Consider the following 266,206-nt stretch of genomic DNA (forward strand, 5'->3'; position numbering starts at 1 on the left):
TTACTAGCTATATGGCCTTATGTAAGTTATCTCTCTAAGCTTTGGTTTCTTCATTTGTAAATTGGGATGATAATGGTATTGGTCACTGAGAGCTGTTGTGAGGGACTGATGAAATAATACACATAAGGTTCTTAGAAGAATTCCTGGCATACAAGAAGTGCTCAGTAAATATAGTGACATAAGAAAGAATACTCACCAAAATTTTAACAGTAATTGTCTCTTGGTGGTGAGATTTGAGGAGTTCTTTACTTTCTTTTTAAATTGTTTTGCCTCTTGAATGGACATTTTCAATAATCTTATTTTCAAATAGTTTAAGACTCACAAGAAGTTGCACAAATAGTACAGAGTTCCTGGGTACCCTTCAACAAGTCTTTACCAATGTTAATATCTTATAAAACTATAATATGCTGTCAAAACCAGGAAATTAACATTACTAAAATACTGTTAACTGAGGTAGAGACTTTCGTCAAAGTTCACCAGTTTTTGTATGTACTTTTTTTGCATATAGTTCTATAAAATTTTACCACATTGTAGATTTAAGTGATAATCACCACAGTCAGAGTACAAAACTGTTGATTATTTTTATGAGTAGCAGCTTTTCTTTTAAAGAAAAATATAATATTATAATTATAAAGTTATATTTACCTCTCCTTTAAAAAATTCCTACCAAAACTTATGGGATGCAGCAAAAGCATTTCTAAGAGGGAAGTTTATAGTTAAAAATGCCTACATTAAGAAAAAAGAATGATCTCAAATAAACAACCTAGCATTACACTTCAAGGAACTAGAAAAAGGACAAAGTCAAAAGTTAGCAGAAGGAAGGAAATAATAAAGATTAGAGCAAAAATAAAGGAAATAGAAAAGAGGAAAACAATAGAAAAGATTATGAAAACTTAGACTTGATTCATTGAAAATATAAACAAAATTAACAACCTCGTAGCTAGACTAACCAAGAAAAAGAGAGGACTCAAATAAATAAAATCAGAAATGAAAGAGAAGACATTACAACTGATACTACAGAAATACATAAGATAAGGATCGTAAGAGATTACAATGAGCAATTACACACCAATAAATTGGACAATCCAAAAGAAATGGATAAATTCCTAGAAATATACAACCTACCAAGATTGAATCATAAAGAAATAGAAATTCTGAACATGCCAATAATGACTAAAAAGACTGAAACAGTAATCAAAAACCTCCCAATAAAGAAAAGCTCAGAACCAGATGGTTTCACTAGTGAATTCTACCAAACCTCTAAAGAAGAATTAATGATCATCCTTCTCAAACTCTTCCAAAAATTTGAAGAGACGGACTTCCCTGGTGGCTCAGTGGTTAAGAATCTGCCTGCCAAAGCAAGGGACACAGGTTTGAGCCCTGGTCCGGGAACATCCCACATGCCGCAGAGCAACTAAGCCTGCGTGCCACAACTACTGAGTCTGCGCTCTAGAGCACGTGAGCCACAACTACTGAGCCTGTGTGCCACAACTACTGAAGCCTGCGTGCCTAGAGCCTGTGCTCTGCAACAAGAGAAGCCACCTCAATGAGAAGCCTGCACGCCACAATGAAGAGTAGCCCCCACTCGCCACAACTAGAGAAAGCCCACATGCAGCAATGAAGACCCAATGTAGCCAAAAATAAATAAAATTTTTAAAAAATTTTGAAGAGGAGGGAACACCTTCAAACATATTACATGAGGCCAGCAGTACCCTGATACCAAAACCAGATAAGAACGCTATGAGAAAAGAATACTACAGGCTAATGTCCCTGATGAATATACATGCAAAAATTCTCAACAAAATATTAGCAAACCAAATTCAATGGCACATTAAAAGAATCATGCACAATGATCAAGTAAGATTTATTCCTGGCATACAAGAATGGCTCAACATACACAACTCAATAAATGTGATACATCACATTAATAGAATGCAAGATTAAAATCTTATGATCCTCTCAACAGATGCAGACAAAACATATGACAAAATTCAACATCCTTTCATGGTACAAACACTCAATAGAAGGTGAGAAAATAAAATAACAGAAAACTTCCAGAAGGTAGAACAAAAATGACAAGGAGTTAGAAAATATAAAATATTAGTGTCTTATAGAATCAATTCAGGAAATCTAATATCCAACTAAATTAATCCTGGGTCCTGAAATAGAAAGAAGAGAAAGTGAAGGAGAGGAAATTATCAAATGAATACCATAAGAGAATTTTCCAGGCCTGAAAAATATGAGTCTCAGATTAAAAGTACTCACAAAAGGTCCAACATAATGAGTGTTAATAGGCCCTAAATCAGGGCACAGCATTGAAACTTCAGAACATCTGGGAAAAGAAAATTTTCTAAAATGAAACTCACAAAAGATTCACATAGGAAGGGTAAGGGGACTTACATTCAAAGGAATAAGAATCAAAATGGCATGGGACTCTTTTCCTCAAAACATTTTGTTTTGAAAATATTAAACTTACAGACTAGAGGAAAGACAGGTAGAAGGAATTCCCATGTACCATTCACCTAGATTCAACAACTGCTAGCATTCTGCTAAATTTGCTTAATTTCAATAGGTAAGTAGGTAGGTGTAAAATTAGGTAGGTTGGTGGATACAATCCAGGAAAATGAAAAAGAAAATTGCATCATGAGACCTGTACAGCAGGCTAAGGGAGTAACCAGTCCAGATAGGAGGAAGGGAGCAAAGAACCTTAAAGGAGGGAAATCTTCAGTAAAGGGGGTCTTATGAGAGATGGGTTAATATGATGGAACATTTGAGAGAGGAGAAAAGGACAGGTGGGAAGTATATTTGATGGAGCAACTTGGAAAAAATTAAAGAATACTATTTGCATTATTGTAATGATATAATCACTGATACCATTTGATAAAATATAGTGACATAGGGGCTTCCCTGGTGGCACAGTGGTTAAGAATCCACCTGCCAATGCAGGGGACACAGGTTCGAGCCCTGGTCTGGGAAGACCCCACATGCCACGGAGCAACTAAGCCCATGCGCCACAACTACTGAGCCTGCGCCCTGGAACCCGTGAGCCACAACTACTGAGCCCACACGCCACAACTACTGAAGCCCGTGCGCCTAGAGCCCATGCTCTGGAACAAGAGAAGCCACCACAATGAGAAGCCCACGCACCGCAATGAAGAGTAGCCCTCGCTCGCAGAAACTAGAGAAAACTTGCACGCAGCAATGAAGACCCAACGCAGCCAAAAATAAATTTTAAAAAATAGTGACATAACTATATTGAAAGGATGACGAAAATGATGTAAAATATATGAGAAAGCTAAATCATTATCTACCACCACAAAAAAATCATTAGATATTAAATTTTTTAAGTCAGTAAGTAGCAGAGTGAGCATATTGTATAGAAACATGGAAGTAAACAACAGAAAAAAGAGCTGAAAATGTTTGCTTCCAAAATGTGAAACCCAGGAGTGCATAAGGAAGGGGGAAGGGACTGAGGATTTTTGTCCTAAGTCCCTTAACTTTTTAAACTATGCAAATAAATTACTTTTATTTTTAAAAAAATAACACGTGACTTCTGCTTCTTGGAAGATGGAATAAATATATTTCCCCTTATTCCCTACACTAATTACAACTAAAAATCCTGGAAAGCACATATAAAACAAACATAGGAAGATTCTTGGAGGTGGAGAGAAGAAGGTAGACTAGCTAGGGACCTTAGGAGCTGAGGAACAACACAATGGTGAGTTCCTTGAGTTTTCTTTTGCTTCATATATCTCAGGCTTGGAGATGAAGAAGCTGGCAACCCAGAAACATAAATAAGTGTAGACAAAAAGAAAGCACAGACTGAAGCCTGCTTTCATTAGCCCAAGAACCAGGAAAGCCTAGCAAGACAGAAAACTTTTAGTCAATTACCACTCTACTCCAGTCAAGCACCACAGAAAAAACTGTAGCTCCTCCCCCACCTTTGCCAGCAAAGGCTGAGTGAGAAGCCTAGACTTCTTATAAGGCTGTAAGGTGCTGCCCCCAAACCTCCTCTCTGTTGGCACCAAAGAAGACCATGTAGGAAGTTGGGATTTCATCCCTGCTCAGTGGTAATGAGGTCCCCATTAGTGGGGATCACCTGGAAAGCCTGGACTTCCACACACTCTCAGCAGTAATAAGGTGTCCCTCTCCTTCCCAATGGGGTGGTGTTAGAGGAAGCCTAGAGGAGAGGCAGTGGTGAAGGTAAGATGGGGAGCAGTAGCAAGGCACCCCTACTCTTCCCATCCAGGGAGTTATCAGTGGAGGCCTAGTGGGGAGGTAGAAATCCCACCCCTGCCCAGCAAAAGTGAAGATCCCTCCCTTGGGTGTCAACAGAAGTTAAGTAGGGAATATATACTTCTACCCCCACTTGGAAATAATGATTTGGCACCCCTCTTCTCCTGCCAGATCAGTGTTAATAAGGGCTGGCTAAAACAGGTTTAAAAAAGTTTCAGAGCTTCACAATATAATAGCCAAAATGTCCAAATTTCAATAGAAAATTACTTGCCATACCAGGAACCAGGAAGACCTGTAACTGAATGAGAAAAGACAATTAATAGGTAGTAACACCAAGATGGCACACATGTCAGAATTATCTGACAAGTATTTTAAGCAGTCATCACAGTCATGCTTCATTGGGCAAATAGAGATTTGGGGGGAAAGAGATTTTCCCCCTAACAGAGATTTGGGGAAAAAATTAAAAACTCAAAAAAGAAATAGAAAATATAGGGCTTCCCTGGTGGCACAGTGGTTGAGAATCCACCTGCCAATGCAGGGGACACGGGTTCGAGCCCTGGTCTGGGAATATCCCACATGCCATGGAGCAACTAAGCCCGTGCGCCACAACTACTGAGCCTGTGCTCTAGAGCCCGTGAGCCACAACTACTGAGCCTGAGTGCTGCAACTGCTGAAGCCCGTGCACCTAGAGCCTGTGCTCCGCAGCAAGAGAAGCCACTGCAATGAGAAGCCTGTGCACCACAACAAAGAGTAGACCCCACTCTCCACAACTAAAGAAAGCCCTCATGCAGCAACAAAGACCCAACACAGCCATAAATAAATAAATAAATAAATAAATTTTTAAAAAGAAAAGAAAATATAAAGAACAAAATGTAAATTTTAGAACAAAAAATATAAAATAACCAAAATATAAAACTCAAGTGATGGTCCCAACAGCAGAATAGAGGGGATAGAGGAAAGAATCAGTAAACTAAAAGTTGGAACAATAGAAGTTATCCTATCTGCACCAATAGTGAGAAAATAGACTAAAAAATAATAAACAAAGCTGCATGGACCTGTGGGACTATCACAAAATATCAAATATTTGTGTCATTGGAGTCCTTGAAAGAGAGGAGAGAGAGGGTGGGGCTGAAAAAGTATTCAAAGAAAAATGGCTGAAAACTTCCCAAATGTCATAAAACATATAAACCTACAGATTCAAGAAACTAAGTGAATCCCCAAAAGGGTAAATTTAAAGAAATTCACTTTTCACATCATAATCAAACTTAGTCAAAGAAAAAATATTGAAAGCAGTGAAAGAGAAATGTTCCTTACCTATAAGGGAAAAATAATTTGAATGATAGCAGACTTTTCATCAGAAAGAGTGAATGCCAAAATAAAGTGGCACAACATTTTTCAAATGCTGAAACATAAAACTGTCAACCCAGAATTCTGTATCCAGCAAAATTATGCTTCAGGAATGAAGGGAATATCAAGACATTCTCAGATGCAGAAAAACTAAGATAATTTATTACCAGCAGACCTACCTATAAGAACGGCTAAAGAGGGCTTCCCTGATGGCGCAGTGGTTAAGAATCTGCCTGCCAATGCAGGGGACACGGGTTTGAGCCCTGCTCAGGGAAGATCCCACATGCCGTGGAGCAACAAAGCCCGTGCGCCACAACTACTGAGCCCGCGTGCTACAACTACTGAAGTCCATGTGCCTAGAGCCCGTGCTCCACAAGAGAAGCCACCACAATGAGAAGCCCACGCACCGCAAGAAAGAGTAGCCCCCGCTCGCCACAACTAGAGAAAGCCCGTGCGCAGCAACGAAGATCCAATGCAGCCAAAAATAAATAAATTTATTAAAAAAAAAACGGCTAAAGAAAGTCCTCTAAACAGAAAGGAAATGATAAAAGAAGGAACCTTGGAACATCATAAAGGAATAAAGAACACCGTAACCAAAAGTATTGGCATATACAATAGACATTCCTTCTCTTGAGTCTTCTGAACTGTGTTTTATGGTTGAAGCAAAAATTATAACATGCAGTTCTAAACATATTTAGAGGAAATGTTTTAAATAATTATATTACAGATGGGGAGGGTAAAGGGACATAAAGTGTGGTAAGGTTTCTATACTTCATTCAAACTGGTAAAATAATGACACCAAGTAAACTGTGATAAGTTATGTATATGTATGTAAAATGTAATACCAAGAGCAATCACTAAACATGTTATACAATGAGATACACTCAAAAATGTTATAGATAAATCAAAATGGAATTCTAAAAAATGTTCAAGTAACCCACAGAAAAGCAAATTAATTAATTACTTAAACATAGAAATAAAAAAAACAGAACAAACAGAAAACAAAAGGTAATATGGCAGACTTATACCCTAACATATCAATAAGCACATCAAGTGTAAATGGTCTAAATACACCAGTTAAAAGACAGAGATGAGCAGAGTGGATGTAAAAACATGACTCAACTTTATGCTGTCTACAAGAAACTCACTTCAAATATAATGATATAGACAGGTTGAAAGTAAAAGGAGAAAAAAGATATATCATGCAAACATTAATCAAAGGAGACTAGGAATAGCTATACTAATCTCAGATAAACTAAACTTCAGAGTAAAGAAAATTACCAGAGACAGAGAGAGGCATTACATAATGACAAAAGGATTAATCCACCAGAAATACATAGCAATACCAAATGTGTATTCACCAAACAACAGGGTTGAAAAACATATGAAGCAAAAACTGATAGAACTGGTTTTAAACTTGTACAGACAGAACTCTTTCTCTAGAGAAATAGACAAATCTACAATTATAGTAGCAAACTTCAACAGCCTACTCTCAACAATTGATAGAAAAACTAGACGGAAAATCTGCAAGGATGTAGAACTGAACAGCACAACCAACTAAGAGGATCTTATGTAATATACAGAGCACTTCACCCAATAACAGCAGATACACATACTTTTCAAGTGCCCATGGAGCATATAACAAGATAGGTCATATCATGGGCCATAAAACAAGCCTCAACAAATTTAAAAGAATCTAAATCATACCAAGGGACTCAAACAAGAAATCAACAATAGAAAAATAACAAGAAAAATTTTAAACACTTGTAAACTAAATAACACACCTCTAAATAATCCATGAGTCAAAGAGGAAATCTCAGGGGATATTTGAAAATACTTTAAAATAAATGAAAATGAAAACAGAACATATTCAACTTTGTGGGATATAGCTAAAGCAGTGCTTACAGGAAAATTTACAGCACTAAAATGCATACATTACAAAAGAGAAAAAGTCTCAAACCAATAATCTAAGCTCCTGGCTCAAGAATCTAGGAAAAGAGAAAGAAAATAAAATCAAAGCAATCAGAAGGAAGGAAATAATAAAGAACAGAAGTCAATGAAATTGAAAACAGAGACACAATGGAGAAAATCAATTAAAAAAAGAGCTGGTTCTTTGGAAAGACCAATAAAGTTGACAAACTTCTAAAAAAACTGATAAAGAAAAAAGAGAAAACACAAATTAGCAATATAAGGAATCAAACAAGAGATATCACTGCAAACCTTGCAGACATAAGGGAACACTACAAACAACTCTACACACATAAATTCAACAACATAGGTGATATGGGCTGATTCTTCAAAAAATACAACTGCCACACAACTTCACCCAATATTAAATAAATTGAATAGCACTATAACAAAATTGAATTAGTAATTTCAAAACTCCCCCACAACAAATCTCTAAGCCCAGATAGTTTCACTGAATAATTATACCGAACATTTAAATAAGAATTAACACCAATCTCATACAATTTCTTCCAGATAATAGAAGATAATATAATTCTTCCAATTGTAAAATCAATATAATTAATTTTCTAAAGCTAGTATTACCCTGATACCAAAACCAGACAAGGACAGTACAAAAAACTGTACAGACCAATTTTCATCATGAATACAGATGCAAAAATCCCTAACAAAATATTAGGAAAAATAATTCAACAACACATTAAAATAATTATACACCATGATCAACTACAGTTTATACCAGGATGCAAGGCTGGTACAATATTTGAAAAATCAATCAATGTAATATTAACAAGCTAAAGAAGAAAAATCACATGATCATATCAATTGATTCAGAAAAAGTATTTGACAAAATTCAACACACATCATGATAAAAAAAAATTCTCAGAAAAATAGGAATGGAGACAAACTTTTCTCAACTTGATCTAGAGCATCTACATTAAAATCTATAGCTAACATCATACTTCACAGTGAAAGACTAAATGGTATCCCCCTAAGATCAAGAACAAGGCAGGGACTTTATCAAACTCTATCAAAATTTAAAAGTTTTGCTCTGCAAAAGATCCTATTAAGAAGATGAAAAGACTAGCTACAGAGTGGAAGAAAATATTTGCAGAGTACAATATCCAACAAAGGACTTACATCTAGAATATATTAAGAACTATTAAAAACTCAAAAGTAAAAAAAAAATCAATTAGAAAATGAGCTAAAGACATGAAGACACACTTAACCTAAGAGGATGTACAGATGGCAAGTAAGCACATGGAAAGGTGTTCAACATAATTAGCCTTTAGAGAACTGCAAATTAAAACTACAATAAGATATTATTACACAACTGTCAGAATGGCTAAAATAAAAAATAGTGACCCCAATGCTGGTGAGGATGCAGAGAAACTGGATTGCTTATATGTTGCTGGTAAGAATGCAAAATGGTACAGCCATTGTGGAAAAGAGCACTTTCCAATAGCATGAAACATGCTATTGTCATACAACCCAGAAATTGCACTCCTGGGCACTTTTTCCAGAGAAATGAAGTCTTAGGTTCACACAAAAAACTGTACACAGATATTTATAGTAGCCTTATTCATAATAGACAAAAACTAGAAACAATCCAGGTGTTCTTTAACGAGTGAATGGTTAAACAAACTGTGATATATCCATACCATAAAATACTACTCAGCAATAAACAGGCTTAAACTATTGATACATGCAGCAACCTAGATGAATCTCCAGGGAATTATGCTGAGTGAAAAGAAAAAAAATCAGTCTCAAAACCTTACATACTATATTATACCATTTATTTAAGATTCTTGAAATGACAACATTTTAGAAATGGAGAACAGATTAGCGGTTGCCAGAGGTTACGAAGTAGGTGGAGGCACGAGGGATCCTTGTAGTGATGGAAATGTTCTGTATCTTGACTGTATCAATGTCAAAATCCTGGTTTTGGTTGTGCACTATAGTTCTGCAAGATGTTACCATTGGGGGAAACTGGATAAAGGTTACATGGGATCTCTCTGTATTATTTGTTACAACTTTCATGTACATTTATCTCAAAAATGAATTTTAATTAAAATAATAACTATTGGTCTTAATTAAGAAAAAACGAAGCAGTTATTAACTCCAGGATAAACAAAAAGTTGTACACAGAAAGACATAATCATCATAGTATGCTATTTGGCTCAGCAGTGAAACCACATTTACATAGTTATCATAAGGCAAAATACTGATTTGAACTGAATCAGTATTTCAGCTGAATACTGATTTGAACAAAGATGATGATTTAATTATAGCGAGAGTATATAGGGAAGAGAAGATGAGCAGGGAGTGATGTAAAGTGCTAAATATTCATAATCCATAATAGAATGTCAGTAGATGTTGTCTGAAGTCCATATACCAAGAAATAGCAGGAAAAGCCTATTTACAAAAATGGAAATACCACAAGGAATAGTCAAGAGGGTGTTAGTCTTCTAGCAGGTTGGATGTGAAGGGAGGGAGGGAATGGGCAGGGGCCTGCTATCTGGAAAGCCTTTTGGTACTATTTTATGTTTTACCACTGTGCATGTATTACTCTGATAAGATTGGGTAACATTTTTAAGGAAACTTGATAAAATTTTTAAGAAAGGGGAAGCATTCCTGTTGGGAGCAATGTGGCTTCCACTCCCACTCTCCAGGGACCTCAGCTCATCGACATATCCTTTTCTTTCCTACATTTTCAACACCCTCTCCCTCTAGCATACAATGTGTTCATGTCTCTCCTGGCATGCCTACATATATAAATAGCCAACTACCACCCAACTGCTCACCTCCCATTCACGACCAAATTTCTTGAAAGAATTGTCTACACAGTTTCCACTTCCTCTCCTCTGATAAATTCTTGACCCACTACATTCTGGCTTTAGCCCTCACCACATCATTGAACAGGCTTCAGTTAAAGTTAGCAATCCCTTCTACGATGTAAAGTCCTACAGAAAGTTCACACTCTTTATCTCACTCTGTAGCATTTAACACAGTTCTCTGCCAACTTCCCTCCCCCTCCCCTCCCCCACATATCTGCCTATTCTTTATATTGCTCCTCTGGAGTTCTGTCTTTGGCTTTTTCCTGTAGTCTGCATACTTCCTCTGCATGTAAACTCTACACTCACTCTAATGGACAATTACTCTATATGTCAAAGGTGGAAAGCTGGCTGCTTGAAGCTTGATATGATCTGCAGATAGGTTTTGTTTGGCTGCCTTACCAGATTCTTTTAAAATGTGAACGCCTTTGGGCAGGACCTATGCACATCTTTTCTCTTAACCCCATATCAGCCCCAGCCAGAATCATCCATTTATGTTACCTGCCTGGATCCTGTAGACATTTGGATTTGCAACTTCTGATGCTGTGACTCTCAAAACTATACCTGCAGCCCAAATTACATTTCTGTACTCCAAACAATATAGTCAACTTTTGGCCATTATTTCCATTTGCATATCTGACAGGTCCCTCACACTCAACATGGGTAAAACAAAGCTTATAAATTCTCCCTCAAATCTTCTCATCCACTTGAGTTCCTCTTCTGAGTGAATGGCACTCCCTGGCACCCAAGTTCATCCTTGCACTCTATCATCCACCTTATCACTTGCATTCCATTGGCTAGCAAGTCCGTCAATTCTACCCCCTAAATATCTCTCAAATGTATGCCCCCTTCTTCCTCCCCACTGCTGTATTTGTAACTCAGGGTCACATCAGCTCCACATGGATGACTGTAATAGCCTCTATAAGGCTTTTCAGGATGAGGTCCCTATTGAACCCTCCAGTGTTCTCTCTTTACCACTCAGTTCACACCCTATGTTCAAGCCCAGCCCTCCTGGAAACTCTCCAGGTTCTCTACACCTCGGTGACTTTGCAAGCCCTCTGTGCTCAAAATATCCTTCCATTTTCTCTCCTTGAAACACCCTTCTTATATCCCACAGCTCAGGAAAACCCATATTCTCTTTCATATTTCAACTCAGACATTACCACCTCTAGAATGTCTCTCCTGACACCTCACATCCTGTCTAGGACAGGTGCCCGCAGCACTTCTCACCCACTGCCCCCATTAAATTAATTTCCTTGTGGGCAGAAAAGGTATTTATCGCTGTACTCCACATGCTTTTTTTTCTCTTTTTTCTATTTTATTCCACACGCCTTTTAAAGTGCCTGGCACACAATAGAGCATCAATAAGATTTTTTAAGTAAATGATTCTCTGAGTAAGTCTATCTCCATTAGATTGGTGCCCAAGAGTCTTTGCAATTCAATTCCATATGTCCATTTTCATCTGTATCTCACACTATACCCCTACATATATATTTAATGCTCCGAACAATGTAAACAGTCAAGAATATCACATTATAGGTTTTGACTAGGGAGAAAGTCTGTAAAACCCAACCCTTATTATTCATAAATTGAGATAAATTGCCACTATGACTGTTGAATAAGTAACCAAATTGGTCTGCTTCATTCCCTGAAGCCCTCGTGCTGGTTTCCCACATCTATCATTGCTCATGGTTTCCTCAATATCTCTTCTTATAATAAGTCTATCCCTCATATACCAGATTATATACTGTCTTCCTTAAACCTGACCAGCTCGATGCAGCCAGAAATAGAAGTGACTGCTTCTTCCCCTGAGCAGCTCTACCCCTTGGATTATCTGATAACTATCCAATTTTGCCTTGCTTCGTAGTTATTTGTGCACATAGCTTTTATCCACTTCCTGACTATAATCTCCCACAAAGCAGGGACCATGTCTTTTTTGACCTTTGAATGCCCTATGGCATCTTGAACGTAGCAGGGACTCCATGAATATTTTTAAATACATATTAAACAAAATCAGATCAGGGGAGCATTTCACCTAATTACAAATGCACTCGGCATTTGATTATCATCCCCAAAGCCAACTGCTTTGTGAATTTGAAAAAATAAAACTCATCCACGGTAACTATTAAGTATTAATTTTCATGGTGGTTTCCTATTTACAAATGTTAACATAGGAGAAAACGTTTTCAAAGTCACTGAGAGGAATAGACACTTTGGTTTCCATTTCTAAAACCAAAGCTACAGGATCCATTTCCATATGGTCTGCTTGGACAGCAAAGGGATGGCCTCAGCTTCCAACTGAAACTATATTGGCAACTCAGAGGTATCTCTTCAAACCCTGAGTAGGTCCCCCAGAGCCTCCCTGAGATAAAGAACTGTAAATTTGCCATTGCATAACCCAGTCACGGAAAGCACGAAGGAGCTCGCGTTTTCCTTCCCTTCATAGTAGACATTTAATTATATGATAATTACTTACAGCTTGCTGCTCAGCTTCTACTTGTATGAAATGTAAATTACACTTCACTCAAAAGTGCAAGATGAGCATTTAAAATACTTTACTAGATAGATTTAAAGAATTTTCTGACATTTTTTCCCAGGCCAAGAATTAGAAAGGCGATATACCTTTAAGGGAAACTTTCATTTGGATACCAAGGAAGTTGAGTTCTTAACGAAAACCTGAAAGAGAGGAAAAACTTCCAAGGAAAAAAACTGTATATTGGGTTTTGAACAAGCTCAGTAAAGCCAAAGCCTCATCTCTGAGAGTAAGTCAGCCACTCTATTAACTGTGCTTACTGGTAGATTCATTAACTGAGTTTTACTGGCAAGGCTGAGGGAAAGAAAAGTGATGGCAATGATAAAATAATACGATTTGAATGACTACTTTTGGAAATGAATGTCAAATGTGTCTTATTATTCTTCTAGCATTATTTTCACCTGACATTAGAATTATGAACTCCTAACAGAGGTCAAGTGATTGGGAAAATCATTATTATTTCCACTGCTACATTATGCATGTAAGTAGAAAACCTAGTCTGAGCGATACAAAGCCACAGCTGACTCAAAGAATCATGAACCATTCTCCTTAAACCTTTCAAGGCTTTGTCATTGTTTATTGCCAGCTCAAAATTTAAGAGGGTTCAAGATTACTCTCCATGATATTTGTCTCCGGTTTCTCACCCAGGGTCTTGACAGAAAAGTTCAAAGAAATTAGGAAATGAACAATAGCCAGAAAAGCAGAGAGCTAACAAATTTTTTAAGTTGGAAATAAATATATAGAAATTTAAAGCAAATTATTTACCACTGTTTGATCAAGAAATCACTAGGAATTCAAGGTCAACTACTACTACTAATAATAAAAGACCTTATACTTGTAGAGGATTTTATTATTTTCAAAGTATTTTCACACAAAATCATAGCATATTAGAACTGTAAGGAACATTAAAAATCATGCAGTGTAACCCTCTCTCTCTAATATATTCATTCTTATTTTATTTTTATAAACTTTTAATTAAAGTATAACACACAATAAAGGTAAATCCTAATTGTACAGATTGATTAATTTTTATAAACAGCACACATGTTACCACCGCCTAGATCAGGACTTAGAACATTAATCAGCATCCCAAACATCTCTCTAATGTCCCTCCTGGTCTACCATTATTCTGATTTCTCTATCATCATTGATTAATTTTGCCTGCATATGAACTTGATATAAATGGACTCTCCTTTGCATCTAGGTTCTTTCTCAACCTTATATCTGTGAGATTAATTCAGTTATTTGGTGTAGTAGTAGTTTTTTTTTAACATCTTTACTGGAGTATAATTGCTTTACAATGGTGTGCTAGTTTCTGCTTTATAATCAGCTATACATATACATATATCCCCATATCTCTTCCCTCTTGCGTCTCCCTTCCTCCCACCCTCCCTATCCCACCCCTCTAGGTGGTCACAAAGCACCGAGCTGATCTCCCTGTGCTATGCAGCTGCTTCCCACTAGCTAGTTTACATTTGGTAGTGTAGATATGTCCATGCCACTCTCTCTTAATTGCTCTATGACATTCCATTGTGTGAATATACCACAATTTATCTAGTCCAATGTTGATGAACATTTGGTTTTCTTTCGATTTGGTGCTATTACAAATAATGCCGTTATGAACATTTTGCACATGTCTTTTGGTGCACACACATATGCATTTCTCTTGGAGAGATGATAGATAGCTGATAGATAGATAGACAGATAGACAGATGATAGATAGATAGACAGGAAGAAAGATTTGTAAGGTCACTGGGTACACACACATATATTCAACTTGAGTAGAGGCTGTCAGTTTTCCAAAGTGGTTGTACCAATTTAGATTCCAATCAATAATGTAGGAGAGTTCTAGCAGCTCCCCATCCTTGACAATACTTGGTATTGTTGGTCTTTTTAATGTTAGCTATCCTGATAGATGTGTAGTGGTATCTCATTGTGGTTTTAATTTGCATTTCCCTGATGAGTAACAATGCTTGCTGACCATTTCAATATCCTATTTTGTGAAATATCTGTTCAAGTCTTTACAATTTTTAAATTGGGTTATCTATAGTTTTTAATAGACTTGTAGAGTTGTTTATATATATTCTGAATACAAGCCCTTTGCCCATTATGTATATTGCAAACATTGTATCCCACACTGGTTTGCCTTTCACTCTCTTAATGGTGTTTCTTAGATGAATAGGAATTTTTTATTTCATAAAGTCCAAGAGAGAGGACTCAAATTACCAATACAAGGAATGAAAAAAAAGATATCACCACAGATACTGTATATGTTGAAAAGGATAATATCAACAACTCTATGCCAACTCTTTTGGCATAACAATAGTCAATTCATTGTCGATTTTCATCCTATAAGCTAACACCACTATATAAATGTAAAGAAAGATTAGAAAATAACCTCTGCATTGTTACTTCAAAACTATGGAGATTTCCCTTCATTTATTCACCTATTCCATTCTTTTACAACGTCTAAACATCAGATATTGGAAAGTGATGGGGGTATAACAATGAACAAAAAAGATTAGTCCCTATCCTTATGGAACCCACAAACCAGTGGGAGAAACTAATATTAACAATCACCTTAATAACTCATTACCATTATGGCATGTGCTAAGTAGGATAGCTACAGGGTGCTATGCATGCATAAAATGGGAGTCTAATTAGAGTAAGGGGCCATGGAAAACTTATCTAAAAGAGTGACATATAAGCTGAGTCTTGAAAGATGGCTAGGAGTTTGCCAGGTGAAGCAGGGTGGAGGGGCAGGGAGGATGAGAAAGGGGAAATTCAGAGAGGAGAGCCCCTCCCCCTTCCAATATCCATCCACGCATGCGCGCGTGCACACTCTCTCTCTCTCACACACACACGCACACACACACACACACACACACACACACACAGCCTACCTAGAGTGGCCTTGTGACCTGGAAACCTGGGGATTCAACAGCTCCAGGTCAAAGTTAAAAGAATGCTGTGTTCTAAAGCCAAGGCAAAAGGAAGCAAAGAGTTAAACTGCTGTTCTAAAATGGAAGTGTCTCTGAGGTTTGGTACCTCAGATAAAGAGGTACCTAGAGCTTTAAGACGGTGTCCTCAAAACTGGCAGGGCTACTGGAGTTTCACAGATTCCACAAGTAGAGAATATAGGTACCCTGTTTCCTGACAGTGCATAGGGAGGTGACAAGACCTCAGAGGAAAATGGCGAAGTGGTATCCAAGGAAGGCTAGACTGCAGGCCCCTCTAGGGCTCCCAGCCTAGATGGAAAGCCCTCGGCCTCAGCTTGAGGCAGAATCAGCAGAGCTGTTAGCCTTGGAGAGACCAGCCGGTATGTAGACTGAAGACCTGAGGACCCCCTGTGATTGGTGTCCAAGACACCCAGCACTTAACGTGACCCTGGAGGCCTCAATAATCACTGACATTGAATTTTCTACCAAATTTGGGCAGGGCTATGTGGTCTCTAAACAGATTAAATCATGTTTAGAGAACAAAAGAAATACAATATTTCTTTCAATCCACATTTTGGGGTAAAATGCTGGGAAGAAGTAGTGGAACCTGGAAAGTCTCAAAGCAGTTTGAGCTGAGCTACAGGTGTCTTTTATAGGATTCCCCTGGCCACAAGTGGGGAAGGAGCAATTAAAGGTGCAGGGCCAGTGTGGACAAATGCTCGATAAATGGAAGAAGGAATGGTCCTGGCCCTTTCAGGGACCCATGCCAATCCCCAGAAAGTCACCCCTTCTATCTGACCTCCATCTCTCCCACAGGAGTGACGCATAGAAAGAAAGTTGGGCTGCCTTACCTTAATCTATTGCTTCCCAGCAGTGAAAGTAGGCCTCCCAAGTGGCTGCCAAGGTTTGTAGGGGCAAAAATGTGCTTCACACTTAACTGGGAAAGAAGCTCCTCCTTGAGTTATGTGTCATTAGCGCATCCTAATGTCATTAGGTACAAGAATCAAAATTTGCACAGAAATCATTGCCGGGAATTGTTTCTTCCCCATGCTGGTATTGATTTCCCAGCACCGTTAGCTGCTTAATGCTACTGCTTTTAATTGATTACTCCAGGGGAGTCCCTCAATAGCAGGATTCTTCAATTGAGACGCTAGGACATTCATTGAATGTGATTCGACCACCCCAATTGACTCTGGAGACCTCTGCCTTTCTATAGCACAATCAGAACAGTCCCACACAGCTTAATAAATACTGTGGCCCTTGCAAATGCAATACTCAGGCTACAGCCCACTTAAAAAGATGAACCTGTCCAGTTGTGTTTACCTGCTAAAAATCAGTGATCAAGTCATACGTTTGTAACTACACCCAAATTTTGGTATCTGAGGCTTATGTTAAAACCTCTTCTTGTTTCCACCTCTGTCTGTGAAAACTCTAAAATGCCTGAATTCACCCTCGTACCCCTTAGTAAGTAGTTGAGTGACCCTAGCTAGACTCTCCCTTGGTTAACCAGGGGTATTGCAGTGTTCAGTATTTGCTACTGAGGACTGAAGAAGCTGAGACTTCATGGTCACTACTGAAGACTAAAGAAGCTGAGAAGTGGGGCTTCCCTGGTGGTGCAGTGGTTGAGAATCTGCCTGCCAATGCAGGGGACACGGGTTCGAGCCCTGGTCTGGGAAGATCCCACATGCCGCAGAGCAACTAGGCCCGTGAGCCACAATTACTGAGCCTGCGCGTCTGGAGCCTGTGCTCCGCAACAAGAGAGGCCGCGACGGTGAGAGGCCCGCGCACCGCGATGAAGAGCGGCCCCCGCTTGCCGCAACTAGAGAAAGCCCTCGCACAGAAACGAAGAACCAACACAGTCAAAAATAAATAAATAAATAAAAATTAAAAAAAAAAAAAAGAAGCTGTGAAGTGTTGGAGTGAAAGCATTCTAAGGCAAGGACAGCTCAGGGAGCGCTTCAATACCTACTAATGTACCCAACCCACAGTGGAGGCTTCTTGTCTTTTGATTCACTTTTCTCTTAAATGTTGGCCTCAGGAAAAAGGCTTTGGTTCATCAAGTCAATCCAACTGACCAAATATAGAGTGCCTTGGTGGGGTTGCTATAAATGTCAACTCACAAATTCAGGTGCACGAGAATTTTTTTCTTATAACTTAGTCTATTTTGAGCTCCCATTCCTCCAGGTAATATAAAACTTAATCTCAGTCCATTCAAGCTATCCCTGCAATCTCTGAGGCTGTGGCTAAGACAAGGAGAAAGTATTTGATCTTTAGTTTTCTGCTGTCCACGCTGGAACCCACTGACAGGTACACTGTCATGTATGGCCTTAACTGTCTCTGCACATGTGTGCAAAGGGCTATTCAAATTCCACCCAGGCCTCAATTACAGTTGGACTCACATCACTGCCATGCCTCCTTAACCTTGAGTTGGAGTTTTCTCAGGTCTTGAGGACCCTCATGGCCATCCAGAAAACATTTGGTTCTCCCCATACCTCACCTGAGTCCAGGGAATGATAAGGCTGCCTCAAGCCCTGTCCCTGCGATAACACCTGCAGCCAACTCTACTCCACTGCTCTGGAGCCAGGCCGGGCTCAGGGGAACACTTCAGGCTTGTTGCCGCTAAGTGGGGAGAGGCCAGCAGTCCAATCTGCTCAGTTTTCTCCATCCCTCTCCCCTTTGTCTTTAACTTGGGTCTTGCCCCACAGGGCAGGTTACAGCACCTCTGTTAACAAGGACTTTTGTTCTAACTCACTCCTCTCACATCCCATGAAATTTTCACCTAGTCTGGGGAGAAAGAAAAACTTGCTCAGATTGATCCTGTATCCTTTCAAATCTAGTACGTATGTCATGAAGTGTATGACCTGGGTTCTTTAGGGCTTAGGATTTTGAAGCTCAGAAGTCCTGGTTCCTGAAACTCTAAATAGGCTTTTAAAACTCCAAGGTTGAGAATTAACTTTTTAGTGTTCTGCTTTTCTACTATAATAACCTTTCTCTTAGGTGATGAAATTTCTTTGCTGAATATGGGAAGGGCTAGGTGTAAAGATACACACACACACACATACACACATGTAGGGGATAATTTATTAAAATATTATCCCAACATGCTACTGTATACTTAAGGCCATGGTAGAAACTAGGGGAGACAAGAAAAGACACAGTCTATGTGCTAAAGAGAATAAAGTTTCATTACAGAGACAATGATTTATATATCTGAGATACTCAAAAGATGCATTGTCACATATAATCCAGGGATAGCTTGAATGATACTCAGAATGCTATAAAGAAGCCAAATAAGAGAGCTATCAAGATGAACCGTAGGGGTCAGAGACAGTTCCATGGAAATGATTGACCTGAAAGGAAGAAGGTAGGAGGAGGTAATAAATAAATAATTTAATCTCGAAAACTTTTCTCCAGGCAAGTGTCATGGGCCTTATATTAGGCTTTTTATGGTGTTTTTTCACTGCTCTCCCACAGGTTTGACGAAAAAACCTATTTCTGCCTTTCAAAAACTAATGTGCCCTAGAGCTTAATTCACTTATTATTCAACATGTACTTATTAAACACCTACAGTATGCTGAGCCCCATGCTAGGTACCATTAGGGCTATTTGCATAGAAGGGAATCACCTGGATCTCCTACCAAGAGGGAACCATATAATGGGCAGTGTAGGGCAGAGCAGCGGTTCTCACGCTGGAGCGTGCCTCAGAGTCACCTGGAGGACTTGGTAAAAGACTGCTAGGCCTCTCCTTCAGACTTCCTGATTCAGTAAGTCTTTCACAGTGCCTGAGAATTTGCATTTTCAATGAGATCCCAAGTGATGCTGGTGCAGATGATCTGGCAGAAACGACTGGCATGATGGTTAAGAACCCAGAGGACTTATAGTCAACCAGAACTGGGTTTGAATCCCAGCTCTGGCACTTAGGAGCTGTGCAACTCTGAGTACGTTATTTAGCTGCTCTGAGCCTCAAGTTTTTTATCTGCAACACTTGATTCAACAAGATTCAGCAAACAGATTTCGAGATTTGTGTCTTAAGGTACAGGAGAAATAGCAGTAAGCAAGATAGACATAGACCCTGTGGGGTGACAACCATTCAACACAATCACAAAAGGTACTACGTAATTACCATTGTGATTAGGACTGTAAAGCAGGAGGGTGGTATGCTACGGAAAACAGGGAAAGCTAATCCAGGCTGAATGGTCAGGGAAGACATCACTGAAGCTGGCTGATACTTGAACTATAAGTAAAAGAGCCCTTGTTCATTTGTAGGGTCAGTAGGGTAGGGCTGCTACAATTTGTAGCTGCTGGATGGACAAGGTATGATAGGGAGATGGGGCAAAGAGGAGCATGGGTTATAAAAGGGGTGGACGAAGCTGGTGGTAGTGGGTGGGGCTAGAGGGTGTGGCCAGTCGAGGAGGGTATGGTGGTGGACATGACAATGGGGAATTGTGGTGGGGTGATGAGGATATTGGGGTGTAAAGCCTGGTGGAAGTGGTGCATGGAAGGCTGTGGACTTGCTCACAGTAAGCAAAGTTGGTGGCTATGACTTGTAAGTGATGGTGGTGAGTAGCATCGTTATGAAGACTAAGGGGGCATTCCTTTAGGTAAATGACTCAGAGAAGGTAGTGACTTTTAAGTTGAGACTGGAAGGTTGAAGAGAGAGGTGAGGTATACTCCAAGCGGAAGCAATTGCACGTGCAACAGCTCTGAGACAGTAGGGAGCTGAGGAGCCTATAGAGACTCAGTGCAGCTAGAGGGGCACAAGTGAAAGGGAAAACGGTGGAAGAGGGGGCTAAAGAGGTGGATAGGAGCCAAACCATGAGAGCCTTGTAGAGGTTGGTGAAGAGTCTAGTCTTTTTCCTAAGAGTGATTACAAGCAATAAGATCAGTTTGACATGTTCAAATGCTCACTCTGGCTATATTGTGGATAACAGGCTAGGGGTGGACGGCTCCAGTCAGGAGTTTGGAGAAGACTGAAATAATCCAGCAACTCAGCACCAAGTCACATTTTTCTACTGACAGAATACAGGTACCTCCATAAGCAGAGCTCTTCCATGTCTTCCTCCCCTGTGATTCCTTGCCTGGTATCCCAGTTGTGGGACTACATCTCCTACACAAAAACCTGTTTCCCAGTCTGAATCTCGATCTGAATCCCTAATACCCACTACCATGATCCCTTGATAGTTAACCACCAGCTAATCTGGACTCTGCCAATTGCCAGCTACTTGGATGACCATTGTCAACTCCTCACTTCTGCTTAGCCAACAACTGGTTCTTGGTTTGTCATTGTGGATACTTACACTCACATCTTACCTGCTCTTAGCCCTCCATGGTATCATTTGATTCTGAACCTACCCTGATTGGATTCCAACTATCATGTACTCAAGTCTATAATAACTAAATTATGAAACCCCAAAATTACATTCTTGTCCCAGTCCCAGCCTTCCCCTGACCCACTAAACCCTCATGAATTCCCAAGTCTTATCTATTCCAATCTGGCCTGTTCCACCACCACTCAAGCTGTGGTTCTACAAGCAGGTACTGTTGAAGTGTTAGCCATTCAAGAATTAACATAGCCTGGGATTCAGACCACATCAGGTCTTGCTGTCTGAGAATTGGATGTGGGCTGTTTGAGATTCTTGGACCCTTGTGATTATACAACTTAAGCCTGGTAAACAAGTCAGAGCTGCTCCTTTACAATACCTGAGCTCCCTAGTCCAGTTCCTGGGAAGTCAGCATTCATATGTGAATGGATTTTCCTGAGGCCTCCTGGAAGTTTAACAAGGAAATCTCTTATATATCCTAGACTACAGGCATCACTTGGGTGACATCGTGGCATTCACTCTCAGGCAATCGCCCTGGGAAACAAGAAATCTCTCCATCCTGGGTTGCTAGAAGAGCATATTAACTGTATAGGTCAGATAGGCATCTCTGAATGTGTGTGTTAAAGCCCAACTGACTGGGTCCAAACTCCTCACATTCAAGTCATCAAACTGCAAGTGAAGATGGCGGGGAGGTGGGGGGATGGAGAGGTGAAGCTACTAATGGGTTCAAAGTCCCTCAGTTTTCTGGACTTGCATTAGAGTTCTCTGGGAATGAGATCAGAGGAAGGGAAGGCAGGTGACCATGTGTGATGGTTGCAGACATAGAAGGCAGGTTTTTGGATTCAAGATCCTTCATCTGTAAACCTACTACCTCTTATTGTAAACACCAAAATACTTTGGTGGTTGGGGGTTGCAGTGGGGGGAAGAATTCTCCCTCAGAAAGAGTCATCTCACAAGGAATCTGGGAGGTCTCCTGATCAGGGCCCCATGGTGGGTTTGGTGCCAGGGGGCTGGTGGCAAAGGGTTTATAGGTTAGAGCAAAGAATTCCTGCCGGAAACTCAAGGCTCTAAGAATAGAAAAGTGTCTGGCAGGCCCAGACCAAAGAGTTGAAGTCAGAGGACGCCAGGAGTTCACAATAGGTAGTAGAGGTGGCGGGATGTCAGAGTACCAGAAAGAGAACCAACCCAACAGGGGCAGACCAAAAAGCAGTCAGTCCCAAAGTCAGGGAGTCTGTAGGACTCAGCAAGCACAGGAAGTTCTTTATTTCTTTAAGCTTATGGGGAGCTCTATGGAACAGGCTTGAAGCTGGATTAGTCACAGAGATGCTGCTCACGGGGACTTCCCTGGCAGTCCAGTGGTTGAGGCTCCATGCTTCCAGGGGGCGCGGGTTTGATCCCTGGTTGGGGAAATCAGATCCCACATGCCACGCGGCAATAAATAAAGTAAGTAAGTAAGTAAGATGCTGCTCACAACCAGTGAGTTTTTCACTGGTTGGCCCCAGGACATAATAAATTCCATAATAAATGGAATTTAGTTTTTAGGTTCTCTCTCTTCTCTTTTGGCACCCTCTCATCCCAGGCGTCACTTGCTGTGTCCAGCTACACAGATCCCACTTGTCAAGTCTACCCTCACGATGCCCCAGGGCCCAGAAATCCCTGCATCCTGGGTCCCCTTCCATGCTCTCTGCCAGCCAGCCAGAAGAAGTCATAACAGACTACTGAATGTTGCCTAACACACTTTTCCTTTGTATTTTAGTGGAAACTTTTAGCAATTGTGTCCTTCAGTGATAGCTCCCAAAAGAATAGTTCTAATATTGTGAATTTCTGGCTCTCTGGCATATCTGGGAGAATTTGGAGGGCTGGCTTAAAACAACACAAATGTATTCTCTTATGGTTCTGGAGGTCAGAAGTCTGAAGTGGGTCTCAATGAGCTAAAGTCACAGTGCAGACAGGGCTTCCAGGTTCCTTCTGGAGGCTCTGAAGGGGAAATCCATTTATTTGCCTTAGTCAGCTTCTAGTAGCGAACTGCCTGTATTCCTTGGCTTTTGGCCCATTCCTCCATCTTCAAAGTGCATCACTCCAGCCTCAGCTTCTATCGTCACATCGCCTTTTCCTCTGCCTCTGGTCTCCTCCTGAGTCCCTCTTATTATGACCCATGTGATTACATTGGACCCACCCAGATAATCCAGAATAATCTTCCCATATCAAGCTCCGTAACTCAATTGTATCTGCAAAGGCCCTTTTGCATATAAGGTTGCATATTCACAGTTTCCAGGGATTAGGATGTGGAAACATTTAGGGTACCATTACTCACCCTACCACAGGGAACATTTCAAATTGTACCATGGTTCAAACTTTTTCTACGTCTGCACATAGTTTATAGATTAGAGATTTTAAAGAAATGTGAAATAACTCAGTGTTACCTTTACTCAATGATCATCATCTTCCAAAGGCTGTATGTGGGTGGAAGGAGGTGACTGGGAGGGAGGGGGTGCATATTACAAAAGTTCTGCAATGAGATATTTGAAATTGGCCTCTTACCTGAGTAACTCCACTGCCAATTAGGACCAGCCTCAGCCTTGTGCTTTCATTTGAAGCCTCGATTCATGACAATTCATTTCAGTGCTTCTGCTGCTTTTCCAATACAATTTGTTCTTGAGCCCAAATGGTGCTCTCAGACTGGTTGGAGATTGAAGGCCAGCTTCCTTCAACTCTGGCCTTGATCGAGGAAATAGGAAGTGGACATTTGGAAAATTTATCTGGGAAGGGAGGGAAATTAAAGCTGAAGGGAATCCAATTGTTCTTCACAAATGTCTAAAGAAATTAGAGCAACGGTGACTCAAAATGACATCCTACTTAGTTTACAAGCTCCCACTTGTTCAGCACTCTGTGGGGCAGGAGATAGCCTGTCCAGGGAGTCTGCACAAGCCTCAGAAGCGGAGGGCAAGGACAGAGTGGTGAGCAAGATGGGACGCTATCCAGGGCCATCACTTCCAAAAGTTTGCATTCTAGGAAGAAATACATATAATAGCTACCAGTGAGTGTGTGCTTCCTATATACTAAGCACTGTGTTAAGCACATTACATGTGTCTTGTCATTTACTTTAACCTTCATAACAACCATGTAAGGTAGTTAATATTACGCCATTTTATAGGTTAGGAACCCAAGGTGCAGAGACGTTAAGTGACTTGCCTAATGTCAAAAACCTCCTACAAGGCAGAGGTAAAATTTGAGCCTATGTACGTCTGGCTCCAAAGCCCATGCTGTTATCCACTATGCTATTATACCACTCCAAATGGACCCTTGGTTGGGGAATTCTGTGTTAGAGATGTAGAAGTTTATGGTGCCAAATAAGTCATCACACCTGCTCACTAAAACTATTGTCCTCAAGGACTTAACTTCCACCCTAGGGGCAGCATCAGGGATGACTTCACCAGATTTTTATGAGTTATAATATTTGGGTAACAGGTGAGATGGAGCATCTGTAGCTTTAGAAACCAAATATGTGATCCGATGCTGGCCAGGGCCAAAGATAACATAGTACACGTATTATCATGCAGGGATAAACCCCCTTCTGGAGAAGAGTTGTGTCTGAACAGGCTCTTAATTCCAACAAACATCCTACTTGGAATGACCCTCAGTTTTCTCTTCATATACGTTTTTAAAAGCCCTATCCAGCCACTCCCTACACACCTTATGAATGGAAGGAGCTCTAGGTCTCACGTCCTCCAAGCTAAAGCTTCCATATAGGGACTTCCCTGGTGACGCAGTGGTTAAGACTCTCTGCTCCCAATGCAGGGGGCCCAGGTTTGATCCCTGGTCTGGGAACTAGATCCCACACGCATGCCACAACTAAGAGTTCATATGCCCACAACTAAGAGCCTATGTGCCGCAACTAAGACCTGGCACAACCAAATAAATAAATAAATAAAAATTAAAAATATATTTATTAAAAAAAAAAGCTTCCGTATGTCTCGGAGTGGGGGAGTGGGAGGCACAAACTATTGGGTGTAAAATAGGCTCAAGGATGTATTGTACAACACGGGGAATATAGCCTACATCTGGTAATAACCGTAAATGGAAAGTAACCCTTAAAAGAGTATAAAAGGGACTTCCCTGGTGGCACAGTGGTTAAGAATCCGCCTGCCAGTGCAGGGGACACGGGTTCGACCCCTGTTCTGGAAAGATCCCACATGCCGCGGAGCAACTAAGCCTGTGCGCCACGACTACTGAAGGCCACACGCCTAGAGCCCGTGCTCTGCAACAAGAGAAGCCACCGCAATGAGAAGCTTGCGCACTGCAGGAAGAGTAGCCCCCGTTCACCGCAACTAGAGAAAGCCTGCATGCAACAGTGAAGACCCAACGCAGCCAAAAATAAATAAAATAAAATAAATTTATTTTAAAACGTATAAAAATTAAATTAAATTCAAAAGCTTCTATATGTCGTATTTTTCCAACCACCCAGACTGGCTCAGAGGTATGAAGGACTTCAAGGGCCTTGGATCTGAGATTTTAAAAAAGAAAAAGAAGGTATGTAGCTACCTAACTCAGAAGAGTTAGAAAAGGCTATACTTTGGAAGACTGATCATAGGAGCCATCTAAGGTTGTGTGGGGCCCTCAGCTTAATGATGGAGGCAGAGCATTGTCAAGACTTGCGCACTGGGAGCTGCTCCTATGCCTCAAGCCAGCAGCCACCTCCTCCATTACGTATCATCTCAACTCCAGCAGGTTTGGGTCATTCATTCAACAGATCTTTATTAAGGACAAATTATGTGCCCAGCACTGTGCTAGGCACTGTGGGGGAATACAAAGATGTACGAGACACAACCCTGCTCAAGACACTGTATCTATCTTGCTAGTCAGACTCCCCAGCAAGTACAGGAACTGTAGAAAAGTGCAGAAACAGTGATCAATCAAGTTCACTTAACTCTGGGTCATTTTCGTTTTCATCCTATTTTTTTCCCTGTACCCTTCACTCCACAACTCCTCTGTCCCTGCTCTCATTGCTTGAACCTCAAACTGCCTTTCCTCTCCCCTCCTCAAATAATGACCCATTTTTTGTACTTCAGTGTCTTCCTGTTGCTTCATGAAGATTTACCCCCAACTACCTCTGATACCTGATACCTTCACCTATTTGCAGGTATCACACTACCCCAATCTTAACACATACACCACTAACACCACCAACAAAAACAATGCAGCCCCTAGTTTGAATTTTGAGATCATGCTAATCAAAGAAGTAGCAACCACTTGGTGACGGCATACCCAAATTCAAATAGCAGGAACTATTTCTAAGTGAGAAGGAACAGCCTGAACTTACACAACTAAAGTTAGAAAATGCCAGGTACGCAAAGTTAAAGTTAGAAAAAGATAACCATGTCACATCTATAAAGTAGTATCAGTTGTACTCAGGAAGACAATTGAGAGTGTTGCAGTCCTGATAACTGCAAAAGAGAGAGAGAATGCAAAATTTATTATGGGAGTAGAGAGTACATCCTCCAGGCTATAGCCACAAAAAGAGCCCTGAGTCCTAATGTTTTAGTTCTAAATGCACAAAGCCTGTTATATCTCCATATTCCCTTAGAGAAAACTGCAGGTAGACTAATTGAATAATCCAGACTTTTGGAAACAATGGTAAGCCAAATGAAAATGCATATATAGCATTTTTCTTTCTGGTATAATGGGTCATTAATAATAAGATACTTAAAATAACACAAGCAGCAAGCGCACGGCTTTGGAGACTGCACTCACTGGAAGTCAAATCCTCCTCCGGGATTTGCGTCAAATGTCAGATGAGCTCGCACTGATGTTGAAGGCAGTGGGCTGGCATAGATATCCTCCCGAGGCTCTCGAATTCTACAAAAACACAGAGACTATATTCTAGTTCTTAAGTAGCCAGAACACGATAATTATTAGCAGCCCAGCACAACAAACTTTCCCTGATATCTTTAGAAATGTGGGACTCAGAATAGCTTTTCAATTGGCCCCTTAGTCGAATGATCTCCAATTGATTAAGAAATGCCTATGCCTTGCATCCGACATGCCTGAAAAACAAACAGCTTTTCCCTTTCTCATTAGAGCTTTTCTAGTTTTAGAGGAGTCAGTCTATAGTTTTCATCCATAATAAGACACCCAAGCCAAGAAGTTCAGTGGTAAAAAGCATGGAGTATTTTAGCTCAGCTGGCATGCATATGGCCAAAGTCAATCAAAAAAACACATCGAGTCCCTACTATGAACCCATGCCCGTGCCAGCTGCTATAAAGTAGACAGAAAAAGTATTGGCAGAGTGCCTGGACTCAAGTGCTTACCATCTAGTTGGGAGATAAGATTAACATAAAAAACAATTAGCTAAAAGACACAATGTGTTTTCAGTTGGATTGTTCAGAGACTAGGTGCTATGGCAGTAAGAAAAGGGGAACGTGAATGTGGACTAGCCTGTTGTCAAGAACTGTGAAGGGTCTGAGATTTTACTCTAATTACGAGCTAGAAAATTCGCCTGCCACACCTTCATGGATACTGGTAGAAAGTATGAGACTCCTGGATTAGAGATGGAGAAGTTATTGCTCATAGCAATAGCAGTAGCAGGCATAGAAGCATTTTTGCATTGGTTCCAAAGTCCCAGTTCCCACAGGGCAATGTGAAGAGGGCCAAATGACACCTGCCTATGAAGTAGGTTGCATTACAGGAGAACCCTGAGCTTAGGGAACTCGAGCTTATACAATCTTTTCATAATGGGTAATGGGCAATAAGCATGCCTGCCCTTTGCTCCAGAGGCAGACACTACCTCTCTATTGCAACGATTCTCCCTCTACAAACATCCTTGAAAAAAATAGTCCAGAACGATGGGCAGTCAGCACCTCACTTGTAAGACATTCAGATACACAAGAGACTCAGTAGTTAGGTGAAGGATTGCGGTGCCATGGATTTGGTAAGAGGTGCAGATCACAGCACAGGTGGCTCATGTAAATCCACGTCGATTACAGAGCACATGTCCTAAAGATGAGGAATATCCTAAAATTGCTAATCAAATCCTAAGAGGTCCCGAGCTGCAAAGGTCTTTGTCCAGCATGCTTGTTTTGCAGACATGGAGACTGAGTCCCAGAGAAGTCAAGTGGTCCTAACACCATTGTGATGTACAACTGGCACGTGTCCTAGGTCTGATTAGACAGGTATATTCTGTGCCCACTGAACACTGTCCTACTCTTCATAGTAGGATGCTGGTTGAACACCCCATTAGAAATAAAATTACCACCTGCACCAGGTTTACACTAATGTTTTGACATCTACAGCACTCGTTAAATGAACCGTAAATCCAATACACTGAAGTCATTTCCCACTGAATCAAGTCCAGCTTCAGTCAAAAGAATGATCACTGTGATATACTTAATGCCTGGCCTTTGCAGGGGGTCCCTGACTAGATCATTTTAGACAAAGAGAAAAAAAAAATGGTGGCGTCATAAAATAGTGCTGACTAAATAGGTCACGCTGCAAGCATCCTAACGCAGAGCTGGCAGGTTAAGGACAATAATCAACTCACATTGACTACTTGGTGAAGCCATGTAAGGATTCACAGTTCTTTGTTTACTAATCTGTCTGTACTTCACCACTGACTCCAGATCACAAGGGTCATAAATACTACTGCTTGCTTTGTCTAAGAACCTTTGGCCCTTTTCAGTTTGCATAGCAACAGAGCTGCGGGAAAGGGTGAGGGGGGAATATAAGACGTATCCGCTACTAAAATGGAACCCAAAGTATAGATAGACCTTCTTGTATTTGTGGGGAATAATAATCCCAGCGCAAGAAAGTTAATCAAGCTGAAATATATTTTCTGGTTGGGTTTCATTAAACCTGACCCAGAAAGTCAGGAGCGAGTATTGAATAAATGAAAAATCTACTTGTAAGTTTCTGATTTTGTATGCAAATCATGCCACAGAGTTAGAAAATATAGTTCTTTCCAAAATCAGGAGTATACTGGCATATAAAAGCCAAATACAGAATGCAGTTAAGTGTGTCCCTCAGCCCCCAACATCATCTCCCACCTCTAGGCTTCCAATGGCCTAAGGTTGACTAAAAAATCATTGCCACACGTTACTGGCTTAAGATGAATTGACTTGTTCTGGCTTCATGAACTACATGAACAGGAGACTAGTATTGAGATCAAGGGAGATGATAATCTCATTGCACCTGGCAGTCCACACCTGAAGTATTCAGTTGTGGGCACCATATGTAACAAGAAACTTTGAAAATTATAATGTGTCCAGAAAGTATCAACCAATATGATTAGGAGACTGGGATTCTTAGCCTTTGAGGACTAGTTGAGGAACCTAAAGATGTTTAGCCAGGAGATGACTTAGTGGGAAACCATGAGTAGTGTCTTCAAATCTTTGCAGGGTTATTATTTTAAATAAATCACTTGGTCTGGGTGACTCCAGAGAACAAAATGGGGCTATTGACATTGTTGAAAAAGAAAACAGAAGTCAACCCAGTAAAAGAAAGAACTTTCAAATAATTGAAGCTATTTAAAAATGGAATGGGAACCAAATAGGGCAGGATGAATCTTCTGAATAGGAGATTCCATTTGCAGTGTTACCCTCCCCCATAGGGCTTATTACACTCACAGGGTCTGGGAGTTAGGACCTTAAAGCAGCATGCTTCCACTAGACACCAGGACCCTCAACCCTCCAGCTGCAAAGCCTCTGGTGCTTTGAACCAATTAGAATAAGAACAATCTATCTCTGAGCAGAAAGTCCGGATCCTGCAAGTAAAACCTTTAGTTTTTTTTTCCTTAGAAACTTCGTATCACAGGACCATAGGTTGTTGGAGGAAAAGGACTCCTAAAACCATCTAAGCTTCCAATTAAGTCCACATTACAGACCCTGTGAACAAAGGATACCCAAGAAAGTTGCAGAAGAAATACCTGTGGACAACTTGACATGTTACATCAACTTATGTTATTTTTCAATCAAAAAATGGGCAGAAAATCTAAATAGACAGTTCTCCAAAGAAGACATACAGATGGTCAAAAAGCACAAGAAAAGATGCTCAACATCACTAATTATCAGAGAAATGCAAATCAAAGCTACAATGAGATATCACCTCACACCGGTCAGAATGGCCATCATCAAAAAGTCTACAAACAATAAATGCTGGACAGGGTTGGAGAAAAGGGGACCCTCCTACACTGTTGATGGGAATGTAAATTGGTACAGCTACTATGGAGAACAGTATGGAGGTTCCTTAAAAAACTAAAAAATAGAGCTACCATATGATCCAGCAATCCCACTCCTGAGCATATATCTGGAGAAAACCGTAATTTAAAAAGATACATGCACCCCAATGTTCACTGCAGCACTACAATAGCCAAGACATGGAAGCAACCTAAATGTCCATCAACAGAGGATTGGATAAAGAAGTTGTGGTACATATATACAATGGGATATTACTCAGCCATAAAAAAAGAATGAAATAATGCCATTTGCAGCAACATGGATGGACCTAGAGATTATCATACAAAGTCAGACAGAGAAAGACAAATATCATATGATATCACTCATATGTGGAATCTAACTTTTAAAAAAGATACAAATGGGGACTTCCCTGGTGGCGCAGTGGTTAAGAATCCACCTGCCAATGCAGGGGACATGGGTTCGAGCCCTGGTCCGGGAAGATGCCACATGTTGTGGAGCAACTAAGCCCATGAGCCACAACTACTGAGCCTGTGCTCTAGAGCCCGCAAGCCACAACTACTGAAGCCCACACACCTAGAGCCCATGCTCTGCAACAAAGAGAAGCCACCGCAATGAGAAGCCCGCGCACTGAAACGAAGAGTAGCCCCCGCTCGCCGCAACTAGAGAAAGCCCGCATGCAGCAACAAAGACCCAATGCAGCCATAAATAAATAAATAAATAAATAAATAAATTTATAGCAAAGATACAAATGAACTTATTTACAAAACAGAAGCAGACTTATAGATATCAAAAACAAACTTATGGGTACCAAAGGGTAAATACTGGGGGGAAGGATAAATCAGGAGCTTGGGATGAACACACACACACTACTATATATAAGATAGATGACCAACAGGGACCTACTGTATAGCACAGGGAACTCTACCCACTATTCTGTGATAACCTATATGAGAAAAGAATCTAAAAAAAGAATGAATATATGTATATGTATAACTGAGTCACTTTGCTGTACACCTGAAACTAACACAACATTGTAAATCAACTATACTCCAATAAAATTAAAATATTTTTTTAAAAACTTACATTACTCTTGCCCTTAATTATATACACTCTTAAGTCCCTTTAAAAATAAAATTTCTACTTTGTGTCAAGCTGACAGTGCCAATGGTTTTACTCTTTGCTTCTTCCAACATCTTCTATCAGTTCACTGGAGAGTCAAGCTGAGTTGTAGACCAAATCACTGCATCGACTATGTTCTGTAAGCAAGAGCCCCTGACGCCTATATGAATAATGCCCCTTGTAGCTCCTGCTGGGCTGTAGACACTTCTGAATATCTGCCACACCTTTCATCCAGCTCTCTGGCCCAGGCTGTATACTACACGCTTCCCCTCTGCTACAGAGAGCCCAATTGCAGGTATAGTAACTCTAAACTCAGTGTCTATACCAGAAAGAACCAAGGAAGTAGATCTTCTCTCTGTCTTACTACATTTTCCACCCACATAAGCATGCTGAGGTGCGCCTTATTGGCTCAGGACCCATTGCACAGTGAAGAGAGAAATTAGGACATGCATATAGCTTCTCTGGCTTTCTCACAGTGCAGACCTAGAGAAGAACATTCTCCCCTTACACTTTCTGTCTGTTCAAGCCTGGCTGTTGATATACTAAAGGAGGAGATTTAGGGAACTTAGAAAAATCCACTCCCAACAATGTCTATCTTTCAAGCCGTATTCCCTGGCATAGAATTCTATTTTGAATGTCAAAAGCTGAAGGTTAATGTTTTCTTTCATATTTTATTCTCAATCCTTTTTCCTTAGCAGTCGATGGATGTCTTGGGCTGAGAAAAATATCACGTACCCCAAAATGCAAATAAGAAAAACACATTTATATTTTTTCAAGCTATTTCCTCCATTACATGTATGATCATTTATTCAGCACTATTCATGGTATATGCATTTTATATATACTATAACACTGTATAAGTCAGGATTCTTTCAGAAGCATGTGAGAGAAATCCCATTCAAACTGCTTAAACAACCAACAAGCACCTACTGTATAGCACAGGGAACTCTGTTCAGTATCATGTAGCAAGCTAAATGGGAAAAGAATTTGAAAAAGAATTAGATACATGTGTATGTATAACTGAGTCACTTTGCTATACACCTGACACTATCACAACATTGTTAATCACCTATACTCCAATATAAAATAAAATAATTTTAAAAATAAAGAAATAATTTTAAAATGATTAAAAAAAAATAAGGGACTTATAAATTGGGAAGTTCAAAAGGTAACCTGCTTCAGGCACAGGTGGATTGAAGAGCTCACGTACTCTATCTTCTTAACTCTCTTCTGTGTGTTGGGTTCACCCTATAGACAACTCTCTCCATGTGCAAGGGAAGATGACTGCCCATAGCACCAGGTTTAAATGCTCCTAATTTAGAAATCCAAATAGAAAAAAAAGTTTATATCCATCCCAGCACCCAAAAGTCAATCCAGAGAAGGCATATGGTTGATCCCGCTTAGAGCTGTTGCCCATCTCTAGACCATTGTTGCCAAGGGATAAGATATCAATACTATAAAAGGTCCATCCTAGATTATACCATCACCACTATAGGCAGGGTTAGAGGGGCATCATGATTAACGACCCCACCAGAATCACAGGGAATGGCAGGACAGTTCTTCAAAGGACATAGAGGGCTGGACATAACAAAACATCAGATGATGACCCCACAAGTATCACCTCAATCCTTAAAACTCTTCAACTTATTCTCATTTAATTGAAATAAGCTAAATATCTTCCCCAAAGTCACATAGCTGTGTAATAGAGCTATCTTGACTGATTCCCGATGTCCTTTCTCTTTCCCCTCCATCTTCTATTTTTAATGCCACCCCACCCTCCTTGAATGGTATCCAGTGCCCTCTGCTTCCATCTTTTAACCCCAGTCAAACCTGTTCTGAGAAAAGGAGTTGACAAACTCATTCACACTTAGCTCTCTGCCACTGAGTAACTGAGATTGAGTTATTCCTCTAGGGGAAATTACAATTTAGCATATATCAACTTTAGGAATCAGAATGCTTCATAATTAAGGGGATGAATTTAAGACTCAGATAGACCTAAATTTTGGTCTTGTCTCCAACATTTGCTAGGTATGTGATCTTGGGAAAGTTATCACTTTGAGCTTCAGGCTAACTCATCTGTAAAATGGGAATAATAGCATAATGATGTTATAAGGATTAACTGAGTTAGATCTGTTAAAATTCCCAGCCCCAAACCTGTCACACAGTTCATGTTTAATATTTATTTCCCCTATTGCAAAGGAATTATTCAAGTTCTAGTTTTTAACCCATAGGTGAGAGGAGTTTGGGGAAGGCCAGAGGCCCTTCCTGTTCCTCTGAAATCATATCATAGAAACTCCTTATATGTATATAGCCTTAGCATCTTAGAATTTTTCACATATCTTAGCTCTTTTGATCATTTTAACAACCCATAAGGGAGGCAGGGCAAACCTTGTTAAGTGCTATTTCACTGATTAGGAAATGCAGGTCTCGGAAAGTTGAGTCACTTTGCCAGAACCAAGGTGTTTTGCTTTCTAATCTAGAATTATCTTCTGATGGGTAAGATCATATCTCTTGGTAGTCATGGTGGGAGAGAAAGCAGTTTCCTCTCTCTAGTTTCCCACATGGCATTTTTTCTCCTCCTTCCCCTTTCCCCACCACTAGGCTGTTCAGTCTGGGCTGTTTTCACGGGTTTGTCAGAGATGCCATGAAAAACTTCCTTTACGTATGAACTCACTTCTGTGAAACAAACAAAAGGGCTTCTCCTTTCATAATTGATAACATAATTTTTATTGTTTTAAGTGATATATTTTGCAAAGTTAAAATGATTCAGTCTTAAATGTCACCCCATGTGGAATACATTCCTTCCAGAAACCTTTGCTTCTGGTGCTTCTTAGCAGGGATACGGTGCCCTCCTGTGAGTCTCTGCTTCATTGATTGTCTCACCCACCAGAAGGTCTACCTGAGGACCAGGCGTGTGTCTGATTTATCGCTGTAATCCCCAGCTCCCAGCACACGGCCTGGCCCACAAGGTGAGGAACTAAGCCAATACTTGTTAAATAAAGTGATCATTATACAAGGAGAAAACTGTTTTATTGATTCAACAACAATTAGAGGATAGTCACTGCCCTCCAGGAGCTCAATGTCTACTTTGGAATGTTTCATATCCCCCTTTCTAAGATCCTGGAAATCAGTGGCTGGGTTTTAGTCATCTCTGTATCCCCATCACCTAGCATAATTCTTGGCACACCCAGTGCTTCTTGAACTTGCCCATTTAACTATCCCTGATGGTAGAGTAGAGTAGATATCTATTCCTGAAGGAATATAGGGGCCTAGCTTGAAGTACCCTTCACAAGCAGAATTTTCTTTGAAGTCTTGTGTTCTACCTTAAAAAAATTCATATAAATATTATACTATATTCCACAACACAGCCATTTATATTTTTTAAATGTTTTAAATTACTTAATAGGGAGTAAAAATATGCTCCAGAAAGATGTCCATACAATGCTAACTCAAACACCCATCCAAGTAGGTAAGATGCTCTAAATTCAACTTATCAGGCCCAGTGGAGGGCTTGATGGCAGTTTTCATGAAGGACCTGGTCTTCCCTGGGGCTGACTGGCAAAATTAGGAGTGAGGATGAATTGTGCTTGGATTTTTGTCTAAAATGATTTCCCAGAATGTCCCCAAATGTCAAGCTTCATTTGATAGACTAGGCTACATTCCAGAAGCAGGGGAACATAGCTTTCTGTGGGGGAGGAAGAGCAGGGAGTGGGGATGGTGTAGGAAGGACTGGCCTAACTGGGGGCATTTTGCTTTGCATCATTTGGAGAACTCCAGTGGTTCAGTCGCTGGCCACATCCGAAAGTATCTGCTCTGACAGCAGTGGGCCTGAGTGTGTCGCAGGACCATACTTAGGCCAAGTGTGAGGGGACATGGCAAATGAGAAAAGAGCAAAAACAACCTAAAAAGAAAGGGGCATGGGATGGTACTACTTAAAATCATTGTTCTACAGAAAAAACAAACAAACAAAAAATAGCAGTTGGGATGAATTAGAGAAAAATAAAATGGTTTTCAGGAAGCCAGTACCTATGATTCCAAGGCCAGTTTTGTTATTGTTGTTGTTCTATTTTATGGCCATAGATTGAGCCCTGATCCAGTCCTTCCCAAGTTCCCAACCCAGGCTGTAGTTAGAGACCTAACCCCAAAAGTCATGTCACAAAGTGAATGGTTGACCACAAACGGGACAGCTAAAATAAGGTGAAAGATGCAGACTAGAACAGCACTTCTCAACTTTAGTGTGCATATCAGTCACCTAAGAATCTTGTTAAAATGCAGATTTTGATTCAGTAGGTCTGGGATGGGGCCCAAGATTCAGCATTTTTAACAAGCACCATGCCTGCTGATCCAAAGGCTACATACTGACCGAGTAGCAAGGGTGTAGATCTAGACCTCTTCCCACTAATGCCCACTTCCTCGGTTCACTCTCAGTTTTGATAGTCCCTAGGTGAGCCCTTGAGATTTCAGAGAAAAGGTGCAATTTGAATTTACAGCAATCAAGTTTTACTCCATTCTATCCTTACACATAAGTGCTTTTTATTGAGCACTATGTACTATAAATAATCCTGTCTCCCAGGGCTAAGAAAAATACATCTGGAGCAAAAGAAAGCAAGCAATGGGCAATAAAAACAATAACAATTTGGGCAAAAAATGATCTCTTGGTTACTAATGCTCTGTGACCCAAGACACTAATACAAATCTAATACAAGTATGGGATAAAAGGAATAAAATGTATGTTATCTACTATTTTGTAAGTACTCTCACACAAACATTGACAGAGACAGCTCAGGTAATACAACAACCAAGGTTGGTAAGGGGAAAGACTAAGCATGCTGCTGAGCACATCGTAACTCTTCAATAAATAGTAACTTCTCAATAAATCTTGAAACTGACAAAGACAGATTTCAGAAAGGCAAGACTGGTTTTGACAGGGGCAGGGATACATAATGGAAACTAGAAAACCTTAGAAATGCAGAGGAAGACAGCCAGGGTTCTTCAGAGAAACTGAACTGATATATACAATATTATATGTAAAAGATATTTACTTAAAGCAATTGACTCACATGATTCTAAGGGCTGTCAACTCCAATATCTGTAGGCCAGTCTGGAAACTACAATATCTGTAGTTTCCAGACTGGAAACTCAGGCAGGAGGTGATGCTGCAGTCTCGAGGCAGAATTTCTTCTTCTCCAGGAAACTTTGGTGTTTGCTCTTAAGGTGTTCAACTAATTAGAAGGCTCCCACACACATTATCAAGCATAGTCTCTTTTACTTAAAGCCAATTGATTACAGATGTTAACCACACCTACCAAATACTTCACAGCAACATCTACATTAGTGTTCGATTAAATAATTAGGTAATACAGTCTAGCCAAGTTGGCACATAAAATTAACTATCACAGAGACTATTCTAGGTCATTGTTTCTTAGCCCTGGCTTCACATTAGAATCACCTGAGGGTTTTTTTCTTTTAAATATTAAAGCCAGACCTTACTCTCAAGAGGTTCCATAATTTTTCATAGCTCACCAGGCGATTCCAATGATCAGTGCAGTCAGGATGGAGAACCACTAATTTAGAGACCAATTCTCCTCATTTCACGGATGAAGATGCTAAGGCCAAGATGAGAAAGGAAAAGATTTTTCCCAGCATCTCTTTATAATCAGGGTCCAGGTCTGCAATTCCTAACTTATAACCCAGTATGTTCACAACACCTACCTCTGTCACCTTCATCCCCTGACTAGGTGAACTTACAAAAGGATTTTCCATATTATACCTTGAATTTTGCTTGAAAATAATTTGGTATTAAGATTGGAAAGAGTAGGTAGGGTGGTATAGATAAAACAAGAGTGACCATGAGGTGATTATTGTTGGAGGCAGGTAATGTGTACCTGAGGGTCTGGTACTGTTCCCTTTACTTTTGTATTACTCTAAAATTGTTATTAATACTTTTTAAAATCAAAACCAAAAAGGGAATCCCATACCACTGTCTAACTCTACATTAACGTATCAGCTGTAATTAACTGGCTTCCACTAGATTTGAAGAAGCCTTCCCTACTTTTCAAGTCTATAGCTGGAAGCATAGGAGAATAGTCTGTCAGTCATGGTCACTTCCTTGTAGCTGTAATGAGTATTCATTCCTGGAATATAACCTGTCTTTAAAATAATAAATAAACAAAACAAAACAAAAATTTATTTCATGTTACTAACAAATGGGAAGAAGGTGCCTATTAAATAGCCATAAATGTTGGAAAGAAAGCTGTATAAAACAGGCTTGACCTTAGTGAGTTGCAAAGCACTAGACTGAGGTGCCCATATTAACCATGGAAAGGTTATTCTGCTGTTGTTGCATGAATTATTCTATAGATGTCACTTAGGCCAAGTTGGTTGATAGTGTTGTTCAAGCCTTATGTAACCTTGCTGATTTTCTGCCTAGTTCTTCTATTCATTATTAAAAGTAGAGTATTGAAGTCTCCAAAAATTACCGTCAAATTGTCTATTTCTCACTTTAATTCTGTCAGTTTTTGCTAGATGTATTTTGGAACTCTATTGTTAGGTACATATATGTTTATAATTGTTTGTCTTCCTGATGGATTGACCCTATTATCATTGTAACATGCCCCTCCATCTTTAGTAATTTTTTTTTGTTTTAAACTCTATTTGTCTAATATTAGTAAAGCCATCCCAGCTCTGTTATGATTACTGTTTGAGTGGTATTACTTTTCCCATTATTTTACTTTGAAATTATTTGAATAATTGAATCTAAAGTGTACCTCTTGAAGACAGCATATGGTTGGATCTTGTTTATTCTTAATCCAATTTAACAATCTCTGCCTTTTTGTTGAAGTGTTTAATCCATTTACATTTATTGTAATCACTTATAGGGTAGGATTCATGTCTGCCATTTTGCTATTTATTTTCTATATATCATATCTCTTTTGTTCTTCTGCTACTCCTTTATTGTCCTCTGTCTTAAGTGAATATTTTCTTTTTTTTAATCAGAAAACTGATATCGATTTGTTAGAATTTTATTTAGACTTTTGGATACTTTTTTAAAAATATCTTTATTGGAGTATAATTGCTTTACAATGGTGTGTTAGTTTCTGCTTTATAACAAAGTGAATCAGCTATACATATACATATATCCCCATATCTCCTCCCTCTTGTGTCTCCCTCCCACCCTCCCTATCCCACCCCTCTAGGTGGTCACAAAGCACTGAGCTGATCTCCCTGTGCTATGCAGCTGCTTCCCACTAGCTATCTATTTTACATTTGGTAGTATATATAAGTTCATGCCACTGTCTCACTTCGTCCCAGCTTACCCTTCCCCCCTCCATGTCCTCAAGTTAAGTGAATATTTTCTAATATACCATTTTGATTTCCTTTAATGGTTTGATTTTTAACTATATTTTTGAGTTATTTTATTAGTGGTTGTTCTAGGATTTACAACATACATCTTAACATAGCAAAATCTACTTACAGATTTTTACTAACTTAATTCTAGTAAAATATAGAAACTTTGCTCCAATATAGCTCCCTTCTTCCCCACTTTTGTGCCATTACTGTTATATATTGTACATCTATACATGTTATGAACACAAAAAAATATAGTGTAATAATTATTGCTGTATAAATCTTTGTTTTTTTTTAAGAATTTAAGAGAATAAAGAAGAAAAATATAGAGACTTTTATATTAACCTTCATATTTACCATTTCTGGCACTCTTCATTTCTTCCTATAGAATTGAGTTATACTCTGGTGTCATTCCCCTGCCTCAAAATAGATCTATTCCCTCTCCCCTGCTTTGTGCTATTATTGTTATATATGTTGCATCTTTATATGTTATAATTGAAACAGTACTATTTTATAATTAGAATTTTATGCAATTATCTTTTAAATCAGTTAAGAGAAAAAAGAGAATATATATTTTTTATACTTACATACTTTGTTTCTTTGCATGTATTTGAGTTAACTTTTGGTGTCACTTCCTTTCAACCTGAAGAATTTCCTTTAATATTTCTTGTAAAGCAGGTTTTCTAGCAACAAAGTCTTTTGGTTTTGTTTATATGGGAATTTCTTTATTCTGCCTTCATTTTTGAAGGACATGAATTTTTCTCCTCTTATGAGGAGAGCAGCACTGCTAGAGAGGACAGACTCCAACAAAGCATTGCAGGAAGAAAGGAGGAGGGAATATAAGACTCTTGGATACGCAGTTAACACTTGATAATAATTGGAGAAAGGAGGAGGAGAGGAAGGAGCAAGAGAAACAAGACCTAAAGGGAAACATAGAGTTACTGATTACAAATTATATTCCAAAATTAAAGTAGTAATAATATTCCCCATGTGTACAACCTTTCCCAATTTTCAAAATTCTTTCATTTCCATTTTCTGTTTCTTCTTCTCAAACATCCTGTGAGTTAGCCATGACAAGAATTCTTATCCCCGGTCTCTTACACTACTCACAATTTTGTTGTCAGTTCTCTCTCTATATTTATGGAGCCAGACTTCCTGGGTTTAAAACTCTCCTCAGCCACTTACTAGCTGTGTGGCCTTGGGCAAGTTACTTAGCTTCTCTGTGCCTTAGTTTCTTTACCTGAAAAAATGATATGATAGTAGTACCTACTATATAAGGTTTCTCTGAGTACGAAATGAGTTAATATTTTTAAAGTGTTTGGAAGAGGGCCTGGCACCTAGTAACTACTATATATGTTTGTTAAACACATAAATTGCCAGCTGGGAAACTTCCTAGCTGTGTGACCTTAGGCGTCAATGTCTTCATCTGGAATATAGGGACGACAGTACCTGCAAAATTGTGGTTAAATTTACTCTTATACATTCGCAGTGGGAGTGTTAGCATTTTGGAAAACAATTTGTCTCTATGTATAAAAATCTTTAATTTTTAAAATTGAACAATTAAAATTAAATAAATTTCTACAGCTCTAGAAGTAATCCGAAATATGGTGGTAGAGGGGTATTTTTCCCATGATTAGTCATTGTGAAAGAATTTATAATAACAGAAATATGGAAGCAACAATAGAGGAACTGTTAAATAAATTATTGTACATTCACTTGATAGAATATTTTGCAACCATTAAAAATGATAGTAATAAAGTGCTATTATAACATGGAAAAAATGCTTACACTATAGCCGGATAATAAGTTATATGCATAGTATTATTCTAATTATGTTAGAAAATGATATTCCTGTTTTTTAAAATATTACCAAAATTGTAAAAGTGATTGTTTGAGACAACCAAACTAAATTTTTCTTCTTTTCTAATTTCCAAACTGTCTTTTATTTATTTATTTATTTATTTTAAAAGCTTCTCTTTTTTTTTGACTGCATTGGGTCTTCGTTGCTGCTTTCTCTAGTTGCGGCGAGCGGGGGCTATTCTTCATTGCGGTGTGCGGGCTTCTCATTGTGGTGGCTTCCCTTGTAGTGGAGCACAGGCTCTAAGCGCACGGGCTTCAGTAGTTGTGGTACGCGGGCTCAGTAGCTGTGGCACACGGGATTAGTTGCTCCGCGGCATGTGGGATCTTCCCGGACCAGGGATCGAGCCCATGTCCCCTGCATTGGCAGGTGGATTCTTAACCACTGTGCCACCAGGGAAGTCCCTCTTTTATTTTTTTTAATGTAGGTTTAAATCATACTAATCTCTGTCCTGTCTACATAACAGGCTTAATGTGAGGATTGAATGAGACACTGACATATATGAAACTGCTTTGTAAACTCTCACATAACAATCTTATGTAAGGTGTTATTATTTCATAGAGAGTTATGTGCAATCTGAACAGGTCCACAACTGCACTAAATGGCACTTCTGGGCAGTGCTTCCCACATTTTCACATCAGGACACACATAGAAAATGAAAATGTTTGTCAGCATACTGAGGAAAATGGACCAGGCTCCTTGCAGCCAGATCAAGTGGTCAGGCTTCTGACCACTCCAGGCCTTGCCCCACCTGAGGGTGAGAGCACCAGTATCTCTGCATACCAAATGGAAATCTCTGCGCTATTGGCCTTACACTTTCTTTAAAAGAGGCCAAGAAATGTAGAGTCCAAAGATCCAACACTTTGTGATCTTGGACATTTCACTTCACCTCTCATTTACAAATGGTGATAGCAATATTCCTTTCCTTCCCAGTCTAAGAGGCTAGTGAGTTATCAAGGGAGATGATGGATGTGAAAGTACTTTGTTTGGAAATAAAAAAGATGAGGACATGAGGTGGACACTATTATTCTTTCACATTTAAACCCCAGGGAGGGGCCTTCCCTGGTGGTCCAGTGGGTAAGACTCCACACTCACAATGCAGGGGGGCCAGGCTCGATCCCTGGTCAGGGAACTAGATCCCACATGCTGCAACTAAGACCTGGCGCATCTAAATAAATAAATAATTTTTTTAAAAATAAATAAAGTAAACCCCAGGGAGGGGCTTCAACACTAGGGAGACTAGAAGCCAGTGTATTTTTAAATGATACACATATGCTGCTCATTTATTCTGTGAGTGTTCCCTGTTTGCAAAACACTGTGCTAGGTGCTGAGAATCAAAATTTCCCATTCTTCTAAGAAAAAACTGATTTGTTTTTTTGGCCATAGCAACAAGTAACCCTTAGAGCCATTTCTTTTGTCAGTGACATTTGGTGCTAGTAGTCATGCTTCTGAAAGCCAACCGAGCAGTAGTAAACCCATGCCTGGGAAAGTCAGCCAGTCCACAGCAGATACACTCCAGTCACCATGTTGCTATAGCTAAAGATGGTAAATTCCTAAGCACTTCTGCTTCTGAAGCTCACCAATCCCCAAATTCCGTGCTTTCCAAAACCCTATATAAGGTAAACTCTCTGCTTTTCTTAGAACATCTACACCTTACAAGTGAAGCTCTCCCTTACTTAAGCAAGCAATAAACTTAGCTTTTGTTTTCAGCCATTGAGTAGTAGCCTTCAACAGTACTAGAAGTACTAAAAGATGTTATATAAGTGAGCCAAAGATGTTCTCTATATATTAACCCTATGATGTTGACTTCTTCATAGCAGGCTGGGATCTGTTGGTTCAAAAGCCAATAGGTGCAGGGGAGGGGGGATAAATTAGGAGTTTGGGATTAACACATACACACTACTATGTATAAAATAGACAACCAACAAGGACCTACTGTAGAGCACAGGGAACTATAGTCAATATTCTGTAATAACCTATAAGGGAAAAGAATCTGAAAAGAAAAAAAAATATATATATATGTATAACTAAATCACTTTGCTATACACAATATTGTAAATCAACTATACTTCAATTAAAAAAAAGCCAATAGGCAACAAACTCAAATTTTTACACATCCAACTGTTTCAAATGTAGCCCAAATAGGCAGATAGTTGGCCATTTAGAGCCTCCCTGCTTTGCATACCTTGCAAAAGCACACCTAACATCTGCTAGCCACAGGTGAAATAAACCCTATGGCTATAAAAGACGGCAAGCCACTGCTGCCCTTCAGAGCTCCCTGACCCAGCGGCTTCCCATCATGCTGCTGAGCAATGTCACCTAGATGTGTAAACTCCCTCTCCAATTCCCCTCTTCCCTGGAAGTTCCTTGCCCTCCTGCCTTTCTGGGTGGTGGCCCTTGTACCATAGCCTAGGGAAGGTCTAATGCTGTGAGGGACACTCCCCCACCTCCACCATGCAAAGCTGTCAAACTGGCACCCAAATCAATCTTATTGTGTATTACTGCCACCTTGTGGTCGTATTGTTTTCCTTAATCAGCCCAGACATGCCCTCAAGCTCACTACAAGGAGAAATTAGGCTGACTTGGCTTTCTGCGCTCCAGGTTGATGGGGGAGTTACGACAAATCCATTCAGATCGGTGGCTAGTTGATGGATATAAGCTATTAGTGATCAGATTTGGGAGGGGGGAAGAGGTCATCAAGGGCAGGAGTGTGTCAGGACTAGCTTCCTGGAAGAGGTGGAAATGGAATTGGGTAGTGAGATGACTAGGCAGAGAAAAGGTTCTAGAAACCAAAAGATGAAACCAAGAGAAAACAGGTCAAACCACTCATCAGTGGGGTGATGTTTTCAAATTCTAAATCTTGTTGAAAGACCTAATAGAACTAGATTCCCTGACATAGGTCAAATACTAAAAGCTAGCTTCTACCAAGTGGATCTGCATCTAAGTAGTGTGTCAAAGGCTATTTCCCCTCCAATGGTGCTAGAGTAAAAATGCTGCACATGAAATGATCACAGGCTAAGTAATGTGTGGATCACGATACAGAACAGCTTTATGATCCACCTGTCTTCCTGGGTCTAAGTAACCCCGGAGAGAAATAAACTTTATAAACACAGAGGAAAGATTACATCCCACCATGGCTTTTCAAACACAAAAAGAAATGCTCATAAATATTCTTTGATTTCACTGGTAACAGCAGGTGCTTGCAGGAAAATAAAACTGTCCTTCCCCTGCTGTCCCCAATCTTCCAAAGGCATCCCACTGCCCTGATCAGGTTATCCTCCTTGAAACAAAGTAACTTTTAATAAAGTGGGTCGCTGGCAGGGAGCACCTGATATGATCACACACCTGTTATAATAGGGTTTAATTCTGCTTCAGATGTGCTAGTTTTAATAAAAAAGGATTGAGCAAATCAAAAATAAATTACATTGAAAGGTCAGGCTTATTGCTTGTACAGTTATGTTAACTTCCCCACCAATACTTTTAGAGACTGTATTTATGAGACCTTTTGATTTGGGAAAGAGAGGTATAAAATACATCTACAATTTCCCCATTATTTGCAGCAGTATTTAATTTTCAAGTGTCAATTCCAAGCACTTAAGTATGGCATTCTTTAACAGGAGTAAATCTAAAAAGTATGAATTGTTTACAGAATGCTATTATTCAGTATATTAATAAAACAAGCTTTCCTATCCAGTGGAAAGTTAGAAAAATCCTTCCAGAGTTTATGCAGCATGCTAATTCACTTGAGTGCACGTGGAGCATTTATTAAGCATGTGTTGGCTCTTAATATGAACGAATATATTCCTCTGACATAGCATCTCCTCTGCCAGAGGGAAGCCTGCTTGATTTACTAACTAGGGATGATGGAGCAATGATCCACCCAAGATTATTTTCCTGATCTTTCTAATGGGACATTCAAGTAGATATAGTGAGTTTGTTTCTTTGCTCAGCTTCGATTTAGCTAGAAGTATTTCCATATGCAATTCCAAATGTCCTTCCCTGTTCCTAGGTTGGTTTTATAATCCATCCATCAAACATAACAGAATGTTGAAGGGGACTTCTATTGCCCCAAAATTGGTGACTATGGTCCAAAACTGAAGATAAGTAATAAATAATAATAATAACAACAAACTTGCATGACATTTATCATGTACTAGGCACTGTACTAAGCAGTTTACAAACCTTAATCCAGTTAGTTCTCGCAATAACTCTATGATATATGTATTATTTCATTATTATCCCCATTTTAGAGATGAGGAAACTGAGGCACAGAAAATGTAAGTGAACCGCCCAGGAACACACAGTTTGTAAGTAGAAAATTCAGGATTTGAACTCAGGCGCTCTAGCTCCAGACTTGAAGTGTCTTGTAGCCTAGATTCTCTCATAGTCTAAAGAGAGCCACCAACGAATGAGACCAGATATTTTCCCCAGGGCTTACTGGACACACTATCATCTACTATCCTCTACAACCCTCCACCTCCAGTCTAGTCCCCTGAGACCTGGAGGAAGGGAGAGAGCAACTTTTTAGAGTTTTCAACCTGGTGGAAAAGAAGAAAAGGTTTTTCTCTTCCCACCACCAAAGGCAAGTGAAGTAGGGGATGGACCCCAAGAGAAGCTTTCATAGATTTGAGGAGAACCTGTAAGAAGAGGAGACTGGTATCTTCAGACTGGGATCGTCCAGTAGACCCTACATACTTACTCTCATACCTTTGGGTGCAACAGTATGGGAATACTTAAGAGAGTGTGATATAGATTCTCTCAAGGCAGAGGGTGTGTGTGAATATTGAGGCTGGCCCTGCTCCTCACCTGGAGATTTCTGAAGGCAGGTGACTTGCTGGAATAGTTCATCCCAGTAGGATATGAAGGGATTGTAGTGTAATGTAACTTGGAGGAGAACAGGATGATACTCCCACGCCCAGATCCCTGCTGCCCTTGAAAGTCATCGAAAAGGACCACAGCAGCGGTGTGACTCCACATGCAGGATCGTGGAATAGAAGAGGAGGAGCCTGAGCACTACCCAGACAGCCTCAGGGCCAACAGTCATGGCGACCCAACTAGCGACGAGGTTGGGCGCATGGACTTCTGGGAATGCGCCAGTCTCACAGCTGGACCGTGGGAGACCAGCTGCCCCTCTCTGAGCGAGTTCGCAGTCACAGAGGATGCATCCGTGGAGCTAGCCACCACTCCCATGAAAGCCACATATGCTGCCTGTGTTCACAGATGGTAGCCCAGCAGCAGAAGCTACCGGCAAGAGCTAGAAGCATATCTAACCAGGGTGAGGCCAGGGGCATCTCCCTACCCCAACAGACAGCTAAAGTAGAGAGCAAAAGCAAAGGAGCCAAAGGACAAGCAGGAAGGGGAAGAAGAATGGGGGTGAATACCACACCCCTGTACCTACTCCTAGTTCTCCTATCCATCCATCTACACAGAAACGGGGTAAGGCGCAACCTCTGAATCAGATATGAGATTGGAATTTTTAATAGACTAAATTTTACTCACTGATAAGGACCAGAAGGTTATGAATTTAAAAAGGGAACTCAACAAATCAAGTTTAGAATCAGCGTTCAGAAAACAAGAAACCTTTACACGCTAATACCCTACTAACTCAATGTTCCTCAGTGAACCAGTTACAGCAGAATTTCATGGTGGGGGGTTGCTCTTTAGCAGGCTGCTGCAGGAGTGTGGAAATTACTCTTCAGGCCCTTCGTTTCAAAGATTACAGGTCTATGTAAACATTCTGACCTGCCATGGTTCAGTTTCAGTCTGTCATTCCTGGATTTATGAGCAACAGGTGCTGTCCAGGCCACCAGCCTCGGGGAGGATACAATCACACACAAAGAAACAGGAACAAAATCGTCCTTCTCTGGCTCAGTTCCCACTTGCATAATTGGAGGAACTCTAGCCTCATCCACATACTTCCTTTTGGCTCAAGTTAGCTATGGTGAATAGAAGAGGAAGGATCCTTGGGGTGTTTTGCAACTTCTGCCTTAGGCCATATTTCCACATAGTTCCTGGAGACCAGGTCCTGACCACTCTTTCCGGAGCCTACCGCATGGTCGCTGCCCAAAGAGTCTACTGCCGTTTGCTGTCTCAGCACTCCACCTCCATTATACTGCTAGTGTCATCATCAGCACTGTGGCAGGCCCCTTCTGTACTGGCACTCTTAATCTCATACAGAAATACTACACCAGAATGTGCTGGTACATTCCAGATACTACATGGGAGCCCTCTCTCCCTCAGACTCTGACATTTGTCCCAAAGGAATGTGCCAGCAGCCTATATGAGTGTCAACCCACCACAATGCCCTTGTTAATCCCTCAACCCCCACACTAAGTTGGTGGACCCTAACTCTCTCTGTTACCGAGGTTAGCTCCTAATAATATTAGATATGTATTGTGCAAATACCCTGTGCTCAAGCACTGTATCAATACTGTGATAACTGTATTATCACACTCCATCCTCAAAACCACCCAATTAGGCAATTCCTGGTTGGGATTAGCTCTGCCTGGACAAAATGGAAATAAAAAGGAAGTAATGATGGCTTAAACAGCATGGCACTTCATTTCCACTCATGTTCAGGGAGGACTGGTATGATACCCCACTGTGTCAGAGACCTAGATTCCTATTCCATTGCTCCATCTTGTGTGTGGCTTCCATTCCCATTGTCATTTCACAGTACTGGTTGGCTGCTGGGGCTTTAGCCATAATGACCCCATTCCCTCCAACAGAAAGTGGAACAGGAATGGGAAGGGTTTGCCCTTCCCTTTAAGGACACTTCCTACAAGTTGCACATACTGCTTACAATTCATTGGCTAGAACTTAGTCACATGTTCACACCTAACTGCAAGAGTGGCTGGGAAATGTAGTCCGCATTCTTGATGACTTCATGACCAGCTAAAGAACTGGAATTCTATTGTTGATGAAGAAAGGGGAGTATGTTTGGGGGACAATTAACAATCTCTACCACAGGTAGGTACAAGGCTCCCACATATGATTGTGCATTTTGTGGATTTAGAAAAGCTGAAAGATGAGAGATGAAATTTAGCCAGTGCCCACTAACGAAACTAGTGTGCCATAGCTCAAGGTTCAGTGAGCCCAGAAGGAGTGCCTTTTGTATTAGGTTAAACCATATGAAATTATCATTTTCGTACATCAAAAATGATGGAGTATCAGCAATTTCATATGGTTCAACCTAATAATATGACCATACCACTGCTCTGCCTAATGGGGAAGGAGCCCTAACGGCTAAATGTTTAGCAACCAGCTCTCCGGGGACAAAAGCCCTTATTTGTAGTATTTGCTGATTTCCATGATTTAAATATTCTCCCACTGTGACCAATCTCAAACCTCCAACTTGACATCACTGAACACAGAGTTGGGAATATATATGCAAAAATACAAAATTACATAGTATTTCCACATACAAATATAAGTATATAATCTCAAGAGCATATAGAAGTAAAATGTAGTAAAAGAATTAGGAAGTGATGAATTTTGCATATTTGTTTTCAATATAGTTTTTAATTATAAGTTTATATAATTTAATTTTTAACAATGGCTATGTTTAAAAATTGGCTTGCAAAATTTCCTGAGAAGTTAACAATTGGCTCTCGTGAGCCAGAATGAGCTGGCTCTAGCACACCCTTGGCTAAAGGTCATAGTCCAATCATCCAGTCATTTGACCCACGCAGCAAATTCCTTGCTTCCTTCTGTAAACCAATACCGAGCCACCCACCCCTCCAGCCTTCCAGATGTGTGAGTTAAGTGAGTATTTATTGCTTGGCCTACACCCTGAGATCTCTGTCCATATAGCAGCACTTCTTTAACCTATTCTATTTATCTTTTCAGCCTATACTACCCCTGGGGATAATAAAATCTATATGTACTCTCTACTGGGTCAAGTCTACATTTCCTTAGTTTACTTATACTAAAGTAATCTCGTTAGTCCTCTAGCTTCAGAAAGGGCCCCCTACTGATCTTTCTAGGATCCAACAGCTCCATTTTCTCCTTCTCCCCATTCCCACGACCCCCACCTTCCTGATAACAAAAATCTCTGTCCTGTCATCCATTCCTGCTCTATGTAGAAGAAGCCTAATATTTTGTCCTTGTGGTCAAATTTATCCACCTACCCATCCATCTAGGAAATTTATTCCCATATTCCCCTTGGCTAGTCTCACCACCTCATCACAGGACACAGATTAAACTTAAAACTCCATATAAGGTCCTTCATGAGTCTGTATAAATCCCTTTCCAGGGACTTCAAATATTGTCACTCCTTACCTCACATTTCACATTCCAGCAACACTGAAAAGCCTGGAGTTGTTTACACTTTCCCAGGAGTTTCTTGCCTTGTGCTGCTGGTCTTCCCTCCACCTGAAATGCCCTCTCCTCCTCTCCCCACCCCACACAGTAAGGTTCACTTGTCAAATGCTTGGTCATCTCTCTTCACCTCCTCCATGAAGCATTCCCTGATACCTCGAGCCACAATTCGTTCATTTCTCTACTGCACAGCTTCTCTACTCTGTACATAACTCTACTGTTGTGTGACACAGAGGGTTGCCAGATTTCACAAATAAAAATACAGGACACCCAGTTAAATTTGAATTTCAGGCAAAAAATGAATAATTTTTAGTATGTCTCGTGTGATATTTGGGACAAATTTATGTTAACAATTATATATTGTTTATCTCAAATTCAAACTTAACTGGGCATCCTATATTTTCTCTGGCGACTCCAGTGACACCACACTAGCGCTCCTCTCTGGCAGCTTGTCTATGAGTTCCTTGAGGGCAAGGACTTCAGCTTGCTCATCTACATATCCTTAGCACCATGCAGTCCTTAGCACACGGTAAGAGCTTACTAAATGTATTCGGAACTACATTTGGGTACTGCTTTATACCATTTGAACTAGTTTACGTACATCATTTTATGGAGTCTCACAAAAACCCAGTAAGGTTTTTAAAAACAGATATTATCATCTTCATTATACCAATGATAAAACCGAGGGCCAGAGAGAAGTGACGTACCCAAGACCATGCAGTGCAACCACAACAGAGGCAGAACTGAGGCCAGGTCCTCCTGAGTCCCTAGCTCTTTCCACTAAGCCACACCGCTGTTTTTCTGTGTGTGGCCACAGATTTTATGCAACTTTGCAATTTTCAGAACTATCTCTAAGCTTTAAATAAATGATTATACTTGTTTTGGTTTTAAATGATATTATGCCTCTATTGGTATAACAGTGACTTTCATATAGTTTGAGATGCTTGAAATTGAGCCTAGTGAATTTTTAATTAGGTATCAATCAAATCAAGAGACTGGTTATAAAGCATCATTTTCCAGTAAAGTCAGCAACATGGTAAACAATTTTATTGGTAAACCATGAGCTTTCTTTACATATTTATTATTATTATGTCAATACAGTTTTCCTCTATCTGCGTATGTATAGCAGTTGACAATATCAGTCACATTATTAGCTTGGTTTCCTCTGCTTGGCTAGCTTTTCAGCTGTGGTAAGTGAAGTCTGCATTCCCTGTCTCAGCACTTCCGAAGAAGTGGCAGTTACAGTAAAACTTATATTAACTTGCACCCAAGTAATGAACCCTCTGTTAATTGAAAAATTTCTGCACTTAGCTGTTATGGAAAAAAAAAAAAGCAATTACATGAGGATGGACTGACAAACTTTTCCCCAGAAACATTTGACAGTAGTCTATTCAGTCCAATTTCCTGTACTATTTCCATCTAGAGTTCCAGATAGTAATGGGCAATACGCACCTTGGCCCTTACGAAGGGTCCAGCTCTCTAGGTGCCATAGGGTTCAAAAGAGGCAGGAAGAAACTAATGTTTATTAAATGACTACTATGAGTATCTCTGGAAAGATTCTCAAGAAACCGGTGACCGTGCTTGTCTCCTGGGAGGGAAGCTGAGTGACAGGGGGGAGAGTGGTAACAAGGAGGCTTATTTTGCACTACTGTCCCTTGTGTACATTTTGAAATTTTGATCATGCACCTATATTACCTAATCAAAGAAATTAATTAAACGTGGTTGTAAATGCCCACCGTGTTCTTAGCATGATCGAATAAATTCTCACAATGACCCTTTGAGATAAGAATTGTTATCTCTATCTTTAGAGAGAGAAAACTAGAGCTCAGAGAATTTAGGTCACTTGCCTCAGCTCACACTAGTTAACTGAGGGAACAAGAATCTGAACAAGGGTCTGCCTCACTCCAAAGCCGTGTTGACTATGCTGTTCCCCAAAGAAGATGAAAACCCAGTACTTATACTTAAGGACAATCTTGTTGGAGAACTAAGACATAAAACTCTGAAGAGTTAATTACTGTATTTCATTGATTCTAAGAAACACATTCTAAATGTTCTGAAATTATTAGGATGTGTCTTCCAATGGACGGCATGTTGTCCTATATTTGGTGGTGTTTTATTTTTCTCAGTGGTTCATTAGATAATGGCGTGTTTTTCCACCAATGCTATCTAGGAGTCAATGAAATATGGTTCCAATAGAATGCAGAGAGAATCGAAAAATCCAAACACGCAACACAAGCAGTAAGTGCTGTAGTCCTGAGGAAGGAGCATTCTCTTCTGTAAGAGTTGCTAGGGAAGGCTCTGTATTGATCTGAGCTAAGCCTCAGTGAGCGGGTAGTGTATCTGTTATCCATTGCCACAATAATGCTGTGCAATAAACCACCCCAAAACTCAGTGGCTCAAAATGACAGCCATTTATTTATTATTTCTCTCAAGTCTACAGTTTAGCTGGGCGGTTCTGATCATCGAGGCTGCATTTGTTCATATGTCTGTATATGGTGGGCTCTCGGCTAGGGTCACTCATGTTTAGAGATGAGCTGGCTGTTGGCTGATCTGGTTTGGCCTCTGCTTGAGTGAGGGGTGGTGTGGCTCTGCTGTGTTTCTGTTATGTGTTTCTCGCATACCTCCAACAGGCTAGCCTGAGCATGTGCTCAGGGATATGGCAAGACAGCAAGAGCAGATGTACAAGAGTGAGCAGGAGGAAATGTGCAAGCATTTTCCAAGCCTCCCCTCGTACATGTTGGCTAACATCCTGTTGGGCAAAGAAGGACATGGTTGAGACCTGAGTCCAGAGATGGGGCAGAACACACTGCCTACAATGGGAGAACGGAATAATTATGTCCATCAATGCAATCAATCCATCACAGGTAGGCTTCAGATATACAGGCTGAGGAAAGGAAGGCTTTGCTTGACGGCTAGGAAAGAGGAGAGTCAGCCAAATAGACTGTATGTGTGTGTTTGAGGGGGTGGTTACATCAGCAAAGACAGAACCAGGCTAGGCTATATCTGAGTTCATTTAGGAACAATGTTCACAATGACGACACAGAATCATTGTTTGAAATAAGGATAGAGCCAATACGGGGGGAAGGGATAAATCAGGAGCTTGGGATTAACATACACACACTATTATATATAAGATAGATAACCATCAAGGACCTACTGTATAGCACAGGGAACTCTACTCAATATTCTGTAAAATAGATAGCTAGTGGGAAGCAGCCGCATAGCACAGGGAGATCAGCTCGGTGCTTTGTAACCACCTAGAGGGGTGGGATAGGGAGGGTGGGAGGGAGGGAGATGCAAGAGGGAAGAGATATGGGAACATATGTATATGTATAACTGATTCACTTTGTTATAAAGCAGAAACTAACACACCATTGTAAAGCAATTATACTCCAGTAAAGATGTTAAAAAAATACTCTGTAATAACCTAAATGGGAAAAGAATCTGAAAAAGAATGAATATATGTATATGTATAACTGAATCACTTTGCTGTACACCTGAAACTAACACAAACTGTAAATCAACTATAATCCAATAAAATTTTGTAAAAAAAATTTCAAATTTTAAAAAAGGATAAAGCCAATAGTCCAATAAACTCAGCCTCCCCACCTCTGCACCCAGAAGCTCCCGAGGCTTACCCACGGAACCCTAAGTCTCTACCAAATACAGTTGGAAAACTACTGCATGGCACTCTTGGTCCCAGCAGCAGGCCTCCCCTGTCTTTGTTCACCTTCCTAGGACAAGCATAATGAATTCGGCTTGGAGTGCGGGCACTCTGGCCCTGGGGAAGTCACCCTCCAACTCAGCCATCTTGTGAAGCCAAAGCGCCTTCCTCACCAACCAGGGCACCATTCCTCGTGTTCGACTCCAGAAAGAGGTCCCCACCTCAGCAGATGAACTTTAGAAAGGACACGTGAACAACCTCCTCTCTAGGATTCCAATTTGCACCCTAATAATGTTTGCAGAGATTTCTTCCCTGTGATATTGGTGGATAATCAACCACCTTTGAGTTCTGAATCACACTGAGGATATCCACAGCACTGAGAATTTTTCTTTTGAAAACAAAAGGGAAATCAATTTCAGCCAATTCAGTTATTGCCATTTTATGAAATTAAGGTGCTCAATGTAAATTAATGTTTTGAATGTATGCCTTTGATCAATAGGTGTAATTGTTGTTTGGAATCACACAAAGCCGAAAGAAAACCAATCATTCCTGACACTGTAGGCTTTATATCACGCAGATAAATCCCAAACACAACCGCACTGAGTTCAAAGCTTATGTGCCTCCCTCCCAATTTTACAAGTCAGCTCTTAAAAAGAATGTAAACATGTTCACTCTTTGCCTTCCTTTCTGTGCAAACTGCTCTGGATTTTTAATTAAAAGGATCCATAGACCAGAGTAGAGGCAGTTGTTCCTGATTGGTCACTTGTACAGAAAGTGACTAATATAGTTCCTTATGCTTAGTAATGATATCACTACTAGGAAGTATATATTAAACAGAATATACTGATGTAGAGCCCTCAGGCAAAGCTAGCCTGATTTTATTATTATTGGAGGACCACTGCAGCCCCCGCCCCCAATCAAAAGGATTACCCCATGAGCTTGTCATAGCGTACAAAATTCTTATTATTTATCATTGTCAGGGTACACAGAGGCCTTTTCCCTCTTAAGCCCCAGGATCCATTCTGTCTCAGTCCAGTTTCCCATGCTCTCATGAACAGTGTCTAACACCCACTGAATACTTACCAATGGGCCAGGCACTCAGCTAGCACTTCACATGCATTACCTCACTGAATCTTTACAAAATTCTGTTAAATAGGTAACAGTACCCTGATTTCAAGATGCCAGTAATTTTAAGATTCACTTTATTGTTTTTTTAATATTTATTTATTTATTTACTTGACTGGGCCAGGTCTTAGTTGTGGCACGTGGGATCTTCGTTGCTGCCTGCGGGATCTTTTAGTTGCGGCATGCGGCATCTAGTTTCCTGGCCAGGGATCGAACCCAGGCCCCCTGCACTGGGAGTGCAGAGTCCTATCCACTGGACCACAAGGGAAATCCCAAGATTCACTTTAATTTAATAAATCTTATATGAATCCTATACACTGATTGTGTAAGATACGTATCGAATATAGAGGTGTTAAAATGTTAGAATCAGGAAAATAGGTAATACCCCATTTACAGATGAGGAAACTGAAGTCCAGAGGAGATAAATAACCACTCCAAGGTCACAAAGCTAGTAAGTGGTGACCAGCGTTCAAACCCACATCACTGATTCCATTGCCTATAGAGGCACAATCTCTTTACTTCCTTTGCCACAGATCTTAGATGTCTTGCTCCTCTCCTCCCCAAATGTCACCTTGCATTCTCTTTCATGGAGTTCTGCTAACCCCTAGAGCCCAGCTGCTAGGGTGACACAAATACCTAGTTTCTTCCTTCCAGAAGACCTCAAACAACCAGAAACAAATGATCATGCCAGGAAATAAAAACAGTATCATCTGGTAATAAAGGTGCAGGATCAGTGATTTCAAGATGTAAGACCTAATACATGCAGCAATCTCTCTATCCAGCACCAAAACCACTGAAATATAGAGGAATCCTTGAAAGAGATAAAGCATGTGGGATGGTGCTAAAGAGAGAAACTAGAGCACAGCATAGGCAGTAAAACTCTGCTGTGGTAGATGAGAGCAGTACAAAGGACGCTTCATGCCCTCAGGTGGTGGAAACAGGAAGAGCCCTCCCACCTCCTCCATCCACAGGCCAGGTAGTAGCAACAAACAAGAGTAGTGTCTGCATCCAGGTGGGAGCCATGAGTATAGGAGCTTGAATCCAACAGACATCAGTGCTTTAGGTATAAGACTGTCAGACAAATTACAAGACACCCAGTTAAATGTGAATTTCAGATAAGCAATGAACTTTTTTCCCCAGAACTATGCCCCATATATTGCATGGGACATACTTACACTAAAAAAGAATTTATTGTTTGTCTGAAATTCAAATTTAAATTCAAAAATTCTAACACTATAAGACTTTAACATGCAATATATGGGACATACTTATATTTTAAAACGTCATTACTTAGCCAAGACATGGAGGCAAACTAAATGTCCACTGAGAGATGAATGGATAAAGAAGATGTAGTGTATATATATGCAATGGAATATTACTCAGCCTTAAAAAAGAATGAAATAATGCCATTTGCAGTAACATGGATGGACCTAGAGATTATCATACTAAGTGAAGTAACTCAAAGAATGACAAATATCATATGATATCACTTATATGTGGAACCTAAAAACATGATACAAATGAATTTATTCACAAAATAGAAACAGACTCACAGACATAGAAAACAAACTTATGGTTACCAAAGGGGAAAGGGGGGGATAAATTAGGAGTATGGGATTAACGGATACACACTACTATACATAAAACAGAAAAACAACAAGCACCTACTGTAGAGCACACGGAACTACACTCAATATCTTGTAATAGCCTATAATGGAAAAGAATCTGAAAAAGAATATATATGTACATATATACATATTTATAACTGAATCACTTTGCTGTACAGCTGAAACTAACACAATACTGTAAATCAACTATACTTCAATTTAGAAAAAAACAAAAAAAGTAACTGATGTGAGATTTAACTGGGAATTCTTTTATTTACTCAGTCTTCCAACCCTATTCATGAGTCTAGCAAACCCTGAGAGTAATAGAGAGCACCCACAGCCAAAAGAATAGCTAGCCATGTCCTCCAGCCAGCAAGATCTACTCTCCTCTAAAATAGTCACAGCAAACAGTAGCAACTTCCACCTAGTCCGTCAACCAGATTGTACAAACAGAGGCAAGAACTGTCAAACATTTAAGGAAAACTCACACCATTAAAGAGAAGGTGGGATGGGGGGAGGTGGGAGGGAGGTCCAAGAGGGAGGGGATATGGTATACATATAGCTGATTCACTTCATTGAACAGCAGAAACTAACACAACATTGTAAAGCAATTTTACTCCAATTATAAAAAAGAGAGAGAAACCCACAGCCAACATCGTTCTCAATGGTGAAAAACTGAAACCATTTCCACTAAAATCAGGAACAAGACAAGGTTGCCCACTCTCACCACTATTATTCAACATAGTTTTGGAACTTTAGCCACAGCAATCAGAGAAGAAAAAGAAATAAAAGGAATCCAAATTGGAAAAGAAGAAGTAAAGCTGTCACTGTTTGCAGATGACATGATATTATACATAGAGAATCCTAAAGATGCTACCAGAAAACTACTAGAGCTAATCAATGAATTTGGTAAAGCAGCAGGATACAAAATTAATGCACAGAAATCTCTTGCATTCTTATAAGCTAATGATGAAAAATCTGAAAGAGAAATTAAGGAAATACTCCCATTTACCATTGCAACAAAAAGAATAAAATACCTAGGAATAAACCTACCTAAGGAGACAAAAGACCTGTGTGCAGAAAACTATAAGACACTGATGAAAGAAATTAAAGATGATACAAACAGATGGAGAGATATACCATGTTCTTGGATTGTAAGAATCAACATTGGGAAAATGACTCTACTACCCAAAGCAATCTACAGATTCAATGCAATCCCTATTAAACTACCAATGGCATTTTTCACAGAACTAAAACAAAAAATTTCACAATTTGTATGGAAACACAAAAGACCCCGAATACCCAAAGCAATCTTGAGAAAGAAAAACGGAGCTGGAGGAATCAGGCTCCCGGATTTCAGACTATACTACAAAGCTACAGTAATCAAGACAGTATGGTACTGGCACAAAAACAGAAATATAGATCAATGGAACAGGATAGAAAGCCCAGAGATAAACCCACGCACATATGGTCACCTTATTTTTGATAAAGGAGGCAAGAATATACAATGGAGAAAAGACAGCCTCTTCAATAAGTGGTGCTGGGAAAACTGGACAGCTACATGTAAAACAATGAAATTAGAACACTCCCTAACACTATACACAAAAATAAACTCAAAATGGATTAATGACCTAAATGCAAGGCCAGACACTATCAAACTCTTAGAGGAAAACATAGGCAGAGCACTCTATGACATAAATCACAGCAAGGTCCTTTTTGACCCACCTCCTAGAGAAATGGAAATAAAAACAAAAATAAACAAATGGGACCTAATGAAATTTAAAAGCTTTTGCACAGCAAAGGAAACCATAAACAAGACGAAAAGACAACCCTCAGAATGGGAGAAAATATTTGCCAATGAAGCAACTGACAAAGGATTAATCTCCAAAATATACAAGCAGCTCCTGCAGCTCAATATCAAAGAAACAAACAACCCAATCCAAAAATGGGCAGAAGACCTAAATAGACATTTCTTGCAAGAAGATATACAGATTGCCAACAAACTCATGAAAGGATGCTCAACATCACTAATCATTAGAGAAATGCAAATCAAAACTACAATGAGGTATCACCTCACACCGGTCAGAATGACCATCATCAAAAAATCTACAAACAATCAATGCTGGAGAGGGTGTGGAGAAAAGGGAACCCTCTTGCACTGTTGGTGGGAATATAAATTGATACAGCCACTATGGAGAACAGTATGGAGGTTCCTTAAAAAACGAAAAATAGAACTACCATATGACCCAGCAATCCCACTACTGGGCATATACCCTGAAAAAACCATAATTCAAAAAGAGTCATGTACCACAATGTTCATTGCAGCACTATTTACAATAGCCAGGACATGGAAGCAACCTAAGTGTCCATCGACAGATGAATGGATAAAGAAGATGTGGCACATATATACAATAGAATATTACTCAGCCATAAAAAGAAACGAAATTTAGTTATTTGTAGTGAGGTGGATGGACCTAGAGACTTTCATACAGAGTGAAGTAAGTCAGAAAGAGAAAAACAAATACTGTATGCTAACACATATATGGAATCTAAAAAAACCCAAAAAGGTTCTGAAGAACCTAGGGGCAGGACAGGAATAAAGACGCAGACGTAGAGAATGGACTTGAGGACATGGTGGGGGGGAAGGGTAAGCTGAGATGAAGTGAGAGAGTGGCATGGACATATATACACTACCAAATGTAAAATAGATAGCTAGTGGGAAGCAGCTGCATAGCACAGGGAGACCAGCTCAGTGCTTTGTGACCACCTAGAGGGGTGGGATGGGGAGGGTGGGAGGGAGACACAAGAGGGAAGGGATATGGGGATATATGTATATGTATAGCTGATTCACTTTGTTATACAGCAGAAACTAACACAACAAAGTAAAGCAATTATACTCCAATAAAGATGTTAAAAAAAAAAGAGAGAGAAACAACAAACTCAATAAGTGAAAGAACTTAGGTTAGAGGAAACAAAATTAATAAGAAAATCACAATAAGAGCTTCACATAAGTTTGGTTTGTTCTCTCAGAGAGATATGGAAGGATATTATATCCAGAAACCAGGAGTAAATGGTTTTGAATAAGAACTGAAGATTATTTTTAAAGCTAATTAGAGATCTTAAAAATTAAAATAAAACTATTGAAATAAATATCTCAACAGATGGGCTAAACAGCAGATTAGATTTACATGAAAAGCAAATAAGCTGCAAAATTGAACTGGGAAATTATCCAGTAGAACCCAAAGAGTTAAGAAGATAGAAAGTACAAAACTACAAAGACATAGAAGTCAGACTCAGAAGTTTTAATATCAGTCTAATAGAAGTTCCAAAAGAATAGAACAAAATAGAGAGGAAGCAATATTTGAATAAATAATAGCCAAAATTTTCCCAGAATTGAAGAATGATAATGAATCTTTGATTGAAAAGTCCCAACAAGTGCCAAGCAGGATAAATTAAACACACACACACACACACACACACACACACCCTTAGACACATTGTAACACAATTTCAGAAACCAAGGATAAAGTGCTAAAAGCTACCAACAAGCAGAAAGAGAAGTCAGATTACCAGAAAGGAATGAGAAATCAAGTTGACATCAGACTTCCATCTGCAACATGGGATGCAAGAAAACAAGGAGCACTTCATATTGCTAAGGGTAAATAATTCTGAACCTAGAACTCTATCAAGAAGAGGGGTAAAATAAAGACATTTTCAGCCACACAAAGACTCAGAAATGTTACCTACCACAAACCCACACTGAATGGTGGATATATTACAGAAAGAAGAAAATTGAATCCAAGAGGAAGTAGTGAGATTCAAATCCAAAACTATCAATATGAGAATTGGGGATGGAGAGAAGAGCATAGTAGAAACATGCTAAGGTTATTATCTTCTCAGGAAGATGAATTAGATACTAAGTCTAGTGTTAGAAAAAATATAACTTTATGTATCTGTTAAAATCTTAAGGGTGATTAATAAAACATAGAAATAAAATGTATAATTTTCCACCTTGAAAGAGGGGGGAATAAAAAAATCTCAATCCATTCAACAGGAAGCAGAAAGGGAAAAAAAATAAGAAAGTGAAAGCATTATAGTTTTATAACAGAAAATAAGAAAACAGGAATAACCCTATACACATCAGTGATCACAGTAAATGTGAATGAATTAAACTTATATACTAAAAGACAGTAAAAATGATCCAACTAGGTGTTATGTGCAAGAGAGACACTTAAAACAAAATGACTCATGCATTGAAAATAAAGAGCTAGAAGAAGATAACACCAGACAAATGATAACAAAAGGAAAACCGGTGTTGCAATATTAAGAGCAGATAAAATAGAAATTCAAGGTAAAAATAATTCAGAATCAAAGAGAGAAACATCATTTTGATAAAAAGAGAGAACACTCCACTAAAAAGATATAACAGTTATGAACGTTTCTACACTTATGAACAGAGGTTGAAAATATAGACACATAAACTGATAAATGTACAAGAAATCATGCTTTATGTAAGTCACATCACAATAGGAGAATTTAACATATTTCTTTAAGAAACTGAGAGATCAAGTAGAGAAAAATTAAGAATAAAGAAAAATTGGAATATTACTCAGTGATAAAAAAAAATGAAATCCTTCCATTTGCAGCAACATGGGTGGACCTAGAGGATATTATGCTAAGTGAAATAAGTCAGAGAGAGACAAATACTATATTATCTCACTTATATGTGAAATCTAAAAAACAACACAAATAAACAACCAAACACAAGCAGACTCATAGATACAGAGAACAAACTGGTGGTTGCCAGAGGGAAGGGAGGTGCAGGGATGAGTGAAATAGTTGGAGATTAAGAGGTACAAACTTCCAGTTATAAATAAATAAGTCACAGGGATATAATGTACAGCATAGGGAATATAGTCAATAACTTTTTATGGTGACAGGTGGTAATTAGATTTATCATGGTGATCATTTTGTAATGTATAAAAATCACAAATCACTACATTGTACACCTGAAACTAATATAATATTGTAAGTCAACTAAACTTCAATTTAAAAAAGAAAAAAGTCATTTGGGGAAAAAAAGAAAAATTGAATAACACAATTAATATATAGAAATTCGCATTCAACAAATAGAGAATATATCTTCTTTTTAAACATACACAAATATTCACCAAAAACTGACCATTCATTAGACCATAAGGAAATATCAAATTCCAAAAACATAATGTCCTGTAGGCCATGTCCATTGTTCTTAATGCAATAAAAAATTGGAAATCAACTACAAAAAGATAGTTCCCTAAAATCTTTATATCTGGGACTTCCCTGGTGGTGCAGTGGTTAAGAATCCGCCTGCCAATGCAGGGGACACCAGTTCGATCCCTGGTCCAGGGAGATTCCCACATGCTGTGGAGCAACTAAGCCCATGCGCAACAACTACTGAGCCTGTGCTCTGGAGCCCACAGGCCACAACTACTGAGCCCGAGTGCCACAACTACTGAAGTCCGCGTGCCTAGAGCCCATGCTCCACAACAAGAGAAGCCACTACAATAAGAAGCCCGCGCACCACAATGAAGAGTAGCCCCCGCTCGCCACAACTAGAGAAAGCCTGCACGCATCAACGAAGACCCAATGCAACCAAAAATAAATAAATAAATAAAATTGATTCTTTAAAAAGAAAAAAAAACACTTTATACCTGGAAATTTTTAAAGAACACAATTCTAAATAACTCTTAGACTAAAGTATAAGTAAAATACAAACACAGTATTGTGAAGCAATTATACTCCAATAAAGATCTATTTTAAAAAATTAAAAAAAATAAAGTATAAGTAAAATGGGAATTATATTTAGAACAGAACTAATCTCAAAGCATTAGGAATGGGTGCTCCACTTCATTAATCATCATGGAAACACAAATCATAGCTACCACCATTACATAACCATCGCATATTCACCAGAATGGCTAAAATGAAAAAAAGACAGAAAAATACCAAGTGAAGTATGCAGAGCAAATGGAAATCTCATACACTGCTAAAAGGAGTGTAAATATTTAGGAAAACTGGGATGAAACAGCTGAACACATACATACCCTATGATCAAGCAATTCCACTCCTATGTATATACCCAACAGAAATGCATGCATATGTTTACCTAAATAGATGTACAAGAAGGTTCAAACCAGCTTTATTTGTTACTGCTAAAAACTGGATGGAAAAAAATCCAAATATAATCAATAATAGAATGGATAAATAAATTAACTGTAGTATATTTACACAATGAAATACTATGCAGCAAGGATAATGAACCATTACTCACATCAATGAATCTTACAGACATAAGGTTAAGTGAAAAAAATCCAGGTTCAAACGAGTCTATACTGTATCATTCCATTCACATAAAGTTCAAAAACAGGCAACACTAATCTATACAGCGTTATAAATTAGGACAGAGGTTACTCTTGGAGGGGAGTGGTTGGTGATGACTGGAAGGGGCACAAGAGGGGGCTCCTGAGATGCTGGTCATGTTGTTTCTTGACCAGGGTGCTGGTTACACAAGTGTGTTCAGTTTGTGAAAATTAATTGAGATGTACACTTTTGATTTGTACAGTTTGCTATATGTATGTTATACTTCAATAAAAATTACCCAAAAAAATTAGATATGTGGCCAAATAGTACTCAAAAATAAATTTAGTCTTAAATGCATGTATTAGAAGTAAAGATTGAAAATAAATGAACTAAACTTTCAACTCAAGAAGGTAGAAAGAAAACAATAAAATAAATCCAATGAAGGTAAAATGAAAAAATTATATATGTAGATAAAAACATACATTGGTAAAATATAGAATAAAATTCAAAAAACTAGATAATAAAAAACCCAAAAGTGAGTAATCTGAAAAAATTAATAATGTAAACAAATATGGATAATGTATTTTAAATATATTTATTTAAAGTATTTATTTAAATATTATTATTAAATATAATATATATTATTTTCTGATTCTTTTCCATTATAGATTACTACAAGATATTGAATATAGTTCCCTGTGCTATACAGTACATCCTTGTCATTTATCCATTTTATATATAGTGGTGTGTATATGTTAATCCCATACTCCTAATTTATCCCCTCCCTTTCCCCTTTGGTAACCATAAGTTTGTTTTCTATGTCTCTGAGTCTGTTTATGTTTTGTAAATACGTTCCTTGTATTATTTTTTTAGATTCCACATATGTGATACCATATGATATTTGTCTTTGTCTGAATTACTTCACTTAGTATGATAATCTCTAGATCCATACATGTTGCTGCAAATGGCATTATTTCATTATTTTTATGGCTAATATTCATATATATATATATACCATATCTTGTATAATATTGTAAATCAACTATAGTTCAAAATTGAACTATAAAAAAGAATATTTTAAGACAGCCGCATTGTTCAACTTCAAGGGTTCCTCCTGGAGTTGTGCAGTGGACACCCTGCAAGACTTTACTGCCTTGATTTTAAATAAAATGTACACTGTTATTTTAAAAAACTAAATTTTAAAAATTAAAAAAATAATGTGAACAAAACTTTGGCAAATATGACTATTTTTTTAAAAAGAGAGAAAGCAAAAGAAGCAATATCATGAACATAAGGGTATAACTAGAGATAAATTGGGGACTAAAAATTACAAGAGAATACATATTATGTACAACCTAATACCAATTAATATGAAACCTTAAAAAATGGACACATTCAAGGAAAATACAAATTACCAAAATTGGCCCAGGAATGAACAGAGAATCTTGAATAGACCAAAAACCATTAGGGAAATTTTAATAGCATCCAAATTTTTCTAATACCCCCAAAAAGCCCCAGTGGTTTTATTGACGCATCCTATCAAAGCTTCAAGAAAGCAATATTTAAACGCAATGAATAGAAAAAGTTCTGGAAGTATACAACCAAACGGATAGTAGTGGTTACTTCTGGAAAAAGGAGGTGGAAATTATGATCAACAAAGAGATAATAAATAATATTTTCATTTCTATAAGAAGAATATACTCATGTATTTCTTGTGTAATTTATAATTCCTTTAAAAATTGCCCTACAATTTAAACGCCAAAAAAAGTCTTGATCTGTACCTAAATTGAAGACCTAAATAAAATGGACAATTTCCTATATAAATTACCAACACTGACTCCAAATCCACCACTTCCCAGCTGTATGATCTCTGGCAAATTACTTAACATCTCTGAGATTCAATTTCTCTGTAAATGGTGAGTAATAATAGTACCTTCCTTACAGGTGTTACAAAAATTAAAATTAAATGAATTAGACAAGTGCTTAGCACAGTGCCTGGCACATAGTAAGTGTTCAACAATTGTTAGTTATTACCATTACTATTCACTAATAAAATAAATAATATTAAGGTATTACAGAGGCCACAGAACCTTACAGCAATCTCACAGTGACCATCCCTAGTGTGTAATTCCTGACTCCCCTCTGAGTCAGTGGTGACTGGGATCCCCCTTGGGATTCTGTCTTCTACTCTCATTCCTAACTGTGGGCCGCACTCTCCCTCCCCACCCACAATTCCGAACCACTTCAGGGAAAGTCACATGGAGTTTCCTTTTTTGTTTCTTTCCTTTTTAAAAATTATTGTAGCAAAATATACATAACAGAAAATTTACCACTGGAATCATTTTTAGGTGTACAGATCAGTGGCATTAAGTACATTCACATTGTTGTTCAACCATCACCACCATCCAATTTCAGAATTTTTTTCATCACACCAAACAAACTCTGCACCCATTAAACAATAATTCCCCATTGTATATTCTTTTTCCTGGAATTCCCTCTTCTCTGCCTAAGGATACTAAGCCTTTGTCTCCAAGGACACTTAGCATCTCTGAAGCTCTCCAGACTGGGTGGCTTCCAGTTCTCCAAGCTTCTAGAATGATGGTCTCCAGGCCTTTCCTCACCGTCAGTACTTTCAGTGAAAGTAGGGAAGGTGTCTTTTGAAATATAAATATATTTACAGGGATAATGAGCTATTTTAGGTCATTAAAATCTTACTGAGCTACAAAGAACCTGTTCTGGATTGAACTATATCCCTCAAAAACTCTTATGTTGAAGCCCTAACCCCCAGTACCTCAGAATGTGACCTTATTTGGAATTAGCATTGTTGCAGATGTAATTAGTTAGGGTAAGATGAGGTCATACAGGAGTAGGATGGGCCCCTGATCCACCATGACTGGCATCTTTATAAAAAGAAAACCATGTGAAGAGACAGACATGAACACAGGAAGAACACCATTTGGAGTTCTGCTGCCACAAGCCAAGGAACCACCAGAAGCTAAAAGAGAAGGCTGGACGAGGATCCTTCACTAGCACCTTCAGAGGGAGCAGGGCCCTGCTGGCCCCTCGTTTTTGGCCTTCTGGCCTCCAGAACTGAGATAATAAATTTCTGTTGGGCCAAGCCACCCCATTTGTGGAACTTTGTTACAACAGCCCGAGGAAACTAATACAGTCACCTACCGAAGAAAATAGGATAGGGAAATTTTGAAAGGCAATGTAGGGTTGGTGGAGTGTACTGGTTTTCTATTGACCTGGGTAACAAATTACTCAGAGTATAGGGCACTTCTGGGGAGAGTCAGCTTAGGTTAGAGGCCATAGTTGGGGGCTATGGACAGTAGGGGGCATTATAAGGGTCCTGGGTTCCTAGAAGACTCAGAATGTCTATAAAAACCAGGCCTGCTTACTGCCATTCTCCTTATGTTTCCAAGGTTACTTTTTTCTGGGTCTACCTGATGACTCCCTGATGCCACATGATATATAACTTCTTCCTTTTCTGTGCTATTTTTTTGTTCATCTAAAGAGAAGATCTCTTGGGAGCAGATAGGCGACTGAGGAGAGCGGTCAGAGGAAGGCAGGCTCTCCCATTTCTAAGCTGTCCAGTTTGGCGTCATGAAGCACTACCTAGCGTTCAGCTCACATGCTGTTTAACTGGAGGCTGACTTTTGTCTTCTAAAGGGCAGCAGGCTACCCTGGATATTAGGGAGGAGCTTTGAGACATGGCATTTAGAATGAGCTGGCATATTCAATCTGCCTTTCCCAGAAGAGCTGGAGGCAGGGCCCACTTCTCTGTCAACCATGGTGTGACTTCCTTACTATTGACCACAGGCTCAGGAATCCAAGAAGATCTTCTTTCAGCCAGCAGCTGTTGTCTAAGAGCTGGAACTGAGGCCAAAGAGGCCTGACTGGAAAGCTACCCTGTAACCCTCCTGATCTGCCTGGTGGTTGAAAAGGCAGGACTCTTTCTCCAGAGCTTGAAATTGGCCCCCCCTTTTCATTAAAAATGAAATTCACGGAATTTAGAAGTTCTTGAGGTTAGAATGTGCACTTGCTGAAATTGGCTCTTAATGGTCTCTCCCTTCTCATCTGTGTCTTCCTGTGTTCCAGCCTCCTGCCAGTGTGCCCATAATACAAAGAAAACAACCCCTTCTCAGCAAAATACCTCGAGGTTCATGAATGACAAATAGCTGAAAAGGGAGAGAGCCCGTGCCTTAGTTGACTATATAAGTTTAAAATGTGTCATCTCTTATTTTTAATTATCTTTTGTTTTTTAATTTCCCTGGTGGATCTTTGCAGAAGTTAGGTAACCATAATTACAAATCAAAAGGAAGGTCCTCCCTACAGAATAATTGGCAAGATTTTCAGCCATAATCATCTTGACCAAATATCTAATACATAATCATGCCCTTGGCATTTGCAAATATTTTCCAAAATCAGACATGGAAGCAACCTAAGTGTCCATCGACAGACGAATGGATAAAGAAGATGTGGCACATATATACAATGGAATATTACTCAGCCATAAAAAGAAACGAAATTGAGTTATTTGTAGTGAGGTGGATGGACCTAGAGTGTCTCATACAGAGTGAAGTAAGTCAGAAAGAGAAAAATACCGCATGCTAACACATATACATGGAATCTTAAAACAAAATGGTTCTGAAGAACCTAGGCACAGGACAGGAATAAAGACGCAGACGTAGAGAATGGACTTGAGGACATGGGGAGGGGGAAGGGTAAGCTGGGACAAAGTGAGAGAGTGGCATGGACATATATACACTACCAAACGTAAAATAGCTAGCTAGTGGGAAGCAACCGCATAGCCCAGGGAGATCAGCTCGGTGCTTTGTGACCACCTAGAGGGGTGGGATAGGGAGGGTGGGAGGGAGGGAGATGCAAGAGGGAAGAGATATGGGAACATATGTATATGTATAACTGATTCACTTTGTTATAAAGCAGAAACTAACACACCATTGTAAAGCAATTATACTCCAATAAAGATGTTAAAAAAAAAGAAGATGTGGCATATATATACAATGGAATATTACTCAGTCATAAAAAGAAATGAAATTGAGTTATTTGTAGTGAGGTGGATGGACCTAGAGTCTCTCATACAGAGTGAAGTAACTCAGAAAGAGAAAAATACCGTATGCTAACACATATATATGGAATCTTAAAACAAAATGGTTCTGAAGAACCTAGGTGCAGGACAGGAATAAAGACGCAGATGTAGAGAATGGACTTGAGGACATGGGTAGGGGGAAGGGTAAGCTGGGACAAAGTGAGAGAGTGGCATGGACATATATACACTACCAAGTATAGAATAGATAGCTAGTGGGAAGCAGCCGCATAGCACAGGGAGATCAGCTCGGTGCTTTGTGACCACTTAGAGGGGTGGGATAGGGACGGTGGGAGGGAGACGCAAGAGGGAGGGGATATGGGGATATATGTATATGTATAGCTGATTCATTTTGTTATACAGCAGATACTAACACAACATTGTAAAGCAATTATACTCCAATAAAGATGTTAAAAAAAGTGTATCCCTTTAAGAAGACATTAAATAAAAAAGTAAAATGAAGGAATTATGGCAAAGTTTTGCATTGTCACTATATTTTGTCAAGCTTTTTGAAAGGTAGTATAAGCTCTGATGTATAGTGTGATTCATTTACTCTCATTCAGCAGATATTTTTAAAGAACTTACTATATTTTAGGCAGCAGGCTACACATGAGGATACAGTGGTAGGCAAGACGGACCCTGCCTGCACTGAGCTTATGGGCTAATTAGGAAGATTCACAACTGAAGCAGCAATTGCAATAATGTGTGATGCAGTCTGTAAAGAGTTAACCTCTCAAGGAGCTGTGAGACTATGATGGAAGAACATTTCTCCTGGACTTGGGAGTGGGGGTGGAGTTGGGTAGACTTCCCAGGGGAGGGGAAATTTCCGCTGAGACTAGAAGGATGAGTTAGTCTGGCAGTATGTGGGTAGATGGGCGTTCCAGACAGTAGAAACCCACACAATAGGCTAAAGCTCTGAGGCTTTGAGTAGGGTACGTACAGGGAACTGAACCAAGTCCATTATGGTTGGAGTATTAGTGTAAAAGAGAGAGAGGTCTGGTTTAAAAAAAAATGAGGTTGGGCAAGTGGACAGATGCCAGGTCATAAAAGATTTTCTAAACTTTGTTAAGAAATTTAGACAGTTTCTTTAGGCAATGGAAAGCCACTGAAGGCTTTTGGGCAGGGAAGTGACATGATCAGATTTATGCTTTAAAAAGCACACTCCGGCTGCAATGTAGAGAACTGATTGGAGGAGGGGGAAAGAGTAGCAGCAGGGAGACCAGTGAGGTAATCGCAGTAGTCCAACACAGAAATGACGGGGGTGAGTGGTAGTCTATGGTGCAGTAATGGAAATGGACAATATTGGAGAGATTCAAGAGATACTTAGAAGATAAGATGAACAGGACTTGGTTACTGACTGAATATGGGAGAGGGAAAAAAAGTTGTCAAGGATGAGTCCTTGATTTAGGGCATAGAACTCTGGGTGGTTGGCAAAGTCATTCACTGAGATACAGAACACAGGAGAAGGTGCAAACTTGAAAGGCTATGGGGAGGGGAAGGAGATGAGTTTAGTACTGGAAATTTTGAGTTTGCAGCACGTGTACCCCAATCTAGACTTACCCTATTTTATTAATGTTTTCTCCAAATGGTTCCTGGTATAGACCTTCAACCCAATTAGTCAGTCTCCTTATATTGTCAACCTCATGTTAGTTTCTTTCCATCCCTCTCTCTCCTCTGTCCACCAAAAGCCTTCCAAGTCAAACTTAAGAGTTCACCTTCTCTCAAAGGCCTTCCTTGACTCCAAGTCACCCTGATGGTATGCTCCCCTGCCCTAGTTTTAGCAGTTATCACACACTACTTCTAACTTATTAGTTTTCTGTTTGAGATATGTTAGCCTTACCACCCTAGTGAGACTGTAAATTCTTCTAGAGCAGCAACTATGTATTTACTTGCCTATCCACTCCCACATGCCAGACACAGGCTATGTGCTCAGCAAGTACCTAATAAAAAACATTTTTCTACTGAAAATGGTATGCAGCCTTCCTTTTTAGTTGTTAAGGCAGCAAGACCAAGCCCCACTCTCTGTTATCTGTGGTATGCTTATTGCAAAGGATCTTCATTCCAGGGCATTTGCCATAGTTAATGAGGGGGTGAGGCAGGAAGATGTCAATATTTTAGTTGCAGTGAAGTACAAAAAACAGGCAAATGCCCCAGGAAAGAAAACAACAGCAGGCACTGTGCTCAGGAATCTGGGACCTTTATTAGACATCCTCAAACCCCAGCATGGGCCTGGCCTCAAGAATGAACATTTCACACTGAGAGGCACTCATTTTTAAAGAAGGTCATGTTTGAGGTCATAGCAAGTGGACTGTATCGCTTTAATGGGGACAAGATAAAAATCATACATTTTTTAAACAAGGGCTGTTGGAATGACTTTGCCTTGGCTTATGATGCATTTACCCTGGAAGGAAAGCAGGTAAACATGGTTGAGACTTTCATTAAGCTATAAAAATTGATGGAGCCAATTACCTCCCTCTGAAAATCAGCCAATATAAGGAAGAGGAGAGGAGAAGATAAATGGCTTGAAAATGGAAATGGGGCACTGATAGAGCTATGAGTGGCATCAGGCAGTCTCTGATTTTCATAGTGGTGCACAAAGAAGAGGGGTTCCTTCTGAGAGAACAAAATTTGACTGAAGTCATCTTTTGCCAAGCACCTTTGGCTCCTATAAGCCTCTGTGTCTACCCCTTTTGGGGATGATATTAAAATACAGGGTTCTTGGTCTTTCCTCTGTAGAACCCTATAGTGTAGTCGGTGGAGCCAAGATAAAGATAACCGAAATAACAAAAGAACGTTTACAAATTGGTATGAGTGGAAACATAATGTAAATTAGCTTCAAGCACTTAGGAAATGGGGACTCCAGGAATTACATGATGTGTGTGTGTCCACACATGTGTGTGTGTGTCCACACATCTATGTGTGCCCACTTGTGTCTGTTGGGGGAGGTGATGGTGCAATAATCTGGGAAATGGAGCTTCATCTTGAGGAAGTGCATGAGCTATAATGTTGGAGGAAATGGAGCATTCTCTGTAACTGTATGAGCAGTGGGTGCAGAGGCAAAAATAAAATAGGGCATGTAAAGAAAAGGATTTTAAAAATCAGGCTATTTAAACCAATGGGTCTTTGTGAGCAAGGCTGGGATTGGGGAGTTGGCCAAACAGGCATGCAAAGGTTGGTAGTGAGGAAAAAGTTGGATTGATCAGTTGAGACTAGTTTAAGGAAAGATCCAAAACCTACGGTTAACATCATACTTAATACTGAAAGACTAAAAGCTTTCCCTCTCAGGTCAGGAATGAGATGAGGATGCTTGCTTTCACCAATTCGATTCAACATCATACTGATGGCTCTAGTCCAGTCAATCAGGCAAGAAATAAAAGGCATCCAGATTGGAAAGGAAGAAGTAAAACTATCTCTACTTTCAGATGACATGATCTTGTATATAGAACACTAAAGAATCCACTAAAAAAATTATTATAACTAATAAACAAGTTCAGCAAGGCTGCAGGGTACAAGATGAATATACAAAAATCAACTGCATCTTGATGAACAATCGAAGAATGAAATTAAGAAAGCAATTATAGGGCTTCCCTGGTGGCGCAGTGGTTGGGAGTCTGCCTGCCAGTGTGGGGGACACGGGTTTGAGCCCTGGTCTGGGAGGATCCCACATGCCGCGGAGCAAATGGGCCCATGAGCCACAACTACTGAGCCTGCGTGTCTGGAGCCTGTTCTCCACAACAGAGGCCGTGATAGTGAGAGGCCCGCGCACCATGATGAAGAGTGGCCCCCGCTCGCCGCAAATGGAGAAAGCCCTCGCACAGAAACGAAGACCCAACACAGCAAAAATAAATAAATAAATAAATTTATAGGAAAAAAAAAGAAAGCAATTATATTTACAATAGCATCAAAAAGAATAAAATATTTAGGAATAAATTTTAAAAGAAGTGAAAAACTTATACTCTGAAGACTACAAAGCATTGTTGAAGGATACTGGAGATCTAAATAAATGGAAAAACATCCATCCCATGTTCATGGATTGGAAGAATTCATATTGTTAAGATGACAATATTCCCCAAATTAATCTACATATTCAACATAATCCCTATCAGAATCCCAGCTGATTTCTATGTAGAAATTTAGAAACTGATTCTAACATTAATATGGAATTGCAAGTTTCCCAGAACAGCCACAACAACATTGAAAAGGAAGAACAAAGTAGGAGGAGTCACACTTCCTGATTTCAAAACTTACTAAAAAGTAACGGCAATCAGGACAGTCTGGTAGTGGTGCAGGATAGACATATAGATCAGAGGAATGGAATCACGAGACCAGAAATAAAACCATATGTCTAGGATCAAGGGTGCCAAGACTGTTCAGTAGGAAAAATATCCTTTTCAATAAATGGTACTGGGACGGCTGGATAGCCTTATGCAAAAGAATAAAGTTGGACCCTTACCTCACATCCTACACAAAAATTAACTCAAAATGGATCAACGGGGACTTCCCTGGTGGGCCAGTGGTTAAGATTCCTTGCTCCCGATGCAGGGAGCCTGGGTTCGATCCCTGGTCAGGGAACTAGATCCCACATGCCACAACTAAGACCCAGCGCAGCCAAATAAATAAATAAATAGTTTTTAAAAAAAGGATCAATGACCTAAACGTTAGAACTAAAACTACAAAACTCTTTAGAAGGGAACATTGAGGCAAATCTTCATGACCTCAGATTTTGCAAAAGATTCTTAGATATGACAACAAAAGAATGGGCAACAACAACAACAAAAGTAGATAATTTGGACTTCATCAAAATTTAAAACATTTGTGCTTCAAAGGATGCCGTGAGAAAAGTGAAAAGAGAATCAACAGAATGGGAGAAAATATTTGCAAATCATATATCTGATAAGGGATTTGTATCCAGACTATTTAAAAACTCTTATAACTCAACAATAAAAAGTCAAATAACTCAATTTAAAATATGGTCAAATGATCTGAATAGACATTTCTCCAAAGAAGATATACAAAGGGCTTTTCATTAACACATGAAAAGACACTCAACATCATTAGTCATTAGGGAAATGCAAATTAAAACCACAATAAAATACCATTTCATATCCACTAGGATACAATAAAAAAGATAAACAATAACAAGTGTTGGGGAATCTATGGAGAAATTGGAACCCTCATACATTTCTGGTAGAAATGTAAAATGGTACAGCCACTATGAAAAACCATCTGGCAATACCTCAAAAGGTTAAATATAGTCGTCATATGACCCAGCAATTCCACTCCTAGTTATATACCTAAGAGAAACCAAAACATATGTCCACACAAAAGTCTGCAGACAAGTGCTCACAGTAGCATTATCCATATAGCCCAAAAGTGGAAACTCAAATGTCCATCAATGGATGAATGGATAGACAAAATATATATATCCATCATACAAGGGAACATCATTCAGCTATAAAAAAAAAGAATGAAGTACTGATACATGCTTCAACATGGATAAGCCTTGAAAACATTTTTCTAAGTGAAAGAAAAGTCACATCAGACCACATACTTTATGATTCCATTTATACAAAAATGTCCAGAGGAGGCACATTTATCGAGACAAAAAGCAGATTAGTGATTGCTTAGGGATGGGACAAGAGAGAGGAAATAGGGAGTGGTTACTAATGGGTATGGAGTTTCTTTTAGGGGGAATGGAAATTCTAAAATTAGATTGTGGTGATAGTTACACAATTCTGAATATACTAACAACCATAGATTGTACACTTTAAATGGGTGAATTATATGGTATGTGAGTGATATCTCAATAAAACTGGTATTATGAGTTGAATTGTGTCTCCCAAAAAGACATGCTAAAATCCTAAGTGCCAGCAACTGTGAATATGACCTTATTTATAAATAGGGTCTTTGTAGATTTAATCAAGTTAAGATGAGGTCATCAGATTGGTCCTTAATTTAACATGACTGGTATCCTTATAAGAAGAGGGAAACCTGGACAAAGATACATAGGGAAAATGCCGTGTATGACAAAGGCACAGGTTGGAGTGATGCAGCTGCTAGCCAAGGAACACCAAGGGTCGATGGCCATCACCAGAAGCTAAGAAGAGACAAGGGGTGATCCTACCCACAATCTCAAAGGAAGCATGGCCTTGCTGACACCTTGATTTCAGGCTTCTAGCCTCCATAACTGTGAGACAATAAATTTCTGTCATTTTAAGCCACCTAGTTTGTGGTACTTTGTTATAATAGCCCTAGCAAAATAATAAAGCTATTTAGAACATAAATAAATAAAACAACACAAAGAGTTTCAACTTGTATGAGATATCAGAGATAACACTGGGGAGTTCCCTAGCGGTCCAGTGGTTAGGACTTGGCACTTTCACTGCTGTGGCCCAGGTTCAATCCCTGGTCTGGGAACTAAGATCCCGCAAGACGCGAGGTGTGACATACATACATACATACATACATACATACATACATACATAGTAGAAAAAAAGAAATAACACTGGACTAAGAGTTAAAAGACCTAAATTTTTGTCCCAATTCTCTCCTGACTCACTCTATGACATTAGGCAAGTCACTAACTCTGAGCATAAGTTTTCCCATTTACAAAATGCAGGGACTGGGTTGCATAATTATTAAGGTCCCCTTAAGGATGACATTCCCTACCATTAATAGAACTCATTCCTTTTTCAATTCTGAAATTGTTAGCATAGGGCCCCAAATTCATATGACACCAATAAAAAGTAGTGAAATATTTTATAATCAGATTAACTCCTTCCATCTTGAAGCTCTTTTGCTCATCTTGAAATCTCACGGGAACTAAAACCACTGCTGTTTATAAGACAAGGATGCCCACATTTGCCACTTTTATTCAACATAGTATTGGAAGTCCTAGCTACAGCAATCATACAAGAAAAAGAAATAAAAGCATCCAACATGGAAAGGAAGAAGTAAAACTATCACTGTTTGCAGATGACATGACACTATACATAGAAAACCCTAAAGACTCCACCAAACAGCTATTAGAATTAATAAATGAATTCAGTAAAGTTGCAGTATGCAAAATTAGTATACAGAAATCTGTCGCATTTCTATATACTAATAACCATCTATCAGAAAGAGAAATAAGAAAATAATCCCATTTACAATTGCATCAAAAGAATAAAATACCTAGAAATAAATTTAACCAATGAAATGAAAGATCTGTATTCTGAAAACTATAAGACATTGATGAAAGAGACTGAAGACAACAAAAATAAATGGAAAGATATACCATGTTCTTGGATTGGAAAAATGGAAAGATACCATGCTCATGGATTGGAAAACTTAATATTGTTAAACTGTCCATACTACCCAAAGCAATCTATAGAGTCAGTATAATCCCTATCAAAATATCAATGACATTTTTCATAGAACTAAAAGAAATAATCCTAAAATTTGTATGGAACCACAAAATAGCCAAAGCAATCTTGAGAGAGAAGAACAAAGCTGGAAATATCATGCTCCCTGATTTCAAACTATATTACACAACTCATTTTTTTTTTTAAAACCTATTAAAAAATGGGCAGAGGACCTGAATGGACATTTCTCCAAAGAAGACATACAGGTGGCCAACAGACATATGAAAAATGTTCAACATCATTAAGCATCAGGGAAATGCAAATCAAAACTACGATGAGATATCACCTCACTGGTCAGAATGGCCATCACCAAAAAGTCTACAAGTAATAAATGCTGGAGAGGATGTGGAGAAAAGGGAACCCTCCTACACTGTTGGTGGGAATGTAAATTGATACAGCCACTATGGAGAACAGTACGGAGGTTCCTTAAAAAACTAAAAATAGAGTTACCATATGATCCAGCAATCCCACTTCTGGGCATATACCCAGAAAAGAGGAAAACTCTAACTCAAAAAGATACATGCACTCTTATGTTCATCACAGAATTATTTACAATAGCCAAGACATGGAAGCAACCTAAGTTTCCAACAATAGATGAGTGGATAAAGAAGATGTGATGTGTGTGTATGTATGTGATGTGTGTATGCATGTATATATATATGTATATATAATGTGTATGTGTATATATATATAATGGAATATTACTCAGCCATAAAAAACAGAATGAAATCTTGCCATTTGCAACAACATGGATGGACCTAGAGGGTATTATGCTAAGTGAAATAAGCCAGACAGAGAAAGACAACTACTGTATGATTTCACTTATATGTGGAATCTAAAAAACAACACAAATGAACAAAACAGAACAGAAACAGACCCATACGTACAAAAAACAAATTTGTGGTTGCCAGAGGGGTGGAGGGTGGGGAAATGGAGAAATAGGTGAAGGGGATTAAGAGGTACAAACTTCCAGTCATAAAATAAATAATTCATGGGGATGTGATGTATAGCATAAGGAATATAGTCAACAATATTGTAATAACTTTGTGTGGTGACAGATGGTTACTAGACTTACTGTGGAGATTGTTTCATAATATACATACATAAATGTTGAACCACTATGTTGTATACCTGAAGCCAATATTGTATGTCAACTATACTTCAATTAAAATAAAATAAAGTAAAACAAAATAAAATTAGGATCTTAAAAAAATCTACCCATTCTGTGTAAAGGAGACTAGAACGATTTTACCCATATCTCAGGGAAACATCAAGGACACTTATGGGCTCCTGGCAGCTATGGATTGAAAATAAAGTCTTCCATAAGAAGTCATATTCTAAGTCTGTGACATATTTCTGGTCTGGAATTGGTAAAAACTCCCACGGTTCCTGCAGAATCAAAACCAATTTTTAGAGACACCTCCACACCCTAGGGTGCGTGGAACACCCATAGAAAAGACAACCTTGAGTTTATAATAAAAAGGTAGAAACCACTTGAGGAAGTTAACCACCATGAGGAAGAGTCAGCTGTCACAATAAACAGCAGGATTACCATCCAAGAAGCGCACAAAATAGATAGTTGAAGGAGATTATAAAATAGGCATGTTTAAAATAATTAAAAAGACAAAAGAAGAGCATAGGACTTTGAAGAAAAACGATGAATTTAAAGGAGAAACAAAAAGAACTTCTCAAAATAAAACATAGTCATTGAAATTAAAAACTGAATAGAAAAGAATTGAAGACTAATCACAGCTGAAGAGAGACTTTTGTAAAGAGCAGAAGTTAGCTGAGAAATTAACTTAGAGAGATAAAAATGGATGGAGAACGTGAGTGATTAAAATACCTAAGGATATAACAAGCAGAATAGAATTAAAGAAATACTATTATTTTGAAGGTCTCGTTTACAATAGATAGAAAATGAGTTACAGAAGAAATGAAGAAAGAGAATGGGGAAGAGGCAATATTTGAGGAGATAATGGCTGGAAATTTTATAGAACTAAAGAAAGACATGAGTTCTCAGATTAAAGAAGCACATTGAGGGGGCTTCCCAGGTGGCGCAGTGGTTGAGAGTCTGCCTGCCAATGCAGGGGACACGGGTTCGAGCCCTGGTCTCGGAAGATCCCACATGCCGCGGAGCAGCTAAGCCCGTGAGCCACAATTACTGAGCCTGCGCGTCTGGAGCTTGTGCTCCGCAGCAGGAGAGGCCGCAATAGTGAGAGGCCCGCGCACCGCGATGAAGATGAAGAGTGGCCCCCACTTGCCGTAACTGGAGAAAGCCGTCGCACAGAAACGAAGACCCAACACAGCCATAAATAAATTAATTAATTAATTTAAAAAAAAAAAAAAAAAAAAAAAAAAAAAAAAAAAAAAAAAAAAAAAGAAGCACATTGAGTCTTAAGCAGGATTAATAAAAACATGGATAGGAGGGATAAGCACCAACCTCTAGATAATGCTCACGTCTGAAAAGGAAAGGAGGGAAGGGTATGACACAATGGATAGAAGGGGAATGAGTCTTCAATTGTATGATGTACCATTTTGTTTCTTTTTAAAAATTATCTGCAAAGGCAAATTTATAGAAAAAGAAAGTTGATTAGTGGTTGCCTGAGGCTGCCGTCAGGAATGGGGAGTGACTACCATGGACATGAGGGATCTTTTGGGGGTGTTGGAAGTCCTCAAAAATTGAATTGTGGTGATGGTTACACAGTTCTGTAAATCACTGAATTCTACTCTTAAAATGGTAAATTTTGGGCTTCCCTGGTGGCACAGTGGTTGAGAATCTGCCTGCTAATGCAGGGAACATGGGTTCGAGCCCTGGTCTGGGAAGATCCCACATGCTGCGGAGCAACTAGGCCCCTGAGCCACAACTACTGAGCCTGCGCGTCTGGAGCCTGTGCTCCGCAACAAGAGAGGCCACGATAGTGAGATGCCCGTGCACCGCGATGAGGAGTGGCCCCCGCTTGCCATAGCTAGAGGAAGCCCTCGCACAGAAACGAAGACCCAACACAGCCAAAAAAATAAATAAATAATAATTAAAGGTGCTAATAATTTTTTTTTTAAATGGTAAATTTTATGGTATTTAAATTATACGTCAATAAAGCTGTACTTTTAAAACTATCTGTAATATATTTAGCAAAACATTATAATATATGACTATTAACATAAAAAACAAATATGTTTGTATATGCTATTAAAAGCTTTTTTTAAATGACAGGGCATAGTAGTTGGTTTCTGCCTATAGGTCTGATGGCTCAAGTCAATTGCTTTTTGGAAAGAAAAGAATGTGGGACTTAAAGATAGTGTTGCTGAAATAATAACAGTGATAATAATAGCTACTTTATATTATTTGATGTATTAATTTAGATACATGCATATTTAAATTCTAAGTTAGGGATGTTGATTATATTCTCTCATTCTGTGAAGCCAAATCAATGTTTGCATCTTCCTGGATCACTTTCTGCATCATCTAACACAATTTTCCAAAGCACATCATTTTCACTTCTGAATAGTAGCAGAAGATACAGCATTTCAAATATACATATATGATGCTCTCTCTAGTAAAAAAAAATGTTCCCAGGCAATAAGTTATACCTATAGGCATAACATGCATAACAACTAGTCCATTTTTTCTCACTAATAATTTAACACAGTGATTAAAAGAATAAGCTCTGGAGTTTGACCAGCTAACATCTATTGAGGACTTGCTAAGTGTCAAGCCTATCAATCTTCACAATAACCCTTGAAGTAAATATTGTTATTTAGCACCATTTTTCAGAGGAAAAAAAGAAGTCTCGGAGAAGTTGAGTAATTTACAGCTAGTGAGGATCTGAAGGCCAGTGTCTCTACTCTAGCTGCTCCTATCAAAAGTCTAACTACCCAGAGCCATGTTATAAAATTAACCACAGGGTCTGGTGGAAGGAGTGTTGTCCTAAACTCTTGTCAGTGCTGTCAGATTAAAACTTTGTTTCCAGTTCAACCAATGATTTTAGGTAATTTTGACACCAAGGGTTCCAAAGAATTCAGATATCTTTGCCAGAGTTTTTCAGATTGTCTTTTTTAGGACGGTTCCAAGTCCACCAAATCGTGGATAATCTCCCTGTTGCTTCAGCTCTATAGAGGAGCTGGGAGTGTTGGCTGACTCATTGGCCAGGTAGCAGGTCAGAGATGGCTGACTTTCGCTGGCAGCAATGGAATTTTTTAAAATGTATAAACCCTAAAACAAAGGCAAAAGTAAAGAGACTAACACTGGACAAGAAATATCAGTAAATTTCTGAACACAGAAAGCAGATGTAGAAGTGGTAATTGATGAAGTGAGGCAGAAGAAGCAATAGCTAGAAAATGCATAGAGGAATACAGCCAAGAAAGGAGGCAGTATGCCCTCTATCATCCCACAAAAGCTTATTGTTCAGAAGCACCAGAGACAACAAAAAGTAGGAGTGAGGTGTGGAACTGACAACACAGGAATTAATTAAAAGTCTGTATGTGGAACAGTTGACTCTCCCCAATGTCCAAATGCCCATGCACAGAAATATTAACCACCAGATTTTTTCCCAGGTGAGGAAAAGGGGGCTTCTTCTCTGGAGAAATTAAACAGTCCTACAGCAAAGGCCTCTGCTTTCTGATCTTTGGGAGTTCCCTATCAGATGACTCTAATGTGAAACATACCAGTTGACCAGCTTTATCCAAGCACAGAGTTCCCAAGCAGTTGTTTATGTTTTATTTCATTATTCTTATACATGAACCCAAGGATCATCAGGCATTTGAAGAAATTTTTCAATGGAGAAGAGATCAATAATAAACAGGAAAATGGCCCCAAGGGAAACAGCAATAGTTCAGGGAATAAAGAAAAGTAAAAAAGCAATAAAAATAAAATAATTTTTTATTGTGTTAAGAGCACTTAACATGAGATCTACTCTTTTAACAAAATTTTGAGTGCACAATACAGTATTGTTAAATATAGGCATTATGTTGTACAGCAGATCTCTAGAATTCACTCATCTTGCATAACTGAAACTTCATACCTGCTGAACAACTCCTCATTTTCTCCCTCCCCCTAGTCCTTGGCAACCACCTTTAAACTCTCTGCTTCTTTAAGTTTGACTATTTTAGATGCCTTAGAGAAGTCAAATCTTGCAGTATTTATCCTTACCTGACTGGCTTATTTCACTTAGCATAATGTCCTCTAGGTTCATCCATGTTTTAGGATATGAAAGGATTTCCTTTCTTTTTAAAGTTGAATAATATTCCATTGTACTTATATACCACATATTCTTTATTCATTCATCCATCAATGGACAGTTAGGTTGCTTCTGTGTCTTGGCTATTGTGAATAATGCTCCAGTGAACATGGGTGTGCACATATCTCTTCAGGATATTAATCTCAATTCTTTTGGATATACACCGAGAAGTGGGATTGCTGGATCATGTGGTAGTTCTTTTTGGGTTTTTTTTTTGTTTGTTTTTTTTTAGGAAACTCCATACTGTTTTCTATAGCATCTGCACCATTTTACATTCTCAACAACAGTGTACAAGGGTTCAAATTTCTCTAAATCCTGGCCAACATTTCTTGTCTTTTGTTTTTTGATAATAAAGGTTGTGAAGAGATAACTCATTATGGTTTTTTTGGGTTTTTTTCTACTTCTGCACTCTGTGTGCTACAATGCTCCCTAGATATTAAAAAACAGTGAATCAAATTCATTATGGTTTTGACTTGTATTTCCCTGATGATTAGTGATGTTGAACACCTTTTCATATACCTCTTGGCCATTTGTAAGTGTTCTTTGGAGAAATGTCTGTTCAAGTCCTTTGCCCATTTTTTAATCAGGTTGTGTTTTTCTGCTAATTGAGTTGTAGGAGTTCCTTGCGTATTTTGAATATTAACCCCTTATCAGATATATGGCTTGCAAATATTTTCTCTACTCTGTAGGTTGCCTTTTCACTCTGTTGATTGTTTGCTTTACTGTGCAGAAGCTTTTTAGTTTGATGTAGTCCCACCTGTCTGTGTTTGCTTTTATTGCTTGTGCTTTTGGTGTCATGTCCAAGAAATTATTACCTATACCAAGGTCATGATGCTTTTTCCCTATGTTTTCTTCTAGGAGTTTTATAGTTTCAGGTCTTACATTTAAATATTTAATCCATTTTGAGTTGATTTTTATGTATGGTGTAAGATGTAAGATGTCCAGTTTCATTCTTTTGGATCCCATTTATTTACAATAGCATCAAAAAGAATAAAATACTTAGGAATAAATTTAACCAAGGAAGTGAAAGACTTTTACATTGAAAATTACAAAACATTGATGAAAGAAATTAAAGAAGTCACAAATAAATGGAAAGACATCCAGTGTTCATGGATTGGAAGACTTAATATTGTTAAAATGTGCAACCTACCCAAAGCAATCTACAGATTCAATGTGATTCCTATCAAAATCTCAATGGCATATTTTTACCAAAATAGAAAAAAAAATCCTAAAATTCATATGGAACCACAAAAGGCCCTAGTAGCCAAAGCAATTTTGAGAAAGAAAAACAATTTTAAAATAACATCCTCATAGAGATTCATGATATTGTATTCCTAAAACAAGGACAAAATGCTAAGACAAGGGACCAATGAGAAAAAAAGAAAGAGATTGTGTCAATTTAAAATGTAATTTCCAAAATAAAATTTAGTGACAAGGTTGAGCATAAAGCTGAGGAAATTTCCCAGAAAACAGAATGAAGGCACAAAAAGGTGGGAAATCTGAGCAAAAAATATAAGACACAGAGGATCAACTCAGAAATTCTAAATCTGATGAACAGGAGTTTCAGAAAAGAGAATTTAGAGAGGAAAGATCAAGAAATTATCATAACAAAGAATATAAGAGCATTTTATAGAGCTCCCTGAAGAATAGAGTTTCTATACCAAAGAGGCCTCCTCAGTGTCCAGTGCAATGAATCAAAAACACTCCACGGGCTTCCCTGGTGGTGCAGTGGTTGAGAATCTGCCTGCTAATGCAGGGGACACGGGTTCGAGCCCTGGTCTGGGAGGAACCCACATGCCGTGGAGCAACTAGGCCCGTGAGCCACAACTGCTGAGCCTGCGCATCTGGAGCCTGTGCTCCGCAACGGGAGAGGCCACGATAGTGAGAGGCCCGCGCACCGCGATGAAGAGTGGCCCCCGCTTGCCGCAGCTAGAGGAAGCCCTCACACAGAAACGAAGACCCAACACAGCCAAATAAATAAATAAATAAATAAATAATAATTAAAGGTGCTAATAATTGAAGAAAACAAAACAAAACAAAACAAAAAACACTCCACAACAAGCCACATCATTGTGCAATCCCAGAACACCAAATATCAAGACAAGGTGCTAAAATTTCCAAAGAGAACAAAAGTGGTCATCTACAAAGGTACAAGAATCAGACTGGCATCATATTTTACATCAGCAACACCAGATGCTAGAAGACAACTGAGCCACACCTTCAAATTCTGAAAGAAAAGTACTTTCCAACGACAATCCTCCAACTACGAACTTATCAAGTGTGAGAATAGAATCAAAACATTTTTAAACATTTAAAACTCAAAAAGTTTATTTCTCACACATTCTTTCCTGGGAAGTTACTTGAGGATCTATCCCTGGAAGAAAAAGTAGTTAACCAAAAAAAAAAAAAACAGACATTGAGACCCAAGAACCAGTGGCTCCATCCAAGAACTGCATTGAAAAGAAGTCCTAGGATGATTGCTGCTCCTTAGAACTGGGGAACAATCCGGGCAGAATGGAGCGACTTCTTGATGCTTTTTTTCATCAATTTTTTTCCTCAAACTTAGAGGGATTTATTACAAACTGATTTACCTTTCAGTGAATAAATATTTTTCCAAAGTATATAGTTTCTTCAGTTTGACCTCATTTTCTCCTTACTCCGTTAAATTCTAGCAAAAGTAAATTGAATAATTTTGATTAAAAATATGTATTATATGATCCAAATTTTATCAAAAATTGGTTTGTACATAGTAGCCTACGTGCCCATCAAGAGATGTATGGGTAAAGTAGATGTGGTACATATATACAGTGGAATACTACTCAGCCATAAAAAATGAATGAAATAATGCCATTTGCAGCAACATGGATAGACCTAGAGATTATCATATTAACTGAAGTAAGTCAGAAAGAGAAAGACAAATACCATATGACATCACTTATGTGTGGAATCTAAAATATGACACTAAATGAACTTATTTACAAAACAGAAACAGACTCATAGACATAGAAAATAAACTTATGGTTACCAAATGGGAAGAAGGGGAGGGATAAATTAGGAGTATGGGATTAACAGATGCACACCACTATATATAAAATAAATAAACAACAAGGATTTACTGTATAGCACAGGGAACTATATTCAGTATCTTGTAATAGACTATAATGGAAAAGACTCAAAAAAAGAATATAGATATATACATATATATGTATAACCAAATCACTTTGCTGTACACCTGAAATTAACACAATATTGTAAATCAACTATACTTCAATAAAAATAAATAAATAAAATTGGTTCTGTACATCTATCACTGATCTGTCTATATGTGTGCAATCAGATAGTCTAGAATGCTGTTAATCTCATGTTAATGGTGATTGCACCAGGGTGATGGGAATTGGGGTGGTTTTAGTTCTCAACTTTTTACTTTGAATTGTTTGAACTATTTATAACGAGCATGTATCATTTTTAGAAGAACAATAAAGTCATGCTGAAATGAGAGGATTAGACTCAAAGGTCTCCAAAAATCTCTAAGCTCTAAAAGTCTATGATTTAATAGTCTATGAAGCAAACACAGATTCGTAATTCAGTGATGTCTCCACATTCTTTTTTTTAAATAATATTTCACTGAAACTTCTAGCCTCTTTGATCACTGATCTTTGCCTAGGCTCAAGGTCTATTGGAAAAACACTAAATGACCTCAAATAATTAACCTTAGAGGACACTGTGTTCTCATCAACCAAAAGCAATTTTTTAAATACAAACAAAAATTTTAAAACAGGAAGCAAACTATCTAATCTAAGAACAATAAAGAAACATCAACTTACACATAAAGTAGTTTTAATATTTAATTGTAATGACTGTAAACTGTCTACTTAGAGAGGTTGTAAATATATCTTACATTGGCATACTTTTCTTCAAAACAAGCAGTCCAAATATATTATCCAGTAGGAACATCCACTATTCCCCTAACCTCCCAGGTCTTTCAGACCTCTGTATCTTTGGACACATCCTAATGCTTTCGCCCTCATCTATAATTTGGACAAATGCCATTCACCTGGTGAAACTCAGTCCCTCCTACAACTACAGGCCCATAGCACTTGGCATATACCTCTGTTATAACAGTTCTCAGGGCCTGTGTGTAATTGTGCAGGTTGTGCACTGCACAAAGGCACCCAGATGAGGGAGTAAGTAGGTGTGCAAATCTATCCTGAGCTTAGCGGCCAAGCCAGGTTGTACCTGCCTAGAGGAAGTCTCTTTATTAAATTTGAACAAAGGTATCTTATAGATTCACACTGACTTTTAGAGTTGTTTGGATTGAAGTCAGAGTTTACTCATCTATTGCCCCTCCTAGAGTGTGCACTCCTCAAGGACCTAGCATAGAGTAGGCACTTAATGTTTGTTTAATGGATCCTGAACAAAGATAAGATATAAACAGTTCCCTTAATCTCTTAACATCAGAGTGAAAACAAGTGTCAGGCATCTTTCTCTCCCCTTATTTAGGTTTAAAAACATTTCTCATAAAGTTGTACAGAAGAAAATAAAACTATTATTTCATGAGTAGCAACTCAATGTCAGGAACTTCACATATATTATCTCATTTTATGTTCCAAATAACCCTACCTATTAAGTCTTACTAGGAGGGATAGTCAAAATACTTAACAACCAGTACAGCATGGGTACCTACCAGTCAGAGTGGACACTGGCCCAATCAGAACAGAGCCCAGCGGCAAACAACTGATCCACCCATGCTGGTAAGGTTCAGCTGAAAGTCAGCCCTGAGTATTTCATCCCCACATTACAGATGGGCAAATGATGCTCAGAGAGGTTAGGTAATGTGTCAAGCTCGCATAGCTAGTAAGTGGAGAAGCTAGGACTAGACCCTGATAAGTCTGAGTCCCAAAACCAGTGCTCTTTCCCCCATACCATGATGCTTCTCCCTGGTCTCTAAAGCCCAGCAGAAGTGTGACAAGTTGGGCTTAAGTTTCCTGATGTCTAGTCCAATGTCTATTCACTAGACTACTTCACTTCCCCAAAGAGGGATAACATTGTTTATGACTCTAAAATAATGACCCTCATTCCATAAGTCACACACAACAAATAGTCCTGTTGCTTTAGAGTCACACCTCATATCTTAGTAATTCTGAACGAGACATTTCTATCACTTTATACATTGAAGAGGTTAGCAAAAGGAGACAATCCTTGAATAATGCTCCTAGCTCCCTATGCAGTTTTTAAAGTTTGTATTCTTTAAATCTGAACTACATAATGCAGTTCCTTTCAGCAAATACACTTCAACTGTTGAAGAATATACCAAATGTAATTTTGTTCTGTGAAAGTTCAGGGCAATACTTTGCATCCTAGACATTTTATTATCGGTTGATGAATACTAGCTTTTTTCAAGACCTCATATGTTCTCTGAACATAGTTTCATTTTGGGATCCTGTTATTTACCCAATCCTTGCATCAGCCACTGCACAGCACTATGGCCAGACACTATACATCATGGCACAACCCTACTGGGAATGAAAACACTCAACAATGTTTGGTTTCTTCCAAGGTTGTTTTCCATTACAGCCCTGTAGGAGACTCTAATAAATTTGTTTCTCCCATGAAATCAGTTCTTTTCTGAAAAGAAAAGGGGATTTCTTCCTTAGGTCAGTTTTACTACAATATAATACTACAGGTAATTGACTCATTCTGATTTGTGACCAAAATTTATTTTTCTTGCAATAAAAGAGTGAACCTAAGGAAAGATTATCGCTTAAAAATGCTTTTCTGAAGATCCGATTTCTCCTCTTTTTACAGAAATAAATGGTGAACGTTTTTAAAATGCAAAATTTGTAGAAAGACATGTTGAAATTGCTGTAAAAGAAATCAACCAAAGTATGAAATACATAATTTACAACTACACTAATGCAAGTATGCATAGAAAATATTGCACATATGCATTTTGTAATACAGGTTTTGGATCTTCTTTCCAAGCAAGTCATGGGAATGGCATTCAAAATATTTAAGAAACAGTGTAGCACGGACATCAGCCAATCAAAATGGAGGCCATTCTAGCTCTGAAATAGAAGCCCAAACTCCTCTGCTAGACTACAGATTAACTTTTTAATTGCTGGGTAGTAAGAAGATCTTGGGGTTCCCTGGGAGGGGTCAGGTCATCTGGGGTTGGGGGGCACTTGAGGGGCTCAGGGAAGGAACTGTTTACCAATCACTAAGAGGTATTCAATATTTTAATAACCAGTACAGCTGGTTATTAAACAATTACAAGTAGTATATTTTGATTTATATTTTAATATTATATTAGATATTACCATATTAATCAAAATAACCAGTATGGTGGGTACCATCTGAAAATCAACTTTGCCAGTCAATACACTATACTCAAAATGTTCATCAGTGCCTGCCAGGCCCCAGGCCCTTTGTCCAACTCCCCTACCCTTAGCCCTGCTGCCCAGGCAGCCATGTTCTATGCCATATTACTCTGCCCTTCACTGGCCACAGCCAACAGGACTCAGGGACTCACAATCCAAAGGCTGAAAATCCCTAGGCCAGCCAGCAACCCTTTTTGGCCTGACACAAAAAAATAACCTGGTCAACCAATCCGATTCCTAGTCTTAGAAATTTGAGTTAGGAAATACAAGTAGCAGTTAGTACTTTCCTGGCAGGAAATGAGAATGCGAAAGGTGATAACAAAGATATCACAAAATACACAAAGGATAGGAGGAGCTTGGGTTGGACACAGTGGCAGCAGTTAATCATGGAACTGTATGTGGACATCCCAACCGGCACCCAAGGAAAGGTGGCAAGCCAGGTGCCAGGAGGGATGGAACACAGGGAAAACTCTGTTTGGGGTTTACAAATATAGGGGCTCCCAGGCACACAAGTGACAGAAGACCTAGAGAAATTCTCCTGGATTGAAACTACCAACAAAACCCCACTTCAACTTGATCACCAGAGGCCTGATTCAAGTACCCTAAAACGGCAGTTTTTAAAGTGTGATTCCTGCTTTGGATATACACACTACTATATATAACATAGATAACTAATGAGAACCTACTGTATAGCACAGGGAACTATACTCAATACTCTGTAATGGCCTATATGGGAAAAGAATCTAAAAAAGAGTGGATATATGTATATGTATAACTGATTTACTTGGCTGTACAGCAGAAACTAACACTACATTGTAAAGAACTATACTCCAATAAAAATTAATTTTAAAAAATTTAACAATAAAAAATTTAGGGATTGGTTCAAGATGGCAGAATAAAAGGATGTGTGCTCACTCCCTCTTGCGAGAGCAACAGAATCACAACTAACTGCTGAACAATCATCGACAGGAAGACACTGGAACTCACCAAAAAAGATAACCCACATCCGAAGACAAAGGAGAAGCTGCAATGAGACAGTAGGAGGGGCACAATCACAATACAATCAAAACCCATAAACACTGGGTGGGTGACTCACAAACTGGAGAACAATTATATCACAGAAGTCCACCCACTGGAGTGAAGGTTCTGAGCACCACATCAGGCTTCCCAACCAGGGGGTCCGGCAATGGGAGGAGGAATTCCCAGAGAACCAGACTTTGAAGGCTAGCAGGATTTGACAGCAGGACTTCGACAGGACTGGGGAAAACAGAGACTCCGCTCTTGGAGGGCACACACAAAGTAGTGTGCGCATCAGGACCCAGGGGAAGGAGCAGTGACCCCAGGGGAGACTGAATCAGACCTAACTGCTAGTGTTGGAGGGTCCCCTGCAGAGGCGGGGGGTGGCTGTGTCTCACCATCAGGACAAGGACACTGGCAGCAGAAGTTCTGGGAAGTACTCCTTGCCATGAGCCCACCTGGAGTCCATCATTAACCCACCAAAGAGCCTGTAGCCTCCAGTGCTGGGTCACCTGAGGCCAAACAACCAACAGGGAGGGAACACAGCCCCACCCATCAGCAGTCAAGTGGATTAAAATTTTACTGAGCTCTGCTCAAAAGAGCAACAACCAGCTCTACCCACCACCAGTCCCTTCCATCAGGAAGCTTGCACAAGCCTCTTAGATAGCCTCATCCACCAGAGGGCAGACAGCAGAAGCAAGAAAAACTACAATCCTGCAGCCTGTGGACCAAAAACCACAGTTACAGAAAGATAGAGAAGATGAAAAGGCAGAGGGCTATGTACCAGATGAAGGAACAAGAAAAAAACCCAGAAAAACAACTAAATGAAGTGGAGATAGGCAACCTTCCAGAAAAAGAATTCAGAATAATGATAGTGAAGATGATCCAGGACCTCGGAATAAGAATGGAGGCAAAGATTGAGAAGATGCAAGAAATGATTAACAAAGACCTAGAAGAATTAAAGAACAAATAAACAGAGATGACCAATACAATAACTGAAATGAAAAATACACTAGAAGGAATCAACAGCAGAATAACTGAGGCAGAAGAACGGATAAGTGACCTGGAAGACACAATGGTGGAATTCACTGCCACAAAACAGAATAAAGGAAAACGAATGAAAAGAAATGAAGACAGCCTAAGAGACCTCTGGGACAACATTAAACACAACACCATTAGCAGTATAGGGGTCCCAGAAGGAGAAGAGAGAGAGAAAGGAACCGAGAAAATATTTGAAAAGATTAGAGTTGAAAACTTCCCTAACACGGGAAAGGAAATAGACACCCAAGTCCAGGAAGCACAGAGAGTCTCAGGCAAGATAAACCCAAGGCGAAACATGCCGAGACACATAGTAATCACATTGACAAAAATTAAAGAGAAAGAAAAATTATTAAAAGCAACAAGGGAAAAATGACAAATAACATACAAGGGAACTCCCATAAGGTTAATAGCTGATTTCTCAGCAGAAACTCTACAAGCCAGAAGGGAATGGCATGATATATTTAAAGTGATGAAAAGGAAGAACCTACAACCAAGATTACTCTATCCAGCAAGGATCTCATTCAGATTCGATGGAGAAATCAAAAGCTTTACAGACAAGCAAAAGCTAAGAGAACTCAGCACCACCAAACCAGCTACACAACAAATGCTAAAGGAACTTCTCTAAGTGGGAAACACAAGAGAAGAAAAAGACCTACAAAAACAAACTCAAAACAATTAAGAAAATGGTAATAGGAACATACATATCGATAATTACCTTAAATGTGAATGGATTAAATGCTCCAACCAAAAGACACAGGCTCGATGAAGGGATACAAAAACAAGACCCATATGTATGCTGTCTACAGGACACCCACTTCAGACCTAGGGACACATACAGACTGAAACTGAGGGGATGGAAAAAGATGTTCCATGCAAATGGAAATCAAAAGAAAGCTGGAATAGCAATTCTCATATCAGATAAAATAGATTTTAAAATAAAGAATGTTACAAGAGACAAGGAAGGACACTACATAATGATCAAGGGATCAATCCAAGAAGAAGATATAACAATTATAAATATATATGCACCCAACATAGGAGCACCTCAATACATAAGGCAAATGCTAACAGCTATAAAAGAGGAAATCAACAGTAAAACAATAATAGTGGGGGAATTTAACACCTCACTTACACCAATGGACAGATCATCCAAACAGAAAATTAATAAGGAAACACAAGCTTTAAATGACACAATAGACCAGATAGATTTAATTGATATTTATAGCACATTCCATCCAAAAACAGCAGATTACACTTTCCTCTCAGGTGCACATGGAACATTCTCCAGGATAGATCACATCCTGGGTCACAAACCAAGCCTTGGTAAATTTAAGAAAACTGAAATCATATCAAGCATCTTTTCTGACCACAACACTATGAGATTAGAAATAAATTACAGGGTAAAAAACTTAAAAAACACAAACACATGGAGGCTAAACAATATGTTACTAAATAACCAAGAGATCACTGAAGAAATCAAAGAGGAAATCAAAAAATACCTAGAGACAAATGACAACGAAAACACGACGATCCAAAACCTATGGGATGCAGCAAAAGCCGTTCTAAGAGAGAAGTTTATAGCTATACAAGCCTACCTCAAGAAAAAAAAAATCTCAAATAAACAATCTACCCTTGCACCTAAAGGAACTAGAGAAAAAAGAACAAATAAAACACAAAGTTAGTAGAAGGAAAAAAATTATAAAGATCAGAGCAGAAATAAATAAAATGGACACAAAGAAAACAATAGCAACAATCAATAAAACTAAAAGCTGGTTCTTTGAGAAGATAAACAAAATTGATAAACCTTTAGCCAGACTCATCAAGAAAGAGGGAGGGGACTCAAATAAATAAAATTAGAAATAAAAAAGGAGAAGTTACAATGGACACTGAAGAAATACACAGCAATATAAGAAACTACTGCAAGCAACTCTATGCCAATAAAATAGACAACCTGGAAGACATGGACAAATTCTTAGAAAGGTATAAGCTTCCAAGACTGAACCAGGAAGAAACAGAAAATATGAACAGACCAATCACAAGTAATGAAATTGAAACTGTGATTAAAAATCTTCCAACAAACAAAAGTCCAGGACCAGATGGCTTCACAATTGAATTCTATCAAACGTTTAGAGAAGAGCTAAAACACATCCTTCTCAAACTCTTCCAAAATATTGCAGAGGAAGGGACACTCCCAAACTCATTCTATGAGGCCACCATCACCCTGATATCAAAACCAGACAAAGATACTACAAAAAAAGAAAATTATCGATCAATATCACTGATTAATATAGATACAAAAATCCTCAACAAAATACTAGCAAACAGAATCCAACAACACATTAAAAGGATCATACACCATGATCAAGTGGGATTTATCCCAGGGACGCAAGGATTCTTCAATATACACAAATCAATCAATGTGATACACCATATTAACAAATTGAAGAATAAAAACCATATGATCATCTCATTAGATACAGAAAAAGCTTTTTGACAAAATTCAACACCCATTTATGATAAAAACTCTCCAGAAAGTGGGCATAGAGGGAACCTTCCTCAACATAATAAAGGTCATATATGACAAACCCACAACAAATATCATTCTCAGTGGTGAAAAACTGAAAGCATTTCCTCTAAGATCAGGAACAAGACAAGGATGTTCACTCTCACCACTATCATTCAACATAGTTTTGGAAGTTCTAGCCACGGCAATCAGAGAAGAAAAAGAAATAAAAGGAATACAAATTGGAAAAGAAGTAAAACTGTCCCTGTTTGCAGATGACATGATACTGTACATAGATAATCCTAGAGATGCCACCAGAAAACTACTAGAGCTAATCAATGAATTTGGTAAAGTTGCAGGGTAAAAAATTAACGCACAGAAATCTCTTGCATTCCTATACACTAAAAATGAAAGATCAGAAAGAGAAATTAAGGAAACAATCTCATTCACCATTGCAACAAAAAGAATAAAATATCTAGGAATAAACCTAATTAAGGAGGTAAAAGCCCTGTACTCAGAAAACTATAAGACACTGATGAAAGAAATCAAAGATGACACCAACAGATGGAGAGATATACCATGTTCTTGGATTGGAAGAATCAAGATTGTGAAAATGACTACACTACCCAAAGCAATCTACAGATTCAGTGCAATCCCTATCAAACTACCAATGGCATTTTTCATGGAACTAGAACAAAAAGTCTTAAAATTTGTTTGGAGACACAGAAGACCCCGAATAGCCAAAGCAGTCTTGAGGGAAAAAAAAGGAGCTGGAGGAATCAGACTCCCTGACTTCAGACTATACTACAAAGCTACAGTAATCAAGACAATATGGTATTGGCACAAAAACAGAAAGATAGATCAATGGAACAGGATAGAAAGCCCAGAGATAAATCCACACACCTATGGTCAACTAATCTATGACAAAGGAGGCAAGGATATACAATGGAGAAAAGACAGCCTCTTCAATAAGTGGTGCTGGGAAAACTGGACAGCTACATGTAAAAGAACGAAATTAGAATACTCCCTAACACATACACAGAAATAAACTCAAAATGGATTGAAGACCTAAATGTAAGACCGGACACTATAAAACTCTTAGAGGAAAACGTAGGAAGAACACTCTTTGACATAAATCACAGCAAGATCTTTTTTGACCCACCTCCTAGAGTAATGGAAATACAAACAAAAATAAACAAATGGGACCTAATGAAACTTAAAAGCTTTTGCACAGCAAAGGAAACTATAAACAAGATGAAAAGACAACCCTCAGAATGGGAGAAATATTTGCAAACGAATCATCGGACAAAGGATTAATCTCCAAAGTATATGAACAGCTCATGCAGCTCAATATTAAAAAAACAAACAATCCAATCCGAAAATGGGCAGAAGACCTAAATAGACATTTCCCCAAAGAAGATATACAGATGGCCAAGAGGCACATGAAAAGCTGCTCAACATCACTAATTATTAGAGAAATGCAAATCAAAACTACAATGAGGTATCACCTCACACCAGTTAGAATGGGCATCATCAGAAAATCTACAAACAACAAATGCTGGAGAGGGTGTGGAGAAAAGGGAACCCTCTTGCACTGTTGGTGGGAATGTAAATTGATACAGCCACTATGGAGAACAGTATGGAGGGTTCTTAAAAAACTAAAAATAGAATTACCATATGACCCAGCAATCCCCCTATTGCACATATACCCAGAGAAAACCATAATTCAAAAAGACACACGCACCCGAATGTTCATTGCAGCACTATTTACAATAGCCAAGACATGGAAGCAACCTAAATGTCCATCGACAGACAAATGGATAAAGAAGATGTGGTACATATATAGTGGAATATTAGCCATAAAAAGGAGCGAAACTGAGTCATTTGTAGAGACGTGGATGGACCTAGAGACTGTCATACAGAGTGAAGCAAGTCAGAAAGAGAAAAACAAATATCGTATATTAATGCATATATGTGGAATCTAGAAAAATGGTACAGATGAACCGGTTTGCAAGGCAGAAATAGAGACACAGATGTAGAGAACAAACATATGGACACCAAGGGGGGAAAGCGGGGGTGGGGGTGGGGGTGGGGGCATGGGATGAATTGGGAGATTGGGATTGACATATATACACTAATATGTGTATGTATAAAATAGATAACTAATAACCTGCTGCATAAAGAAAAGTAAAAAAAAATTCAAAAATAAATTTAAAAATAAATAAATAAAACTATGTAAGGAAATTCTTGCTGCCAAAAAAAAAAAAAGAAAAAAGTGTGATTCCTGGACCAGCAGCATTGATATCACCTGGCAACTTGTTAGAACGCACATTCCCACAGAAGCAGAAACTCAGGGTGGAGCTCAGCAGTCCGTGGTTTAATAAGCCTTCCAGGTAATTCCAATCCAAGCTCCAGTTTGAGAACCAACCCCCTCAAGCTGGCTTTGCCGAGACTGCCAGCATTACCTGGAAATGTACTGCTGCTGCCCTTAGGGTATCTCAGGGGTAATCCTCCCAGAGGCAGATTCTCCAGTTGGTCAGATTTGCTGATCAAGGAACTCACTTCTCTGCAGTATGTGTACGCCTACCAGTTCCAGTATAAAATCCACCATCCCCAAGCAGCTGCAGGATGCAGTATATACTCTGAACCAGGAATCATAGACAGGCCCAGGAACTGAAGATTTGAAGATGCCGCCTAGAAGTTATAGACACTGAGTCTGATGAGCAGCTTTTCATGTGCTCTTTTCATATTACTTCTAGATAAAATCGGGTTGCCTTCCTCCTGGAAGCGGGGGGAGCAGGTGTTTGTGGCTGAGGTGTAATAGACCGTTTTAGGCAGAGGCAACTTTGGTCCTGCATGGAGGAGAAAGGTTGGTGCACCAACGGGCAAGAAACAGACTATAGGGGCATGTCAGTTACTGCCTGTTAGTCCACTTCCTGCCTGCACCCTCTGCTGCTCATGCTGCCAACTTTTATATCACATGACCTTGTCCTCTAGCCATAGGGTGTACCCCCGACCCAGGCGCAATCAAATCAATCAAAACACTTACCTACGACGTGACCTGATGTAGAAGGTGATCTGTACCCCTATGAGTCTCCCAGTAAAAAAGGTGAAGGCTGAAGCAGTTAGAAATGACGGCTGAAGCTTACCAAAATTGCCCTGAGGAGGAGAAGGATCTATGAAGGGTAAAGTAACAACAAAAACAGTATGCATTGCACAGCATGGGCTTCCGGGAAATAAAATCGGTAGGCCATCTATCCATTAAGGCTAATCACAGAGAGAAGCAGAGATACTGAGAGAGAACGACAGTGACAGGGACAGTGAGAGAGACGTCATGGAATCCTGGAGAGAGACGGACAGCGTAACTACCTGGATTGCTGTTGGCTGGTGTCCTTAGGAGAGCCACCTTTCCGTGTTTAGGTGGTCAGAGTGACTGAAATGCCTGAGGAGGGGGCTATTTAAATTAGTTTGAGTGTAAGAGCATGTGAGGGCAATTAACAGGATGAGGGAGAGCCAGAGTCCATTAGAAAGACAAAGACAATGAAAGAAAGAAACAGAAATACACACAGACCAACAGAGACAGAGAAAGACAGTGCCTATGGATGCAAAGCTTGAAGGGCATTCTGTCAGAGACAGGGTCATGGCCACAACCCCTTCTCCCAGGAGTTTAACCTGAAGTCCAATTAAATGAAGAATGAATGAATGCATGCACAAATGAATAAATAATAAATTAATAAATTTTAAAAGGAATATGCAAAGCTAATGACCTTTGTCAGGATGGACACAGGTGACGCTGGCCAAGGCCCAGTGGCAGAAAGAGCAACAAAGCTTCTGAGATCAAATCAGTATAAGAGTAGAAAGAGATGGCACTAGTGGGCCAGACCTTGCCCAGTATAGTCAAAGAGGAACAGAAGGACGGGGTCTGTGGGGTGGCAAACCCAGCAACCAATCTCAGCCCAGCTCTTCCGGTGGGTGTCCTGAAGAAAAGTTAGTTAATGCTTCTAAAGAGCTCAAGTGTTCGAATTTCAGACCAGTTTTGTTTTTTTGGCCATGCCGCACAGCATGTGGGATCTTAGTTCCCCGACCAGGGATTGAACCCGTGCCCCCTGTGGTGGAAGAGCGGAACCCTAACCACTGGACCACCAGGGAATTTCCCAAACTAGTTTTTGATAGAGCACCTTAACTCAGTGGTGGCCTGGGTGAGGATCTCATGCAGGCGCCTGGGAAGTGATGGGAGTGGGAGTGTTCTGCCCCAGACTTATCAGTTCAGTCATCATACGTGGCAATGCACAGTCCAACACCAGCAATGGCCTCAGTGGCAATCAAGGAATCACAAACCTTGCCAACTTCAGTGGCAGCAAAAGTGGCATGGAGGGACTTCCCTGGTGCTCCCACGGTTAAGACTTTGTGCTTCCACTTCAGGGGGCCAGGGTTTGATCCCTGGTCGGAGAACTAAGATTCCGCATACCTGCACGGTGTGGCCAAAAGAAAAAAAAAAAAAGTGGCATGGGAAGCCTGTTCTGAAGTAAACAACTTAGGGTAGCAAAGGTGGAGGTTTCCAGCCTCAAAAGGGTTTATCTGAATTCTGGCCCAGTGCCAAGAGAGGAGTAGCGGGACCGGCCCTAGGCCTTGGTAAACACGTGGGGCCTTAGGGCATTCCAAGACAACACAGGACATTTGCTCTTATGGCCTCTATTCTGACCCTGCCATTTTGACCCCCAGGACATTTTTGCTCTGAATTTTGCTCTTGCCTCCACCCAGAGTATGGACCATTCAGGTTAGAGGAATTTAATTTTACTAGGCGTTTAATACCTCTGTTTCAACTTATAAGACATTTCTGGGAATGTAACTAGGGATTTGACGCCTTGAAAGCAGCTGAGCCCAGGAGAGGAAAGACACCATGTGCTAATCTTCCCAGTTATAGAGTCCTCCTGCTTTACCAGTTTATAGCAATGATAACCTCCAGCATGGTGCCTGAGAAAGAAAAAAAAAAAAAAGGCAGCCTCTGAAATCTGAAAGCTGGTAGTCTGGTGCTCACAGCTAGGCCATGTGATTCTTCTATTGGACATTAATAAGTTTGCATAAAACTAACTTCAAACAAGGTTATCCTCAGAACGTGAGACAAAACAAGGACACTTCATAATTTTAAGCAAAAGTCAAGGTCACTGTGTCCCAAACCAACTACCAAACACCGCCCCCTCTTGGCTAAAATGAGGAACTGCTATTTCTTTACCAGTTACAGCTTTATTCTCTCTCCAGCTGGCCCTCCCTATAAAAAAGATTTTATTGAGATACCCAGTCATAGACTTGTCCCTGATTTCTGAAAGAATCAATCTAGAATGAACCCTCATTTCCTTAGACCCTCCCTCTAAAGCCCAAATCCTATAATAGGCTCTTTCTACTATCCTCTCACTGAGACACCCCATGGCTCCCCAAGGTGTGTACTCACCCTCCCTGTAACAAGTAATAAACCCAACTTGATCAACTCAGGTGTGTTCCCAGTGGGCTGTAGCTGAAGGGCATTGGCATGCCCCTATAATTCATTCTTTTAATTGATTTATTTTGTCTTTATTGTATGTTTGTGTGAATGTGTGCGTTTTGCATGGAAGGTGGAAAGACATAAACTTTCAATATCATATTTATGATTTTGGAGGGGTAATACAGTTTTACATGTTGAGTGTAAAATATCTACAAAAAGTTTAAGAAGAACAGGTAACCAGCCATAATTATATTAGGAGAAACTGCCTGTTTAGGTTGTACTATGATAAGTAATGTTAATTATTAAACCACCTGAGTCTTTTAGTGGAAATTTGGTGATATTTTAACAAAATGGGTGTCAACTGGGGGGCTCAGGGATGCATAACATTTTTTTCCCATTTAAAGTAATGGTAATGGTAATTGCAACTTTGATTCAGGAGGATTTGCACCAAGGGAAATTGCCAGGAACAAATCACAAGGGGAAAGATTATACTCATAAGCATTGGATGTGCAATAGCATAGATCCACCCTGAAGAATGGGAAATTTCTGGAACACCTGAGGGGAGGTGCTCACAATTTCCTCATGGAATCACCAAGAAATTAATATCAATTTCTAGGTCATAATAAATATAACTGGTAGACCTAATCAACACAAAATAAAATGGTCAACGTCTAAAACAGCACAGGGTAAAATTTATTAGAAACAAAAAACTGAAAAAAAGACATGTCATTTGTAACACTGGAAACTGAAAACTGACCTGAGAAAATTTAGACTTGGTGGAAATAACCACCATAGAAAAACATGGCAAGTTGTGAAATTGCACAAGATAAAATTTTTTACTGACTATAATTTTACAGAAAAATCACACGTTCTGAAAAAATTTAGACATGTAAAAGTTGACCGAAGGAAACAGACTTTGATAAAAATAAAGTCCACAAATTACAATTTACAATGCAAAGTAAATTTTACTATGAAAAATAGTTTATTGATAAAGCAAATCCTTACTGTAAACTTAAAATGAAACTAATGAATCCCAATGAAAATACTCTCAGTAGAATAAAAATACAAATGGAAAAAATCTGTACAGTTTAGAAAATCGATCAAGGACTTCAGTTGGCTTAAGGGAATTTGTTTCAATAAAAATTTGCTCAATAAGAAAAATCATCAATGTTGGGGTATTAGTTAGGATATAGCTCCATATACCAATGACAACAAAAATCAAAAACAGTGGCTTAAACAGATGGAAAACTATTTCTCTCTCAAGATAAAGTCTGGAAGTGGGAGCACCCAAGGGCTGGTCAGGCAGTACCATGGTCATCAGGGACCCAGGCTCCTTCTATCCAGCTGCTACACCATCCTTGACGTGCATCGACATAACTCAAGATGGTTGCTCAAACTCCAGCCATAATAGCCACATTCCAACTAGCAGGAAAGAGGAAAGGACGAAGAAAACCTCTCCTTTTAAGGACACTGTCCAGAAGTTGCAATGTCACTTCTGTTTACATCTCATTGGTCGAAATTTAGTATGCAGCCATACCTAGCCACAAAGGGAACTGGGTAATATAGTCTTTTAGCCAAGTGGCAATGTGAACATCTGAAAATAGATATTCTTATTACTAAGCAAGAAGTAAAAGATGTATATTGGGAGGCAATTAGCAGTCTCTGTCTCTTTCAGCATAATTGTGATATACATGATTGTACTCAGAAACAGGGCATCCAAATGTTCTTGTAGCTAAATAGACGGGGGATCCAAATTGTTGGCTCAAAAACACTACTAGTTCAAATGGCAGGTACAAAATATCTTTGTGCCCTTCACGGACACATCAGGAAGGAAGGTTCTAAGTGACTGACTCTGGACTTTCCATTGAGCTGTGTACAAGGGGACTCAATGTTATAATTTGGGGTACTACTAGAGGGCTGTTATTTGCACACTAACTATAAAACAGGACACCTCAACAGCAGAAGCTCGTGGTAGATTCCCCTTCACCCCCATCTTGTATCCAGACCTTTTGCAATGTAACTTTGCAGCATCTCCCCTGGAGAAGTGGAGTCAATTTCCCTATCCCTTGAATCTGGTCTGGCCTTGTGATTCGCTTTGACCAGTAGAATCTAGAATGAAATCCAAGCGTGGGCCTCAAGAAGGCCTTGCAAGCTCTTGCTCTTTCTTTTGGATCCCTGCCAAGCTGCTGTGTGAACAAGCCCCAGCTAACCTGCTGGATGATAAAGAGACATGTGGTCAAGTTACCCCCATTGCCCAAGCCAAAAATGAGTGACTCCCCACAACCAGGGTCACCTAACTGACCGTAGTAGACATGTGAGTGAGCCCGGCCAAGACCAAAAGAACCACCCACCTGAGCCCAACCCACAGAATTGTGAGTTAAATAAATGGTTGTTTTAAGCCACTAAGTTTTAGAGTGGCTTGTAGCAAAAGCTAACTGATGCAGAGCCTAACTAAAATAAAGCCAAACCAAGCTCAGTTATCTTCAAAGCCTGAAGCTGACAATTCTGAATATTCTCCTTAGCATATTAAGTCCAAAGTCCTGCACCCTGGGACATACAGCCACTAGTTAACAGTTCCATGAGGCTTGGGCAGTGCATCTTGCCATGCTCCAGCACCTAGCATTGTGGAAGATCTCCACATGAAGAAAATTATGGCATGTAAATTATTCACACATGGTTTATATTGCTTTTCTTAACTATAAAATAAAAGTGAATCTTTTAAAGACATAGTCCATCCATATTCAAATTTTAGCAGTAGATGTGCATTTATAATACAGCATATGAAAGAATCACTTTTTCTCCTACTATCGTGACCAGCAACAGTTGCCACCTCCCAGAAGACTCAAAATACTGTGACACTGTCATACAATTAACCACTGTTCTCAAGGACTCATGTTCACTGACAAACTGTCTCACCAATAATGACAAAATATGGTAAATAAGAAATCCCACATAGATGATACGATTCTCATGAGAAGTTATCAAGTTTGCATTCTTATTATAATGGTACCTCTTGTGATACCTTTTACGCTCATCAGTGTTCCAGCCATATACCAACATGGAATCAACCACAGGCCATAGGAACTGACCTGGCTACAGAAGCTGAGCATCTAGGCAGTGTAGCATAGTGTCCATATTGGCCTCCAGGGGAAGGGGTTCAGAGCTCCTCTCTGGTCCTCTTCCTATCTCTTACAGGAGTCGTGGAGGAATGCCGGAGTGATGGGTAAGATTCCCAAACACTTGTTGTATCACAGTTTCTTGTGGGTGGAGCCTTGAGAATATAAACAACCCCATATGGATGGAATGCCTCTTTCTGGATTCATTCCCTCTGGAGCTGGTAGCTGTGAGTTTTTTTCTCATAGGAGTGGCAAATTCTGAGATTTGATTTTGGCCTAAGGGAAATGCTACGCTATTCATCCTGCTTTGGTTCTGAGTTCCAGGCTGCCTCTACCCTAAGCTGCCTTGTGATCAAGCCCAGCTCAGTAGAGTTCTGAACTAGCGTTTGGAGCCAATGTGCAAGTTAATAAAATGTTACTTTGCATTCTTTTGACACTTTCATGCATATGCATCCCTTGTGGAACACCAAGAGTGGTAGGGCCAAGGCACAATTTAAGTGTTCCTGAGTTCCCTGGCCTAATACCACCATAATTCCATCCCTTAGTAGTACCTGGACCTTATCTCCACTCCTAACACTGACATGGTCTCAGTAGACAGAGCAGAACTACGTCCCAGAAACAGACATTTAGAGAGCAAAGTCCCACAAAAGAGATTGAGGTTCAGTTTCCAGACTTGAAGCACTATTCTGCAGGCACAGACTATAATCTCCCATGAGTAACAGGCGGGTGTCGGTATTGGTGCAAATAATCATTTTAGGAGCCAGCCTTGTTCCTGACTTCAAAGTGCAGAAGCAGCAAGGTCTGCAACACGACCTAGGTCTCCCTAAACGAAGCAGTGTGACATTTTTGGCCTATTGGATGGTTAGATCCAAACAGTCATATGGCCAACTAGATGGCAGGTCCAGATTGTTCCTCTTAATCTTGTTTTAACCTGTATCCAGGGATAAAGAGAAAATGATGATAAGATAAAATTCTGGGGTATCGTGTGCCTTCTCTGAAGTTTTCTGAGTCCCTTCTCCACCACATGTTCTCATGCTGACTCTGATTTGGGCATCATCTAAATCCTAATCTATGAATTTGTAGAAAGAAGATAAAGGGATAGAGTAACAAAAAATAACTGTTAGTGATCTGCAAGGTTTAATCAGGAGACAATACATTCCTTGCGATGGCTGTTCTGATCACGTATCTTCAGTGAGCACTGGCCAAGTTCCAATCGTGGTTGTGGATTTCAGAGACTTCCACAGTGGGATGCAATCACTTCAGGGAGGTAGAGTTCACTGGTAAAAAAGACTGAGGCCTTTACTGCCTGGGGAAGGTAGCCTCGTGGACTGAGTTGGAGAGGAAAATTTCAGGAAAGAAAAAACAAGTCCAAAAGTCAAAAAGACTTTAAATAATGCCTATACCTAGAATGCCCTGGCTGTGAGAACTGGATTGGCCCAGACACAGTGGAAGGCCTTTACCAGGTAACATGATTACAGGATATTTTAAATGAACTAAAAACTCTTGTCCAGGAGATAATTTGAGCTCTAGGAGTGGTGGAAGGCAAACTAGGAAAGAATTGGGAAATTAAGGAAAAGAAGAAACACTGAGGTCTCGGAAACCATGATGGACATATATGAAAGGAAAAAAGGGCATACAAAGATATAACCAGACCTAATTGTAATCAGCTATCACGAACGTAAGGGAGGTCATCTATCCAACACACACTGGGAAACAGTAGATGGAATACCATGCCAATCTTAGTAGAAAATGGGTAAATTACCATATTTTGGCAATGCTCTCATATGGCCAGTACAAAAACTAAACAGCATTTGGAGACTTACAGTTGATTCTAGGACAGAGGTAAATGAGGTATCAATCCCAATTGATGATGATGGTCACATACCAAATACTCTAGCAAAGATGGGACCTTATTCAAAGATCTTTTCTGTCTTGGATATAGCAAATAGGCTTTAGTGTCTACCACTGAAGGAGATATGTTAGTTCAAAACTGTATTCATGATGGGAGGTAGACAGTTGGACATAAATAGTACTCACCATCAACCTCCCATAGATATATGGAGACCCTAAAAAATAGGCCACATAATTTGATAGTCCTACATATAGACAAATCTAGTATCATGTCACAGAAGGAAGATCAGAAATTACCCAAGCATACCTTGGGGGCAATATGGAAGGCAAGGTTGAAAGACAAGGGAAAGATATAGCTTGAATCTGACTACAGTGGCCTAGATGAAAGTTTCCCCAGTGGGAAAGCAATGTGTCAGGAAAGGGACAAATAATCAGGTCACTAGACCAACAGATGAAAAAAAAGCCTGCTATCACCAGGCTTCTGTAATGGTTACATGGCACAGTACGATGAGAAAGGCCAACACGTGGTCCAGTTACCTAAATGAACCACTGCTACAGCAAAGGGGCACCAACCAGCATGGAGAACACCTAAAGAGACAATAGCCCGGGTACTAGCTTTGGCCTTACCAAAAACTTGGGAACCTTTAACTTCTGCCTGATAATAATTCCCAGTACCATAGCTATCAGTGATACAAGAAAGTCTGGTTTGTTAATGGAGAGAAATGAGAACCCAGTACTTTGTACCAGTGCAAAATATCCTGGGCCAGTCACGTCACACACTGTCCACACAGGGGTAGATCTTCTAAGAACAGATCAATGATATACTATCCAGTCATTATTCTCCTTAAACACCCCACACCGTTTTATGAAATAACTAAGGGCTAAGAAGAGCTATGCATACAAGGTGAGTGTATTAATTTGGGTCTCCTCAGAAGCAGACCCTGAGACAAAGATTCTAATGCAAGTAGTTTATTTAGGAGTTGGCCCCAGAAAACACTCAAGACAGGAGTGAGGAAGTGAGACAGGGAAATGAAAGCAGTCAGTAAGGAGCGTGTTATCAACACAGCCACTACTGCGGGAGACCAGAGCTTCATCCCATGAGTAAACTCTGGGGAACCATACAGATGACATACCTTAGAGTGACCTTGCTTAAGGGGTGCGAGAGCTCTGCACTTACACACCAGCTCCAATCAGCTTTTGGTCAAGAGCCACTCTGAGGTGTTAACCCTCTTCCAGCCTACTGTGCAAAGGGTAGAAAAGCCTTCAAGGCCTCTGATAAAGCCCTCAGATAAAAAGATACTGGCAGTTAGAAATCAGCTGGAGCACACAGAAATAATACGGCGGAGGGATAGGGAACAACTACGTGTACCTGAACCACAGGAAAATCTTACCCCTTGTCTACTGGGGAGGGTAGCTTAGGCAGACTAAATGAAGGAGACACGGGGTAGAATACTGATAGAAGTTTGAAATTTGATGGCAACTGGAGGATTTCAAAAAAACACCTGGAGAGAAAGCATGCGGACACCAGCATCATCATTGAAACTGGCCCGGGAATCTGTACTAGCTGCCTTGGCTACTGCACCATAGAGGAGAAACAATAGACCACACCAGGGACCTTTGCCAATAACTGGGAAAAAATAGCATTTCCTTTTGGTGACAGTAGATAGTTTCACGAGTTAGGTAGAGGCTTTTCAAACCAAACACCCAGCAACCAAGATAGCTGCAAAGATTCTAGTCCAACAACTTCTCTTAACTAGGAGGTCTCATATAATGGACCAAATTTGGGGGCATATTTCATAGGAGAATGTGTAATCTGATAAGAATCCGGGTTTTCCAGACAGCATAAGCGCTAGTAGGCCAGGGAGCCAGAAGGAACGGTGGGATAAAGACTGAGAGACAAGCAGCTATGATGAAAATGAGAGATTTCTGAGGTCTCTGCCTTCTTTCGATTCTAAGGAAATTAGGGCCCGAGTATCCAATGGATCAAAACAGATGCTTTACTAGGGCCTCTGTGGGAGCCTGAGGGTTACTGGGAAACCTATTCACCTCTTGTCTTCTACAGAGAGGCCCTGAGTAAAGGAAACCACTCAGAGTCTCTGTACTTCTATTCACTTCCCTCCTTCTCATTCTCCAAACAAAGAAGCAGGTTGGGTCAGATTCCAGTACAATCTGTAGACCGCTTTTACTGGTGGGCTGGATCACTGCGCATTTGTCAAATTGTATTCATAGATACAGCACTCGCTTCTGCTGCTTCTGGTCTCTGAGCAGCTGACTCAGTAAACTGACTATCCTGCTCCCTCAATCCAACACGGCAGCCAGGTCTAGGGTTACTATCCTATCAGTCTAGGCCTCTTGTGTGAAATGGGATTTATTTGTTGGGAGTTTAAAATCTTCTTTAATTTCTCTGTGGAAAACTGACCATAAGAGGGGTTTCAAATAGAGACTTGGGGCATTCTGCATCCCCAACATTGTATTGTTTGGACTGTGCTATCATCAGGTGTTCACTGTATGGACCTCCTTGGTAGGCTATGTTCAACAATGACGCTGTATGTAATCTAGGAGAGCTAGACTTCACATCTCTTTGGTCCAAGAAAGAGCCATGATATAGCCAGGGAAATGGCCCCATGAAAAGACTGACAGAACTTACCTGCAGATTTTCTCTCTTAAAGTAGATGGTCACATACAGCTTAGCCATTAACCCCTTTGGGTTAACAGAGAAAGAACAAGAAGTAGAGATTGTTAAGTTTCCATGAAAGAAGTTCAAAGAGCCTAATTGTACCTGCTCCCGCCCTCCGTCTTCATTCCTCCCCAAGAAATGCTGAACTGATTGATCAGAGTCCGGTACCCTCACTGGGCTATTTTTCAGTGCACAGAACTTGGGGGTATTAATAAGACCCCCTAAGGTATAATTTTCTCCATCTCAGATGACTGGAACTTTTAATCTCATTGGAGTGGAAAATTCCAAGATTTCATTTTGGGCTTAATAGTTCTGGATTGAAGTTTGGAGCCAAAGCACCAGCTAGTGAAGTATTACTTTGCTTACCTTTGCCTCTTTTGTGGACCTTATAGAAAGGGCAGTTAGGCCAAGGACAGATTTGGATATCTCTGGGTCCCCTGACCTAATATCATTATAAACTCATCTCTTAATAGCACCCTAATTTCACCCAACCTCCAACAGAGTACAAGAGTCTAAGTCCTAATAGTGGACACAGTAAAAAGAATCCTATCAGGAGCATGGCAGTAAGAAATATGAAGTCTGGACAATGAAAAAAGACTTGGAAGAGTCCAGCAGACAGTGGGTTGTCATTCTAGAAGATCTAGTCCTATGTTGCAGAACCCCAATGAGAATGAGGATGTGAAAGACGCTGACTTGCACTCAGGGCTACCCAAGGTTTGCCAGTGGCACACTAAATAGAGTCCGATAGGAAATGCAAAAGATCTTGGGAGGGGGAGAGAGCAACTCTTTAGTGGTCCAAATTCTGTTTTGATAACAAACACCACTGTCCTGCATTCCCAGCTTTGCTTATTTGCTATGTGTTTCACACTAGGTTCTGATCCATTTTCCCTGTTCCCTTATAACCTGACCTTGACTCTGATTAAACACACACTAACAGTTTCGTGTGACAGCCCCTGTGGCAGAGGCAGTAATGTAAAAACATTCCATTTGTTCCCCTACATTTGCCAGTCCTCTTGCACATACACAGGACCATGTGACTAGTTTTGGACAATGAAATATAAATGCATGTGACATTTGTCACTTCTGGGCTGAGGCAATAAAGAGCCTATATGCGATTCTCCAGCCTCTTTTTCTCCTACAGCGGCAGCTGAGTGGGCCACATGTTCCAGATGGTACGGCTGTAAAACAGTGGAGCCTCAGTCAGCCTGGAGCCTTGAGGGACTGTGTGGAGCAGATCGCCTCCCAGCGTGGGGTCTGCGGTGTGGGAAAGATAGAAGCTCTTGGTGTGCAAAACCGCTGACACTCTGAGATCATCTGTTATCTGACCATACCTGTATTCCTATGGAAGACCCTCCCCCTTGCTTCTGCATGCATAGCACTTACTTCATACTCTTAACTTAGTTGTTAATAAATCTACGTGTTATACCCAGACTCCCCTGGACTGGCTCTATGGGACAAAAGATCAGGCACAAGTCAGCAAGCAAAGCTTTGACTTTCAACCAAATACATAGTTGTGAGCAATTCAATTCAGTAAACACAACTATTTTCTACTGCACAAAAAACAGGAAATAATTAAATTTCTTATAGACGTTTCTTTATTATACTTTCCCACTTGAATATTTAGAGAATAATTTAAATGTAATGCATACTGACAGCAAGCACAGTATCAAATATTAGTTTTTAAAATTTTTTTCTGTTCTCACCCTTTATTCCTTTAGGAAAAAAATATTTAGATGACCTCAAAGAAACAATTATTATGCTAATCACAGTATGCAGTAACACGTACAAGCCCATACTCAATAGAAAAGAAAGCAACAAAGAAGTGAAAAAGTCTTTCTCCTCAAATCATTTTAATTCAATTTTCCACAGCCATATAAATTTAAAGTATGAAACAACAATAATACAGCTATAGAATCTAGGTTCTCTTTCAAAGCAGCGGCATATAAAACATAGAAAAGCTAAAACCTCAGCACAAGCTTCAAAAGAACAAGGACTGAGAGGGTTTTGATGAAGACATGAAATGCACAAAATACAGTACACAAAAATACTAGAATGCATAAAATATAAAGCTACACATTTCAGGTAGAAAGCATTGTAAAATATATAAAATATGCAAGAAATCAAAACCAAAGAGATTTTTCTTAGAGTACCATGAATACACTGGAACTGGCAATTAGCATTTGAAGATGGGAACAAGAAAATAGCTGTTTCCCATTTAAAACTTTATTTCTAGGCTTTAGGATTTCACCTTCTTGACATCCTTCTTTCCAGAGCTCTCAGTAGCTGACTCTGCTTTTCTTTTCTGTGACTAAAATGGAAACAGATTTAATGTTCTGCTCCAATATGCACATTTTTAAATGGCCCAACAATGTTAAATCTAGGATGTAAATGCATTAAAAAAAAATTTTAACATGAATATTCACTTAAATGTTATACTCACATTTAATGTTCTATATAGCCCAACAAACTATGTAACCCAATGTAAAATAACCTCCAAGCATGTTTCTTTTTAAGAAAAGACATAAAATACCCATCAAAAATAGTCATCAAGTTTCTACTTACACATGGTACTATAAATGTATGCTTATCTTAAAGAACTACTTAATACTTAAGAGTTTTCTGGGAAAAAATGTTATTTATGAGTGTATTATTTTTTAAATCTTATGACAGATGTTAACATACCATATTTCATATATTCTATGATGCACATTTGTTTCCCACTTTAGCATCTCTGAAATCGGGATGCATCCTATAATTGATGACAAATCATAGTTACTTGGCAGCAGTTTTTCCTAGCGGCACATAAAATAATGCTGTGTCTTACAATGGAAGGCATCTTAGACTTGATGAAATATGGTAGTTTACTTAACCACACTCAAATAATATGATCTATTAAAGAGTATTTGAAATTGTAACTATACAAGGCAACCTGACTGAATTAAAATTAAGTCATCTTATTATTCAACAGTTAACTTATTACCAAGTAAACCAAGTAAAGCTTTGCTGTCTCCTCAGAGTTCTTATTTGCACTCATAGTTCCACAAAGATCAGAAAACTTATTTGATCAAATCAGAACTCCCAGTTTCAACCTCAGTCCCACCCCACCCCACCCCTCTCCTACTCCCCATGACAACTCTAGTCTCAATTCAAAGGATTTTACTTGCATTATACTTCTGCTTAAAAGTCATGAGGAATTTTTTAAAAATACTGAGCCCTGTTACTACGGGAGTTCCTAACCATATGTTCTACAAACAAATAGGAAGCATGTGGTTGTAGTGTAATTCTTTTTCTGTCAAAAACAAATCAGCATTTCATAAAACCAGTTTTTATAATAGGTATCACTATGGCATTAAACATAATATAGGCATTTTAATTATGTAAAAAAAATGGGATCTACCTAAAAGTTAGGAAAATGCTGAAAATTTTACCATTGGAGTTTTAGTTGCCCGTTTCTTCTTTTCTGCTCTCTCTCTTTCCTCAATTTCCATATTTTCTTTCTCAATCAATGAAATCAGAGTATTACAGCGTCTCTGGAATTCCTAAACCAATTAATACAAGACTTTTAATTTCTTCAATCCCGGCACAATCTTTAAAAAGTGGTAATCCTTTAACTGTATCATTTTTGTGATACAGAATTTCTAAGTTGGTATTCTTCAGAACAATATTCATACAGAGTATATTCCACCAAAAATATGAGAAGTGAATAAATATCATTCAGTGGGTAAATGGGTAAACAAACTGTGGTACATCCATACCTTGAAATACTACTCAGCAATAAAAAGGAAAGAAGTATTGGTATATGCAACAACCTGGATGAACCTCAATGGAATGACGCTGAGTGAAAAAAGCCAATCTCAAAAGGTTACATACCGTATTGTTCCATTTATATAGCATTCTTAAATGACAGAAGTTTAGAAATGGAGAACATATCAATGGTTGCCAGGGGCTAGGGAAAGGGGGGGAGAGTGGGTGTGACTATAAAGAGCTAGCACAAGGAAGTCTTGTGGTGGTGCTAGTTACACGTATCTATGTGTGATAAAATTGCACTGAACTACACACACGTGTGCACGCACACCCCCTCACACACACACACACACTAGTGCATCTATAACCAATGAAATCTGAATAAGCTCTGTGGATGGTACTAATGTCAATTTCCTGGTTGTGACACTGTACTGTATTTATGGAATATGTTACCATCTGGGAGAACTTGGTGAAGGGTGCATGGGCCCTCCCTGTACATTTCTTTACAAATTCCTGTGAATCTTAAGTATTTTGAAACAAAAAGTTAACAAAAATCACATAAACAAAAAAATAAGAGGATGTCCTATTGTCAAAGCACATTTTGGAAGTACTCAGTTTACAAAAGTCAAACAGATTTCTTTTCTACAGGGCTGCTCAGAGCCTTTAAGTTCCTCATGAGCACTGCCAACCACTAGGGTAGGCGATGTAAGAAGCAAGCAATTCCCCAAGCTATTCAAACAGCAGAACTCTCTTCTCAAAGGACATCTTGTGGGATCAGAGTTCTGAGGAGGGCGTCTCAGGAAACACTGATGCATTTGTTAATTCAGAGCCAACAATAGCTGAAAAGATTCCGCATTAACCTTGCCACTACCTATATTTCACTGCCAGCAAATCAATGCATCCAAACTGTAAACGGTTTTTATGAACATACGGTGAGCATTAAACATATGATTAATATGGATGCTCATATATATTAACCCTGTACACTTTGCTGTCTTTTAAAGGTAAATAAGTTTAATATCAAAGGATAAATAACATTTAAAAATGATTTCTTTTTTGTATAAGCAAAAATATCTGATAAGATATAAAACAGCTAAACCCTCAAATAAAAATGTAGATTTATTGGCAATTAAGAACTCCAACCAAAAAATGGTCCAAGTACAAGAATAGAAAACTCATGGGACTCCCCTGGTGGTCCAGTGGTAAAGAATCGCCTTCCAATGCAGGAGACGCGGGTTCCAGCCCTGGTCGGGGAACTAAGATCCCACGTGCCGCGGGGCAACTAAGCCCACGTGCCACAACTACTGAGCTTGCGCGCCTCAACGAGAGAGCCTGTGTGCCGCAAACCACAGAGCCCACGCACCACAACTAGAGAGAGAAAACCTGCATGCTGCAACCAGATAGAAGCCCGAGCACCGCAACGAAGAGACTGCGTGACATAACGAAAGATCCTGCATGCCTCAACGAAGATCCTGTGTGCCGCGACTAAGACCCGATGCAGCCAAAAAAATTAATAAAAATAAATAAATAAAATAAATATTTTTTAAAACTCATAAAAAATTAAAATGTTCATATATTAAAAATTCTTTTTCAAAGAAATGCAAAGTAAAACAATGATGTATTTATTAAATTAGCAATGACACGTTCATGCAAGTGTGTGTGTGTGTGTGGTGTGTGTATCCGGTGTTGGCAATAAGATGAAATGGGAGCTCTCATTCACTGATGATGGGATGCCAATGTTAAAAATTGTGCCCCCCACAAAATCTGTAAGTTGAAGTCTTAACACCCCCGCAATGTGACTGTGTTTGGAGAGAGGACCTTTAAGGAGGTAATTAAGGTTAAATGAAGTCATAAGGATGGGGCCCTAATCCGATAGGTCTGGTATTCCAAGAGGAAGAGACACCCAGAGATCCCTCTTCTCTCTCTCTCTCTCTCTCTCCACTCACACAGAAAGGGTCATGTGAGGACACAGCAAGAGGACACCATCTACAAGTCAGGGAGAAAGGCCTCACCAGAAACCAACCCTCCTGGCACCCTGATCTTGGACTTCCAGTCTCCAAAGCCATGAGAAATTTGTTGAAGCCACCCCATCTACAGTACTGTGTTATGGCAGCCCAAGCAGACTAAAATACTATCTTTCTAGAAAGCAATTTGGGAATATCAATGATACATCTTAAAAATTTCATACTCTTTGAATGAACAATTCCACTCCTAGATACTTAATGTAAGGCAATAAGAGATGTATATGAAGATTTACAGAACAATATTTAGAGCAGTGCCATTTTTAGCAGAGAAGTACTGGGAACTAAATTTTGGGTACTTTGTCAATTACCATATACATACATACACATCTTACTATATATGCATATACACAGCAGAAATACCTGAGAGAGTACTAACTACATACAGTGTTACTAGTGGTTAACAGCAGCTATTTCTGAAAGTAGGAGCAATGGTAACTTTAATTTTCTTCTTTATACTAGCATGTATTTTCTAAATTTTCTGCAATGAACATTTAGGTCTTAGGCAATCTAACATTTTTAAGAAATGGCAAATTTTTTAAATACATTTTATCTTTCCAAATAAAAGCCAGAAAAATGGCACACAGAAATATTATGAACTATTCAAGCTTTCTACTCTGTAAAATTCAAGCCCAAAAGAAGGCAGAAAACCAAAGATAGTCTAGCCAGAAAAAAATTCTTCATTAACAAATTATTGTTTGACTATTAAAAATAACCTTACAAAACACTGGTACATTCATGTTTCTTGTGCATCCTCAATTACCCAAGGTTAAATAATTTAGGAAAAATAACACTGGAATTTTCCTTACTTACCAAAACAATAGTGGTATCTTTAATATGCAGACCAAGCACTCTTCACAGCTTCATTCAGTAACACACATACAAATTAAACAGCATGTTATTCAATTTATCTATTATAGAAAGGGCTAAGTTGACCCCGATGAGATTTGATTGTTGGTTTCTAGGGAGACTAGATAGAGTCTTTATGTGAAGCTGATTCTTGAATCATTAAGCTATACCCTCTGGCTATTATTATTCTCAATAAGTAATAGTTGCCTGTGACTGCAGATATCTTTAGATACATATTCATGGTTCATAATGGGTGATTCAGAAAAAAACTAATACTTTTGAGACAGTCTCATATGCAGTGAAACAGAATATTTCAAAATGATTATAAATAGACTGTATAATAAGTTCTTACCTTCATTCCTTTTAACCTGTCACTAACTACAGACAGAAAAATAATCTAACTCTCTGGAGAAAGGCACCAAGGAATGAGTGAGTCCGGATGTTACCTTCCTAGCATAGGTAATGCCACTTTCTCTAAAGATACCAACCCCATCTTTTATTCACATGCTTGAAGACTGCCTAACTAAACAGATGGTATCATAAACAGAACACTAGCTAACACCAGAAATTACAAGGAGGCCAGATTACCAATAAAATAGTGATTCACTTTTTGAATAACTAAGTGACTATGAAATGACTATGAGAAATTTCATGATGTCAAAAGCACTTTTATCTTATATAATTTTGCCTTTCACATACATATTCCCCTAGATTCTTGTACCTTTTTAATCTTCCTATTTTCCTCGGATTACAGGGAGTGGTTCATGTGCTCTCAAACTGTTTCCACAATTCTGTAGTCTAATTATCTCTTTCTCTCACGATTTCCCCATGCTGGATTTAGGAATGAAATTGGAGGGAGAAAAATAGCACACAAGAGGAAGACAGGAGATACAAAAACAATAAAGACAACAGAAGAGAGTAGGAAAATGACAAATGGAAAACTGTTCTGCAGTGTTAATAGCTGTGGCCAAAGGAAAAAAAAGTACTTTGTGTTCACACATGCGCAGGAAATGCTAGATTTTTAAAAGGTTAAACAAATTTCTTCATGGCAGGACTTCTCAGAGCTTTTAGCATTCTAATGTAGATTGGAAGGGTCAAGGGCAGGATTCAGTATCAGCATTTCCCAAATTTATTTGAACACAGAACCCTGTTCTGCATATTGTATACAGTAAGGCCCCTCCACACAAACCGAGAACTTCCAAAGATGCGAACGTGCATTCCATCTTGCAGCTTGCCCTCCGTCTCCTACTGCTGACGATCCTTCAGCTCTACCATCTCCCACCTCCTCTCCCTCCTCCAGTCAGTAACTCTTCTTGCCTGTTCACTCAATGCCAGTCCCCTATATGCCAGCTATTATACTGTACTACTGTACTTTTCAAGGTACGATACTGTAAGATTTTAAATGTTTGATTTTTTGTATTTTTTATGTATTATTTGTGTGAAAAGTATTATAAACCTATTACAGTAGTACTATATAGCCGATTGTGTTAGTTGGGTACCTAGGCTAACTTTGTTGGACTTACGAAGAAATTGGACTTACGAACGCACTCTCGGAATGGAACTCGTTCGTATGTAAGGGACTTACTGTATTTGCAAATCCTGGAACAATGTTTGGTAGAAACCAACTTGGGAAATGCTGTGCAGGGTAAGAGTGATAGATAAGACTAAGTTTGAATCAAAATACAAAGAACCTAGAAGCTAAAAACAAAGAACTAAGCAATTTTACTTAATTCAGTTGACAAAAGGATCTCACTGATGATTGTTAAGCAGGAGGAGTCATGTAATCAAAGGTGTATTTTGCACTCTGAAATCTTCCCTTGATACAGAGTCTCAATAGTGGGAGCTCATAAAATTACAGACTCTCAAGATTGGAAAGGACCTTTAAAAATTATTCAAGTTGATGCTGAATCCCTTCTACTAGGTCCTTACCAATTAGCTATTCAGCTTGTCTGAATTCTTCCAATGACGGGGTACTCACTACCTCCCAAGGCTGTCTATCCCACGTTCGGACAAGTTAAAAATGTTCCCTTATGCAAAGCTACAATGTACTACCTTATAGTTTCCAACAATCAGTTCTAGGTCTAACTTTTGTAGTCAAATTGAACAAGCTGATTCCCTCTTCTGTATGACAATCTTTCAAATATTACAAGGCAGCTCTCATGGCTCCATCACAATCACTGCAATTACCACCAGACCTGCCAGACATCCTTCTTTTAGGCCAAATAGCCTCCCCCTTTACCCATCCTTCATTTAACACTTTTCTTGAAGGACTGTATAACACTTATGCCTACCCTTGGTTATATTATTTCTTTCCTTCCACCTTTCTTACACATTCTTTTAAACCAGGGGTCAGCACATCCTTTCTGTGAAGAGTCAAACAGTAAATACTGTCAGCTTGGTAGACCACATGGTCTCTGTCACGACTGCTCAGCTCTGCCACTGCAGCATGAAAGCAGCCATAAACGATGCATAAGTGAATGCGTGTGGCTGGGTTCCCATAAAACTTTACAGATACTAAAATCTGAATTTTGTATAATTTTCACACGTCACAAAATAGTCTTCTTTTGATTTTCTTTCAACCATTTGAAAATGTAAAAATCATTCTTGGCTTGCAGGCCATACAAAAACAGGTAAAGGGCTGCAGTTTGCCAAGCCCTGTTTTAAACTACAGTCTTTAGATTGACTTTAAACAAACTGTCTGCCTTGGTTTTCCGTATCTTTTTAATGGTTTATAATTCCATTCAATGCAAAGTCACCCAAGTTTCAACTTTTGAATACTAGGATATGTATCTCTACCTTTATTTAATAAATAATGGGATGTTTGCAGTAAGTGGTGCTGCCCTGTACTGTGTGGTGAATATCAATCACGCCAGGCACCAAGTTCAAACATCCTCTGCCCCAATACTCAGCTTCAAAGCATCAATTCAAACGGCACAGAAAGCATCAGTAGACTTGAAGTGACTTACTGAAAGAGATTAAAGAGACTCCACATTACATTTCCTATGTACTAAAATCCTAGACACTAAGCCTGCCTAAGTCTGAATGACAGAAGGTTGCTGTCCATTATGGTTGAAAGTCAAAAGCAGGTGAATGAGCAAGAGCAAAAAAATAAATAAATTGCACTCCACATCTGCACATCTAAATTGGTAGGTGGTTCCATAAAGTCAGAATCCTCTTCTACAGTTCTTAGTAAAACAAAATGGGTGTTTTTTTCTCCTTTGCTCTTTTATAAACTCCCTATACTTTACCTTTGGGAGTTGATACCTTCAACTATACATTCTGTGGTATATTTCCTAGGTTCTTTGTCACTTTGGAACCTCTATCAATACTAACAAAAAGCAATAGCATTCTATACTAAAATCTCAGGGCCCACGCACACTGGTAGTTAGATGGGAGTTATATATTCTAATAATAATAATTAAGAAATATATCCTATATTTCTTAAACAAGTATCAAATGTTATGATAGTTTTACCTAACTGCTGCTACTTAAACATCGTTATTTGTAAAATGTCACATACCTCTTCACAATACATAAATACATAAAACAAACTCCTGTTAGTGCATGTATCATATTTCAGATTGTTAGAACAATTCAGTCTTAAATCAAACACTATAGTTACTAATAAAACACATGATATTTACAACTGGCTACTCAAACAAAAGCTGCAGGGATTACAGCCAAGTAAAGTCTATCATTAGAAAAAGGTAGATGAAAAGAAAAGAAAGGAAAGGAAAAGAAAAAAGAACTCAAACCCGTTGCTACATTTCTTCACATTCTATCCAAATGTGATCCAACTGTAGGGGTCTATGAGATAGAAGCATACTGAAGTACGAAAGTTCCATGCTCATTTATTCACTGAATGCCTACTTTGTGCAAGGGTTATGCTGGTACTTTTAGGTGTAACCATTTGCACCTGAAAGTTAAGAGAGCAGTAGTAAAAAATGACTCTGGGGCAGATAGTGCTATATTAGCCAAGGGAAGTAAAAGAAGAGGAGGAACAGAGAAAAGACAGAGATATAAATTTGGGAATTGTCAGCCTATATGGTAGTTGAGGTAGACATTTGCTGACTTCCACAGAACAGTATTTCTAAAATGTAAATCTGACCATGTCACTGCCCTGTTAAAATCTTTCAATGACTCCCCATTTCCTATAGAATAATGACCAAAGTTCAATACCAAGGACAGGGCTCTTTGTAATTTGGCTGCCAGCTCCTTCCTCATCTTCCAGGACTTCCCTACTCACACTCCAGCACAACCTACTTGCAGTTTTTGCACGTGCTGTGCTTGTTTCTACCTTTGCACATGCTGTTTCCACAGTCCCAGGGCCAACTCCTTCCTGGTCATTCAAGACTCAGTTCCAAGAAGGACCTCTTCTATGAAGCCATTCCTCTGACCTAACCCTCAAGGCAAAGTTAAACACAACCCCTTCTGTACATACCTCTATATAGGACCTTTCTGAAAATTAAGGCTGAAAGGGACATTTTAGTCTTTCAAGCACATTAGGAAACAATATATCCCTATAAGCATAAATATATTTTAATATTTTCATAATTCTACAGTCAAGAAGAACCCATCATTAATTTTACATTTTACCAATTTTGTGAATAATGTATTAATTCATATCCTCACACTTCATTAAGAATGTAATGCTCTAAGAAATCAATATTAGCTGTTATCACACAATTAAGTACTAATACACAAAATAAAAAATCATGAGTGGCCTTCTTTATAAAATTTCCTAGGCTATGCTGCATAAGCAACAAACAAAAGTGCTATTGTGACTATAAAACAGGTTGGAAAATTTTTAATTTGACTTTTGTTTTTCTAAAGTATCTATAAAGAAAATCCTTCTCTGACTGGACAGATAATTTATCAAATATCCTGTGCTGAACTAATAATTTAGTTAATGTTTACTATCAATGATAAACCTATAAAAAGGGAAGCAAGCTAATAAAGAGCTATAGCGATATTTTCTAAATAGTATTTTTTCTCCTACAATTCTGATGAGGAATGTCATGTTCTTAATTTTAAATAAGGAACACTTTCATTAATAATAAAGCTGTGATTTGAAAACAAACAGCAATAACATGAAATTTTTATTACATTGTATACAACAGTGTGTGATTCTCTCTCTGAGATACTACCCAAAAAATTCATTTAAACTACTACAAAAGGCAGGGTAATTGTAATAACTAATTACTAATACCCTGATTCAACTCTAAAGTCCATGGCCACAGGCTATGTACACGGAGCTTCTTGCGAGGCTAGGAGAGGAAAGAAAAAAGCTTCCTAGAGGCTAAAAAGTAAGAATATTTTTTAACTAAAATTAAGAGTCAAAGCAACCCTGCAAAGGAAGCATAGTGGCTATATCAAGAAATGTTCTTTATTTCAGAGAGTCAAATTCTGCTTTTTCTCCTTTAAGTACTTAAAAGAACCTAAGCAGGTCCAAAGAATTACTGATTAAACTTTGGATACTTTCAATATGTCCTTTCCAGTAAACTTATGTGCTAGATATTTTAGACTTCTCAGATTCTTTTCAAATCTCCCAGTCACGTTAGTCTGTCACTAAATGAACAGAGATAATGCCCTGACATTCATTCCCTAAAAGGAATTAATGAGCTAATGTTGGTAAAGGGATTGGCAACCTTATAGTATAAAAGGTAGTATATAAATACAAAGTATTATCTTTTCCTCTTACAGTCATCTGGCAAAGGTCCTTTTAATTCTGATAGTTTTTAAATGTCCTAAGACTAAGACCTCATTATAATACATTTTTTTCTTAGAAGGAAAATGGTAGGGCAATTCATGTACTCTGAGCTTAAAAATCTAAATTGATCATATCCTTCCTACTCGTTTATGTAGTTCAATAGAGACTGATTACTTACTTAAAGACCACACAAGTTCTCAGAGAAAGAAATCACAGTCTTTTTAGCACAGAGAAACAGAACTAAAACTCATTTTCTCTTTTGTATAGCCAGCATTTTTAAATAGAGAAGAGCCTCAAAGAAATTTTCAACCTTTAGCTGAAGGCTTTCAAAATGCGGCATATTCAGAAGTGGAGGTTCATGCCTTTAAGTACTTTAAGACTGTTAAGTCAGAAGCCATGAATTCAGTACTTTGAGATCTATGAATAAAATATAACTACCAAGGTTTCTTTTTTTTCCCCTAAGTATTTCACACTATTTATTGGTGTCTCTGGGAAAGAGTCATCTTTAAGCAAGATTATGTTTTTAAAGATAGCTTCTTTAGTAAGCTAAGTTTAAAGTTTAATCATTAATAAAATTTTAATTTGAACACAGTGACACACTCACATAATGAATCAAATTACATCCTCTTTTATTTCTAAGATGGGGTTTTTCAATGAAGCAAATTATTTTAATTTTGGAAATCACAAATGCCTCTTTCAAGGGGGAAGTTTCACTTCCTAGATTGTGAATGTGATTCACTATACAAGACCAATTATTTAAAATGAGGGGAAAAGAGATCATCTAGAAATAATAGTAATCCATTTCTTTAATTCCCTAATGATTTTTATTATCATGAAACGTTCCAAAAAGATGGTCTAAATATATTCATGCATATTTTAAAATATATTACTTATATTCTAAATCCAGAAATATACGCAAAAATTGTCCATCAACTAGGAGGGAAATAATATAGTAGAAAAGTTAACAAAAACTCTGGACTAAAATATTTAATATGAAATAAACTACTATATGTTTTTAAAGATTCTTTAGAAATCATAAATTCCACCTTCCAGAACATAATTAAGGACAGAATTGTCTTCATTTTTAACAGACAAAATAAAAGTTTCATTTTTCAATCACATATGTAGTTAATATCCACTCTTTGGAAAACATACATTAGAGATTTAAACCTCTTGGTAAAGAAAGAGGTAAATGTTTTGTTGAAAGATGGAAGAAAAGATTCTTTACAAGGGAGTTCAGAGACATCTAGTGGTTGTTAATAATACACCGGATTTCTTCCCGGAAAATGAAATAAGGTTATGTATGTAGTTCTACAGTCATGTTCGTATTACAAATAATATAAGATTTTCCTTGCTCTTTTGAATCTGTTTCATCCTACTGCTTTAGTTTAATGTTTCCAGAAACTGAAAACAGCATTAAACTCAACCTTTTAAAAAATTAGTGAACTATCACTGAAATAATACTCAAAATTCAGCAAATGTTCCATCACATGAAAGGGCATGTATGATCGAAAACATGATTCATCAACAAATGCTGGTGGGCATTTGTTTTTTACAAGCTGCTGATGCCGCTCTAAATTAGATCATTATACGCATAAAACCCCAAATGGCTAAAAATTTTAAATGCATGGCTTTTGAAAGGAGTTCTCTGCTAAACATGGTCATAGATGCACCGAGCTAGAAGACACCTTAAAAGGCCAACTAGCTCACTGCCAAAGTCTTCAGACTGTCAAAACAGAATCTCATTTTCAAAGCTAATAGAAAGCTATTTAACACTGTTCTTCAATAATCTATTTCAACCATCCAGAGAACCCTGTCAAACAACTCTTCCCTACATCCAACCTCAGCCCTTCATGCTACAGATTAATTCCTATTTTTTTTATTCTTTTCTCAATTCTTCCTACTGTATCTTATTAACATATACACCTCTTCCTATTCTTTTGTACAAGTATAGCACTTTACATTCATCCCTACAATTGTCATGTTGCAAGGGAGATTCAATCAATTCATCATTCCAATTTCTCTAGTTCCTTTTGGATTCTGGCTTGATCCAAAGTATTTGCTACCTCTCCCAGCATTATGTATTCCATAAACTTGATAGACACATTCTAATAACAATCCAGGAACCCTCTAAATTTGTGTTAAAATTTTAAGAAATATCTGATCTTATAAAGCATCCACCAAAATTAGCATCTTCAATATAGCAACTCAGAGTTTTCTTTTCTTCAACTTGAACTGAAAATATAAAATGGGTCAAACAAAACGTTCAGCATTGCTTCACACCCCTATGAACTTTTGGCCAAGAAAACATTTATGATAGACAGAAACTACAGAAAAATGTTCACTGTTTAGATTGTTAGTTTCTGGTTACTTTTAGTGTTTAGGCTGTATGAATCTCCTTTTGTCTTAATTACCTCGGCTAACAAAAGACTGACGATGCCAACATTAAAAACATGTGGCAGTTATTTCAATATCAGCAAGAACACTGCTAAGCAGCACTAGGATTTAACAGGAACACAATTCATGTTAGAAAGTAACAGTAAATTGCATGAAGCTAAAAGAAAATCTCTTCTTAATTATTCTGTCTCATAATATTCTTATAAAAACTCTACTTAGGCAACAATTCCCTCTCATTAAAAATAAATCCTTAAGTTATTCACACAGTCTCAAGTATCACCTGCCTCATTACAAAGGGGAAACTACCTTTAAAATGAAGAGCTCTGATGGTCACCATATTAACCAAGTAATCAAACTCAGCATCACCAAGAATGTGACAACCTGACATAATGAGCCTCCTGATGTGATGCAATGAGAAATACACATCACTTAGGCAGCATTTCTGCTGAAAATGCTTAACCTAAATCTAACAGTGAGCAAACAATGAGATACACGTTGGGCATTCTACAAAATGAGTCTGGGTACCTTAAAAAAGTCATTGTCATGAAAAACAAAAAGTTGTAGACTGAAGAGACTAAAGAGACTCAACCAAATGCAATATGTGAACCCTGACTGGCTCATCAATTTAAAAAAACAGCTATGAGAGACACTTTCGGGACAACTGGAAAATTTTGTACATGGACTGTATACTAGATGACATTACTGAATCAACGTTAACATTTTCAGGTAGGATGATGGTACTGTGCTCATGTAGGAAAATATCAGTTTTATTTAGGAGATAAATGCTGAAGTATTTAGAGGTGAACACTCATGATGTCTGTGACTTACTTTCAAATGGTTCAGAAATACAGATCTGTATATAGATTAATAAATATAAAACACAGATCTGTATTTCTGAATATAGATATGTTTCTGTATTTCTGAGTACAATATATAGATTCTATATGTATAGACAGATGCCATGTATGTATGTATAAGTATATACACACATATACTAGTGAGAGGAGAAAGCCAACGTGGCAAAATGTTAAGAATTAGAGAATCTAAGTAAAGGATGTATGATATTTGACATTTTTCAAAAGAAAAAGTTGGAGGAAATAAGTAAGAAAGGAACACGTACCATGGCGGTTCTAGACTTGATAAACCAGTCAAATCTAAACTGAGGAGCATTCCGAACACACTGTCTTAATTCTTCATACACGTTTTCTCTATCAAAGCCCATTTTGTGTAACATACAAATCAAGAATCGATCTTCTTCCTCAGTATAGTTCTTTCCTTTGCTGGTTCCATACTGAATACGTAACTGATGAAATGGAGCCTTGTATCTTGCAATCTGTAAATTTAAACAAAATAGTGCTTTTGACTAAATGTGCAATAATAATAAGTCAAAGCTAATCACCATTTAATCAATTAAAACAATCTATTGGTAATTTGACAATTATGAAATATACTACTTTGGCATCCAGGGCTTTCTTGATACTGATCCTTCGTTGAATTCTTGCTTCTCCACGTTCAATTTGAGCCATAATTTTCTCAATGTCCTGTAATTCATTGCAACGTTCCCAAAATACAGCTGAAAAACAGAGTTATTACTTTACAATTCTATCATCTTAAGTAAATGAATCCAAGGAACTGTAGAATGAAGAATTAGCAGGAAAGGATACAGTGAACTTACACTGTTTATAATTAAGATTCAAATTCATCTGTATATATACGTTCAATTATTAAATACTCCTAAGGTGTAATAAATGAGGGGTATTAAATACCTCCTTCCATTTAAAAGTAAGACCTCAACAAGGAGGTTTTAGGTTAGTGATTTTCCTTTCATGAAATATTACGAAGTTTTTCATTATCCATCCCAGATGACTAGAATTTCAAAAGATACTACAGATACTGATTTAAGCTATGCTTTTATTCAAACATTATATAGAAGGCACCAAACACATAAAGTGAAACAGAAGAGAGGGTGGTCATATAAACTTAGAGAACATAGTTTCCTAGCAAGCAAAAATAAAAATGAAACTATTATCAACAGGTCAATCAAACTTCCTATAAAGCAGCAATTTCTACTGAAACTGTTACTTCGCTTTTGGAACCACTCACTATTCTTACAGTATTTCCAGTGACACAGAGCTTGTTTTTTAAACTTACTTGGAATAGCCTCTTCTTTTAAAAAAAAAAAAAAGGAAAACCAAGTCACCCAAATTTTATAAATGAGCTAAATGATCTGGCTGCATTAATATGTCACATCTTATGACTTCAGTGAGAGGCCCTCTAATGACATATTCTACATTCTCAAATTTTTTCATTTTTAGAGTCTATCAAGAAAGGAATGTCAGTACTCTGATTTTTATAAGCACCTGTATTCATTTATTCATTCTCTCACTTATTCATTCAACACAATTTAAACGCCTACTATGTATAAGATACCACGAACAGCCAACTGTAAACATTTCGTCTTTTATTGCAACCAACTACATAAATTCATTCAAATCTCCCCATGCTCTGACTTGGCCCCAATTAAGCTGCCCTGAGCTAGTCATGCTACCTGGCTTGCTGTCAATTTGAGGGAACATCTGACATGGTATTTTTTTTTTAAATAAGCTCTTTTTTAAAATATTTATTTATTCATTTGGCTGCGCCAGGTCTTAGTTGCAGCACGTGGGATCTAGTTCCCTGACCAGGGATCGAACCCAGGCCCCCTGCATTGGGAGCACGGAGCCTTAGCCACTGGACCACCAGGGAAGTCCCGACATGATATCTTTTTAAATCATTTTTTTCTTGCAATTTCATACACACTGATGCTATCCCCCTTCCTAACTTTTGAAGAAAATTCTACTTCAGAAAATCTCTCTGCACATATCCTTTTATACTCCTTTCATTCAACTCTTGCTGCTAAAATTTCTCTCTCTCCTCTATTTTTCCCCTCTTTAAGTCCCCAAATGTCCTAAACTTATGTGATAAATTTTAAGGGTAGTAGTAATGTTATACTGTTATCAAAGTAAAGGACGTTCATAGACTTGATGTTATACTACACGAAATAAAAACTCAAATATAATCCATCTCTCAAGTCCCTGGCAATCTCCAGAAGACCCTTTCAGATTTCCAAAAGAAAAAAAAAGTATCTGTTCTCTAATTAAACATGGATTTATTCAAGCATTAGCACCATAAATAAATGAAAAATTGTGCCTAATCTATATTAATCTTTGGTATATTTAGTAGTATTCCAATGTTTCCTCCCTACTATTTTTCATGGCAAAAATGCAGAATTTCAGTTGTTAGGCTAAATAGGCTTTGAGAGGCTAGCTCAGAAACCTAAACCTACTTTGTAACATTGTTTCAAAAACATTTTTGTTGTTTCAAAAACCTACTTTGTAACATTGTTTCAAAACATTTTTCCCAAAACATGGGGGAAAAAATGCCCTAGATTCTATACAGCTGATATTCAGACTAAATTTGAGAGCTCAACCTAATTGGATTTTAGAAACTTCCTATGTTCTTCTACATAAAGAAAATTTACTAGACATATTTACCTATTTTAATAAGATTTCTTTTCAGAAGCCTGAGGTTGGATGCACTGTGACATGGAAATCAGTATTAACTCCATATGCTTCAGCACCTAATCTACTTCTGGTCAAGACCAAAGACACAGCTAAGTAAGAGAAGGAGCTGATTCTAGGACCAATCAACAGATGTATTCAAGCAGTCTTTTCAGATCTACTCCAGCTTGCCTGGAGTTAACGGAATCCACACATAACTTGCCTGGAGCAAACTAGAACCCTGAGAGTGTTTGAGGATCTAATTATAGGAATTCTCTACTTCAAGGACAACCTAGAAAGACAATAATTCCATCCACTGAAACTGAAGCCTTAGACTTGACTTGCCCAGAAGATGATCAAATTCCAGAGGTGGGAAAGTAGGCATTTTGCCAGTGCTCATCCAATAGCTACCCTTGTTTTATCAGTGCTATACTTGGCTCTATTAGCTAACTAGTAGGGACAACAGCAATTTGTTTTGATAAATCTTATAATCTTTTCATAGAAATACAATTATATTTTATACTTTCACTTACAGTTTATTCATAAAAGTCTAAAGGTCTCTGAACAAAGGTAAAATTAAACTGACACTAAAGAAATGCATAAGGTTACAATTAAACACCATTTTAGTAGTTGTATACAAACCTGAATACTCCATGACCTCCTCAGGAGATTTGCCCTCCACCTCTCGAGCTATATTATCAATGTCATCTCTTCCATACTTCTCATTAGCTTTAATAAACTGATTAAAATCTCGCTTAGTCCAGTTTGTGAATCCCTGTGAACAAAAAATTAAGCATCATCAATAGAGGTTAAATCAACAAATCCAAATATTGTTCTATTTAGTTCTATACAATGATACATTAAAAACAGTTCAAAAGGCTTAAAATTTTCCTCCTTATAAAATCCCAGGTTTTTTTATGTTGGAATCAAAAGTTGACTTAGTGTTATTAATAACTGCTTTTCTATCATGAAGAGAATATACTTCCCTCCAAGTACTAAAAACTGATTTATAGTTCCAAGATATTGTGTAGTTTTTAACTCCGTATTTTATAGATGCCTACTACATTAAAATACAAATGCATTAAAATTAAAATACTAATGTAAATGCTGAAGTCCTGGATATTCCAGTACTTCATTTTTTTCACAGACTTATTCCCATGTGAATGAAGAAAAAATGTGGATGCATTAAATCAAAAAACTACATGAAGGAAAAAAAAAGACTGAAGAAAAATTTTTGTAGCTTTTTACATCATTCCAAACTACTGTGAACAAATAATTTCTGTTCAAAATTATATTCATAAATAGGATTCGATAAACAGAATGTTATTAGGCCTGCTCAATGTCTTTCCTAAAAGATAGAACAGTTCGACCAATCAGTGTTTTAAGTCTCTTTGGTATTTATTAGCATATCTCTGAAGTCACAAGATCAAATTTTTGTCTTCCACTCCTCATGTCCCAACCCACATAAATGTGATACCCTTGACAGAGCAAAACTCTATCCCTAGGCTTTAGTTGATAAAGATTTTAGATTATCCCACATTTTGTTCCTTTGTACTCCCATGATTTTTTAAAAGATTAATTATTTAGGGCAGTAGAGAAAGGTGATTAAAGATGACTTCAAGTACTAGGAGGGGCAAAAAATTGATTTTGTTTCTAATTATAAACTAAAGCAATTTCTCAGTTGAGACTGTATATTCACAATATATTGTACATTCACAATATACTGCAAGCCAAGTAACATTCTAAGACCGTAACTTTATTTTTGTGTTCAGGAAATAAATTTTGAAAAAAAATCATGAATATTTAAATGTTTTATTTTATTCTGTGGTAAGTCCTAATATTCAACCAGTTGCAATTACATTTTCAAACTAAACTTTATGACTTCCAGGCATTTGGCTCAAAAATTATGAATGTAATTTGTAAAACTTCATTCAATAAAATTACATGTTATAACAAAGAAAATACCTATATAATAAATAAGATATAAATATAAAAGCTATCTTTCAATAATTAATGTGGGAAATTCCCTAGCACTGTGCTTTGCATATTGTTCAAAAGAATTTGTTGAATAAATAAATCTTGCTGGCTACTTTCTATACTAAGGTGGTATCATACAGTACACATGTTTGTTTATTATTTTCCAAGGATCTTTTGCACTGTAATTCTTTTTATCTTCTACAGATTATTTTGGAAGTATGACACTTGTAAAACTCATTAAAGCAACAATGACCAGAAAGCATTAATATGTTGTTCAAATCAAAATGTTCCCTACTTATTAACTATTAGCTTTTAACTATACAATGAGCGCCTTTTATAGTTTCAGAAATTTCTCATCATTGTATTAAAGTTCTTTTCAAGAAAGAATATAAGGCATTTTGAGAATTATGAAATCATTCCATAAATAAAAGATTAGTAGAGTATAATTTCAGAGGACAGTTCACAATCAATAAAATAAATTTAAATTTTCAAGAATATGTAGTAATTACTGTCTATCAGGATTCATATGTGGATTAACTGACTTTATTATAATTGATAAAATGCATGTCTGATTTCTTATAATTGACACCTATATTTTGCATTTATATATTTTTTAGTATTTCTAAAAGAGTGTATTCTATAAAAGGGATTAAAAAAATAGGGATATTTGGTCTAAATGTATGTTTATAAGATAGCCCTGAGTTGTGTTGGTGTGTCCAATCAGGGTACCAGGCCCATACAATAAAAAGTAAGTGTAATTTATATCTTTTTTTCTATTGGTTGACTAGAAGTATTTCAATCACTTAAAATATGTTACTTGTGTGAGAAGTTTTTCCTTTTCTTCAGTCTCTTCTGGTGTAAGAGGTTCAGCTCCATCAATCTTTTTTTGCTCCTCTCTTTGAGCCACAGCTGGATTTGGGATATCAGGATTCCTTGGGACCTAAGAATCAAGAGATGTGTTATGAATAAACTGTTGAGAAAAATTAATTAAGGGTATACATACTTATATCAATATTTAGAGTTATTTCAGCAGTAAACAAAATAAAGTCATACCAGAATGACACATGATCCTCTCCACATTTCTACTACCATATTACCAAAGTAAAACTGTTCTTAAATGTGCCACGTGGTATTTTACAGTTAAAAACCAGTTACAGCTAAATGCCACATTATATTCTAGATTTAATTACACTGTGGAACAAAAAAATCCTTATGATATTGTAATACATGGTAATAATAATATCATTATCCCCAACACCAACATTATACAATAAAATCTCAAGCCCAGAAACAAAAAGTTGGATAGTACAAAAAGAGTCCATATTCACCTGGCAATACAGACCAGGGTATAGAAGTGGCAATGCACCTGAAGATTGTATCCAATGCTCTAATCAGTTCAACGTGCAAAAAGAAAGGAGTACTTTTATTGCCTTCCAGGATATGGAAAGAGACAGCATCTTCACATAAAATGCAAAGACTGAAAGAGTGACAGGATAATGAAGAAGCAAAAAAAAAAAAAGAGACTATATATAAGAGGGAAGGGGTAAGCAAAGCACACAAACAGCTGCAATGGGACCCGCAGTCAAGGGGAAAAAACTACAGTAGCAGTAAGCAACAGAAGGTATAGTGTATACTCTACAGCTCTGCATAGTATACAGAGCTGCAATACACTGACAACTGAGAAGAAGAGAGCTCAAGTTCAAAAGACTGAGGACAGAAGCTCAGCTCTACAAGGAAGCAAGCAGTCAGCCAGTCATTTGTATCTCAAAACTGTAGCCCCAGGGGCCTCAGTGTGTCACCATGAACTTAGACAACCCATACAGCTCAGCAGTATGAAGCAGCATTCATTGTATGGAGTGATAAACTAAGTCACTCAGCGCAAAGCCTCACATCATTTTTATGTGCATCTGCAGTGACAATGCAGCACATTGATTTACGAGGGCAGGTATATAACATGTATAGTACATTTTATAGCATCCATCAAACATGGCAAGAACAGGGTTGGCAGTAAGCCTTCCACTGTTTGGAAGGCACACCTATCATAAATGACTCATCCTCTAGAGGTATCAAATAGTCACGGTTTTACTAAAACATGATTATAATACATACTAGAGTACATTTCTCTAATTATTATACATATTTCATAGAGTTTGAACCATAGCACTGTAATTTAAAAATAAGTATTTTTAAAACTATTGTATCCAATAGTTGTTTAAATATAAAACCTACTAACTGGGCATTAAAAAGACATACTGAAAAACAGATTCATTTGTACATAATCATCAGTACGAGACAATCAAATTAGTAAGTATTGACTAAATGTCTATTTTGTCCATAGCACTATGATAGGTGTTCACTGGAATATAAAAAATAGTGGGCATGGTCCTTGCCCACAAGGAGCTCACAACCTAGTTGCGGAATTCTGAGCTATACTCTAAGAACTATAAGAATTTGGGGAGATGGAGAAGAGAGAAAGAATATTCTAGGCGGAGCAGTAAAGCAAAAACGGTGAAGGCAAAAACAGGAAGGAGCATATAAGGTTTATGTTGAGACGGGATAAGAAACAAGGCCAGGTGGAAACAGAATTAGAGGGCCTTCTGAAACTACACAGTAGGCAACAGCAAGCCATTGGAGATCTTTCAACAAAGGAGTACTGTTTTCACCTGCAAGCCTTGTGCTGGATGGATTGAAGTGGGGAAGCGACTAGAGGCAAGAGAACCAGCTAAACTGTTGTAATCTAGAAATGAGGTATGATCACCTGGCCTAGGATGGTAGCAAATGGAAATGGAAAAGAAGGTGTAAATTAAAAATAAAATGTAGTCCAGTGATACGCATGATTTAAAATGACTTTTTTCAATAGCTAAATTCCACTTTTAAATCACAGGCACACCAGCAATTCCATTCCTAACAAACATATCTATACAAAGACTTTTAGGAGAATGTTTATAGCAGCTTTACTCACAAGAGCCAAAACCCAAAAAACAGTCCAGATGTCCATCAACAAGAGACTGGATAAGCAAACTGTGGTATATCCTTACAATGGAATAGTACTCGGCAATAAAAAGGAATGCACCATTGATAATGGGACAACATGGATGAATCTCAAAAACACTATGCTAAGTGAAAGAAGCCTTACACATAATATATGATTCCATTTATGTGAAACTCTAGAACAAAAAAACTAATCTATAGCTGAAAATAATATCAGAACAGTGGTTGTGTCTGGGGAATGAATATGAGGATTGACTGGGAAGGGGCACTTTCTATATCTTTATAGGGGCTTCAGTTATGTAGGCGTATGCATTTGTCAAAATTCATCAAATGACACACAAGATTTATATATTTCAATGTATATAACTTTTATCTTAAAAAGAATCAAATAAATATTGAACTCTGGCTAATGATATGCATGTTGAAGTGTTTCCGGGTGAAATATACTTATGTCTGCAACTTTGAAATGCATAAAGAAATAAGAAGGATATCCATTTGATAGAAAGCTGGAGAAATGGACAAATCGGTGATAAAGCAAATACAGTAAAATGTAAATTGGAAAATATATGTGGTGTGTATATGGGTGTTCACTGTATAATTATTTGGGCATTTTTCTGTTTGGAAATTTTTCATAATAAAATGTTGAAAAAAATTACAGACATAGCTTTAAAAGTTTAACAGACCCCTTCAGTCACTGGTGAAATTACTTTGGCCTCAAATTTTTAACTTTCATTGAGGAAAACCTCTTTAATCTTAAGATATTTCTCTACCAAAATGCTTCAAACTTTCCATATCTGACAAACCATACTTTAACAAAGTATTTCATAAACATCTAATTTTATGACAGAAAATGGATAATATACCCACACAAAATAAACTTTTTATTCCTATGTAGATATCTTCAATACTAAAAATTTTCCACCTGAACTTTAATAAAGGCAAAATCAGAATGTTATATCATACCATTAGATTTTAGGATCTACTGCCCATATTTTTAATACAGCAAAACTTTAGAATGACTTCATCAATGTTACATTTACAATTTTAGTTCTAAAAATTACTCAAATAAACAGCTGCTAAAAGTTTTAGAATTAGAAATGACTCAAAATTCCTAAATTCCTGTATCTCTTCCTACAAATAATCTCCTTCTTAATATTTATTATTTTTAAAAAGTATTCATTTTTTACCTCATGAGGTTTTATCGGCATTTAGCTTCCTAAAGTGATTTCAAAGTGCTGTAGAAGAATTAAGTAGACGAATTATAGGCCAATAGTACTAAACAGATACCTAGGTGGTATCTCAAGTACTCATACTGTATATATTACTGATGACCCCCAGTAACACTTAATATACAAGAAGTTATCTTTCAAGGAAACAGCTCAATTATTATTTGGATTTCTAGTCAGATAGTAAGGAATTTGTGATTAAGAGCTATGTTCCATGGAAAAGTGAAAAACTTTTTGGGGGGTCTTGTTTCTTAGGAGCTTCAGCAAGCATTTCATAGAAATATGGAACACTGAATTAAATGTGACAACACACAAAATAAAAGTAGTAACCTGAAATCAGCTCACTGTATTTTAATTCTACCACAGCAAAACAGGTGGCCCACAATGACACGTTACGGAAACTCACAAAGATTACAGAACTTCCTGCATTTGTCAAATGTTTATATCCCCCCCAAAGAGTCTTTATTGAAGATATATATTAGAATGTTCTACAGCTTTCTTCAGCTTCTAATATGGCAAAACTCTTTCACTCCAGGTCTTAGACTCAATGGGACTTTTGGATACTCCGGAGTTTTAAAATTCTGCAATTGAAATTTCAATTCAGTCACCTTCTTCCAATGGAAGGGTTTTAGTGAGCAAGTGACTAAAAGCATTAAGTTACTCCTTTAAGTCACAAGAGCAATGAAGCTTCTGAATACGTCTAACCTGCAACAAGGTCAGAGCTTAGACAGCAGGGAAAATTGGCACATAATGCACAGCTATCTACCAAGTGGTTAGGGCAAAACAAACAACTACTTCTCTCAGCCTCGAATAAGACAGAACTCTTTAATTCCAGATCTTATTATCAGGAATACTGCCGTGACCTTGTTGTGCTGAGTATTGAGGGGAAAAAACAAAACAGAAAATAAAAATGCAAATAAGCAGGCCCTGAAGAAAAATGCTGTTTACCAACTGCTTCAAGCCTACTGAGCCCTTCACTAACCACACTCCAAGTCACTACAGAATGTGACAGTGGGGACACAAAATGGACCAAATGGAACCATACACCACAATGCCCCCAGCTTCAGACAAAACCTCTCTCCCCTGAGCTAACAATCATTTAAGCAGAAAGAGGGAAAGGAGTCCCTTTTTGAGAACCTAACTATGTAGAGAATATCAGGAAACTCCACTACAGCAGTCCTGTTCATCTGAGAACAAACTATTGTTCCATTCATATTGTGGCTTGGGTTAGTTTTCTGGAGGTTTAGTAGGGGGAAAATAATCAATGCTAGGAATCCTTGAGAAGATATGCCCAACACTTATCAATATCATATCGTCCTTTATAGGAAGCTTTTGCAGGTGATTAACATGCCATGCTCATCTGTCTATACAGTCGGCCCTCCGTATCCACGGGTTCTGCATCTGTGGATTCAAGCAACCTCTGATCAAAAATATTTGAGGAAAAAATTACAGAAAGTTCCAAAAAGCAAAACTTGAATCTGCTGCATGCTGGCAAGTATTTACATAGCATTCACATTGTATTTAAACCTATTTACATAGCATTCACATTGTATTTATACCTATTTACATAGCAATCACATTGTATTAGGTATTATAAGTAATATAGAGATGATGTAAAATATATGGGCGAATCTGCATAGGTTACATGCAAATACTACGCCATTTTATATAAGAGACTTGAGCATTCACGGATCGTGGTATCTTTGTGGGCTTCTGGAACCAATGTCCCGCAGATACCGAGGGACAACTGTACTCAAACATGAGACCCACCCAATTAAAGCACCCACCTTAGCTTAGGTCTGTAGCCCCTGGTAAAGAATGGAAGAGACAAGGTTCAGAAAGAACCAACATCCAGAATGTATTCTTCTTTGTCTTGTAAATCCCCAGCTAAGTATGCATACAGAGGATCAAGGCAAGTCTTAAGACAATACAAAGGCAATCCAGGATGGGGCTGAGGAGAGCCTGGGGCTAGGAGTGGAGTGGTAGGGGGTCGATTCCCCTTCCACCCCCACTGCCACCACCACACTCCCAGCCACCACCATCTTTTCATCTTCACACTGCAGCAGCCTCCTGGCTGGTTTCCCTGGAGAAACTCACCATTCTCTGTGTTGCAGCCAGAGTGATTTTTAAAAATGTAAGTCTGATCATATTCTACCCCTTATAAGTGGTTTGACCTTGAGCAAATTACTCAGGGCAAATTACTCAACCTCTGTATGCCTCAGTTTCCCCACCTGTAAAATGGGTATGTAGTTCCAGGGCTCTTCTGAGAATACTGAGCTAATCATTTTGAACAACTAAGAAGAGTAAGCAACACAAGTAAGGACTAAATAACTATCTGCTGTTATTATTCCATCACCCACCTACCCCTCTGCCTTAAAAACATCTCAAAGGCTTTCTTTGCTCTAAAGTTCAACCTAATTAATATGACCTATAATTAATGTTCAATGCTCCACATGGTCCAACTCAACCAACTCACCAGTTTCATCTCAAGTCATTCTCTTTCTCACCACTCCCTAGCAACACTGGCCTTCTTTCAGTTTCTGAAGGGGCAATCCTCCTTCCTACCACAACACCTTTATACCTGTGGCTCCCCCACCTGAACGCTTCTGTCCCACACTTCACTTGGCTAATTCCTGTGCATCTCTCTGATCTCAACTTAAATGGTGGTCCTTAGGGACCACCTCCCTGATCTCCCACTCCACGCTAGGTACCCACGTTATGATCCCTCATAGCACCCTTTGTAAGTACTGAAAACAAATAACGTCACTACGCTGTGCTTTCAGCTTAATGTCTGTCTCCTCCATTAGAACGTAAGTACTGTGCACTGAGGAACCCCCTCTGTCTTATTCGTCACTTTATCCTCAGACCTTGACATAGGACCTGGCATAGGGGGGCACTCGATAAATATGTATGAAATGAAAAACAGTCCTCCTTTCACTCACACTCCCTCTCCAGTCACTTCTCTCCGGGAGGTGAGGAACAGAGAACAGTAAGGTGCCACAGCATGGATGCCATGCCATCTTCCCTCTGCTCGCTCATCCCTTTCCTATCTGCTCACACCTTCCTCCTTCCTACCACCCTTCGCAGCTGTCCCTTCATTCCTCCCTCTTCTAAGGTTTCCTCTCTCCTCCATCTCCTTCCAGCTGGCCACCACCCAACTGTCATGTAAGACCCTGACCCTTAACCACAAACTGCCTGTAATGAAAGGCACTATTTACATTAAAACCAGAGCTGTGGCGAGAATGTGGTGGGCACTGTATTATCACAGGGAACAGAATTTCAGTATCTCCAAAGAAGGAGCATAAACAGTTATATTAGCAGAGGTGATTTTTTTATTGCTGCTACTTGACTACCACTTGGCTCACCTCCCAAACAACATGTCAAACCACTGTAAACACAGTCCTTATTTAGGGCTGCAGAAAGAAGCAGAGTTATGTCACATGCAGAAATAGCCCAGAATGTCTGAGTGGAAAGAGCACAGCATTTGAATGCTCAGAACCTGTGTCTGAGACCAGCACCCTTGGCAACTCTGTTAGCTACCTGACCTTGAACAAGTCATTTAACCTCACTGAACTTGTTTCCTCACCTATTATATAGAGGTGATAATAACACCTATCTCACAGGGTTTCTAAGAAATCAAATGAAGTATGTGGTAAAGCATTTATTCAATTATAAGATGCTCTACACAGATATTTGGTTGATTACTGAGGTCTAACATTTCAACTTAATTCTCCTTTTAAGTCTCACTAATAATAGTCAATAAAAGTTAACAGAAAATAATGATCTAAACCTAAAAGGTTTAATAATTCTTAGTGGGATCATGTATATATTTGTTTACCTCGTGAAATCTTATTCACTACTTTATTAATTTTACTATTTTTATTTTACATTGTAAACCTATAACTTGCCTGTTTCTTCTAACATCGCTGTTTTCACTTTCTTTGAAACTGGTTTTATGCCTGATCCGATGTTCAACCATGATTACTGTACTCTTCTACAACTTCCTAAGAAGGATTTTATCCAGTCCTGTTGGTTAAATACATTCAAATTTAATCATATTTCCCTAACCAGATTATAACTAACCACTTCATTTATATATTTTTATACTTATATTCACCCTAACTTTCTTGTTCCTATTTTTATATATTTCCACTTATATTCACCTTAAGTTTCTTGTCCCTATTTATAGATATCTAAACTTTGGTACATAAATAGCAAGCAAAACTTTTTTGCTCCATTTCAAATGACAGTGCTCCCACTTTGGACAAATAGTAGAAACACTCTAGAGATTCACTCAGTTCAAAATATTTTTTTAACATCTTTATTAGAGCATAACTGCTTTACAATGGTGTGTCAGTTTCTGCTTTATAACAAAGTGAATCAGTTGTACATATACGTATATCCCCATATCTCCTCCCTCAGTTCCAAAATATTAACTAACTAAATACCTTATATATATATGGAGCTTTTCTAGGCATATTACAGTTACTAATCAAAATAACTGGTCACAGTTCCACTTGTGATAAAGGTTCACAATATGAATTTTAAAACACAGCTTCCAATTCATAAAACAGAAATCTTCATAAAATTATAACAGTGTTAATACTTTTATAATTTTGTTCATACTATTGATTATTATTTGGTCATCCCTTTCCACTCACTAGGAAGCCAATTTCAACATACAGAAATAACCTCATATGCTTAATCTCTCAATGTGATAGCTGTAAGTATGACAAACATTATATTTCACTCACTATAAACGGGTTCTTATCTACCTATATAAGTAAGAAATTTGAATTCCAAAAGATCATTTTTAAGTTCCATAATTCATTATCGTGTTTATCATTATTTTAACACCTAAGTGAACACAATCTACTAACCACCAACAGGGCTTCTATCAATCTATGAGTAATAAACACAAAAATACTATTTCTTGGTCATTTTGAGGAAGATAATCAAAAATTTCCTATCATCTATCATACATTCACTTCTATTTAAACACATACCTATTGTTTATTCTACATATTCTTTGAGCACTTGAACACGAGCATTATTTAAATGTTATTACTATTTTGAAATATTGGATAATTCTCCACTAATCTCATTTAGTGATGATCTTACTGGTGATTGGGTAGCTTGATGCTTTGCTTCTAGTTAAACCTCCACTTTGGTTTTAAAAACACCACTATTTTGACTTACTCTTAAGTTCTCTCACATTAAAATGGAACACTTTCTAGTCTAGCTTAATACATTATATTAGCTTAAAAGATTGTATTATGCTAATCCAAAAAACTGAAAAATTACCTTATAGCCTATGGTCTTCCTATAATAAAGAATTTCCTTTTCTAGGAGCTCAAATAAGCGTGGTGGGAAAAACTGAAAATCCTGAACATTTGGCTGTTTTGGAGGTCGTGGAGCCTGCGGGGGAGAAAATGCATTACATATATATTTGTTTTCAGTACATGAAGTGAACATACTTATCTTTTATTATTTCTTTTATATATAGAAAAATAAATACAATGGAATCCATTTATATGGCTGGAGCATATCAAGTACTTTTCTGTATTGTTATATTTTAGGGACTAAGATTTAGCACTAATATAAGTAAATCTGAATCAGAGACCACGTTACAAGAGAATTCTACTGTAGGACATAAAACCTGGCCTCATACTGCTTTACCTTTGGAATCTTTGGCTCACTAACACGTAAAGCCTCTCTGAAGTAGGCATCTACCGCATAGTTGGCTTTGCGTTCTCGTTTGGGAGGTTCAATCCATTCCACCATTCCAAGCTATACACGAAAACAAGAATGAGGAGTTTAATAATTCCAATTTGGTTTATAAATATCAAGCACATCAAGGTTGTAGAAGTGTGAGAAAACCAAAGCCATTAGGAAGAATCAAAACTTGCTTTGTAAAACTCTAATTGGAAAAGATACATGCACCCCAAAAGAATCTGAAAAAAAATAACTAAATCACTTTGCTGTACACTTGAAACTAACACGATATTGTAAATCAACTATACTTCAATTTAAAAAAAAAAAAAACTCGCTTTATAAGTCACAGTTATACATCCCAAGTTCCAAAACCTCATACTGTATACCAAGTTTAGGTGCAAGTGCAAGGATGGTTTTCTTTTTTTTTTTAAGTAAGTTTGAAACTTAGCTCTTCCTTAGTAATTGAGAAGAATTTGCATAATCTGGTTAATATTTTATGTCAAAATATAAATAAATAGCGTCTAATATAGGCGGAAGACTAATATTGATTCTGGTAACTGTGTTAAGTGTATGAATTAGAAAATAGCTGAAAGGCATAAATAATGAATATCAACATGACAGCCATATATCCCTTCAAATCAAGAGAAATTTTAAAATAAGACCTCTTGGTAAGGTAGCTGTGGGAAAAGCCAGTGGAATCAGAAAGACCTGAATTTGAAACCAGGTTCTGCCACTTTACCAACTGTATAACTTTGAAGAAATTATTTTCTCCACCTGTAAAATGGGAATAATAATAAAACCTACTCTGAGGATTAAATGTGACCATATACGTGAAAGCATTAGGTAAACTGCCAAGAGTTAAATGTAAGTTATTATTAAATATCCAAAGTGGGGTGAACAATGATTTGGTAGCCTTACAAAACTTTACCCCAATATCAGCTAAAAAATGCAATTTAAAAGTCAATATACAAAAGTGACAATATAAAGTTCTGGAGTCTGTAGGTATGCTTTTCTAGTTCAGATATTTTTCTTGATTTCACAGTGCCTAGCCTAGTACTTTTACACAAAAGAGGCCATTAATCTATTGGGTTGGCTAGAAGTTTTGTTTGGTTTTTTCTGTAAGATGGCTCTAGTAGCACTTAGTTGTCTTTAACTTCATTTGAAACAATTCTGTTAGATTGTATGTGACAGCTGTCATATCAGCATGCATTTAAAAAAAAGACTTAATCAAAATTGGTGAATTTTTGTGTAGCCATTTTAACATTGAAGATGGAAGAAAAAAAAGCAACATTTTCAGCATATTATGCGTTATTTTTCAAGAAAGGTAAAAACGCAACTGAAACGCAAAAAAAAGATTTGTGCAGTGTATGGAGAAGGTGCTGTGACTGATCGAACGTGTTCAAAAGTGGTTTGCGAAGTTTCGTGCTGGAGATTTCTCACTGGACGATGCTCCACAGTCAGGTAGACCAGTTGAAGTTGATGACGATCAAATCAAGTTATTGAGAACAATCAACGTGATACCACGCGGGAGGTAGCCAACATACTCAAAATATCCAAATCAAGCACTGAAAATCATCTGCACCAGCTTGGTTATGTGAATCGCTTTGATGTTTGGGTTCCACATAAGTTAAGCGAAAAAAACCTTCTTGACCATATTTCCACATGCGATTCTCTACTTAAACATAATGAAAATGTTCCATTTTTGAAATAAATTGTGACGGGTGATGAAAAATGGGTACCGTACAGTTATGTGGAACGGAAGAGATCGTGGGGAAAGTGAAATGAACCACCACCAACCACACCAAAGGTCAGTCTTCATCCAAAGAAGGTGATGTTGTGTATATGGTGGGATTGGAAGGGAGTCCTCTGTTATGAGCTCCTTCTGGAAATCCAAACGATTAATTCCAACAAGTACTGCTCCCAGTTAGACCAACTGAAAGCAGCACTTGATGATTAGTCAACGGAAAAGGCATAATCTTCCATCAGGGTAACACAAGACTGCATGTTTCTTTGAGGACCAGACAAAAACTGTTACAGCTTGGCTGGGAAGTTCTGATTCATCTGCCATATTCACCAGACATTGCACCTTCAGATTTCCAATTATTTTGGTCTTTACAAAATTCTCTTAATGGAAAAAATTTCAATTCCCTGGAAGACTGTAAAAGGAACCTTGAACAGTTCTCTGCTCAAAAAGATAAAAAGTTTTGGGAAGATGGAATTATGAAGTTGCCTGAAAAATGCCAGAAGGTAGTGAAACAACAGGGTGAATACGTTGTTCAATGAAGTTCTTGGTGAAAATGAAAAATGTGTCTTTTATTTTTACTTAAAAACCGAAGGCACTTTTTGGCCAATCCAATACAATTAATGGTCCCACTCTATTTGACCTCATCTACAGGCTGAGTCCTAACCTTCTTATCACATTTTAAGAGTGGATGATAAACTAAGATGACTAGAATGGTTAGAAATCATAAACTCTGTGTCTAGAGAAGTAAAGACTAAAGACAAAATGGTGGCATCCACATATGGAAAAGTCTATCAGATAGAAGAAAACAGTTCTTTGTTGATCCATAAGATTAAAACCAACATGGAAAGTCACAAGAAAGTAGATTGCTACTCAATATAATTTAACAAATATGTCTTAAGTGCCTACTTGCAAGTGTCAAGGATACAAAAATGAATAAAACAATCTCTTCCACCAAGGAGCTTATAAGCCAAATAAGAAGTATTTTGAGGGACTTCCCTGGTGGCACAGTGGATAAGACTCTGTGCTCCCAATGCCGGGGGCCCAGGTTCGATCCCTGGTCAGGGAACTAGATCCCACATGCATGCTGCAACTAAGAGTTTGCAAGCCACAACTAAGAGTTTTTTGCCTGCTACAACTAAGAAACCCACCTCCCTCAACTAAGGAACCCACGTGCCACAACTAAGGTGCCCACCTGCCTCATCTAAGGAGCCTGTCTGCCACAACTAAGACCCGGTGCAACCAAATAAATATTTTTAAAAAACAGAAGTATTCTGAGAACCAGAGAATATAACACAGTGAAATGAAATATCCTGAGAAGAGTAAGAATCCCAACATGACCGAGTTCAACCAGAGGCTGGATGGGGGGAAGAAAAAAAAAATAGAGGCTAGATAACTGTCCTAGATGCTATAGATGGGATTTCTTAATCACAAACAAGGTTAGACTAAATGTCTCTTTTACCTCTAAAAGTTCACGAGATGGATAATGTGAGTTATGTAAGATGATGAGTTTTGTTTTGTTTTCCCCCTCAGATGGGTTAATGTGAGATGACAGTAATAGAAAAGATATTTTTTAATAACCAATATTTATTTGTCTCAATTGGGATGAAAAATCAATAATAGCTTAACTTTCTGAAAGTAATGTATTTGGCCATTTAACCTATACTTGTTTGAAGGTTTAGATATTCAAATTTGAAATAAGTATTAAAGGCCAATTCCTGAACTTTCAAAAACAGAATAAATCATGCTGAATTAGTTTGTTTTAGATAAGACTACATTAATACAAACTTATTCAGGTTAATTTATTCAGAATCAATGTCAGTCATTATGACTTAATTCACCAGGTATGGTTATAAACTAATGCAACTGGTTTGACAAATCTTATATGAAAATCTACCTCACTGTGCAATTTCCATATGTATGAACAACATTCTTGCAGGTTTTCAATTCTCTTCAAAGGATAGTATGAACCTATCTAGAAAATATGGAAAGACATAATAAAATATAATTTCAACTCAGAATATTCAGAAAAAAATCTGATTTAGTCAATTATAAAAGTCATCATAATTGTTATCATTAAAATTTCTTTATATCTGTACATCATTATTTTGCTAGAATTAGAAACACAGGAAAACTTGTTATATTAGAAATGGACAAATATTTTACTAAGCCTAATTTTCCTCTAAGAATGTAGGTAGGAAGCACCACTGATATTTAGACTTTTCACTGTTACTTTATAAAACACTCATAATAACAATAAGCTCACGGGAATAATTGTAAAATTAATAAAATTCGTATCACATAATGGGATCTAAAAAGCATATTAGGAAGGCAGTTTCCACTCTGTGTATGCAGGCTATCACCTCCATCTCCTCAGAGTAAGCCATAAGTAGTCTGAATTAAGGTTATAGATAGAATAACCACATAGATTTTGGTCAAGATACTAAAAACTAACCAGAAATAATGATAGCAACAAAGCATTATCAACATACTAGTTGCAATGCAAATTAAAATGCCTCACCTCTGATTTTTCAGTAAAATCAACACCTAAGAATAAGCTTTTTTATTTTAAAAAATTCATTCTGTCAGTTAAAAAATATAACAGCTTTATAGAACAATTTGAGTGGCAAAATAAAAATGATAGAATTGTATTATAACTCAAAAAATAACTATCCTTGAGTCCATGTTGATATAAATAAATGAGTACATAAATAAACGGGGAGAAGGGACAGCTCTTCCTTACAGAAAAATCCCAATTAATAAATGTAGATGGAATGAAGGAAATACAAAATGACCGTTAAGTAAACACCACAATAACTATCGCAGGCAAGCTCCACCAAGAGATGCTAAAACCAGTGGGCAAAAATGTGAGGAGTATCTCCCCCCACCAAGATACTTATCAATTACAAAGGGAAAAATGGGAACTTTACAGTGGAAAAACCCAGCAGACATCACCTCAACAAAGTGATTAAGGTTACTGTCCCCAGTACCATGACATAGTGACGTCATATGTTCCCTGGTATGATGTACTGAGAAAGACGTAACATCCCTTCCAACACATTCTTGCTAAAAATGCATAATGTCAGTCAAATCATGAAAGAAATGTCGAACAACCCCAAAGTGAGATTCAAACTACAAGACAACTGAACAATACTCTTCAAGAGGGTCAAGGTCATGAAAAACAAAGAAAGACTGAGAACTATCACAGATTAGAAGAGACCAAGGAGACACAGCAACAAAATGCAATGTGGGTCAAGAGAATGAGAAGACAAGCCACAGACTGGGAGAAAGTGTTTGCAAAAGACATATCTGTTAGGAGACTATTATCCAAAATATACAAAGAACTCTTAAAACTCAACAATAAGAAAACAACCATTCTGATTTTTAAATGGGCAAAAGATCTGAAGAGACACTTCCCCGATGAAATATACAGATGGCAAATAAGCAAATGAAAAGATGCTCCCCATCATGTCATCAGTGAAATGCAAACTAAAACAAAGACATACTACTACACACCTACTAAAATGGCAAAAATCCAGAACACTGACAACACCAAATGCTGGTGAGAATGTGGCGCAACAGGAACTCTCATTCACTGCCCACGAGAATGTAAAATAGTATGGCCACTTTGGAAGACAGGTTGGCAGTTTCTTACAAAATTAAACATACGCTTACCATACAATCCAACAATCGTGCTCCTTGGGATTTACCCAAAGGAGTTGAAAATCTATGTTCACACAAAAACCTGCACATAAATGTTTATGGCAGCTTTATTCATAATTATCAAAACTTGGAAGCAACCAAGATGTCCTTCAGTAGATAAATGCATAAATAAGCTGTAGTACATCCAGAAAATGGAATATAACTCAGCACTACAAAGAAATGAGCTATCAAGCCATGAAAAGACATGAAGGAACTTTAAATGCATATTACTAAGTGAAAGAAGCCAATCGGAAAAGGCTACATACTGTATGATTCCAGCTATATAATATTCTGGAAAGGGCAAGATTATGGAGAAAGTGCAAAGATCAGTTGTTGCTAGGGGTTGACGGGAGGGGGGGATTAACAGGCAGCACACAGAGGGTTTTTAGGGCAGTAAAACTATTCTGGATATCATAATGGTGGATACCAGTCATTTATACATTTATCCAAACCCACAGACTGTACAACACCAAAAGTGAATCCTAATGTAAACAATGGACTTTGAATGATAATGATGTGTCAGTGTAGGTTCGACTGGTGTGGGATGTTGACAGTAGAGGAAGCTGTTGGGGGGAGGCAGATGGAATATGGGAAGTCTTTGTATTTTCCACGTGATTTTGCTGTGAACCTAAAACTGCTCTTAAAAATAAAACTCTGTTTTTAAAAACTGCAATGTGGGATCCTGGACTATAAACCCCGGAACAGGGAAAGGACATTAGGGGGAAAACATGTTAATTTCCTGGACTTGATCACTGTAATATGATTAAGTAAATTGTTAACATTAGGGGAAGCTGAGTGAAGGATATATGTGAACTCTTTACTATTTTTTGCAATAAAGTCTAAAGTCATTTCAAAATTAAAAGTTTTTAAAATTACAGCCATAATTTCAGTTTAAACAGACAAAATAAATAAAATTCCCATTTCTTCAAGAGACCTTTGTTGTCCATGAAGTATATTACAAGGCATTCTTTTATAAATGAGACCACCTGTAACAAAGTCCTTCTGGCATTTAAGTAACTATATGTAAACAATAATATTATTACTAATATAATTAATACTAAGTGCTACATATTTTGTTCTAATTACTCTATAATGTAATTACTCCAACCTCCATTTGATAGGTGAAAATACTGATTATCCAAAGTCACTTAATTATGGTTACCAAAGGGGAAAGGAGGGGGAGGATAAATTAGGAGTTTGGGATTAACATATACACACTACTACATATAAAATAGATAACCAACAAAGACCTACTGTACAGCACAGGGAACTATACTCAATATTTTGTAATAACCTATAAGGGAAAAGAATCTGAAAAAAATACATATGTATGTATAACTGAATCGCTTTGCTGTATACCTGAAAGTAACACAACATTGTAAATCAACTATACTTCAATAAAAAAAACTTTTAAGTCACTTAATTAGTGATAGAGTTGTGATTTCAGCTTCAGAATCCAGGAACTCAACCACATCCTATACTGCTTCTCAAAAACAAAAGCGGTGGTAGTAGTAGTAGCAGCAACAACAAAAATGATGTTGATGGTGGTGGTAATAATAATAATAATAAACCAGCCCTTAGATAAGATCATTTTGACATACATCACTTTCACTCTACAGCACAGTATTGTGATAGGTAAGTGCCAGTGTTTTGTTAAATATATAATTGTTACGGGAAGAAATGCTAATTTGAGAGAATCTAATGGTTAAGGGTAAAAAGTTACCTTCTGTTTTTCTCTATAATCTTCTCCTTCAAACTTGTACAAACTTTGTTCAGTGTCCATTCTAAAATTTCTCAGAGAAGACTCTCCCATTTTCTGCAAGCGTTCATTCATCTCTGCAGTCTAAAGTTGAATGCATTGAAATTAGAAAATTATCCCTGAATTACTTATAAAAATCTGTGGATTTTCTATCTTTTTAAAAGTCAGGTTTTGATATGAAATATGCAATCTGTTAATTTACAAAGTAATAATGCAATGTTAACATCAAACTTGAATATAAATTTAATTTGCCCCAAGTATTTTAAATACTTAAATGGTTCTTAAGTGTTCTCACTTAGGCTTTCTTTAAAATCTTTTGTCATTGAAAATGTAGCCATATTATAATTTCTGCTGCATAATATTAATGGGACACATGGCTAATGCTAAAACAAAGGCAAACTTGGATTAAACAACACATTTGCACACTAACATGAAACACAGTAACACAAGATTGTTCAAATTCCAACATATGACCTCAGATACATGAAAAGGTACTAAATATAACTAATCGTCAGGGAAATGCAAATCAAAGCTACAATGAGATATCACCTCACACCTGTTAGAATGGCCATCATCAAAAAGTCTACAAATAATAAATGCTGGAGAGGATGTGGAGAAAAGGGAACCCTCCTACACTGTTGGTGGGAATGTAAATTGGTTAAGGCAATGTAGAAAACAGTATGGAGGTTCCTCAAAAAATTAAAAATAGAGCTACCATATGATCCAGCAATTCCAAATTCCACTCCTGGGAATTTATTTGAAGGAAATGAAGACACTAACTTGAAAAGATACCTACCTGCACCCCCATGTTCGTTACAGCACTATTTACAATAGTCAAGACACGGAAACAACCTAAGTGTCCATCGATGGATGAATGGATAAAGAAAATGTGGTGTAAATGTATACAATGGAATATTACTCAGCCATTAAAGAGAAGGAAATCCTGCCATCTGCGACAGCGTGGATGGACCTTGAGGCTATTATGCTAAATGAAATAAGTCAGACAGAGAAAGAAAAATACCATATGATCTTACTGATATGTGGAATCTAAAAAAAAAGAAGACCTAACTCATAGACCCAGAGAACAGATTGGTTGGTTGCCAGAGGTGGGGGGGTGGGAAGTCAGTTATAAAATAAATAAGTCCTGGGGCTATAATATAAATGTATGGAGATATAGCCTCAGAAACAAAAAATAGTCTGAAAAGTAAATTCGACCAATTTGCAGGAAATACAGTAAATAAGTGAACATGGTAAAATACCCCGTGGGGATGGAATCAGCAAAATCTAGACTGTGAGCAACTCAAAAGGCAAACAATCCAGTTTCTTCACCAAATAAATTACACGGGAAATAATACATAAATAGAGGGAGAACCTACAGATTAAAAAAGATACACATGACGTATCAACCAGTGACAATGTATAGATCTTATATGCATTCTGATTTTTAAAAAAAGTTTTAAGAAAGCTTAGCTACTTCTGAGATAATTGGAAATTTGAATTATAACTGGATTTTTGATGTTAAAGAATTATTGGGGTTTTTCAGGTGGGACAATGCCATCATGATTATGTTTTTAAAGAGTTCTTATATTTTAGAAATACATAGTGAAATATTTATAGCTGAAATGATATGGCTGAGATTTGCTCCCAAATAAACCAGGAAGGGGGAAGATGAACTGGGGGTGTGAATGGGGCAGGACTGGTTGATGGTTGTTGGAAACGGGTGATAAGTACATGGGGGTTCATTACACTATTCTGTCTACTTTTGCTTATGTTTGAAATTATCCATAATAATTTGTGAAAAAAGGTAAATTCAACACAAAATTGCAATATTCTGAAACAGCTTATTATACTTTAACAAATAATGCTTTAATATTTTACAAAATGTTCACAAAAGTTTCAGTTGACACAATGTATCAGTAGATAATTTCTAATCCCATGCAAAAAAGTCACAAAAATGCAGTCCTGATACAAGTGATTAAACACAAAATTTTCTGGGCTTTTAAGTAGAGTAAATACCAATATTATAAGCATGAGATACAAGGTCACTCAGTTTTAAACTCTGGTTCTTACTCTTCTCACCAAAATTTAAACTAAAAAAAAAACCCTAAATTACCCCCGGATATAAATCTACAAATTCTTAGAACATGAATCATTTGAAACATGCAGTTTGAAACATGCATTTGAAACAACTCACTACAATAATCATGCTGAAATAAACTGATGTTAAAGCAATCCATCATGAAAACAAAATGCCATTTTAACTAACCTTCTTTTCCCCTCTTTCCAGAAGAGTTGTAATGTCTTCATCTGTCAGCTCACTTTCTTTAGAAGCAAAAACATGGGTGGCTCCATGACGTATCATTTGTAACATTTCCTCTTTTGCCATCTTGTTAGACTGCTGGTCAATAAGTCTTCCTGATAATAAAAATAAAAGTTGTATATATTCAATGATATTCCAGAGAAAGCATAGCATATTAGTTCTAATCAGAAACTAGTACATTTAAACATAAGTAAAACTTTATAACGGAAAATTAGTGAGCTTTAAAGTAATTTTTTAAATGAACAACCCTGCAAGTTTTTCTTCTACCATACCTTCTATTTCAATATGAATTTCCTTCTATAAAATTCAGTTAAAACATAGAAGGACAGAAACATTTTTTCATGTTCAAACTTCATTTCTCAGATCAAATTGTTCTGTATGAAAAGGCACCCTCTAATACATGTTTTAAAATTTTTAAACCAAACATTTTATCTGCTAAATAATACCAAGTACTTGAAAAGACATGCCACTGACATGCAACTATAAGCTAGTGATGTTCAAGTACCTATTCCATATACTGAATGCCAGGTTTCAAAATAGGCAGATTTAAATTAGCATTGTTTTTTTAATTTGACTTTTTTCTTTTACTAAGTTTGCAGATTTTGGTCAACTTTCATTAAAAGTAATCTCCGGGCTTCCCTGGTGGTGCAGTGGTTGAGAGTCCGCCTGCCAATGCAGGGGACACGGGTTCGAGCCCTGGTCTGGGAAGATCCCACATGCCGCGGAGCAACTGGGCCCGTGAGCCACAACTACTGAGCCTGCGCATCTGGAACCTGTGCTCCGCAACAAGAGAGGCCGCGATAGTGACAGGCCCGCGGACCGCGATGAAGAGTGGCCCCCGCTCGCCGCAACTGGAGAAAGCCCTTGCACAGAAACGAAGACCCAACACAGCCAAAAATAAATAAATAAATAAATAAATAAATAAAAGTAATCTCCTCTGAAGAAAATTGCCGGTGTTTTTCAAAAAAAAAAACACCTAATTCAGTTTACACATATAAATACCTTGTTGTATTACAATTGAGTCAAGTCTCAGTTTTATCTCAGCTCTTTCAACAATCCTTTCTTCAACGGTGTTGTCGGTGATGAGACGAAATACACGTACTGGCTTCTTCTGACCGATACGATGTGCCCGATCCTAGTAGAAAAAATCCTAATATAAGACATTGGGTATTCTGGATAAAATGTATGGTATAGCCAGCTTATGCCATAAAATTCTGAAAATAAAAATTAGTTCCTGCCACCTTTGAAACGAGGGTAAAGAATATTAAGAATATCTAGAGACCCCTGGGAACACAGAAATCTGCAAATATTCTGCCGTACCATTAATGGAAATTTCCAGAAGGACAACAGACAAAATCCCTTTAAGATGAGGACTAAAGAGAGCTGAAAGCTTCTGGATTAAGTTACTAAGTAACTTTAAGCCATTAAATACAAACATCTTCCACACTAGCAAGGAGTTTTTTAAGTGAGGGGCAAAGTAGTTAATAAGGGTTGCTTTGGTGGCAAAAGTCAGCTTTCTCTCATCAGCAAGCAGTTCTTTCTGTTTACTGAGGCAATTCAGGGATCTGTAGTAAAGGGTCATAAAAATTAATGGGCTATTAATACCCTTACTGTATGGTCTTGAACTGGTCCTATGGTTTACAGTTGGTAAAGGTGTGACAGGTGGCAAGTTCTGATAACATATAAACAGCTAGGGGGAGTGTTTTTGTTTTTTGTTGTTTTTTTTTTAAAACATCTTTTTTGGAGTATAATTGCTTTACAATGGTGTGTTAGTTTCTACTTTATAACAAAGTGAATCAGTTATACATATACATATGTCCCCACATCTCTTCCCTCTTTCGTCTCCCTCCCTCCCACCCTCCCTATCCCACCCCTCTAGGTGGTCACAAAGCACCAAGCTGATCTCCCTGTGCTATGCGGCTGCTTCCCACTAGCTCTCTATTTAACGTCTGGTAGTGTATGTATGTCCATGCCACTCTCTTACTTTGTCCCAGCTTACCCTTCCCCTTCCCCATATCCTCAAGTCCATTCTCTAGTAGGTCTGCATCTTTATTCCCGCCTTGCCCCTAGGTTCTTCATGACCTTTTTTTTTTTTTTTTTTTTTAGCAGCCACTATGGAGAACAGTATGGAGGTTCCTTAAAAAACTAAAAAGAGAACTACCATACGACCCAGCAATCCCACCACTGGGCATATACCCTGAGAAAACCATAATTCAAAGAGTCATGTACCACAATGTTCATTGCAGGGGGAGTGTTTTTAAAACACAAGAAGCGGCCAGGGCAAATAGGTGAAGGGAGGAGGCTGGTCGAGAAAAAAAAATCAAAGAAACAGGGTTCAAAACAGCCCTTGTACTAAATATAAAAACACTAGAGCCAGTAACAGTTTCAACACAGCACACTGAGAGAGAAAGCAACACCCCACACATATTTACATTTCAAACTCAAATCAGTAAATCGTGAAAGATCAGCTATCCTCTAACACTTTTAAGGAAATAAAGTGTTACCAGTAAGTTTTCCAGTTCAGTAACACTGTAACTTACTGGGGCTTACTCCTACTTAGTCACATCAAACATGCAGTTAGGTACCTAAAGCAGTAACAATTATGCCAAAGCATGTGGATTTTAAAATGTCCCAATGGTCAATATTTTCAATTCTCTATTATAAAAGAAAAGGGATGACTTCTAAGCTCTGCCTCATTGGCATATGACTTTAATCGTTTTCAAAGACAGTCAGTTGTCCCATAAATTCCGGGGATTTTGAATGCATAGCTATGTTGTATCTTTTTACTTCTGAAATTATATATATCTCAAAACTTGAGTCACAGTGACTCAAGTTGTAGCTCTAGTTCAATAAATGATACCATGATGAAAGGTAAAAAAAGCTCCCTGAATCTTTTTTAAACATAGAGTAGTTTCTGATGGTGTCCTTAGGCAGCAAATGTTTTCCTGGAATATATTCCTTTGTTACCTTTTTACCTTCTTGCCCCAATTGTTTTATAACAGAAATTAAAATCCTATCTCTCCCAATTTCAGTGCTAAGGATTTTAATATATTTAGTTGTTAAGGAAAATAATACTGAAAGACTAATTTTTAAACCCTTTTCATTAAAACATATGTATGTGCCCTCTTCAATATTTAGGAGTGGGAAAAAATGACATTTCTGTTTCATGATAAAAGCCAAAATCAACACACAAATGCTATAGTTGGGCTTGGGGTGTATTTGTTTTTGTTTTGTTTGTTTTTGCAATTAGCACAGCAACTTTGTTTTCCAGAAAAATCTATTTTAACATCTACAAAACCCCCCAAAGATTGTTGTTACCCTTTTATCATAAATTACCTTTGTGCTGTATAAATAATAGTTTTCTGAGCTAAGGTAAATTTCTGATATCATTAAAGATTACTAACCATAGCTTGTAGATCAACCTGTGGATTCCAGTCTGAGTCATATAGTATAACCACATCAGCACTTGCCAAGTTAATTCCAAGACCTCCAGCCCTGGTACTCAGCATAAAGATGAATTTGCTACTATTAGGAACATTAAAGGCCTCTATTGCTTCCTTTATTTAATTGACAGGAGATGGAAGAAAAAGAGAGAAAAATCAAATTATATTATCAGAGTCCTTAAGAAAGAAATAAACATTTTAACATGCATGCTCAAAACCCCACTTTGTAATATTCTTCCACCTTCAAAAATATTTAAGCATCTATCTATAAATTGTACTATGTGTACAGTAAAAAGTGTATTACATAACGTTCCTAATCTTTAGAAGCTTACATCAATAAAAAGAACAATCACAAAGACAAATTTAACTAAGCAAGTAATCAATCATTTAAATTATTTTAAAATAATAATAGTGAAAATGTTTTAATTGAGTGGGAGCTAAAATATATCTAGGGGGTAAAATGTCATATATCTCAACTTCATTCCCATTAATTTATGAAGAATTAATAAAGAAGGTATAGAAGACCAACCAAGAGAGATAAAAGTTTAGAAATGGGAATGAGAGCAACAGATAGAGGGGAAGGTAAGTAGATTTATTTCCATATGGTGAAAAGGAGCAAACAGGGAAGTAATGAGGAAAATCAGGAAAGTAATCCAGGGATATTCAGTGAAGAGTCTTAAAAATTAATAGGATGTTAATATCCTTACTATATAAAGATCTCATACAAATTAATTAGAAAGAAACACTAAGACCCCAATAGAAAAATGAGAAAAAAAAAGGACAGTACACAAAAGAACAAGTACGAATGGCTAATAAACACAAGAATAATGTTCAGTCTCACTAGTAATCAAATAAATGCAAATTAAAACAACATAATACCATTTTTTAAAGATTAAAAAAATGATATACTCAATGTTGACGAGGGGGCGGTGAGACGGGCACTCTCATACATTGCTGCTGGGAGTGTAAATTGGTACAACCTTTCTGGAAAGCAATTTGGCAATATGCATCAAGAGTCTTAAAAGTGTTCATACCCTTTGACCCAGTAATTCCACTTCTAGGAATTTATCCTAAGGAAATAATCAGAGATGGGCACAAAGATTTATGTATAAGGACTTTTACTTAAGCATTATTTATAATAGTGAAAAATTGGAAACAAACTGAATGATCAACAATAGGGGGATAAATTATTTATTGTATGTCCACAGGATGAAATATTACACTAAAATTATTTTTACAATGATATTTTTTACTGATATAGGAAAGTACAACATAATGTTGAGTAAAAAGTATCAGGATACTGAACTTCATATGTAGTGTATAGAGTATAATATTAATTATTTATATATTATATATGCATAAAAAGATTGGCCAGAAATACTTTTCTTCTCAAGATTTCCTTGGCAATCATATATTACTTTCATAATAACAAAATACAGGAAGTTCTATTTTTAAGGAATGGAATGGCATGGTCAAAAGTTGCAGACAGAGAAGGTGACTCTGCCGCAGTCCATACAGCATGTAGAGGGGGCAGTACAGAAAGCAGCATGGTGTAGTGAGAGGCAATTTGGTGTAGAGGAAATAGCAAAAACCTGGGCATGAATCATAACTCTACCATTTATTACACATGTGGTTCTCAGCAAGCATTTAACCTCTCTGAGACACAGTTTCAAGTGGAGAAAATTATGCCAATACTTTACTGGGCTGCTGGGAGAATTCAGCTGGAACTCTAAGTTGCCTAGCTCATAGTCGTTGCTTGACAAATGTTAGTTCCTTTCGCTATAAAAGTGAGGAGGCCAATACGTAAAGGTTACAGAAGCTAGCTGAATTTAGCTGTAGCAATGGAAAAAGGGCAAATCCGGCTGCTATTGAGAAAGAATTGCTTATTAACAGCTCGCAAACAAATCGAGTAAGGAATTAAAGGTAGTCTTCCCCTTCTTACTAGGAAAATAGATGAAATGCTTATCTGAACAGCAACATAATGGGAAGGCAGGACATTTCCAAAACAAAATTAACAGCTCTCACTTTGCTATATCTTTTTTTTTTTAAAGATTTGTTTTTGATGTGGACCGTTTTTAAAGTCTTCATTGAATTTGTTACAATATTGCTTCTATTTTATGTTTTGGATTTTTGGCTGCAAGGCATGTGGGATCTTAGCTCCCTAGCCAGGGATCGAACCCGCAGCCCCTGCATTGGAAGGCAAAGTCTCAACCACTGGACCACCAGGGAAGTCCCTCACTTTGCTATATCTAAAGTCAAAGCATGTGACTCAAAGTCTCTGAAGGGAGAACATTATCTAACATTTTAAGAAACCAGATAATTGGAGCATAATTAGGTAAAGTCCACATTATTCATGAGCAGAGAGATTAGACAGAAATGCAAATTGGCTCTTTGAGATCAGAAAGCACCTACTCTTCTGCCTTAGTATCATCTTCATTCCGGGAAGAAGGGCCATCTTGAATGGTACTATGCTTAATGTGGATCTGGAGAAATCCATTCCCAGGAATAAATCAGCAAAAGCCCAATAAAGCTTCAAGTTATCATTTCAGAGAGGGTAAAAGACTAAAGAGCAGGGAACAGTATAAGCTTTGAAACGTCCTCATTTTTAAATATTACCACAACTGTTTTCCCACAGTGGGTAGCAGGAAAACTCTTAATGTGAAAAGGGCCTGTGCTCCTGCTGTGGACACTATCGTACACTATGCCAGGTTTCACTAAGGAGGCACACAAGGGACAGAGTGCCCACTGCAGCTATGGAAGGAGAGGGACACAGGCTGAGAGTCTTTGTGGCCTGAGAAGGGGTCCTAGAGCTGAGAGGTGAAAAGGCCTGTGTGCACTTTCATGACCTGTGGGCTATACTGCACTACATAGTACAAAAACTCTGTTCATACATATTATATGCAGTGATCCTCACAACACTGTCAGGAAAACAGAAGCCTAAGCATTAATATTACCCTTATAATAAAGAGTCAAAGATACTGAGGCTCAGAGGATTAAATAGCTTGCACGCATAGTGGTGGAGTTGGTGTTAAGTTCAGGTCTTCTGAAACCAAGTTCAATGCATTTTCCACTATACCATGAAATCACGATCTCTGCCCAGAGCATGAGTATAGACTTAAAACAGAGGCCAAAGACAGAGCCCTGAAGGATCACAGAAAAGAGAAGATAAATTAGCAAAGCCCTCTCCCTCAAAAAATAAGTGCTTTAAAGGGCTTAAAATACATTAGACCCCTGACATTCATGAGAAATCATCTAAAATTCTTTAAGAATTTCCAAATTAGAGAAAAATACTGGGTGCTAGGCAGGCTTCCTCATTAGCTAAGTGACTCATTCCTGCACACCAACCTTTTAGTACTCCAAAATCCAAGTGCATAAGCTCCTACACCTATGTTGTCCATTTCAGTTGTACAAAATTTCTATAAGACTGAGATCATTCCCTTTACAAATTACTGTCTCATGAGTCTACGGTTGTTCATAAATTGAAACAATCTCAACTGTTAAACTCCATGAATGGCGAGGGTCTAATGTAGGAGGCAAATCAAGAAAAGAAAATGACATAGAATCAGGGGTCAAAGAGTAAACTGAGAAACAAGTAGTCAAAAGGCCAGAGACAGCAGTGATTACAGGAGGTAAGGATGTAATAGATAACTTAGGATGTCTTTGAAAACCTTGGAAAGAATGATTTGTAAAGAGCCAGTGTAATGGAAGCCCAGCTAAAGATCTCAAAGAGAGAGAGATGGTAGTGAGAAATTCAATGCACCTAGCTAAAGAAAAGGCCAAAGTTCAAAACTACCTAATGATTAAAAACATGGCTTAATTGAACTCTGATTTTTCAAGTCTTGTTTTATTTTCTCTTCCTCACCTCTCTTTCTTCATGTGGGGTTTGTCCATCCAGTCGACAATACTCGTAACCACGCCACATACAATAATCCTCCAAAATGTCCAGCAAGCGAGTCATCTGGCTAAAAATGAGAACCCTTGAACCTAAAACATTTCACCAAAAAAAACCAAGTTATTCATCTTGTGTAAAACTAACTTGAAAGTTACAAAAATAAAAGTAAACATCATATGCAATATAAATATATAGCATATGAACACTCCACTAACCACACACACACACACACACAAACACAAACACACACCTTCAACGATACTATACAGAAGTATGCATTTGTTGAGTTACACATTTTTAAGGTCTTCAAAATCCTCCACGCATATTGAGATGATTTAAAATCTGCCCTTACTAGAAATAGAGACACAGATGTAGAGAACAAACATACGGACACCAAGAGGGGGGAAGTGGTGGGTTGAATTGGGAGATTGGGATTGACATATATACACTAATATGTATAAAACAGATAACTAATAAGAACCTTCTGTATAAAAAAATAAATAAAATAAAATTTAAATGATAAAAAAATAAAAATAAATTTTAAAAATAATAAATAAATAAAATAAAATCTGCCTTTACTCCATCCTGAGGATGTTTCTAGTCTCTCATCCTCAGTAGATACACCCCCATACTGCTTCCAAGCGTCTCTTCCTAACATACAAGTCTGATCACATCACTCTCCACAGCCAAATTTTCTATGACCACCCCCATCACCTTCAAAATAGTCCAAACTCCTTAAATCATAGTGTAAAAGGCCTTTTGTAATGGCCCCATCCATCTTCCCAGACTCATCCACTGCCACTCTACCCAGATACCACAAGCTCCACATTCCCTTCTTTCACATCTCTGCTTCACTGAAGATGCGGAACACCCTTCCCTTCCTTTTCCTCATGGTTTACTCCTACACATTCTCCCGTGCTCACCTCAAACGTCATCTTTGTGAAGACTTCCCCAACTCCCAATCTCTCAGCATATCACAGCACTATCACAATGACCTGCAACTATTCCCCCTCGCTGTACTGTGAGCATCTACAAGGCAAGGACTGTTGTCTTGTGCATCTTTGCATACCCAGCCCATAGGACAATTCCTGACAAACAGTAAATACTCAACAATGTGTGCTGAACAAGTGAATGAATGAATGACAAATGATTATGCAAAATGTTATTCATATACAATATTAAGTTACTTCACATTAATTTGAAGATTTGTAACTCACCCTGTTCTTTGAGTTTGGCCAACAGTTTATCAAGAACTACCATTTTACCACTGTTGCTAACAATGTGCTCATCTGTGGTATATGGTGGACCAGGTTCAGCACCATCAAACAGGTAAGGATGATTACAGCACTTTCGAAGCTGCATCAGAATGTTTAAGAGCCGCATTTTGTCCATTTTGCCAGCAGAGTTTAGAACATCAATATCTTTCATCAGGATTTTTGTATACCTAAAATTTTAAACTATAATTAATCATCGACTATTATAAAGGCTTAATGCCATCAAGAAATGTCCCTTTGGAAAAAAAATTAATGTCCCTTTGGTGATCTGCTTAGATTCCTATTTAAAGAAAAACAAAAAGATTTGATTTGAGACTAAATTTGATCAGCAAAACCAAAAAATAGTGAAGATCTGAATATTTTAACTTGTATGTTGCCTGTAAACCTATTTCCTCCTGCTTTATCCATTGCTAAAAATTGCCATCAGCTGATAACAATTCAGACAACTACATCTGAATATTTGCTGAAAGTTGGTATCTGGCTTTTACTTGTTTGAGCTAAAAACAATTGCAATTTCTTATACCTGTCTTCATAGGTCATTTTTTTCTGATCCTATAAACATTTTTATTGTCTTTTCTAGACCTTCACCCAGGAGAAAACAGACCTACGTATCCACCTGGACAGTAATAATATTTAATTATAACGACAGCCAACTTGTACTGAGTGCAAGTGCCAGGTATATGAATCATCTTGTTAAATCTTCACAACTCCAAGATAAGTACTAGGGTCACTGCCATTTTACAGATGGAAATTCAGGCAGCTAAAAGAAGTGAAACAATTTATTCAGAGCCACAGAAAGGGACAAAGCGAGGGTTTGATCTTAACGTCTGAGTCCAGAGAAATATACTCTTTACAAGTACTCTATACTGGCTTCAATAATAGAGAAGTCACTGTATATTATAAATTATCTAATTTTATTTATATAAGCAACATTTTGCTTCTCTTAGTAGCATTATTACATTATTAACATGTTTAATTTTATCTAATTTATGATTCCTTGTGACTCCTCTTGTCAATTTCCTGCTCTGCTTGTATTTATCAATACAAGCTTGCTTTTTTCATTGATGGAAAAAGCAAGAATAACTAATGTGCCAGTGACATTATCCCCTTTAACCCTAACATCCTTATAAGTAAGTATTATTATCCCCATTTTACAGAAGGGAAACTGAGATTACATAACTTGTCCAAGCTAAATAGCTATTAAGAGGCAAAGCACTGACTCAAACACAGGTCTATAGACTCGAAGACCCATGCCCTTTCCTAAAGGTTAAATAAAATACTCATCAATTTTCTATTAAAATATCTGAACTACTTAACTTGGCATTTAAACATAAAAATGTAATTTTTGAACTAAAGGCACAACTGAACCACTACAAAGCTAATTTTTAATAAATAAATTCTAATGGAAATAAAATAGCTCACCATTCTCGCTGCATTTTACTCAATCCCAAGTAAATCTTGATTTCTTTTTTAGGAGGCAGGCTCTTCTCTACATCAGTTTTTATACGTCGTAACAAAAATGGTTTTAAAACCTAAAAAGTGAGAGTTTTTATAAAAGTTTATAAAACATTCAATATTATAAACCATTTATTTCATTGACAACACCCTAATGTGAAATTTACTTCCCACTGTATAATCTGAAAAACACTACCAACACCAGTTGCCAACTTTCTTGGTAAAAAAGAACCAAGTAATGGCCCATTAGAGACTCAGAATAGGGGACCTAAATTAGACATTCATGATTTGATGGCAGAAAAGACATTAAAAATTAAGACAATAAGATTATTGACTATTGAAAAAGTACAAAATATCCTTTTTTTAAAAATCTGCTGTCATACAATATTTTTAAACCTGAGAGGAAATCTGAGGTCAGAGTATGGATCCAAGAGTCTCTAAAAGTGAAACAAAAATTCAAGCCATTTAAAAATGGTTAAATATATGAATGAGGAAAAAATGGTTCAATGTTAAGGAAGATACGAATGAAAAGAGAAAAAAACATGAAATAATCAGTATATACCTGCAAGGCAAATTCTATCACAAGAAAAAAAAAATCTCTACAGGACCTGCAATGTGCCAAATACTACGCCATGAACTTGATAGAGTATTAAATCCTTACAATAAATCTTTGAGGGAAAGGCAATTATTTCAATTTTAGTAACGTCACCAAAGTCACCTTGCTAGTAAGTGGTAGAAGCAGAAATCAAACCCAGATCAGGCTGATTCTACATCCAGCTCAGTCCCTGATTAGCTGTTGTGAGCTGGGCAAGTTCTTTAACTTTTCCAAACCTGTTTCCTCATCCATTCATCCAAAACATATAGATTTATGGTATATATGTATGCCAAGCATTTTTAAATGGGGATAAAGATACCTATTTTCAAGGCTGCTGTGACAATTTGTGGTAGTACATGTGTAGAGCTTAACCACAGTAGACATCAGTAAACTGTGGCTATTATTACTAGAGATCCATGGGAGGTAAGGAAAAGGGAAGTGTAAAAGAAGACTTCTGGTTTCCTGCTTGGGCCTCTTAAATTTGTCTAAGTGGCATTTTTAAGAGTTTCAACTGCCTGTGAGACATTTAGGCAGAAGACTCAGAAGGCAGTGGGATATGTAAGTTTAGAGCTTAGGAGAGAGACAAGGAGAGAGAAATTTGGGAGTTACAAGTATAGAGGTGGTAGCTGAAACTATGGGAGTGAACCCCCAGGGAGAGCACAAATGAAAAAGGAAGACAAAGACAAAGCCCTACAAAACACTAAACTTTCAGAGACAGAGAAAGAAAAGCCCATGATGGGGACTGAAAAGAATAGCCAAAGAGGTAAGAGAAAATCCATCCCATACCCCAGACACTAAACAGAAAGCTCTTAAAGCAGGAGTGGTTAGCGGTACTAAATATTACAGAGATGCTAGGGCACTGACCAAAAGGTATACCCTGAACTAAGTAACTGAAAAATCACAAACACTTGTGAGGTAAGTTTCAATTGTATTTAATGGATAAAAGCTAGTGGTCAATGGATTCAGGAGTGAATAGGACCCACCAGAGACAGAGTAAACATTCCCCAGAGTTGACCAAGTTCGTGCTATCAGAGGCCCAGCTGTACTACAACTTGTGTTACAAGATTCTTGGAAGATTTGTCTTCTACTCCTCTGCATTCTTACAATAAATTCCCTATTACATAAGGTCATTTGTTTCTGGACTTGTTCTGTTTAACTCTAAATAAATATTTACATAAAGTATGATGACTGTTGGGGCTTCAAGTCAATAAATGTTTAATGAGCAGTTACTCTGGACCAGGCACACAGGGCACAATGTGGTGGAAAATAGACAGGGTCTCTGCCACATCAAGTTTACATTTTTCCAGGGTAGGGGGAGAGAGGGAGAAGTGGACAATACATGGGGTTTTTTTTTAGTATTATTTGTAAAGAGAGATTGAGACTCTCGTTAAAAACAGCAGACAAAAAATAGCAAATGCATCTATACCCACTTCCTCACAAAACTCCACTAAGCCAATTAAAATTATAGGTGTACATTTTAAAAAAGAGTGAATAGGGACTTCCCTGGAGGTCCAGTGGTTGAGACTCCACGCTTCCAGTGCAGGGGGCAGGGGTTTGATCACTGGTCGAGAACTAATATCCCACATGCCGCATGGTGTGGCCAAAAAAAAAAAAAAAAAAAAGAGCAAATAGGAGATTTGGTGGTGGAGATAGAGGGGATAAACTAAACTTTCAAATAGCTTAGCCATCAAGGTAATAAACCAGAATCAGAGCTCGAGAAGGACAAAGTGTTGAGGGAGTACTGTTCTGTGTATGTGAGGTGGGGGCATCTAAGTGTGGGTTAGGATTTAATAAGGGAGATAATTAAGCATATTTACATGTTGAAGGAAAAGAGCCAACATGGAAGGAGAGGTAGAAAATTCAGTCAATAAAAAGGATAAATCAAGGGGAAAAGTCCATAAGGAAACAGGAAAAGATGAGATCCAGGGTTCACGTTGGAACAATTAGCCATTGCTGGGAGAAAGAAGACCTCTTCCACTCAAACAGGGGTAACACAGATGCAGATATCCTTGGAAGATGGATATCCTTGAAGGAGTTCCTACCTAATGTCTTCTATTTTCTCTTTGAGAAAGGAATGATGGTACTTGGTACTTGCTGAGAAAGGAATGATGGTACTTGGTACTTGCTGAGAAAGGAGGAGGGCAGGGAACACCTGGGTTAGAGGTCTTGGGGAGACCGGGGAAAGTCTGAAATAGCTGTTCTAGGAAATGAGAAAGAATGCTGAAGAAGGCCATGTTGAAGGATCACCAACATCATCAAATCCCAGCTTATGTTAGGGAACATGAAACTGTAGTGGCTCCAACCTGTACAGTGGGTGTAATCTTCTTTATCAGTGTTGAGCAGCCCCAGTACAGAGCAGGTCACTCTGCTAGTAAGTGGTAGAAGCAGAATTCAAACCCATAGGACAGAGACACAGTTACATAATTCCAGTTTAGGGCTTTTAGGGCAGAAATGGCAGATCAAGAGAGCAAGGGAGTTTGAGATATTGGCAAAAAAAAAGTGGTTCAAGTGATAGAAAATGGGCTCATTGCTGGATACAGAAAATGTAACAGAAATGGTCTGACAGATGGGGGTAAAGCAGGGGTCCAGGCACTGGATATCTCTGTGAGATAACAGGACAGGTACAAATGGAATAATATGAGTGAAAGAGAAGGATACAAGAAGCTGTTAACAAAGAAGGGAAAACTGGTGTTCAATGAATGTGAGGGGGTCACCTGGTAATGAATAGATGACAGATAAAAGAATGGACGGAGGATGGACTTGCAAGATAACTTGAGCCTCAAAGGAAGAGTTTTACACGTGACAGTGGAGAAGCAATGGTTTTGAAATGGCATTGAGGAACTAGGAGAATACTGATGCAATCTCAAGGACCTGTGGGGTACGGGAGAGTGAACAGCCTCTATGGGAGAGAACCACATTATCCAGGGGAGAGAGCCAAAGCAAAAGAGCTGTTCCATAGAGAAGCTGAGGATATAGTAGGAGTTTGCCTCCCAAAGAGGCTATTAAAAAAGTTGAGAGGGAAAAACACTGAGACTGAGCCCAGAAGCAAATCCACAAGTTCAAATAGATTCTATAGCAGCTTGTTTTCTAACTCAGTTATATATATATAATTACTAAATTTTCCTGTCTGCTATTACTTACTGCATGAAGTCTTTCCACAAGTTTTTGATCACCAAGGCAATTTTTAGTGTCAAACCAAGAATCAAAGTCCTGTGGAGGGGTGAAAATTCTGCAGTAAGTGCACAGTTGTTTTTTTTAATAAATTCAGTATTCTATAAATTCTTATACAACTCATATAGCAATAATTCATTTTAAAAGCACTGTCAAAAATATGTTAACTGTGATGGCCAATATTATTTACTTTGAAAACAGATAAAATACTGGAGCAGTTAACAAAATTTGAACCGCATTATAGAGGCACTCCATCAGCAGTTTTTCCTTAAAAAGCTTTCATTAGGCTTCCCCATACCATAGTAGCATTATATCCAGTTAAAAGGAGTAGGAATAAGAATAAAAAATCGAAAACATGCTAATGAAAATGTTAATCAAACAGTAAAAATGAACAAAAGCAAGATAAGGTATACAAACCAATAGATAGCTGAACTTGGTACTTTTTATTATCAATTAATATCAGTAATGAGGAAAATCAAGCTCCAAACTCCTTAAATCATTCAATTCTGTTTGCTGCACTAGCATAACCTTGTGTTAATGATAAAAACAGTATAAATCATACATTTACAAAATATGTTGCTTTTCACATCACATATTATAAACTCTTTAGTACTCACCAAATGTTAATACCTGCAATAATTAAAGATTATTTCAATGACTCCACCTGCCAAACTAGTATGCAGAAAACCCTTCCAATTTAATTAAAAGAAAATTTAGAAAGCACTATTCTGAACTCAGTCTACCTTATGTCATAAGTTGTGGTAGCAATGTTATTATATAGGCAAAGTTTAACAGGCAGGATAATCTCAAAGAAAAGAAACATTATTTCTCTAAATATCCCTGTTTGAAAAAATTTCTAGTTAAGAGCACCTTTCTGAGAAAATCAAAACACAAATAAAGAATTACAAGTGAAAAAGAACTATCAATTTCAATCTACATTCTATGCTTTGAAAACAGATGTCTGTGAACACAAGAAAATTACACTTAAAACGTATGACAAACTTACATCTGCAGAATTAAAGACATCAGGCAATAAAAAGTTGAGTAGTGCCCAGAGTTCATGCAGGTTATTCTGCAAAGGTGTTCCAGTTAGGAGCAAGCGGTTAGTTGACTTGAACTCACGAACAATCTCTGAAAGCTAGAAAAAGAATAGTTATGTCAACATTGTTTTATTTATTAGAATGTTCATCAGTTCTTCATCCAACCCAATACATTTTTTGAATAAAATAAAACTTGAAAATTAATTTTCTGTGGCAAAATATCCTGGTTCAGGTGACATTGCCACAGTGAAGCACAACTGAACAAAATATTCTAGGCATTTCTACACTTACAAGAATGCAGATCACAGTCACACCTGAGACCGTTCCCCCACTTTAAAAAATTTATTTTTTCCACTTTGGGTCCACAGAAACAGTCAGAACTCTATGGAATTCAGGCTAGTCACTTTATACAACAGTATCGCCTTCTCCCTGCCAATCATGTTCATCCACCATGCCTAGCCAACTTCTAACTTGGCCTGGTCACAATTTTTAAGCACCACACTTGAGCCCATTTTCCCCGAATATCTTATATTAACTTTCTAAATATAAAACCACAAAAATTAAAGCAGAAAAAGTATAAAAGAACAGTAATCTTATCAATAAAAATGCACATTTTTATAGTGCTCTTAAATTAACAATTATTCTCTAACATGCGTCCTCTTATCGGGTATTAACTCTAATTTGAAAAGCACCACCTGGTGATTTTGCTTCAGTTGTGTCCCTGGTTCTCCCAAAGCAGCCCAGTGATCCAAAGAGAGGTTCATCATAATAATTGACGCTTTTCCTACTGTTGATGGAGTTGAATGGCAAGAAATGTTGGTATTTTTCAATGTTAACACCACACTCTAATTCACACAAGTCAGAAAATTCTAGGAAATGATTTTTTCTAATCCATATGAATACACGTAAGGTAGCTCCTCAAAAATAAACCAATGCAAATGACATTTATACACCAAATATTGCCAAAATATTAAAATACTGTAGCATAACAGAGTTACTTAGGCTGCAACAGTTATAGCAAATGAACACCTAATTTTCTTTACATAAAAACTGGGCTCAATTTTCATTTGTCTTATATTCAATCATTTAAACTTCAAAATCATTTTAAAAACTGATTTTCATTCACATTCTGTGAATAAAATCACAATCTTCTATCACTTTTTAAATTCTGAATACAGAGAAGTAAACAAACAGAAATGGTAGTTAAAAGAAAACTTTAATAAAGATGTTGAGAACTAGCTTACCTTAGATTTTTCATTCTTTATTCTGTGAGCCTCATCGATGACTAGGTATCGCCAGTGAAACTTTTTGAATACAGATTTTTCTTTAATTACCATCTCATAAGAAGTAACACAAACATCCCACTCTCCTGGCATCATTTCATCACGAATAAAAGCGGCCTGATGCAAAATAAAGTTCCTTATATTAGAATATGTTGACAAGATGTCACAGAATTAAAGCATCAACAGACTATTAAGAATTCTAAGAGACCCTTGGAATCATTCGGTCTCATCCATTTTAGAGATAGGAAATCTGAGGCCCAAAGATACTTTTGTAGTCAATTATCTGTATGACATGCTAATATTTTTCATCAACAAAAGAGAAGCAAAGGGCTTCCCTGGTGGCGCAGTGGTTGAGAATCTGCCTGCCAATGCAGGGGACACGGGTTCGAGCCCTGGTCTGGGAAGATCCCACATGCCACGGAGCAACTGGGCCCGTGAGCCACAATTACTGAGCCTGCGCGTCTGGAGCCTGTGCTCCGCAACAAGAGAGGCCGCGATGGTGAGAGGCCCGCGCACCGCGATGAAGAGTGGTCCCCACTTGCCGCAACTAGAGAAAGCCCTCACACAGAAACGAAGACTCAACACAGTCATAAATAAATAAATAAAAGAACGTGAATTTCTTTTAAAAAAAAAAAAAAAGAGAAGCAAAGGCTTCCATTAAACGAGTACAGCATATTCGATGAACCGGAGAAGTTCATATCACCAGAAGATGACAATTACTAGGCTCTCTCTTCATACCACAAAGGATCAAAAGGACATGGGCAAAGGAACTACTTTCTGAATACCATACTCTTACCAAGATCCCAGCATTACCAACATGATAGCATTTCGATAAATGGAAAAAGCTCAACATACATGAGTGATTCCAACCTTTTGAGATCTCTTGTATGTCTCCTTCACTTTCTAGCAGGGATGAGTCATAAATTTTGTTAAGGGGTCATGAAAGCCCACTAATGTTTTTGTGAAATTCCTGATGTTATGAGGCTACAAATGTGATTTTATAAAGGGGACTTGCTTTATCTAGTACATGAGTCTATTTAAAACAGTGAGATTATTTAAAACTATTTTTAAATCTTCATAGGCAGTGGCCAATGTGGTAGCCAAGTTGATTGAAAGCATTTTTAATTTGTATTAACTGAATTCCAGATTATTTTTTATTACGGGTCAAAATAAAACCACAAAGGTTAACAGGGAGCAGCAAAATCTACATTGAGAAGGGACTGGTTAGTACTGTAAATCTGAAAGTACAGTGCATAAACAAAATTGACTGTTCACTGCAAAGTCATTATTTCATAAATTCAGTTATGCATCAAACACGCCAGGGACTCTTTCAACAAATATTCAATGAGTGCCCACTATGTATAAAAGAATTGCCTGGACTGAAGTAGAGGACAGATAAAAGGCCTTTGTAGATCTCAGCTGCTCCCTGGGAAGTGGTATTCAAAAAGTTAAGTAAGACATTAGGGAGTTAGAGGCAAAATAAAAAGAACCAGGGTGCCAGACCCTATTTAGTCCTGCATACACCTTACCCTTATTTGATTTTGTGAAATACTCAGTTTAATGGTTCCTCGTACAGTTTCATAGAACATACACATATTTTAATTTAAATTAGCTCTTCTTTGAAATTTGTGTAACTACTTGATAGTTTCAGAGTTAAATACCTTGACAGAATATTAAAGATCACATAATCCAAAAGCTCTCATATTATAGGTGACAAAAATTAAGGCCCTTTGAGATTCATTCAACATCACAGTCAGTAGCAAAGCCAGAATTAAAACCAGATCTCCTGTTTCCATGTCCATGACCTTTGATGCCTCTGGAGTGTGAAAGGAAGGGGTCAAAAACTATGGTTAGGAATCATACCTCTAAATACTTCAGGACTACATTAGCTTCAAACAGGATCAGGATTTTCTCTAATAATTTCCTACCGCAATTAAATACCTACTGTAGCCTACATCAAATACTTTATTACCAAAATACTGACCTCATAAAGTGTTTACAGAAGGCCAGGAAAATAGAAAGATCCAACATATCTATCCTATGTGGTACAAAGGTTCAAATCTATCTATAAATAATGATCTGGATTTTCTCTACACATAACGACATCAATCTTTAAGTGTTGCATATGGCACATTAATTATTTATGTAATTAACAATTACTGGTTCTCAAACTCTTTGACCATGGCCCACAGTAAAATTTTATTTTAGGTCGCAATCCAGTATACACATACATGTTTGAGGGCGTGTATATAGAAAGAAGCAATACATATCCTCAATGCTACTTTCTACTCTATCTCAATGTTTTAAAAACTTGTTGTCACCACCCACTAAACTGAACCCCAACCCATTAATGAGTGGAAATTTGCAAGACATTGACTTTGAAGTTTAGTTTTCATGATTAAGAAGTTTTTGAAGTGTCTAGAAGAATTTCAACCTCCCATGGGATAGAGATAGGGCAGTCACCAATTAAATACATCCACCCTTTCTTGAAAACTCCCAGAGACACTTCATGAAACCCTTGGATTCCACTAATATAGTCGAAAACCACTGACATACATTTTTACTGAGACATGATGACAACACAAGCCTAGATATTTCTCAATATCTATGACCTACAAGAATAATTTCAGGGACTTCCCTGGTGGCGCAGTGGTTAAGAATCTGCCTGCCAGTGCAGGGGGCATGGGTTCAAGCCCTGGTCCGGGAAGATCCCACATGCCGCAGAGCAACTAAGCCCATGCTCTACAACTACTGAGCCTGTGCTCTAGAGCCCACGAGCCACAGCTACTGAAGTCCGTGCGCCTAGAGCCCGTGCTCCGCAACAAGAGAAGCCACCGCAATGAGAAGCCCCTGCACTGCAACAAAGAGCAGCCCTGCTCGCTGAAACTAGAGGAAGCCTGCACACAGCAACGAAGACCCAACGCAGCCAAAAAGAAATAAATACATACATAAATAAATAAATAAATAAATAAATAAAACGAATAACTTCAGCAAAACAAATCAATACTTTAGAAATACAAAATTTTATAAGAAATGGTATTACATTATATAATAGCAGCAATCAGAAAGATTTCTAAGTGACTAATTTGCTACTGCGAAATATTAGGCATAGGGAAGAATCAAGCCTGTAATTCTATATTTATGAGCTCAGTATTTCAATATTTAAATTATTTATAAGTTAAATTTAAATAACTTTAAGTAATTTTTCTTCAAGCAAAATGATAAGAATAAAATCACATAATTCATTATGCTACCGTTCTTCCGAGGATATCTTTTGATAACCTATCTAAATATGTAAAATAGAATAAATCTTTACTCTAAACTATGTTCTCTGGAGGCAAAATAAAGACCAAGTTTAATAATATGCTTTCTAAGCTGATTATTCATTTTGGTATTTTTGTATAATTCATTATTTTTAGATTAATTCAACAGTCCTAAAATAATTGTAGCCTACTAGATTGACAAATAGCTACTTTAAAGAAGAGCACAGAGTTTCTGATATTATCTAAGAATGTATGCACACATGTATTTTTCTATTCAAAGATCAAAACTGAAAGCTGTGTCTATGCATAAACACAAAACACAAGGCTCTCTGTACAAAGAGAAAAAGTTCCATTCATGTGTGTGTGCATGTGTGCATGTAAACAAGTCAAAGTCAAAAGTAAAAAATTTAAACAAAAAAATTGAAATGCAAATTGATACATTTTTGGCATCAAAACAGCACAAACGATAGAATCGCTGATAAGATATACTGTCAATAAAGTAAGATTTTTTTAAATAAAGAATCACTTAAAAGTGCAATTCAAAATGCTTAGGTTAATGAGCTAGTTAAAAGTAAATGCCAATAAGCATAATAATGGATTTTCTGTTATGAATAGGTAACACATCTACCTCACAGGAGTGTTGTGAGAATTAGCTTAATTAATACATAAAACGCACTTACAAAAGAGCCTAACAAAGAGTAAGCACAACTTAAGTGATATCTAGTAGTAGCAGTCAACTCGAATGTCTTTTATAGCAATAAAACTTAACCCCAGAAATGATGTTATCCTTGATTGCCTTTTTAAACCTGTTTCTCACTTACTCTCGCATCCTTGTCTCCAACGAAACAAATAACACGAAGAGATGGGACCCATCGCTTAAATTCATTCATCCAGTTGTGTAAAGTCGACTTTGGAACTAAAACCATGTGAGGTCCAGGAATGTTTCGGTAATGTTTCAGGTAACCAAGCAAAGCAATTGTCTGTAGAGTCTTACCAAGACCCTGCATTATCATCACAAGGAAAAAAAATCCATAAACATTTTTTATTTAATGAAACATTTGTTAGTAGCAAGTTCACAAAAGATATTTGCCAACTATCTCACATAGGGAAAAGTTAAAAGACTTTTTTTTTTAATGAATAACCATTCCAATTCAATACTTACCCTGAGCACAAAAAGAAGCTAAGAACTTGCAGTTACAAAGTTGCTCAACAAAGCAATTTTCTATTTAGGAGACTTTTACTCCTAAAGGAGCTAGCAACCTATATTATTTTTTCTACTAGTTTGCAAAATTAGGAATTTCATGTATTTCACAAAGACACATTTCCTTTATCAGCCTGCTTAGATACAGCTCTTTCTTTCCCATTGACCCCAACATTATTACAGCCCAGACATGAAATATTCAGACTATGCATTTCAAGGGGCATGTAGCTCTATACTTGCATCTCACACCCTTGAAGACCTAAGGAATCATAAAAGAACAGAATATAAATGAACTTTGCAGCCAGAAAGGACCCTAGAGATCACCTAGTCCAGTGGACTTTTTAAAAAATAATATACTGAACACCCATGAATCCACTACCTAACCTATGGGAAAGGGAACTATGTCCTATGCTGTATGACCTTTCAAAACAGTTTCTGGCTTTATCTCTATACAAGGTATACATTTCTTTTATAAACCTAAGCTTAAAGCTATTTTTATAGCATTTATCCTATCTGATATTTCACTTATGAGATGAGTTTTATGGATGTTATGCATTAAAATCTTAAAATGTTTATACTCCTTAACCAAGTAAGTCCACTTCTAGAAATCCTATGGAAATAATTTGAGAGGTGCAGAAAAACTAAATTACAAGGGTTCTCATAACAGTATTATTATATATCAAAAATATACATATATATCAATCAACATATACTATATACATATATATAATATATACTATCAACCAATCCATATGACCAGCAATAAGGGAGGAAATGAATAAAATTATGGAACCTCCCTAGGATTAATTATTATGCAGTAATTAACAATTATTTTTACCAAAATGTTTAATTATGTGGAAAATATGTATGAATGTGAAGAAATCAGAATACCAAATCATATATAATATGACCTCAACTATGCAAAATAAATACAACCAGAGGAAAAAGACTAAAAAGAAATATGCCAAAATGTTAACTATGGTTATTTCGAGGTAACAAAATTATAACTTACTTTTAATTTTTTCTCAATTTTTTTCCAAATTTTCTATACTCAAAGTATCTTTCCCCTTTTTAGTAATTAAAACATAGCTGGTGTCAGCATAAATTCAATATGAAGGATCTTTAGACAGGCTGCAGTCAAGAGGAGCTTGAGATATATCCTGATCTTTCTGTTGTTCAATTAACTAAGCTCCTCCCTGTCTGAGCTGACTGTAGTTTCCAACCCAGAATACTAAATATAAGGACCTTTGATTTAAAGGACTTGCCACACACCTAACAGTTGCTTAGCCAGGGATGAGTACCTACGGGACTGACTACTACACTACAAGCTATAGAACATCAATAGTCATGTGGCCAATATGGATATGTGATTGCAAATATGGCTCCAGAGTAACATATATGAGTATCACTGCCCTCTCTTAAATCCCACCTTATTCATTTGGTCTTAAAATGCCAAACCAGGTCTTCATATACTCCTCTGACCTGATGAATTAGCATCTTAAATGGCCTTACTTTTTCTCTTTGGTCATTTTCTTACACAGTCTGCCCTCAAAATCCACAGGTTTCACATCCGGGTATTCAACCAACCACAGATCAAAATCCGTGGATGGCGAACCGCGGATACAGAGCACCCAACTGTACTACGCCATTTCATATAAGGACTTGAGCTTCCATGGATCTTGGTATCCCGGGGAGTCACAGAACCAATCTCCCTCGGATATGGAGGGACAACTGTATGTCCATCATTCCTTAGCTCATTTCCTGACTCCCAGCTGGCACTCTACTGTCAAGACTCAACAATGCTCTTCACTTTTTTGTTCCTTACACTTTGTTTGATCACACATGGAGGCATTTACATTCACTCATGCATACATTCATTCATTTAGCGTTTGGTTTCTATCCCCACCTCATTCCCAAAAGGATTTCAGGTAGCCTACAATGAAAACATGGAACATAAATTAATGGTCAAAAAGAAATAAAGAGGGGCCAAGGAAAGTAAGACTAAAAGCTAAAGAATAGGAAAAGGCACAAAGGACACAATGGGCAGACCATTAAAAGTTACACAGATGCTCCATTTTGGTATTCACTATGGCTCTGAGCTTCCTGGAGGCCAAAGTGCAAACATCAACAAAAGTACAAGGAGGTTTTTTTTATACCATCTGAGAAAATTTCAAAAAGAATTCGGTGGCCTGTGAAAGTATATGTTCTAGAGGTTACTTAAAGAAACAATTCTAGACTTCACAAATGCCTTTTATGTTACAACTAAATAAAACAATTAGCCTCCAAACCCCAGGGGGGAAGTTCAGCTCAGGTATTTCAAATTTACATAAAATTACTGATAACTGAGAATGTGTGTTTTAGCTACCAACTCCTTACCATTTCATCAGCCAAAATACCATTGACTCCATTTTCATACAAAGAGATCAACCAGTTCAGTCCTCGAATCTGATAATCTCTCAGTGGTCCTCCTTTCACATCTGAAAAAAAAAATCAAGGCTCTCATAATTTCATTAATACAACCAAGTAAAATTTTCTAAAACTAAACTGAAAACAAAAAACACCAACATGATGAAGTACTTACATGAAGGTGACACCTCAAATCTAACACACACGTTAGATGTTTTCCGACTCTCCGAGAGCAGCTCTTCATCTTCTTCTTGTTCTGTGCGCCTGTGACGGTAGCTGAAATGAAAAAAGAAATACCTTCATATCCAACCCAAATGCTAAGGTGTCAATTAAGTCAGTATACACTGTTAATATCTTTTATGAAAAAAGAAGGGTTATCTAGAGTCTTGCTTAGAAGTTGGTAGAACCAGCCTACATTTTTACTTATTGACTTCTACTGAGATAAGAAATATTGTTGCCTCCAAAACATACTTAAACTGACAATAACCATATTTTTTGAATATAAAATCACACTGAATAAGTGAAGAAGGAAGGGAAGTATGAAGGGAGGTAGAAGTGGGGCAGGAGGAAGGGAGGGAAGGAGAGAGGGAAGAAAGTAGAGAGACAGATGCCAACATACTCTCCAACAGAAATTAAGCTCTGCTTGTCATCTTTCTTTATTCGAGGGCGTCCCAATTTCATGTTCAGAGGAGATGTTGGAGATTTCTGTGCTGAAGGTTGAATGAAATGTGCAAAAAGTTCTGTCTGCTTCAGTAAAAATTCAAATCTCTTTGCTCGATCTGCTTTCTAATTTACAAGACAAAAGAAAAAGTAATGATTTCCTTTTGTGTTCATTCAAAATTTAACAAATACTTACATTGCACTTAATTTGTACTATGTTCTAAGCACTTTAAACATACTAACCCATTTAATTCTCTTAATAAACCTATGAGGTAGGTACTAGTATTATCCCCATTTTACTGATGATAAAACTGAGGCACAGAGAGGGTAAGTAACTTGCCCAAGTTCCCACAGCTAGTAAGTAGCAGAATTTGAAAATGGTATTTTCAGATGGTTTGAGTAGAAGCCAAGTGATCCGACAGACTTAAGAAATGCCTCAATAAGAAGTACTCTGCTTAAAGAATTGGGGTCAAAAGGCAAATCCTGAATGGTTTGGAAAGCCAACCAAGAATTTTCAAGCTTCACCTAGAAACAATTTAAATCTTAGAATACAGTGTCATCTTGTCTCAAAATACTTTCAATGTCATGGTACAATACATTTCTCTCTTCAAGTATAGTGATCTGGAAAATTGTGTTTTATGCTAAGAGTATATAAAGTTTCTCCCGAAAGTGAGGATTTGGAGAAAAAATATACACGCACACATGTATAAGTGAAATAGTTGATATATGTTAACAATTAAAAATCGACCAAATGTAAAATAGAGAGCTAGTGGGAAGCAGCCACATAGCACAGGGAGATCAGCTCGGTGCTTTGTGACCACCTAGAGGGGTGGGATAGGGAGGGTGGGAGGGAGACTCAAGAGGGAGGAGATATGGGGATGTATGTATATGTATAGCTGATTCACTTTGTTATAAAGCAGAAACTAACACACCATTTTAAAGCAATTACACTCCAATAAAGATATTAAAAAAAGAAAGAAAGAAAGAAAAATCGATATATAGTTTCCCAATAAATTTTAAAAGGTGATATAGCTTATACCAATAAATGCAATAAAACATTTTTTCCACTAAAAAAATCTTAAAAGATCAAGATAAAGAAAAAAACGAAGGTGATTTTTTAATTCCCAGTCACTTTCTGACCACAGGGTAGAGAACATTTGATTACCAATGAAGGATGCATAATTAATAACATCAGAATCTTACAAGAATTCATTAACATAAATGTAAGAATTAGACAAATACATTCAGACCAGTAGCTGGAAGGAGGCCAAAACCTTTCCATTTTACGTTATCCTCACTGGAATGTTGTTTTTAGAGTTGTTAAAACATTAACTGTCTACGTTAGATGTGGCCTTAAACATTAAGGCATGGAGTTCTGTAAAATCACCATGAACAACCAAAAAATGTACTTCATCTCTACTAATTTTTATAATATTACTTCAAAAACAACCCCTTGACAAAAAAAAATCAGTTCTAACTGCCTATTAATTTCTCTTTTCAGTTAACCAAGTTCACTGGTTTTGAATGATCCCAGGGCATAAAAGTCTAGTTTAAATTAAAGCTAAAATATGGGTTTTAGTGACTAAACATTAAATAATTAAATGTAGAGCAAAGCCGTAGGTGGGTGTAATTACGGTTATACTGCTTAAGCATGTAATATTTTCATACATTGGGCAAATAGCCTTCCCTCAGGAAAATGTATTACCATATTACATGTTTCATAATGTGTAGCATTCATTCACATATCCAGAGCAAGGTGAGAGGGAGAAGAAAATACCAGGCTGGTTCTGTGACCTGCTTTCTCTCAGCCATATTGATATTGCCACTTACATTTTCACTTCGTGGATAAAATATTTCTAGCATAAAACACCCTATTATGGGGTAAAGAGTGTGAAACAAAAGTGAAGAGATGTGCCTTCCAGCCCCAACTATTCCGTATCATTTCTCTGATACTCTACTTCCTCATCCGAAAATGAGGAGATTCATTTATCCAACAAAAATCTATTATGGTGGATGATATATGAAATTACTTTTCAATTCTAAAACCTATGATTCTGTATTCATTATATAAACACATATATTTTTTAATCTTTCACATGTCCTCTATATAAATCAACTACTGTATTCACTATCCTAGCCAAGAACATATTTACCATTTTCTCTTCATATTCTGGATCCATTTCCTTTTCAGATTTAGAAGCTTTAGCAGCAAGTTTGAGTTGAAATGGAGAAAGGTTTTTCTAGAATTTCAAAGAAAATAAATCATCAAATTGCAAAGCAAGGTCAACATTCTCATTTGAAGAAAGTAAAAAGTAATTAAATACTAAATAAATAAATCAACATGGGCCATGCCTGGACCAATGATGAGAGCATGCCATGAACAGGGCTTATGATTAATCCAGTTCTGTGCACCTGAGGTCCAATTAAAAAAAAATCCGAAGAATTGTGAAAGCCAGAGAAATAACATTAATTAAAATAAAAACCAAAAGGTGGGAAAACGAGCCTTTTCACCTACTGTCTAATTTAAAGTGTAAGAAAGTGTATAACCACCAAATAGGAGATTTAAAATCTAGACTATTATCAACCACAAACCAAAGAATTCAAGGAAAGTAAATATTAATTCTCAGAAACACTTCTTTATGTAACAAGCCAAACTTTCAGAAGAAAAGACTGTGGTTTCTGTTCCTGAAAAGATATGATTTTTTAATATTGTTTTATATTCTAATTAGAACATTTAAACTGTTTTATGTACTGCAGTGCAATCATTTATATTTAAAATAATGAAATAGTACAGTTTCAAACGTTTGGTTTATGTTAATTTTCTCCTACTGGAAAGAAAACCTTTCAAAACTATTTATAAACACGAATATTTTGTAGAAGCATTTTCTCAGGGCTATTAACTATTAACCTTTGATATTTTAAAAAATTGTAATTTAGTGAAAAGTAATATAAATCAGCTACTTTAAAATACTGAAATTATCTAGGGGGTTATCTCATACATCCTATCCTTTATAAAGACAAAGCTAGTACTTGTAAATATAAATAGATATGTAGAATACACCTCCTTCCCTGTAAGAAATCAAGAAATAAAATAATAAAAACACAAATCTACCCATTAGTACCAAAGTGGAGAGTATTGCAGTTTTAACACAGACTGCAAAGTCAAAACACAAATCTGTTTGTGAAAACTAAAGAAATTATGTCCATTTGAGCATGGCTTTTGACAGCCTGTTCCTGAAAACTTAGGTCATAAATCAACAGAAGAATGTGAACTTAAACATAAGAAAAACATGGCTCCAGTAGTTAATAAATGTTTTCTAACATTTACTAAAATTTCTATTTTGAGGAAATCCAGACTAAGATTATGGAATCTGACCCTGGTCAGGGTTCTCCTTTGGAGCACTGATCAGATATTGTTCAGTTATTCTTAGCCCAAATAACAGCCATCTTGATTTACAGCATCTCATATGTATGTATGTGGGATGTTTTGAATGTAATTCTGGATGGATGAGAATAGAAGCTACTAAAATGCCCTCAATACCACACTTCCAAACTGTCACATATACTAGAAACCCTATTTTATTTTCAAAGCAACAAGGAAAACTGGATAACAAAATCCACACCTTTATCATTCCCTGAAAAGCTAAATGAAATCTAGTTTTCAAGTTTCAAAATTACTTTCCCTCATATACACAAGTACATATCTAATAATGTGGGATACAAATTTCACTTATAGAAAATTAAAGCTTTAACATTAGAAGAACATTTTACTTTTTTGCTTACCTTGTGGTAGAATACCATAAAATTTTAATTATATGCTAATTAAAATTCCTAACCTTGAGCATTGCCATTAAAAGCTGTAGGTAATTACTTAATTGGCACTATCTTCCACAACAAATTTTAAAATACCTACCTTCTAAACCTTTCCATTTGTGTCTGTATGTTTTCACAAATAAACCCTCTCATACAAGAAAAGATAAAAGGTGACTAAGATATTCTAATGAATTCCTTATGGATTTTATCATCTGGTAGTCTAGATGCCATGAGAATGCAGCACAAGGTCACCAAGATGCCCTGTCTTAAAGACCATGACCTTTTTCTTGACATTTTCATTACCAAAAATACCAACTCTAATTTTCACAGTGTTAGGTTATCCAACTGTCACTTAAACCAAGGAAGTTCAAGAACCAGAAGGTAAGCAAAAATACCCTTCTGTAGCTAAATGTCACAAGATAATCCACTCTCATCTACTTTATGCATCACGAAAATGCTCTCATTCACAGCCTACTTTCTTTTATTTGATACGCAGTTCCAGCAAGTTTGATAATCTGGCTTCCCATTCTACAGAGAATAAACGCAGCAGCAAATGACTTGGGAACGACCACTAGAAGAAGGCACACTGGCAACAGCAAGAAAGGATGGCAGAAGCCCAGGACTAAAACTTAAGTTCCATTGCAGTAACAGCCCTTCTGCTTGGTGTCCAGGTTATCTCCCTCTCCCCGCTGGATCCCTTGTATTTTTGTATTTTACAATTGTTTTAAATGAAAGGTTTTGTTACATCCATGTCCTTTATCATAAACCCATTCTTTCTGATGAAAGTAGATGAAGTGTCTAAAAAGTGATAGTTAGCCTGACAATTGATGGAGGAGACTGAAAAATTATGAAAAAGTCAACACAATACCGAAGTGTCTGGGAGGTGGTTATTTAATTGAGGGGAAACAACCTCCTAGGTCTCAGATGCCTTTGTATCACTGTCAGAGTACAATAACTGGCGGACATGAGAAAAAGGTATTTAATCTGCACTTTTAGGACACCATTTAAGGCATCAAGGCAGTGTGTAAATATTTAGATTGGGGGGAGGTACCGATTTACTTTATTTGAAGCAATGGTACAAATGAAAGCACTTAAGTAGATGTTTTGGTACTATTCAGATTTTTAAGGAAAAATTTAAAAAGATGTAGTGACTAAATTAGTAAACTTCAGATATCCAGAAAGTTCCTTCCAGGCAGCACCTCATTTCCCTACGCTGAGCGGACAAATGAGATACTATTAGTGCAATTTCTGATCAGGCCACAGAGTTGTAGGAATATATATGCATCAACTCTCAGTGATTGTACAGGTTTTTTATTGATTCCCAGTCTCTTCACAATTCAAAAAATTTATACACCCTGGAAATTCGACAACCTTTACTGCCATACAAAAGACGGCGGAGCACTTACATTTACCCAATCTAGGGAATAAAAGGCACCTAGACGCACTCCTGAATTTCCCAACATTGATTTATATTGATGCTTGGTATTTGGCCCAGCTTTAATCATCGATATTGTCTTACCGATCCAAGTGCCACATAGATCCTAATATGCGTATGTTTTCTATGGTTTTCACTTAGCACTACAATTGTCTTTCTGTTTAGTCAACCTTGTAACAGTAAAATATGTCACTGAAGCAACTGCTGAATTTAAAATTACTCTAATTCGCGGCGAAAGGTGTTAATTTCCCTCAATAGCTTTTCATTTGGTCGTATAGTATCATATAATGATCCAGACAAAGCCACTGGAGATCTCTAAAGCATAATTTTAATTACCTACCTTTTTTTTTAATTGCGATATGTCTACTCGTAAACGGGAAAAAATCCAGCCATAAACGATCCGTTCCACAATTTTATTATACATCAAAAATCCTTATGCCCCATCCTATTTTTTTATCTCAATTTTTTCAACGAGTTTCATAGTTTTATTTGCACGTCTCGGCCCATATGAAATATGCCTTATGGAGATAATACATATTTTTTCTGGATCTGGCTTTAATAGGTGTCAGAGCCGTCCCCTTATGTACATTAGCAGCACTTCATCCTGGCGACGCTGAGTTAAAAAAAAAATTAAAAAAAAAAAACCTGCGTGTGTCCAGGAGCCAGCAGCGCCCACTAGGAAAGGGAGGCGGAAGCCTGGAAGGCTTGGGGCCGGATTGGGGGACCATTTGGGTGGCCCTGGAGTGAAACACTATACCGTCGGGGGCGGGGCAGGAGAGGGTGAGGGTGCACACGTTGGAAATTTTCCTAAGCCAGCGTCCACCGTGCCTCAGTTTGGGGTTTGGACTGGGAGGTGGCGGGGGTACAACGCTGAGAGCTCATTTTCTCGGGGTGACACCCCCGCCTAACTCAGCAGGCGGAGACCAAACGAACAAGGGATGATTTTTTTTTTTTTCCTGCCACCCAAGGGGCCGACATTGCCAATCAAAGAAATAAAAGTCTCTCCTATCGTCCTCCGCCTTCCAACCACCGGCACCTGGAAATTCAAATTTCAAAAAATAAGCCCCCAGCAAAACCCCTTTTGCGCCAGTGTGGGATTGAAGGGCCCAGATTTCCCAGGCAGAGGCCGACGGGAAGGGGGGGGAGAGGGAGCGAGCGAGAGGAGAGGGAGAGGCGGAGGCTTTTTCCTGCACGGCCCCATCCCCCACCCCGTTACCCCAGTTCCGGGAACGCGAGGCGGGCCGGGGGCTGTGGAGGGGCTCCCCAGCCCCCAAGTCCCGGGATAACGGGCACCCGCCGCCCCGCGCCGCGCCCGCGCCCCGCCCCCGGCCTCCAGGAGGCGTAAAGGGAAGGGGGAGGGGAGCGAATGCTAGACTGTTCCGCCGCCCCCACCCCGCGCGCCCGCCGCCCCCCGGCCCAGCCGAGCTCCGCGGTACCTGTCGGCGCCCAAAGGTCAGGGTCTGGGCCCCTCGGAGGGGCCCGGCGCAGGATTTGTCCACCGCACACACACCCCCTTCCTATTTACCTCCTTCTTCTTCTCGCCCTTCTCCTTGGCCACGGTGGCTTCGGTGGCCGCGGCGGCCGCTCCCTCCTCCTTAGAGGTGGACGGCCCCGGCTGCTCGTCCTCTATGACCACAATCGTGGCGGTCGCATCAGAGGCTGCCACGGTGGCTGCCACTGCGGCGGTGTCCGGCTCCATGGCGTTGGAGCGGGAACGAGGAGGGGGACGAGCAAGGGGACGAGGGCTCCTGGGCGGCGGCAGTGGCTGCACTGGAAAGAGCTAGATGGAGCAAGGGTGGGGAATCACTGGCTTCCAACCCCTTCACTCGGGCCCCCCTTCTTTAAATAACCCTCAACCCTGCCCCACTTCCGTCCACCCACCCTACGTCATGGCCTCCCCCCGTCACCCTCCCCCCTTCCTCCACCCCCCCCCTCAACGATCGCGAGACTCCCCCTCCCCACCCGGAGCCCGGGCCGGCACCGCACGACCAACTGTTGCCTGAGCGTGGGGCGCGGACAGGGGTGCAGGCGGGAACCCACAGCCCGCGGCCCCCTAAAAATCTCCTTCCCCACACGCCCCCAGCAGTCAGCCTCAGCTCCCCTCGCAGATGTGTGCAGAAAGAATCCTCTTCCCCTTAAATCTGCTCTTTGTACCTCGGGGCGCTCTCCCCTTCTTGCACAAAGAACTTTTCCTCTGCTTATAACTGTACTGTAGAAGGTCTGTCTCACCATTTGCAAAGCCCAGAACCCCTCTGGGGACTTCCCTTTCCCAGGTCCCCAAAGGGGGACTGGTGGTGCTCTTCCCACCTTCGTGAATTCTGCAGAAGGACAAGCACTCCTTCAATCTCTAGATTGCAGCTGCAAACATTCACTTACAAGGCAAAGCGTGACCCGGGTTTTACGTATATTCGCTCTGTTTTCAAGTCTGATACCTCTCAGATGGCCAACGTGCAGGAGCCCTTCTTTTGCCTTTACCACTGAATTTTAAAAGTCTTGGGGGGCAAGGTCAAGGTCCCCACAGAACCTCGGGCAACTCATGGTAGGTGCCTAATACTAATAATTGGGTTGAGTTATTGTGATTTTTTTTTGTGTTTTATTCGTATCCCCGTTGTTATTTAGTAGTAATTCAACACCAATAATATGCATGATCACGGATATAAAAGCACTTTGTAAAGGGTATGCAAATGTCAGTTATTAAATATTATTGTTTCTATTTCTCCCCACCAGTTATTTTGATCAATAACGGAAAGATTTACATCTTAGTCTTAAAACTTCAGTCAATAGGGACAAAAGATAGCAAAACATATAAAACACAGTATACCAAACAACAATCACAAAACCTACGATTTCCAAAATGAAGCAAGTATTTTCCAAAGTGGAAAGAAATCATGATTAATTTCCCTTAACACACCTTCCTAAATTCCCAATCTGAAATCAAGTGTGATTTCTGCAAAGAGCAGGAAGGCACACAATTGCCCCCCAAATATATCCCTTTTTCCTGGGGATAATACCCTAAATTCCCTTTTGTTTTAAAGCTGTGACTCCTTAATGTGCAAAAACCTTGTGAGATTTTAGCTGTTTTTGATCATTTACACCTTAGTGTGAATGAGTGTGAGATCCTGTCCAGGGACTGGTTTTGAACAGAGAAAAAGAGGCAAAGAGCAAGACAGGAGATTGAAGGAGTGTGCCACTGACAGGAAAGGAGAGGCTGGTGGTTCTAGCTTTGCTCTGATTTTACTTTCATTATATTTTTCGCATTTACTTTAGATTTTGCCCCCAGTGCCCACGTTTCTCACCCTGAAGTACACATGTGTACTATCCAACAGGTATACGGAGTCTCAGTATTAAAAATAGTTCATATTTCTGAAGCGTCAACTTTAGTCCAAAAGTGGAATGGAATTAAGTCACTTAACAGGTCATCTGAAACATGATTTTTTTAAAATTAAAATGTGTAGATGTATTAAGGAATGAACTGCAGAGTTTGAAGTATCTCCAAATAAAAGCTTGAGACTTCCAGTTGGATATCCTACCCCTTCCCCACTAACTGTTCAGTCTCCTCAGTCATTCAGAGTTGTCTGGTGGGAAAGTTCAAGAAGCGCTGAAAGAGAAGGATGCTGCAATGCATGCATCCATCTGACTTGAGAAGGACCCTTCCAGATGAGGGCAATGGAAGAGTTCTTTATTACCAAACTGCAGCTATGGGAGGATAGAAGTCCCCGTTCATTGCCTGGGGCTTCAAAGGAGAAAGACTCAAGAAATATTCGTTGTGTATTGATGTGTTCCTGCCTGCAAGGGTACTTTATCCTATTGTATTTCTCATTGCCAATGTATGGTGTTTCAGTTACATCATGGGCTAAATGCACTTTTGTGAGGAAATCTGGGAAACTCACATCCTTCATAACACCTTTTCTGTGGGAACATGTGTTCCAAGTTCCAAAAAAAGAATTTAGAAATTAATTTGGGGGATACATTGGCAATTTTTCTTGTATGTATATAATGTATCTTCCTTTTCAAGATGATGCAGCTGAAAGTGCTACCAAGTATAAGTTTGGCTGGAAAGGTCAATGCTTGGTCCATAGACCTTGCCACTGGATTCATGTAAATATTGCCCTTTGGCTTGTGGCAACAACTGCTATTTACAGAGCATGTGCTATCCTTATTTGCAAATCTGCCTAAAATTCATGATCTGTAGACTTTGTTCTGCAAGAGTCACCTCATTTCTGATCCTACTCAACACCTTGCCCTGTCTGCTACTACTTTCTCGAATTATGTCTCTTCATTTGAAATGGTCTTGAATTGCTCTGCAACGTTGAGGTTGGAGAACAAAACAAATTTTTTTTATAGAGAACCATGGGGTCATATTTGGGAACCTCAAAACAAATCCTAGTCTATAGGACAGGACAATACGTCCATTTGGCAGATTGTGAATATTGTAGAAGTTATCCAATAGTCATTTTCACATAGCCAAACTTGTTTAGTAGATACCAGAATGCATGTCCAGTGGTGGTATTAAATACTTTTATAAAGTTCATAAAGGCAAGGTCAAGGGCGTTCACAAAGGCAAGGTCAAGGGCGTTCCTTCTCTATCCAGTATCTGAAATTTATCACTGAAACCACAGTACGACAAAAAACCACATTGTGATCCCACTGATCAATGTTCTTCAGAAGCTGGTACAAAGGATTCTGGTGACAGTATCTTGCTTACCACTCTAGTGACCATTCTGTTCATATCAGTGAGCTTCTTCACCATTCTTGTCAAAGGCATTTATGATAGTGGCATTTTTTTAAACAAATTTTGTGATGCATGCACACTTTGGTTTTAGAATTTTTTTTAACAAATTTATTTTATTTATTTATTTTTGGCTGCATTGGGTCTTCGTTGCTGCACACGGGCTTTCTCTAGTTGTGGCGAGCGGGGGCTACTCTTTGTTGTGGTGCCCGTACTTCTCATTGCGGTGGCTTCTCTTGTTGCAGAGCACCGGCTCTAGGCGCATGGGCTTCAGTAGTTGTGGCGCACGGGCTTAGTTGCTCCATGACATGTGGGATCTTCCTGGACCAGGGCTCGAATCCATGTCCCCTGCATTGGCAGGCGGATTCTTAACCACTGCACCACCAGGGAAGTCCCGATAGTGACATTTTTGAAAATGTGCTGTTTCCTCGATCCTCTGTATGTTAAGGAAAAGGTGATGGTAATAGCTAGTATATGTCTACCATTTCTTGAGTACCCACTATTGTATCAGGCACTGTGCTAGGTTCTTTACATATGATATTGCTAATCCTCCTGGTAATTTTATGAAATGAATATTATTATCCCTATTTTACAGATCAGAAAACAGAGGCTTAGAGAGGCTAAACAACTCATCTAAGGTCCCACAGCTGGTGAATGACAGAAGCCAGATTCAAATCCCAGACTGTCTGGCTCCAAACCTCACCTTTATTAAGTACTCTGTTCTTCACAAGGCTTCCTCCTTGACGGTAGAAATTATGTTGAGAAAATGACTGAAAAATATTTCTGCCAATTGTCTCCATGGTGTTCACTCTGGGTTTATTAGAAGAAACTGTCACTCTTAAGGCTCTGGTTTTATATACAGCCAGATAATTTCTTTAGCTCCACGTAAAAGTTGTTGTAAAGTGGAAGCTGGAGAATAACTTGGGATTCTTGCATGTACCCAAAGTAAATTCTTGGAACGGGAATGGACTCAGGACAGTTAGAGGTCAGGGAGGGGGGAAAACCTAACAACTTAGATGTCCAAGAAGAAGTGTTTGGCAGAATATTGTATAGTACATTCATAAATGGAATACTAAGCGGTCATTATGAACAATTATGTAATATATATTTGATGACATGGAAATATGCTTCTAATATATTGCTCAGTGAAAAAAAAAGGCAAGCAAGAAAACAGAGTGATCCCACTTTTGCAAAAAGAAAGAAATTATTTACATAAGTAGATTTCCACAAAGGAAAAGTCTGGAAGGTTCCACTCTAAATGTTAACAGTAGTTACAGCAAGGTGGTGGGATTATGTGTGACTTTTTTCTTATTTTTGCTTTTCTAATCCTAATTTTCCTCCATGAAGGTATTCATGCTTATATAATAAATAACATATATATATATATATATATAACCGAATCACTTTGCTGTACACCTGAAACTAACACAATATTGTAAATCAATTATACTTCAATTAAAAATACAGATAAAAATAACATTTTCACAAGTGAATCAAAAAATATTGCTCAAAACTGGACAGGTTGAAATAATCCCTAACAGAAGGAGTAGGAGCTCGTAGACAGGGTAAGTCAAAAAAGGAACTATTTCATACTGAAGAGACAATGCAGTTATTTCATGTGTAATGTAACAGAAGAAATATAAATTACTGTGCTGTTTACATTAATGTTACCTGGTTAAGGAACTATTTTTTGGTGGGTTTTTTTGACATTATCATTTTAAGTTGCGTGTAAAAGAATTTTTTTTACTTCTAAAAGTTATCACACAAAACCTAGCTCAGGAAAAAGTTATAGCCGGATTTTTAAAATACTTCCCACCCTGAAATTCTACACACACCATGCAAGCCCTAAAACATGAAACACATGCTAAGTAATCTGAATTGGATTTGCTAAAACCAAATGGTGAATATTATTAGAGGCAGAATAGCCAATTATTACCAGCTTGGGCTCTAGAGTTGGAAAGACTTGGAGTTCGAATTCTACCAAATTATTTAACCTCTCTAAGCCTCAGATTTGCAGCTGTAAAATGGATATAATACCTAACTCAAAGTGGCTTTATGAGGACTTAATGTAAAAGTATACGTAAAACATTTAGTATGGTCTTGGCATGTAATATGCATTCAATGGATGGTAGTTAACAAAAAGAAAAGCAGGGTGATGCTTTGGGCTTCAGACTGAGCCAAGGAAAAAGCCAGGATATGAGAAAGTCCAGAACTAAAGTCCTAAACTAAATTGGGGATAAGGCAGAATTCTTGTTTGCCAAGTGATTTTCTCTGTTCGTTATCATTTATTAGGGTCAGCAATTTGGTGCAATTACACTTCCTCGAAGGTAAGTTATGAAAAAGGCAGTAAGTGAGGGAGAAGAGGGTCAGGACACCTCCCTGCTTAGAATATGACCTCCTTGAGGACAGGGACCATATCTGATTCATCTTTGCTTAAAGGCTACATGAAATGAGGTGGAAGGAAGGGGGTCCAGGGGCTGGCTCCCCAGTGGCATTGTGTCTTCCACCCTCCACATACACCCTTCAGGTGTTATGCTGCCCTCTGTGGTTTCTCCCACTTTTTCTCTTTTAATTTTGCCCTAGGTGTCCATTTTGGACAGATTTCATATTCATAATAATATATTTATAGAACACTTTTCAAGGCTCTTTTACAGCTTACCCACTCTGTGTTAAACAGTACATCAAGGACTATGATGACTTGCAGAGAAAATGGATTAGGCTTGTCTAGAGCCTAGACCAGTGGTCTCAAACATTAACACACCAGCATCACCTGGAGGGCTTGTTGAACACAGATGGCTGGACCCACTCCCAGACTTTCAGAATCGATAGGTTTGGGGTGTGGCTAGGAATTTGCCTTTCTAACAAGTTCCCAGGTGATGCTGATGCTGCTGGTACAGGGACCACACTTTAGAACCAGTGACCTAGAACAGAGCTCAGCAAACTTTTTCTGTATAGGACCAGATAGTGAATATTTCAGGCTTTGTGGGCCAAAAGGTCTTTGTTATAATCATTAAACTCTGCTGCTATAGCATGAAAGCAGCCATAGACAATAGGTAAATCGTGAGCATGGCTGGGGGCCAATAAAACTTTATTTATGGACACTGAAATTTGAATTTCCTGTGATGACATATTATTCCTTTTTTGACTTTTTCAACAATTAAAAAATATAAAAACAATTCTTAGGTCGAGGTCATACAAAAATGGGCATCAAGCTGTGTTTGCTGAACCCTACCAGAAAGAGAACTCATTATCTAAGGAAGATAAAACAAACACAAGTGGAAAAAAGAGGCATAACAAAGCAATAAACATGTGAGTAGGTGTTTAACCTTGATAGTAATCAGGGAAATGCAAATTAAAACCACAATAAGATACTGCTACACATCCACTACAATGGCTAAATTTTTTTAAAGATTAACAATACCAAGAGTTGGGATGAGAAGCAATGGGGACTCTCATGTAGTGCGGGTGAGAGTGTAAATTGTATAACCACTTTGGAAACCAGTTTGGCATTATTTACCAGCGCTGAACACACATGTACCCTATCATGGTAGAGAAATGGAGATGTGCCACCCAGATTCTCCTTCAAGAAAGGACATTCTGTGCAGATATGGGGAATGCCATCAACAGATAGCTTCCAGCTGCCAGCTCCTTGAAGGTCTGCCTTAGCTGCAGAGAGTTGCTTTGCCCAGGGTCATGCTCTTCCTAAGATGAATGAGCAAGGCAGGAGTGTCAATGAGCCAGGCCTGACACAGAGCACACTGATGGTCACTACTTGTTCTGAAGCTCCACACCAAGTTGGCTCAAGCTTTGTCAGACTTGTGTCACAGTTCACCTTCTCCCTCGGCCCAACCCTCCTTCCTCTGCCTTTCTTTCATGGGTGTTGGTCCTAATAAACATCTTGTACTCAATACCCCATCTCAGGTTTTGCTTCTGGAGAGCCCAACCTATGACACCTTTGACCCAGTAATTCCACTAGGATAATATACCCTAGAGAAAATCATTCTTATGTACACCAAAATCTATGTACAAGAATATTCATAGCAACTTTTGTTTATAATAGCCAAATGCTGGAAACCACCCAAATGTCCATCAGGAGGGGAATGAATGTGATGTATTCACATGATGAAATATTATACATCAATGAAAATGGCAGCAATATATATCTACATGCATGACACAATATTGAGAGAAATAAGCAAGATATAAAAGAGTGCCTACTATATGATGCCATCCATTAAAAGTTCAAAAATAGGCGGAAGTATTTATGGCTGCATTCATAATTGACAAAACTATAAAGAAAAGTAAATAAATGATTACCACAGAAGTCAAGATAGTAATGTCCAGTATGATCTTCAAAAATTTTAATAACTGGTATGACTCAAATCCAATCAGATAGAAGCTTTTATACCTCACGAGAGTATGCTGGCTCAACACCAGCACTGATTTAATTCTGGGTGGTGGAAGAAGGGGTGGTCAGAGAGAGAGGCACCTGGTTTGGAGGTGTCTTCCAAAATGCTAACAATGTTTGGTTTCTTGACCTGGCTAGAGGTTACATGGGCATTCACTTGGTAGTAATTTGTTAAACTGTACATACGTATTTTATGCACATTAAAAGCAGGAAAAAATAGACATACTATAGGAAAATATAAATGCTTTATAAACATTTACTTTAAAAAGTATAACTGTAAAGCACTGAGGAGATGGTGGGGGAGTGAAGATAAGAATGAAAAATGGGGCTTCCCTGGTGGCGCAGTGGTTGAGAATCTGCCTGCTAGTGCAGGGGACACGGGTTCGAGCCCTGGTCTGGGAAGATCCCACATGCCGCGGAGCGACTAGGCCCGTGAGCCACAACTACTGAGCCTGCGCGTCTGGAGCCTGTGCTCCGCAACGGGAGAGGCCGCGATAGTGAGAGGCCCGCGCACCGCGATGAAGAGTGGCCCCCGCTTGCCGCAACTAGAGAAAGCCCTCGCACAGAAACGAAGACACAACACAGCCAAAAATTTTTTTTAAATTAATTAATTAATTAATTAAAAAAAAAAAGAATGAAAGAATGATCAGAGCTCAGCGTGTGCTAGCTCACTGTGTGCTTATTTGTTCTGTAACAATATGATACAAAACAGACCTTGAGAAATTCCAAGACATTCTGTAAGAGGTACAGAGAGAGAACCACTGTTGTTCAGAAGGAGCATTCTTTTCCAGCTGAGAGGTAACAGGAGGAAAGCTTCAAAGAAGAAGGATTATTTGAGGTGAGCATTGAAAAATAGTGACGATTCCAGCAGGTACAGCTGCAAAGTAGGTTTGGGGGAAAGACAGCTTTAATGAGACGTAAGGAAGAATGAATCGCATGTGATGAAGAAATTAGTCAAATTGATGAGAGCAGCATTTCCCAACTTGTTTTGCTGCTTAGCATCCTTCGATGTTAGAAAATTTAGGAAATTCTGAATCATACATTATTTTCTGCAAGAGATACCTATATTGAATAACTACTGTGCTAGGTGCTAGGTATACAGCCATAGCAAGACAGACACCGTCATGGAGTTTACACCGACTATATCGGGACTTAATTTCTTTCTACAGGCACCATTCTTCCTGAGAGCAGAAAACAATCTAGACTCATCCATGTAAACTCAGTCAATTCGATGTTGTTTTTGTGTGTGTGTCATTTCATATTTAAACTCGGTCAGATTTAGGAGTACCCTCCCTCCCTCCTTCATGACCCTCACGTTGACTTTGAACTCCAGAGTTTATGTAAGACTGAAATAGCAGTGGTGGGGAGAAGGTGTCCACTTCTTAGGCTCTTGATATATTCTGCACTGGCCTTCCCTGAGATGTACAGTCACCCTGTCATCCATTCCTGCTGCCACCTGTGAAGGTGGCCAACTCTGCCTCAGGGCTCTAATCGCCCCGGTTCCTACTGCCGCCCAACGCTGCTTCCCCTTGTCATAACCACAAGACTCCAGCTTCTAAGTTTTCTTTTCCTACTTGCCTCCTTCTTCTCAGTTCTGAGGCTCTTAGGATGGAGGGATAGAGTGAGTAACATAACACGTCTTGCCCAGCAAGTATTCTTCCCAAATCTTTCTCTCTTACACCCTGGACCGAGACATAAAACAATAACCTAAAAACCAAGAGTATGTTCTGCCCTTCTTTTGTGACATCTGCATTGGAATTGAGACCAGCCTCATGTGTCAAGTCCTGCCTCAAAAGGTCACAGGGTTGAGGTTAGAAGAGAGCTTGGGTAATCTTTATAGATCACCCCTTGGATCCATCAGAGTATAGATTAAATGCCGCAAATAGATAAAAACTGCATTCAAGACTTGGTTGGAATCCTTGAATTTTGTGCTTTAAAAAAAATATCAGCTTGCTTATTACTTTAATAATTTTTGTGTTTAACCTCCAAATGATGATATTAGAGAGATGGTTTTACTTTGCAGAGGTAAATTTTTGTTTAATTTTTATTCCTGATAAACGAAAAACTGAGTTGAATTCAGTCATAACTCTATTTTCTCTTTTAGGGTTTTCAAATTACTAGAGAAATCTTTATGTGCTATGTAAGAATTTTGATCAGATAAATGCAGCTTATGGGCCTGATGAGTATCATCTTGAGAATTTGTAGAATTTTAATCATTTTTACAGTCTGTATTTCAACATCAGCATCCCTTTGATTCTTTGCGGATATATGTCAAACAGCTTATGACCAGTAAAAAATAATTTAACACTCTATAAAGGTCAAGACTGAGATGGCAAGTTAGAAGTATTCAGCTGGATGATCAAAAGAGTACCTGAGTCATGAGCACACCCATCTGACTGCCACTAGCCACTGCACTTGTTCAGTTCCTGAGGGAAATGCTGGGTAGAGCATAACGTTTGTGAAGAGTAGACTTGGGAGGTAAATCTGGACAGATTTGTTCAGGACAGAATCCTTTTTAATAACTTTTAATTCCAATTTCTGAGGGAAAGTAGGCTTGGGTGCTGCCAGACCTGGCTATGGGATTTGTGAAGCAGAAAGGAGATCCTGGTCAAGCAGAATGAAATAGGGGAGGAGGGTGAAGGGAATTAAGAAACTAACCAGGGCATGGGAGATCCCTGGTGGCCTAGTGGTTAGGATTCCGCACTTTCACTGCCATGGCCCGGGTTCAGTCCCTGGTCAGGGAACTGAGATGCGTGGCCAAAAGAAAAAAGAAAAAAAAAGAAACTAACCAGGACAGGAATAAAGTAGCTAAGGGAAGGTGAGATGTAGAGGGGAGGAGGAGGGTCTTCAGGGCCTCCTCCGCCTGCTGTGCCTGTCCCCTTCACATGAGTCTTTCTCACCCCAAATTCCATAAGGAATGAAAAGTATAAATGGAAATATATAAATACAAATGAGTTCTTCGTTATGCTGCTCTGCATGGAAAGCAATATCTATGTTGGATTTGTGTATATGAAAAGGAAGGCTTTTCAACTACTGGGGATTTAAAAATCAATGAATCATTTATGCCTCGGCTCGGCCTGCCTTCCAGCCTCTGGCTGCTGACTCACCTACTCGAATCTTCCTCCCCAGCCTCATCTGTGTTAGGCAGGCCTGTTTTTACCTTTGCAGGCCCTACGCTCTCTTACTGGTGAAGGCTTCAGCCAACATCATATTAAAATGCATCCCCGTCCTGCATTAAAAATTTATATTTTTGCTATAAATTTTTGAAAGGGCTTTTGTGATTTCGCTCTTGAAATTATTTGTCCGTGCATAACTAATTTAATTTATAATGGCTGTGATTTCTCCATAATCATTATGCATACTTGGAAATTGGAAGTGAGAAGATCCAACCTAAAAATTATTTTCAAAGGCAATAGATTTTTTAATAAATTTACAATTAATAAACTTGATAAAATGTTATATTTTGTGTCCATTTAATTGAATTGTTATTTTTGAGTTTTTCATTTTTTTTAGTATTTTATAGTCTGTTTTTAAGATCTCACTTTTTAATTTTGTCTCCAGAAAGTCTGTAAGTCCTAAGCACTTAGTTATAGTTGTTTAATGGATAAAAGACAGGCACCGAACACCCATTTACTCATTTGTGTGTTTCGAGGGGGTGGTTGTGGTGATGGTGAGTGGTGAGACTTGGGCTTTCTCGAAGGTAGAGTTTCATTTATTTGAATTTTGTTCAATGACCATTTAACTCTTTGCATTGGATGCCTCTTGTATGTAAATACACGTATAGGACATAAGATCTTTATTCAGTTAGGCAAAATGCCATTTGATGACGATAAGTGAGAATGATCAGAGCTATACCTTAAGGAATTTACTATAGAATTGACAAAACTTGAGTTATTGGATGTTAGAGATGAAGGAGAAGCAGGGTTCCCAGATAAACCTGAAGTTTATACAACAATTTGCTGCAGGAGCAGGCCTAGGGAAATGATGAAATTAGTCAAGCTTGCCTTCATCCCCCTCTGCTGGCCCTAGGCTGAGTAGATACAAATCTTTACTCAACTTTGACTCCAGGGTCAGCTATTTCAATATATCCTAAACACCACTTCAGACTCCCTCACCCCATGACCTTCTGCTCTGCCTGCTATACTAATTCCCAAACTTAATGTACCATCTTGGGATATTTTCCCTACTCCTGCTTTCCATCTGGCAAGCATTGCCAGAGACAGTTACAGACTCATGCTGATTTGGACCACTATGGAAATCCACACCATCTGCCTCCAACTGGGCTCTCTCTGTCGCTCTAAAACCTTTATTAACTTTTCTGGATTCGCTATCACTCTCCACCAGTAACTGTTCCCTCCTCCTCTGCCTTGTTCAAGTTCCTAAACCCTCTACTCTCAACTTCAATTTCATTGGAAATTTCATCAGATTAAATGTGGTCATTCAGGTAGAGCAGTTACCACAGTGCCTGGGCACATAGAGGGTTCTAAATAAAACGCGTACTGTTATGACTGTTAATATTGAATGAATGCCATAATGTGCTGGATTAAAAGCTCGGGCTCTGGAGTCAGACAAACCTAAGTTTGAATCCTGATACTGCCATCTACTAGCTAATGAGCAAGTTGCTAAACCTCTCTGAGTCTTGATTTTCTTATCTTGAAAATGGAAACAATAATATTACTACTTTAAAGGGATTTAGTGATAATTAAGTAAAAGTACTTATGTGAAACCATGAGAAGAGTATCTGTCACATGAGTACAGTGTTAAGCCACCAGGATTATTATTGCTATTATTACTGTTAATACATCCACTTATTACTCTTTTTTTTCTTTTTTTTTTGAGAAAATCATCACCTCCCTTGTGAGAGACCACAGTTTTTAATGTCCTCACCTCCTCGGTATATTTCCATTTCTTCACAACTTCTTATTCTTTTTTTTTTTAAGATTTATTTAATTTTTTTATTGGCTGCGTTGGGTCTTCGTTGCTGCGCACAGGCTTTCTCTAGTTGCGGTGAGCGGGGGCTACTCTTCGCTGCAGTGCGCGGTCTTCTCATTGCGGTGGCTTCTCTTGTTGCGGAGCACCGGCTCTAGGTGCGTGGGCTCAGTAGTTGTGTCTCGCGGGCTCTAGAGCACAGGCTCAGTAGTTGCTCCGCGGCATGTGGGATCTTCCTGGCCCAGGGCTCGAACCCGTGTCCCCTGAATTGGCAGGTGGATTCTTAACCACTGCACCACCAGGGAAGTCTTTTTTTTTTTTTTTGCCGAGAGGCTTGTGGGATCCTATTTCCCCAACCAGGGATTGAACCCATGCCCTCGGCAGCAAAAGTGGGGAGTCCCAACCATGGACCACCAGGGAATTCCTGACAACCTCTTATTCTTTACAATAAATATTTGAGTACACCACTGTCTGCTGGGCACTGTTTTAGGTGCTGGGATACTGGAGCCTTGGAGGAAGAAATCTCTCTTCTCTAAGGTCAATCCCTCTATCTGCACCTTGGATCCTTGTCCCTCCCAATCACCAAGGGATTTTTCTTGCAACCTTTCTGCCTCCCTCTTCTAGTATCTTAAATGTCCCCCTCTTCGTTGGCTCCTTCTCCTTTGCTTTAAAGAGGCTTCATGTTTTGTCAAGAATTTCTGTTCAACCCTTCTAACTAATTTAATTAAAATTGTATTTTGTTCCTTTTTATTTCCAAACTTCTTCAATACGTGGTCTCTCGTCTCCGTTTCCTCAGGATATCATCTCTCCTCAATTCCCTGTAACCTTGTTGCTACCCTCTTACTGACCACTTATCAAAACCACTTGTTTTGTGCTCTCTAGTGAACTCCTTGACACATCCAAAGAAAGTCTCTCAGTCTTCATTTTCCGTGTCCTGTTTTCAGCGTTTGACACTGCTAACTCTCACCTCCATATTAATTCTTTATTTTTCATTTTCATTGATTGTGAGCATTTTCAAATGTAGGAAAGTACATGGAATAACATGACCAGTGTATGTACCTTCCACCCAGTTCTATCAAATCTGGCCAGATCCACTTTCAGATTGTGTTTAAAGAAATAAATATTTCAGATATAGTTGATATTTCTTGTATGCCCCTCCCCAGTTTCAATCCTCTCCCTCTCTTGAATTTGGTAATGATCCTGCCCTTTCATGTTTTATATATTATTACTATTGTATGTATGTAGCCATAAGCAACAGGTAATATTTTCAGACTTTATATACTGTACATGTTTTGTAATTTTCTCTTTATGCTCAACATTATATTTTTGAGATTTTACTCTGTTCATACATGTAGCTTGAGCTATTCATTTTAATTTCCAAATAGTATTCAACTTCATGAATACCATGATTTATTTATTCATTCACCTACTGATGGACATTTAATTTGCTTCCTTTTTTTTTTTTTTTTGAGATTACCAATCATGCTGCAATGAGCATTCTTTTACATGTCTCCTTGTGCACAAAGGTTAGAATTTTGCCCAGGTCTGTAGCTAGAAATGGAATTTCTGGGTTGAAGGGTATTGCCTATACAACTTTATTATACAATGTCAAATGGCTCTTCATAGCAGTTCTACCAACCTATACTCCTTATAGCAGTGATCAGAGTTCTATGTGTTCTACGTTCTCAACAGCACTTGGTATTGTCTGAATTTTTACATTTTTGTCAAAGCAATGATTGTTTCATAGTATCTCATGGCTTGAATTTTTTAAAATTTTTACTGGGGTATAATTGATTTACAATGTTGTGTTAGTTTCAGGTGTATAGCAAAGTGAATCTATTATACAAATACATAAATCCACTCTTTTTTAGATTCTTTTCCCATATAGGCCATTACAGGGTATTGAGTAGAGTTCCCTGTGCTATACAGTAGGTCCTTTTTAGTTATCTCTTTCATATATAGTAGTGTGTATGTGTCAATCCCAATCTTCCAATTTATCCCTCCTCCCTTTACCCACTGGTAACCACAAGTTTATTTTCTACATCCGTAACTCTATTTCGGTTTTGTAGATAAGTTCATTTGTAGCCTTTTTTTTAGATTCCACATATAAGCGATATCATATGATATTTGTCTTTCTCTGTGTGACTTACTTCACTCAGTAGGAGAATCTCTAGGTCCATCCGTGTTGCTGCAATGGCTTGAATTTTTTATTTCCCTGAGTAGTAATGAGGTGAAGCACCCTTTCATGTCCTTTTGGCCCATTTGGGTTTCCTTGACTATGAATTGCTTATTCATATATCTTGTCAGTTTTTCTACTAGGTTTCTTTCCTTTTTTTCTCACTGATTTGTAGGGGTTCTTATACATTCTAGATACGAATTCATTCATTCATTTAATCATGGGACTTCCCTGGTGGTCCAGTGGTTAAGACTTCACCTTCCAATGCAGGGGGTGCGGGTTCGATCCCTGGTCGGGGAACTAGGATCCCACATGCCTTGTGGCCAAAAAGCCAAAACATTTAATCAATATTTTTCTAGCATCTACTTTGTTCCAGGGAATGGTTCTAGGCACTGGGAATGCAGGAATGATCCAAACAGATAAAAATCCCTGCCCTCATGGAACTTACATTCTAGTAGGGGAAGGTAAACAATAAACACAATTGATAAGTAAAATAGATAGAATAATGGATAATGATAAATCCTCTGGAGAAAAAATTAATAGGGAAGAGGGATAGGGAGCATGTGTGTATGGGAGTGGGAAAGGAAATTGTTGAACTGCAATTTTAAGTAAAGTTCTCTAGGAAGACCTCACTGAGAAAGTGAGTTTTGAGCAAAGACCTGAAGAAGGTAAGAGTGCAGGCAGAGTGAACAGCAAGTGCAAAGGCCCTGAGGCAAGAGTGTGCCTGGCAAGTCCTAGGAATAGCATGGAGCAGTGTTTCATTAAGCAGAGTGAGTTGGAGAGAGTGGTGGGAGAGGAAGTCAGAGAGGTGATGACAGCTAGAGTGTAGAACCTCATAGATTATCCTTTGTTAGTTATATGCATTGAAAACATATTTTCCCAGTCTGTGGCTTGTCTTTTAAGTTGTTTATGTTATCTCGAAGTGCGTACATTTTGAAATTTAATGTAGTTAAATGTGTCAAACAATTCCCTTATTGTTTGTGCTTTTTAGTGTCTTAAGTAATCATTCTCATTCCCTATTCCAAGGTTATAATGATATTCTCCTATTTTCTTCTGAAAGTTGTAAAGATTTGCTTTTCACATTTAGATCTTTATTCCACCAGGTATTGATTTTTTTTCTCTATGGTGTGAGATAGGGATCTAATTTTATAATTTTCCATGTCGATTATCAATAGTTCCAGCACCATTTAGTGGATAATCCATTTTCCCTCACTGATTTAAAATGTCAAATATGCTGCATAACAACTTTCCATATATGTGTAGATCTGTTTTGGGACTCTGTATTTCGTTCCATTGGTCTGTCTACCTCCATACCACACTGTCTTAATTACTATAGGTTTAAATCAGTCTTGAAATATAGGTCATGGTAGATTCTTGAGCAAATGAATAACACAATTGAAACATTACTCTGGGAAGAATATTCTTATGACTGTCAACAGAGTAAAATGGTCAAAGGTGATATCACAAGGGCTTACACTAAAGTGATGGCAGTGTGAATGGCGAGAAAACAAGGAACCTAAAAGTAATTCCAAAGAACATATTAACAAGATTTGTTGGCTCATTGGCTACAGAGCAATTAGGAGAGAGGAAGCAAGCATATGGCTTTGAAATTTCAAGCCTGGGTCACTGTGTGAAATAACGATGAGTTAGTTTTGTCATCCAATGCTTTGGTAACAATGGGTTATATGAGGCAAGGAATCTGGGCCAGAGATATGTATTTGGTCCTTGCCTGCTTAGAGGTGACCTAGAGGGGGACCAAAGAAAGCAAAGGTCTGAGCTTTGGGGATTTTTCCTATTTAGGTGGTGGAAGGAAGAAGTAGGGGGGACATCTGAGAGGTATGATAATCAGTACGGTGCATTCTATTAACCATAACAAGGATTTTTTGAATGGATGACGTAGGTCCTAGTGGCCCCAACACCTCTGAGTTCCCTCATTGGTATGACTGTGCTTTGTTTCTATGGCAATCTTCAAAGTCACCAGAGCAAGTCTGTTGTCACAGGCAGCATTGAAAGCGTATCCCTTGCTGGATGTGGGGGAGACGCCCCCGGTCCGACGGGTCTCTCCCTGCAGTTCCGCAGGTTGGCCGCAGGGGGCGGAATCTGCGGCGGCCTGGAAAACTGGCGGGGGCGGGAGGCGCCGCTCTCTCTCGGGTCAGGCTCCCGGCTCCCGGCTCACGGCTCCCGGCTCCCCGCGCCTGGCTCCCTGCGCCCGGCTCCCCGCGCCCGGCACCCCGTGCCCGGCACGGAGCCGTTTCTCTAAGGACGCGCAGCCGAGGCGAGGGGGTGTGAGGACGCGGGAGGCAGTGTCGTCGGATCCGCCCGCAGTCCGCAGCCCCGCCGAGCCTGGAAGCTGCCGGGATGGAGCCGCCGCTCCCGGTTGGAGTCCAGCCCCTTGCCGTATCCGCCTGAGAGAAGGGGGGAGGGGAGGCCGCGTGGGGCGGGGGCGGGGGTCCGCGGGACTGCGGATCGCGGCGGAGGGGCGGCTAGGGGGCGGTCAGGACCCGAGGCCGAGCTGAGCGGGGGAGGGGGGCCGGCGCGGGAGGCGCTGTCTCCGACCCTGGGGAGGGAGGGTGGGCTGAGGGGCGGGAGCCTCCCTCCACCCCACACCGCGGGTCCCCTTCCGGGCAGCGCTTCTAGAAGAGACCCTTGACTAGCGCCTGCATACTATTGAGGGTATGGAGATGAAGGGTCCTGTCCGGGAGCCCTGCGCCCTAACCCTAGTCCAGAGGAACGGGCAGTATGAGTAAGTAACCACCTGATACCCACAGAGGAGGGGAGCCTCCCATTACCTCCCAACCCCAAACCGCGACAAGCCACCCACCCTCCTCCCACTGAGGCCGCGCAGGCAACAGGTTCGGGCCCAGGTGTGACGTGCCAGTGCTCTAACCACCGAGCTTTGTCCTCAGCTTCCAAGCCGGTGGATTGATTGCTCCTGTCCGTGTGGCTCAGTGGAAGGACTCAATGGGCGGGGAAGCAGGAAGCCTGGGTTCTTAGTTCCTGCCCCTGCAACTGACATGGGTTGTGTAATCCTGGGCTAGTTAATAAAGCTTTCTGGGCCTTAGTGTCCTCATCAGTTTAATAAAAACATTAACTGCTTTAATTTATAGCCTTTGGAGTTTTAACTGGGAGAATAATAAATGCGAAAGTGGTTTACAAAAAGTATAAGTACTGTAGAAACGCTTCATTGTTAACCTTACAGAGGTGCCTTTTCTTAACCTCATTCAGCTGGTTCCTCCAGTCTCACCACCCCCTTATTCCATGTGCTTGGAGGCATACTCATTAATTCAGTAATGGTTTTGTGTAGGCCAGTAACTGCCTCACTTATTGACTTGACAGTTAGTAAAAGTAATGAAATGTGTAGAAATGTAAACGACATTTGACATTTCATCAGGGTGTGTTACCTTCCACCCTGCCTTGCACATAGGAGCTCAGTAAAGACTGTTGACTCATTGATCAAAAGATTTTGACAAGCCATCACTATACTGCTGATCTCCCTTGCCACTAATGCCTCATCTAAAGTATCCCTGATGACCATCACATATCATAGGTAGGTCCCTATCGCCGTGTGCCCAAGCCACCTCCCCTGGCTGTTCACTGGTTTCTTGACATCAGTGAAGAATTGTTGATCGCTGAAAATTTTTTAATTGTTGATCATTTAAATCCTGCCATCCCCCAACATTGGATTCTGCTTAAAAACAATTTTTCTCAGTCCCTGCTTTTAGATTGTCCAGACTCAATCTTTATCTGTGCTGTCCAGTTTACAGAGAAGAAATTCACACTGGCCTAGCCTGCCCTTTTCTGAGGCTCTTGGCGTCACTCTCAACTGGACGTCAACTGGTTCTATGGAGGTAGCTCTTCCCTAGATCCTGCTTGGTCAGTTCTGTTGAAGTGATAAATTCATTTTATTTTTCCCAGATTTCATCAAACCCTGGAAGACCAGTTTAATGAAAGTAAATTCAACAGAAAAGTGAATTGAAAAGTGGAACACCACTGCCACTTCCAAAGGCAAGAATAGGGTGGGAAGATGTAAGCCTTGGGCAAATCAGTAAATTTTTTGCGCCTCGGTTTCCTCTTCTTAAAAACAAAATTATAAGGATTAAATAAAATAGCTACATTGTTGAGATGACCACATCCCAGGATCTGGTCCCTTGGTTTGGTAGGTTTGGAACTCTATTCAGCTGATAAGGGAGTGAGCAGCTGGCCTTGAGGTAAATGCCTTATTCTATCTGGTCTCTTGTACTGGAAGAACTTTTAAACTTGCAGTGGTAGCTCTCCTGATTATTTGTGTCCTCCCCATAGAGAAATCAAATTCTGTATTCCAGTTCTGTAAAAGTTAAGGGTATAGCACAACTAACACTCAATGGCTTGATGTGTATCAGGTACTGTTCTAAGCATTTCATGAATTAGTTCATTTAACCCTCATGTGAGGGTTACTGTGAAATTGTAATATCATCATCATCATCCCCCTTTTCTAGATATAGAAGTTGAGGTACAGAGAGGTTAAGTCATTTGTCTGAGTCATTACATTGTCTGAGAAGTTTCTTTTGAAATCATTTATTGGAGACACCTGATACTGTCAAACCATATATAACCCTCAAATCCTTGTCTCTTGGGTGCCTTCTCTGACTTGAGTGTCCAGAACTTTTTTACTTTGGGCCTTTTTATCCTAGAACTTGAAGCCTATTGCATTCTTTAGTTCTGTAGTTCCTGCTATCAACCATAGGAGAAATTTACTTGAGAGACTAAAATTACAATTAAAGGTAAGGCTTTTTTGCACGCAAGGAATCAAACACTAACATTCATTTTTTCAAGGCAAATGGATTATGATGCCACCTGTTGTTTCATCTTTAACCTTCCTTGAACAAATCGAAGTATTTCCTAGGGATAATGCTGGGTCTGCATTCACAATTTTTTACTCTTTTCTGTTTCCAACTACCAAATTCTGATTTCCATTTTTTTGCCATATACCTATTATTTTTCACCTTTCTGTGTTGAAAGGAATGATTAGATTTAGGTAGAATTTTTATTCTTATTCTTAGCCCTACTCTCTTGTTACAATTTATTTAGTGACTAACATGCAGTAGATATTAAATAAATATTTGTGGAATTGACTTAAATTCCCAGTTTATGTTTTGTGATGGGTTGTTTTGGGGGGAGGTTGCATTTCTCTTTTAAATTGAGAAATAATTGATGTATAACATTGTATTAGTTTCAGGTGTATAACATAATTACTTGATATTTGTATATATTGTGAAATGATCACCACAATAATTCTTGTTAACATTCATCACCACACATAGTTAACAATTTTTTTCTTGTGATGAGAACTTTTTTTAAAATAAATTTATTTATTTATTTATTTATATCTTTGACTGCATTGGGTCTTCGTTGCTGCGCACAGGCTTTCTCTAGTTGCGGCGAGCGGGGTCTACTCTTCATTGTGGTGCGCAGGCTTCTCATTGCGGTGGCTTCGCTTGTTGTAGAGCATGGGCTCTAGGCATGCAGGCTTTAGTAGTTGTGGCACATGGGCTCAGTAGTTGTGGCACACGGGCTTAGTTGCTCCGCGACATGTGGGATCTTCCTGGCCCAGGGCTCGAACCCGTGTCCCCTGCATTGGAAGGCGGATTCTTGACCACTGCGCCACCAGGGCAGCCCTGTTGTGATGAGAACTTTTAAGATTTACTCTCTTTTTTTTTAAATAGATCTTTATTGGAGTATAATTGCTTCACGATACCATGTTAGCTTCTGTTGCACAACAAAGCGAATCAGCCATATGCATACACATGTCCCCATAGCCCCTCCCTGTTGAGCCTCCCTCCCATCCCCCCTACCCCACCCCTCTAGGTCATCACAAAGCACCAGAGCCGATCTCCCTGTGCTATGCTGCTGGTTCCCACCAGCCAACTATTTTACGTTGGGTAGTGTATGTATATCGATGATACTCTCACTTCGCCCCAGCTTCGCCCTCCCACCCCGTGTCCTCAAGTCCATTTTCTATGTCTACCTCTTTATTCCTGCCCTGCAACTAGGTCCATAAGATTTATTCTCTTAAAAACTTTTAAATATACAGTACACTGTTATTAAGTATAGTCATCACGCTGTACATTACATCCCCATGACTTATCTATTTTATAACTGGAAATTTGTACCTTTTGACCCCCTTCACCCATTTCATTCCCCCCACCCCCTGCCTCTGACAACCACCAATCTGTTCTCTGTGTCTATGAGTTCAGTATTTTTGGTTTTTGTTTTTCGATTTCACACATAAGTGAGATCATATGGTATTTGTCTTTCTCTGTCTGACTTATTTCACTTAGCATAATGCCCTCAAGGTCCATCCATGTCATTGTCTGTTTTGTGATGGTTTTTAACAATACAATCCAGTTGAATCTTTACTGCTGATGTTCAACACCATTTCTGTACTATGTTACTTGGGAATTATATTGGTTTGTGTTCATCTTCCTCAAAGTAAGCTCTTCCTCCTTGACCCTTGCTTTGTCAGTCTTATCTACTTTCTAGTCTCCATCTGGGTTTATAGGATTCTCTGCTTGACTCATGAACTTTGCAGTTTGAAAAGGGCCTGCCCCATATTCTTGTAGTCATCTTAAAATATTAAACCCCTGCAAATTAGGCAAGCAGGATCAGAGCAGAAAGACAGCATTAATACTTTTATTTCCCTTAGTCCTGTCTAAGCAGTTCCTTTCCCCAAGTTAACTCCTTCAAAGTTAACACATTTGAAAAAAATTTCAAAAAGCTAAAACGATAAGCCTCCCCAAAAGACAACAAAATGGAAATCAAACCTTTCAGAACAATGACTTCTAATATCACATGTTGAACAGGTGTATTTAGAAATTCATCTCTGTTTATAGCTTAATTAAATGTTTGTTTATTCAACCAATATTTATTGAGCATCTATTAAGTAGGTGACAAAACTGAATATGATAGGGTCTTTGCTTTCAAGGAGCTCAAATCTGAGGGAAATAAATGTAACTATAACAGAGTGTGTTAAGGTGCTCTATTTGAGGGGCAGGCAAAGGGCATGAGGCCAAGTTTCACAGAGGAGGTGATAGTTGAGCTAGGTCTCAGGAAGAAAAGAAGAGTGTTCCTGGCAAAAAGAACCACCTGAAGAGTGATTTGGGGGGAAGGTAGGAGATGTTCAGAATGGCCATTTACCAGTAGGTTATACCTTGACTGTGGGCCACTAAGAATAAGTAGTAAATGAAAATTAGTATTTCAGGAGTACATAGGAATTTAGAAATCTTGCATTTCATACTGGGGGGCCAAGTTCAGTCATGCTTACCAGAAGTACTAGCATGAAATTAGAAACCATGGTAAAAACACAAGGGATGTAAAGGCAATCTGGTTGTGATATCTGCTACCTTATTGGTCACTGGGATTATTTTGACTGATTCAGCTGGCTGGGCACCTCCTCTTACTTCTCCATGAACCTGTATATTTGTTTGAAGAGATAGAATCATTCTTTGATAAAAGCCATGGGAATATAACCAGAAAGCTAATTGATGAAATTTATAATACATTTATTCAACAAACTTGAGTGACTACTATGTGCCAGGTACTGTACTAGGTGCTAGAAATACTGTGGTGAAAAGACAGCCATAGTCCCTGCCCTCTTGGACTTCACACCTAGCTATTAGTTCTTCTCTCTGGTATGCGTAATCTGAAGGTGTGTGCACTGTAATTCATGCTCTTAAGTTTGTAAACTGTTTTTAGGACATAGACTATTTTATGTTCTCTATGGCATAGAATTGTGGGTATTCAGATACTGATCACCACTAATATGCTTTTAGACCTAAAGCAATATCTATCATGATGCTCAGATCTAGGGAACAAGATACAGCAAGTCTAATAAATACAGACTAGATTTGTATACAACACAGCAATGTATTTTGTTGTTAAATGTTTGAGTTTTTCAGTAGCTATTCGTTGATGCATTCTTCTGTTTCCTAGGCTAATAATCCGGTTGCACAAGAAGGAACAGCATGTTCAAGATATCATTCCTATAAATAGCCACTTTAGATGTGTTCAAGGTACTAGCTTTAATTGCTTAGCTAGTTTTATAATGTTTTTCCTTGGTCATTATTGCTTTGTGTAATACCATACATATTTAAATTTGTCACTGCACATAAAATGAAATGTATTACACTTTGTGCAAAAAGATAACATTACTAATCTACCATTGAGAAGATGATAAATGCTTTGTTTAAGAGCCCTGAAGGATTATATTGAAATATATATATTCTTACCTGCTACCCTGGCTGGGGTTAGAGATGTAAGTAGTCTGTTACCTATGTAGGTAGTCTTTTATGCTGATGAATCTATATGTGGATTTAAATCACATTCTTGGGTTTAACTGATACACTGCTCATTGTAAAGTATCAAGGTCACTTGAATTCACATGCGTTCAGCACTTTCTCCCCACACTATCTGAAATTAAAACATTTGGCAACAAGCCTTGCCAGATTGTAATACCTTACACTCAATTGTGCTGATTCTCAAACCTTTGCATTGGTGAATCATAAGAAAATCGACTCTGGGGAGGAAGTATTTGGCTTCCTGCCTTCAAATTTGGGGAAAGAGAACAGAAAATCTGTTGTTTCATCTGCTACAATGAGACTCAAAAATTGGGAGGTTTGTGTAGGAGGTGTTGCTTCTGTCATTTCACATTGCTCTAGAAAGGAAATTGATTATTAGAGAACAAGTGCATTGTGTTGCCAGTGGGTTCATTGCCTTCATCAGACAGGCATTCTGTGTCAGCTGTAGCTTCTTGGAAAACTTGAATCCTCCCTTGCATGGCTTCTTTCTTAAACTACATTCAACTTTTTTTTATCACAAAACTAATATATATATACTGTAAAAAGTTTGGAAAGAACAGAAAATTATAAAGGAAATAAGTAAATTCACATCCTTCAGAGATAAACACCTAACATTTTCCTTTTTTCTACACCTGTAACTTTTAGGGTAGGTGGGACTCATACTGTATGTAGTTTTTTGTCTGTTCCACATGCCATCATATTATAAGTGCTTTTACATGCTATTAATAGCTGTATACTATTCCATTTTATGAATGGCCTATATTGTAGTTATTCCCTGTGTTTGACATTCAGGTTATTTTTTGTTAGTATAAATAAGTAATGAATCTTCCTGCATGTCTCTTATTTCCTTAGGATTTATCTCTGTAAGTAGAAATACTAAGTGGGCATGACTTCTTAAGAGAGCATGTATTAAGAATTAAAAATACCCACAGTGAATAGAATCCACATTGTATAAAAGAATGAAGTCTTTTATTTAGCCATTTAGCCTGCCCTGTGTGAGAGAGACATATTGAACGAGGCACCTGCATGCTATAGTAAGTTACTGTGGTCACCTCACTTTTCATAGTGTAGTACCCTTTGTTACATGCTCAGCCCTTTAAGGAGGAGAAAAGCCAAAGAACGTGACGTTAGTATCCTATTAACTCTATACCTTTTTGTGCTATCAATACTTCTAGAGTCTTGTTTACCCGGTTTCTCTTAGTCTTATTTTTAATAAGAAATAGATGGCAGGTTGCTAGATTGGAATCTAGGAAAATATGTGTGCACACACACAGTAGTTCCCCATGACAAAAGGAACGGTTACCTCCTTGAGTTTTCACATCCTTTGTTTCCCAACCTGTACATCTATTTTGAAAAGTCTCTAAGTACTTCGGTTTTAAAGAATTAAAGTTATCAAATAGCAGTTGTGAACATGTAATACCTATGCCCTGATGCACTGTTGTCCCTTGCTTCATTCATCATGCTAGTAAAAGTATCGAGACTATTCTCGAATATTAGACAACTTAGGTAATTATCAGTTGCTTCTGTTGCACCTGTGTAATGGAGCCAAATATACAGTCCAGGCTAGTGAGAGAACTAGAAAAGGCTGAGCCTACTCCATTTGGCCAAGGTAGATCCAAACGAATCCCAAGGAGTCAGTACCCAGAGTTTAACTAGCCAGGAGGGCCTGGCAGGTGCCGTTGGCCAAATCCAGGGAAGTCAGAGAGGAAGAGATGGGTTGGGTCTAGACACTAGAGGTAAGGAAGGAAGTCCAGGTGAGCCATAGAGAGAAAAGAGAACTCTGAACTTGGAGACTGTGCTTTGGCCCATTTTATACTTCCTTGTTGGGTGTGGTAAGCCTTGGATCCACAAGTGTTAATGGTAGACTGAAGATAAAGAACTTCAAGTATTCTCTGCTCCTATATGGGACAGGGGTGGAGGTAATGAGGTCCCTGGGAAATTTTCAGAGACTAGATTTGAGTTAAGAAGGTAATTCACCTTTAGGCCTTTGGGGTCACTTTCTTGGCTTTTTATAACAATTACCTAAGTGATACAGTTAGATTATATTAAATTAGTGTGTTATAGTTGAGGGGAATTAAACACCTTCACTTGGATTCACATGTTATATTCCCTACTATGGTCATTGCTTGATTTGCTTTGAGGCATTCCATGTGGTTACTTGTTAATTTTTCTTTTAGTTGAATTGCTCATAGTCTTTAGAACGTAGTGCTATTAAAATCCCCTTTGAAAAATGCTAAACAAAAAAGCAAAGGATTTTTTTCGTGTGTTCTAAAACCTAGGAGTGGTGATTGAGAGAAGTAGTTATTTAGTTAGGTGTATACTTCTTTTGGTTGTAATGAATGGTTTTCTCTTCCCTGATTCTGTTCTTTCTTCTTTTCCTTCAGAAGCGGAAGAAACTCTTTTGATTGACATAGCTTCAAACAGTGAGTATCTTTCTGAATGGAGTTGATTTTCATTCAACAAATATTTACTTGAATACCCACTGTATTTAAGACACCTTTTTTGCACAACTTTTATCTTACCATTTTATCCTGTATTCTCCATTTTCTTAAGGCAGCCATACAAATTAGCATTACCTCCCACAAACATTTAGCCTAAGCTTAAGAAAAAGCAGGTGGCTGGCAAGAATCTTTAAAAAGTTGAAAGTATGATCTGCTTTTCTAATGCTGAACTTCTTTGAACTACCAGTATTGTTGCTATCAGTTAAGTCATTGCTGTGGAACTGAAAATTGTAGGAAGGGCCAGAAAGTGTTTAAAGCACATAAGGTTTATGAGTGTTTTTTTTTAACTGCTGTTATGTTTTAAGCTTTTCTCCCCTCATCCATTTTTTATTTTTGCATTTTAAATCATAATGTTTTCCTTTGTTTGTTATATTATTTGGGGAGACTACAGAGTCCCTCTTGTACCAGGGATACCTTTTTTTTTCTTAAAATAATTTTGGTCTTTTATTTAAGCCCATCCTCTCAAGGCATTTCTTTATCAGCGAGAACATGGTCTTCCTTCTCACTGTTTCTGTTCTCTCATTTTTATCTGTTTGAAGCAAATCATCACTGACTTTCTGTGCAAGCTGTTCTCCATTTATCATCTAAAATTGTACTCTGATAACATGGGGAGGAGAAAATGGGCACTTGAAAGCTACTGTATCTACTCTGTGTTTGCTGTGGGAAAGAGTATATGACCACATGAATCTAAATCAAATGGGTTACCTTATCTCTTGGCTGAGTCCTTGGATGAGTGGGGCTTGGCCCTTAGCTTGGGACTATCAGTTTATACATAATTTTGCTTAGACACAGTCCCTGTCCTTGGCACTATTATTTTGTATTGCAAAGTTTAGATAGACTTTTTCTGGTTTGGGTTTTATTAATTCTTTCTTTTGGTCATAGATTTTGGAAGTCTTAAGGGTTGATCCTGAAAGGCTGAGCACTTCCAGCTTCTAGCTTCTACTGCAGATATCCAAGAGAGCAAATAACTTAATAGCTATGTCTTATTGTACAGAAAAAGCAGAAGGCAAGAACAACACTAATAAAGCAAAATTTGAGCAAAGTTTGTTCAGCAGTGACTGACATTGCTGCTGAAATCTGCTGAAATTAGATACCTAAATGTCCTGTTCTTAGTGTGGAAATAGGTATTTGATCCAAAGCTGAAAAGTTAAACTGAGCTGTGCCTTTTCTCTTACAAACACCTAATTTATAGGATTCGTTTTGTTGGTCTCGCCTGCGTAGAAATTAACCATGTGTTGCTCTGTCCAGAGTTCAAGTCACTGGATCATATGGGAAGTAGTTAAGTAACCGCTTGAATAAAATCCTTTGTTATTTCTGCCCATTTATTAATATTTGCACTGAAACTAGATTTTTATCTTCATCCTTAGGCTTCATATATAAACCTTTAGAGTACACAGTATGTCGCTGGAGGGAGACCTTGGGTTTGTTAAGCAGGCCTGATTTTACTGTAACTGTGTATTTTCCCACTGTCTGGATGTTAGTATTAAACATTTAAAAAAATTTTTTCTGATTATACAGGTAATACATCCTCATTATGTACAATTTGGAAAATTCAGAAGAGTTTGAAGTATCAAATTAAAATTATGCTCCTGCAACTTAGAGATCACCACTGTAATTAACATTTTCATGTATCTCCTTCCAGTCTTTTATTTATATTTTTACATAATTGGAATCCTCATATGTAGTTTTTATCCTGCATTTTCATTTAACATTATATTGTGACCTTTTCCCATGTCATTTAAAATTATTTAAAAACATGGTTTGTTTGTTTTTTTTTAGTGTTAGTTGTTTTATTTGTTTGTTTGGTTTTTTATACTGCAGGTTCTTATTAGTCATCAATTTTATACACATCAGTGTATACATGTCAATCCCAATCGCCCAATTCAGCACACCACCACCCCACCCCACCATGGTTTTCCCCCCTTGGTGTCCATACGTCCGTTCTCTGCCTCTGTGTCTCAACTTCTGCTCTGCAAACCAGCTCATCCGTACCATTTTTCTAGATTCCACATACATGCGTTAATATACGATATTTGTTTTTCTCTTTCTGACTTACTTCACTCTGTATGACAGTCTCTAGATCCGTCCATGTCTCAACAAATGACTCAATTTCGTTCCTTTTAATGGCTGAGTAATATTCCACTGTATACATGTACCACATCTTCTTTATCCATTCGTCTGTCGATGGGCATTTAGGTTGCTTCCATGACCTGGCTGTTGTAAATAGTGCTGCAATGAACATTGGGGTGCATGTGTCTTTTTCAATTATGGTTTTCTCTGGGTATATGCCCAGTAGTGGGATTGCTGGATCATATGGTAATTCTATTTTTAGTTTTTTAAGGAACCTCCATACTGTTCTCCATAGTGGCTGTATCAGTTTACATTCCCACCAACAGTGCAAGAGGGTTCCCTTTTCTCCGCACCCTCTCCAGCATTTGTTGTTTGTAGATTTTCTGATGATGCCCATTCTAACTGGTGTGAGGTGATACCTCATTGTAGTTTTGATTTGCATTTCTCTAATAATTAGTGATGTTGAGCAGCTTTCCATGTGCTTCTTGGCCATCTGTATGTCTCCTTTGGAGAAATGTCTATTTAGGTCTTCTGTCCATTTTGGATTGGGTTGTTTGTTTCTTTAATATTGAGCTGCATGAGCTGTTTATATATTTTGGAGATTAATCCTTTGTCCGTTGATTCGTTTGCAAATATTTTCCCCCATTCTGAGGGTTGTCTTTTCGTCTTGCTTGTGGTTTCCTTTGCTTTGCAAAAGCTTTTAAGTTTCATTAGGTCCCATTTGTTTATTTTTCTTTTTATTTTCATTACTCTAGGAGGTGGAACAAAAAAGATCTTGCTGTGATTTATGTCAAAGAGTGTTCTTCCTATGTTTTCCTCTAAGAGTTTTATAGTGTCCGGTCTTACATTTAGGTCTCTAATCCATTTTGAGTTTATTTTTGTATATGGTGTTAGGGAGTGTTCTAATTTCATTCTTTTACCTGTAGCTGTCCAGTTTTCCTAGCACCCCTTACTGAAGAGACTGTCTTTTCTCCATTGTATATCCTTGCCTCCTTTGTCATAGATTAGTTGACCATAGGTGTGTGGATTTATCTCTGGGCTTTCTATCCTGTTCCATTGATCTATATTTCTGTTTTTGTACCAGTACCATATTGTCTTGATTACTGTAACTTTGTAGTATAGTCTGAAGTCAGGGAGTCTGATTCCTCCAGCTCTGTTTTTTTTCCCTCAAGACTGCTTTGGCTATTTGGGATCTTTTGTGTCTCCATACAAATTTTAAGATGATTTGTTCTAGTTCTGTAAAAAATGCCATTGGTAATTTGATAGGGATTGCATTGAATCTGTAGATTGCTTTGTGTAGTATAGTCATTTTCACAATATTGATTCTTCCAATCCAAGAACATGGTATATCTCTCCATCTGTTGGTATCTTTAATTTCTTTCATCAGTGTCTTATAGTTTTCTGCATACAGGTCTTTTGTCTCCCTAGGTAGGTTTACTTCTAGGTGTTTTATTCTTTTTGTTGCAATGGTAAATGGGAGTGTTTCCTTAATTTCTCTTTCAGATTTTTCATCATTAGTGTATAGGAATGCAAGAGATTTCTGTGCATTAATTTTGTATCCTGCAACTTTACCAAATTCATAGATTAGCTCTAGCAGTTTTCTGGTGGCATTTTAGGATATTCTCTATGTATAGTATCATGTCATCAGCAAAGAGTGACAGTTTTACTTCTTCTTTTCCAATTTGTATTCCTTTTATTTCTTTTTCTTCTCTGATTGCCATGGCTAGGACTTCCAAAACCATGTTGAATAATAGTGGTGAGAGTGGACATCCTTGTCTTGTTCCTGATCTTAGAGGAAATGCTTTCAGTTTTTCACCATTGAGAATGAAGTTTGCTGTGGGTTTGTCGTATATGGCCTTTATTATGTTGAGGTAGGTTCCCTCTATGCCCACTTTCTGGAGAGTTTTTATCATAAATGGGTGTTGAATTTTGTCAAAAGCTTTTTCTGCATCTATTGAGATGATCATATGGTTTTTATTCTTCAGTTTGTTAATATGGTGTATCACATTGATTGATTTGCGTATATTGAAGAATCCTTGCATCCCTGGGATAAATCCCACTTGACTGTGGTGTATGATCCTTTTAATGTGTTGTTGGATTCTGTTTGCTAGTATTTTGTTGAGGATTTTTGCATCTATATTCATCAGTGATATTGATGTGTAATTTTCTTTTTTTGTAGTATCTTTGTCTGGTATCAGGGTGATGGTGGCCTCATAGAATGAGTTTGGGAGTGTCCCTTCCTCTGCAATTTTTTGGAAGAGTTTGAGAAGGATGGGTGTTAGCTCTTCTCTAAATGTTTGATAGAATTCATCTGTGAAGCCATCTGGTCCTGGACTTTTGTTTGTTGGAAGATTCTCAATCACAGGTTCAATTTCATTACTTGTGATTGGTCTGCTCATATTTTCTGTTTCTTCCTGGTTCAGTCTTGGATGGTTATACCTTTCTAAGAATTTGTCCATTTCTTCCAGGTTGTCCATTTTATTGGCATAGCGTTGCTTGTAGTAGTCTCTTAGGATGCTTTGTATTTCTGCGGTGTCTGTCGCAAGAGGGAGTGAGAGCACGTCCTTCTACTCCGCCATCTTGTTTCCTCCAAAAACATGATTTTTAATGGCTAATATTTCACCATAGTTATGCACCAAATTTTATTAAATTAACTCCTTTATAAAATTAAGTCACTGTCAAGGAACATGGTATATCTCTACTTACTCAGTTTCTCTTTATATCTCTCAGTAACATTTTGCGGTTTCTTCATAGCTATCATACATTTGTAGGTTAACTATTTTTTGATGGATTTTATTTGTTTGCTGCTATTGTCAGTGGAACCTTTTTTCTCTTATCTTCTAATTGCTTATTACTAGTATACAGAGCAGCTGTTGAGTTTTAGATATTTATCTTTTATCCAGCCACTTTACAGAAATTTATTTTTATTTTTGGGGGGCTGTTTATTTTCTTTTTTGGTTTTGATAGACAGCCCTAGTCATCTGCAAATAGTAGTTTTGTTTCTTTCTAGTAGCTATAACTATTAGTTTTGCTTTATGTCTCATTACACCAATAAGAATTTGGAGATCAATGTTAAATAATGATGCTGATTTATGTTTAGGTCCTGATTTCAGTGAGAATGCCTCAAGTGGTGCTTCATTGTTGAGGATGTTATTGCCTGTTGATTTGATAGCGTTTTTTAAAACCATGTTAAGAAACTGCATTTATTTCAAGTTTGTGTGGTTTTTAAAATGGTGAATGTATATTGAATTTTATCAAACGTCTTTTGTATTTATAGAGATGGTTATATTGTTCTTCCTTATTTGACCTATTGATGGACTGTATTACACTAATTCCCTAATATTAAACCCTCTTTTATTCATTATTCAACAAGTATTTGTTGAGTGCCTTCTATTTGCCAGGCACTATTCTAAGTGCTGCACAATCAGTAGAGAACAACATAGATAAGGTTGCTCCTCCAGCTTTGGTTCTTGCTTCTGTGCTGTTTGATACCAGTGTCACGTAGATGCCTATAATCCATTAGTGCATTCCATAAACATGTGAATACCTTCCATGTGCCAGGCACTGTGTTCTGGGGATATAGCAGAAAGCAATATAGTCATGATACTTCATGAAACTTAGTGAAGGAAACAGAATTTAAACTGATAAGGTATAGTCGTATAATTGCAGGGGGTTTTTTTGGTTTGTTTTGGGGTTGTTTTTTTTTTGGCCACATCGCGTGGTTTGTGGGATTTCAGTTCCCTGACCAGGGATCAAACCCAGGCCCTCTGCAGTGGAAGCCCAGGATCCTAACCACTGGACCGCCAGGGAATTCCCCATAATTGCAGTTTTGATAAATGCTATCAAGGAGAAATACAGAGAGTTTATAAGAGTGCTAACTAAATTAGGCAGGGTACTCAGGGAAGGCCTCTTTGAAGAAGTGATATTTAAATTGAGACCAGAGGGGATAAGTAAGAGACAGGTGAAAATGGGGAAGAGTATTCCAGGTAAAAGGAACCGCATGTGTAAAGGCCCCAAATTGGAAGTAGCTTGACACTTTCTTTGAAAGGAAAGAAGGCCAGGATGCCTGAAATAAGGCTCAGACACCAAGGTAGGACAGGCTAGGACCAGATCCAGTAGGGTCTTGTAAGCCATGATAAGGAATCTGGATTTTCAGATTTTTAAAAATTGAAAGAATATGAAGGATTTTATGCCTATGTTGGGGTGCCAGTTAGGAGGCTCCTTCAGTAGTTTAAGCTAGAGAGTGTGGTGGCAGTAAGAATGGAGAGAAGTGGACAGATTTGATAAATGTTTTTGGAGGTTAAATCAACAGAGGTTGGTGTGGGTGTAGGGGGTGAGCTGAAGTGTCAAGGATGAATCCCAGATTTCTGGCATGAATGTGGATGGTGATACCATTTGCAGAAATAAGAACATTGCAGGAGGAATGAGTTTTCCTGGGGTAGGGGTCATGAATTCAGTTTTAGCTATGTTTACTTTGAGATTTCTTTGAGACATCTGAGTGTAGGTGATAAATTGGCAGTTGAATGTATGCATCTGAAGCTCAGAAGTAAAGTCTGGGTCTCTAGCACATAGAGGGTATTTGAAACCATGAGAGATGATATGACTGTATATAGAGCTGTGCTCTCAGATACCATAGCCACTAGTCGTATGTGCCTATTTAAATTAATTAGAACGAAATTAGAAAATCGGTTTCTCAGTTCCTCAGCACTAATCACATTTCACATACTCCTTAGCCACATGAGGTCACTGGTTACCATATTGGACAGTGCAGTTAAAGAACATGTCCATCATCACAGAAAGTCCTATTGGACAGTGCTGATACACAGTGAGAAAAAGGTTTAAGATTGAACTCACTCCACTTTTTAAAGTTCACATAGAGGAGGAGATGCTTCAAAGGGCACTAAAAATTAGTGACCAAAGAGAGAGATAAAATAGATGAGCATGGTGTCATAGAAGCCTTTGGAAGAGACTATTTCAAGGAGGGGTCAAGTGTTGATTTCTGCTGCTAGGTCTGATAAGATGACTGAAGAGTATCCATTGGATTTAGTAATATGAAGATTATTGGTGACCTTAACAAAGCAATTTCAGAGGGGTGGTAGGAGCCAAAGTCATATTGGAGTGGATTAAAGCGAGAAATGGGAGGTGAGCAAGTAGCAACTGTGTGTCTTTTAAAGCTTGACTGCAAAGGGGGAATGTAGAGGTGGACCGGAGTTGGAGGGAGATATGGGGTCCAGGAAGGTTTTTTGTTTTTTAAATGAGGAGGATTTAGAACATGATTTATTTTAATGCTGATGAGAAGGAGCCTGTGTGAGGAAGAGGTTAAAGATACTTGGGGGAGGTGTCTAGAGAATCGTTGTGAGATTCCTGAGAGAACCTGAGGGGTTGCAATTCAGAAAGAAGATGGCCTTTGATAGGAGGACTCTTCTTCCTTGCATCAGAAGAGAAAGGAGAAGATGAGTACAGATACAGGTAGGTTTCCATGTGATGGCTTCTGTTTCCTCTGAAGTATGAGGTAAAGCTCATAAAGTATGAAGAAGAGAGCTTGAGAAGAGGGGGATCCAAAGATTGAGGATAAATGAGAAGGTGTGAATAGTGGTTCCAAATAGTAGTGGGAGACAAGTTGACTATGGAAACTTAGATTGCTTCCTATCATATAGGGCCCCGTTGAGCTTAGCAGTCAATTTATAATGGGTGTGTGTGTGTGTGTGTGTGTGTGTGTGTGTGTGTGTGTGTGTGTGTGTGTGTGTGTGTGTGTGTGTGTGTGTGTGTGTGTGTGTGTGTGTGTGTGGTTTTACTCCCTCAGACATAAGTACAGAGAAGCCAGTTAGTTGGATTTCTGAGGGTTGGGAGTTAGCCATGTAGGTGTTAGCCAGAACAGAGTGGTAAGGCAGTTCTGGGTTTTTGCAACAGAGTGAAATGATAGCATCTGTTTGATAAAAAGGGAAGTGAAAGCAGGAGGAAGTGAATGGATACTGAGTAAGTGGAGGGATCAGTGCGCTGGAGGTTCCCATAAGAGCAGGTAAGCTGGAAGGAGTAACAGTTCAGAGTGGGATATCTGAATTAGAGATTTATGAGGTGATGGTGTTTCTGTGATGAAAGGTTCAGGGTATAACTGAGGCAGTCCCAGTAGGGACTGAGGGAGTAGGTGGCTGAGGTGGAGGGGCAAGGTCGTTGGATGAGGAAGTTGAAGGTGTTGACTGAGCTTTCTGTGCTAATTTTGCAGGGATGCAAAATTAAAGCAGGGGTGTGAGTGGAGAGGAAGTCTTAATCAGGCCTGGATTTGGAAGTTTCTGGGAAGTTGGTACATGATTTCATGGAGGAGGGAAGGGAAGAAGCTGGCATAGCCCAGTGGGTGAGCCTCAAAGGAGAAGGTATTTTTCATGAGGGAGGAGGAGAGGGAATGGTCTGGAGATGGCATTAGGACAAATAAGGACATCAGTCTTAAATTACATAGGGTGTGAAAGACTATAAATAGCCTCTAGTTCAGAGGGCCACAGGGGGAGCTAGTCTCAGGGGCCAGCCAGTTTGCAGGTGACTCTGATTTTCAGTCTGGATGCACTAGATCACCTGGAGGAGTGTTTTAGAAACTCCCAGTGCCTGGGCTTCACCCCCAGAGATTCTGTTTTCTTGGCCTGGGATGGGGCCCCAAGTGTCAGTATTTCCTAAAAGCGCCTCTGGTAATTCTAATGCACACTTAGTTGAGAACTACTGAGAGATGCAGGGAGTATTCAGAGGAGAAGTTGAAGATAGAGGAGTGTTTGCTGATCACAAAGAGGCCATAGGGGCTGGAAGGGAGGAGAGTAGAAGGTTGGGTGGTGGGGGTAATTTGTCCTCTTTCCCATGCAACATGGTGAGAGAGCATCTAGTGTTATTTTGTAAGCAATTTCTGGAATCTTCTGTCCGTTAAATGGGTCAGTTTATTTTTTATATATGCTAAAATATATCTTTCAAGGACTGTGGGACAGAGAGAATATGTGTTCTTGTTCTAAGTCTGTATCAGGTAGAAACTGCTCTTTTTAAATTTTTTTTCTACTTTTAATATAAATTATCTGAGAAAGAGAGGACTACTTGTGCCCTGAAGGAGGTTTTCCCATCGTATCTTCAAGGCTGCTCTAATTGACAGTCCTTATTCATGCCCCCTCTTTTTTTCTCCACCTTACAGTGGCACCCTCATTAATTTTCTTATTGCTGGTCCTCTTGGGTGCCTTCTTTTTCATTTTTTTCCTCTATGTTTATCTCTTGTCTTCTGATCACTAAATCTGTGAATACAGAAACTTAAAGAAATGCAAAGAAAGAGAGAGTCAAAGGTTCAGAAGTGGATTTCTACCATAAGAAACTACGATTTTCATTTTATTTTCTCATCTCTTTGTTATTTACAAGTGTGAAAGAGTCCAGTTTGGTAGTCATTAAATGCCTTCTTCTGTCTGTGAAGTCTGATGTCATTGTTATCAATAAAGTGACCGATGAGCCCAGTTTGCCTGGGACTTTCCCTGTCTTAGCTTTGGAAGTCTTGAGTCCTGAGAAGCCCCTCTGTCCCAAACAACCCCGGGAGACCATTGAGAGTGTTGTGTTGGATAACCGGTATGTGCAGCCTGCATACAAGCTCCTCTTGCCCTTAAGGAGCTTATAGTTTCCAGGGCCATGAGAAAGCAATAAATGTAATAAATCAGTTAAAATAAGAATGTAAACAAGGACATGGGTTTCCTGGGTCACCATATCCAGACAGTTGATGGTAAATAGAGGGCATTAGAAAAGGGGAGACAGTATGTTATATACATAAGAAACTAAAGTCCCAGATAACTTTGCTTCTAATTATACTGGTTTCCAATTGACTGTACTTGAACCAGACCACTCCTGGACATGGGTCATTATATTGTTTTTGTGAGTTTATTCAAGACATACATTTTTCACTTGAGGTAAATGAGGTATAGATGCTTCTTTTCAGAATAATTCAAACCAATCCCATTATGCTTTTCTTTTTTAATTACTTATAAATTCAATTGCCAGGGTACAATCTGTACCTAGGAACAAACCATCATATTTCCTTTTTTCCCTTCACACTTCAGAGACTCTTACTATATGATTTGGATTTGAAATGGTAGGAATTTCCAGCTAGGAGATGGGAGGAGGGTGGTTGAGGAATTGATCTTCTGCTAGATTTTGGAGGTTCCTACAGTGACATTTGAGCGATATATCAGAATGTAGGAAACTGTGATTTCAGTATGTATCATATCACTATATTGGGCTGCTCATTTACACAGTTTATCAGCCTTCATTAGATTTTCCTCTGTGCATCACCCCCGGCACCACCACCACACCGAATCCCTTGATCTTATAGGCATGCTTCACATGTTAGAGGTCTGGAATATTTGCAATCTGGACCTTCTCCTATTAAATTGGTAAGTTGAAAATATCCCAAGAAAACATTATTTTCCATAGCTATATGTACATGGATTTCCATTCTTTTTAGGTGGCTGCAAAATTCGGATTCAGGGGGACTGGACCAGAGAGCGCCGCTTTGAAATCCCTGATGAGGAACACTGTCTGAAGTTCCTCTCAGAGGTCCTTGCTGCTCAGGAAGGTAACTCAAGCCTCAGCAGTTTTCTTTCTACTATTTGCATGGGACATGCTGTACAGAGGCAAGTGGCCATTAGCAAAGTACCTCACCCCTAGAGCCTTGATAGGCGATTTTTTTTTTCTTCAGGAATGGCCCCAGGGATAGGTTAGGGAATAAGTCTATTCAGCTTTAAGGACACTGAGTCAATTTCCAGAATCTTCAGTTTCATTCCTTGGACAGCTTACTGCAGACTGTAATCCTCCTCTGGTCCCAGATGATCCCAGAGCTGCCCTCATTTTCTTAGTCTCTTCCTTTGTATTCAAGAATGGCGCTGGCCCCTGCACTTGAGTGCTGAGTGAATGGCCTTTGGTTATGGTATATTCCATTCAATGGAATAGTCATTCCATTCTGACTATGACCCTTATCTCTCCAGCGCAGTCACAACTTCTTGTTACAGAGCAAAAGGACTCATCCAGCTGGTACCAGAAATTAGACACTAAGGACAACTCTTCTGTTTTTTCAGGTACTGAAAAGATTCTTTTTTTTTCCCTGGTTGCTATGATTATTGCAGAGTCAATAGATTTTATCTGGGCAGATAAGATAATGTGGATTAATGTCAGTGTCAGATACCTTCTCCTATGGAGTGGTTTTATCAAGTCCGTACCCACTGACTCATGTTCACTCCTGATCCTTTCTGTGGCACATTAGCTCTTTCAGTGCCAGCTTAGCAGAGGGGTAAAAAGTGCAGGCTCTGGGGCCAGACTACCTGGGTTTGAATCCCAGTTCTCTGACTTACTAGTTATATGATCTTGGTCAAATTACTTTGACAACTCTGAGCTTCTGTTTCTTTTTCTGTAACATAGGAAGATTTTTAATAGCACCTACCTCATGAGGTCTTTGTGACAATTAAGTGAGATAATGATATAATTTCTTACTATCAACCAGGCATTGTGCTAAAAGTCTTCTATAAATACTAGCTCTTATTATTCACGTTCTAAGTTAACGTAACTTACTGTCATTCTAGTTAATATGTCAGTGCTTCAGGGACAGATGTGCTTCTTCCCCCAATCTACGTTATCACTACTCTTATACCTTTCTGTTTGGTAATGCCACTGAGCAAATAGTGATCAAACCAAAACCGCTGATCAAAGCAAAGTCCTATCAATCCTGGATAAGTTGGATGTTATCTTTTCCCCCCTTCCACTCTGGGTTCTGTGTCCTTCAGGGCTTCTTGGATTTGAGGATAATTTTTCATCTTTGAATTTGGACAAGAAAATAAATTTGCAGAATCAGCCTACAGGGGTTCATCGGGAACCGCCACCCCCACCATCTTCAGTGAATAGAATGTAAGTCCTATGTTGAAACAGATTTCCCATGTGTGAGACACACATGGGAATTGTTTAAGGCAATTTCACTTTTGAATTCCTCATTTATTTGCTAGGCTTCCACGTGAAAAAGAAGCTTCTAACAAGGAACAGCCCAAAGTGACCAATACCATGCGGAAGCTCTTTGTACCAAACACCCAGTCTGGGCAGCGGGAGGGTCTCATCAAACACATCCTGGCAAAGCGAGAGAAAGAATATGTCAACATTCAGACTTTCAGGTTAGTCTCTCTTCTTCTTACTGAGGCTAAACTTTAGTAGGTATAGGGAAAAATGGTCTTTTGGTATTTAAGGTATTAGTTTAATTAGCTTAATTCAGAATAAAAGCATAAAGAAAAGAATGGTGAGCTGATTCAAGCCCCTGTCTTTATGCTGGTCAATAACATACATATCCAAAATAATGCAAATGCTACAATTTCCCTTGGATTTTCTAATTACTAATGATACCACATCTACTAATCTTTCTATCCACTCTTAGAGAACCAAGTCAAGTTCACAAGTACTAGAGAATTGTCTCCTAGTACATTCCATAAGCAAGTGTGTTTATCTGACCTGCTGAATTTCTTCTTGCCAATATTGGAAAATTAAGTCCGCCATTACCACTAGACTTTAATTTACCTACTTTGGGAAGTTAACTGAAGGAAGTTTCACCCAATCATCTTGATTGGGAGGTCTATCTTGGATTCTTTCCTCTATTATATTTTTCATTTCATCTTGGTGATATCCTCTTTTCTGGACTCACTATGTGTGGTGTGTGTCTTGTATCCCGATGTTCAAAGCAGCAACACTTTTCTTTGTTATTTTCGAACAGCATGTACCCTTTTAGTCCAAGATTCCAGTCCCATCTGCTATCCCATTATGCCTCATTTATTCTAATTCAGTCATGACTATATCCCTATGCTGAAACCTCCAGATCTTCAGATTTCCCGTGATGCTTATATTTGTATGTAAACAGTTAAGACAGTCATGAGTTTTCCCTTCTGCTTTCCCCCTTAATACTATATCTGTCTCAACAGAATTTCCTACACAGATGTCCTTGTAATCCTTCGGGAAGTGAGTTTTTGGATTTAACTACAACTCCTTATGGAATAGTTATCCATATTAGACATCCTTATAGCATGAAGATACCTCTTTCCCATCCACAAGCTCTCCCTTCAAATATGAGTTTGGATGGAATGTAATAGAAAGGAAATGTGGTAGAGCAATTAAATTTGTGTTTTTTAAATAGAGACTTGGTTCCTTTCTGTAGGTTTACCTGATGTAAAATTTGGAGAGAATAAGCCCACTGCCTTTGTCTTCTACAAGCAGGAGGGTTTTGTGTGTGTGTGTGGCAAAACAGTTTGAGAAATTATGTTGCTTATTGTGAACATTCACACTTGACCTTTGTTTTTAAATTATTTTTTGGTATCATGTATTAGATTCTTTGTTGGAACATGGAACGTGAATGGCCAGTCTCCAGATAGTGGGTTAGAACCTTGGCTGAACTGTGATCCGAATCCTCCTGATATCTACTGCATTGGGTAAAATACACGTCTGGAATTTCATTTTGGCTGTATGTTTGGTGTTAGTTTATGTGACATTTTACTTTTTTTTCCCCCACCATTTGTAAAAACCTACTGTAGACTATACGTGAGAGTTAACTTGTGGGTCAAATTTGTGAGATCATAAAGGAACAGATACCTAAATTTGTGTAAGGAAGCATCTAATCCTCTCAAAACCCATAGAAAACTATATACTTCATAGAAACTGAGATTTGAGGTTAATTCTAACAGTGACTATTTCTAGGATATATAAGCAAAGCTCTACTGTTACCCTTATGGAGGTTTTTTTGTTTGTGTTTTGCATAGCCTGTGCATATACTTGTGGCAGGGAGTCTTTTGAAAAGAAAACTACTTGTCCTTACTGATCACCTGAGTCAATAGAGCAGTTCTCTAAGATTTATCTCTTCCCCATTTTTTCATCTAATGTCTCAGAAAATGGGACAGGAGGTAGTCAGAGATAATTATGGGATGTGTGTAGATTTCACATCCTCTTGTTTTCTCAGATTCCAAGAGCTGGACTTGAGCACAGAAGCCTTTTTCTACTTTGAATCTGTGAAGGAACAAGAGTGGTCCTTGGCTGTGGAGAGGGGTTTGCATTCCAAAGCCAAGTATAAGAAAGTAAGCCGCATTTAATTATCTTTTTTAGTATACAACTAAATAGAACTCACTAGAAGTTACTCTGTTATCTATAGCTTGTTCCAAAAGAGTGGTTTAATTGAATTCTTCCCCATGTGTAATACTGGAATAGGGCAGACTAATCCTTTTTATTCCTATTTCCTAGAAAAAAAATTCCCTAAGTTTCCCGATCTTATAGTTTCATTGCTTAGGTAGTTTTTAGGAGAAAAGAAGAATTTTATTGTTCTCATAGCAATAATTAACTCAAATGATGACACATAAGGTAAGTGATTTTTGCAATGAGAGTTTAAGATTGAAATTGTTCGCTGACATGGTCAGAACTGGATGCTTTACAGAAAAGCAGTTTGAAGCATGTGGGCGCATAGGGTAAGCTTTGGAATTGGAGCAAGAACAGGAGTGTTGTGGAATTTAAATGAGCTCGAAACTTGGTTGTAAGTCAAGAATAGAGTTGACTTTAGCAAGGTGGCCCAATTTGTTGGTCTCTAGAAGGCACATGGTAGAGGCTACCAGAAGAGTTATTTTAATTATGGGGCTACCATACCAAGCCCTTTAAAAGGAGTCATTTGTCTAAGTAATTTTCATCTGCATCTTCTAACAGCTGATGTAGGTGATGAGACTCCTGAAGATGTTATTCCTCTCATATAGACTAATACACATTTCAGACATATTTCTAGTTCACAGACTTAAAAGTAAAAAGGATTGTTATTTTATACATTTTAATTTCTTAGGAAATTGTAAATCAGAAACTAGGAAGAAGAGGCAAAAGGAACAAGCTGGGATAGAGGCTTTGTCATTATTATTCCAATTTTTAATGCTGCCTACTCATGGTAGGCTAAAAAGTGATTAAAATAATGAATCTAGAGCTGAGTGTACTCGTTGTCTCCAAAGACTTTTAACTCCTACTGGTCAGAGCCAGATTAGAGCTTTCCCAGAGAAATTTTGTTTTCTCTTTATGAGGTCCACTGGGAAATTAGAGGATTTGGATTCAGATTAGGGCATGGTTATATCTTCTTGGTGGAAAATTAGTTGTGGGAATTCGATATGTGGCAAAGAGTGGTATTAACATGAACCTCTTCTAATTCCCTGCAACTCATAGGTTCAACTGGTCCGCCTTGTTGGGATGATGCTCCTGATATTTGCCAGAAAGGATCAGTGGCGATATATCCGTGATGTTGCTACAGAAACAGTTGGGACTGGAATCATGGGGAAGATGGTGAGTTACTTTGGAAATGAGCTCAATTATGATTTATGTCCATGTGAAGTTCAGGTGCTAGTTGCGTCTTTGTACTAACTGTGAATAATAACTCTTGCTAACAGGGAAACAAAGGTGGGGTAGCTGTGAGATTTGTATTTCACAACACTACCTTTTGCGTTGTCAATTCCCACTTGGCTGCCCACGTGGAGGACTTTGAGAGAAGGAATCAAGATTATAAGGACATCTGCGCACGAATGAGTTTTGTGGTCCCAAATCAGACCCTCCCGCAGCTGAACATCATGAAACATGAGTGAGTGGTTAAGTCTTCCTTAGCCTTTGAATAGTGGAGGTGAGAAGAGACTAAATGTGGTGAGAAGCTATAGAAATGTGAAGAGTGAAGAGATTATTGTTTAGGGATTGGGGTCACAAAGAAGGGGGCGGGTTTGAGGAATAGCAGATGCATTGAGTCAGAGGAATTAGATTTGCTATCAGAGGAAAAGTTAGTTCTGTTAGTGGGCATCTAGGGTAATGGTAGAGGGGGTCTGTCAATTGACATCAGTTTTTATTATTTTTTATTATAAAATAGAAATGTTCATTGTGAATGTAATAAAAGGTAAAAGTAAAAAATCCCTCATTTCTTACCTCTGCTCTCCCCAGCCAGTCGCTCCTTCCGAAGAAAAACACTGTGGACAATTCAGTGTGTATCCTTCCAGATCTGTGCTGTCCATTATGACAGCCAGTAGCCATAGGTGGCTGTTGGGCACTTGAAAGTAGCTAGTCCAAATTGAGATGTGCTGTGAGCATATACACTGAATTTAGGAGGGAAAAAATGTAAAATATCTCAACTTTTTAAGTATTGATTACATGTTGAAATGACAAAAGTTTGCATATATTGAGTTAAATGGAATTTTTTTTTTTTAAAGAAGGCATTGGGGTTTTTTTTTTTTTAATTGTTGGCTGAGTTGGGTCTTCGTTGCTGCACACGGGCTTTCTCTAGTTGCGGCGAGCGGGGGCTACTCTTCGTGTGGCGCATGGGCTTCTCATTGTGGTGGCTTCTCTTGTTGCGGAGCACGAGCTCTAGGCGCACGAGCCTCAGTAGTTGTGGCACGTGGGCTCAGTAGTTGTGGCTCACAGGCTCTAGAGCGCAGGCTCAGTAGTTGTGGCACACGGGCTTAGTTGCTCTGCAGCATGTGGGATCTTCCTGGACCAGGGCTTGAACCCGTGTCCCCTTCATTGGCAGGTGGATTCTAAACCACTGCGCCACCAGGGAAGCCCTGGAATTTGTTGTTAAAGTTATTTTCACTTGTTTCTTTTACTTTTTACATTCAGCTACTAGACAATTGAAAATTACATTTGTGATGTGCGTCCTATGTCTTCTGTTTGTTTTTTTAATTAATTATTTAATTTAGTTTTATTTTTGGCTGTGTTGGGTCTTCATTGCTGCATGCAGGCTTTCTCTAGTTGCAGCGAGCAGGGGCTACTCTTCATTGTGGTGCACGGGCTTCTCATTGCGGTGGCTTCTCTTGTTGCAGAGCACGGGCTTTAGGCACACAGGCTTCAGTAGTTGTGGCACGTGGGCTCAGTAGTTGTGGTTTGCAGGCTCTAGAGCGCAGGCTCAGCAGTTGTGGCACACAGGCTTAGTTGCTCCGCAGCATGTGGGATCTTCCCAGACAGGGATCAAACCCGAGTCCCCTCCATTAGCAGGCAGATTCTTAACCACTGCGCCACCAGGGAAGTCCCTATCTCTTCTGAATAGTGCTGTTATAGACTTTTTCTCTATGCACATACAAACACACACATACTCATTATATAGGATTGTATTATCCTATTTATTGTGAATCTCTTTCCAAGCCAGTAAATATAGATCTACATTATTCTTTTTACTGGCTGTGAATCATTAAGAAAAGGGGCTGTGGAGATTTAAAGACACCAATGGATAATGTGGAAGGTTAGTGAAGAATGGGACTTAATAAGGATAGAAACAAAAATCAGTTGAGGAATGGATTGTTAGTAGAAAATGGTTAGTTGTAAGGAAATTAATACTAGTAATTGAAATTCTGAGAGGGTGATGAGATTTGGAATAGTGGTTTGAGATGTGAATTAGTAGGAAAACAAAAGATAATTTGGGAGTATTAGGATCAGTAGAGAGTGGGGTAATTGAGGAAAGAGTAGGGAAAGGTAGTGATGTTGGCCTCTTTCCATATTGTCTCAACAATTAAGATCATATAGAATTCTGTTTCACAGTGGTAAAACAAGGCCTTGACATCAGTAATCATAAAATTGCCCCGAAATTCCATAAATTTATTTACCTGGGACCTTAAAGATTGGCAAAGAGACCCATTTGGAACTTGAGATAGCTCACAAGAGAACCCATTTTGGTGTGGGAATTTCAGGGTCTCCCCTGGGCGGCTCTCAGCACACCTGGGGGTCTGTTGCTGTGATTGGGAGCCTCAGGCTTCCGTGGCCTGCCATTCTCCTTCCTGCCTGGGACTTGGACTGCGGTTCTGGGGCAGGGGTAGACAGACTGGCTACAGCAGAAAGTCCTGGACCTATGTTTGCTAGTGGGCCCTGCCGGAGAGAGCTGTCATTCAGACCATGCAGACCCTAGTGGAGAGCCTGCAGAACATCAGGGCTCAGAGAGGCAGAAAACGTTCAGACTCTCTTCCCCTAGAGACCTGGCAAGTAGCCAGGTGAAATTTTGAAGCTAGTCCAGCAAATAAACTACATGCTTCTCTCAGGGAGTTAACTCCTTGGTTTCTGAGTCCCACACATACACCGTATTTCCCTGCCTTTGTTCCTCATGTGTGCAGTGCCCGTCCTCCCACCTATTTTGTAATCCCTCAGCCCTCTCAGGTGTTGATAGTACTCGCCCCCAAAGGATAGTTATAGCTTAAACCCCTAGTCAGATAGTGATAAATGAATGCTTATCAATAATCTCCCCATTTTCCTTCTCTCCATTCTCCTCTGATTGATTTTTATGCTAATTACCGCTATTTCTGTTCATGTATTTCTTTATCCTCAGTGTTGTCATCTGGTTGGGAGATTTGAACTACAGACTTTGCATGCCTGATGCCAATGAAGTGAAGAGTCTTATTAATAAGAATGACCTTCAGAGACTCTTGAAATTGGACCAGGTAATAAAATTTTATTTTATAGGTACTTTCCTAGACAGCAGATGAAATTGTTAGGTTTATGAGTTAGACCCATGGGAGTTGTGTCTTACTCTAGAAGTAGATGGAAAGGTCTCATTGTCTGGGGAAAACATTGTGACTAGTGATGCAGTGAATACACACAAGGTTTGTAGTGCTTTTATTAAGTGCTTGCATGGGAGGAGAGGAGATAACGTTAGTGATAAAAAGTCAATATAACATTTATTCATTAAGTCTTTATCAAGAAGGGATTTCAGAGGTTTGTATAAATGAGTTGGAGAATGGGTGGGGTTAATTGGAGAACACTTCCTGGAGGAAGTGGGCCTTCAGCTATGTTGATGTGGTTTGGCAGATGGAACAGGGAAAGCTGCTCTATGATTACTTGGCAGGCTCAGCAACAGCTTGGAGGTAAAAGAGGGAGGCCCTGTGAGGGGATTGGGAGGCACAAAAGAGAAGTTTGTCTGGGACAAATAGCACAGACTGTGGTCTAATGGGAACTGATTGAGAAGTTGGGGCTTGCTAGTTTATAGATGTTAAAACCTGTGTGAGAAGCATTGATATGGTAACATTTATATAAAATGATATTGAGGAACCTAGTTTTCTGTAAATTTGCCTTGGAACCTGGCACAGGACTTGAATTTTTACTTTAGCATATGGATACTGGCTGCTAAAAGTGAATGCTTCTTACTGAGGGAAGAAAATGTTTCAACTTGATTTGAATGTCTTTAAATCCTAACGTGAGACTTTTGACCTTCAGACATAGTCAAAATTCCGGTGTTTTGCAGCAGAATGGTTTTTACAGTGAGCCTTTCTTGGCTGTGTCTACCTTCACATTGAGGTTGGCTGGCTAACTTTGCATTTCTTCCTCTGTCCTGCCTCCAAAGGGGGTACAGTTGGAATAAGTTCTGAATCTTATGTAATTCTGGTAAAATATTTGAGTGAGGGTAACTTTCAAAACGATCTATTGGCTTGGCCGAAAAGTTCGTTCGGGTTTTCTGCAAGTTGTTACAGAAAAACCTGAATGAACTTTCTGGCCAACCCAATATAACTATTCACTGAATTTGGCTTTTGGAATTATCCAATCAAAATTTGTGCGCTTTTTAAAAAAATTAAAACTGTGCTCAAACTGTTATGTATAGGATGGATAAACAACAAGGTCCTACTGTATAGCACAGAGAACTATATTCAATATCCTGTGATAAGCCATAATGGAAAAGAATATATATATGTATAATTGAGTCACTTTGCTATACAGCAGAAATTAACACAACATTGTAAATCAACTATACTTCAATAAATTTAAAAAAAACCTGGGCTAACATCAGGGAACTTATGATTATTCAGGTTTCATTTTTCCATTTTACCCTGACCACCATTAGCAATAAAAAATTAGTGACATGCTCATATGAGCATCCTGTCTGTGGGTGAGCTTAGATGCTGTTGGAATGTCAAAATTTAATTCATAAGGCACAGAAATTTTATGTATGTGCTCCGACAGTTGCAAAAGATACGGAACTTAGATACTTAGAAATGGCTGATCAACCCGATTATCACTTCTGTTAAGATGGTGTTACCCTGCTTATGTGATACGTTTTTCTACCTCTAGCTAAATATTCAGCGCACACAGAAAAAAGCTTTTGCTGACTTCATGGAAGGGGAAATCAAGTTTATCCCCACGTATAAGTATGATTCTAAAACAGACCGATGGGATTCCAGGTAAAAGAACAAGAACCTCCTCATGGAATAGGTTAAGCCCTGATCTTATTTCTGTCTCTCTGAATTGATGAAGGGCTGGGAAATTTTTAGTTCTTGCCAGAAACAGAGAAACCTAATGGCTCAGTGCTATTACAGAAGAGGTTTCAATTTGTGTGTGCTCACAGGCGAGCTCACCTTAGGAGAGTGTGAACTGCTCTGTCAGGCTGTCGAAGTTTTACGAGCTGCCTGCGATGCCTTATTTCTCTCACCTCAGCAGACTTGCTTATTAGATTTTTGCCCTTCTGATCTTACCCCTATTTCCTTACCTGTTGCCCTGTTCTGGCTCTTTTCCCAAACTCTTTTTCAACTCTTTAACTCAGGATACCAGAGGTGAAAACAAAGAGCCATGAAAGGTTCTTCCAGCACGGTGGTTCTCGATCCTGAGTTCACATTAGACTCTGTTGCCGGACTTTTAAAAATACCAGTGCCTGGGCCCGACCTCCACGACTGCTGGAGAAAGCTGAGAATCACTGTCTAGGGGGCCCGTTGATTCCCCAATCACCCCTAGTAAAGTGCCCCTGTCAGTATGTGCCTGGTGACTGTTTGTCTTCTACCTACTATTTCTTCGTTTCCTATGGTTTCCTACCTGGCTGAGCCCAGAAGTTTGAAAGAAAAAAGAATGCCTGGGTATAGTCAGCTTCTTTAGACTCCGAGAGCGCCAGGGCGGGGTGGGGAGGAGCCTGTCTCTGCGTCCTCCGTCCTCCGAGGGAGCTGCTCAGCAAGTGGAAAGTGACTGTCACACATCTTGTGCACATTGCCTTGTTTATTCCACTCACCTGACTTGAGAGTCAACTGAAGAGCTACTGATAAGAACTTTATTTGTGTCACTGTCTGGATCAGGTGTACAGGTGTTGCTTATTTTAATAGAATGATGAATAGGCTTTTTCCCTCCCCTTGGTATTCTTATGGGCTGTTATTTGTTCAGACTTGCATGCTTAGGTGTTAGTTCATCTTTATTAGAAGAAGCTCGACTTATCCATAAAAGTCCAGGTTTAAAGAAATCTCTACTATTACCCATCTCCAGTGATTAAGCCCAGTCTAGGAATATAGGATTGGATTTTTAGATTTTATTAGTTGTCTATCTGTTGTGAAGCATCATTGCAGTTGATAGAGCAAACGAAGAGGAAGTGTTCTGAATATAATCCTGTCCTTCTGAGGGTATTTTAAGAAGGTGCTATTCTGTTTTCCCCTGGGGCAACATTATTGAAGATATAATCCTAATCTTAGGAGCACCGTTTATTCATTCATTAGATAACTATTCATTGAGCACCTACTTTACATCAGATACTGTGCTAGGGGCTGAGAATGCAGTGACAAACAAGCAGACACAGTCCCTTCACAGAGCTTGCAATATAGTAGGGAAGATAATAGTTGGAGTCGTTAGGGAAGGAGAAGCAGATAACAAGAGGGCCTAACTCAGGTCTGAACCAGTGTGGTAGGTATTCCGTTCTTGTGTGGTATGTTATTCTAATTCCTTACTTTTTTTGCAGTGGGAAATGTCGGGTTCCAGCCTGGTGTGACCGAATTCTCTGGAGAGGAATTAATGTTAATCAGCTTCATTACCGGAGTCACATGGAACTGAAAACCAGTGACCACAAGCCTGTTAGCGCTCTCTTCCACATTGGGGTAAACACTTGTTTGTTCATGCAGTCGTTTGTGTGTTAAGTATCTATTCTTAGAGCATCATTTAGACTCAGAACGGATCAGTAATTCAGTGAGCCGTAAATGTTTTCATAACCAAATAATCATTTGCAGCATTGAGAAGTTAGTGCCCTTGACCCTCCTAAATGCTGTCCATATGGCCTTTTAGTGACACAGATGTTTCTCATGCTGCATAATGGCTGGGTAGCACCCTTCATCTCCTAAAGTCATTATACATAAAGAAGAGTTCAAAGCTAGGTTTTAAAGGATGAGTAGGTCCTCATCAGATAAATAGTAAGGAGTGGAAGCACCGGGAGAGAGGTTCCAGGTAGAGGGCTGGGGACAGCAGGAACAAAGGCACAGACCGGTCAGAATACAACATAATCTGTATATGATGTTAAGAGGCATATTGTTAGTTCTACTAACTAAGATAGTGAAGTCTTCCCGTCCAGGAGCACAGGTTTTAAATTTCTCTTTAACTCTATTGCATCCTGGGCTGGATTAATGGCCAGTTGTTTAATTTTTTGTCTCTGTTGTGAGTAAAGTTTTTGTTTTCTAGCTGTGTGTTATTAGTATGCAAGTTATATCTTGGGATCTTGTTGACTTAATTTATTACAGCTAGTACATTTAGATTATTTCTTGTAGTTTTTCCAGACCTGCAGTCATGTAATCTGACAGAATCTATATCGGGCAGTGCTTGATAGAATGGACGTTATAGCTAGACTGCTTAAATTTGCCTCCCAGCTCAACCACTTTCTAACTGTAACAATGGAAAATTTATGTAACATCCCTCTGCCTCAGTTTCCTCCTCTATAAAATGGGAATAACAATGGTACCTACTTAAGAGGATTAATGAGGTAAGACACGCGAAGAGCACAGTAGGGTAGATTTCTTTCCTCTGTGTGTATGTTGATTTTTTTGGCTTCTGAGATAGGTTCTCACCAATATGTCTTATCCTGCTCCTGTCTTAGAGGGGAATGACTTTGGGGCATTTCCTTTATGTACAGAATCTGTTCTTCATCTTAGAATAGATTCTAAATTTTATTGAGGCAATCATGACTTGACTTTTATCCATTTTGAAATTTTAAAATAATAATGAATAATAATAGTATGTGTTCCTCAAAAAGTAGCTAGTACGTGCCAGAGGCTGTACTAGCAATTTACACCCATCTCATTTACTCCTCACAACAATGCTTTGAGTTAAATATTTCTCATTTAACAGATGAGCAAGTGGAGAACCAGTGAGTTTAAATAAACTTCTTTAAGAGCATGCAATTAGAAGGAGAGCTGAGATTCAAATCTTAAGCCTGTTTAATTCCCAAACTTATAGGTGTTCTTTCTCCTACCCCCACAATGCCTGCAGAGTTCCAGAGAACTTACTGACTAGATATACCTTCAGATACTACTTTTAACCCACCTAATTTCTAGCTTGTGCTTGTGGACTGCCCTGTTTTCTTCATTTGAGTTCTCTTAATCCATTTTTAAAAGGATGTCTTTCCCCCAGACACTAACCTTTTTGGTTTCATCAGCTATGCTTAGCTTTTCTGTTTGTATTTCTTTTCAGAACCTCAGAATATTTGTAATACTCCGTACATATTAATTCAGAGCTCCTAGCAGGATATTTACAATTTTTCCATGCTTTCTGTGTATTTTTGTGTATCTTTAATAAAGATACTACCTTTCTAGTTTTTAATACTTTTTAAATCACACAGGAATTAAAATGGGTTTTCTCTTTAAAATAAAAATAAAAGTAAGCAAAATTCACAGATAAGGCTGAAGGTCTTCAATGCCTCTTCTATCCCCTACTCCCACTTTTGCGCTAAACCCCACTCCCTAGCCAGGCCAACTACCCTTATGAATTTATTTCTTTCTAGACCAGCACTGTCCAATAGATTTTCTGTGATGATGGAAATGTTCTAGATCTATCCTGTCCCATCCAGTAGCTATTACCTGCAGGCAGCTATTGATCACTTGAAGTGTGACTGAGAGAACTGAACTTTCAATTTTATTTAATTTGAAGTAATTTAAATTTGAATGTCCTTATGTGGCTACTGGCTATAATATTGGACAGCACAGTTCTAGACCTTTTCTGTTTACCCATACACAATATGGTGGTGCTTTGTGTGTTGGTGTGTATATATCATAAATGGTCTCATACTATATGTGTTGGTCTGCAACTTTTTTTTTTTAATTCAGTGGTGTATCTTGGAGAGCTATCCGTGTTATTACATAAAGATCTAGCTCATTGTACATATTTCTTAATTCCTAATTTTATTGGTAATTTCCTTTTCTAAAGTGGATGTATCAAGTGGTGACATTCTGTGGTAACATTTTCCCCTTCATTATCCTTACTGTGCATTAAGGGTTATGATCATGATAACCCACTGAGAAGAGCTTTGATTTTATTGGGTAACCACCCCATACTTTGGACTCTTGGGCATGCTATGATTAGAGGCTTTAAGAACCACATTGTATTTCTTACCACCATTCACATCAGTGACTGTTAACAAAGGGACCAAGTGCTAAGGGGCCAATTAATTTCAGAAGACTTGCTGTGGGCTGGCTGAGATTAAGCTGAGATGGGGTTCCCACCCCTGCACTTGGTAATGGGATCTGTTGCATTGGTTCTTAGACTTTGGTGGACATCGGAATTGCCTAAAGAGCTTCAAAATGCATGGACCCCACCCCCTGGAGATTGCGATCAGTGAGCTGGGGCATCTGTGTTTTTAAGACCTACGCCCCCCCCCCAAAAAAAAGACATACCCAAGTTGGTCCTGTCACATATCCAGTATTTTGGAAAGGGTCTTACGCTAGAGGTCCAGATATCACCTCTGCTATTAACTGTGGCAGTGAGCAACTTAATTGGTCTTTTTGTACCTTGATATTCTCAACTGTGAGAAGAATAATCCTTGCTTTGGTAGCCTCACAGGTTGTTGTGAAAATAAGATGACATATGTAAAATACTTTTTGAAATAAAAAGTTGCAAAGGGACTTACCTGGTGCTCCAGTGGTTAAGATGCCGCGCCTCCAATGCAGGGGCGCGGGTTCGATCCCTGCGGGGAACTAAGATCCCACATGCTGTGCGGTACGGCCAAAATAAATAAATAAAAAAAATTTTTTAAGTTGCAAAATGTTGAAAAAGAATTTAAAAAGTATAAAATTCCTCTTAATATAACACTGTAGTAGGCACCCTGGTGACGCTAGTGATTGCTTACTCCTAAGTTCTCTAATCATTATGGTTCAGATACGTAAAAACCTCCACAGTCTTTGAGACTCAGCTTTGATGTTCTTATTTTCCACACTTTCTTTACAGCCTCTACTGCATACATCAATCTTTTTTTTTAAATTGAATTTGTGAAGTTTTCTATTCTAAAAAGAAACTGGGGCCTTAATAAGTGAAAATGCTATGTTAATTATGTTTGTTTTGGGCATCGATTTGTATAAAGTTTTAATAGTAAAAAAAAAGCACAGCTGTCTCAGGAAGCCGAAAGTGCTGTGTCAGATGGGAGTTTTTTCGATCTATTAGGCAAGATGATTTGTTTATCGTCATGCTTTTACTCTGATCTGGGACATTTTGTATCGGCCGTTTTCTAAAATGGCCATAGGTTCTATTTACTAACATACTTTTATCATCATATAATCTGAGCGTTGATATTATATTATATTGGTATTATGATTCTTGGCATTGTGCATAACAGCTAATAGAGTTAAATGCTTTAGTCATTTTTTCTGCTGTTTCAGCACTTTATGATCATTGTTAGAAATAGTGATAGGTATGTTTTGACACTGTCAGTTTGTATAGTGCAGGAAAAAAGTTTTAGCACAATCATCACATTTTCTCCACCACCAAATTACTTAACAATGGAGCAAGAAAATATTCTTCCCAAATATTTATTATTGCCAAGCTTCGTAGCACAGAGGTTTAACTTTTCCAAGAAGTTAACCAATTAACCTCACCTTTACCTTACAGTGTGTGATCCCATAATTTATGTTTGTTTTAGTGGCCTTTTTAAAGATGGTTAGACTCTTAGAGATATATAAGTTGAGAGCACATAAGACTAAAATAAGGATCTGTCTGTTTTTCTCAGGTAAAAGTTGTGGATGGAGCGAGATTTCAGAAAGTGTTTGAGGATGTTGTTTGCACCACAGTTTATTCGAAATGGTTGCTATAATGACCGGTTTTAAACTGTTAGGTAATCTGAAAGGAAGATGAGCTACGCGCACGTAAGACTGAAAAGAGGGTTCGTTTTCTTTCAGGTGAAGGTTGTGGATGAACGGAGGTACCGGAAAGTGTTTGAAGATATTGTACGCATCATGGACAGAATGGAAAATGACTTCCTTCCTTCCTTAGAACTCAGCCGGAGGGAGGTGAGCAAACACACACGCCTGCCCATCTGCTGCCCATCATGGTCGCACAGGGGAAACCATGTTACTAGGAGAAGGCAACACAGCAAAGTCATGAAGACTGTGAGCTGAAGGCAGACTGCCTCCACTCCAGTCCCAGCACTGCCATCTAGTAGACGTGTGGCCGTGGGCGAGCGTCTTACCCTCTCAGAGCCACAGTTTCCTTTTTTGGATAAAGGGGAGGTTGTGAGGATTACCCGAGTTAATACATGCAAAGCCCTTAAAACAGCGCCGGGCACAAAGTAAGCCCTCAGATGTTAGCTGCTCTTATTTAATATTTCAGAGTTGCTGGCCAATTCATATCTCAGGAACCAGGACTTGGTCATGGGATGCATGCCCTGACCCAAGGTGGGGTTATACTCTTAGGATCCTAGGAACAATCAGAGTAGCCTAGAGAAGTAGCAAGAGCTGCCTGGCCCCTTCTCTGCTGTTGTGAGGGGACAGCGGGTAGCTGGCTCGCTTGGCGAGTGCACCCGGCAGTTAATAATGGTTAATAATGACCTCATTCTTTATTCATATTCTCTATGGAATAATCCAACTGACTTTCTTCCCCTACTAGTGATGCATGTTTGTGTCTGTCTGTTATTCCCCAGTTTGTGTTTGAGAATGTGAAGTTTCGGCAACTACAAAAGGAGAAGTTCCAGATCAGCAACAATGGACAGGTTCCCTGCCATTTTTCTTTCATCCCTAAGCTTAATGACAGCCAGTACTGCAAACCATGGCTTCGGGCTGAACCTTGTGAGGGCTACTTGGAGCCAAGTGAGTTTTCCCTTTACCATTGTCTCTGCTCGCGATGTACCATCCCCTCCCTTTGATTAACTTCTTGTTTTCTAACCATACGTCTCTCACCTTCACTGTCATTGTATTGGGGCTCCTCCCTCTTCCGTTTGTCCCATCTCTCCTTCATCACTTAATGATTTTTTTAGAGGACACTTCTTCTGTTGGTTCTCATCCCCTTTTTGCTTTTCCACTGGAAGTTTCTGTTATCATGTACCATCTCTTACATTTCAGATGAGACCGTGGACATTTCCCTTGATGTGTATGTCAGCAAAGACTCTGTGACCATCCTGAACTCAGGGGAAGATAAGATTGAAGATATTCTTGTCCTTCACCTGGATCGAGGCAAAGATTACTTCTTGACCATCAGTGGAAATTACTTCCCAAGTTGTTTTGGTACATCCTTAGAGGCTTTGTGCCGAATGAAAAGACCAATCCGAGAAGTTCCTGTTACCAAACTCATAGACTTGGTAAGAGGCATCCTAAGACATGCATCTCCTTTAGATAGAATTTTCGCAGTGCTTAACTGATGTCCTCCTTCTCTCTGTGCTTCCTGTTTTGTCAGGGCTGGCAGGGGAAGTGGGGGGTGGATGGCAAGTGATAAATAAGAATAAGAATGTCACTTTAACACGCCTTTCATTGGATTAAGCCTAAAAGGAAAGAGGAGAAGGTAATATGTAATTGGCTCTTGTCAGGAATATGAGATAATACGAAGTTCACTGAATTAGATTAAAGCCTCCCTTCTCAAAGATTTATATCTTTGAGTTATAAAGATATGCTTACTTGTTATGCTCTTCATACTTTCAAGTCATTTTTATATAAATTAGCATGTATGTGAGGTCCAGTAATGGGGCGGGGGGGGGGGAGTGGTATTATCCTCATTAAATATATGAGAAAACTGAGGCACAGAGACAGTAACTTGCCCCAATAGTGACAAATCTGTCGCCCAGATTTTCTGACTCCCAGTCCAGAGCCCCTCACTATATCATCGTATCTAATCCAAGTCAGACTCAGCTGCTTGTTGGAGCCCAGGCCATAAGTGAACCTCAGAGTACCTGCCTCAGAACCCCCAGGGGTCCTTACACAAGTGCAGGCCCCTCCCCCCACTCACCTCTGGCAACGGAATCAGAATCTCAGGGTGCGAGGCCTGGGGATCTGCATTTTATCAGCATCCTGGATGATTATAATATGCACTGAAGTTTGATACAAGTTTAATGTGACTCACTCAAGAAAAGAAAGGAGGAGGATTTCTCTTTCCTGACACCAAGCTATAATATCAATGTCCTTATGGAGGAAATGCTTATTATCTTCAGGAACGTAAATTAATTTAGTAACAAGTTCATTCTGTTAAGAACCTTTCTTCTAAGTGAAAATATTGTTGGATTTGTGTGCAGACATCTTTGGGCTATGAAAGTATACTCTTGGTCTTTTACCAAAGAAAATTAGATGGCGTGACAGCCGTATGTTATCATTACCATTAGTATTCACATTGATCCTTTTGGCCTAGCCGGAGCAGTGATTGTATCATCTAGCGGGGAGGGCTAGACCGGCGGGCAGGCTGCTGGCTTGTCGGAGTGTGATCTGTTCTGTTGCCATGGAATTGTTTTAGCGATGACTCAGATGGCAGATTAAAACCCTTGAGTTCAGTCCCAGCATTCTTTCTTGGAATTATGCTTGTTTCCCTAGAGCCCTCATGACTGAGTGTATTAGCCCTGGTTGAGAGACAACCATTTTTTTTTCCAGAAATTCATATCCTGACATTCTGTTATTTTTCATGATACTTATTTTTTCTTCTACCACCATATTCCTATCTTTTGAATGTATTATTTCACCTTTTAGGATATGTTCCAAATGAAGTTGTCTCCCTTTCTTTTTCCTACCCCTTGCCTCCATCCCAGACAACATTTCCCAGCTTTCTTTTTCCCAACTTTTATTATGAAAATGGCAAATGTGCAGAAGAATTGAAAGAACAGTACAGTGAACAACACCCACATGCCTTATACACATATACTGACACATACTTTTTTTTGCTCTACCATTTGAAATTAAGTGGTGATGTGTCACTTCACCAGTGAACACTTTGGCCTGCCTCTCTTAAGAAAAAGAACAACTTCTATATCAGCACAATGCCATTATGACACCTAAGAAAACTAGCTACTCGGTATTCAGATTTCTCCAGTTGTCCCAATAATTTCTTTCATAGCTTTTGTAAAGCCAAGATCCGATCTGGGTTCATGCAGTACATTTGGTGAGGTCTCTGCAGTCTCTTTTAGAGTAGAACAGTCCTTTCCATTTTTCTTTAATGACTTTGCCTTTTAAGAGTCCAGGACAGTTGTCCAGTCAGGGGTCTGCCATTTCCTAAATTTGTCTGATTGTTTCCTCTTGGTAATTTTTAAACCTGTCTTTTTGTACTCCCTCCTCCCACCTTATTTCCTATAAACTGGAACTATTTGGTCAGAGTTGGCAGACACATTATACTACCCTTTACTGCAATTGTCCCATATTAATTAAAGTGACAAGAAGGAGACTCAACCAGCATTAAAAATGTTTATTTTATTTAAAATATTATCAAGTAATTCAACCACATTTGACCATGAATAGGAAGTAGTCAAAATCTTTAGTGGAGTTAATGGCTCTGTAGGAAGCCTTTTTTCTTCTTCTTGTGCACACATGATTCAAAGTTTTAAAAAATAGAACCCGGATCATTTTTCATTACAAAATTGCTGAGTTCTTTTTAAATTGTATGTGTGTGGTCACCATTTATTCTGTTAAAGCTTTTATTTTGTAGGATTTAGGGTTCTGATTCTTTTCACAGCCTGTTGCATTTAATAAATTCCTGGATCTCATTGATGAGGAAATTATCCATATTAGTGTGAGGCAGTAAACAAGAAATCTAAGATTATCTGTACCCCATTTGTAGTACCTTCCCACTCTGTTTTGGCTTGATTTTGACCTTCTGAAATGCTTTCTTAGGTTTGTTTATTCATGCTTGTTCCAAGACCCAAGATGATATTTCAAATCCCATGAGACAAGGCTATTAATAATGATACCTGTTGTCCTTTTTTGTATTATTTACTCTAAAATTTGAGTGAAACCAGAAATGAGTTCAGTGCCTGTGTTGACTCTCCCTGTACTGTTTTCACAAAGATTCTTGTGCCACATGCTCTTCCCCCCAAATGCAGAATAAAGTAACTGGCGAAAGTCCTTTTCATTCTGCCTGATAGTGACTTTGCCGCTACTAGAACTGTTGGGATTAGCACAGGTGGCAAACAGAGGAGAATCTGTTTGTAATTATCCTTATTCTTTTCCAGAATTAAGATAGATTTTTCTGGTTTATTAATTAGCATATTAAGTAGCATATAATCGTCAATATTTATTCATTATACATTGGATGCAAAATATTATGGAGTTTATGTGGGTTCTTATAATTTAAGAAAGTTTACTTGTATGCACAATATGGCTAAATTCTAAATCGAGGTTAGTAGGGAGTTTGGTTACAGATAATCTAAACATTAACTACCTTTATTGGCTCATGTCCAGTATGTTTAGTGAGTCAATATTTTGGAAAGTCACTTAGAATGAGAGTTGTGGAGCTTGTAATTTGTATCAACAATAGATTCCTTTCCTGTGCTGTTTACTCAAGCCCTTATATGCTATAAAAGCTTATTGATTGACCAGCTAATCTCTGTGAAAATCAGTCTCAGATTCAGCCTGTTTTGTTGTGTGAAGCTGGTTAAGTAGGGTGGGAGCAGTGGATAGAGAGGTTTTTTTAAAATATTTAAATATGTTATTACTCTGTTTTATGTTATTTTTTAAACTTATTTTATTATATTTTATTTTTGGCTGCATTGGGTCTTTGTTGCTGCACGCGGGCTTTCTCTAGTTGTGGTGAGCAGGGGCTACTCTTCGTTGCGGTGCACGGGCTTCTCACTGCAGTGGCTTCTCTTGTGGAGCACGGGCTCTAGGCGTGTGGGCTTCGGTAGTTGTGGTGCATGGACTCAGTAGTTGCTGTGCGCGGGCTGTAGGGTGTACAGGCTTCAGTAGTTGTGGCGCGCAGGCTCAGTAGTTGTGGCTCACGAGCTTTAGAGTGCAAGCTCTGTAGTTGTGGCACATGGGCTTAGTTGCTTCATGGCATACGGGATCTTCCCGGACCAGGGATCGAACCCGTGTCCCCTGCGTTGGCAGGTGGATTCTTAACCACTGCGCCACCAGGGAAGTCCCTTTTTTTTTTCTTTTTAAATTAACACTTTTGCTCTTTTTTTTAGTATTTATTATTTATTTATTTATTTTGGCTGCACCGGGTCTTAGTTGTGGCATGTGGGATCTTCACTTGCAGCATGTGGGCTTCTTAGTTGTGGCATGCAGGCGGGACCTAATTCCCTGTCCAGGGATCGAACCCAGGCCCCCTGCGTTGGGAGTGTGGAGTCTTACCCACTGGGCCACCAGGGAAGTCCCAGGGGATAGAGAATCTTGAAGTCAGCAGATGAGTTTATACTGGAGCCAGAGGGCATCTAGATCCACCGGAAGTCTTTAATGAGTTGTATGTGGCTGTAAATGGACACATTTGAAGGAACATTCTGGTTTGCATGTAGACTGGACTAGTAGAGAGGAGGCCAGGCTTGAACCCACCAGTTAAAGGTTTGGCTTGTAAATACAGAGGTGAAAAAAGTTGAGGGATGGGGGAACCAGCTGTATTTGCGTGGGGACATGTCTATTAGGAGAACAATATCAAAAATTTGAAATAACATGAATAACAACTTGGTGATTAATTGTCCCCAGTGATCTCTCCAAGTAGGTGTTTACTTTGTCTTACTGATCTAACGACCCATTTCTTATCCTGTTAAGTGTATGGTTTGTGTTTCTTTTTATATTTCACATGAACGAATCCTTTCTAGAACTTCAGTATCCATTCAGTTTTCTGCTTTTTATTTTTAAATTTGAATCTGCCTCTAAATGACTCTTTTTACATGATTTTAGCTGCATTTACTACTGGGAAAATTCCTCTAAGGGTGAATGCTGGGATGAAGAATGATTTGCAGTGCATTTGTAGTATGCCAGTGTTGCCCCACTGGGGACTCCTGAACGCTTTTCCCTTTTAATGTGATCAACACGTAGCCTTTTGCAGAGAGTGGGCAAGTCAGTTGAACTAAGTGATTAGCAGCAACCTTAGGACTACCTTAAGAGAATGCTCTTTATTAGTGGGAGCTAAGTGGTGTTTCTATTTTCAGAGTTGAACCTAGACTTGAAATAAATATAATTTACGCCTACTTTATGCCTGAAACCAGAGAAGTAAACTCTCAGTGTAAATCTGCTGCCCCTCCAACCAGTATCAAAGTCCTTTTGATTTCAGAGTTTTCTCTTGTATCCATTCATTTCTTTAAATAATTCTTTATTATATTATTTTTAATTGTATTTTATTTTTGGCTGCGTTGGGTCTTCATTGCTGCACACGGGCTTTTCTCTAGTTGCAGCGAGCAGGGGGCTGCTCTTCATTGCAGTGCGTGAGCTTCTCATTGCGGTGGCTTCTCTTGCTGCGGAGCATAGGCCCTAAGCACGCAGGCTCCAGTAGTTGTGGCACACAGGCTCAGTAGTTGTGGCTCGCAGGCTCTAGAGTGCAGGCTCAGTAGTTGTGGCGCACAACTTAGTTGAGGGCTTAGTTGCTCCACGGCATGTGGGATCTTCCCGGACCAGGGCTCGAACCCGTGTCCCCTGCATTGGCAGGCAAATTCTTAACCACTGCGCCACCAGGGAAGCCCCATTCATTTTTTAAAAAATATTATGTTCCCATTATTAGTTGAGGTGCTTGCTGTCTCCTGCTTGACCTACCTCGATAGCCTTTTAACGATTCCCTTCACCTCTATTTCCCTAGCCTTCTATTTTCCCTCTTCAGGGCTGTCGGACTGATCTTTCTGTAATACAGCTTTGGGGCCTATCACTTCCTTGCTTAAAGTTAGACATGTGGCTCCCCCATGCCTGCTGAATACAATCCAAATTGCTTTACCTGTCATTCAAGGTCCAGCAAAGTCTGACTTCAACACACCTTTTTAGATTTATTTCCTACTATTTTTCTCATTATTCCCTCCTGCTCCCCACGAACCAGATGACTAACTCTTCCCTAATCTCACCTTGTGATCTACCTTCTCTGCACCTTTGTTTATTTCTGTCCCCTCCCACTTGTAATGTCCCCACCCCATTTCTGCGCTTTAAAATCCTGTGACTCTTTCAAGGGCTAGTTAGGTTGCATCACCATTGTGAAAAAGTCCCCTGACAGCCCCAGTTGAAAGCCATCTCTCTTTCCTTTGAACCCCTGATTTTTTGTTTGTTTTAACCATTTATTGAGAACTCAAATTGGTGAATTACAGTAGTGCCAGGCCATAAATTCTGGGAATCCTTACCCCAGTTCAATTGTAAACCCGAGTCAGGGACCGTGTCTTTCCCCTCTCTGTAGCCTCACTTTTCATACCCCCCCTACCCCTGAAAGACATTTAGCTCAATGCCTTGCACTGGTAGATAGTCAATGCCTGAAGAAAACCTTTTGGAGGGCTTGGTTTGACAGGTTAGTATATAAAAACTCTGCCTGGTTTTACTCATCATATCATGTGGCACATATTCATAGGAGGGAAAATAGAGAAGTCTGTCAGACAAGCAAATTCTCTATTTGTTAATAAGTAGTTCTAAATTTTAAAAAAGGTTGTGCTCCAAAATTTAGTTAAATTAGGTGTTTGGCACTCAGAATTAACTTCCACATTAAAAAGTGTTATAATTACAATACTATGAATATTGTATACTTTTTAAAGCACTGTTACTCTGATTATTTTTATTTCCTTCTATATATGGTATTTAAAAGTCTAGGTAAACCTACAAAAGCATGTTTAATTCATAATGTACCTAATAATACTAAAAACCCTACCCAGCATATATAACAGTCATTTGGGACAAATGCATTCAGCGTTACTACTTGGAGTATCAGGGAACACATATTTCCCCACCTCCAACCTCCTGCACATCTGTGACGGTAAGATCAGGATTTTTCCTTTTACTCTCAGACTGAGACGTGGGATTTATATCCAAGTTCTTGGCGGCCCATGGCGGGATTGGGAGTTGCTGGGGAGGTGCAGGGAGCTTTGAGAGACCAGGCCTGCTGCTGGCATACTGCGCCACCACTGCCCCACACCCCCTGTGTTTTAGACTGCTTCCCTGTCCCTGTGAGGTAAATGTTATTATCCCTGTTTTAGAGATGAAGAAACTGAGGCTCTATGAAGTTTACTAACTTGCCTGCAGTCTGTATGAAATAATAAGAGGTAGCATGAAGATTTGTACCCAGGACCGTCTGACACCCATGCCTGTACTCTTTCCACTAACCCTGCTGCTTTATAACTGTCTTTAGCCTGCTGGGAGTAGAATACATTCTCCAAGCTTTCCCCTGCCTCTCTGTCTAAGAAGCAGTCAGTTTATCCGTTTTGAGTTATCTAAGGGAGCATAGTGGTAATGACTGTGGAGTCAGTCAGACCTGAGTTCTAATCCTGATTCTGCCACTTAATACATAATAGTGTGACTGTGGGCAAATGATTTAATCTCCCAGAGCCTCAGTTTCCTCATCTGTAAAACGGGAATAATATCTACTTTGTGCATATGTGCAGACTAAATGACATTGCAGTTACTGCTCCATGGCAGATGCCCCCTAAGTGGTGGCAGTAGTTACTGTCACTGTTGTCATTGTTACATTGTAATAATAGCACAAAAGACAGAGGCGATTAAAAAGGTACCTTCTTCCCTCTCCCCTGCTTCTCTTTTTTCTCTTATACTCTATAGGAAAACACAGTAGGGGATAATGATGGATCTTATGGTCCACAAAGGTCTGAAATGAAATGAATTTGCATTTCAGAGGGACTTCCATATTTGAGGACTCTAGGGGCCCTTGAGGAGGGGAGAGGGTACCGGGCGATGGAAAGGAGTGTGAGATACTGCTTGGGAGGCTAGCTAGGGTGAGAGGTATGGCAGTGGAGAGGAGAGAAGCTTACCATCTCCTGAATGGCCACTGTCGGGCTCACAACCAAATTCTTCCACTGAAGTGGTGTCAGGGTGAGCGAGGTGCCACACAGCACAGCGGTAGGGCCTGCCTCCAGGCAGCACGGGAAAAGGAAATATCAGTGGGTGTTTGGCTGGCTCAGCTGGCAGCTGCCAAAGGACACAAAAGTCTAGGACTGGACATGTATGTTTCTTGAGCGATAGTCTCAATATGCTGCACAAAATTTGAATATGCATGATAGAGAACTTTGCATATGAGAATATGTTCCATTTTCAACAATCATGATTTATTTGAAGAATTTAAAGCTGTTTAAAGTATATGTATCTAGTGAGGTAGTGCGTTCTAATAATACTGATCTGTTTCTAATTCTGTTAATTAATTCTAATCATTTTCTATCTGTCAATGACTTTCTTTTCCTGCTTTGCTCTCAGGAAGAAGACAGCTTCCTAGAAAAGGTAATGCAATCCATTGGCAGTTCTGTGTTTCCCTGTGCTTGATTAACATTTAGCCATGGTCCCTGGAATTTATCCCGAGGCTTTCCCACATCAGACACCTCTGACTCCATGAGAATCCCCCAAAGTCCTGCCAGCTGTCTTTAAGTGTGTCTGAAGTACAGGAAAGATATTTATTTTACTGCACCAGTCAAGTCATTGAGACCCAGTACATAAAAGCAATAGGACTCAAGGTTCCAGATTTGTATTTTTGAAATAAGAAGTAACTAAAGAGCTGTCTTGATGTATGTGAAAGCTTGTGAGATGGAGGAGGGTACCGTTTGCCATTTTCCATTTCCGATGATAGTAAAAGCAGAATTGAATTTCTGTTGCATTAAGAGTAATTTGGGGGAAGTGATAATAGTGATTAATTACTGAAAGAATACACAGGTACGATCAAGAAATAGATCATAGACTAGAATCCTAGAGCTGAATGAGATCATAAGGGATCATCTGGTAGAGCTCCCTGCCTTCAGACAGGGTAAGGTGTCTTCTCCATTCTAATAGACAACCAAGGCCCAAGAAAGTTCAAAACCTCGCTGAAGTTATACTGCTCCTGACATCAGGGGCATGAGGCAGAGGGGACTAGAACCCGGGTCTTCTGAATACCCAGTGAAGGAACCGAGCGAACGCTTCTTCTGCGGTGCTTTGCCACCTCTCCATCTTCAAGCTGGAGGCTGCCTGGCTCCACACAGGGCCATCCGGTAGAGAAACATGGGCTTGAAAAACATTCTTAAAGCACTTTCACACAGAATCTAACGTGACCTCCCCATTTGGTGGAGTTTAATGCAGTTTGTTGGTGGAGATGGTGTACTGTTTTTGTGCTTCAGTTAATAGCGCTAACGTTACAGAGTGTGAGCTTATCAGGCACTAAATGTGTCCCATTGAAAGAAGAAGACAAAGCATGCCTGGTTTCCCTTTGAAAATTAGAGTTCAGGATAATTTGTGGACTTTTTAAAAAGTATTGTTTCTTGTGCATAATCTTTCTCTAGACTTCAGAGATACAAGTATGACATTTCATATTATCACACATGAATTTGAAAATGGATAGTGGATGGTGTATATAACCTACTGGCATATTATTAACCTTTTGAAACCACTGAGGATTGAGACGGCTCTGCTTCCCAGCCCTTCCCTGTTAATAGCAGGCCATGTGTCTTTTCATCTTGAACAGTGCCTTGTGTTGCCTTAATGCCTTAGTACAGGAAAAGTGCTAATTGGATGTCAGATTTTTAAAAAGTACATGAATCAGTGCTGAATAATTTATATATGGTAAGCTTGAAGGTGTCTGCTAAGGAATCTGTACCTGTGTTGCACTTGGTCCAGAAAGTGAGCAGAGTGCATTATGGACAGTGTTTTGGCTCAGATATCATCTGGATGCCTGGATTTAATACTTGCAACTGGAAAAAAGTTAGTGGGTGAGCCACTGATAGAAGGTCTGGCAACTATAGGAAACGTGAATATCAAGTGATAGATTCCCAGGGAAAGAAAGAAAGGAAGCAAAACGAATGTGAAGAAGATAGATTTTAAATGATAACCAACTGTCATGCTGCCTTCTCTTCCTTATTCCCTTAGAAAGGCGCACAGTGGCTTTAAAAGGTCACCAGTGCGTACTGAAGAACAGAACGTCAAGAAGAACCCTCTGCTCTGTTCTAGCGTACACACTATCTGGAAGTAATGAAATGCTTCTCTTCTTTCCCTTAAAGTGACACGGCTAAATAAGGGTTGTGGATCGAATTTACAGCATTTCCTAAATTTGAACATATATCATATATGACCTTAAGCCGGAGGTGTAGGAGGGGAAAGATGCCAAAAATTCGTCACCATTTTCTCCACTAGATTTTTTATGAAGGCTGCCTTCAGATGCCTTTTAAACTATTTCAGATATCTTTTTGGTATAATTTATATTTGACTATATAAACATAAGATAATTGAATTTATTCCCCATTTTCAAGTTCAGATTTAGTTACTGATCTAATTTATGTCACTTCTGGGTTTTCCTCTGAGATTCTTTCAGGAGAATCTAACATAGAGTAGAAAGTTAGGTGAAAGGAGTCAAAGCCCCAAGAAATCTTTGCTGAGCTATTACTATAAAGAATAACTTCTGGACTCAGAGCCTAGACTTTTCGTGGTATTTCTGGCTCTTGGTATGCTGTATTCAGTTTACTATTTTTGGATCTTAAGACTTTGAGTTTTAGTGCCTTAAGATTAGACCTTCTATCAAGCCTGAAATATTCATGTATGTAGGTCTAATGTGAATTGTCTTTCATTCCTGAGGACCAGAGAACCTCATTTAAATCAACAATGCAAGCTCTGATATTTGTGGTAAGACCTGAAAGAAGAATAAGTTAAAAGTCAACAACAAAAAATGTCAACAAAAACCTAAGTAGATGCTGCTCTCTCTCAAAGTGCTCTGTTGACAATTGTAATTTAATGGTCCATGAGTCTCCGGTGGTGTGTGGGCTCTACCGTGACTGTATTGCTGGTTCTCAGTGTCACCCTTGAAAGGATTTACAGCACACAATGCATCCATGTGATAAACATAATAAACCCAAGTGGAATGCTTAACGGTTAAGTGGAACATCTAGAAAAGGAGATCATTTAACTGTGGGAATCCGTATCGAATGCCTTCTGACCAGGAGTGTCCCAGTGAGAAAATATGAAAAGTCTTAAGAGGTGAAGATGAGATTATACCCACATAGGCAGAATTTGAGGGAGATTGTTACACACAGAAGTTTTCATTGAGACCCTTTGGATTCTCACCCCTTTTTATCTATTAGGAGAAATCCCTGCTGCAGATGGTTCCCTTGGATGAAGGTGCCAGTGAGAAACCTCTTAAGGTCCCCAAGGAGATCTGGCTCCTGGTAGATCACTTATTCAGACACGCCTGTCACCAGGTGAGTGAGAGTGGGCCTGCCCTGCAACTTTGGAAGGTGTGTGAGTCCAGTGGGAAATGATAATACCTCACGTCAGTATATACAGTGCTTTTAACTTTCCCAAGCCACCTCCGCAGAGCAGCACTGTCATATCAGATTGCCTGGGCAGATGGAAGTATCCCCGTTTACAGATGTGAGAGCTGAAGCATGCAAGCTAGGTGATTTACCTAAGACCACGGCATAAGAGTAATGGCGGAGCAGGGCCGAACTCCTCCCCTGTCTCCTGGCTACACATGCTTTCCCCTGGACTGCTGAGCACCTGAATCTGTAACGCCTGCTTTAGCTGTCATGGAGGCATTGCAGATTTCAAAGTCCAAAGCAAACTTCAAGCCCATTTCTTTAATTTGGTCCTCACTTTTCAATCCTATCTAAAATACCTGCCACCCCTAACCCATTCTTCCAAAAAAGAAAACTTTCTTGGGACTAAATTGAAAGATAATGTTGTCTTACCTATGGAAAAGTGAAGAACTTGAAGGCAAGGTTTGGTATGGACATGCCCTTTTACTCCTGCCCTAGCATTCTGTGTATCGGTATTCGAATGTGGTTCCATGTTTGGACTCTGCCTTCTACTTGTCAGGAGGCTAGAAGTGGGAGCACCTGGTCTCCCCATGGAGTCCTCTAGTCCCCTGCCATATCAGGTACAGGCTGAAACCTTTGAAGATAATTTTCTAGTTTGAAATAAAATTTCAGACAGATTATAGAGATGATAAAGGGAAAAGGGGCCATTGTCACACCTTTTATGTATTAGGAACATATTCGTGTTCCTAATCACGAATATGCACCTCACCCTGCCCTTTGCTTCCTGCTGCTCTCCTGAGCCCTGGGTGATCGTCAGAACCTTAGTGCTGATCATTTTGCCATGTTCCATTCATTGTGACCTCTTTGGTAGGAGGACCTGTTCCAAACCCCTGGAATGCAGGAGGAGTTACAGCAGATCATTGATTGTCTGGATACCAGCATTCCCAAGACAATCCGTATCCTTTTCGACAAAGGCTTAGGAAGCTGGATGTGTACTTGCCCAAACTCTTCTTCCCACCTACATTTGATTTTTTTTTCCATCTTTATTTTCTTTGTAGCTCTCTTTTATTATAAGGTAATCATTGACTATACAGTTAATTCCTCTCAGAAACTTTCGACCTCTCTCCTTATCAGACTCTTACTAAAAGGAATCAAGGGTTAGATAATGACGACTTCTAATTGGCATGGGACATAGGGCCCACAGCCATGGTGCTGTTCTGCTTTAAGCCAATGATCACTCCTGTCACCAGGAGAGGGAGGAGGATGGGAAACGTTGGTGACTAGTTTCTAGTGTGAACTGTCATTCTGCAGGCCACATTCCCTTGACCTTCAAGTTGGGCCAAACCTCCCAAGAGTCTTTGATCAATTCTGTAACAACTCAGCTGCAGCATACCTGGACCAATAAAATATCAAACCCCAATTAGGATCAGGGCGCTCTGGATAAGAGGAAGGAAACCATCCCTGAGGGAGCTTGAGGAAGGGAGCAAATCGGGTCTAAGTGTGGCCTTTTCCTTGGAGCCTCTTTCCCTTGACGGGAGTCAATCCAGCTGGCAGTAATCACTCAGTGGCTGAGGCGCTGCTCATTTTCCTGGAAGCCCTGCCAGAGCCTGTCATCTGTTATGAGCTCTATCAGCGATGCCTCGACTCTGCTCAGGATCCCCGGATCTGCCGACAGGTGAATTTTATTGCTCCGAGAATGTGTTTGAGGCATGTTCCCCCACAGAGAAATCATTGAGTTTTACCAAACCAGCTGGGCAGCCAGCTATGTGATAGGATGGGTCTGGATCTGTTGTTCATGGCAGGGCACCAGCACTGAGAGTTGGGACCCTTAAATTTTAGGTTGTGTTATTTCCTATTATATTTGCCACCCTTTTCCTGTTGACCTATTGAGTAGGGTGGATACCTCTACTCTGGGGTAAGATTAGTGAAACAGATCGTACATGGGATTCTGGATGACATGACCAGGAAGGGTGGGTGACACTTGTGAGCCTTTCTTTTTGTCTTCTTGGTGTTTGTTTTTTAATCTTGAAATGATATTGATGCACAATAGCTGAGAATACCTCTGAATCAGACTAGTGAGTATTGGGAGGTGCTGCCACCCATGCTAAATGGCATTGCAGAGAAAACCACAGCCACCTGCCTAGGGAGATGGGAAAAGACTAGGCTAACACCCATCTGCTCCTGAGGTAGGGCGTGCATGCGAATGTGTGATAACTGCGTGACCTGCTCATTGAGTGGACAGGGGCCAAACAGTATGAGCATTCTGCCTCAGGAGTTATCATTTGACAGGTACTATATTGGTCATGAGTAAATAAAGGAGGAGTCCTGTAAGGGTTGGATTATAAACTACTTTTATGGCAGCTGTGAGCTCTTCTTACTCCCTTCCTCCACCTGTTATCCTCACTGCCCACCCCCTTTTTTAAAAAACAGGTGATTTCCCAGCTTCCAGGATGCCACAGAAATGTTTTTCGTTACTTGATGGCATTCCTTCGAGAACTGTTAAAATTCTCTGAGTACAACAACGTCAGCGCCAACATGATCGGTAAGAGCACTTCCCAAGAACAGCCACACGGGGGCGTTGGTCGGGACGGTCCGTGTACAGTGCACACGTGTATTCCCTCCCTAGTGTCCAGGCCCGCGCCAGTCACTTCCTCCCACTGCCCTCATTCCCTGGCCCCCCAGCCCCCATCCCTGAGGCTTCGCTTAGGTTGTGTCTGACCAAGGGTTTTCCCCTTTTCTTTCTCTCGCCCTCTAGCTACTCTCTTCACTAGTCTCCTCCTAAGGCCTCCACCCAACCTTATGGCAAGACAGACTCCAAGTGACCGCCAGCGTGCTACCCAGTTCCTTCTGAGTTTTCTGCTTGGGAGTGATGAAGACTAATAATAAGCCTTTTCCTCTTACTACTCTCCAAGATTCTAGAGGCGGAAGATCTTGGGCACCAAGTATTTCAGAATGTTTTGAAAAGATACGCCACAGGAAGGGTCTGTTGCAGAATTTTGAGGCTGTTGGCATGAAAAAGTTCTGTTTCTAGTGCGAAAGGAAGCGAGTTTCCTAATCCCTCCCTTACCATATCCTACGCAGCAAGATACTTTTAGACTTATATTGCCAAGCCAAAGTTACCATATTTTGGTGTTTTTGTGTTCTCTCTTTGTAAGGCAAAGAAATCTGTATTTACACTCCTTTACCTGGGGATGTGTTTGTTGCCCTCCTGCCCAGCTGTCATGATTGTCCTTAGCACCCGAGGCCTAAACTCTGAGATCTTCCCGTTCTAGGCCTACAAGCACTACTTGCTGTAGCTCAGACTTGTCTGTAGTCCTTCGTCTAAAGCACTTTGGCCCCACCCCCTCCCCTTATCACCCCTTTGCCCTCTACTCTGCTAATACTATCATGTCAAAAGAAGTCTGGGTGAGGCTAGTGACTCCTTGGGTGTCTCCAAAAGTGAGATAACCATCTCCATGTAGTTGTTACATGCATTTGTGCATCTCTACTACAATGGCATCTGTACATTTCTCTAACATTGGCCTATTATGGATCTGCAGTGGGTGGAACCATATTCTCTTGTCTCAGACCACACTTAGTAGCAGAATGTTAGGGACTGTTAGAGATGACATCTCATTGATGTGAGAGAATCACAGTCAGAGTGGAAGCACTTTGAGTGTTTCAAGAGTGAGAATATTCATGCTCAACAGATCCTGCTTCCTACCATCCATTTTGGTTCTTATTCAAATTTTACACGAGAACCAATCCTGGGTGTCTGTGGGGCCCATCCCCCACTTAGAAATCCACCTCCAGAGCAACACTTGTACCACAGTCAAAAAGGGAGGCTGCACCTCAAGTGGGCCTCTCTGTGGAAACTGCTCCTTCCCCCAGCAGGGGCATTGAGGATAACCCTTAGAACCCCCCTCTCCGGTCTTCTGAAGTACCAGGGGCAGATGTCACCCGCTCCCTCATCAGGACTGACTCTGGGCTCTACAACCAGCTGCCCTTAGCTCCCAGTCACCTTCTCCAGTGCTGTGTAAAAGAGACTGTGCAGTAGGATGAACCAAGCACCTTCTCTCCCGCCCAAGACAACCCTCTGAGCTTGTCATTTACTCAAGCTCCTGCAGGGCAGCCCTTTTTAAAAAAAATTAATCTATGTTGGTTGGCAAACCAGCCACCAGCCACTGACTGCAAAACTGCCTGATGCAGTTAGCTTCCTCCTGGTTTTCTTTCATTAAAACCACCCTGAGTTGACTCACTGTCACATGTTCACATGAAATCCCAGGAGCCTCATGTATAGGCTCTGTGTGTGGTCTTGGGCATTGACTCTTCTAGAGCATCAAAGGAGAGAGCCGCGGAAGCACCGCCATGAGTGGTTCTCCAATTCCCCCATCTCTTATGCGTTGAGTCCTTTGGGGGAAGAAAAGGTATGTATCCTGTGATATTCTGGCTAAAGCCTCTCCTGATTGGGAATTACAGAAGTAGGAGTCAAGTTACTGGTTGCCAAATAGCTGCAGATCTGTTAGGCCAGGGGCTGGGTGTTGAGCTTAGTTAATGGCAGACTGAGCAGAACAGCGTTGTCATCTCCATTAGTCCAGAAAGGGGTCGCTGGAGAGGCAGATGGTAGAAGCTGGGGCAAGGTCGTAGCACACAGACAGGGAAACGCCTGTCCTAGACACATTTCCAGTCTGCTGCCACCTGAGGCCTTCAGGTGGTCAGGGATGTGGTTAGTGGGGCTGTGTGCGGCGTCCGGCTCACTCTCCAGAAGGCAGATGCACTCAGTTGCTTTCCTGCCTCAACCTTCTTTCCAGCTCTGGTCCTGGGATGTACACAGGGTTGAGGGTTTTAGACAATCTCTAGGGAGGGGGGACAAGAAATAGAGCAGACATAAGAAATCTGCTTCCCTGCTGTGCCTACTCCAGCCCCACCCTCTAATTCCTAAGTACCTCTCATGTACTATTTCCTAGCGCCTCTGAAGTAAGGAGTTTAGATCCAGCTGGTAGGGGAGGACTCTGCATCTATCGTTTTAGGGAAGAAGCAGTTCAACCCCACGTGGTGATGTTGCTATTAGTCTCCCTTTCACTGTTTCCTGATTCTTACTCTGTAATTGTTTGTTGTATTTCCCCCAAATGTCTTGGTCACTAGGCAAAGCTGCTAGTGGGATTCTGTATTTCATGTCATCTTTTTTATTATAATTTATTGCAAATTTTTTTTCCTGAATAAATATATGTTGTGTGAAAAACCTAAATGTGATCTTAGGAAGAACTGAGGAGGGAGGCTTATGTCACTGGGTCCCACTCGACTGCTGCAGTCCCCACCGCTACGCCTGGACTGTCATTTCCTGTCTTACAGGGAAATACCGTAAGAATTCTCAGTATATTTGCCCTTGGAGAGGAGAAGAAGCCACATATTTTCAGAGATTAATAAAGCAGTCACAGTGCTTTCAGAGGCCAGCCAAGGATTCTTGTTTTGACCCTGGGGATTCAGGCAACAAAATAACACTGTTAGGAGAAAAGATGTTGATTCTTAATGCCCATAAATGTCACACTGGGTCAGATCCATGATCGCGCCAGCCCCAGGAATCTGACAAACTTCGCTGTCCACATTCTGGGAGAACCCAGTTGGCCTTGGCAACATAGCCTCCGTAGTGTAGACATGCCTCCCGAAGAGCCTGTTTTCACGTAATTCATTTTGCAACTTCTGAAAAATCAGTTTTGAACTTATATTACCTCTTGGGGTGACAAAATCCATAAATTTAATTGTGCTTTTTCTTTTCTGGCTCTAATGTGAACTCTGAGACTTTAAGAGGAGGCCCCTAACTGGAGCGTGGCGCTTCTTCCCCTGCCGCCGCCGACCTCTAGTGTGGATTTGGGCGTCCTGATTCCTTTCCCTTCGAGACTGAAGAGGCCTCAGCTGGAGGCTGCTTGTCAACCAGGGCCCTTTTCCAGTCCCCTCTGACTGTGAACTTGACCCTGATGCATGTGCTGATTCAGTGTTGTCATGAACGGTTTTTCTAGCCCCACCCGAAGCCTTGGCAGAAGAAGGTGTTTCCTTTTGCGAGTGATTCCCCCCAGTGGACGGAGACTGACGGCCAGCAGTTTGTACACAGCAGCGGGCGGTGTGGCAGAGCAGCCTCAGTGACTGCCTTCCCAGAGGTTAGAAACCGCGTCCCTGGCTGCTGTTACAGGAGACCCGGGAGGGCCTTCCTGACCGCAGGGCAGGTTGAAGACCTGGCTCTTAGTGTAGCCTAATGATCTAAAGCCACATGCTGCCATGGCGAGATCACCATGAAATGTTAGGGAGAGAACCTTGGTGGTGATCTGATCCAATCTCGTTGTTCTGATGGGCAAAGTCAGGCTCAGAGGGGACAATGAGTGACTTAATGTCACTTAGGTTAGTGACATGGCATGGCATAGTGGGAAAAAAGAGCTTCAGCTTTGGAGTTAGACCTGGTTCTTTTTTCTAATTTTTTTACAAAATTTTTCAAACATATAGAAAAATTGAAAGGGAACAGTGAACACCCTAGACCTCTAACCTGTGCTCACCAACTGTTAACACTTTACCCGAATTGCTTTATCTCAGAGGGGCCTGGTTTCAATCTGGGTTCTGCCGCCGCCTCCTTACGCATGATCTGGACTAGCTAACTTCTAGTTTCCTGGCCTGTCAGATGGAGTGGGCATAGTACTGATCTTATATGACTTAGCTACGTCAGTCTCACCACTTCCCTCTTAAAAACCCTCCAGTGACTTCCCAGTGCATTTAAGAAGAAAATCCAAACTTTCCCATGGCCCACCAGGCCTTGCATTATTAAATGAGAAAGAAAGGAAGTGGCAAGCATGCTACCCGGCACGTAGCGGGTGCTGGGGAGACGTTAACCAGTCCCCGCTGCCCCTAGCTCCGCACCATACCGTATGACCCTGGCTCTGCCGCACTGCCCTAGGCTTTCGGGATCTCACTTGATGTTGACAACCTTGTCAGCTCAGTAAATTCTGACCCCGTGCTCAGCCTGTCCCCCTTCCCCCACCACACGCCATCGCGTCACCTTCCACACTTCCGTATTTCAGAGTTTGGCCACCCATCTTTTGGAGAGTGGGGGTGAAGTGTAAACTAAACGATGAATAATGAGCTGCCATCACCAGCATGGGACAGCTGGCTGCTGTGAGCCTTGAACCTCGGGAACCCCACCTGCAGTTCTGCCCGTCCCCCCCTCTCCCCATCAGCCTCCTTTTGCTCCTTCCTGCGCCACTGTGCCCTGGCCTCAGTGCCTGGTTGCTAGCCCTTCTTCCTTCGCCTGCCCCTTGGATAAAGCCCCCCTTTAGTTTCCACCTTTGCTGCTCCTCACCCAAGTTCATTCTTTCCCAACCAATGCTCCGTTCTCCCTCGCCTCGGTCCTGTGGAAGCTACTCCCATGCCCCGGTTCCCTGAGAGGAGACCAGGGCCTTGCCTGTTCCTCAGTCACACTTTGAAGCCATGGCTCTGTGCTGTTCAGTGAATGGTTCTCAACCTTGGCTACTCATTAGAATCATCTAGACCATGTTTCTCAAAATGTGCGCCCCAAACCAGCATCACCTGGAAATAGGTCTAAATCAGTGGTTCTCAACTCTGGCTGCATAACCTGGGGTACTTTACAAAGTACCAATGCCTCGGCTCCACCGTGGACGGTTGGAATGCCTCCCAGCCACCCTCCCCTGCTCCCTGCCACTGTACTCTGACGCTGTCCTTTCACTCCTCCCAATGGGCTAAGCTCTTTCCCACCTCAGGGCCTTTGCACATACTGTTTTCTCTCCCCAGAAACCCCTTCCCTCGTGCACTTCAGAATGCCTCAGCCTCCGTCTTTGCCATGCTTAACCCTGAGTCACCACCACCCCCCTCTCCCGACCCATTCACTCTCTTTGCTCCCATTCCTGGGTTCCTGGCACAGCATGCTGGCTGGCTGGCTGGCTGGCTGCCCCTGGGCCTGCCATGTACCATTCATTCCACAGTCCTCCTCTTCATCTCTAGCTGACCCTTCATAGACCCGCACCTCAGGGGCCAGGGAGGCAGGGAATTGTAGTGGTTTTTCACACAGGCTCCAACAGCCAGACAGCCTGGGTTCAAATCCCAGCTCTGCTACATCTTAGATGTCTGACCTTGGGAAAAAGTTAATTGACTTCCCTGGACCTCAATTTCCACATCTTAAAATGGAAGTAATGATAGTGCCTCTCCTCATAGAATTGTCAAGAGATGAAATCAGCTAATATGTCTAAACGGCTTGGAACAGTGCCTGGTGCATAAGTGCTAAATAAATGGCAGCTAGTGTAATTATTCCAAAACCCTCTACTAGCCTCAAAGGCCAGACCCCTCTTCCGCTGCCCTTCAGCTCCCAGCAGGTGACTGCACCCTTTCGTTTGTGAAAATGTCAAAGCGGTCAGCCGAAGCAGCCCTCTCGAAGCCCTGCGCTGCATATCAAAATGTCTCCAGCTTCCCCTCATGCCTCCCCCTTCCCGCCTGTCTTGGAAGTAAGTGGTCCTCCCTGCCAAGGCCAGCTCCTCCACCCCACCTCCTCCCACCCTTACTGGCCGTGCTCCTGTCACCATCACCCCTCCTTTTGCACCTTCTACATCAACTATTCATTCAAGTATTTGTTGAGTGTCTCCTGTGCGCCAGATGCTGTTCAAGGTGCTGAGGATATAGAAGTAAACACAGTAAAGTGGCTGCTCTCTCGGTGCTTTCTCTAGGAGGGTGGGGCGGTATGGGGTAGACAGACATAAAAATAAACCGTGCACAAGGTAACTGGAGATCATGATGAGAGCTCTGGAGAGAATAAAGCACGGTGATGTGCCAGAGGGCACGGCAAGGTGACTTGGTCAGGGATGGTTGCTTTGAGGTGGTGATGTTTGAGCTGAGACCTAAATCTCAGGAAGCCAAAAGATCCCATATATTGATTTGAATGAAGATTACACAGTATATACACCCACCTGTCCCACAAAAAAGCTAGCTGCACAAGATCTGGCAAAAAACCTTCCAAACAAAGGAAACAGCAAATGCAAAGGTCCTAAGGCAGCAAAGGAGCTTGCCGAGTTCAGGGAACAGCCAGGCAAAACACAGTTTGGGGTACGAGGCGTGCTGGGCGAGAGGCAGGCAGGGAGCTGATCACGTACAGAGCCCGGGGAAGGAGGCTGCCTTTTATTCGCCGTGCAGCAGGAAGGCGTGATGGCTTTATTCGGGAGTCATATGATTTATGCTCCCTCTCCAAATCTTAATAATAGTAATAATAACTAATAACTATAGCTATCATTCATCCCAGATGCTGTACGAAAACACTTAACCTCACCTTTAGCCTTGACAACCACCTTATAGGGTACCACGTTATCCCACTTTCACAGGTGAAAAAAACTGAGGCTCAGAGAGCCTACCTAACTTGGTACTTGGCTAGTGGCAGACCAGAATATGACCCGAGACCAAAATTTGTGTTCTGAAACACAGCCACCGGGGCGTGACCATCAGGGAATCCCCTCAGCACATCGTTTACTCTAAACCTGTTGGATTTTCCCCTCCTCCAGTAGTGATGATATATATTGATCCATCTTGTTTTCCTCTGATAACCATGATGAGTGATGACTATGCTATCTGCAGGCTAGAGCTAAACCTCAGCAAGGCTGACGAGCCCCTCTAGGAATTAAGCCTGTTCTCAATCACGCTGGAGGTGGGGCGGGGGGAATGGAGCCCAGCCTGTGACTTTAAATAGAGATATTAGATCAGTTCATCATAATGGCAGATTTTGGTGACTACGACTGCAGTATCCACGTTATAATCACAATAATAGCCATTAAGTGCATAATATTCTCTGCCGTTGCTGCACTCCGACAATGCAAAACTCCAGATACAGAAAAGTGGCCGCATCACTCGACAATTTTCACTCTCTCATGAAGTCTTATTACCGCAGGGTACAAATGTGATGTGAGGACTAAGCTAAATCGTACGTATGCCTCTACTAAAGGAGCGTGGCACACGAGAATGCGATATTGATGCCGCCAGCAAAGTTAGCGTAAAGTGTTCTGTGTTAATCAAATTAACAGAATACAGGCTTGTGAAGTTAAGGCATGAAAATAGACACCATTCAGAATCTGGACAACACACAAAAGTAATTGCATAACAAGAGCACGGGCTGGACGTCTTACTGTCCAATTATTACCGTGCTGTTACAAATGGGCTAAATCAGTGGGTTTCTTGGCCTCGGGCAGTGATCCTGCACTTGAGGACCACTTGAGAGCTTAAAAAACGCTGATGCCCAATCCCCACACCGTGAGAGAATAATTTAATTGGCCCGGGGTGGAGTCCTGGGCCTGGGATTTTTAGAAACTCCCCGAGTCCCTTGGTGGACCGCCAGGATTGTGAAGCTCGGGGCCCAGGGCAAAGAGGCCCGAGGGACAAGTCAGACTGGCTTGGGCAACATACTCCACGAGGGGGCGCTCGGCTGCGTCCTTAGAAAAATAAAAGGGTGGGATTGCATGTTGTTTAAGGTCCATGCCGTGTCCCAAATGTTATCCTATTTTCAGACGGGCCTTTGTAAAATGCATACTATTCTAATCGTTTTCAGAGGGTTTCTTTTCAATTTTCTAAAATCTACAGTATCGGGAATTCCCTGGCCGTCCGGTGGTTGGGACTCTGAGCTTCCACTTCAGGGGGCACGGGTTCCATCCGTCGTCGGGGAACTGAGATCCCGCAAGCTGTGCGGCGCGGCCAAAAAAAAAAAAAAATCATCATAATAAAATAAGAAATGAAATCTACAGGATCTTGGGATTTCAGGTTGAAAATGGTAGATTAAATACATCCATTTATCTCCACGGCATCCACAAAACCCCACTAAATGACAGTAAAGGAATAAAAAGAAAAATGATAAATTCATATTGACAAAAGGGGGAGAGCAGGGCTTCCCTGGTGGCGCAGTGGTTAAGGATCCGCCTGCCAATGCAGGGAACACAGGTTCCAGCCCTGGTCCGGGAAGATCCCACAGGCCCTGGAGCAAGTAAGCCCGTGCGCCACAACTACTGAGCCTGTGCTCTAGAGCCCGCGAGCCACAACTACTGAGCCCGCGTGCCACAACTACTGAAGCCCGCGCGCCTACGGTCTCTGCTCTGCACGCAACAAGAGAAGCCACTGCAATGAGAAGCCCGTGCGCCGCAACGAAGAGTAGCCCCCGCTCACCGCAACTAGAGACAGTCCGCGCACAGCAACGAAGACCCAATGCAGCCAAAAATGAATAGATAGATAGATAGATAAATAAATAAATAAAATTTATTAAAAAACAAAAAAAAAACCCCAAAACAGGAGAGCAGCTAACAGCAGCCAGGTGATTACCAGGACATTTTAATGCTTCAGAACCCTGGGAAGGCTCAGGAATTCTGAGCTACCTCTGAAGGCTGAGGAAGAAATTGGTATCAGGGTGGGCAACTAGCTGAGTCTGCCACAGTTTATAACAAAATGAAGAAAGAGCAGTATAAGCGTATTATGAGATAGAGAAGCAAACAGATGAAACTGCTAAGGCTGTAAAACGGTGGTTTCTGGGAAGTGGGCATTGGGATGGGGAAAAGCAGTTCGGAGTTTTGCTCCTCTGAAAGCCTTGTGTCATTTGACCTTTAAAATTAGGTATATACATCACTTAGATTTTTTTTTAAAGCTGCTTTTGAAACGGGTATGGGGGGAAAGGCATGCAAATACTGTAGATGGGAATATAAACTTGTAAAAGCTTGCCGAATGGCAGCTGGGTAATACGGATCAAAAATTTTAATGTGTGGGAACATTCAGTCCAGTAGTTCCACTCCTGGAACTTATTCTAAGGAAGTAATTGGACAACCACTGCTTTGGTTATGAAATGTAAAAATTGGAAAACTATCTACATGCCCTGGACCGGAACCTTGATTTGAACAAGTGATGGCTCAATCCACACAGTGCAATTCTATGCCGGTGCTTTAAACGACGGATTTCATACCTACCAGATGGTCAAAACCTGTAAAAAGCCTGAGGGACTTCCCCGGTTGCGCAGTGCTTAGAGATCCACCTGGCAATGCAAGGGACACAGGTTCGTGCCCTGGTCAGGGAAGAGCCCTCATGCCCTGGAGCAACTAAGCCTGTGCGCCACAACTACTGAGCCCACGCTCTAGAGCCCGTGAGCCACAACTACTGAAGCCCCCGCGCTGAGAGCCCCAGCTCCGCAACAAGAGAAGCCACCGGAATGAGAATATCGCGTACCGCAACGAAGACCCAGCGCAGCCACAAATAAGCAAATATATAAATTTATTTTTTTTAAAAAAACTGTAAAAGCCTGAAAACAGGAGCTGCTCAGCATGTGATAGTGCTGGCGAGTGAACGCTGCTACAATCTCTTTGGACAAAAAAGCAAAAATTGGCATTACGGAAATGAAACGTGAACTATATACACTTTGATCAATTTTTCTCATAGGGAGTCTAAAATGATATGACTACTTAGGAAGAAAATCACCATTACGTAGTAAAATGAGAGGTGAATCGAAGGTCATGTCCCACATCCAGCTAGGTGGGACGTGCAAGAACAATAGCGTTCAGAGGGCCTCAGGCTGCACTGAAGCCGAACGTTTCTTAATGGAAAACGGAAATACAACAGTCCGTGATGAGCCGAGGAGCACACCGAACAACAGCACCCACAGTAACGCGAGAACATCTGTGGGTCTCGCGATCATTACATCTTGCGGAAAATAACAAAAAAACCAGTACACCTATCTACATAGCCTTACACGCCAAGCAAACGACCTCATACGAAAAATCAAACCCCGGACGTTAAGAACCACGAAAACCAGTACTACGGCTGCAGAGTTAAAAAAAACCACTTTTCCAAACACCACATAAAACCCCCCATAAGCAGAAAAAGAAGTGCACCTCGCGAACCCTAGCTGAAACCCGCGGCGCTTCCCGTAGAAACGTGTCGCTCTAACTTCTAAGTCCCTGTTAACTTCTTGCCAGGTTTCTTTTCAATTCCACTTACACCGAATCATGGTGGTGGCACGCAAAGTGCTTCCAGGCCGCAAACGAGCCCCTTACTTCCCACGCATCAGACCCGCGCAGAAAAACTTTCTTAACGAAAGCCCAACGGAATCCAAAACAACCGTGAACTTTTGCACCCAGAATGTCATGGCTGACGCGTTCAGCAAACAAACCGGCTTTTTCTTTGAGTCTGTTCTTTTTACACACAGATCAGCCTTGCTTACTAACGCAAGGCTTCCAAAAATTAGGCAACTTGCACCTGGTCTGCTCCTCAGCCGGTAAATCTTCTGAAACACTCAAAAGATTCACCCACGCTGAGGAGCAGATGGGGGAGCATCTCATGCAAGGGATCTTGGGAGACAATGCCAAGGAGATTGGGACACCTTGTACAGTGAGGGTGAACGTAAACTCGGGTCAAGAGCTTGCAACAGTTCTTTCCAGTTAAGTGACTGAAGTCTTATTCTTTGAAATAATAGGCTTAAAGGAAAACTATGCCTTTACTTGAACATGTATTGTTTGCATTTCATTCTGCTTATGCAAATGAACGCTGAGTCCCCGCCCCCGAGATTCACGCCCAGCGTCGGCCGAAGCCGCTTGCAATGGCGTCTACCCGGGACCCTGACTACATGTCTCCTGCTCCTCGAGGCTCTGAGTGTGATTTCTTTGGGGTAAAGGATTTTGCTGACTGCTTAAGAAAACGTCGGGGCTCTGCATTTGACACGAGACACGGTTCACAACATAATATCAAATGAAAGGTAAAAGACAACTACAAAACTATATTTAATATTACACTTTTTCTTCCAAAAAGAGATGCCTGTGTGTGCGTTGGGCATGTGTATGCACAGAAGAGTGCTTACACCAAAATTATGCTTACACTAAAATATTACTGGCCGTTATGCCTTTTGTTAACTCTCTATTTTTGTCTATGTTTTCAGAAATTTCTGTGCTTGACGTATGGAGAAAAAATAAGGAAAATCAATAAAAAAGATTTCATAGTAAGCAAAGATAAAGGAATTAGAAGGAAAGAATAATAAGCATTGCAGAAATACAAGACAAAGAATCAAGGAAGCCAAAATGAGTTTTAAACCATTTTTATGGGACTATAGTTGATGTCCAATGTTGCGTTAGTTTCAGGGGTACAGCAAAGTGAGTCAGTTATACATATACATATATCCACTCTTTTTTAGATTCTTTTCCCATATAGGCCATGACAGAGGATGGAGTAGAGTGCCCTGTGCTATACAGTAGGTCTTCGTTAGTTATCTGTTTTATATATAGTAGTGGGTATATGTCCACCGCAATCTGCCAATACATCCCCCGCAAATGATTTTTTTTTTTTAAAGATTTCATCAAGGAAAAGAGGAAGGCGCGAATAACACTAGGAATGAGATATGGGATATAAACAAAGATACAAAAGTGCGGCCCGCCAGGCAGGCTCCATATCCAGTATCATTTCTCTCCTTCCTCCCTACTGAGTGTCTGCATTATAAGGGGCAGCAACGTGAGGTCATAGGTCAAACCTTCCTTAGAAGTATTGGAAGATACAGTCGAGACCATCTTCTAGAAAACAGAGCCAAACAGGAGGTAGAAAAATGGGAGTGAAAAGAGAAAAGTTAGGGGTTCATTCCAGAACGTACTACATCTAACTAAAGGAAGTCCAGAAAGTGAAAACAAAATGGAAAGGAGAAAATTAGGAAAGAATTAGGGTGCAAAATAGATAGCTAGTGGGAAGCAGCCGCATAGCACAGGGAGATCAGCTCGGTGCTTTGTGACCACCTAGAGGGGTGGGATAGGGAGGGGTGGGAGGGAGACGCAAGAGGGAGGAGATATGGGGGTGTACGTATACGTACAGCTGATTCACTTTGTTATAAAGGAGAAACTAACACACCATTGTAAAGCAATTATACTCCAATAAAGATGTTAAAAAAAAAATTACAGAAACTTTTCCAGCACACACACACACACGCGCGCACACACACACACACACGCGCGCGCGCGCACACACACACGGAAGCATTTCCCCTGATATAGTTGTTTTAATTTTGTTAATTTAATCTATTTTTACATTATTTCCATGAGAATATTTTTCACAACCTAGCCATCCAGTGTCCTATGAATACCTTACTTTGCTTCAACTTTTCTTTTGTCTCTGAGTTGATAATTGTCTTAGTCTTTATTTGCTTGATTATCTATACACCTATTACCCATGTCTTTTCCAGAGTCTCTGCTAGAAATGTTACTCTACTCTCAATATATTCCAGCACCTCAGGTAACTGAGTCATTTTATCTACTTCATTAAACATCCCTCCAGGAATCCTACGCCCTCCTGCTCCAATATGGACCATCTGTTCTCTTGCGCCGGGATCTTCCTTCTTTTTCCTCTGTTGGGTCCCTTTTCCTTTATCTCATATTTTTCTCTTTTCTAGGTCACCCCTTTGTATGTCACCCGAGGTTAAGTTACGGTGTGGTAACATATGGCCCCAACAGCTCGCTGGCTTCCAACAAGAAACATTTCTCCGGCCTGTTACATGTCCCTCATGGGTTGCCTGTAGCTCTGTGCTGTGCCTCGTCCTTTCCCCAGGACCCAGGGGATGGAGCAGCTTTTGTCTGGAACATCACCAGTCTCAAGCCAGAGGAGAAGAGGATGCGGCTCACCAGAGATGACCCTCATGCTCCTGCTCCGAAGTGACACGTGTCTCTTCTGCCCGCATTCCAATGACCAAAGCAGGTCACGTAGCCAATGAACTCTTAAGTTCATTCCATATCTAAACTTCGGTTGGGTATAAAATTCTGGTTTGGAGGAAGTTTTCCTTCAGCATTTTGAATGCATTGCTGTATTGCCTTCTACCTTTTAGTGTCGCTGTTGGGGAACTCATGCAATTCTGACTCTTGAATCTTGGTATGTTTCCTGCCTTTTCTCTCCGGAAGCTTTGAGGATTCTCCTCTTGTCCCTGGGGTGTGGGAGGGCGGGTGAAAAAGCATCAGACCAGCAGACCCTCTTCTTCCCTAGAAGCAAAGCTATATATAATGTCTATGATTCAGGAATAAGTTGGATGGCATGTGACAGAAAACCCAAAGTTACAGTGGTCTAAACTGGACACTTATTCTGTTTCACGTCGATGAAGTCCAGAGGAAGGTGAGCGAGGCGCGTGCTCCAAGAAGCAGCCAGGGACTCAGGCTCCCTCCAGTCCTCGGCTCCCTCGAGGGGCTGTTGTATTGTATTTTTCATTGAGATAACACTGGCTTATAACATTATATAAGTTTCACATCGACAACATTATATTTCAACTTCTGTACACACTACAGCGTGCTCACCACCAAAACTTTAGTTTCCAATCATCACCATACAGTTGATCCCCTTTACCTATTCTGCCCTCCTCCTACTTCCCCTCTGGTAACCACTACTCTGTTCTCTGTATCCACGCGTTTGTTTTTGTTTGGATTGGTCTGTCCATTTCTCTCATTTTGTTTGTTTGTTTCTTATATTCCATATATGAGTAAAATCATACGGTATTGTCTTTCTCTGTCTGACTTACTTCACTTAGTGTAATACTGTCAAGGTTCATCCATGTTGTCGCAAATGGCAAGATTTCTTCTTTTTTTTTTTTTTCTGCAGAATTTATTTATTTTTACTTTTTGGCCATGCCGCTTGGCATGTGGGATCGTAGTTCCCCGACCAGGGATTGAACCCATGCCCCTTGCAGTGAAAGCGAGGAGTCCTAACCACTGGACCGTCAGGGAATCCCTTCAGCACATCGTTTACTCTAAACCTGTTGGATTTTCCCCTCCTCCAGTAGTGATGATATATATTGATCCATCTTGTTTTCCTCTGATAACCATGATGAGTGATGACTATGCTATCTGCAGGCTAGAGCTAAACCTCAGCAAGGCTGACGAGCCCCTCTAGGAATTAAGCCTGTTCTCAATCACGCTGGAGGTGGGGCGGGGGGAATGGAGCCCAGCCTGTGACTTTAAATAGAGATATTAGATCAGTTCATCATAATGGCAGATTTTGGTGACTACGACTGCAGTATCCACGTTATAATCACAATAATAGCCATTAAGTGCATAATATTCTCTGCCGTTGCTGCACTCCGACAATGCAAAACTCCAGATACAGAAAAGTGGCCGCATCACTCGACAATTTTCACTCTCTCATGAAGTCTTATTACCGCAGGGTACAAATGTGATGTGAGGACTAAGCTAAATCGTACGTATGCCTCTACTAAAGGAGCGTGGCACACGAGAATGCGATATTGATGCCGCCAGCAAAGTTAGCGTAAAGTGTTCTGTGTTAATCAAATTAACAGAATACAGGCTTGTGAAGTTAAGGCATGAAAATAGACACCATTCAGAATCTGGACAACACACAAAAGTAATTGCATAACAAGAGCACGGGCTGGACGTCTTACTGTCCAATTATTACCGTGCTGTTACAAATGGGCTAAATCAGTGGGTTTCTTGGCCTCGGGCAGTGATCCTGCACTTGAGGACCACTTGAGAGCTTAAAAAACGCTGATGCCCAATCCCCACACCGTGAGAGAATAATTTAATTGGCCCGGGGTGGAGTCCTGGGCCTGGGATTTTTAGAAACTCCCCGAGTCCCTTGGTGGACCGCCAGGATTGTGAAGCTCGGGGCCCAGGGCAAAGAGGCCCGAGGGACAAGTCAGACTGGCTTGGGCAACATACTCCACGAGGGGGCGCTCGGCTGCGTCCTTAGAAAAATAAAAGGGTGGGATTGCATGTTGTTTAAGGTCCATGCCGTGTCCCAAATGTTATCCTATTTTCAGACGGGCCTTTGTAAAATGCATACTATTCTAATCGTTTTCAGAGGGTTTCTTTTCAATTTTCTAAAATCTACAGTATCGGGAATTCCCTGGCCGTCCGGTGGTTGGGACTCTGAGCTTCCACTTCAGGGGGCACGGGTTCCATCCGTCGTCGGGGAACTGAGATCCCGCAAGCTGTGCGGCACGGCCAAAAAAAAAAAAAAAATCATCATAATAAAATAAGAAATGAAATCTACAGGATCTTGGGATTTCAGGTTGAAAATGGTAGATTAAATACATCCATTTATCTCCACGGCATCCACAAAACCCCACTAAATGACAGTAAAGGAATAAAAAGAAAAATGATAAATTCATATTGACAAAAGGGGGAGAGCAGGGCTTCCCTGGTGGCGCAGTGGTTAAGGATCCGCCTGCCAATGCAGGGAACACAGGTTCCAGCCCTGGTCCGGGAAGATCCCACAGGCCCTGGAGCAAGTAAGCCCGTGCGCCACAACTACTGAGCCTGTGCTCTAGAGCCCGCGAGCCACAACTACTGAGCCCGCGTGCCACAACTACTGAAGCCCGCGCGCCTACGGTCTCTGCTCTGCACGCAACAAGAGAAGCCACTGCAATGAGAAGCCCGCGCGCCGCAACGAAGAGTAGCCCCCGCTCACCGCAACTAGAGACAGTCCGCGCACAGCAACGAAGACCCAATGCAGCCAAAAATGAATAGATAGATAGATAGATAAATAAATAAATAAAATTTATTAAAAAACAAAAAAAAAAACCCCAAAACAGGAGAGCAGCTAACAGCAGCCAGGTGATTACCAGGACATTTTAATGCTTCAGAACCCTGGGAAGGCTCAGGAATTCTGAGCTACCTCTGAAGGCTGAGGAAGAAATTGGTATCAGGGTGGGCAACTAGCTGAGTCTGCCACAGTTTATAACAAAATGAAGAAAGAGCAGTATAAGCGTATTATGAGATAGAGAAGCAAACAGATGAAACTGCTAAGGCTGTAAAACGGTGGTTTCTGGGAAGTGGGCATTGGGATGGGGAAAAGCAGTTCGGAGTTTTGCTCCTCTGAAAGCCTTGTGTCATTTGACCTTTAAAATTAGGTATATACATCACTTAGATTTTTTTTTAAAGCTGCTTTTGAAACGGGTATGGGGGGAAAGGCATGCAAATACTGTAGATGGGAATATAAACTTGTAAAAGCTTGCCGAATGGCAGCTGGGTAATACGGATCAAAAATTTTAATGTGTGGGAACATTCAGTCCAGTAGTTCCACTCCTGGAACTTATTCTAAGGAAGTAATTGGACAACCACTGCTTTGGTTATGAAATGTAAAAATTGGAAAACTATCTACATGCCCTGGACCGGAACCTTGATTTGAACAAGTGATGGCTCAATCCACACAGTGCAATTCTATGCCGGTGCTTTAAACGACGGATTTCATACCTACCAGATGGTCAAAACCTGTAAAAAGCCTGAGGGACTTCCCCGGTTGCGCAGTGCTTAGAGATCCACCTGGCAATGCAAGGGACACAGGTTCGTGCCCTGGTCAGGGAAGAGCCCTCATGCCCTGGAGCAACTAAGCCTGTGCGCCACAACTACTGAGCCCACGCTCTAGAGCCCGTGAGCCACAACTACTGAAGCCCCCGCGCTGAGAGCCCCAGCTCCGCAACAAGAGAAGCCACCGGAATGAGAATATCGCGTACCGCAACGAAGACCCAGCGCAGCCACAAATAAGCAAATATATAAATTTATTTTTTTTAAAAAAACTGTAAAAGCCTGAAAACAGGAGCTGCTCAGCATGTGATAGTGCTGGCGAGTGAACGCTGCTACAATCTCTTTGGACAAAAAAGCAAAAATTGGCATTACGGAAATGAAACGTGAACTATATACACTTTGATCAATTTTTCTCATAGGGAGTCTAAAATGATATGACTACTTAGGAAGAAAATCACCATTACGTAGTAAAATGAGAGGTGAATCGAAGGTCATGTCCCACATCCAGCTAGGTGGGACGTGCAAGAACAATAGCGTTCAGAGGGCCTCAGGCTGCACTGAAGCCGAACGTTTCTTAATGGAAAACGGAAATACAACAGTCCGTGATGAGCCGAGGAGCACACCGAACAACAGCACCCACAGTAACGCGAGAACATCTGTGGGTCTCGCGATCATTACATCTTGCGGAAAATAACAAAAAAACCAGTACACCTATCTACATAGCCTTACACGCCAAGCAAACGACCTCATACGAAAAATCAAACCCCGGACGTTAAGAACCACGAAAACCAGTACTACGGCTGCAGAGTTAAAAAAAACCACTTTTCCAAACACCACATAAAACCCCCCATAAGCAGAAAAAGAAGTGCACCTCGCGAACCCTAGCTGAAACCCGCGGCGCTTCCCGTAGAAACGTGTCGCTCTAACTTCTAAGTCCCTGTTAACTTCTTGCCAGGTTTCTTTTCAATTCCACTTACACCGAATCATGGTGGTGGCACGCAAAGTGCTTCCAGGCCGCAAACGAGCCCCTTACTTCCCACGCATCAGACCCGCGCAGAAAAACTTTCTTAACGAAAGCCCAACGGAATCCAAAACAACCGTGAACTTTTGCACCCAGAATGTCATGGCTGACGCGTTCAGCAAACAAACCGGCTTTTTCTTTGAGTCTGTTCTTTTTACACACAGATCAGCCTTGCTTACTAACGCAAGGCTTCCAAAAATTAGGCAACTTGCACCTGGTCTGCTCCTCAGCCGGTAAATCTTCTGAAACACTCAAAAGATTCACCCACGCTGAGGAGCAGATGGGGGAGCATCTCATGCAAGGGATCTTGGGAGACAATGCCAAGGAGATTGGGACACCTTGTACAGTGAGGGTGAACGTAAACTCGGGTCAAGAGCTTGCAACAGTTCTTTCCAGTTAAGTGACTGAAGTCTTATTCTTTGAAATAATAGGCTTAAAGGAAAACTATGCCTTTACTTGAACATGTATTGTTTGCATTTCATTCTGCTTATGCAAATGAACGCTGAGTCCCCGCCCCCGAGATTCACGCCCAGCGTCGGCCGAAGCCGCTTGCAATGGCGTCTACCCGGGACCCTGACTACATGTCTCCTGCTCCTCGAGGCTCTGAGTGTGATTTCTTTGGGGTAAAGGATTTTGCTGACTGCTTAAGAAAACGTCGGGGCTCTGCATTTGACACGAGACACGGTTCACAACATAATATCAAATGAAAGGTAAAAGACAACTACAAAACTATATTTAATATTACACTTTTTCTTCCAAAAAGAGATGCCTGTGTGTGCGTTGGGCATGTGTATGCACAGAAGAGTGCTTACACCAAAATTATGCTTACACTAAAATATTACTGGCCGTTATGCCTTTTGTTAACTCTCTATTTTTGTCTATGTTTTCAGAAATTTCTGTGCTTGACGTATGGAGAAAAAATAAGGAAAATCAATAAAAAAGATTTCATAGTAAGCAAAGATAAAGGAATTAGAAGGAAAGAATAATAAGCATTGCAGAAATACAAGACAAAGAATCAAGGAAGCCAAAATGAGTTTTAAACCATTTTTATGGGACTATAGTTGATGTCCAATGTTGCGTTAGTTTCAGGGGTACAGCAAAGTGAGTCAGTTATACATATACATATATCCACTCTTTTTTAGATTCTTTTCCCATATAGGCCATGACAGAGGATGGAGTAGAGTGCCCTGTGCTATACAGTAGGTCTTCGTTAGTTATCTGTTTTATATATAGTAGTGGGTATATGTCCACCGCAATCTGCCAATACATCCCCCGCAAATGATTTTTTTTTTTTAAAGATTTCATCAAGGAAAAGAGGAAGGCGCGAATAACACTAGGAATGAGATATGGGATATAAACAAAGATACAAAAGTGCGGCCCGCCAGGCAGGCTCCATATCCAGTATCATTTCTCTCCTTCCTCCCTACTGAGTGTCTGCATTATAAGGGGCAGCAACGTGAGGTCATAGGTCAAACCTTCCTTAGAAGTATTGGAAGATACAGTCGAGACCATCTTCTAGAAAACAGAGCCAAACAGGAGGTAGAAAAATGGGAGTGAAAAGAGAAAAGTTAGGGGTTCGTTCCAGAACGTACTACATCTAACTAAAGGAAGTCCAGAAAGTGAAAACAAAATGGAAAGGAGAAAATTAGGAAAGAATTAGGGTGCAAAATAGATAGCTAGTGGGAAGCAGCCGCATAGCACAGGGAGATCAGCTCGGTGCTTTGTGACCACCTAGAGGGGTGGGATAGGGAGGGGTGGGAGGGAGACGCAAGAGGGAGGAGATATGGGGGTGTACGTATACGTACAGCTGATTCACTTTGTTATAAAGGAGAAACTAACACACCATTGTAAAGCAATTATACTCCAATAAAGATGTTAAAAAAAAAATTACAGAAACTTTTCCAGCACACACACACACACGCGCGCACACACACACACACACGCGCGCGCGCGCACACACACACGGAAGCATTTCCCCTGATATAGTTGTTTTAATTTTGTTAATTTAATCTATTTTTACATTATTTCCATGAGAATATTTTTCACAACCTAGCCATCCAGTGTCCTATGAATACCTTACTTTGCTTCAACTTTTCTTTTGTCTCTGAGTTGATAATTGTCTTAGTCTTTATTTGCTTGATTATCTATACACCTATTACCCATGTCTTTTCCAGAGTCTCTGCTAGAAATGTTACTCTACTCTCAATATATTCCAGCACCTCAGGTAACTGAGTCATTTTATCTACTTCATTAAACATCCCTCCAGGAATCCTACGCCCTCCTGCTCCAATATGGACCATCTGTTCTCTTGCGCCGGGATCTTCCTTCTTTTTCCTCTGTTGGGTCCCTTTTCCTTTATCTCATATTTTTCTCTTTTCTAGGTCACCCCTTTGTATGTCACCCGAGGTTAAGTTACGGTGTGGTAACATATGGCCCCAACAGCTCGCTGGCTTCCAACAAGAAACATTTCTCCGGCCTGTTACATGTCCCTCATGGGTTGCCTGTAGCTCTGTGCTGTGCCTCGTCCTTTCCCCAGGACCCAGGGGATGGAGCAGCTTTTGTCTGGAACATCACCAGTCTCAAGCCAGAGGAGAAGAGGATGCGGCTCACCAGAGATGACCCTCATGCTCCTGCTCCGAAGTGACACGTGTCTCTTCTGCCCGCATTCCAATGACCAAAGCAGGTCACGTAGCCAATGAACTCTTAAGTTCATTCCATATCTAAACTTCGGTTGGGTATAAAATTCTGGTTTGGAGGAAGTTTTCCTTCAGCATTTTGAATGCATTGCTGTATTGCCTTCTACCTTTTAGTGTCGCTGTTGGGGAACTCATGCAATTCTGACTCTTGAATCTTGGTATGTTTCCTGCCTTTTCTCTCCGGAAGCTTTGAGGATTCTCCTCTTGTCCCTGGGGTGTGGGAGGGCGGGTGAAAAAGCATCAGACCAGCAGACCCTCTTCTTCCCTAGAAGCAAAGCTATATATAATGTCTATGATTCAGGAATAAGTTGGATGGCATGTGACAGAAAACCCAAAGTTACAGTGGTCTAAACTGGACACTTATTCTGTTTCACGTCGATGAAGTCCAGAGGAAGGTGAGCGAGGCGCGTGCTCCAAGAAGCAGCCAGGGACTCAGGCTCCCTCCAGTCCTCGGCTCCCTCGAGGGGCTGTTGTATTGTATTTTTCATTGAGATAACACTGGCTTATAACATTATATAAGTTTCACATCGACAACATTATATTTCAACTTCTGTACACACTACAGCGTGCTCACCACCAAAACTTTAGTTTCCAATCATCACCATACAGTTGATCCCCTTTACCTATTCTGCCCTCCTCCTACTTCCCCTCTGGTAACCACTACTCTGTTCTCTGTATCCACGCGTTTGTTTTTGTTTGGATTGGTCTGTCCATTTCTCTCATTTTGTTTGTTTGTTTCTTATATTCCATATATGAGTAAAATCATACGGTATTGTCTTTCTCTGTCTGACTTACTTCACTTAGTGTAATACTGTCAAGGTTCATCCATGTTGTCGCAAATGGCAAGATTTCTTCTTTTTTTTTTTTTTCTGCAGAATTTATTTATTTTTACTTTTTGGCCATGCCGCTTGGCATGTGGGATCGTAGTTCCCCGACCAGGGATTGAACCCATGCCCCTTGCAGTGAAAGCGAGGAGTCCTAACCACTGGACCGTCAGGGAATCCCTTCAGCACATCGTTTACTCTAAACCTGTTGGATTTTCCCCTCCTCCAGTAGTGATGATATATATTGATCCATCTTGTTTTCCTCTGATAACCATGATGAGTGATGACTATGCTATCTGCAGGCTAGAGCTAAACCTCAGCAAGGCTGACGAGCCCCTCTAGGAATTAAGCCTGTTCTCAATCACGCTGGAGGTGGGGCGGGGGGAATGGAGCCCAGCCTGTGACTTTAAATAGAGATATTAGATCAGTTCATCATAATGGCAGATTTTGGTGACTACGACTGCAGTATCCACGTTATAATCACAATAATAGCCATTAAGTGCATAATATTCTCTGCCGTTGCTGCACTCCGACAATGCAAAACTCCAGATACAGAAAAGTGGCCGCATCACTCGACAATTTTCACTCTCTCATGAAGTCTTATTACCGCAGGGTACAAATGTGATGTGAGGACTAAGCTAAATCGTACGTATGCCTCTACTAAAGGAGCGTGGCACACGAGAATGCGATATTGATGCCGCCAGCAAAGTTAGCGTAAAGTGTTCTGTGTTAATCAAATTAACAGAATACAGGCTTGTGAAGTTAAGGCATGAAAATAGACACCATTCAGAATCTGGACAACACACAAAAGTAATTGCATAACAAGAGCACGGGCTGGACGTCTTACTGTCCAATTATTACCGTGCTGTTACAAATGGGCTAAATCAGTGGGTTTCTTGGCCTCGGGCAGTGATCCTGCACTTGAGGACCACTTGAGAGCTTAAAAAACGCTGATGCCCAATCCCCACACCGTGAGAGAATAATTTAATTGGCCCGGGGTGGAGTCCTGGGCCTGGGATTTTTAGAAACTCCCCGAGTCCCTTGGTGGACCGCCAGGATTGTGAAGCTCGGGGCCCAGGGCAAAGAGGCCCGAGGGACAAGTCAGACTGGCTTGGGCAACATACTCCACGAGGGGGCGCTCGGCTGCGTCCTTAGAAAAATAAAAGGGTGGGATTGCATGTTGTTTAAGGTCCATGCCGTGTCCCAAATGTTATCCTATTTTCAGACGGGCCTTTGTAAAATGCATACTATTCTAATCGTTTTCAGAGGGTTTCTTTTCAATTTTCTAAAATCTACAGTATCGGGAATTCCCTGGCCGTCCGGTGGTTGGGACTCTGAGCTTCCACTTCAGGGGGCACGGGTTCCATCCGTCGTCGGGGAACTGAGATCCCGCAAGCTGTGCGGCGCGGCCAAAAAAAAAAAAAAAATCATCATAATAAAATAAGAAATGAAATCTACAGGATCTTGGGATTTCAGGTTGAAAATGGTAGATTAAATACATCCATTTATCTCCACGGCATCCACAAAACCCCACTAAATGACAGTAAAGGAATAAAAAGAAAAATGATAAATTCATATTGACAAAAGGGGGAGAGCAGGGCTTCCCTGGTGGCGCAGTGGTTAAGGATCCGCCTGCCAATGCAGGGAACACAGGTTCCAGCCCTGGTCCGGGAAGATCCCACAGGCCCTGGAGCAAGTAAGCCCGTGCGCCACAACTACTGAGCCTGTGCTCTAGAGCCCGCGAGCCACAACTACTGAGCCCGCGTGCCACAACTACTGAAGCCCGCGCGCCTACGGTCTCTGCTCTGCACGCAACAAGAGAAGCCACTGCAATGAGAAGCCCGCGCGCCGCAACGAAGAGTAGCCCCCGCTCACCGCAACTAGAGACAGTCCGCGCACAGCAACGAAGACCCAATGCAGCCAAAAATGAATAGATAGATAGATAGATAAATAAATAAATAAAATTTATTAAAAAACAAAAAAAAAAACCCCAAAACAGGAGAGCAGCTAACAGCAGCCAGGTGATTACCAGGACATTTTAATGCTTCAGAACCCTGGGAAGGCTCAGGAATTCTGAGCTACCTCTGAAGGCTGAGGAAGAAATTGGTATCAGGGTGGGCAACTAGCTGAGTCTGCCACAGTTTATAACAAAATGAAGAAAGAGCAGTATAAGCGTATTATGAGATAGAGAAGCAAACAGATGAAACTGCTAAGGCTGTAAAACGGTGGTTTCTGGGAAGTGGGCATTGGGATGGGGAAAAGCAGTTCGGAGTTTTGCTCCTCTGAAAGCCTTGTGTCATTTGACCTTTAAAATTAGGTATATACATCACTTAGATTTTTTTTTAAAGCTGCTTTTGAAACGGGTATGGGGGGAAAGGCATGCAAATACTGTAGATGGGAATATAAACTTGTAAAAGCTTGCCGAATGGCAGCTGGGTAATACGGATCAAAAATTTTAATGTGTGGGAACATTCAGTCCAGTAGTTCCACTCCTGGAACTTATTCTAAGGAAGTAATTGGACAACCACTGCTTTGGTTATGAAATGTAAAAATTGGAAAACTATCTACATGCCCTGGACCGGAACCTTGATTTGAACAAGTGATGGCTCAATCCACACAGTGCAATTCTATGCCGGTGCTTTAAACGACGGATTTCATACCTACCAGATGGTCAAAACCTGTAAAAAGCCTGAGGGACTTCCCCGGTTGCGCAGTGCTTAGAGATCCACCTGGCAATGCAAGGGACACAGGTTCGTGCCCTGGTCAGGGAAGAGCCCTCATGCCCTGGAGCAACTAAGCCTGTGCGCCACAACTACTGAGCCCACGCTCTAGAGCCCGTGAGCCACAACTACTGAAGCCCCCGCGCTGAGAGCCCCAGCTCCGCAACAAGAGAAGCCACCGGAATGAGAATATCGCGTACCGCAACGAAGACCCAGCGCAGCCACAAATAAGCAAATATATAAATTTATTTTTTTTAAAAAAACTGTAAAAGCCTGAAAACAGGAGCTGCTCAGCATGTGATAGTGCTGGCGAGTGAACGCTGCTACAATCTCTTTGGACAAAAAAGCAAAAATTGGCATTACGGAAATGAAACGTGAACTATATACACTTTGATCAATTTTTCTCATAGGGAGTCTAAAATGATATGACTACTTAGGAAGAAAATCACCATTACGTAGTAAAATGAGAGGTGAATCGAAGGTCATGTCCCACATCCAGCTAGGTGGGACGTGCAAGAACAATAGCGTTCAGAGGGCCTCAGGCTGCACTGAAGCCGAACGTTTCTTAATGGAAAACGGAAATACAACAGTCCGTGATGAGCCGAGGAGCACACCGAACAACAGCACCCACAGTAACGCGAGAACATCTGTGGGTCTCGCGATCATTACATCTTGCGGAAAATAACAAAAAAACCAGTACACCTATCTACATAGCCTTACACGCCAAGCAAACGACCTCATACGAAAAATCAAACCCCGGACGTTAAGAACCACGAAAACCAGTACTACGGCTGCAGAGTTAAAAAAAACCACTTTTCCAAACACCACATAAAACCCCCCATAAGCAGAAAAAGAAGTGCACCTCGCGAACCCTAGCTGAAACCCGCGGCGCTTCCCGTAGAAACGTGTCGCTCTAACTTCTAAGTCCCTGTTAACTTCTTGCCAGGTTTCTTTTCAATTCCACTTACACCGAATCATGGTGGTGGCACGCAAAGTGCTTCCAGGCCGCAAACGAGCCCCTTACTTCCCACGCATCAGACCCGCGCAGAAAAACTTTCTTAACGAAAGCCCAACGGAATCCAAAACAACCGTGAACTTTTGCACCCAGAATGTCATGGCTGACGCGTTCAGCAAACAAACCGGCTTTTTCTTTGAGTCTGTTCTTTTTACACACAGATCAGCCTTGCTTACTAACGCAAGGCTTCCAAAAATTAGGCAACTTGCACCTGGTCTGCTCCTCAGCCGGTAAATCTTCTGAAACACTCAAAAGATTCACCCACGCTGAGGAGCAGATGGGGGAGCATCTCATGCAAGGGATCTTGGGAGACAATGCCAAGGAGATTGGGACACCTTGTACAGTGAGGGTGAACGTAAACTCGGGTCAAGAGCTTGCAACAGTTCTTTCCAGTTAAGTGACTGAAGTCTTATTCTTTGAAATAATAGGCTTAAAGGAAAACTATGCCTTTACTTGAACATGTATTGTTTGCATTTCATTCTGCTTATGCAAATGAACGCTGAGTCCCCGCCCCCGAGATTCACGCCCAGCGTCGGCCGAAGCCGCTTGCAATGGCGTCTACCCGGGACCCTGACTACATGTCTCCTGCTCCTCGAGGCTCTGAGTGTGATTTCTTTGGGGTAAAGGATTTTGCTGACTGCTTAAGAAAACGTCGGGGCTCTGCATTTGACACGAGACACGGTTCACAACATAATATCAAATGAAAGGTAAAAGACAACTACAAAACTATATTTAATATTACACTTTTTCTTCCAAAAAGAGATGCCTGTGTGTGCGTTGGGCATGTGTATGCACAGAAGAGTGCTTACACCAAAATTATGCTTACACTAAAATATTACTGGCCGT

At 39.4% G+C, this 266,206-nt stretch overlaps 2 protein-coding genes across 9 annotated transcripts; one reads left to right on the top strand and one right to left on the bottom strand.

The window, feature by feature from the left end:
* Positions 1 to 105,129: 105,129 nt before the first annotated feature.
* Positions 105,130 to 174,052, bottom strand: SMARCA1 (SNF2 related chromatin remodeling ATPase 1). 5 transcript variants are annotated; one of them, XM_082446812.1, is made up of 25 exons: positions 173,700 to 174,052; positions 169,080 to 169,166; positions 166,886 to 167,052; positions 166,442 to 166,542; positions 166,237 to 166,337; positions 163,481 to 163,660; positions 159,358 to 159,513; positions 158,080 to 158,211; positions 157,044 to 157,112; positions 153,275 to 153,384; positions 151,796 to 152,022; positions 150,549 to 150,670; positions 147,721 to 147,756; positions 146,648 to 146,800; positions 144,246 to 144,378; positions 143,190 to 143,338; positions 140,888 to 141,007; positions 133,686 to 133,796; positions 133,311 to 133,424; positions 124,607 to 124,729; positions 122,455 to 122,587; positions 119,728 to 119,846; positions 119,394 to 119,606; positions 106,950 to 107,091; positions 105,130 to 105,860 (listed from the first exon to the last, which is right to left on the bottom strand). In XM_082446812.1, exons 1-24 carry the CDS (start codon positions 173,871 to 173,873, stop codon positions 106,957 to 106,959), a joined length of 3,165 nt encoding a protein of 1,054 aa, XP_082302938.1. In that variant the 5' UTR covers positions 173,874 to 174,052; the 3' UTR covers positions 105,130 to 105,860; positions 106,950 to 106,956. The 5 variants fall into 5 exon arrangements, with proteins under 5 accessions (XP_082302938.1, XP_082302936.1, XP_082302940.1 ...); XM_082446810.1 differs by having other exon boundaries at positions 106,981 to 107,091; positions 173,700 to 174,051; XM_082446813.1 differs by having other exon boundaries at positions 105,790 to 105,929; positions 106,981 to 107,091.
* Positions 174,053 to 190,553: 16,501 nt separating this feature from the next.
* On the top strand, positions 190,554 to 243,058 carry OCRL (OCRL inositol polyphosphate-5-phosphatase). Of its 4 annotated transcripts, none has more exons than XM_082446097.1 (24): positions 190,554 to 190,813; positions 191,089 to 191,159; positions 196,385 to 196,464; positions 199,134 to 199,172; positions 209,791 to 209,901; positions 210,311 to 210,400; positions 211,103 to 211,223; positions 211,319 to 211,480; positions 212,678 to 212,779; positions 213,304 to 213,418; positions 214,533 to 214,649; positions 214,754 to 214,941; positions 217,654 to 217,765; positions 219,387 to 219,496; positions 221,026 to 221,161; positions 225,434 to 225,544; positions 226,174 to 226,339; positions 226,592 to 226,827; positions 234,818 to 234,841; positions 237,658 to 237,774; positions 238,703 to 238,787; positions 239,379 to 239,506; positions 240,262 to 240,373; positions 240,587 to 243,058. In XM_082446097.1, the coding sequence occupies exons 1-24, from the start codon at positions 190,775 to 190,777 to the stop codon at positions 240,709 to 240,711; spliced, it is 2,697 nt and encodes an 898-aa protein (XP_082302223.1). In that variant the 5' UTR covers positions 190,554 to 190,774; the 3' UTR covers positions 240,712 to 243,058. The 4 variants fall into 4 exon arrangements, with proteins under 4 accessions (XP_082302223.1, XP_082302225.1, XP_082302224.1 ...); XM_082446099.1 differs by having other exon boundaries at positions 210,335 to 210,400; XM_082446098.1 differs by lacking the exon at positions 234,818 to 234,841.
* The last annotated feature ends 23,148 nt before the right edge of the window (positions 243,059 to 266,206 follow it).

The sequence above is a fragment of the Balaenoptera physalus genome (genome assembly GCF_965194825.1).
Source record: "Balaenoptera physalus genome assembly, chromosome: X".
NCBI lineage: Eukaryota > Metazoa > Chordata > Mammalia > Artiodactyla > Balaenopteridae > Balaenoptera > Balaenoptera physalus.

Coding starts and splice junctions, on each gene's coding strand:
- SMARCA1 (XM_082446810.1), bottom strand. CDS start 173,873: ATGGAGCCGGACACCGCCGCAGTGGCAGCCACCGTGGCAGCCTCTGAT. Junction 167,053..169,079: donor CAGAATATGAAGAGAAAATG/GTAAATATGTTC, acceptor CTTGTAAATTAG/AAAGCAGATCGAGCAAAGAG. Junction 147,757..150,548: donor CCCCACATGAAGAAAGAGAG/GTGAGGAAGAGA, acceptor TTATTTCCTTAG/GATAAATTCCTAGAAGTGGA.
- OCRL (XM_082446097.1), top strand. CDS start 190,775: ATGGAGCCGCCGCTCCCGGTTGGAGTCCAGCCCCTTGCC. Junction 214,942..217,653: donor CTGAACATCATGAAACATGA/GTGAGTGGTTAA, acceptor CTTTATCCTCAG/TGTTGTCATCTGGTTGGGAG. Junction 239,507..240,261: donor ATCCCCGGATCTGCCGACAG/GTGAATTTTATT, acceptor TTTAAAAAACAG/GTGATTTCCCAGCTTCCAGG.